General features: G+C 43.8%; 2 protein-coding genes across 6 annotated transcripts; both read left to right on the top strand.

Annotated features, from left to right (window-relative positions):
• Window positions 1-27,412: 27,412 nt before the first annotated feature.
• LOC148525649 (myosin light chain kinase, smooth muscle-like) lies at window positions 27,413-141,436 on the top strand. Of its 5 annotated transcripts, XM_088470679.1 has the most exons (19): window positions 27,413-27,586; window positions 69,285-69,454; window positions 76,576-76,677; window positions 93,587-93,748; window positions 94,139-94,255; window positions 94,934-95,053; window positions 103,404-103,439; window positions 104,629-104,756; window positions 105,220-105,373; window positions 107,689-107,994; window positions 116,381-116,483; window positions 126,328-126,531; window positions 126,698-126,915; window positions 127,277-127,400; window positions 128,791-128,943; window positions 131,907-132,027; window positions 133,097-133,184; window positions 138,436-138,567; window positions 140,251-141,436. In XM_088470679.1, the coding sequence occupies exons 1-19, from the start codon at window positions 27,582-27,584 to the stop codon at window positions 140,499-140,501; spliced, it is 2,694 nt and encodes an 897-aa protein (XP_088326805.1). In that variant the 5' UTR covers window positions 27,413-27,581; the 3' UTR covers window positions 140,502-141,436. The 5 variants fall into 5 exon arrangements, with proteins under 5 accessions (XP_088326805.1, XP_088326807.1, XP_088326808.1 ...); XM_088470681.1 differs by lacking the exon at window positions 69,285-69,454 and having other exon boundaries at window positions 27,415-27,586; XM_088470680.1 differs by lacking the exons at window positions 27,413-27,586; window positions 69,285-69,454 and adding an exon at window positions 49,292-49,418.
• A 2,973-nt stretch (window positions 141,437-144,409) lies between these two features.
• On the top strand, window positions 144,410-213,678 carry FMNL1 (formin like 1). Its single transcript, XM_088470747.1, has 26 exons — window positions 144,410-144,804; window positions 176,618-176,701; window positions 180,763-180,846; window positions 186,418-186,491; window positions 191,976-192,059; window positions 193,281-193,418; window positions 194,891-194,993; window positions 195,158-195,234; window positions 195,909-196,002; window positions 196,079-196,153; window positions 199,572-199,682; window positions 200,251-200,400; window positions 200,566-200,667; window positions 203,298-203,514; window positions 203,629-204,153; window positions 204,424-204,548; window positions 207,543-207,745; window positions 208,122-208,356; window positions 208,999-209,067; window positions 209,235-209,315; window positions 209,730-209,859; window positions 210,082-210,245; window positions 211,127-211,228; window positions 211,635-211,721; window positions 211,805-211,925; window positions 212,403-213,678. Exons 1-26 carry the CDS (start codon window positions 144,646-144,648, stop codon window positions 212,501-212,503), a joined length of 3,495 nt encoding a protein of 1,164 aa, XP_088326873.1. The 5' UTR covers window positions 144,410-144,645; the 3' UTR covers window positions 212,504-213,678.
• Window positions 213,679-256,654: the final 42,976 nt, after the last annotated feature.

The following is a 256,654-nucleotide window of genomic DNA, read 5'->3' as shown; positions in this document are numbered from 1 at the left end:
CAGGGTCGAGTGACCCTGCAATCCAACCCAGGTAAATAGCAGGGTTTAACATGAGCATAGCCCGTGAAACCCTGCTATGAGAACAGTGCACTCCGGGTCACGATGACCTGGAGTGCGCTGCAAGCCGGCCGGTTGGTCCGGCTTCAGTGGCGCTTGGAGATGACGTCATCTCCAAGCGACCACTTACACGCTGGAAAACCGGGTCTATGCAGACCCGACTGCGGTGTGAGCGGCGCCGACTTGGGAATATCCCGAGTCGGCGCCGCAGAATTCCGGGTCTGATCCGGATAGGAACCCTATTCCAACTCCGGGTCAGACCTGGAATTTTGGTGGAAAAGGGGTATAAATGTGCTCATCTTTTAGTATGGTCATGATTCAGTAGCATGCCTACATTTACGATATGGGTATTTAAGGACCACACCCTTATACTGCTTTTACACCTAAATTGCGGGTCTGACCCGGAGGTTGGAACAGGGTTCCAATCCGAATCAGAGCCAAAATTTAGCCGACGCCGACCCTGGATTTTCCCGAGCTGGCGTCTGGTCTGCATAGACCCGGCTTTTCCGGCGTTGAAGTGGACGCTTGGAGATGACGTAATCTCCAAACGCCACTGAAACCGGCACATCGGCAGGCATGCGGCACGATCCAGGTCACTGTGACCTGGATCGCGCCGTTTACACAGCAGGGTTTCACGGGTTATTCCCGTGTTAAACCCTATCAGTTACCTGGGTTTTATTGCCGGGTCACTCGACCTGGCAATCCAACCCTTTCCCCTTTTACACCAAGGAGCTACCCGAGTTAACCCTGCAATAACCCGGGTTTTAGCTCTGGTGTAAAAGGGTATAATTTAAATAATTTTTTTTCCACCTTGCACTAATTTACATTATGAGATTTGCCCACCTTTCTACATCACCTTTCTAAAACTACCATTTATATAGCACAGGTTCCCAAACTCGGTCCCCAGAACCCCAAACACTGCATGTTTTCCAGGTCTCAAGTGAAATAATTAGCTCCATCTGTGGATCTATTAAAATGCGTCAGTGAGTAATGAATACACCTGTGCAGCTGCTGGGTGACCTGGAAAACGTGACCTGTGTGAAGTCCTGAGCACCGAGTTTGAGAACCACTGATTTATAGTATTACTGCCGCTGCTATCTCTCTTCATGTCACACATGCTGCATAACAATGAGGCTGAAATACAACCATTTTCTAAAAACACGTGACTGCTGCCTCAGGCCCACCTTGGGGTACCTCAATTTCTAAAATAACCATTTATTACTGCCAGTGATATTTCTCTCCATGTAAAACATGATGCTTTGCAAAGTATCTAATGACATCTGTACCCAATTAAAACAGTAGCCAATTAAAAAAGCGAAGTAAAAAACACTAATTGACTTTCTCACACCATTTAATTTCTGGGCTTTGCCAAGTAAACTTGCTGGTGTCTCATCTGTTTTCAAATAATCACTGTGACGCTGGTACCACTCTACATACCAGACATTTGTGCTGTATAATTAATTGGTAATGAAATACAGCAATTGGCTTTCTCAAACCATTTCATTTTTAGGATATCTTGTTTTTATCACATTAACACTTACTAGTATAGTTATATTTTCCATAAATAAACCAAACCAGATTGGGCCCATCTGGTGGTGACAGGTTGCTCATCTGCTTTTTAAGTTGTGCATTGGTCACAGCTGGGAAAAAAAGTTGCATGATTTTGCTGCCCAAACGTAGGTGTAAAATGTAAGCGTCTTGCCCTTGCATGCCCCAATCTGCCGCTCGAGGCAGAAAGTGCCGCAATAGGAACGGTGTAAAAAAGGAGTGCTGACTCAGGTAAGCACATATATGACACAAATAGGGGAATTCAATATGGATATTTTGCGTTAATATCGCACCTATGACATCATTATCGCAGGTTTTAGTTTTACACTGTATTCAATTTCAAAGACAGGTTCGAAAAGTCTTTGAAAAAAAACGGGGATAACTTTTCACCACTGAATAGGTAGCGAAAAAATGTGCAGAATTGGGGTTTAGGGGTGCAGGCTTAAAAAAAATAGCCTGCACCCCTGGGAATGGCATTTTAAAAATAACTGTGTCAAAAAAAGTAAAAAAAAGAAAAAAAATAGGGACACCCCAAAAAATTATTAAAAAAATTGGGGTAAAAAAAAAAATGGGAAAAAATTGTTTAACAATAGGGAAATAGTTTCAGGGCTATTCTGCAAGTATGCGGCAGGTGTTTTCTAGAATAGATTTATAGCGGCAGGTGCACAAATGCAGAATTTTTAAAAACCTACTTTAGGGACATCAAAATATGCTAGTACCCATTTTCATGTACCCCAAATTTGATAGGTTATTTTTTTTCATTTTTTTAAGTGGTCCTAAGTGCTCTTCTGCAACACTTCTTCAATGTCGGGAAAAAAACACCTGCTGCCGCTATTTAAATACATTTACAGGCTAAAACGGGGGTACCCATAGTGATCCCCCATGTTTTTACAACTTTAGGGGGGTCCTACAATTTTTTTAAGGAAAATTTCGTAACTTTACGCAAATCCCACTTCGCCAGGTCCCGTTTTCGTTAATTTCATATTGAATACGGGGATAAGCGGGCGCGCGCCCGATACTTTATCCCAGGCAAAAGCTCCGATATGAAACGTAAACTTCGACAGCGAAGTTTACGTTTCATATTGAATTCCCCTCAATGTATATCAATTATATATTATTTTATTATTTATTTTGGGGTTGATGCACAGAGTCACACGAAAGCAGTAACCTTTATATTAGCTTTTTGGTATCACAGATCTGATACTGCCCCTCAATACCCAAATGTAATCAGATGGATTTTAACAAGAATAAAATCCTCCTGATAAAATACTGCTAAATTAGGGAAACAAGCAGCCCTTTTTCACGGATGTGTGAAAATATGCAAATGTCAGTCACTGGGATTTATTTGGAGATGCCCACTAGTGGCATCTCAAGTCCGCCTCTTGCGTACACATAAGTTGAGATATTCTCATACAAAAGCAGTGATGGACGACAAGTTCGATCCAACTGAAGAAATCTCGCTTCTTGGCGCACTCTTTTGATTGTAGAATGAATAATTCTAAAATGTTACTTTTAATATACTAGTTAAAAATAAAGGTCACCAAAAAAAAACAATAAAAGTGCAGTACCATACAAAGTATACACTAAGGGACATATGTATCAAAGCTTGATGTGAGATCAAATTGTGAGATATAGATCACCAACCAATCAGCTTCTAACTTACATTTTGCAGGCTGTGTTTAAGAAATTATAGTTTGGAGCTGATTGGTGATATATATTTCACAAGTTTATCTACATCAAGCTTTGATACATGTGCCCCTAAATGTTCATATATTATTATCCGAGGTAAAAATTCCTCACAGAAAGTTAGATCAGTATTTGTTTATACAAGGTATCCAGAAGAGGTAATGTCTCAACAATGTTATTATATTCAAGGATCCAATATTCTAATTCACAATTGTTGTGGGTACCAGTATACAGCATGTGTGAAAAATATAAAGTAGCTACACCAAAACAACACCTGTCCATATTAGTTGTGTCAGGGGATCTTTATATAACCATTACGTAACGTGTAATCCCATAAATTTAACCAAATACTCGTCAATTGGTTATATAGCGGTAATTCTCCTCTAACAGTGTGGTAAGAGGGTGCAGTTATGTGAGGTAAATCTCTGGTTTGTCATAAATTAGGTTTTAAATAATATTCATATATCATTACACTCGGTGTTGACAATTTGTATATGTGAGAAATACATGAAGGAAACATGAAAATTCCTATATGAGGTAAATCTCAAATCCACTAATTTGTTACAGAACAGATGTAAGATGGCATGTATTTTTACACTTTGCACTGACAGATTCTGTACACAGAACACATATATGCAAAGAAACTGGTAGAACCAAGGAAAATTCCTTGTGCTTTGAATCTCATCTCATGGCAATCAGATGACCTTTAAAAGAATGTAAATATATAGTGTCAATCAGATATCACAGGCTGGTATTCTTAAAAGAAAAGTTCATGTATACCTGAGTAATCCAAAGGAGAGTTGTGCATTTGCTGTAAAATACTCTGTTAACAGATAAACCATATATGAATAGAAATCCCAAGGTGAGAGACAATAATTACAGCTGGTAAATCCTGTTCATCAATAAAACAGACATTTATGTGCACTTAACCCCAGCAGATATAGGAAAAAAAGAGGATTATACCACATATAGGGGCACAAGTGTCTCTGGCAGGTTTAGCCAATACACATAAACATACAGTTTCAAGTTGCAGATTCAAGTGATAATACAGAGCAGTTCCCCCTTAAAATTCTCTTCCTAATATCCAACTCAATATTCTGACATTTCAATATGAGTGCTTAAGGACTATCAGGTGTATGTGAGAGAGAGAGAGGCCCCTGTATTAATCTGGTGGAAACTTTTCTACGTTTAACCCATGTGCCATGGGGCAGTGGATGGGCGACTTTCATGGGACCCGGAAGTCACACCCACCAATGACGCACACGTTTCACAGATTAGCTTTATCACATCGGAGCCTCATGCAATTCAATTAAGCTGATTTCGAGCATGAGTACAGTGGCATAGTAATGGTGCTCTCGCTATATGCTTCTGGGCCATGTTACAAAATAGATTCTTACTGCTAATTCAGTGCTTTAGGTAATGAGTGCACTTTAATGATGACTCATCATTGAGGAGTGCTTTGAAAAAAAATATTTCCCTTAGAATATAACCATATCTCAAATGTTTTTATATCTGACGGGTTCCTGTATGACCATACCTGCATGCTGCTTCCTAGAAAAAAACGCCAGATAATGACTAGGACTGTGGGCAGCTGTCAGCAAGGGTTTTATTTGTTAAAATAATATGACATAATAATAATAAAAAAATAATAATACATTCTGAAATATAGCTGGAGCTGCGTTTTATGTGGCTTGCCAGATCTCCACTAAAGTGGAAACGCTTTATATTTCCTTCAGGATAGCTCGCTGTTAGGCACATAGTGTAAATAGCCACATTGTGTATATAAAGAACATTTCACAATTTTGTAAGTTAAATACAAGCAATGAGAAATAGAACTGATGTTGTATCAGATCAAGTTAATAGCTGCCATCTAAATGACTCTGCCAAACAATACCACACAGTGGTCCTGACTCAGAGGCGCATGCAATCTGCACGCAATTCTGATGTGCACGTAGTTGGGCGATATGTTTGCAACTGCGCAAACATTTTTTAAAACTCCTACGGTGCATGCGTTACACACAAAGGTACTATTGCAATCGAGACGGACGGTATCATAAATGTAGTGGAAAAGTGATGGGCGTTCCTGGGCGGTGACTGGGATGCGGCTAGGAATACAGATAGATATGGTCTGTTCAGTGGGCGTGTTATGGGAGTGTCGCAGGTGTGTCAGTAGAAAGCATTTGCATTCACAGACGTACATCCGTAGACACAGGAGGTCATGGTCCGACGGAGAAACTGCACCTGGTGTAGGGCGGATGCAAGATTTGATGGTGTGTCTACGGACGTTGAAAGTGGGCGTCCAAACACATTCGGCCACATGTATGTACACAAGGGAAGGTGTTGTGGCGCTATTTGCATTAAGTCACAGATGGGCAGCTGCTGCAAGCGACTCAGGATCAGTTGCACATTCTCACTGGCGGTTTACAGTTTTTAATAAAAAAAAAAAAAACACTAATAAAAAAAAGGCTATCAAAAGTGTTTCTGCTTTTTTACTGGTGTTTTGAAGCTTCTGGTAAACTTTGCGATACTTTTACATGTTCTAAAGGCAAAAACATCCACTGGATATGGTAAAACTAGCAACAGTGGTTTCTAGTGTAATACACATTTACATGAGCTAAAAATGCAGGTAAAGACAATAACTAATTAAAGACATGCAAGTGGAATATATGAATGATATGTGTGCTATAAATGTATGCATTCTGCAGCTAAAGCTGGCCATACACGCTACAATTACCAGGGCGATCCACCCGATATCCGTGGATCGTCCCGATAATTGTAGCATGTGTGCGGGTGACCGAGGGTTAAATATTGCTCGGTCGGGCATGCCGGATTGTCCAGCATGCCCGTCTGATGCGATATTTAAGAGGTAAACTGTCGGCCGCATCGGGCAGTGTATGCCCAGCCACGGCCAACAGACAGACGTTTCCTGTGTTCCTTCCCATGGAAGGAACAGGGAAATGTCTCCTCCCCCGGGGGCGGAGCACAGATGTATGCCGCGGACATCTGCGGCTGGCAGGCTGCCAGATAAAATGTCTGTCGGTCTGACAGGCATTTTTCCTGGACTTGTATGCCCAGCTTTAATAAAGCTGACCAGTTTTTAAAACATCCAATTTTATTTACAATTACCATTTTAAAATAGATTAATACACAAATAAATAAATTGATTTGAAGAATGACATAATGCAATATGTATATTGTTAAATAACTTTAGCATATAGGGTCAGATTCTGAGTCGGACGTATCCACGGCCACTTTTACGTCTGCCCACGGATCTCTGCTTATCACATTATGGTAATGAGAGTATCTACTTTTGTATAGCAACAATATGCGCGTCTGCGTGTTAAAGCCTATCCTGCCCACTGGTCTTATGTCAGCTGCAGTAGCCGTCATCATTACTGTCTCGATTTACACTAGCCCAGTGGTTCCCAAACTTTTTTGAATCACGGCACCCTAGTGCATCAGCACTGTTTTCACAGCACCCCTAAGCCAAAAGTTTGTTATTGAGACATTCAGAAAATATTTAGTGAAGTAGTACAGTGAAATAAATTGTGCTTATATGTCATCCTTAGGTCTGGTTATATATTGGTGAACAGGGGTGTGCTTCTGTTTGTGCCCATATTTACATTACATTGACCATAAAGAATTTGATTTGATGCTGGGCCACCAACCTGAGGCACCCCTGCAAGTGTCCCGAGGCACCCCAGGGTGCCGTAGCGCACAGTTTGGGAACACCTGCACTAGCCCCATGCTGGGTGCAAAAGATCCAGCTGAACAGGTGTCCCATCTACTGATCCGCCACAAGCGCAAAAGACGATTTCTTTGTTTGGGGCATGCGCAGTGTGCTGAAACCCATGAGACCCGTGCGCATTGTGACTTGCGAGCGCCCCTGTCTGTTTATATCAAGTCCGCTGCATATAAGGATGGGTTATGCTTTCATTTAGAGATGGATTTCCACATATGATGGGTTTGAAATCCCTCACTATGACTGGCCTGCATATTGTGTACACAGTGCAGTCTCCCTTTTCACTCACTCAAAACGCTTTGGATAAAACTATGCAGAAGAGCTGTCAGAAAGCCAGAGGGTCAAGCACATAGGTTGAAATTATATGCAAGAACTGCATTAACAAGTGCCATGGATAATGTGCAGCCTATCATTTCAACCAGTTATTGGACTCTGTGGCCCAGTTCAAAGCAGCTGCGTTTCCAAACTAGTATGGGTTCCGAGGAAGGATTTGCTGCCCAGTGTTGCTGTATCAAGCTACAGTAGAGAGACATATATCATAATGGAATTTTGTAATCTTGTCATATGATACAAATGGGGTAGGCCTATTTCTTCAATACACAGATATATAAGCTCAAAATCTGCAAATGAAAAGCCTTTATACAGAACACCAAAAGCATTTCTTCTATCATTTTATTTTGCAGTATGCTTAATGCATAAATGATAACAGAACTTATTATAAATCAATTACAAGCTTAAGGGGCCTAAGGGCCTGATTCAGAGCCGCTCGTAAGCGGCCGCTCGTTCGTTCTGAGCGATGTTTGCACAACTGCGCATGCGTATGGATCGTCAGTGCGTCCGAAAATCGTTTGTTCGATAAATAGCGAATGCCTGCTATTTTGAGTGACAGGAGGAGGCGTATGTGGGTGGTAACAGGGGAAGGTGCTTGAAAACGGGGAGTGGAGATCCGAAAGCAGGCGTGCTTAAAGGTCAAAACGGGCGTTTTATGGGTGTGCATAATTAATACAGCAGCGTCATTGACCACGTCCCTGGGTTATTTTATAGTCAGAACTTCTCGCAAGATTGCGGTAGGAAAAACCAACCACAAGAATAGCGAGCAGTTCATACGCTGGTCGATGTACTCGATTAATCTAATAAATAGCGGACATGACGTAGGATGTGAGCGGCCAGGGGGCGTAGTTTCCAAAAAAACGACCGCAAGTTTTGTTTGCTCGTTCAGACATAGAGGCGTGAACAGACCGCAAAGAGCTAACGGTTCATATGAATAGCCACCCCTTTTTTCAGAACGAACGACCGCAAATAGCGTCCGGCTCTGAATCAGGCCCAAAGTATTAATAATCTGCATTGCAACGGATATTTTTTAAATTAAAATATGCATCTATATACTAAACTAAGGGCTTGATTCATTACCGATGCATGAAATCGGCCGATTGTTACGCTCTGCACATGCATCGTAGTGCACCTGCGCAAACCGGCCATTGCGATCGGGACTGCGATCGCAGTGACTACGCAGACCCATTGCTGAGTGATTGACAGGAAGTGCCATTTGTGGGTGGTGACGGCGGGGATGGTTGTCGAAACGCAGGCGTGCCAGTGCGTTTGAACACCGCTGCAGGGGCGTGCATAAATTATACACTGCGATGCCAAACGCAGTCTGAGTACTCATAGCGTCCTATAAAGTTAGCAATTCCTGAGTAAAGTCAGAGCTTGTGCAAAAGTGCATGGGGCTGCGAAGGTACTCGATGGTTTCGCACTCTTGCTTAGAATTACGGATGTGTGTAATGTAAAGTGGGCATTCTTATGTTGTGCTGTGGTGGCATAGCGTTCGCAATGGATTAGCATACTATCGCAGTGAGACTGCATGAGTAATCGCTATTGCAATTGCAGTTGCGATCCGTAATGAATTAGGCCCTGAATCCGCAGGGACCGTAGTAACGATAGCCACTGTCCATCCGAGTTTCATCTGCAGCATTTTGTGAAAGACTGTACTATCTTGCAAATGTCCATGTTTTTATGTGGGCGGAACAACGCACGCCCTCAAAAAGAGATATTTGGAACATTTAGTGCACCCCCTCCCTGGGCACACCTCCTCCCTGGGCACACTTGGCATACCCTATCCACCATTACTGAGCACTCTTAGCATCCCCCACTCTCTTACCGTACACACTTGGCACCCCCTTTCTCCCTTACTGGGCACACTCCGCCCTCCCTTACTGGGTACACTTGGCATTCCCTCCCTAGGCACATTTAGCACCTGTAACCCCCCCTTCCCCCATTGGTCACACACCCGCAAACAACCCCCCTTACTAGGCACACAACAGCAAAACCCCAAAACCTGCAAACCCCCCCCCTTCCCGTTGGCACACAGCACCAGCACACCCCACCCCCCTATGTTGGGCCATCAGCACCAGCAAACCCCATCCCTGGATGGGCACACAGCACCAGCAAACTCCACCCCCCTATTTATGTGCACTCTTGGGACCACTCTCTTAATGGGCGCACTTTGAATCCCCCCTCTTACACGGCACGCTCCACCCCTCTTATTAAACACACTTGGAACCAGCAACCTCCCCCTTCCTGGGCACACTTAGCAAAAGCCCTTCACTGGGCACAGTTGGTGCACTCCCTTACTTGACACCAGCACTTAGCGTACCCCTTCCCTGAACACCCCCCCTCCCTGGGCACACTTGGCATACCCACTCATCCCTTACTGAGTACACTTGGAACCTCCCAATCTCTTATTGTGCACACTTGGCACCCCCCTCCCTCACTTACTGGGCACACTTAGCACTAGCAAACCCCCCTTACTGGGCACACAATTGGTGCACTCCCTCCTCCCTTACTGGGCACACTTGACACCAGCACTTAGCGCACCCCTTGCCTGAACGGGATTGGTATGATTTACCGCCGGCCGCATGGCTTACCTTCGATCGGTAAGCCGGGTGTCGGGCTCCCGGGGTAGGTCTAATGACAGGCGTCGGGATTTCGACACCTGTCATTAGACACTTGCTGGGATTAGACAGTCGGGAAGGCGGCGTCTGGATTTCGTCCGTCGGCTTCCCGACTGCTTCCTCCCTGAATACACCCCCTCCAGGGGCACACTTGGCATACCCACTCATCCCTTACTGAGCACACTTGGCACCTCCCAATCTCTTACTGTGCACACTTGGCACTGGCAAACCCCCCTTACTGGGCACACAGCACCATCAAACCCCACCCCCTATGTTGGGCCCACAGCACCAGCAAACCCCACCCTTGAATGGGGACAAAGCACCAGCAAATCCCACCCCCCTATTTATGTGCACACTTGGAACCTCTCTCTTAATGGGCACTCTTTGAATCCCCCCTCTTAATAAACACACTTGGCACCAGCAATCTCCCCTTTCCTGGGCACACTTAGCGCACCCCTTCACTGGGCACAATTGGTGCACTCTCTCCTCCCTTACTGGGCACACTTGACACCAGCACTTAGCGCACCCCTTCCCTGAACACACCCCCCTCCCTCACTTACTGGGCACACAGCACCATCAAACCACACCCCCTTATGTTGGACACACAGCACCAGCAAAACCTACCCAAATGGGCACACAGCACCAGCAACTACCCTATTAATGTGCACACTTGGCACTCCTCTCTTAACAGAATCTGGGCCTGATTCAGAGCCTCTCGTAAGCGGCCGCTCGTTCGCTCCGAGCGATGTTCGCACAACTGCGCATGCGTATGGGTCGTAATGCGCATGCGCCAACCAGTCATTGTGGTCGGAAATCAAGCGCTCGCAAAATAGCGAGTGCCTGCTAATTTGAGTGACAGGATGAGGCGTTTGTGGGTGGTAACAGGGGAAGGTGCTTAAAAACGGGGAGTGGTGATCCGAACGCAGGCGTGCCAAACGGTCAAAATGGGCGTTTTAAGGGTGTGCATAATTAACAAAGCAGCGTCATGGACCACGTCACTTGGTTGTTTCTTAGCCTGAACTGTTCGTATGATTGCGGTAGGAAAAGTCAACCACGAGCACTGTGAGCAGTTCAGACGCCTTTTGATGTACTCGATTAATCTAATAAATAGCGGAGATGACGTAGGATGCGAGTGGCCAGGGGGCGTCTTTACAAAATAGCGAGCACATGTTTAGTTCGCTCGCTTAGAGGCGTCAAAAGACAGCAAAGAGCGAGCGCTCAATTTAAATATCCGGCCCCTTTTTCTGAACGAGCGAGCGCAAATAGCGTCCAGGTCTGAATCAGGCATCCCTCCTCTTACTGGGAATACACTGGGCACATTTTGCACACTCCCTCCACCCTTACAGGGCACACTTGGCACCCCCACTCCCTTACTGTGCAAACTTAGCACTCTCTTACTGGGCACATTCAGCACCCCTCCATAATGGGCACACTTAGCACCCCTCCACCCTCTTGCCAGGCAGATCTAGCAGCCGTCCACCCCTTTGCCAGGAAGACCTTGCATCAAGTTCCTTTACTGTCAGCTATAGCCGGAGAGCTACCAGGTGCTGGCCGCATCCTCTCCTGAGGTCCTGCTGCGGCATCGTCCCTTGGGGTGCGTTTCCACATGCTAGACGCACAGCACGGTCACCCTGGAGTACCCCTGTCCTTTTCAGTCAACACTCACACCAATCCAACTCCCGCTGCTGCCTTTGGCCCCGCCCATAGCTCCGCCCAGCATTGCATAGGTCCTTTCGGCGAAGTGTGTGCAGTACTGCTAAACTTTGTGTTCTGGCACCAGTGGATCACTGCCATCGATGGCAAAACTTTTAGTTAGCCATCGATGGTTGTTAATCATCGATGGACGATGGCTATCCCTAATAGTGCAGTGCAGGTAACTAATCCAAACATTTCCTGCCAGTGAGGTCTGAGATCTTTTAGTAATGTAAAATGTACAGCTGCAACACCATTAGTTGGCTACGCTAGACCTGGCCCTAAGCAATTTGAGGCCCTAGGCAAGATTTTTGTTGGTGCTCCCTGGCAGGTAATCCCACCACCAAGCTTAGTGTTTATACATGGACACCCAAACACAGAACCTACTTTGCATAGCGGCTCGGCCTGACAGGCTTTCGCTGGCTCCAGGGCAGTAATGCTCTTTATGTCAGCAACTGACGCTAGCCCTCCAATGAATCTACACCATACTTATTGACTTTTTTAAAATGCTTTCTGGGAGCAGTCGGAGAGGATCAGCTGCTCTCAGAGTTGGAGGGTGGGGCCAAACTATAGGCGTCATTAGACCCAGCGCCTTTTAAAGGAAACCCCTCTTGTGTGACTTGCAGGTCCGCACAGAGGGGGCAGGGCTAAATGACGCAATTCACAATTTGGCCCCACCCCCTCCCTACGGACCTGCAAATTTTGCGGAAAATCTCCCCATCCTGCCCACTTTACTAGGATGTGGGCGGGATTTGGGAGATCTGCCTACTATTTCGAGGGTGTGGGGGGTTACCCAAAAAATCGTGAGCCTCCCGCAACTCCCGGGAGAGTAGGCAGGTATGTTCTACAATCTACAGCACCGTCACTCCTCCCCCTGCCCAGCATGCTGCGCGAGGCCAGCAGAGTCTAGCTAGAGTGACAGTCGCAGTGGCGCCGCTTCAACTTGAAGTGTGATGATTGATCTCATCAACCTTCACTTCAACTAATGACACTGCTGCCATGGGTTCCTCACTGGCACATCTGCCCCTGTAGTTGTTTTGAATCGCCTGAATCCTGATTGCTATCAATTCCTAATAACTTTTATATCCAAAATGTTGCTATTTAGCATTATAAGTCACACAAGAAATAATTGCTTTCCAGACTTTGATTGTGGTTCCAAAGCACAAAAAGATATTCACCAAAAAGCAGATAGTTACACGCCTTGATCTAAAATACAATTAGCGCAAAAGATTATACATAAACAAGGTACAGTCAATACATTATGCAGGCGCTCTGGATCCAGATTTCCGGCATCAAAGGTGAAACCTCCCTCAACAGAAAGAATATGATGACTAACTAGTAGATCCAGGGTGTTTGCATATAAACCCTTGCAGAGATTAGGCAATACAATAGAAACGAGTTGGCATAATCCTATTGGTTCTTCTTCTTGGTTCTTCTGTCATAGGTCAGTTGGTACAATGGTATTTCAGCCCTCCAATGGCTCTTTGTGTGTGTTTTAACTAATCAATTGACACTACATACAAAATACATTCTAACACATAATTCTCTATAATCCATAACTTGCAGACGCATGTTGCGATCTCCTTGCCGTAGGAACCAGAGATCTGCCAATAAAATGTGGTTTAGAATAGCACCAAACACGATGTGGCTACTACATACTATACCTTATCAAATACATGCGTTTTATAACATTGTACAATAACGAATAAACCTTCTAATATTATATATAATCTAATATCTAATGTAATATCTAATATTAGCCTTTATACTAAGGAACCTTTTAGGAAATTTGTGTATGTGTAAGTGTAAGAGAATCTTGCGTAAAGTTGCTAATATGCGTGGTGCGTTTATATGTAGAGTGCTTATGATAAACAGCGCAACTGTGCGTAATGTGCGGTGTTTATGCATGTAAGTCTATGTGTGTGTGTGTTATGAAATTCAGTGTATTTATGATGGATTAATATTTATATTTTATCCCTTTCTAACATATTTTAAAACTACAGTGCAAGGTGTTACAAGCAGCGAGGTTCACTTTCAAGCAGGGTGGAGACCTCCAGCTGACTGCTGTTGCCACTTCGTCTGATAGCTAATTCAAAAGTTTTCCTCTGCCTATTTAGAATACACTTGTCAGTACTTCTTAAGCAAACCTCTGATCATTGTTTCTAAATCTTCATTCAGACAAATTCAATTGTGCATATCAGTGTCTGGGTTATATTTCAATTGCCACAGCCATACTTGTCTGTATGCAGGGCTTCTCAATTTATATGTAAAACACTCACAGTATCCTGGTGTATTTTTTTTATTGCTTTTCTCAGACATGTATACAGAAGCTGCATTTGCCTAATTTGCCTATGCCTAGGACCGACTCTGGTCTACACCTCAGATGCCATAGCAAAAGTGTGATGATAAGACATTATATGCTAAAATATTAAATGAGTTTATCATTGACTCCAGCAGTCAAACATTACCTTCTTGTTATACTGAAATTCTACTTCAAAGCTGTAATGTTAATAATCACCCTCAAACTTCCATGTTATAATAAACACACTGAATGTTAGTATTGACATACCCCATATATTTTTTACAGTATTTTTGGTGTATTTCTACAGAACAACTATAATAATAATAATAATAATAATAATAATAATAATAATAATAAAAAAAAAAAAGGTTTTATCCTCGGTGATATGGAAACATGGTAAATATTAATTTCCCCATCTCTTCAGATCTAGCTCTAGATCTGTTCTATTTACCATGTCACATTTAATTTCACAGTACTGAATATTTTTGTGTCTCCCCTCATTGTAATGGTGCGTACACATTGTCAGATAGAACAGGACGATAAGAACGTTAACGATATCGATATATCATTATTGATCAAACTGTCCTGTTTTTGGGCCCCTACAATTCCCAAACGATGGTTGATGCGTGGGCATGGATGGTTAATATCGACCATTGCCCGTGCATGCAGGCCAATCTGGTTGATATCGACCAGGTTAGCCTGGTTACTATGATCGCGGGTCATTATAGTGGTTTGGGGGTTGGTGCATGTGCTGGATGTTCAATATCGAACATCCAGCACATGAAGGACGATCAGACAACGATGTCTGATCGCTCCGTGTGTACGGAGCTTAAGCCTACCACCCCACTGGCAGCTACCCAGAAATTCATCACCGATGGCTGCTTCAATATATAAAGCTTCCAACTTACAGTAGTCACATGCACTTTAATCATCTCCAGCTGCAATTGATATTCCACTAATTTATGTATCAATTATGATCCACACTTCTTAAATTGTAATCTAAGTTTTACCTATTATTTAATGTTGTTATTTATATGTAAAATCATATCAGATGTAGCAGACCACTTTAATCCTATTGAGGCAATCTTGCAGGCAACGGATCTTACGATCCCTCTACGCAGTCTCCGGCCATCTCCTGAATCTGACATTGTGTGCATACAAATTTGAAAGACTCCTACAATATGCCTGGGATGTGACTCGCAGTTACAGCGGTTAAAACTAACGCTGTCCCCGTCAGATACAGGTAGTACATAGCGGGTATATTTTCTTTCAAAATGAAAATATCTGTCGCAATAAGTACTGATAATAATCGCGGCAGTGCTGCGATTATCTATACATAGGCACCTAAATAACTATTGTATTAAAAATTACCTTTCCCCATGCCCCCATTCTCTCTATCTAACAGTTACTTTCAGTCCTACTTGATTCTTTCATTGGCAGGAGAGATCCCATACAGCAGCTACAGTCAAATTGTGAGTTCTGGTACCTCACTGATACCCCTTTTCCACCAAAATTCCGGGTCTGACCCGGAGTTAGAATAGGGGCCCTGATTCAGAGCTGGACGCTCTGACAGAGCACTGTTCTGCAGTGGCAAGCAATCTCCCTTTGCAGCCCAGCACACAGCAGCGTGTGCTGGGCTGTTCAGCAGACAGGAAGGAGGGGGCGGTGTTGTGTCCGATACCTGCCCCCTTTCCCCCCCCTTGGCTGCTACATCACCTTTAGGCAGCTTTGTTGGCCTCCTGCTCTGGCTCTGCTTCACTAAAGCAGTGTATATCTGTGTTGACACGTTGGCTGCGATGCACACAGTATGGAGCAGTGGTGTTTCTAGAGAGGAGGGGGCCCGTGTGCAGTCTCCGACACGGGCCCCCTCCTCTCCGTCCGGTGGCCAGCTGCATACTGAGCAGTGCGCGGCCAGCGCCGCACTTATAGACTCTGGGCACTAGAGTGTGCCCAGAGTCTATAGCGAATACACAGGTCACCGGGAAAATGGCCGCGGCGGACATTTTCCAGGTGTTTTTACAGGCACGGACACCAGAGCCGACGTGGGACTCCGGAGAGGTTAGTTTTATGGGTGCAGGGTGTGCGGTGCGGCCCACACACCCTGCCCCCATTATAGATACTTCCCTGGTATGGAGGGAGGTAGGAGTGAAGGATGGGGGAGATAGGAGAATGCAGGGCTGTGCTGTAGTATAGATATAGGGCCTGATTCATGGTCAGATGCAGATGCGGGATCCCACACAATTATTCGATCAGAAAACTGTGGATGCACAGGATCCATTCTGCACATGTGCAGAACAGGTTCTGCGATATCGCTCACAGATCCCCCAAGGGATCTGATTTACATGCTGCGGCATTTGGGAAGGTGGAGTGTGGGCATGGCGGTCACTGTAACACTCTCTGTTTTATATATAATATAATATATATATATGTATGTATTGTATACCTTGACAAAGGGACGTCATGGCCCAGAAACGTTGGATTTATATGAATACATATCGTTAACTACTACAAACCCGACAGTGTTGCTGTTCTTCTTATCGTATGCTACAGTTTCACGGAGGGCATCCGGGTCCAGTGGCCCATTCGGTGGAGTGCCGGGCTATTCGTTCAGTATATATATATATATATATATATACACACATACATTTATTATATATACTGTGACACAGTTAGGTTAGGGGGTCCCTCTCCTGGGTAGAGGACGCCTTCCTTACACACACACACAGCAGCAGGGAAGCAGCACACCAGTCTGGATGCAAGTACAAGCTGGTCGGCGCCAGTCTTTATTGTACAATGACAGAAATAATAAGAAAACATAAATATAAATCCTAGCCCTGTCGGGGCACTAACTTCACAGGTAGTTCCCTCACTACCAGAACCTGGCAGGGCCTAATACCCTTGCCAGCAACAAAAAGCACAGCACAGTACTTACAAATAGGTTTTTCAAGTGTCTCTGAGCAAACTCCCTGCCTGCTCTCCCAGGTGAGACAATCAGCCCTCAACACACTAGGCTTATATTGGCCACTCTCAGATGGAAAACTAACAAGCCTGTTACCAGGCTGCGAGAACCAAAACCTGGAGTGGCCGTAGGTGGAGCCCTCCCTCTCCTCTCACCCACAACCCCCAGGTCCCAAACCGGCTTTTCAAAAAGCCGAAACTCAAGCCTGCTACACTGCAGACTTTCTCCTGGGGGTTTAAAACACAAAAGACAGGAATCTGGGACAAATGTACCTGCCACAGACCACTTTACCAGTGATTCTATCACATATCCCCCCCCTTTGTTTCGACCTGTGGGGCGGAACAACTGAAGCCCCCAAACAATGAACGCGTGACAACGCGTCAGCATTGGCCAGCTGGCATCCTGGCCTGTGTTCCACTGAAAATTTTAAAGTTTGTAACGCCAAGAACCATCTTGTAAATTCTCGCATTACTGTCCTTATTTTCAGACATCCACTTCAGAGGGGCATGGTCAGTGATCAATTTGAACTTTCTTCCGACCAAGTAGTACCTGAGAGCCTCTAACGCCCACTTTATGGCCAACGCCTCCTTCTCCACTGTGGCATAGTTTCTCTCATGTACATTAAACTTTCTGCTAAGATAGAAAATAGGGTGTTCCTCACCCTCCTTGTTCTGGGACAGGACCGCTCCTATACCTACTTCTGATGCATCGGTTTGTACTTTGAATTCCCTTTCAAAATTAGTCATCAGGACTAGAGATGAGCGGTTCGGATTCTGTGGAATCCGAACCGCTCCGAACATTGGGGATCCGAGTCCACCCGAACCCTGTTCGGGTGTTCACCGCCTGACTCGGATCCCCGTTCGGGGCCGAACGGCGGCCGCCTGATGTCGGATTCTCACTAGAGAATCCGACATCAGGTCTCCTCGCGTGTAGGGCAGAGCGCAGTGATAGCGCTCTGCCCTACACAGACACAGACACACAGCCGCCAGCGGCAGCTGTGTGTTTGTTACAGCAGCCAATGAGAGTCACACAGACTCTCATTGGCTGCTGCACGGAGGGAGCCGGCTGGAGCTCACACATGAGCTCCGTCTTCCGGCTCCCTCCTCAGCGTGTGACAGAGCGGACGGCGCGGGAGCGGGGATACAGGTAAGTTTTATTTTTTTTATTTTTTTACTTGTCAAAGGTCCGGGGGCGCTACTGGGGGGGGGTCTGCACTACTGGGGGGGTCTGCTACTGGGGGGGGGCTATACTACTGGGGGGGCCATACTACAGAGGGGCCTGCTACTGGGGTGGCTGTACTACTGGGGGGGGGTCTGCACTACTGGGGGGGGGTCTGCTACTGGGGGAGGCAATACTACTGGGGGGGCCATACTACAGAGGGGCCTGCTACTGGGGGGGGCTATACTACTGGGGGGGGGTCTGCTACTGGGGGGGCCATACTACTGGGGGGGATCTGCATTATTGGGGGGCCATACTACAGAGGGGCCTGCTACTGGGGGGGGCTATACTACTGGGGGGGTCTGCACTACTGGGGGGGGTCTGCTACTGGGCAGGGCTATACTACTGGGGGGGCCATACTACAGAGGGGCCTGCTACTGGGGGGGGCTATACTACTGGGGGGGGTCTGCTACTGGGGGGGCCATACTACTGAGGGGCCTGCTACTGGGGGGGGCCATACTACTGGGGGGGCCTACTACAGGGGGGGCCATACTACAGGGGGGGCCCATACTACAGGGGGGGCTACTACTGGAGCAGCCTACTACTGGGGGGGCCTGCTACTGGGGCAGCCTACTACTGGGGGAGCCATACTACTGGGGGGGCATACTACTGGGTGGCATGCTAATGGGGGGCATACTACTGGGGGGGCCTGCTAATGGGGGACATACTACTGGGGGGGCCTGCTAATGGGGGGCATACTACTGGGGAGCATTCAACTGGGGGCACTGCATAGTGGACCGTACTACTAAGGGGACTGCATAGGGGGCACCACTGCTGGGGGACATTGTGTAAGGGACACCGCTACTGTGGGCATTGTGTAAAAGGGTCACTACTGTGGGCATTGTGTAAAAGGGGCACTACTGTGTGTCGTAACATAAATAAGAGACACTACTTTATGGTGTAATGTGAATCAGGCCCTATGTGCGGTGTAATGCTAATAAGATTGTGCACTGTGACTCCTAGGGCCGTAGCCCACTTTGTAAACAAGTACTGTGACTCTGCTGGCCGTACCCCACTGGGTGGGTGCACTACTTTTCATTTCTGCCACTGCTGTGTGGCAATGTGTCATAGATGTGCTTTATACTGTGGTGTCTGTGTCGTTGTGCCGCTGCTTTGTCGCTTAGTAACCAGTCAGCTCACTGCAACCTTTGGCCAATAATGTTGAAAACAATATTATAAGCTGTGATATGGTCTAAATTGACTGGAAATTAATGTTATTGAGGTTAATAATACTCTAGGAAGAAAAAAAAGACCAATTTATGTGATTTTAGCTTTTTTTGTCAATTTTTGTAAAAAAATCCAAATCCAAATCCAAATCCAAAGCCAGTCACCGCAGTTTGGCAAATCCAAATCCAAATCCAAAGCCGGACGACGAATTAGAACCAAATCCAAATCCAAATCCGGCAAAAATGGTCCGGCGCACATCCCTAATCAGGACTGGTTGGGAACACATCGCTACTTTCAACTCCTGAAAAGCTTTCTCTGCCTCAGGACTCCATTCTACCATGACTTTTTGTTTGCCTTTGGACAGGTCAGTCAGTGGGACTGCCATGGTGGCAAAGTTGGGTATAAACCTCCTGTAGTACCCCGTAATTCCCAAGAAGGCTCTCACCTGCTTCTTATTCAGAGGCTGTGGCCAGTTTTGTATGGCATCAACTTTATTGAGCTGAGGCTTTATCAGGCCTCTGCCAATGGTGTATCCCAGATATTTTACTTCCTCCATGCCTAGACAACACTTTTTTGGGTTGGCTGTCAAACCTGCCTTACAGATGGAGTCCAACACTGCTTGTACCCTGGGTAAGTGAGACTGCCAATCAGGACTATGAACGACCACGTCATCCAGATAAGCATCCGCATACCGTCTATGGGGCCTTAGAATCCTGTCCATCATTCTTTGGAAGGTAGCAGGTGCCCCATGTAGCCCGAAGGGCAACATCTTGTACTGAAACAAGCCCTCTGGCGCTGAAAAAGCTGTCTTTTGTTTGGCGCTCTCGGTTAACGGTACTTGCCAATACCCTTTGGTTAGTTCAAGAGTGGTTAAATACCTTGCCGTCCCTAGTCTCTTAATCAGTTCATCCACTCTTGGCATCGGGTAGGCATCGAATTTTGAAACACTGTTCAACTTTCGGAAGTCATTGCAGAAACGCACACTCCCGTCGGGCTTTGGAATCAACACAATGGGACTTGACCATTCACTATGTGATTCTTCAATAACCCCTAACTCTAGCATATTTTTAATTTCTTTCTACACCGATTCTCTTTGTGCTTCTGGTAACCTATAGGGCTTTAGATTAACTTTAACCCCTGGGTCAGTGATGATGTCATGTTTAATGACCGAGGTTTTCCCAGGTACGTCAGAGAACAGCACCCTATTTCTAATCAGAAACTCCTTGACCTCTTGTTGTTGAATTGCCGACAGGGTTTTTGCCACTGTCACTTCGGGAACTAAGGGCCCTGGACTTACTGGAGGGTCTCGGATGGCCGACAGTACCGTTCTATCTTTCCAGGGCTTTAACAGATTTATATGGTATATCTGTTCCGGCTTTCTTTTCCCCGGCTGGTAAACTTTGTAATTGACCTGCCCCACTCTTTCTAAGATTTCAAAGGGCCCTTGCCATTTAGCCAAAAGTTTATTTTCCACAGTGGGAACCAATACTAACACTCTGTCCCCAGGAGCAAAGCTGCGTAACCGAGCATTGCGGTTGTATACCCTCTGCTGTGCCTGTTGAGCCTGTTCCAGGTGCTCTCTCACTATCAGCACTACCGCAGCAATTCTCTCCTGCATTTGAGAAACATACTCAATCACCGTTTTGTAAGGACTAGACTGCCCCTCCCATGTCTCTTTGGCAATGTCTAGTAACCCCCTTGGGTGTCTCCCATACAACAAGTCGAAGGGTGAAAACCCGGTGGAGGACTGGGGAACTTCTCTTATGGCCAACAATAAATACGGCAATAAGTAGTCCCAATCCCTACCATCCTTGTCGACCACTTTCCTAAGCATGTGTTTTAACGTCTTGTTAAACCTCTCGACCAGCCCATCGGTTTGGGGGTGATAAACCGAAGTTCTTAACTGTTCGATTTTGAACAGGCAGCATAACTCTTTCATGACTTTGGACATAAACGGTGTACCCTGGTCAGTTAGTATCTCCTTAGGTATACCCAGCCTGCTAAAGACATGAACTAGCTCTCTGGCAATGGTCTTGGTTGACGTATTGCGCAACGGGATCGCTTCCGGGTACCTGGTAGCGTAATCCATTATGACCAGAATATACTGGTGTCCCCTGGCAGACTTCATTAAGGGTCCAACCAAATCCATCGCTATTCTTTCAAACGGCACCTCTATGATAGGCAATGGAACTAGTGGACCCTTAAAATGTGGCCTGGGAGCATGATACTGACACTCAGGGCAGGATGCGCAAAAGTCAGATACCTCTTTATGAAGCCCGGGCCAGAAAAACCTCTGCATTATTCGCTCAGTGTTTTTCTCTACCCCTAGATGGCCTGCCGTTATATGACCATGGGCCAGATCCAACACTGTTCTTCTGTAGGCTTTGGGAACTATTAGTTGTTCCACAACATCTTCCCCCTTCTTAGTCACCTGATATAACAAATCCTGACACATTGCCATGTGGGGATAGGACAAAGGACTATCAGGGTCTACGGGTTTACCATCAACTACTTTTACATTCTCCCTGGCTTTTACCAAAGTAGGGTAATTCAACTGCTCCACGGCAAAGGCCTCTCTTCTGACCTCTAAATCAGGCAGACGATCACCTGGCCCAACAACACTTCCCACCTCAATGGGAGGCACATCAGTTGGCGGGCCACCGTCACATTCCGCATTCTCTAGTTCGCCAACCATAGTAGAAAAAGGGAATAACTCTGACTCAGAAGAAACTCCCTCCTCCACTACATCGACAACCTTCTCAAATGGATCGGGGTTGTTCACCTCTGGAACAAAACGGCTTTCCCACAACTTCCAGAAGTGAGCAAAGTCTCTCCCCAATATTTCATCGTACACCAGACCATGCACCAAACCCACAGAAGCTATAGCAGAGCCACATGGTGTCTCGATGTTCACCTCGGCCGTAACATAATATCGAGTATCCCCATGTATGCAGATCACACCAACAGTTTTCCCTGTATGCCTCAAGGGGTTCACCAGCTCAGCTTTTATAAGTGTCACCAAGCTATCAGAGTCTAACAGTGCCTCTACTCGGTTGCCATCTACAGTGAGTACACACATGTGCTTATCAGTCTCAGCCTGCCAGTCAGTCGTACAGGCTATCTGTGCAAAGAAAGACCCCCTGCGGTAGACATGAGCAGTATCACATTGCATAGGTTCAGTTGTAAGTGCACAATTAGCGGCAATATGGCCGAAGCCACCACATCGGAAACACTGAGTCATATTAATGTCTAGTCGTTTACGGGGCAAGAACTTTCCCAGCCTGGCAGGCCTGTCTCCAGGTTCTACACCCTCAGTCTTAGTTACATTCCACTGCCCAGCACCCTTCTCCCCTGGAACAGTCTTACCAGTGTCTGTAGGAGTTCGCAGGTGCGCCATCGGGGCTTGGTGGGGCATACTCATCAGCTCCTCAGCCGCCACGTACCTCTCCACCATCTCGACCAACTGGTCCGCGGACTTAGGGTCTGCATGGCTCACCCACTTGCGCAGAGTCGCGGGTAACGATCGCAGGTACCGGTCCATCACGACCCTTTCCACGATCTGTGGTCCCGTCAGTGTCTCGGGCTGTAGCCATTTTGAGGACAGATGGACGAGGTCATGCATCTGTGAACGTGGAGGCTTGTCCCTATGGAACTCCCAGCGGTGGACCCGTTGGGCACGAACAAAGGTGGTGACTCCCAAGCGAGTTAGGATCTCCTGTTTTAGTTTTTTATAGTCCTTGGCATCAGCCAGGCATAAGTCGAAATAGGCCTTTTGTGGCTCCCCAGACAAAAAAGGTGCCACCAGACTTGCCCACCGCTCCTGGGGCCAACTCTCCCTTTCGGCCGTTCTTTCAAATGCGGCGAGATAGGCCTCCACATCATCGCCCGAAGTCATCTTTTGGAGGAAGTGACTGGCTCGTACGGAGTGAGTGGTGGTGGGAGGACCAGTAATAACATCTCTGGGCCGGGCGACCAGGTGCTGTACCACCTCTTTTATGGCCTGGCTGTTTTCCGCTAAGGCCTGGTGGGTTTCCTCGATGGCAACCTGTTGTTGCCCCTGGGCTGTCTCGAAGGCCAACAGTTGCACCCTGGTGGATTCCTGCAGAGCCCTGGTAGCTTCCTGCTGAGCTGCTGTAGCTTGGAGCAAGGCCTTAATTATGTCCTCCATTTTGTCCTGGGGTGTAGGTTGGAAGCTGAACCTTGCCTCTCTGAGCATTGGCTGACGCCTCCTCTATGGGACTCCAAGGACACAGCGTTATTTCCACACTCACAAATTGGGTGTCTTTAATTTTTAAACGGAAAGTTTTCTTCTCGCTGCAACTTCAGTGTGTGTGGGTGCCCGCATTCTCCACCATATTGCGACACAGTTAGGTTAGGGGGTCCCTCTCCTGGGTAGAGGACGCCTTCCTTACACACACACACAGCAGCAGGGAAGCAGCACACCAGTCTGGATGCAAGTACAAGCTGGTCGGCGCCAGTCTTTATTGTACAATGACAGAAATAATAAGAAAACATAAATATAAATCCTAGCCCTGTCGGGGCACTAACTTCACAGGTAGTTCCCTCACTACCAGAACCTGGCAGGGCCTAATACCCTTGCCAGCAACAAAAAGCACAGCACAGTACTTACAAATAGGTTTTTCAAGTGTCTCTGAGCAAACTCCCTGCCTGCTCTCCCAGGTGAGACAATCAGCCCTCAACACACTAGGCTTATATTGGCCACTCTCAGGTGGAAAACTAACAAGCCTGTTACCAGGCTGCGAGAACCAAAACCTGGAGTGGCCATGGGTGGAGCCCTCCCTCTCCTCTCACCCACAACCCCCAGGTCCCAAACCGGCTTTTCAAAAAGCCGAAACTCAAGCCTGCTACACTGCAGACTTTCTCCTGGGGGTTTAAAACACAAAAGACAGGAATCTGGGACAAATGTACCTGCCACAGGCCACTTTATCAGTGATCCTATCACAATACACATATAGTATATATATTTTATATATATATATAATATATATATATAGTGTTCCTTCTAGTTCCGGCAGGAGGCAGGGCGCCGGAGCGCGCGACCGAGAAGGGGGCGTGGTCATCGGAAAAGGGGGCGTGTCTATAAGACGTGTCCCTTTTTCGGCACTCTTGGGGGCGTGCCCGGCACTTACGGACACGCCGGGCTTGCGCCCGGCTTCTATTCTCCGGCGGTGACCGGGTCACCGCATGTTTCTCCACCCGCGAGACACTGCGTCCCGCGGGTGAGAACGGCTCCCGCAGGCTGTGAGGGCAGGGCGCTTTTTGCCCTCCAGAAGGAGGGCAGGGCGCCGCGCCCCGCTAAAACAGCCTAGCGGGAACGCTATATATATATATATAAAATAGAATTCCTCTGTCTCTCACACAAGGACATCTAATATAAAAGATCACATAACTGCTCCTGCAGGTAATAGTATAATTGATTTTGAATTTCTTCTCAGAGTGCGGATGTACAAAAGTATTCCCCATCTCCAAATATGCATCTGTGACACCTCACACACCCTTTCTTGCATTATAGAAAATTTGTATTTTCCACCACCTTCCAGGGAGAGAGATTTTTATGGGCCACCACATCACCAATATTTTGATTACGTCCGCAGCAAGGTAACAATCTCAAATCTACCAGGTTGTTACCCTGCTACAGATGCGGTAAAAGTTAACCATTGTCACCATGGTCCATCATTGCCATTATTTTTTTAAAACAACAGCTAAATAGACAGTTAATTTATTAATTGACTGCAGTGGTTAGTAATATGGGATGAACACTTGTAGAAGTATGCCAATATCAGTGAACAATTTAGATATTTTTTCTTTTCTTGTTAATCTAAACTATTGTAGCAGTCCAGGAAAGGTAGACCTCACAGTTCTCACTCTTTCACAATTTTTTTTTCTTGTTATAGTTCCACTATTAAGTGGGTGAAAGTAAATGCCACCTATGCCCTACATGGAGATAGTCACACACACTGTGTAGACCACATCAACACACTATGCATGCCCCCACATCATTAGTCACACAGCCACAGCGCTTGTCACACTCCCCTGCAGCGGCACACAATAGGCCCTTCATAAATTTCAGCTCCAGGCCCATGTGGGCCTTAATCTGGCACTGGTACACACAGCAGGGTTTCACGGGCTACGCCCGTGTTAAACCCTGCTACTTACCTGGGCTGGATTGCCGGGTCACTCGACCCGGCGATCCAACCCTCACCCCTTTTACAACAAGGAGCTGCCCGGGTTAACCCTGCAATAACCTGGGTTTTAGCTCCGGTGTAAAAGGGGTATAAATAGGACAAATGTTTGGTATTTTAGTAGAGAGACCATCATTACTTGTAAGGGAAGGGATTTAAGATAGATACACACACACATACAATTGGTTATACAATAAATCGCTCCACCACAGATTGGAACAATATATCATACGGATCATGCAGTGTGTATGCCCAATTGCACGTTCACAAGGATCGTTCATCACATCGTCTGATCTGCTGTGTGTGTACCGCTCGCGTAAGGTATCATCGGGTACACATATCATATAGTGTGACTGTGTACCCAGTTTAAGATTATGGCCCTTATTCAATTTGGAGGGAAAAGTTTGACGCTGGACTTTTCTCCATCATTGGAGGTTTTGCCAGCGAAAACTTATCGCGCGCGTCCCCGCGTATCCCCGTATTGAATTCCAAATCGGCGAAAACGGGACCTGGCGAAACGCAGACAGGCGAAAAGTCATGTCGTTTTTTGGGGAAATCATCCTGACACCCCCCAAAAGATGCTCTGACATGGGGGTTCCCTATGGGTACCCCGATTAGCCCTGCTGAAGGTATTTGGGGTCTTTGAATGGACTCAATAGGCACTATTTATCATCTATGGTGACAGTGGTGAAGAATAGCAGTTAGCATTTTTTTGAGTGGGAAATAAGTAGTTCCATCAAATTTGGGGTACATGAAAATGGGTGCAAGCATATTTTAAAGTTAGTAAAGTCAAGCATTAAAAAGTGCCAAAAACGTACCTTCAGCAAGCACCTGCAATCAAAAAAAACCCCTCCCCCATACTTCCAGACCCCCCCTAAATGCAATTTCACTAGTTTTTGATTTCGTACCCCCACTTTGATTTTTTTTTCGCCCATTTTTTCAAAGCGCTTTTTTGGGGTGTCTTTAGTGTTTTTTTGCATTTTTTGACGCAGTTAGCGTCAAGGGGGGTGTAAAAAGGGTTTTGGGGGGTTGCCGCAATTTTGCACCCCAAAACCCTGATTCTGCACTTTTTCCGCCGGGTTATCAATTGCCAATACTTTTCCGCTGGTTACAAGGCGCAAACTTTTCGCACCAGTGAAAAGTCGGACAAATTGAATATGGGCTTAATGGAAAAGGGGGAAAATGACGTCACTGGCGAAAAAGTATCGCGGAAACTGACTTTTCGCTTCTAATTGAATATGGCCCAGAAGGTGCATACACACAAACGATTTTTTTAACGATTATTGTTAACTATATCGTTTAACGTTCAATCATTGAAAAATCGTTCACTTTCTAAGTTAAAACGATGAACAATTATCGTTCATGCGCGTTCACGTTTGTAGTTTGTAGTTCAGTCAGACTGACCAATTTAATAATTTTCATTAAGGGAATATGCAAAAAACGTTTGTAGTTCAATAAAATCGTTCATTACATTTAGTAAATGAACGATTTTAGTAAACGATTTTTGTTCATTTTTCCCTTGAAAAAATGAACGAAAATCGTTTACTAAAATCGTTCATTTAGCACTAAAATCTGGTAATGTATGGGAGTAAATGACAATCAATCATTTGTTCCCAAACACTGGAAAACAGACATAAAACGGTTGTTCAGACTAATTAGTTAAATCAAACAAATACTGATTGAATGCTGATTGTCATTTGCTCCCATACATAACCAGCCAGGTTGAACAGATAATCTCATAATCCAGTGGTTCTCAAACTTGGCCTTCAAGACCCCACACAGTTCACATTTTCCAGGTCACTAGCAGGTGCACAGGTGTATTCATTATTGCCTGACACAGGTGGAGGTAATTATTTCACTTGTGATTCTGGGAGGAGACCAGGAAAACATGCAATGTTTGGGGTCCTGAGGACCGAGTTTGAGAACCTGTGTCATAGTGTGTACCTAGCTTTAGTACAGGGTTTATTTAAAGTGGAAATCCCCTTTAATAGAACTCCACCCTTTAACAGCAGGTGTGCTCACCTAACTACACAAGAGAACATTCTGCTTGCAAGGAATGAGGTAGGCTAATATTTTTTAAAAACTAAATGTGATGAAATTGGTAGTTCTCTAAAACAGTTCCAATCATCTTTTTGCCAGAATGTGTTGGTATGTTGTTGATGCATTGGTGTAGAGTGTATAATTTTATTTTTTTTAGCATGCAAAAAGGTTTTCTGCATTTTTCAGTGTGGTTTTTTTTCATTTTGTTCGTTTTTCAAAAATGGATTGTGAGAAAGTAATGGTGCATACACACGGTCAGATTTGCTAGGTTATCAATAATGATGAACGATAACAATAACTTTCATTAACGATTTCTGACCAGTATTTAAATGAATGATATCGTCCAAAACTGACTGCAAACACAGTCGATTTCAGATATCGTTATCTGACATGCGGGCACGATGTAACTATGTAAAAATCTGACCATGTGTACCCTCCATAAGACTTCTTCCCATATATTATACTTGTGGTGTTTGTGCAGGTTTTTAAAAAAAAATATTTGGCCATGTGTGGTAATGTTTACTCCACCATGGGATGAGGAAGAAATGCATGTGGTTCCACAGAGGCTTTCCCTGTGTTTTTGTTCAAAAAATATGAACAGCCGCATGCATGTGACTATACACCCCACTCTAGGCTTTCTATATGCCCTGGTTTTCCCAGGATCGGTCGGGATGCTGCTGGTCAGAATACCGACAGCAGCACCCAGACGCCCATAGGGAACAAGGTAAGTCTACCCCTCTCCCCTTAACCTCCCCCTCCCTGCACCCTAACCCTCGATTCTTATCGTCAGGATTCTGGTGCCAGGATCCTGGCGCTGTTGGCATTTCATATGCTGGGATGCTGACTACATCCCCTTCTGAGCATGCCAACTCCAGTATAGTCCACACTACACTGCTGGGCACCTGTTCGGAAGTACTTATTACCGGCATTGCTTTAATCCACCGTCTCCCATATTGTTTGTGTTTTTTTTTTTTTTTTAATCTATTGTATTCCAATGTGTATATGTAATATATATGTGTGTCCTGGATTTCTTTTGAAATATAGCAACCCTACACCTATCGCATGTTTATTAGTTGGCACATGGTGTTTTTTTTTTTTTTTTCCATGTTTTATGCATTGATCAAATTTGCTTATAATTACCTTGAGGCAATAAAGCTGGCCATACACCAGACCAACCATCCAATTGGAGGTGGTTGGAATAAAAATCCGGTAATGCATGGGAGCATGCTCCCAAACACTGGCAAATGGATGAAAGCTGCTGTTCAGACAAGGGCAGGTGTGTGTGTTTTTTTTTTTTCAAATCGATTTAACCAACTTGTCTGAACGACCTTTTTCGTGTTTTCTTGTGTCAGGGACCAAATTGCTGATTGTCATTTGCTCCTATGCATTACCGGATTTTCATTTCAACCAACCAACTAGTTGGAGGAAAGTTGGCCAGCTTAAGAAGGGGAGATGTATTCAATCTTCAAGTGAGATAAAGTGGAGACCTTGCTCATAGCAACCAATCGGCTTCTAGCTATCTTTAGCTAGCACAAACTATAATTTTACAGTTAGAAGGTGATTGGCTACTATGTGCAAGGTCTCCACGTTCTCATTCTCCACGATTTTATACCCCCCTCCACCATACAGAGAACTGTGACAAGGTGAATGCATGGAATATCTGTTTCTGTTCAGGCAATGATTGTCACAAACTGCAGCCGCCGGGTCCCTTACTTGGTCACTTGGTTCCCCGCTTCATGCTCCAGTTCCGTGACAGATCTCCTTTGTCTTAGTGCAGTATTTGTCCAGCTGCGGTGCCTACTACTCCTCCCTGCGGCTTCTGACATACTCCCTGGCTTCCACGTGTGGCATCCCCACAGGGGGCCGTAACTACGGTGGTGCGGCCAGGGCAGTTGCACAGAACACTAGATGCCCTGAGGCGGAGCCGGCCACCACCACAATCTGTATTTTCTGGGTGCCTGCTGCGATGAATGTTATGCAGCAGTGTGCCCAGGCAGCCCTTCTCCCTTCCGGAGGCTGTGACTGTCCCAGCTTCTGGTGAGGGTGCTGGAGACACAGACTTGGAGGTGAGGGTGCTGGGGGACACAGATATTGGGGTGCAGGAACTTGGGATGCAGGCATGAGGGTGCTGGGGATACAGAAATAAGGGTATTTCCCTCCCTGGAAGACCATACCCTTTAAAGAATGATGGGGGCGCGCTGATAATCTTTCTGGCACAGAAAGATTAAAAGTCTAGTTACGGCTCTGCATCCCCACTGGTGACGGCTGGTGGGTGTTGCCATGACAATCTGGATCAGGCGCCACTCCATCCACCAACAGGAGACCAGTATGCTGATGCCTGCATCCAATCCTTGACAAACCAGGGGTATATAACTATTCTCCCTGCACACAGCGCTGGCCAATGCAATGTTGTCCACAGCCTAGCTATGTGCTAATTCAGTGAGCTCCTGCAGATTTCTAATCTCAGCCAAGAGACTCCAAGTGCATTTAGAATCTTGCTGCACTACTGGCTCCAGTATTCAGGCCCCATTCTGGTATTCAAGCATCTAGTCAATAGCTCCTCCGGGTTCCAAGTGATCCAATGTCCTACTGTTTCTAGCCTGGTAGACGTACCAAAGCTCATCATATGCAGTCTCTGCACTTGTGTGCCTCAAGCACCTATCATCTGATTCATGTCAAGACTCCGGCTGTTCCACCCGTGCCCTTCAGTTTCCAGCAGCCATATCTTGCCTACCAGTAACACACAAGGGTATCCCATACACTTCATATCTCTGTCCGTCCAAGAGCAGGAACTATTGAAGGCCTCCCAAGTTTCAGCTGCTTGCCCCAGATCCCATTCCAGCCAAAGACTCCAGTCCGGTTCAAAGAACAAACACAAATGTGACCATGATCCTAGCCTATGGGGACTGCTATGTTGCTGACAGAAATTAATAGACTTCTATAAGTAATGTCTAAACTTTGAAGTTAGTGCTACAAAGCTGAGGTGATCTGAGCAGCGCTGTTACTACATATATCCAGATTCCATATACTGTACATAGATATTTATTTTTCTTCAACATAACAAAGATTAAAATGTTAGGTTCATGCAGTGGTAGCCTTACAGTTCAACCAGAGTGTTGCACAATAGGGTTACTGTTCACACTGGTCTTACACTGGGGTAGGCATATTGGTCATATTAAAAAATGGCAAACATGAAACCCAATTATTATAAATACCAAGGGCTATTTTTCTGGAAAAATAGCTTCAGGAACTGTGGGAGGAGCTATAGAAAACAATTATATATTAAAGTGCTTAGAAAAGATGGCATTCAAAGGGGACTTTAAAATAAACTTCTGGAATCTTATGGAAAACACATTTTGGTCCAGGACATTGTCATAGTTAATGAGATGTTCAGGAACTGAGTTCATGCTGAAAAGTAGCACTGTAAATAACTAAATACCCAATGTCTATGCACACAAACCACTGTCGTTATATGCATGTTTTTGGAATTACAATGAAACATCTCTTAATCAGAAGAGCTGGTTTAGGACTACAGACGGAGAGATGTATGTGTAGCTCTACACACGGTGGGCCTGATGCAGAGTCCCATGCAATCTGCTCACAATGCCAATGTTCACATAATTCAGCAATTTTAGTTTTTAGTTTTTTTATGAAACCTGGCACTGCGCATGCAATACAGCGTGTACATACCAAGGTGCTGTAGCGATCGATTGAGATTGTGGGGTTTATGTACTAAGCTGTGATAAGGTGCCAGCCAATCAGCTCCCAACTGTAATTTTTCAAACACAGCCTGTGAGATGACAGGATGACAGTTGGAAGCTGATTGGCTGGCACTTATCACAGACTTATCACTTTTCACTCTCACTTATCACTGCTTAGTACATAGACCCCTGTATCAGAAAGATGCCTTAACAGTGATGGGCTTTCCTGGGTAGTGACTAGTAGTTCATGAAAAAACATACTGTACTTGCCGACATTCAGCTCCCTCCTTCTGGCGGCCTCCGGGAGGCTTGGCAGCCTTTCCGGGGGGCTGGAAGTGGCACCTGATATTTGGGAGGCTCCCAGCCAAGGGAGGGTAGGCAAGCCTGTGCAAAAATGGCCTGTTCAGTGGGCTTTTTATTGGAGTGTTGCGGGCATGTCAGTGCAAGCAGCTGCATTTGGAGACCCATTTGTAAGCATAGGAGGTCATAGTCAGATTTAGAAACTGCACCTACTCTAAGGTTGGTGCAACCGATGGTGGTGTATAAGGACGCACCATTACACGTACGTATCAGTGTGCATGGACACTAAAAGTGGGCATCTCAGTCCTTGCCCATTTGGCTGCGCAGATGTACACAATTGAAGGAGTTTGCAAGGCATTTGCATAAACGCACAGACAGGTGATCACCAGTAAATGCTGCTGCATGTGACTCTGAATCGGGCCTAGTATCTGGTTTAGTTACATACATACACTGTGAAGACTGTGCACCTAACAAATTACTCACCTTTACACCACAATTCCATAACTGCCCCATTTCTCCATAGAGAGCATGGCTATTATGTTCTAAGGCAGGGGTGGGGAACCTTTTTTCTGCCGAGGGCCATTTTGATATATATAACATTATTCGCGGGCCTGGTGCAGGCCATGCCCCCTCCATGTGATGTCACATGGAGCGGGACCACAATCACCTGTGATTACAGCAATGCTCGTAGCATCCTGATGTTCTGGGGAGCTGTAAGGGCAGAAGTGACCGTCTGAAGTATCCTAAGGACGCTCCAGGTTGCACTGCTGCTTAGATTCTGGCTGCAGGGTGCCATTCTAGGCACCCTGCTAGCCAGATGAGGCTAGCATAGAAAAGCTCAGAGGGCCAGACCAAATGACTCTCTGGGCCTTATACGGCCCCCAGGCCTGAGGTTCCCCATCCCTGTTCTAAGGGGTCTATTTAGTAAGTTTTTTTTTTTTTTTTTCCATACAATTATGTAGAAACTGCTGGTTCTGCATGATTTTATATTTCCCAGATATGTACTAATAGCCAAATGCAGATTTCATAAAAATATCTTGCAAAAGGCTAAATAGCACTGCCGGGAGCAGTCACCATTATTATCAATGGGGGCTACTGACTAAGAAAAGCTTTTTGGAGTTGGGCCCCCCCCCCCCCATGGTTTATGCCATCCTCCAGATGGCATAAGCCACTTTATGCCTATGGAGGCATTGTGCTGGAAAACTTATGAAGGGACTATGGCTGGTGGGGAGGGGAGGGGGTGTATTTCAGATTTTCAAAGCAATTATTTACGGAGTCAGTGTGTCTCGCTCACTCTTTTTCTCCCTATTTGTCTTTGACTGCTTTACATGGGCTGTCTATAATGGCACATGATCAGAGGTGTCATGTCCGTTGTAATTGTTACCATGCTATATTTTACGGTGATTCCTCCCTTTCATCCTATGCTGAAATTCTCGTTCACCTCTGTTCAATTTTGGATCAGAGCTTTGTTGTATGTGATACCTCCTTATTACATATGATACTGCTTTGCCTCAAAAAACAGAGCACTAGGGCACATGTTGGTATATATTTTTTTAAATTCTTTAATGCCAGGGTGTTATATACCTTTATGTTTTATTTATGTTCCTTACACTATTAGTGTAGTGTAAGTCAAAGTTCCGACCACTCTTAGCTGGGTTCCAGTGGGTCCGAGTAAGCATCGGCTCTGTCTTATCTGTACAGTGCTGGAGGGAGGCAGCGCAAGGGTGCTCTGCTTCCAACTATTCCAAACTGCCAGTTAGGATGCCCTAAGCAGTCTTCTCTCAGCTCCAATAATGGTTTCTTCTTTGTATGAAGAAAAAAATCATTAGGAAAACCTCCCAAATTTTGAGATGTTCAACTACAAAGACTTGTACGATCTGGCTTCCCACATTAGCCAGGTAGTGCATTGACTTGCCCCTCATTCACTTGGGTGGACAGAGCTGTAGACCTTAGCGAGTAAAGTATATTTGTTTACGTCACCTACTGGGGTTATCCTCCAAGTGCAGGATACACACGTTATGTTCGTATTTAAAGTGTTGACATACAGTATGTCAACTACATAATGTCGACATGCACTGTTTTCTTGTCGACATTGACAGTGTCAAAATGTTACATCTAATGCTAATCCTAACATTGAGATTTTTCAGATGTCGCATGTTGGATATCTCATATTGTGGTCATGCCCCAAAATAGCTGTATTTTCACAAGCTAAGTAGCTGATGTTACTATCATTGAGAACCCGTGGTCCTTGCAGACACATGCAATGTAAAAATCACTAACTAGTTTTGAACAGATGAAAAATCTCATTCTCCTGTTTTGTGTCCTGTGTGTACTGCATTGATCATAGATGCAAGATAGCCAGGGATTTGTTTAAGGTAGTCAGACAGGAGATTGTAGAAAAGAACGGACCATCTCACCGCTACAAATCAACCCCAGAGAACGTGACTGACCATTGCAGTTGTTTTGTAGCTCCTCAGTTGTTGTGCTTGGTGGGGGTGGCAGTCAGTCAGTGCAGGCTCAGCACTGAGAGGAGGGTCTGCTGCAACTGTGCATGCGCAGCAGCCGTCCTCCAGTGGCCATTTTAGTTGCTGCCCACACAGTCTACTCCCGGCTGCTTGCTGAGCTGCCCAGTTGGAGCTGAGCAGCTATCCGTCCATCCAGGTGCCCCAAACCTCCGCCAGCCCGCCACTACCAACTGTCCGATCAGAGCTGAGCTTTGATCACAGTAACTGGAAAACCACCATCCAAGTGTCCCAAACATCCCCCCAGTGGCGGAACTAGCAAGTGGTGGGCCCAGATGCAAATATACGCTTTGGGCCATCTCCTTACAAATGAGAGACTCTAGTACTTTTTTTTTTTTTTTTTAAATTTCCTGCGCACTTTTTATCTATATTTTTTTCAGATATATCCAAAACCTCCGAGGAAAAAAAACCTCCATATATTTGAACTACTTGGACAAAATTGTATGGACGTCTCCAACCCCTCTGATTAGTGTGTTTGGCTTTTTAGCCACACTTATTCCTAAGAGATATATAAAATCCATCATAAGTCATGCAGCAGTAGTATGAGTTGTGCTGAAGAAACCAGTGAGTTAGAACGTGGCAATGCCACCCTCCCCACAAGTTAGAAAGAAGCAGTGAAATGTCCTGTTTTCAGCTAAAAAGGGCTTTCCACTACTTCATGAATAGACCCCTAGTCCAGTGGTTCCCAAACTTTTTTGAATCATGGCGCCCTAGCAGGGCTGGCTCAAGGGTTTGGAGCACCCTGTGCCAGCCCTTAAAAATGTGCCCTCACACAAATGGAGGTGTGGTCTAATTACCATAGGCCACGTTCCTATGACACGTTATTTGGAGGAGTGCCTGCATGGCACACCTCCAAATAACGTCAGTCTGGGGGCAGCCTCACTAGCTGGGCTTCCCCCAGCCCTCTCCCGTCACTGAATGGATGCCGCGTGCAGCTGCGAAGTGAAGTAAATTGTTTACCTGTCATCCTTGGGCTCAGTTATGTGGTGGTGGACATGTTTGCTTCTGTTTGTCCACATATTTACATTACATTGACCATAAATAATTAGATTTGGTGCTGGACAACCAACCTGAGGCACCCCTGCAAGTGTCCCAAGGCACCCAAGGGTGCCGCGGCGCACAGTTTATGAACCACTGCCCTTGGCCCTCATTCAGAGTCGATCGCAAGAAGCGATCGCTCACTCTGAATGAGGGCGGGCACTTCTTGTTTTATAGTGCTGCTTCCAGGTCTCAAGCTAAGCTGTGTGTTACCACCCATAGCTTAGCTTGCGATCAGGGTGATGGTCGCGATGGTCATCACCATCGCGACCATTGGGGCTTACGACCAGACCCTAAAGTTGGGTCTGGACACTCGTAAGCCCCAGCGAACTTCCTGCTCTGTTTGAGCAGGAAATTCCCCACTGACATCAATGATGTCAGTGGGGCCACCCCCAAACGGCAAGCATTCCGACTGGAACGCCTCCGTTTGGCCGGGCACGCCCCAGGCCCGCCCAGCAAACGGGGCGAGCTGTCACTCAACATCGACAGCTCACCCCGTCTGCTACGAGACCCCTAGCGACGGAGCGCCCGTCGCTAGCCGGGTCTCGCGCATGCGCACGTCGGAGCCGGATCCGTCGTGCGCATGTTCTGTGGGGGCAATCGACCCAGTTGCGAGCGCGTCGGCCCTTGCGCCCAGGTCTGAATGAGACCCCTAGTCTGTAGTATATCTGCAGTTGTATAATATGTTTGACAGGTGTTGACAAAAACAATTTTCATAATATGGCCAGCAAATTATATACTGTATAATAATCAATGAATTATTGTTAATTATTTTTTTACAGATACAGCCACCACTCACCTCTCCTCAGACCTGGGGCTGCTGCTGGCTGCCAGATTTTAGTTGAAAGCTCCTCACTTATTTATCAGCTCACCATCTATCCTCAACAACACAATTGCGGGCTAGATGAGATGGTGGTGCTCTCAATAGAGAGGGTGGTCCACGGTGTCAAAAGCAACAGAGGTGTCGAGGTGAATGAGAAGACAGTAGTGCCCCTTGGATTTGGCAGCGAGGGGGTCATTGCTGATTTTCGGGAAGTCTGTTTCAGTGGAGTGGAGAGGTTGAAGTTCAGACTGAAATGGCCGCACGTTACAGCAGCTAGAACTCACTCAAAAATTAAGTGAGTTCAGGCTGAGAACGGGCCACGAGGGTTGCTAGATGAGGTGCCGTTGCAGGCATTTTAAAGCCATGACAATGGCAACTAGCACCCTTCACGGCTAATTGGCTGGACCTCATTGACTGGTCTTCTGACTCTAGTCTGTAAATGGTAAAAGCTGTGGGATAATGTAATAAGCATGTGACTTGCACGCATTGGTGAGTTACCAGTCTGGCTGATGTTTTAAATAGGCGCTCATTTGAAAGATTTTGTCTTTTTCTTTTTAACACAATTTTATTAGGAAGAATGATGGTACAAAGCGTGGATAACCATATATATCACAATACACCTAAAAGAACAATGAATAGGTAAATAATAGAACATGTCTGGTTTTGTCTTTTAAACGTTTGCCCCTTTGAAACATCGGCCTGACTTGCTGGGAACTCGTCAAGTCACAGGCTTACTACATATGTCCCAGTATGCCCTGTGATGTTTGTAATCCACCAGTTGCTGAAATAAACCAGCTGATGTTGGAAAATTTAACATAAACATTTGTTGAGTCTAAGTTCCATCTATTGCTTATTTCACACATTGTAATTTGTAACTTATGTAGTTGTGTCCAAGATGGCTGCCTCGCCTGGTACCTCGCTTTTTTTTTTTTTTTTTTTTTATCTCTGTAATAAGTTCATGATTTCTGTACAGCCCTTGACTACTTCTGGAGAAAAGTGCTATATAAATAAAATTATTATTGCATAGGGAGGAGCAGCGATGACCACTTTTCTGGCATTTTCATCAGAAAAAAGGTGTTATCGCTGAGAAAACAATGTTATAGAAACAGGGGGTGTATCAAAGTGCAACAAACAACCAGGGCTGCGAAGAGTGGGTCAGGGTGAAGGGTGTGTGGCCTAATCATGGGAGGCGTGGTCACTCCCCCTTCGGGAGATAAAAGTAGTTGCAGCGACGCAAAGTAGCGCTGAGGAGGGGGGCGATGATTAATATGCATGCCCGGCTGTCCGTCCATTACCCCCCAGGAATTTCATTTTTACCCCATTTGTGGTAATTTACCCCTGTTCCCCGACCAGTGATCTAGATGGTGTGAATTTATGTAATGATGTCCTAGGATTACTTTCAAATAAACATGTGCAGATATTTTAGTGTTTTCTTAGTCATTTGAAGAGGAAACAAGATAGTACAATCAACTTGAAATAAACTTTAAGGTAAGGAGTTAGAGGAAGCCCCTTTATCTCTTTCTACCTTGCCCTGAGAAGATATTTGCATATTAATGGAATATAGTCAAAGCTTTGGAGTATACCCAAGTATGACAGGAAAGGCTCTGCTAACCTGCCTCACCTGGCCGCACGTTAGATATACATCTACAGTCAGGTGCATAAATATTGCGACATTGACAGAATTTTCATATTTTGGCCTCTATTCACCACCACAATGGCTTTGAAATGAAACAAACAAGATGTGCTTTAACTGCAGACTTTCAGATTTAATTTGAGGGTAATTACATCCAAATCAGGTGAATGGTGTAGGAATTACAACTGTTTCTATATGTGCCTCCCACTTTTTAAGGGGCCAAAAGTAATGGGACAAACTAAACAATCCTAAATCTAACTTTCACTTTTTAATACTTTGTTGCAAATCCTTTGCAGGCAAATACAGCCTGAAGTCTGGAACGCATAGACATCACCAGACGCTGGGTTTCATCCCTGGTGATGCTCTGCCAGGCCTCTACTGCAAATGTCTTCAGTTCCTGCTTGTTCTTGGGGCATTTTCCCTTCAGTTTTGTCTTCATCAAGTAAAATGCATGCTCAATCGGATTCAGGTCAGGGGATTGACTTGGCCATTGCATAACATTCCACTTTTTAGCCTTAAAAACTCTTTGGTTGCTATTGCAGTATGCTTTGGGTCATTGTCCATCTGCCCTTTGAAACGCCGTCCAATGAGTTCTGAAGCATTTGACTGAATATGAGCATATAATATTGCACAAAACACTTCATAATTCATTCTGCTGCTTTTGTCAGCAGTCACATCATCAATAAATACAAGGGAACCAGTTCCATTGGCAGTCATACATGCCCACACCATGACACTACCACCTCCATGCTTCACTGATGAGGTGGTATGTTTTGGATCATGAGCAGTTCCTTTCCTTCTCCATACTCTTCTCTTCCCATCACTCTGGTACAAGTTCATCTGTCCATAGGATGTTGTTCCAGAACTGTAATGGCTTGTTTAGATGTTGTTTGGCAAACTCTAATCTAGTCTTCCTGTTTTTGAGGCTCACCAATGGTTTACATCTTGTGGTGAAGCATCTATATTCACTCTTGTGAAGTCTTCTCTTGATTATTGACTTTGACACATATACACCTACCTCCTGGAGAGTGTTCTTGATTTGGCCAACTGTTGTGAAGGGGTTTTTCTTCACCAGAGAAATAATTCTTCTGTCATCCATCATAGTTGTTTTCCGTCGTCTTCCGGGTCTTTTGGTGTTGCTGAGCTCTCTGGTGTGTTCTTTCTTTTTAAGAATGTTCCCAACCGTTGATTTGGCCACACTTAATGTTTTTGCTATCTCTCTGATGGGTTTGTTTTGATTTTTCAGCCTAATGATGGCTTGCTTCACTGATAGTGACAGCTCTTTGGATCTCATATTGAGAGTCGACAGCAACTGATTCCAAATGCAAATGTCACACCTAGAATCAACTCCAGACCTTTTACCTGCTGAATTGATAATGAAATAACGAGGGAATAGCCCGCACCTGTCCATGAAATAGCTTTTGAGTTGCTAGTCCCATTACTTTTGGCCCCTTAAAAAGTGGGAGGCACAAATAGAAACCGTTGTAATTCCTACACCGTTCACCTGATTTGGATGTAATTACCCTCAAATTAAATCTGAAAGTCTGCAGTTAAAGCACATCTTGTTTGTTTCATTTCAAAGCCATTGTGGTGAATAGAGGCCAAAATATGAAAATTCTGTCAATGTCCCAATATTTATGCACCTGACTCTCTATATCTATCTATCTATATTACAGAGTGCTCTTATGACAAAGTACCACCTCTCTTCCCCAATTCCACAGAAGGGGTTGGTTTCTATGGTTTATATTGTGAATAATAGGGTATGTATTGGTACCAATTTGGAGAGCTAAACTGTATGTTCTGGGACATCTCCAGAAGGGTAACATTAGGAGGGAGGTATAATTAAGGATATTAAGTACAACTATACTGTGGCATAATCAAGAATGAATTATGTGTACATTGTGAATAGAATGTTTATGCATATTCTGGGAGCAGAGTTTTACATGCGTCATCAAATATTTGCCATATTAAGAGGATTTGCTCTGGGGGCATATTTATTGACGTGCAGGTTTTTAGAAGTGGAGTTGTTGCCCAAAAAATACTTGCTTTCTATCATTATATGACTGAGAAATATGCACAAAACAGCCATTTGATACAATTGAAGAACCCCAAATACATTTTTTTAGGGCCACTGATAGACTTCTATATTATCTTACATCACTCTGCCTTTTTTGGGGGTACAGGCAATTTCCCCATTTTCACCTGTACTTATTGCGTGTATGTATGTATTGTAATATAAAAAAAAAAATTTTTTCATAGATTGAAACCCTTAAACTGCGCTTATAGATATAAAGTAAAAAGCTACAAAACTACACTTTTAGGTGTAACCAATGTTGTTCCTTTTGGACAGATCCCTGCCACACCGGACCTAATGGGAACGACACATATAATACAAACATTAGGGTGCTTATAGGGGCATATTCAATTGGCTGCGAGGTTTTGCCTGCAAAAATGTATGCAAGCATCACAACCATTTTTCTATTACCGCAGGTATGCGTACTTTGGATACCCGCAGTATCTAATAGAAAAAAATTGGTTGCAATATGTTTTTGGGCAAAACCCAGTGGGAAATGAAAAAAAAAATGGGGAGCAGCCTGTACCCTAAAAAAAAATTGGGAAATCATAATAATGGTTATTACTGTCCCAAAGAAAAATATATTGTTTTCTAAAAATGCACTAAATGACTGATTTTGCAAGTAAAAAAATCTATACAAAGTAGATCCCTTTTTTTTTTTTTTTTTCAATTATACTGGAAACAAATAGAACTAAAAATGCAAAAAAGAGAAAAACAAGGTAATTTGGGGGGAAATTTTAGGCCAATTAAAAAAAGATAATGCAATTTTTCATTTAGCTAAATTAAATTTGGTGTTCCAAAATTAATGGAAAATATTTTTTTTGGGGAAATTCGAGGCCCTTATAGGTGTTAACAACCAATAATGGCATGTAAATATTGGACCAATTAGACTAATTGACAACTTACAATTGCCTAAATAGTCATTAGGGGGGTGTCCAAGAAGTTCTAAAGGGTTCCCCGACATTTATTCCTTTAGAAATTACCATGACTAATTTTCTACCTGGCAATTGAATAGGAAAAACCTTGCAGCTGCTGTGAAAACCCAGTGCTGCAGTGTTTTTAAAAATTTGGCCTGCATTTGGATATGCCCCATAGTGTAGTACAGTTATTTTTTTAAATTAATTTAATTGCAATTTAGATGTTAGGCGTACATCAAATATTCTTGATTATAAAGCTTTATCTGGATAGTTAGATCCTATATCTCCATTTTGGGTCCTTCTTCTTCAGGAATGAATCTTCAAACTTTTAATAAACATTTTTCTATTTAACTTTGTGCTTCTTGACCACTTACAATTTTAGTGGTGATGGATCCTGCCGGAAAGCCCTTTCACTAGTCGTGCCCAAGAAACCAGGCCCAAGGCCACACATTGCATCGTATAATGGCAAGTTAATACTTAAAAAACATCTCATACTCTTTAGTTCAAAAATATTCTACTGGTTGTTAACTGCAGGTCCACAAGACCCCTCTTAGGGGTCTTTGCTCAAAGTGGATCTGTCTCCTTGTGGAAGTACAGCTTCCATTACCCAATGCGTTTTGTCATAAATTAATTCTTCAGTGGTGTTTGCTTCATAAAATAAACAGGGTGCTTTATTTTTATGGTTATACCTGCTACCAAGCAAACTTATGCATAACTAAAAGCATGTTTTCAAGATCTCTATCAACGGGTGGTTTTATACATAACCATAAGTTTAACCATAAACCATTTTAACACTCATCCCAGCTAATTTTTCACAGCAAAAAAGGTGCTAAAATACCAACTTTTAATATTAATTGCAAAATAGCTAGTTAATTAATCATGGATGATAGACCTTGTTTGGATGATTCTATTCATAACTCATTAAACCAGCAACTTGCATGGACCCAAAAAGTAACAGTTGTTCTAATATGCTACCTAATGACAACATTTTATACTAATTGTTATGTACCATGTAATTTGTTAGATCTTTGTTGATCCAAGCTCATTAGCATATTCTCTTTATCTTTTGTCAGCAATCACTATTATTTTTTTTCTTTTATCATTGGTAATAATTTTTATTTAAGGTTTCTATATTGTCTGTTCTTTCCTGTTCTCTAATAATAATAAATTTTTTTGTTTTATACTCTAGCATTCGTATTTGTACCTCTAAGCATACAACCACATTTTTTGTGACTTAGTGCTACTGTGCCATCTTTAATTGTCTATGCATCTATAACTACAGCCACGCTGCGTGACAGCACCTCTAAGCTACACAGTGCGAGGCTCCCGGGAGCATGCTCTGGATAATACAAAAGGCGGCCCACTGTGTGGGCTAAGAGTGGGGTGAGCGAGCGAGTGAACAGCTCATTGTTCAACTCAATACCACCTGTGTGACTAACATATTGATGCATGCAGCAATTACTAACAACTAGGTTACTGCTAGTTTATATCTGCAGCATCTTTTTCTCATACTGTGTACAATGGTTTACTGATTGCAGTAGTAACCTGATATGTTTTTTAGTTTACAGAGCATTAAAAAGTATACCTCCCAACCATCCTAATTTTGGCAGGACAGTCCCCTTGCAAAGAGGCCACGCTCCCATTTTCAGCTGCGCTCCTACGACATGCGAAATGTCCTTACTGTGTAGATTGTAGAACATTTTTGGCTTTTAGAACCGATCCGAGTCCAAAAGTCTGTCCATCCCTGGTATACCTGATGGAGGGAAAAGCACATGAGGTGGGAGGGACATATAGGGGGTGAAAAAGACTGGGAGAGACAGTGAGCAAGGAGCATACTATGTACTAATAAGGCTGTACTAGTGGCATGTTGACACTAAATTCAGTTAACAGACAATCTGTGGAAGGATGGGTCACGATGTGGAGGTCAGTAGTTGAAGTTTATGGGTGTTGAAAGCAGTGGCCGGCTGCAGCTCAGCCTAAAATTCAAATAGGGCAACCACACCAACTGCCATTTCATATGCTGCCAAACATAGATGGCTGGGAATCACTGGCAGTTGATGTGACTCCCCTATTTGAATTTTGGACTGTGCTACAGTCCCACCCCTGGAGCCATCACTGGTTGAAAGTGAGGGGGGCAGAGTGGGAGAGACCAGTCCAAAGAGATGTGAGTTTTTGGAGCTGACTCCATGTTGTCCGGCCTGGAAGTTGCATATTAGCTGATTAACAGCCCATTGTGCTTGGCAGGGCCAGTATATAGGTTTGTTGTTTACTACTGTTTTGAGTTATGTCGAAGACTGTTTCCCCCAGGAACTACAAGTGAGACTGATAATAAACAGGAAATTTGACAGGCCCAAACAGCGCCCCCTGCCCTGCAGTGCCCTGTGCCATGGCACTGGGCGCACTACCCTAGTTACGGCCCTGGATGCAGCTTTCCCATGTTTCTCCAAGTAAAATACAGACTCAAAATATAGATGCAGTAATGCTATGTATCCTTTACTTTATATGTTTTTAAATCTCCAGCTTTATGCAACAAATGGGTGTGAAGTTTCTAAATATATCTCAATACTGAAGCTCTGTCAAGTTTCTTTAGTGAAATGTTTGTGTTCTCCTGGCGTGTATGAAATTGAAGCATAGTCCTCAGTTCTGCTCCACCATCAAAGCTTACCCTAATATTTTTGTTTGTGTATTTGGTTTGGCAGAAATAGGAGTGAGTTAATAGGTATACAGACATCTGTTATGCTGCATCCACCCTTGAGGTAAAACACTTTTGTAGAGGAGTTAATTAATTAAGTGAATGGTGTCAGAGGCAGGTCTCTCGTGTGTGTGTGGTATGTAGCTGGCATTATGGTGGCCCAAACCTTATGATACTACTCTTTGCATACAAAACACTTAGGGCCTCATTCTGAGTTTGATGCATAGCGTTTAAAAGTGTGGGTGTCTGCAGCAGCTGATCTGCTATCTTCTGCTAATGTGATTTTTCTGTGCAGCTTCATGCGGCTGTCCTCATTAGTATTGGCAACTACGCTAGCCCCATACTGGATGCAAAAGATTGTCACAAAGACTACGTCCCTTCTTCGTACACACCGCTGAAATTACCATCTACATGCCCACAAATCTGCCGTGACACTCCATTGAGATGGATCTTTTCAGTGCGTTTGCAAGGTAGCTGCCCACTTGCCATCTTGAAATGCCCTTTTCACAGACAGAGAGCTTTGGCCACATACTAAGCAAACCGATTGTGCTTGTATCCTTTCTCAATGTGCATATGCATCGTGCAGAGCATATGTCCAACTCAGAATCCGCTCCTCTATATCACAGATCTGTTCTTTGTGCAACTTTCTTGAGGTCACGAGTTAGTCTCTAATTTTTTTTTTTTTTTTTCCACATATGTAAGGGATCTCACAATTACCCATACAGAGCACCTAAGAGAAAAGTGTTTTGGCCACTTATACTGAATCCTGCAAATGTCACAGACATCAGCTTATCGGAGCCGTAGCTAGACTTTTTTTTTTGTGCCCTGTGCCAGAAAGTCCATTGGTGCCCACCTCATTTTTCAAAGGGACATGGTGCACCCAAAAAAGGTGAATGGCCTCATGGGAAAGAGATAGGAGAGGCCAGGAGATGCTGGGGATGAAATAAGAGAAAGTTATAAGTGAGAATGATAATAAAGAAAATAAAACAGAAATTTGACAGGCCTAAACAGCGCCCCCTGACCTGTGGTGCCATGTGCGACGGCATCGGCCGCACTACCCTAGCTACGGCCCTGCATCTTATATCCCAAACCCCAACTATCTCCAATACCTCACTACAAATATCTTTTATCCTTTTTCCTTGGCTTGTTCTAGTAAAGAAGAGACATACTTGCCAACTGTTCCTGATTGCTACTATTTCAGGGAGTCTCCCTGATATATACTAATAACCAATGCAGGGAAATTATACATCCTTATGGAATCATAAGGCACAATTGGACTGAGTCATTACGGACCGCTATTGAGATCGCAGCTGCGATTACGCGTGCAGGTTGTTGTGAAAATATGCTAATGACCGCAAGCGCTAAGCAATTATAGAGACTCCCAAAGCCAGCATAGAGACACCCACTACCGCTTTCGCACAACTCTATTACCTTGCAGTCCTGCGTATACATCGGGAACATCAAGTAACATCGACCCCTTATACACAATTACAACAGGTCTGACCTTACTCAGAAATTTCTAACCTCTCCGCACACAGTGAAAGCTCAAGCTGCATATGCCAACGCAGTGACTAATTTATGCACGCCCATGCAACGACATTCAAACGTACTGGCATGCCTGTATTTCTCAGACCACTAACCTGTCACCACCCCCAAATGCTGACATACCATCCCTCTGTCTGCGATGGCTCTAGTCTGTGTGAGTGATCGCAATGTTAACATACGCACTGCGGGGTATGCACCATCGACCAATCTGTGTATGCAGTTGCAATTGCAATCCATGATGAATCGGGCTCAATTATCCCTATGGCTACATGCATTTTCTCAAGTGTCACACTGTTTTCATCAACAAGTAGAAGTTACTAACAGCTTTGGGGCTCATTTACATTTGGCTGCAAATCAATTTTATGGCATGCCTCTCAGATGTAGCCGTACACGTCCACTTTACCGCTGCACTCATAGGTATTTCTTTCATATTCTCCCTGAAATGCTTTTTCAAAAGTAGGCAAATATGAGAAGAGACCTGAAATCAGGGGCGTATCTATAATGGTGCGGGGAACACTGGTCCCTCGCACACCCTGCACCCATAATGTTACCTCTCCAGAGTCCCACGTCGGCGTGGGGGTCCGGCGCTGTAAAACGACTGGTAAATGGCTGCAGTGGCCATTTTCCCGTCGTTTGCGCATTACAGGGAAAATGGCCGCCATGGCCTTTTTCCCGGTGATCTGTGCATACACTATAGACTCTGGGCACACACTCTAGTACCCAGAGTCTATAACTCCGGCGCTAGCTGCGCACAGCTCAGTGCGCTGCCGGCAGCCGGGCGGAGAGGAGGGGGCCCGTGTCGGAGACTGCACACGGGCCCCCTCCTCTCTAGAAGCGGTCCTGCCTGAAATATTTGAAGGGTTAATGTAGGCAAAGCGAAATTGGATGGTGGAGATGCATCCAGAACTGTTATACAGAACGGAGTTTATATGCCAGCTGTCATCTTTTTGAATGGGATTGAAATACAGACTGCTTAACAGCCGCCGGTTCTAATGCATGTCGTTTTTTTTTTTTTCTTGTCTTATTTTCCAGTCTGTCATTTGTTTAGAGTGCTTCCAAAACATCTTGGGTCTTTCCACCCTTGGAAATGCAGGCAATCAGAGCATAAAAATGTCACTATTAAATATAGGCTAGCTGCTATACAGTTTGATGGATTGGATAGATTTATACACCTACAGTAGTGTCAGGTGTGGTATGTAATGTGGACATGGGCATAACGCTGACATTATGCATGTTGACAGTCAGCATGTTGCCATAATATTTTTCTAGTGTTAAAGCCCTAAAACCTGTGCTGTCGACCTAATGACCATTTTCATATTGTGAATGTCGGCATGTTTATGGTTGACATTCAGACCATGTTTACATTCTGAATGCCTACATAATGAATACATATCTGTTCTGCTGTAATTATTATTGCTTCCACTGAAATACTGGGACGGTGTGTGTAGTTGTACACAGCTCTATCATGGAGCCACATTTAAACAAATGACTACCATTTACTATAGAGGGCTGTAGCTGTTAGCACTGTGATAAGATCTGCTGTGGTATTTCCTTCGTTATTCTTCCCTAAATGATGAAAGGATCTGGCAGTCACACTGGAAAAGCTCCTTCTGTAAGGACTATAAATCAGTCTAAGAACGTTTTTAAGCTTTGTTTTTAGTTTATTCACTTTAATGTGTATATTTTACTAATGTCTATGGCTGCGATTCACTTGTTTTGGAGGGATGTAGTTATCAGACCGGTGGCCGTAATGCTTCCGGTCTAAATCCCAATGGGGGAAGCCCGACATAAGACTTTAAAATAGGCATCAAAATACCGATGCCTATCTTAATCCCGAAGTCGCAATCCAGAAGGACGCCATCCCGGGGGATTTTAGCTGTTAGCCGCGTGGGGGAGTGATAGGTTTAGGCAGCATAGCAGGGTTAGGTTTTTTGGGAGGGAGGTTAGGGTTAAGCACCCCTAGGGGGGAGTGTTAGGCACCACTGGGGGGGGTAGGCACTAAGGGGGAGGGTTAAGTTTAGGCAGGAAGGGGGGACACTTAGGTTTAGGCACTAACTGGGAGTGTTTAGGGGTGGGTTAGGCTACAAGAAGGGAGGGTTAGTATTCTTACCCGACTCCTGTCGGGATACCACCCATCGGGATGCCGCTGTCAGTATTTCGACAGGAGGAATTCCGACTGTCAGTATTACATACCGATTTTGTCTTTGATGCCCCCCGCTGAGCATCTGTAGGATTGGGCACCTGATGGAGCAGTTAAATTGTTGCTCCGTTCAGATGCCTAGAGCTGCATTTTTTTCTCGCAGGTGCAAGAAGTAATGTGTTTAAAGGCCATTCTTTTGGGGCACCCTAATGGTGGTTTGTGTGCTCTAACCAATTCTTTAGACAGGTTTAGCCGCTTTGCGTGGCTAAACCCTGTGCGCCGAGAGGGGGGGGGGAGCGGGTACATATTGCCCGGGCCTCCTAAGGGGCCCGGCGGGAGCCCGGGTCCAGCGCCCCCCCCGCCCCCTTACAGCAGCCCAGCACACAGCATGTGCTGAGGCTGCAGTTGGAGACTGCTCGTGCCACAGCAGTCTCCTATGCCTGTGCGGGGGAGCGATCACACTGATCGTGCCCCCCCGGCTTTTTTTTTTTCTGTCACCAAGGAGGCATGGCCACGCCTCCCACGATTAGGCCACGCCCTATTACCGCGGCCCGCCACAGCTCTTGGCGGGCCTGCTTGTAGCCACGATAGATACTAATATACAATTGAATTGCTCCGTCTGGCATCTATTCGTATAGGCGCCCAGCAGGGGGCGCAAGAAACATTTGGATCACCCCCTATTAGTCTGTTTAAAAGACTAAAAATGGCTATCCTCTATATTTAGAAAAGTACACAGAAATTTTTGACTTTACTCTGCACGATACTAATAGCATATGTTAGTACATATGCGATTTAGTCATTTTGCGGTGACTAGCGGGATGTACAAACCCGCTTTGAATCTGCATTCAGCAGTGCACTTGTATACACTGCTGAATTAGACCCATAGAGTGTAAGCTCCACTGGGACAGGGACTGATGTGAATGGTTAAATATTCTCTGTAAAGTGCTGCGTAGCATGTGCAGTGCACTATATAAATAACTGATAATAAGTAAAAATAAATTATAATTGAATATAAACTACTGTATTTGTCTACTACAAATACAGATCTTATCATTTTATATATTGTTATTTTTAACACTAACTACTCCTTTTTATCTATGCATTTCTCAAGCTACATTCCCTTTGCAATTAGCCATGTAATTCTAATTAGTCGTTAAAGGCTTTACTTAAGCAGTGGTTAATGTGTTGGTTAATATGTATATCAGTCAAATAATTGTTAAAGTTGAGGAGCTATATACCGTAGGTTAACTCCTCAGACAGTAGTTAATGTGTAATTGTTAGTTAATATGTACTATGTGTGATATCAGTCAAGCAATAGTTAATATTAGAGTTGAGGAACACTTGTTATTTATCTAGCATTAATATGAACAGATAAATATTTAGGCCCCAAGGATACTATGTTACAGGGATATTCCAGGTATACTTTATTGCTGTATTTCAGCATTACAGTTCATAGATCTTTGCAGGTATTTTCTGTAGTGTTGGGATTCTGGTACCCAGAATCCTATGCTTATCCCTTTCTGCAGTGTAAGTATTTCCTGTAATGTAGGGAGCTGCATGTTTCCAATGGTGGATGCAATGGAAGTGTTGGAGCTTCAAATTCTACACCCTGTGACTGTATGTGTGCAATGATGTGATCACACCCATGGATGCACTATGCAATAGCCACTGCGTACTGCTAGCAATGGCCATTGGAGGGAGGGATTGAATTGTTGAAGCATGTAGAGGTAAGTTGGCCTACAGTATGCAATAAAGTTCAGCTCTGCACTACAACGAATATGGCTGTAGGATGCTCTGTATGAGAATCGCTGTGGCCTCATTGCAGGGGGATGAGGACAATCATTGGACATCACACACACACTAACCCTGTACAGTGTTCTACATGTTAACCCCCCCAAAAAAAATCCTCCATCTGTGGCTAGATCTGGAACTAAAACTCTGTAGTGCCACAATTACTGAAAGCTCACAGGTTGATGTTGGTATATTGGTTCAGAATCTAAATCTGCAGCCTCCACTACCTGCATATTTTATAGCAACGTTTCGCTAAAAAGTTCTAATACTCTTTTTGCCTGTAGCACAGATGTTAATGTTAGAATAGACAATCTGTATACTCCACTGGGAACAGAGCTACTGATTAGCTCAGACTAGTTTTCTGCCTCTGTGTTTACACTGATTGGTGGTGAGAGAGCTTCAGTCACTGTGCCCACATAACTAGCTCCTCTGAGAGTTGTAGGCAGACTCTGGGTGTGTAGTAACACTCCAGTGAGATCTGGCAAGAGATACACACACACACACACACACTCTCCCTTTGATTGAGCTCGGCTAGATAGGTAAACAGACTGCAGACATCCCTAAGATGAGTTACACATCCACATTGAGGATCCAGCTTGGGAAACCGTTCCTGAATGGTGAAGCAGGCGTTAAACTCAAAGGTCCAGAAAGTGACTGCAGAGGGCTACAGCTAATGGGTACGTATAGAGTGCACTGTTTAGCTTAGTTTAAGAATTTTATTTAAATGAAGATGAATGCAAAGCATTTTGGGAAAGTCAGAACATTTCTGATATGTTACTGTGAGTAATTATTTATGAAGAGGCCTAGTTCTATTTTAATTTAGAAATACACTGTTATAAATATAAAAATAATTTCCAGAAATGTTTTATTGCTGCACAGTACGACATGAATAGTTTGGTCTCGATGGATCTTATTACTATAAAACATAAGGCTTTAAAAGTGTGTGTGTGCGTGCATGTGTATATATGTGTATATCAGATTGCCAAGGTGACTTCCAATATCCTTTTATGTTACATTAAGAGGATATCTTATTATTTATACACCGGTTTTGTTGATTTGTAAATAGCTTGTGTGAAATGATTGTCGTATGCAAGTTGTGTGTGTGTGGGGTTTTTTTTTTTTTTTTATTACCTTCAGGCTATTTTACATATAACGATATATATATTGTTTTATGTAAATCTTCTTTTTTTTTTTTTTTTAAATATATAAAGTAGAGTGTTTGAAAGAATTGAGAATTGCAATAGGAGTATAAAATAAATGGAAATGTTCTGCTTAATCAGGATTGAAAAATGGGGATAATGTCATGGGCCAAGTTTTAAAATATGCCACTGTAGCTGGAAAACAGTGATTGACAACTATGCTGTAATATAGCAATGTACGTCTTCATAGACATGTAGTTGCATTGATATGCTCACAAGCAGCTGTCTCAGACACCAAAGGGCTATATATATATATATATATATATATATATATATATATATATATATATATATATATATTTACTGCATTTACGTGGGTATAAAATCTCTCTCTCGCGCGCTCGAAGCAGACCTATTAATTATCTGACTAGTAACTGTACTGTGTTTCCATGGTGTACTGCAATTTTTAGCAATTCCAGAACTCCTTCAGTTGGAATCCAGCCACATCAGACCCAGGTACTACAAGGGGAGGGAGCCGCAGGCAAAGATTGGATGTCGCAGCTTGAGACTTGCGTATCTACAGCAACTGACTAACAATAGGTTCAAAATGCACCTTTTTTTCACATTTTGCATTTCAGCATCTCTCTCTGAATAAGGCCCCAAGTGTTTGGGGGAAGCGAAATAAAGTGAATTAATAATGCCAGTGTTTCAAATTCTCTGCATTTTTGGTGTTGGTATATATATAATGGATGGAAATTACCATTTTGTTTGTATAAATAGTTTTGTATATAATGGTATTGTTGGTAGTATGTAGAACAGCTGCACATGTAATTCCAGAAAATGGCTGGTCACACATTGCTGCTTATGTTATACCATTGGCCTGACATGCCTTTGCAATTGGAAGCCTATTTAACATTCATTTGGGCGGTATGTGTACAGTATCAATACTTGTTCTGTTATCTCCAGCTTGGTATGTCCATGAAACAAAGCAATGAGAGAGTGCTTTAGTATTTTAATTGTTTTATGGTTTGTTTGTTTGTTTAGATTTATTTTAAGTAGTATACGTTGGATAAGAAAACTTTTGGCTTTCAGTTCTACTCTACAAGCTCTGAGTGTCCCAGTGAAGTGTAAAGGGAGATATTCAATACGCGATTTTAGCAAACTATTGTACGATAACTATGTCGTTATTGTGCAATCGCTTGCAAATCGCGCATGCATCGGACATGTTTTGGTCGGAAGCAACCAGCGATGCGCGTGCACGCTGGTCGCTTCCGACATCTATCAGCGGCCGTACATGCTGGTCAACCTGACGATTCCGTCGGGTTCAGCATGTGCGGGGATGATGGATGTGCCTGGACTGAACGAGTGAACGTTCAGTTTAGACACATAACTAGATATACAAAGAAGTGCACGATTATCTAGTAGTGGATACCCGCCTTAACTTATCCCTTACCCTCAGCTAGTACAAGTTATTTTATAAACTGAACTGATGAGGGATGTTCTTAGCACCACTAGAAGTGCTGATTAAAACAAAAATATCTTCCTCCTTTGCTGCATTTTGATAAATAGGGGCCCTAGTCTGGTGGAGTTGTAGAGACCGTTCTACCAAGACAAATGCGTAAATCAGCTGTTCTCAAACTGTAAGTTATGACCACCTTGTAATGGGGTCGTATAACGTCTGGTTCCTGGATGGACCAGATGCACCACTAGGTTATGCAATAGCAGGGGGTAGGAGTCGAATGGACCTGCTGCCGCCGCTTCTTGTGATTTCCTCCTCTGCACAGTGTTGGGAGGTCACAGTGAAGACTCATCCAATAGGGCTGCAGGATAAGGAAAGTGTGCCCTCCCAAGCCCCTCTGCATGGGCTCCAGCATCCAAGTACAGCCAAAACAGTATGTGTGAGGGAACATAACCAGGCATTTATAATATTAGGGGAGGTATAATGGCATAGGGGAGCTCCTAATGGGCATGTGGGCAGATCTGATGATATGTGGGAATGTCTGATGTCAGGCTATATTATCGCCACTTGTACAGTGATTCTGTTAGAAAGATGAGCCTATATTAATGTTGATTACTTTTTTTTTTTGATGATGTGATGACTTTTCTAGCAGAGACTTTTGTCAGAGGGGGTCCCAGAAGAAAATAGTTTGAGAACCATTGGCTTAAACTAATTTGAGGGTAATCCAGAAAGTAAAGACCATTTGTGCATTCATGCTCCCCAATTCATGGCTGGGTGGTCTCTCTTTACCTGCTCTGTGAATGGCGTGCTGTTATGGTTGTTTTTGGTGATGTTGTGCGTGGGTAAAATGATATCTACGATACAAAATCCCTCCGACTGCAAAGTGTGTGATTCTCGAATGAGCAGAAAGTGAGACCCAGTGGAGTAACTAGGATATTTGGATCCCAGGGCAAGATGAAAAATGGAGCCCCCCACTAAGTGCGCACACCGAAAAAGTGGGCATGGACACATGCCACAAGGGGCGTGGCCACTGAAATGGGGACGTGTCAACATGTTTCTCGTCACTCTGGGAACATTCCTTTCCATTCCATATGCACCTTAATGCCCCCAGTAGTAATGCCCACTGTAGTAGTGCCCGTTATGCTTTGTCCCCAGTAGTAGTGCCTCATGTAGTGCACCATTATCAGAGGCGGATTTAGCCTCATAGGGCCCTAGGCAAGATACCGGTTTGGGATCCCCCCCCCCCCAAAAAAAAAAACAATCCTTAATACTATATTTTCCCTAATACCTTAACCCAAACTCCTAAACTAACCCTAACTCAAACCCATAAATTAACCCCAATACACAATCCATAATACCCTAACCCCAAAACTAACCTCTGTTGCGCTGTGCGTATGACGTAATGATGGGTCACATGCACAAAACACTGAGTAGGATGCAGACGTGCGCTGGAGCTGGCATGTAATCGCAGACAGCGTGCCGTGACTCAACCAGACAAGCCAGGGCCGGATTACGATCTGTGGGAGGAGAGATCTATCTATCGGACCATTTTTTGGTGGATTTGGGTTTGTTCCTGGAGTATTAACCTTTAGCATTAATTTGCAGTCAATTTAGACGACCTCACAGCTCACAATATTGTTTTCGCCATTATTGGCCAAAGGCTGCAGTGAGCTGGCTGGTTACTAAGGGACAGAGTAGCTGCACAGGCACTGCAGTTTAAAGCACATCTATGAAACATTGCCACACAGAAGTGGCAGAAATGAAAGGTAGTGCAAGATGGAATTGTTCTTGGGCCTTCCCACCCACCCAGTGGGGTACGGCCATCAGAGTCACAGTGCTTGTATAACACAGTGGGCTAAGGCCCAAGGATTCGCTGTGCTTGTATACACAGAGGACTAAGGCCCAAAGAGTTCCGGTGCTTGCATACAGAGGGCTAAGGCCCAAGAAGTCGCTGTGCTTGTATACACAGAGGGCTAAGACCCAAGGAGTCACAGTGCTTGTATACAGTACACTGTGAGAATTTTTTTATTTTTACACTAGAGCAGATGGGCATGAGTACAGCGCAGCATACATCAGCATGCCTTGTATACACAGCCACTTGTGAGTCTGGACACACCCACTTTAATCAGCAGACTAGCACAGCATACATCAGTGTGCCCCTCTCTACACAATCACTTAACAGCACAGCCACTTGTAAGTCTGGAGAAGGACACAGGGTACAGCCACTTTAATCAGCAGAGTAGTGCAGTACATCAGTGTGCAGTGTGTCCCCTATACACAGTTACTTAACAGCACAGCCACTTGTTGTGAGTCTGGGCACAGGCTACTACAGCCACTTCAATTGGCAGAGTAGCGCAGCAACCATCGGCGTGCAGTGTGCCCCCTACAATCACTTAACGGCACATCACAAGTAGACAGAGAAAAGAAGAAATGTCCATTGCAGTGCACTAAACAAAAATGATACATAAAATATAACTTTTATTAATATATCTAACGACTAAAAAGTGAAATATTAAAAAATGGAGATAATGTGTGTAATGTAAATGAAATGTGTTATAAAAATTGCGTGCGCTCCTATTACACGAAATGCCCTGATGTTAGTATCAATAACTGGTTGGTATAAATAAATATATAGAGATGATAATGTTGCTTTAAAGGTGTGTGTGTGTCTATATAATTATAAATTGGCCACACCTGGGTACAATGTGTGGCCCCTATATTGTACAGAATTTATCTCAATCTGAGTGACGTCAAAAATGTCATCCTCTGGTGACTATCATATTATAAATTATTCCTCACATCACATATCTAAACAAATATAATGGTAGTATACACTGTTACAATTACAGTGTTAATGATTAAATTTGTGTGATGTGTTTTCACATGTGACCAGTAGGGTTCTATGTACATAAATATGAGGTTATTTATTTCTATTGTGAAACCCAATGCTATCATAGCATGTCCACTGTGTAGTTCTTCTCTATAGTTGTCACTCTCACAGTGATGAAGTCCAATGCTTATATCATGGACATTCCACCGTATAAGATATCATACAACTTCACATAGGACTATACATCTCTCCCACACCAAACTTTATAGCTCATTTCATATATCCCATATCATGTATTCTCCCATCATTATATGTAAGGGTATTCATGGGAAATAGTTTATGCAACTTCTCTATGTCTCTATGATCTCTATGTGCTGAAGTGCCTGTCCGGAGGGGTCCCTCCGTGGCGCAGCACTGCACTGAGTTACTATATCAGCAGTAGTTCGTGTGATGGGTGATATTGGTACATATTATTGTCATTTACCACAGTTTCAGATAGAAAGGTTTAACAGCAATAGCTTCTTATTACTTGTGCTATAATGCACACATCTCTATATACTAGCAAACCGTTTCATGCTGGTCACGCTGCAGTTTACATATACAGGGTAAGTATTCCACATTGTACTGAGCTGACTAGCAGAGTATCATATTAGGACATGATAGTGTACGGAGTGCCGCTAACCAACGCGGCGTTCCGCTAGGTAGCTTTGTCAAGGTAAGCCGAGCCACTTACCGGAAGTATCTTCTATACCCTCACATTTGTCTCATGGCCAATCCGGGACTCCTTTAAAATAGATTCCTCCAATCGGATGGCTAAAAATCTCATAGTACCGCCCCTCCTTTTTCTGATTGACAGATTCCTTCTAACTTGGCAAATACTAATGATTCTTGCCTACGTCTTTCAGACTAGAGTAGTCAAATCCTGATTACAATAATATCCATATATACACGGATCGAGCAATCTAAATCACGGAAATATCATGATATAAGTAATAAATTGATAAAAAAGGATATCTATGATGCTACCTATATATTGTCAGTAGATGTTGAATAATAAAACGGGGGACAGAAGGGGGAAGATTGATATTTCACCATTTATTACAATATAGGGTCTGTCTAGGTTGATGGAACAATTCCAGAAAAACGGATTCAATCCAATCTCAGGAGGGGGATTTGGTGCACATATTATGGTGAATTATTGTAGAATAAAATAAAATGCAATACAGTAAATTATCTTAAGGACTTCAAAATAAAATGTTATATAATAAATATAGATGTATGTGAATTGTTCATATTATGATAAATTAATAAATAATGTAAGAGTGAATGTATAGACATGTAAATACATGATACTATTATGTGCAAAAAACATGTGCAAAATAATGGTGAACTTACTGATTATATATTATCAGTAATACATCTGTCAAAATAGGACCTACATAGAGAATTATCTATATAACTCAAAAATATACATCCCTCAATTGAAAGATAAATAAAATTGTTAAACAGTGTATATGTGTTCCATAAAAGTGAAAAAGTGCATGTGATAAAATTAATGTGAGTAAGAGAGGAAGATCATAAAACCTAAGTTCCCCATGAGATGTGTGGTTAAGGAAGGTAAATGTATTCTTGAATCCAGAAGAGTAATATTCTTAAAATTCCCTAATATGGATATAAGTTGTTATTTCACAAGTCAATCTTCGCACATTAACTGATTGTTATGTTACTCCCAAATTGGTCTGAGGTATAAACCTATTTGTGGCGCTTAGATGTCACTATTGCGTCACTCCCCTAAAAATGGTACATAGCTATTTTCTTCAATTAAACCCATTGGTGTCAAGGTGGTCATGAGAAAAACTAATCGAGTTTTCTGTCTCAGTAGCTCCCTATCTACATCCCCTCCTCTGATGTTCAAATTAATTCTCTTCATCCCATACGCTCGTAGTCCATTCGGGTTTCCTCCATGATACTTAAGAAAATGTCTCGCTATCGGAGTCAGAGGTTTAAACAATCTACAATCTCTTTCTGCATTTTTTATGCTATATAAATGTTCAAGTATCCTCTTTTTGAAAGGTCTTTTGGTCTTCTCGATGTAGTTCTTATGACCTGGGCATTGTAAGTTGTAGATCACTGCTGTGATATATTCATTAATATGCCATTCTTTGTTGAATCTATCCCAATACGACTCCATCGGGATCATAATTGGACATGCTTTGCATGTTCCACATTGTCGGGATCCCTTTTTGAAATACATTTGTCTGGTCGGTGGTTCCAAATGGCTTCTTGTTAAAATGTCTTTTAAATTCTTAGACCTTCTCCAGCTCACTAGTATTCTTCCTCCAATGATGGAAGCCAAATCATTGTCTGTATCTAATGTACTCAGATGTTTTTGTAAGACATTTTGGATGTATCTCCATTCTTTGCAAAAAGTCCCTATGAATCGAACAGTCTCATCCTGGCCCTTCTCCCTTTTCGGTGTCAATAATTTGTCTCTTGTGTATTTGTGAGTTTCTTTAAATCCACATTTGATCATTCTATTACTGTACCCCCGACAACTTAATCTCTTGGTCAGTTCTTCCGACCTTTTCAGAAAGGTTTGTTCTTCAGAGCAATTTCTCTTTATACGGAGAAACTCCCCTTTCGGTAGGCCTTTTAGTACTGGGGGAAAGTGTGAACTCTCCTTGTGTAGTATACTGTTTGTAGATGTCTTTTTACGATATAGGTCTGAGGAGAGATGTACATCTTCCTCTATTTTCAGGGTAACATCAAGGAAGTTAATGCTCTTTCTACTCACTTCATATGTTAGTTTGAGGTTCAAGTTGTTATTTAATTTAGTTATGAATTCATGAAATACTCGTATATCTCCCTCCCATAGTATTAAGAGGTCATCGATATACCTCAGCCAGAGTATGATCTGGCTTGTATACAAATCATTTTCCTCACCAAAAACTATCTCTCTCTCCCACCACCCCAGGTAGAGGTTAGCGTATGTGGGGGCACACGTGGTCCCCATTGCAGTCCTTCGTACCTGGAGGTAGAAGTTGTTGTTACATACAAAATAGTTTTTGGTGAGGACAAATCTCAACAGGGATATCAGAAACTTATTAAAGTCTGTTTCTTGACCCATACTCAGGAAATAATCAACCGCTTTTAGACCGTATTCATGGCTAATGCTCGTATAGAGACTCTCTACGTCGCAAGTGACAAGCCACGTATGTTTGTTCAGTATGACATCTTTTATTTTACTCAGTACATCGGGTGTATCTCTGATGTACGATGGTAGAACTAAAACATGTTCTCTTAAATGTGCGTCCAAGAATCTACTCGCATTTTCTTTGAGGCTTCCCATTCCTGAGACGATGGGCCTCCCAGGGGGGATAGTCTCGTTTTTGTGAATCTTAGGAAGCAGGTATGTTGGTATTATTTTTTGGTTGTCTTTCACTAGATATTACATAATCCTTCTTAGAGATCACCCCATTTCTCCTAGCTGTCCCTATCATATCGTTATAGAAATCAAGAAAGTTCTGGGTCGGGTTAAATGTTAGTTTTTTGTAACATGAGGTGTCCCCCAATTGCTTATTAAGTTCTTCTATATATTGGTCACGAGGCCAAAGTACTATATTTCCGCCCTTATCCAATGGCTTAATTATTGTATCATCCCATCGTTTGATTTCCCTTAGGGCTTCCCTCTCATTTCTTGTCATATTGGATCCAGATTCTTTGGTCTCTTTGATAATTTCAAGATGGTCCAGATCTTTACTGACCAAATCCATATACACCTTAATTTGTGGGCATATTGAAAAATCCGGACAAAAGATGGATTTCTTTTTCAGTATAACTCGAGGAGTATCAATTAGTTGTTCAGAAAGATTATTTTCAGACAATTTTTGGGGTTCTTGTACAGATAGCTCCCTTAATTCCTCCAAAATAGAGATGGCCTCCGTATCATCTTTAGAGAGGCCTATCTCATTTGGGCATGGTTCCAAAATATCTCCCCTTCGTTCCTTATTAAGGAAGAATTTTTTAAGGAGCAACTTTCTAGCAAAAAGGTTTAAATCTTTTTCTAATTCAAATGTCTGTGTTGGCGAAAAAGATAGTCCCTTATTAAGAACCTCCCATCTGTGATATTGTCCTATCAGTTAGAGAAAGACGATCGACTTAGGATTATTAACCTATTTCCTGTACCGACGGAAATCTCTGGGCTCCTCTCTCCATTCCCTGAGACCTCTTTTTTCTCTTGTTTCCCTTCCCACTTAACGGCACAGCCACTAGTCTGGACACAGCCACATTTATTGCAGTGCGTGTGTGCCGAGTAGCAAATGGCACAAAGTCCCGGTCGCGGCGCCTTATATAGAACCAACTCTCGCAAGAATCCAACGTCTGGAGGATGGCGTTCGGCCTCTAAGTGGGATACGAGTCAGGCAAGGCTGCAGCTCGGGTGGACTCTGATCCCCTATGTTTGGAGCGGTTCGGATTCCACAGAATCCGGACCGCTCATCATTTAATATATACCTGTGAAATGCCTCATATGTATATAATGAGTGGGACAGTGGGCTACCTTACTTGCTCAGCTCCCATCAGAACGAGCAGCCCGCCGGGGAACAGAGAAAACAGACCCTTGAGCATCTCAGCTCTGCGCTCTCTGCCCTACACATAGCGTCACCACTGTGAACTGTCAGTCTCGTGAGATGACATCTACTCTCGCGAGACTGTACTCATGATGTGAAGCTCCTCGACAGCCGCTGTGTAACCAGAAACAGCTGAGCTGCCGAGGAAGGGGGGGGGGGGGGCCGGAACGACTGCCCCTGTTGTCCTGCCTATAATCTGGTCTTGAGCCCAGCACTCTGATATTTTACAACACTGTTGGCGGGCCCCCTGGGACAAGCCAGGCCCTAAGCGGCCGCTTGGGTTGCCTTGCAGTAAATCCGCTTCTCTTATACAGTGCCCCCGTAGTGGTCGTCCTTATACAGTGCCCCCAGTAGTGCACCCTTTATACAGTGTCCCCACTAGTGGTCCCATCTATGCAGTGCCACCAATAGTGTCCCTTACATAGACACAGACAACAAAACATAAAACTTAATAAGCAACAATGAGTACACAACCCGGGCACATACAATTAAAAAAGCTGCCTTAGTCTGCTTTGATAACCTATAACCCAAAAAAACACTATATATAGAAAGATAACCATACACTAGGTGCTAATTTTCAATAAATATGATGCACAATAATTCAATACTGGCAAAACCAAATGGGCAAATGAATGGTAAACACGGGATGTAGTTTGGAAGCCAACAGGCTAAATCCAGACCGCCGGCTTCCAGACGTTCTAAGCCCAGCGTGGTACTAATAACAGGCTTCTAAATCTAGACGCCTGTCATTAACCAGAAGCCGGAAGACCGACGCCCGGCATCCCGATCAAAGTGATGCCGGGTGCGGACAGCTGCGGGGGGGTGGTGGTTAGGTTTAGGGCTCCTGGGGGGGACTTAGGGTTAGGCACCCCCCGAGAGGTTAGGGTTGGGCTAGGGGAAGGGAGGGTTAGGGATAGGCACCCCCAGGGGATGTTAGGTTTAGGTACCCCCCCGGGGGACTTAGGTTTAGGCAGTGGGGAAGGGGGGGTTAGGTTTAGGCACCCCTACGGGAGGGTTAGGGGAGGGGAATTAGGTTAGCGATGCTTACCTTGGGGACGATCAGGATTTTCACCCTTGCCTGGCTGCCGCTGTCTGGATTTGAACCGCCGGACATGCGTCCACTACTGCACTCGCAAACACTTCTTTTAGAAATCTGCTTCTCCTCCTGTTGACACGTTGTATGGTGTTACACGAATGGTAAATGTCTCTCACACATAAAAGATAAAGTGTTTCACTGCAATACAGCATAGTATAATTTACACAATTTATTGAGCTATAACACAAAGGATAATTAAAATAAAGCAGAACCCATAGCATTAATGTCACAATCTTAATGGTAATAGATGGAGATGTTACCAGAGAAACGTAACCATGGGGCATATGGGTGGTAAAGTGTTGAAGGCTCCGGAACCTCGCACTCAGCTCCCTTATGGTCACGGCTGTCCAGTTCCTCCTTCCAAAGCTATCCAGAATGGTGTGGTACTCCTTTCATAAGTCAACGAGTATCGAACCACGCTCTTCCTCAGGACAATATGGCAGGAGTACTCAGTGTTGTCCTTTTTATAAGATGGTGGGATATTCCTTCTGGGTCAAACTGCTAATAAGTGCAATAATTTGTCAAATCCCAAAAAATAACTTATGCAATTATAAATTCCTATGATTCATGATCCCAATACGTTAAAAACAAATGTATAAAAAGGCACAAATTCATATGTCCAAACATTGTGGGCTCTATCAGTAGGAGAGCACATGATTCGGCCACATATACAGCTCTCCCTTCATATATTTCAGTCCAGCTCCTTCCTTTTATGCCAAGACCCAATCCATATTTATAACCTCAGTGAATTCTACAAAAAAAAAAGCTATTTGAAGACTGGGACTTCCACTTCCTGGCTGAGGACAACATGTGGAACACATCCATGACATCATCGCTCTGTGTCGCTGAAGCGCGTCGCCAGGTTCACCCATCCTGAGCTGCTCTCCTCCCTTCCTATCGACGTGGAATACAGTGCTGGACGATGTGCGGGGATAGTGCTGGTGTCTTCCTGATCTCCATGGTGACGCGCGCTCTCTATTTGGTGTGTGAACTGCATCGGCATCTCCCGTTTACATTATGCTGAATATAGTTTAAGTCCATCGGGTTCCGCTGGGAATAATAAAAACAAAATAAATATACAGGAGACATACTGAGCATATTCTTTTTAGATGGCCAATATATATGTAAATATTTTCTGAATTGGGATATATATATATATATATATATATATATATATATATATATATTTAAGAAAATATTAAATACGTATATAAGATACGAAGATAAAATATGAAGTATATAAAACATAAGAAATATTAAGGGGAATATTTTGCACTTTTAAAATGGATACCCTATTTTAAAAAACTTATTCTTAAAAACCATTTAATTTCAAAGTCCAAATTAAGCCCATTGGGGTGCAATGTCTTTAATTTTTGTATCCATCGCATCTGTTTTAGTTAGCATGGCGGCTTCATTTCTATTTCTCCAATTCCCTTTCACATTATCTATTGCCATGAAATTAGTAATGTGACTAGTGGAGCAATTGTAATTTTTCTCTGAAATGATTGGACAATGAGTAGGTAATTAGTCCATTGCGTATATTACATAAATGTTCGGCTAGGAGTGTTTTCAACGCTCTGCTGGTGCGGCCAATATATATCAAATTGCGACTGCACTGCACAAGGTAAACTGCATTGCTTGTGTGACATGTAGTAAAGTGTTTAATTAAATATTTTTGTCCTCACTGTGAACTCAGGATACTTTGTTTCAGTTATTTTCACTTCTTTACACGCCTGGAACTATCCACACTGGTGGAAACCCTTTGTCCTAATCGGGTGTCGGCTAGTGGTCATTAGTGCACTTTTTGTTAATTTAATTTTCAGATTTTGGGCTCTTCTGTAGATGAACACTGGTTTATCCCGTCTTGTCAACAGGAGAAGCAAATTTCTAAGGGAAGAGTTTGCCATTCATTTGCCTTTTTGGCTTTGCCAGTATTGAATTGTAGTACATCATATTTATTGAAATTAGCGCCTCATGTATGGTCATCTTTCTATATAAAACACAATAGTTAACTGAATTCCCACTCCTGCTCCCGCCGTCATGACTTCTCTCCCTTCACTCATTGTGGGAGCCGGAAGGCAGAGCTCATGAGTGAGCTCCAGTCGTGGGTGGAGAAGCCAATGAGAGTCTGTCTGACTCTCATTGGCTGGTAAAACTGACACACCCAACGGTGGTAAGTTTGTTTTTACTGTGTAATGCGGACTGCACTCGCTGTGGTCCGACTTACACCACAGTCCTGGACGCTGGTTCGGCGTCTGAGGCACGAGCCCCGGATGACCCCCCCCCCCCCATAGTTATGACAGTGGTGAGACCTGCTGAAATTTATCGTCAATTAAAGCCAGTGTACAGTGATGTGAGAAAGTGGTGTAAAATGTTCAATACTGTGTGAATAAACTAGGGATGAGCGGGTTCGGATTTATGAAATCTGGGCCCCCCCCCCCTGGTCCGAGCCTGACTCTAATCTGAAATCGAGGCAAAATGTCATCATCCCGCTATCTGATCTCGCGGGTTTTGAATTCTATAAAAGGTCCCCGCGTCGGCGGCATTTCTTACTCTGGCTGTGAAGAGGGATGGTGGGAGTTAGGGCTGTCCATAGGGGTTGTGTCCACTCAGTCCATAGGGGCTGGCTGGGCTGTGTTGTGCAGCTGTTGTCCATAGGGGCTGCTGGCTGGGCTGTGTTGTGCAGTGTCTCATAAAGGCTGTAGTGTTGTCCATCAGGGTGATCTGTGATCTGTGCCCCCCCCCCTCCAAGTGCACAAAAACTTTTTTTATTTTCTGTGTTTGTGAACTGTGTGCGCAGTAGTAGCACGTGCATCAACAAAGTAGCAGCGCCAAGCGTGCGCCTGTGTCATAAATCAAGGGCCGGCTGGCTCGTCTGTTGAAGGGTGGTGTAACCCCCAAAGTGCCGGGAAAAAAACCTAAAAAATCTTTTTCTGTGTTTTTGTGCGCCTTAGCCGCCCATGCATCAATATCACATAAATGGAGGACAAAAATTTGTCCGATTTAAAAATAAAATAGGGAAAGCTCAAGAACCACTTCCTCCTAGTGCTGAAGCTACTGCCACTAGTCATGACATAGACGATGAAATGCCATCAACGTTGTCTGCCAAGGCCGATGCCCAATGTCATAGAGGGCATATAAAATCCCAAATGGCAAAGTTCAGGAAAATTACCTTTAAAATATAAATTTAAATAATCTGAGGAGAAACATAAACTTGCCAATATGCCATTTACGACACTGAGTGGCAAGGAACGGCTAAGGTCCTCCCCTATGTTCATGACTAGTGGTTCAGCTTTACATGATGATGGAAGCCCTCCTCCTGCTACAAAAATCAAACGAGTTAAGCTGGCAAAAGCAAAGCAAAGAACTATGCTTTCCAATTCTAAGAAGATATCACAAATCCCCATGGAGAGTCCAAGTGTGGCGATGGTTGCGATGCCTGCCCTTCCCAATACTGGACGGGAAGAGGTGGCTACCATTTGCACGCCCTCTGCAAGTGCTGAAAGCAGCACCCACAGTCCAGTTGCTGATATTCAAATTGAAGATGTCACTGTTGAAGTACAACAGGATGAGGATATTGGTGTAACTGGCGCTTCCTTAGGCAGGCGATATGAGAATGTACAGAGACGTCAGAAAAAGTGTCCTAAAAAATGAGGTTGTACCCAATGTCCACTTAACCACGGACAAGTGGAACAGGGCAGACTAAGGACTCTGACTGTGACAGTCCACTGGGTAGATGTATGGCCTTATGCAGCAACAACAGCAGCGTCGGCAGTAGCAGCATCTCAGAAACGTCAGCTCGTTCCAAGGCAGGCTACGCTGTGTATCACCGGTTTCAGTAAGGGGCACACCGCCGACAACCTCTTAGAAGAAACTGAGGGAAATCATCGCCCAATGGCTTACCCCACATAAGGTGTGTACACACTAGATGATATGCTCCCTGAGCGATATCGTCTAGTGTGTCCCCAGCAGGGTGTGCTCAATGTCGTTCATGACATTTAGCACACCCGCTGAACGATATCATTAACGATATCATTCAGCGCCGGGCTCTCTTCCCCCATTCCCCAACATGCAGCAACCTGACAATATAGTCAGGTTGGCCTGCAAGTTAACCCGATGAACAATGATGACGAACGACCCGCGGGAACGCGCGTCATCGTTATCGTTCATCATTTTTGTGATTAAAAATGGACGATAAAGTGGACGACTGAACGATAACCCACCATTCGACTTTCCTGGGGATTTTTTATATCTGACAACGTCACCAATATTGTGTGGGCATTACATCTGGGTAAATTCCAGCACATCCCATGTTTTGCTCACACAATAAATTTGGTGGTGCAGAATTTTCTGAAAAACGACAGGGGCATGCAGGAGACGCTTTGGGTGGCCCGAAAAATTTCTGCCCACTTTCGCCTTTCAGCGACTGTGTGCTGAAGACTGGAGCACCAGCAAACACTCTTGTACCTGCCCCGCCATCACCTGAAGCAAGAGGTTGTGACGCAGTGGAACTCAACCCTCTATATGCTTTAGAGGATGGAGGAGCAGCAAAAGGCCATTCAAGCCTATACATCCACCTATGACATAGGCAAAGGAGGGGGTATGCACCTGACTCAAGCGCAGTGGAGAATGATTTCCGTGTTGTGCAAGGTTCTCCAGCCCTTCGAACTTGACACACGTGAAGTCAGTTCTGACACTGCCAGCTTGAGTCTGGTCATTCCCCTCATCGGGCTTTTGCAGAAGCAGCTGGAGAAAGTGAAGTAGGAGCTAAGATGGAGCGATTCCACTCAGCATGTGGGACTTGTGGATGAAGCCCTTCAATCGCTTTGCCAGGATTCGAGGGTGGTCAATATGTTGAAATCAGACCACTACATTTTGGACACCGTGCTCGATCCTAGGTTTAAAGTCTACGTGGTGTCTCTCTTTCCGGCTGACACAAGCCTGCAGAGGTGCAAAGACCTGCTGGTGAAAACACTATCAGCTCAAGCGGAATGTGACACGTCAACAGCTCCTTCTTCATTTTCTCCCACAACTGGGGCTGCCAGGAAACAACTTTGGTATCCTAAGCAACCTGCTGGTGGTGATACAGGGCAGACAAGACCAAGTTTGGACATCTGGTCCGGACTGAATGACCTGGCAACAATTTCTGACATGTCTACTGTCACTGCATATGATACTGCCACCACTGACATAATGGTGGAGGATTACATCGGTGACAGCATCCGAGTAGGCATGTCAGACAGTCCGTACCTGTACTGGCAGGAATAAGAGGCAATTTGGAGGCCCCTGTAGAAACTGGCTCTATTTTACCTGAGTTGCCCGCCTTCCAGTGCACTCCGAAAGAGTGTTTAGTGCAGCCGGGAACCTTGTCAGCGAAAGGTGTAGGAGGTTGCTTCCACAAAATGTGGAGATGTTCATCAAAATTAATTATCAATTCTTCCAGGTAGACCAGCCTCCAGAAAGTACAGAGGGACCTGTGGTGGTTGATTCCAGCGGGGACGAATTAATACTCCTATGAGGATGCACACAACACTGAAGAGGCTGCGGAATCGGTGAATGAGGAGGATGAGAATGACATCTTGTCTCCGTAGAGCCAGTTTGTGCAGGGACAGATTAATGGCCAGCTTGTTTTGTGGGGGCCCAAACGAACCAATCATTTCAGCCACAGTCGACTGTGGCAGACTCTGGCGCTGAAATGATTGGTTTGTTAAAGTGTGCATGTCCTGCTTATACAACATAAGGGGAGGTGGGAGGGCCCAAGGACAATTCCATCTTTCGCCTCCTTTTTATTTTTTTTTCTTTGCATTATGTACTGTTTGGGGCCTAGTTCTTCAAACTGACATCCTGTCTGCCACTGCAGTGCCACTCCTAGATGGACCATGTGTTTGTGCCGCCCACTCATGTCGCTTAGCATAGTCATCCAGCTACCTCGGTGCAACCGTTTGGCCTAAAATCAATATTGTGAGGTGTTCAGAATAGACTGGAAATAATGTTATTGAGGTTAATAATAGCATAGGAGCAGAAAAACCCACAAATTCTGTGATTTTTAGCTGTTTGTATGCTTTTTTTTTTCAAAAAAAAATATAGAATTTTTTTTTCCATGAGGGACTGATGATGGGCCTTTTAGAAATTTTAAAATCTTGTTCGGTGTGCTGTGAGTTGAAACTCGCTGAGATCTAGACCTTGCTCCAAGTGATTTTTCACTAAGCTCAAACAGTTCCTGGACAGAAAATGTTTTAGAAGTGATTTATGAGTCAACAACTGGTTCAGTGGACTGGAGGCAACCGAGTACAACAAGGGGATTTTAATGTTCGTGGACAGATATGATAAATGCTTTAATAAAGGAGGTGATTATGTGGAGAAAGAGACAGAGGTACTCTGTTTAGAAAAAAATTGTCATCTTTTATAAATGGAAAAGTTTTAGTTAATAATCTACATCTAATTTAAGCATTTGCTTTGCATTGGAGACTATAAAGGGCTGCCTTGAATTTTCCAAACTAGCGAGATTGGCAACAAAGGGGTTCACACTTATTCTACTCCAGTTGCAGTCAGTACATGGAACACAGCAGTTAACCAAATTATGCTTTATTATCGCCTTCAAAATTGACTGTAGGGCAGGCCATGTTGTAAATCTGTAATGGAAGTGTAGCTGATATCTGACTATGTCAGAACGGGTTAGGTATGAAATCCCAGCTGTCGGGATGCCGCTGGTCAGAATACCAACAGCAGCATCTCAACTGCCAGAATCCCGGCACCCAGGAAGTAACGGTGAGTATTTTTCTAACCCCCTACGTTATCCTCCCCCAGTGCCTAAACCTAACCTCCCCCTCCCCACAGCCTAATTGTAACACTCTAGCCTAGTTCTAACCCTAACCCAGCTACCTAACCCTAACGTCACCCTAACACCCGATACTTACCTTCGGGATGCCCTAATAATGCACTTGCATCCATGTTCAGATATTTGTTCAGTTACTGCTTTTTTTTTTTTTTTTAATTATTTTATAGGAGCAGTGATTCCTATACATCACCCTTAAATTATACATATATAATTGATCGACCAATATATCGTCCCATCGACCAATATATCGTCCCATCGGCCAGTGTGTACAGGGGATATGTCTGTGAACGATGTCGTTCAGACATATCACATTGGCTGTGCTGCACAGCCGATGAACAGATATGTCTGCAGACATATCTGTCCATCGGCAAGTGTGTACGGACGATCAGCCGATCACCTGTAGACAGAGGCGCCGAGAGGGGGGGGGAGAGCTGCGAGTGGGTACTAATTACCCTTAGGTCACAGCAGCCTAGCACACGCTGCTGTGTGCTGTGCTGCACTGGGAGACTGTTAGAGGCTGCTAAAGCAGCAGCCAGAGTCTCCTATGCCAAAGGGGGGGAGCAATCACGCTGATCGCACCCCTCATTGGCTGTGCTCTGTGCTGAGGGGCACACAGCGCACCCCTCCCCAGCATGCAGCGCCGCGACACAAATGTCTTTTTTAAAGGGGCGTGGCCACGAGTTCCGTGATTAGGCCACGCCTCATACCCGCCCCAACCCTCTGCAGCATGCAGATGATGGCCGTTCAGTGGGTATGAACGACCATCATCTGCAGATCACTCGATTTGCAGATACTGTATATCGCTATAGTGTGTACCCACCTTAAGTCATTTATAAAAATGCAAATGCTGTTTTGTTATGTTACAGTATATCACAACTTTTACACAAAGTCCCTTGTTTTACTGGTAGGTCCATGGATTTGCAGGCCAAGATTGCATCAACAGCAGAGATGCAATATTTGGGATTGCGTGAATGTGCCTTGCCAGAGGTGTTTGTGTTGGGTTTTTTCCTTTTTTGATTACTGTATGTGCTAGATGTGATGAGGAAAAGGCAAAGGAGAGCAGATTTCTTTTCACTTCTTGCAGTACTACAGTAGCTACTACCCTCCCCCACGCAAATTGCACATTACACAAGACTTGCATATAGTGGGTATATAAAAACGTTTGACACATACTTACTGAAACTGCAGGTTCTGAAATCCAGGTGAACAAAGCTAAAGATGAAATCCACACCAGCGCTTCTAGATAAGCTGCCCGAGAAATTCCAAGTTATACCCCTAATACAACAATAATGCCAGAAGAAGGGAGACAATCCTCAGGGCGCTACTATGTTATCACCTATATAGACAAAAAATCACAGTTTTCCAGTAAACATGAAGTTTAATAGTCAAATAAGGGGGAACCTTATTGTAGATCTAAATCAATCTTGTACAGGTTCTCCTTTAGTGGACGAAGTCTCTGTAGGGAATGCTCATCAGTATAAAAGTAAACCAAAGGGTAATCTTTTCTTCAATGTTGTATGTAGTGAAATCTCCTCCTCTGATCACACTCTCTCTCAAAAGCAGAGAGAACACATAGTGCAGATCAAAAGCAGTTTAATTCACAAAAGAAAGAACAACTAACATCAGAATGGTATAGTAAAACCTATTTTACATTAAATCGCTACACCAATTAAGCTTATTAAAGCAGACAATATATATGTGTATGTTTTGCATAGACTGCCCCTTTTTGAGAGCGAGCGGCTGCAAATAACGTCCGGGTCTGAATCAGGCCCTATGTGCTTTCCTCTCTGCTTTTGAGAGAGTGTGATCAGAGGAGGAGATTTCACTACATACAACATTGAAGATTACCCTTTGTAAGGAATGTTCATCAGTATAAAAGTCAACCAGAGTCTTCAGCCACTAAAGGAGAACCTGCGCAAGATTGATTTAGATCTATAATAAAGTTCCCCCTTATTTGACTATTGAAGTTCATGTTTACTGGAGCACTGTGTGAATTTTTGTCTATATAGGTGGTAACATAGTAGCGCCCTGAGGATTGTCTCCCTTCTTTTTCTGAAATCAAGGTGTCATGTCACACTTTTTTTTCCCCCACCTTTTGATGTACCTTTCAGCCATTGAAAAGCAAATGGACAATGTTTAGAAAACAGTGAAGTGCATAAAATAGCTGGGAGGCACTGGCTATTATCAGAGCTAGATTTACAGATATATATGAACCCGAGAGTTCATGTGGGCATTACACAAAGGTGCAGCCGTATATAGTGCTGGAAATTTGGTGTGTTTTTGATCAGGGATGTGCGGAAAAGGTAGACAGGGGAGGCAGTGCCTCACTTGCCATACACTTTTTACTCAGGAGTTTTGACTAAAAATACAAAGATATAATATTTTCTTTACAGTTTTCTTATTTTTATAGTAAAATCTGTGGAGTATAGCTAAGTATGACAGGAAAGGCTCTGCTTCACCTGACCGCACATCACTGTAATATAAAAAATAATATATGAAAAGGATATCTTGTTTTTGTGCATTCCCCTGAACGAGTACTTTGCGAAACCATAGGTTCCACCTTAAGTGTCCGGGATCTACAGTATGGGCTACCCTGCACGTCAAGCCCAAGAGGTTGCATTTAACATGGCTCCTGAGGCTGCGAGAAAAAAAAAGTGAGGATGCCAATGGTCACTATACCGACAGCAGCATCCTGATGGTCAGAATCCTGACACATACTGGCGGTGAGTATGTTATGGGGATGGTTAGGCACTAGGTATGGGAGGGTTAGGGTTAACCTGCCAAAGGTGAGGGCTAGACTGCAGAATGCGTTGGATTAGGCTACCGGAGGGAGGGGGTATAAGGGTTAGAATACTTGCCTAAATCTGTCAGGATTTTGACCATTTACATCCTGTCGTATCCAGTGCCCAACCCCACCATCTGGGGCTTAATGCGTGTGGATGTGGCACTTTATTGAATAGTTCAGGGGTTTTTGCCTGTGGCTAATTGAATCTGCTCCCTTTGCACTACTATCTGTCTTTCCTACAAAAAAAGTTCAAGATGCATCAAATTGTAAGGTATCTCCTGTGCACAGCCTTCTGACATTTCACAGGTTTTCAGTGGGATTAACATCTGGACTCTGACTGGCCCATTCCAAGACTGATATTCCTTTTCTGAAGCCATTCCTTGGTTGGCTATGATGGCTGGCTTTTGATACATATATTGCAAGGTGAAATTCCCCTTAATCTTCTGTTTTCTGAGACAGCAAGTTTCATGACAAAATATGTTAATATTTTGAGCTATTTATTATGCCTTCTATCCTGGCCCAAGTCCCTCTCCCAGATAAGAGGCCCCAAAGAACTGTGCTGGCACCATTATTCCCCACATTCTGTGTGGTCTTCTTTGGCTGATGAGCTGTGTTGTCTTTGTGCTAAACATATCTTTTAAAAGGCCAAAAAGTTCAACCATGGCCTCATCCGACCATAAGAGTATTTTTTGCAAAATTTAGACTGGCTTGGATGTTTTTTGTTTGTGTGAAATGGCTTCTCTTTTACAACCCTTTTACAACCCTTTCCCATTGCCCAGATATGCAGAATGCAGGGTTGTCACTAGCACCTCCTTTACTGTTGCTATGGGCCTCTCGGTGGCCTCCGTGATGAGTTTTGTCCATATCTTGTCACAAACATTGGCAGGAAATCGTGATCTTAGTCTGGAATGGACTGAGGCCTAGAATTGACCCCAACATCCCTTCTGTGTGCAGTGCAGAGAAAGGGGCATGAATATGCATTATGGGGCATGGCCACACATTACACTGCATATTGCATGGACTCGTGGCACCTCCTGTCCTCAGCATGCTGGCTGAGCAGAGTGCTGGAATGCGGAACTGCTCGGCCTGGCATTCACGCAGCCTGATCGACCCATCAATGTTCATTGGCCCTTCCATTCGTGATCTTGGCAATGTCCCTGTTTCATTTTCTTTATGTCCCTGTTGTCTGTGTTCCACGGTGCATGTTATGCTTTGAAAATCTTTTCTACCCTTCTCCTGAGTTGATATCTTTCAACAACAATATTCTATAGAAAGTTCCTTGTGGGCCATGGCTAGCCTACAAGGAGCTCCTACAGCAATGATTTTTAATCTTTTTAAGTTCTAGTACCATTTAATTTTTCACTTTTTTTTTCTCGCACCCCTTGTCATTTTTATTATTTATTCTAATAATTTTGTAGTAGAAAAATAAGTAAATTGGACAATTACACTTTCTGTCCTAAAATTCAATATTAGAAAAATGAGTAGGTATCCTTCCCAACCTCAATGAACAATATACCTAAATCCACATATACTGTATAAAAAATTGACGTATCAGCCCTTGAGAATGCTAGATTTATCACTTTACACTTCAACACAATTCACACTGTAAGTGTACTTGTAACTATGCCTTTATTCAGCACTTTAGCACTTTACATCAATACAATGTATCCATCACAATACAAAATTAATAAGGAACTCGGCAAGATCAGTTTGACCACATAAACGCCATGCTACAATAATACGAACCTGTTTCACCAGAATCCAATATACGATTATGTAAACATTCTTGGGACACAACACTGGTGCCAGTGCGGGAACAGAAGATTTATTGGAGACTCATTGTACAAGTAAAAATAACAGTGCATGAAGCTGGGTGGGGTGGGGTGTATTGTACACCTGGATAAGAACCCCTGTCCTACAGGAACAACTGATCTTTAGTTGGGGTTACTCCCAGTCGCATCCATTGCTGGCAGGTGTATGCTTATGAACAGAAATTTGGTTACCGTAATTGCGAACACAGTTAAAGCCGCATTATAGGGGGGGATTTTACATTTTGATTTTAATTAAAATATTAGTATATTTATTCATAGATTCTAGAAATAACTTTCCAAATTTGGATCCTTGCAAGAGGATGGAATCTGCATCCCGGGAGTCCATACACACAAGTGCCTGTGTGTGCTAGAAATGCTGGCGCAACATCTATGGTTAATATTGGAAACTTGACAACTGCTTTGCATCTGTCTATGCCCTGATTCCTTCAACTCTCTAGCTGCTTCCGATTTGCCTCCCTTACTTGTCTTTCCTAACAAACATTTAATATAATGACCATGAGCGGACTAGTTATGGAAACCTGTTGGTCTCCATTAGCTTGTCTACTTGAGACTAGGTATAGCCAGGCCGTAGTGCGTGTCTGCTAGAAGCAATGTCCATATAGTTCTAACAGAATAATGTTACATGGCAAATAAGTAATCCTGCATCTTTTTGCGCATAAGGGCAGCATAGGTAGTAGATCCCTTTGTTTTAACGCATGTGAGACTTTACGGACCTGTTTCAGAGTTGTACAGTAATACAAAGGCATTTGAGCATTTTTCAGCTTAGCAGTTGCTAAAATATGCTAATGCACCAGCCTGCAAAATTTGTATTGAGTCGCCCACTGGAGCCCTCGCAGCTGCCTGCAATTGTGTAGACACACATGCAGCATTGGGCGCAGATCCTAAAAACATCGACTCCTTGATTGAGTCTGTGGTCACATGTTCAGAAAATGGCCCCGACACCTCCCGCGTTTTGGCCAGAACTCCCCCGTATTTACAGTACCCACAAAAAGGTCTCTTCCTGTCGATCAATTGCTAGTGAATCCTCACAATGAACTTGATCGCAATTAATTCGCCGTGAGTGCACAATGTGGCTGTGATGCATTTGCAGACCATGATGATCGCTCAACTACATGAAAATTGGAATAGCGTGAATCAGGCCCTACTTACTGATTTTACATCCTTCCCTCTCCTTTCTACATGGTCTGCCATATAATAACCTTTTTAATGTTTGCTTATATAGCGCTAGCATGTTCCATTGCGCTTTACAATCAAATTCCCAGCACTCTGGCCCTGATTCAGAGCCGGACGCTCTGACAGAGCGCTCACTCTGAATCAGGGCCGTCCTTCTTAATTTTTCGAACTGCCTCCTGGCCGCTCGTATAGTGTGGATGATCTGGCACTAAGCCAGAATCTACTGCACCGTGGGTGACTCCGCGGCACCGCACGAGAGGGGAGGCCCACATTGACTCTGGATACAGGCTCCCTCCTTTCTTGAAACGCCCCTGGGTGTAGACAGTTGCTTTCTTGTTATATTGTTAGATTAGTAAGTACTAGTGTTAACACGGTAAGAATTATATCATAGCTAATTCACTACAGTTAGCAGTGAATAAATGTTGTGGCAATGAATTGTGATCTCAAAATAAAGGGTGATTAATCATAGGTCTATATTAATACAGTATATCTATAGATTAATATTTGTGTCTGTGATAAAGAGATAAATCTCAAACCAAAGAACTCTGATTAATTAATGTATATCCCTTAGCCCTGCTTAATCTACTTTTTGATTAATAGGACAAACGTGGAATCTCATTAGTTAGACCAATAAAGGGTCAATAAGATATCTACATTAATACAACACAAATAAATGAGGACACACAGCAGGACAATCAATTTAATTTTATTTCCACTTTTAGACAGTGAATCAGCGATAGATATACCTATCTATCTATTATTTATATTACAATAGTGTGTGTGTGTGTGTATGTGTGTGTGTATATATATATATATATATATATAAAATATATGGTGTGTGTGTGTATATATATATATATATATATATATATATGTATATATATATCTAGAGAAGATTAAAGAGTGCTATGTTCTTTTTATAAAGGATACCCAATAAAAAGTTTACATTGCAGCTTCTGATTTAAATTGTACAGTTAAGTGCATCATCTTAATAACACTCTTTCTTACCTTTTTGTTGTACTTTGGCTGCACCCCCGGTAAAAAGATATCCACTGTGTGGTACTCACGAGACTGGGTCTTGTCAATATTTCTCTAAGTCAACATATATGATGATATAATGTGTGCAGGTGTGTACATGCATTTCTTTTGAATACTGTGTATGTATCAGGACGTGATGTGTATACCGTGCTGAAGGCTGCCATGTTGCATAGCACATCCTGGACAAATTCTCATTCTGCTTCTGTTTTTACCAACTTTATTTTTCTCTTTTGTTCTCTAGTTCCTTAAAGACTTGTGAGTCAGCTTGAAGTCTTGTCCAAAAACTAATGGCAGGACTATTTTACTTTAACCCCCCGTTGTAAAATTTCAATGTATTGTTTTGGTTTAAAAAGAAAACAAGTAATGAAAGACTTTATGAAGGAAGTTCTGTCAGAGTGTAAGAATGAGACATGGGTCGTCTTCAAAGGAATTCAGTATAGGGTTGAAACTCTGTTTTCGTCACATAACAATTTGTGCAGAGCCATTGTACCACACAATGTGCAAAAACAAGTGTCATGCTTTGTAAGGGCACGAAACCCAACGTACAAGTTGTTTCTCATAAAAAAAAAAATATATATATATATATATATATATCTCCCTCTCTCTCATGTATCAAATCAATCGCAAGCGACGTGTTGCAGCTGCACACATTGCCATATATGGTAACTGCAATAGTTTTCCTTTACATCTTTATGGAATGCAAGGAAACACTTGCAATGTTGCTGGACACGATATGCCATTCCAGAATGGCACATTGTGGACATTGCAAGTAATTAAAACTTCCCCATGTTGTGTCTACATTACTACACTGTTGTTCTGTATTTATGCAACCCATATTTTGTATGGGAAACCTTTTGTTGAGCGAAGCCCATGGAATTTCTTTGCCATTAGTGGTACTATCTCTGGTGAACACATGTGATAGAGCTTCTCTCTACTTAAAAAAATAGACTATCTGATACAGGCCTCTAGGGCCTAATAGTATATTATAACCATGCTAGTTTTCTGTCAATGCTTGTTGCAGTAATACCCTATTGCTATAATTTATGAATAGAATCTTGTAGAGGCAGCTGAGTAATACTCTGCTCTCTTAGCGGGTACCTGTCCGAAGCATTATAGCTTGTGTGACCTAGATAGCGTACTCTTGGGCTTTCAGTTCCATCTGGTGAAAAAAGTATAAAAGTTTAATTCTAAATGTATTAAAAATATTTAGAATTATTATTTTTTTTTTTTTTACTAATAAAAAGGAATTTTATTTTTCACTGAATGAATGATTTGTATGGGGGAGATATTGCTGGCGAACCTTAATGCCAGCAGGGCTTACCTCCACCAATACACCAATAGCAGTACTCTGGTGGGCAGTAACCCCTAGATAGTGTGCAAAATCTCTCCGGCTGTTACATTTCCTCCTGAAGCTTTCATTTATAAGTGTGTGTTGCATTTTTGTATATTAGATGAATAGGTTTGATAGGAATAGAGTTTATACTGGTTGATATTCCACCAGTGGCAATGGAAACATTGGCCACTGGGCAACAGCTGTCAGGGAAGCACAGAGGAACAGGCCCTACAACAGGGGGTACAAGAAGCACCGTTGTATGGGGTCCCGAGGTTCCAAGCCCACAGATAGAGAAATCCATTTAAAACCGCTGCCTCCGCCCTGCTGGTCACTGCAGCACCGCAGGCAATGGTTACAGATGGATTTATCTATGGGGTCCAGGGAGCCGCTGTTGCTTGATCTTCCGGCACCACCAGCGGCTAGTGCAATGAAGTAGTCTTGTTTATTGTGATGCAGCGCTCGTGATGTCACCGAACCACTGAAAGGCTGACAAACTGCTGAGCGAAGTGGAGCAGCCATAAGACACAGAACAAAGTGTCTGTTGGCCTGAGCCGAAAGGAGACGGGTGCCGGAGAGAGACAGCGGAGCTGGAGTAACAGTAGGGAATTGAAGTGACCGAAGGGAACTGGAGAGTTACGGGGGGCTGGAGCTACAGAAACACATGGGAATGAGGCTGGAGAGACACAAGGTGAGATGAGGCTGAAGAGAACTCAAGGGAAGTGGCTGGAAATAATCCACAACTGGCAAGATTACTGTCAAGTTCGCCTCTGGGTGTCTGTTGTCAACTTGCACCCCTGTGTTCCACTAACTTATTAGCAACCACAAAACTGGCTTCAACAAAACTTTAAAATATAATAAATTAAGATGACAATCCATGAACATCTAGATAGACAATTTGGTTGTCTTTAAGCAATTTTTCCTGGCAATGTAACTTGTGAGACCAACCAAGAAATTGTTCTGAATTATCAAAATGTAGTTGCAGCCAAATAAGGAAGATCTGCTCAGCTGATGACCCCAGGATATTGGATATTTCAGCTTTCTATGTATTTTTTTTTTCACATTAGTACCGTATGTCCCTGCATAGATTGTAAGCTTGTGGGCAGGTATTATTGCCTTTCTGTCAATAACCATTCTTGATTTTATACCGGTGTTGTTCAACGCATGGAAGTAGCATATACTGTATGCTGATGCTATATAAAAGTGTTAATAATATGTGTTGAAATGCCCACTGTTTGATGATTGGGTTGTCATGTAGTTGGGGGTGTGTGTGTGTGTGTGTGTGTATAATAATAATTTAATTAGGGGTGAGCGGGTTCGGTTTTACTCGGATCTTTTTATTGGCTATCGCCGAACATGTGTTTTGGATAGCGAATAAAATCGAGCCAAATTTGCGGTAAAGTGGCGATAAGAACTGAGTAAAACCGACCCCGCTCACCCCTAATTTAATATAGATTTTTGTTTTGGCTTTTTAAACTATATTCAAATGTGCACCATTTACAACATTATTTACATGATGTACAGTTGTGTGGAACTATCCGCCCTACAAAGCATTAGTGGTGGGCCCAAAAAACCCAGCATAAATATAAAATAATTTAATGTCTCTACCATAAGAAAATTCTTGCTTTTAGTTTTTAGTATATTAGAATTATTTAACCTATATATGTATTTTGCTATAATCTATAGAAATGGCAAAGAGTAAAATGGTTTTCCCTGAAGAGGTGCACATGAGTCTAGAGAAGAATGGGGAGTGCAGTGTGGTGAAGACTCTAGAGGAACCTAAAAAAGGTAATGTGGGTCTTCTGAAATTAGTCTGAAACAAATGGCAGCCCTCTGTGATCCCAAAGCATTTACTCAGAAAATCTGACTGTGTATATGCACCATAAGATTTCAAGGACGATATAAACGATAACCCCCAAACAACGGACGATGCATGGGCACGGATGGCCGATAACGACCATCACCCGTGCATGCAGTTCAACCTGGTTGATATCGCGGGTCATTTAGTCATTTGGGGGTTAGTGCTGTGCTGGATGTTCGATATTGATCATCCAGCATATACAGGACGATCAGACAATATCTTTATCGTTGTCTGATCTGACCATGTGTATGCACCATTAGACTTACTTTAGTCCTGTTTTATTTTGCCTTATGTATCTAATGTAAATATTGCATTCAGGAGGTTCAGTTGAGATAATTTTGACATTTCTGCAGTGACTGGCTCAACTTTTATTAGCGCCTGATCACCCATTGGCTAACTAGGCTGTATGACTAACTGGGCCATGACTGAGTGCCAGCTGTCCACACCTTTCGGGTCGCAGACATTTTCTAAGGACATTGTGATGCTGCCAAAACATGCAGAAGAACTGGAAGAAGTAGGAAGGCTACACAACTGCATAGTGGCCTTTATACTTGTATATTGATTTCAAGAGCTAATTTCACTTTGACAGAGGGGATTGTGGGGGATGGCAAGAGGAGCAGAGAGCGATACTTTGATGTGGGCTGGGGGCAGACTTTATGTGATTTGTGACACAGCAGGATGAAATACTATTGTGGAATTTTATGGGAGGGGGGGCAGATGAGTGTATTCATTTAGGGCTGCTGGATACCTTAATTAGACCCTATCTTTCATGTCTCCACCTTCCACTATGTCTCCCATTCTAACTGTACCTACGGTTTGCTCCATTGATGGCTGAGGTGGGCTATGCCGCCCGGAGCAGGGCTGAGCAGTGTGCCAATCATGGAAGCGGGACTGAATGTGGCACCAGGCCAGGAGCAGGGTTTTGATATCGATGACAGACATACGCTATGTTCCCTGCGCAGGAAGGGAGAAAAAAATACCTTTTCTGCAATTGATGGCGGGGACCATCGGATGTCTGTCATCGATATCAAAACCATGGATATTTAGTTGCAAACCATTGATGGTTGTTAAGTCATTGGCCATCCCTAACTGTACCACACCACTAGCAACTCCACAGAAATGCCAGTCACCAGTGGTTGCCGTAGTGTTTAGTGGCTGATAACTCTTCCACCTTTTGGTAGCCACAAAGACATTCCCAAACCAGCTTTATTTTTTATTCCACAACTTTATGTATCAGTTTTTACCCACACCTCTTATAAGATAAAGTGCCTAATTGTAAGTCTGACATGGCAGCGATGTCTGAAGCAGTGGAGCCATGTTTTTGTATGTGCAAACGTCTGAGTCACCCAATGCATACCTTCCGATTTTTTTCATACAGAGTCGCAGTACAAAGTTATACCCATGGTAGCAGAAATGTATGGGGTGTTCCTGTGCGTGACGGAGGTAATGGTGGTGGCTAAACAGATGCAATGAAATGTTTCGTCTTATGGGAGTGTTTCGGGTGTGTCACTGATGGGGGTTACATTTATAGAATCGTTCATGTAGGAGTCCATACTAAATGGATTTAAAAGGCCGCCAGTGGCGTAACTAGGATATTTGGAGCCCAGGGCTGTGTTCTTTGGCAGTATTGTGAGTGAGCCCACTCCCTTGGCTGAGTAGCAGCCCCACACATGAATGGTCTCAGGATGCTTTACTGTTGGCATAACACCGGACGAAGACTATTGGAGGATGGCCTGGTGTCAAGAAGGACAACAAAGATGCCACTTCTCTCCAAGAAAAACATAAGGGACAGACTGATATTCTGCAAAAGGTACAGAGATTGGACTGCTGAGGACTGGGGTAAAGTTATTTTCTCTCATGAATCCCCTTTCAGATTGTTTGGGGCATCTGGAAAAATGCTTGTCAGGAGAAGGAAAGATGAGCGCTATCATCAGTCCTGTGTCATGCCAACAGTAAAGCATCCTGAGACCATTTATGTGTGGGGTTGCTCCTCTGCCAAGGGCTCACTCACAATTTTGCCTAAGAACACAGCCATGAATAAAGAATGGTACCAAAACATCCTCCAAGAGCAACTTCTCCCAACCACCCAAGAACAGTTTGGTGACGAACAATGCCTTTTCCAGCATGATGGAGCACCTTGCCATAAGGCAAAAGTGATAACTAAGTGGCTCAGGGAACAAAACCTCAACATTTTTGGGTCCATGGCCAGGAAACTCCCCAGACCTTAAACCCATTGAGAACTTGTGGTCAATACTCAAGAGGCGGGTGGACAAACAAAAACCCACCAATTCTGACAAACCCCAAGCATTGATTAGGCAAGAATGGGCGATCATCAGTCAGTATGTGGCCCAGAAGTTGATTGATTTTTTTTTTTTTGTCCCATCAATAGTTTTTTATTAGAAATTTGTCCGTGAATCACGGGGGGGGGGGAGGGGTACAGAAAGGAGAAGGGGAGGGGGGGAATCAGGAAAAATTACAACATTTCCAAACATACATACAATGTATAATAGACAAATGGTACTAGTAGCAAGCAAATCACGTACCCGATAATTACATTGAAATAAAACAATATTGGTATATGAGACTGCAACAAACCTCTCAACAAGATAGGGAACTAAGGGGTTTCTAGAAGAAGTAATGCACCTTCCCCAGCTGTAGTAAACTTAGACCAACTGGACCACTTCACTAAAGGGGAAGAAATCGAAGAGGAGTGTGGTAACCCTACAGTTTCCATTAAAAACGCAAAATGGATCTTACTGATTATTTTAGAGAGGGGGGGAGGAGATAAACATTTCCAGTGCTGAGCAATAGCTGCTCTCATGGCAATGAATATATGTCCTAGAACGTAGCAATCCGCCGTAGATAGCCCCGAAGGGTAAATATGTAGCAATTCCAAAGCAGGGGACTCCTGGAGGCGTACTTGTAGATCTTTATAGGCTAATGTGAACACCTTGTTCCATAGGTGACTTATACGGGAGCAGCTCCAGAAGATATGGAATAAATCGCCTATTTCCATACAGTTTCTCCTGCAAAACTTCGATTGAGAATGCCAAATTTTATGTAGTTTAGCTGGTGTGAAGTAAAGTCTCTGTAGCAATTTATATTGCATTTCAAGGTGGTTATGGCATCTGAAAAAGCGGTGGGCTGTTAAGTATATAGATTCCCACTGATGGGGTGTAAATGTGGTTTGTAAGTCAGCTTCCCACTGGAGTTGCGTAGGAGATTTACCCATTTCCTCTCTATCTTGGTATAAGGAGTACCAAAACCGTATTGAACCTCTGGAGTTCCCTGTTGACAATCTAGATAGGATGTGGGCAGGCGGAAGGTGTAGAGAGCCCGGGATTTTAAATATACTCAATAACCAGTGGTAATGACGGGTATAAGTAAATAATTCCCTATGTGGTAGGTTGTATTGTAGCTGAAGGGAGGAAAAAGTTCTAATTGATCTATTATTAATCAGATCTGAGAGAGAGGAAATGCCGCAAGTTTGCCATCGAGAAATGTTTAAATCAGGTATTAAATGTGAAAGGGTTCCCAAGGAGAGGTTATCGGTCGGTACAGAAAGACCCAGGCTATTAATGAGTCTACAACGGCTCGAGGAGTGTCTTTCGCCACAGGACGTAGTTGTTTGGGTGTCCACAGAAACTCCCAAAGGGGGTATGAGCATAGTTCCCTCTCCAAATCCACCCATGGTTTGGTCCCAGGGGGAAGGGACCAGTCGCCTATCTGAGCCACTAGGCAAGCATAATGATAAGCAAACAGATCGGGGACTTCAAGCCCACCCAGCTTGCGCTGTCTAACTGAGAATAAGCGATCCTAGGGGTCTTTCCCCTCCATATGTATTTCAGAATTAGAGTGGAGCTGTCGAATATAGCTTTTTTTGAACTAGATATGGGATTGCTCAGAACAGATACATAAGCTTTGGTAAAATCGACATTTTGAACGCGGCCAGTCTACCCAACCAAGATATTTCAAAACCTAACCAACGTTTCAATAGGTCATCTATATGGATCAAGAGGGGCTTAAAATTTTATTCTGCTAGGTTAGACATAGTGTTAGATATGTGTATCCCTAGATATGATATTTCGTTCTCCTTCCATATATATTTGAAATTTGTTTTAAGTCTTGTCAATATTTCAGGTGGGATATGGAAAGGCAAGGCCTCTGTTTTAGTAGTGTTAAGTTTATAGAATGACGAAGCGCTATATTGGTCTATAATGTTGTGTAAGGTTGGTAGTGAAGAGCATGGGTCGGTAACGAATAGGATTACGTCATCCGCAAACAAGCTCAGTTTATGTGTTGAGGAGCCCACCTTGATACCCGGGAATGCATTAGAACCTCGAATTGTAGCGGCAAATGGCTCGACGGCCAGGATGTACATAAACGGGGAGAGGGGGCAGCCCTGTCGAGTGCCATTTGTTATCTCAAAAATTGGAGATGAAAATCCATTGCTCAAGACAGACGCCGAAGGGCAGCTATAGAGTGCTGAAATTGAGGTCACTATTTCCCCCTGGAATCCAAATCTTACTAAAACGGCGTTGAGAAAATCCCAGTTTAGACGGTCAAACGCCTCTTCGGCGTCCAGGGAAAGAAGTATAGCCTCGCGTTTTTCCCTGAGTAAGAGTTCGGTAAGGTCGTATACTCTATGGGTATTGTCGGATGTTTGTCTACCATGAACGAATCCTGCCTGGTCCGGATGGATTAATTTTGGAATATAGGGGGAAAGTCTATTAGAGATTAATTTAGAGTAGATTTTCATGTCAGTGTTGAGTAATGCAATGGGTCTAACTCTGGCATAGAGAAGGATCCTTCCCCTGCTTATGGATAGTGATTATTTGGGCTTGGAGCATTTCCTTAGGGAGGGAGCCTGTTTTAGTAGTATACAAAAAAAGATCTCTAAGTATAGGGGATAGCTGTTGCGAATTTTTTGCAGAAAGAGTTTGTGAATCCAACCCGGACCTGGAGCCTTCTCTGAAGGTAAGGAACTAATCACCCCCAAAATCTCTTCAGTGGACCATGCCGAGTTAAGGGATTCTAGATCATCCTCGCTCAATACAGGGAGTTCCAAGTCCTTCAGAAAAGAAGAAATAAGGGTGGCGCTAGGTTGAGGAATTGAAGAGTCATCTTTTAAGTTATACAACTTCCCATAGTACCTAGAAAATTCTCTAGCTATATCTGAGGGGTTTAGAAGGGTTCGTCCATCAGGGGATCGTAGAGATTTAATTCTGTTTCTAGCGTGTCTAGTTCGAAGTTTACTAGCTAAAAACTTGCCAGATCTGTTCCCCAAAGTATAAAACCTTTGTTGCATTTTAGTATAGGCCGACTGCATACGGGATAGGAACATCTTATGTAGTTGATTTCGAATAGAGACTAGTTCTCTTTTGAGCACTCTAAAGGGTTGAGTTCTATTCAGTGACTACACCTGGTGAAGCCTTTCCTCTAGAGCTGTCTGTTTGTTAAGATATTGCCTTCGAAGCCTAGCTCCCGTCTGAATGGCTACCCCTCTTAAAACAGCTTTCAAGGCACACCAAAAGGTAGGGCATGAGGTATCAAGAGGGGAGTTAGTCTCTAAGTAAGTTGATATGGCTTCAGATAGTGCAATAACCGCCTCTGGGTAGGACAATAAATAGCTAGGGAATCTCCATTGTCTAGGGGGCAAAGTAGACTGGGAGATATTCCACGTCCATTTCACTGCGGCATGATCCGATATATACTACTGGGACAATGGTGGATTTAAGGGTGTGCTGCAGTGTCCACTTATCTTTTAGTATGTAGTCGATACGAGAGTAAGAATTGTGTACGTGAGAGAAATGTGTAATCTTTAACTTGAGGTGAATATGTCCTCCATGCGTCGTATAGATCAAACTCGGCGAGTAAACGCCGCAAAGCTCCAGCAGGACTTCCCCTCCCAGAGTAACCCTGAGCTAGTGGAGTTCTGTCAAGCCTATCATCCAACACCAGATTAAGGTCACCCATTAGTACTAAATGTCCCTGTCTGACCTTTTGAAGTATTTCTAGAAATTTGCGTAAGAAGGTCGCTTGACGTGAGTTGGGGGCATAGATCGAAACTAGTGTGATCATTTTATCCTCTAATTCCCCAATTATAATAAGGTATCGGCCATCTTTATCAGCTATCTTCGATGTTAGTTCAAACTGCACTGAACGATGGAGCAAAATGGCCACTCCATTTCTTTTAAAGGGGCCATTAGCATAGTAAGCAGTAGGATATCTGGTGTTGCTAATGACTGGGGGGGCTAATGAGGAGAAATGGGTTTCCTGGAGGGCGACTATTTTAGCTTTTCCTTTGTGAAATGTATCAAGAGCAAGACGTCGTTTATTAGGGGAATTAAGGCCATGTGTGTTTAAACTGAAAAACTTAACCATAGGGTATGGTTGGAAGCTGAAACGAACATAAAAATAGTAGAAGTCCTGATTCCCAACTGGAGGAGGGGGGGGGGGGGGGGGGGAGGATATGAGGGCAGCACAGGATGCCAGGTGTGGGGGGGAGGGGAGTAGAAAAACTGAAATGACTCAGAGAAAAAATTTGGGTCATAGTGTTTTTGTCTCCGGGATACTTTGGAGACAAAACCGAAAAAGGAAGAACAGTGGGGTGGTGGCCGACATAAGGCTCACCCATACAGTAACCTAATCAACATAAATAACTGTAATAATTGAGAATTATAGGGATCAAAATAAACATCTGACTGGTTCTATGATTTAACAAAACAATCCTATAGAATAGAATATGGGTCATTGAGAAATGGCAATAACATCACTACCAATATTAGCTGGAAACTGACTAAATAGTGAAGAATAATCTAATATCAATAAACATAATAAATGTCTAGCGAATTGAAAGGATATGGATCACAATAGGAACATGGTCTGCAGTTCCTAGCATCAACAGAGTTTCGATATTTATAACAGGATCCTGTAACTTAAAAATACAACATGTATATTGGCGCTAGAAAGGTAAAGCTAGGAGATGAAAAAAGACATTGAGATATCTAGTGATAGATAAACAACTTACAGTATCCACATTTGTCTTTGGGTATGAATCAAATCTATAACACTATAGACTCGTACCCAAAGGTATCTTAACTATGAGTTGGAATCGTCATACCAGTGACTTTTAGATGACATCACAGTCCCAAAGGTTCAATCGGAAGAGGTAGATTTAGTAGCTGAAATAGGAATGTCCCAGTCTGCTAGAAGCTTGACTCCAGCTTCAATAGAAGAAATCACCTATGTGGAGGACTCGTATTGTATCAGAATCTTGACAGGGAATCCCCATCTATAAGAGATGTCGTTTTCTCGGAGAGCAGCAGTTATAGCGTGATATGAGCGTCTTTTAGCTAGAGTGTAGGGGGATAGATCTGGAAAAATTTGTAAGCCACCCAAAGCGTCGGAGCCTTCCGCCAATCTTGCCGCCTTTTAGAATATTTTCCTTAACGTGGAAAAAATGAATCCCCATCAGGGTGTCTCTGGGGAAATTAGAGGATCCCCCCCCTTGGACTCGGCAAGCGGTGTATTCGATCGATAAGCAGATCATGCTCAGACGCTGATGGGAGTAGTTTCTGGAAGAGCTTGATCACGTATTCCTGAAGCTCGCCAGGCGCGACAGAGTCTGGGATGCCTCTGATTTTTAGATTGTTTGTTTCTTCTTGACCTGTCCTCGAGGTCTGCCAATTTCTCTGGTGGAAGTCATCTCGGTTTGTAGCTCAGAGTGGGCTGTGAGAAGGTCATTGTGACATTCCACCAACTCCTGCATCTTGCACTCTAGGTGGTCTGTTTGTCCCACTATTCCAACAATATCCGCCTGGAGAGATTGGACCGAAGTTTCCAAACCTGTGAGAATATCTGTACGAAAAGCGGTAAACAGCTGTAACATTGTCTGGGTAGTGAGAGGAGCCGAAGGATCCAAATCCAGACCCACTCCTGTCTGTGGAGGGGATCCCATTGTCAAAGGCATTACCACAGACCCCGAGGGTTTCACTGGAGTTGTTGTTAGTGTTTCATTTCTGGGCAGAGTTGGCTTTGGGATTTGAATAGGGGCAGGCTGACGGGGGGTTTTCCCTCCTTTCTTCGTCGGCATTGTGTTAGATGAATGCAAAATCGAGGCACCAGGACTGAATTTAGGCAGACAGAGAACCTGAGATGATAGTGTTAGATCCGGTCGTCAGTACATTACTGTATGGGTGAGTTAATAATCAGTCCATTATAAGAGACATCCAGTCCCGGACCCGCTCATCGGGCGTTATCTTGTGGGATTACATATTCAAGATTCAATACAGCAAGTGTAGAAAATCCACTAACCTGAAGACTTTCACAGAGAGATCACAGGAGTATGACAGGAGTTGATCTCACAGTGTCTGCCTGTAGATCTATGTCTAAAGCAACAAAGATGGCATAATATCTTGTAGTTTAGTGTAAACTCTCACCTCAGGATAAAGGCAGGCAAGGCTTTGCTCAATAATAACTGGGTGCCTTTTTACCCTGGATTTTTGACTTTACAGGGCGCCTTGTATGAGATCTTGCATGCGCAGTGGGCTGCACTGTGTACTCTAGTCCCCGGCTTGAGGTCAGTACTAGGCCGCGATGTGTAAACCTCGCCAAGGATCTCCCCACAGGCAGCTCCAGGGTGCCGGCAGCAGCACCAACCCCCGAGCGCTCGGCCGGCTAAGGGGAGAAGGCCGCTGCACGGAGCAGGAGGCAGCTTGGAGAGTGGAGATGGGAGTAGCAAGATGGCGCCGGCGGGTACTACGCTGAGCACTCGGCGCTTGTATTAGGTCCGTTCAGGGGCTCCCCGCTTCAGACCAGCGGCTCCACCAGATGGTAAGGGGAGGATATAGTCCACTCCGGCAGTCGGGGGGAAGGTTAGTGTGGGATCCGGGGTCAGTCAGTCGTGAGCTACAACGGAGCTCAAGGTGTAAGCGTCCAAAATCTTAGCTTGCTTGGCCACGCCCCTGGCCCAGAAGTTGATAGCATGCCAGGGCGAATTGCAGAGGTCTTGAAAAAGAAGGGTCAACACTGCAAATATTGACTCTTTGCATCAACTTAATGTCATTGCCAATAAAAGCCTTTGACTCTTATGAAATGCTTGTAATTTTACTTCAGTATACCATAGTAATATCTGACAAAAAGGTCTAAAAACACTGAAGCAGCAAACTTTGTGAAAACCAATACTTGTCATTCTCAACTTTTGGCCACGGCTGTATATACGCACAGAGGCTCAGTGCCTTGGGCCTAGTGCCAAGGGTACAGGTGGCTCAGGCTTACAAGCCTGTCTACCTCAGGCCACAGAGAAGGGACTTGGGCCTGTTGCCCAGAGTGCCCTTTTATTAATGATGCCGCAGGCCTATGAACTTGCTTATTGGTGGGCACACACTTTCAGTGATCTGGGCCTAATGCTCAGATCACTAATAAAAAAAAAAATATATATATATATTCATAATATCTGTCTCAGTCTCTATCTCTCAGGCTCTTAGCTTGCCTAGTGCCCAGTTCACCAACAACCTGGAGGGGATTTTTTTTTTTTTTAATAATTGGGCCTATTGCCCGCCTGTCAGTGGCACAATCAGTGCCCTGGGCCTAGTCCCCAGGACACTGTAGCATGGGCACGTGCCTACTGCCTTCATAATATTGGCACAGGGCCTACCTGTATGGCGGGAGAGGCTGCAGGGGAATCTTCGTTTAGCTCTTTTACTTTCCACTCCCACAAATCCTCTCTGGTTCTCAGCCGCATTCTTCTGCCACTGGCCCGTCCTGGCCAGCGGCGTCGTATCTTCCTTTCTGCCACTGATCTTCTTTTAAGCCTGCCATATTTGCTGCTGGACCACGAGCCGTGATTGGCTCGCGGCCAGAGCCAAACACCCGACGTTTCCGCTGCTTGACTGGCACTGGGAACAGATACTTCGTCATATCGCCGGCTTCCCGCGCCACATTAAGGCTACCGGGCGGCGAGTTACACCTGAGGCCAAATCTCACTCGCAGCCACTGTTGCTGGACCGGCCCTGGGGCCAAACACACTGTCCCAGTGCCGGCTAAGGATGTTTCACACAGGGGACACATTGACTTCTCGTCAATTAACTTGCTCAACAAAGGTGACTGCAATCATAAATTAGGTGGGAAGTCCAGGAGCAGAGCAGAGCAATTTGTACCAACATGACATTGGAGGGGTAGATGTCTTTCTTTAAAAGATAATCATCACATCTTTTTGTACTTCTGCTTTTTTTTTTTTTTTTTTAAGCAGAACTTTTAAAGGGGTGTTCTTAAAGCCAGCATGCAGCCCATCGTATTAAGTATCCAGCGTCAATGCTTATTAATGCTACAAGCGGAATTGACAAAGCAAGCTTGTGTGAGGCTTTGTGTGTATACAGCATCATTTTGCTTAAATCTCTTTTGAGACCATCTGTTTGGGTGCTAGTGTAGATGGCTTTAACATTTAGATTTTGAAGTCTGTGTGCACAAGCTCTTACAGCTGTTTTGTAACCTAATTACTACATTTTATACATCTGCTCCTTCATCGTACCAGGCGCTACTCCATGCACCTGTTTTTCCAGGGACTCCTGAGATTTGTCTCCCTACACTGCACAAAAATTGGCCTGGTGGTAAGTGGAGGAGGGTGAAGTAGGAGGACCAATATTAATATGACAACCTTATTGTGGCCATTTTTAAAGTAGAGGGCTCAAGCAAACATTCCTAAAGCTGTCTTTGCTCTTCTGTGATAAACCTTCTATCGGATGAGGTGTTGTCATGTGTGCAAACCACTTATCATACTAACATAAAATAAAGACACTGAGACGTGGATTTGGCAGATAACTTGATGGCGATTTATTGGAGAAATTAATATTATTTATTAATTCTTAAATTAATTAAGGATGTATGGTGGCAAAGAAAGGACGGCCAGAAATCAGCCAGATCTGCTATGCCCACACACAAACAACAAAAGACATAGCAGGCGTAGATCGCCCAGAGTGCATACACATAACCATGTAAACCATGTCAAACACAAAAGGTAACGCTCACCCTCTAACTTGACTACCCACCCGTTTAGGTGATGATACTGCCCCCCGTTAGGTTGGTACAGCCAACTACCAGTCAACGAAGGGAGCGCCCTTAAATCATAATTGCACCTGGACTGGTGAACTGCCGTTCTTTCCCGCCACAGCAAGGTTCAGCTTATAGAACTGCCGCACCGCCACCATACCAAGTACTACCCCAATAACGCCAACTCCTCAAAAAGATCCCCAATAAACAATGACACACCCTCCTCTGTTAAATGAACTCCATCAGGTCTATACATATAACTAAATCGAAATTGAATGTTATTATGGTAAATGAAACGGCCATAATTGGCCATCACAAATTTGGCAACTGCGAAATTAAGTTTCTTCCTAGCTTCGTCATTAGCAGGAAAACTCCTAACCCCACGCCAGACCTGTCAAGGTACAATGCAAGACCAAATTAATTTACACAAGGGCCAGGCCGATAGCACCCTCGCCAAATCGTTGACAATATCAACTCGTAATTCTACAGTGGACCTCTGCCCTAAGTCGTTGCCTCCTAAATAAGCCACCAAAATACGTGGCCTACCAAAAAGCCTTGCATACTCTAACAGTTTAGGACAAAAGGAATGCCATCTCATACCTCTGGAACCTATCCAACGGACCCTAGCTGAATATTCAAAATTGGAGCTTGATCTGAACTCAAACCTAGCAGCCCAGAAAATATATGAGTGGCCTATAACCCAAATGTCCTGCGTGTCAAAGAGCAATCCTAAAGGTGGAGGAAAGCAGTAAATAAAAAATTAGTAATTGTCATAAAACAATAAAATTTTATGGTGTATTAGTGGGATCTGATAGAACATAAGTGAGTATCTGCCAAAAAGAAAAATTTTCTATTGGTCGCCGACTTTACTATTTGAAGTGGCTGAGACAAACAGAAGACACAAAGGGGAAGAATGGGTGGGGGGGAATTGGGAAAAAACAGGTGAACTCGGCAAGAGGTAAAATAAAAACCTGCTGAGGGATGGACTATGGCCTAATTAAATGATTGAGAATAGCCGAATTGAATCCGTCAGTTCAGGTAAAAATTGTAAAATCCCTCAAGACTCCCATTGCCAGCAATGGCGAGTAGCTAATCCCGAGTAGGACGGACAGGGGTAACAGACAAGACAGGACAGTACATGAGACAAGACAAAAACCAGGCAAGCATAAAATATAAACGTAACCGGAACAGACTGTGAAATGACTTTAAACAAAGGGCCTTCATGCCTAGGTCGAATGTAACCTTTATAACTATCCGATTTCCAATGTCCTAGGGCCTTAATTTCTGATGCCGAGAAACCCGCAGCTGCCGCCGAAGTTGCGGCTCCGATCAGAAACGAGTGTGTACCAAAATCTTGAGGCGGGAGGCCTAAAACTGATACACACCTTCAAAAACCAACCAAACTGGTATTTGGTAAGCGGAGTCCTGTCCATATGCATGAGTCATGAACCAGGAACATCCGGCCGCAATAACTCATACCGCATAGCTAGTGCCACGGGGCAGATCTGTTCGTCCCTAGATGGACCCAACGAGATCCACCTACCCCTACCAGTCTGGTCGGTCTTCGACTGCCGAATCCTACAGAGAACAGACCTCTCACTGACCAGGATATCCGAGAGGAGCATGGCGGCATCAACCCATTTGGATGATGCCACCAGCTCCGATACCCTCAAGGTGCCGTGAAAAGCCTCCGAAAACACCACTTGAATCAGGACCGCCTCATACGCAGTAAGAGCCACTCCGAGAACCGCCCCTAATACTGCCGGAAGCAGATGAGCGTCCACAGGTCTCCTACGGTCAGCTACTGGCCGGGAGACCCGTGCCCAACCCTTTAAAGCCTTCACTATCAGAAAACTTTTAGTAAAGTCAGGTTGGCCCTTCAATTTACAATAAAATGCAATGCCCCCCAAAGAGCGCGCAACAGAAGCCCTGGATCTGCCAGCCAAACGGAGACTCCAAATAAAAGAAAGCATCGAACGATGCTGACTCTTACCTGCCTGTTTGCTGCTACGGGAATAATCTTCCCATTCATTCCATGCCTGCCGATATGCTCGCAACGTGGAGGGGGCTAAAGACTGTTCTGCTTAGCCCTCCATGCCGGCTCGATCACCTGCCAAACATAAGAGGGGCAAAGCACAACGTCAGCACCAGGGCCACAGATCGGGACCTAGCCCACTGGAAACGTGATAACGCATCGTCTATCTCATTCTCCACCCCAGGAACGTGTCTTGCCTTAAACATGATGTTACAGCGCAAACATGTGAGCACAGCTGCGCTAGCAAGCGCAAAACCAGCAGGGAAGCCGCATGTTGCTGATTGTATCGCATGGACCATGCCCAGGTTGTCCTACCTGATAATGATGCTGCGATTGCGTAACCATTCCCCCCAGATTTCCAAGGAAACCATTATGGGAAAGAGTTTGAGAAGGAGTAAGTCCTTAGTCAAACCCTTTCCCACCCATTCTTCCAGCCAACGGCCAACGCACCAGGAGCCATCAAGGTAACATCCGAACCCCGTGGTGCCTGCTGCGTCGGTGAACAGCTGCAGCTGCAAATTGTCAGCGGCTGGAGACATCCACAACCGAACGCCATTAAAATCCCGAAGAAACGAGACCCAGACAGAGAGGTCCTGCTTAATCTCTGAGGATAAACGTAGCAAATGTCTCGGTTAGTGACACCAGCCGTGGCCCTTTCCAATTTACGTGAAAAAGCTCTGCCCATTGGAATTACTTTACAGGCCCAGGAGGGATTGCGCCTGCCGCAGGGTAATTCTACTGGAAGCCGTGCATTCCGCTATGGCATTACTTGACAGGCTTATCGAGAGGAATGCGACAAGAACCCACCGAGGTACAGATCTCGATACCCAGGAATGACAAGGGGAAGGGCCCTCCGTTTTGTCCACAGCAACGGGAACTCCAAATGAAAAAACAGCGCTCGTAAAGAAAACAAAAGATAACTGCATCTGCCTGAACCGGAAGGGCCGACACACAGAAAGTCATCGAGATAGTGGGCTATTCCATGACTACCGCAAAAATTAAATAAATAAATTCCGCGCACCAGTGTAGGAAGGTGCTAAAATGCTCGAAAAACGCACAGGACACAGAACACCCCATAGGCAAGCATTTGTCTATGCAATATCCGTTGTCCAAGCTAAAAACCCATAAACTGGAATGACTCTGGGTGCAAAGGAAGTAGACGAAAAGCTGACTCAACATCTATCTTAGCCATCAGTGCGCCCGGACCATAACACCTAATGACGTCCAAAGCATCGTCAAAAAACTGGTACACCACCGAGGAAACCTCAACTGGTATGGCATAATTTACTGACGAGCCTGGCGGATAAGACAGATGTTGCATGAGCCCTTATTTTCCTGGAATTTTCTTGGGAACCACTCCCACCGGGGAATTCACAAGATCCCTAATGGGGGTTCTGCAAAAGGCCCAGCAATGCGCCTGCGCTAACCTCGCCAGCCACTTTTTCCCTAAGAATGTGAGGCAATTCAAAAGCAGACTTCAAATTTCTAGGCGAATATGTGTCGACATCCCTGCAAATAGGTAAACGAAAACCAAAACTGAAGCCTTTTAATGAAAATTCTGCGTCCTGCAGAACCGGGTACCAACTCAACCATTTTGCTATCGCTGTGACACGGACAGGGGATGGAACTTTACTTAGCACTTGTGCCTTTTGCTGGCTGTGCAGGCTGCTGCTGGGCACCCCCCTTGAAACACTTGGCAACTGGGTGATTGCCACCACATCGCAAGCAGAGGTGACGAAAACGACATTTTAATATGGAATTATTAAAGGCGAAGCATTTTCCCCAGACGCCTGCTGTTAGCCCTGACGAACTGAACTAGCTGCTTTGCACGCGTTGTACCCCTCATAGGCAGGACGCGAAGGCTGCGTGACCTCCAGCAATGTATATTTGTCGAAGTAGGAGCATAGCTGAGAATGGAGCTTCCCGGTGATAGCTGCTTGGGGCAGTGATTGCAATAATAAGCTGTGCACCCTGTAGAAATTCACTGTAGCACATGTATTCTGTCTATTTTGTAAGTTAAATGCTCAGAATACAGTATATAATACAATCTCCTCTATTGGCTGATAATAATGATTCAAAGGAGATAAAAGCTAGATCTTAGGTGCTATAGATAAATAAAGCAGTGTCAAAGCCATTACCCCTTATTGTCATATAACGCATCACTAAAGCATTCTATTCCCCCAATGATACCTCAATGCCCAGCATAATACTGACACTGTTTGCTGCAACTGTTTTCTACCATTAAGAGGGCATAATCAGCACAGACCATCTATAAAATACATCATACGAATGTACTGAATGATATAATTCTGGCATATACAGGACCAGCAAACACAGTAAGTAATTATATGTAGAAGTAGAGCCATCCTGTCTGAGCTGAATCTTTTTATTTCATGTGCCGGCTCCTTTACAGATCATATGAGCAAGTTGGGGAATCTGGGAGAGGGCAGAAAAAGAAACCATGCTCTGTCCTGGAAACAGATGCACAGATTGGTCCCCCTATGTACTGGATGGTGTATTATCCAGTATTAATAATTGATCCAATAGGTGATCCATATCAGTGCACCCCGTACAGTGCATGTTTTCCAGATCTAGTTGGTGCACAACAATATTCATTACTGGCTTTTTAACTTTTTCTACTGGCTGACACATTTAAAAGATCAACAGGGACTGTAGTGCTAGTTATTTCATTTGTGACACTGAGGGGATCCTAAAAAACATGCAACTTTAGTATTATATGCTATTTCTATTGTAGTCATCATGGTGTGGGCTGAGGGGGGGGTTCAGGCAAGGCACTCATAAACCCCTCCTGCATTTGCCTATGGTGCTGGCCATTGCAGCCACAAAGATAATATTGACCAGGGGCATTAAGGACTAAAGGGAAGTACCCCTCCCCCACACTGGCACACCTTCCACAAAGCTGCTGCAGCCTGAGGGGGGATAGAACTATCAATAGGGGAACCACACCTGCAGCTCCTAATAACATGGGGACACTGTGGAGCCAGGGACCAGGGTCTGGGGAGGCTCATTACTAGGCAGGACATAGCTACACCCACCCCCAGCAGAACAAGAAATCAGAAAAGACAGTGATTGAGGACAGAAAGGAAAAGTAAAAGCAATGATATGAAGTAAATGAAAAGAGACTAAATACAATAATGAAAAGGAGGAGAGAAGAAGAGAAGAAGGAGAAGCACTAAGAGTTTTATTAAGGAAAATGACAACTGACAAAATGCACTTCCCTGTCCTGGAGCAATCTGGAACCAAGAGGCTTTGGCCCTCACTTCTAGCCCCTTATATAATGTCTCTATTGAAAACCCACCCCTGCTAACGATAGGCTAACTCTAAACAGTAATTTGCATACATGCCGGCCCCCATCCTAGAGGTTTAACACACCTCTTTTCTTATGCAATCTTTCGGTTTCACTTAGTGAAGTTAGGGCCTAATGCAGAGATGGATAGTTCACATCATGGCTGCATTCGGCAGCATGCTCTCGCTGTCTATCTTGCCGACAATGCGCGGGAGCACGCATCGTCGGCGACATAGCCGGTACACACTGGCCGAAATGTCGACTAATCCGCTGGATTGGACAACATATCGTCTAGTGTGTACCCGGCATAAGTCGCGCCATATGGTGCAATAAGGATCGTGTATGATGGTTCAAAATGTCATGTATTTTGAGGGTGACAGTATCCATACCCTTTTTATCGGTTGTTTTCCGCCAAGCCTTACATTTTTCTCTTCTTTAACAACAGTGTTCAAGATGACCTCAGGAGAGACTCCCCCTAGCCTCAGGGTGGTGAAAACATGTGAAAGATATCTGACGCTCACGTTTGAACTGTGCCCCCAGGATGGAGGTGAAATATGTGTACGCAGAGTGAAGTCTCCAGTCCCTATACTCACTAAAGTCCCTACTGGTGAGATTACAAATGTCTATAAAAGAATGTGGGTTCACATAAATGACAATGGGGGTAAAAAAAAAGTGAAATCGTTTTGCTGTGGTAACAACTACTGTGGTTGCTCTGAGAACAGGAGTGTTTCAGTTTTACGATGTTCATACTCTGCAGACACGGTCAGATGCTGTATAGGGTGCAGCTTTTTCCTCACAAGGTGAAATCTTACTATTGTTGTTACAATTACCTCACCTTGCAGCGTATGTTACATGAATATTTCTTTTTTTTTTTTTAGTCCTCTGGCCCTTCCCCCAATGAACAGTTTAGTTCCCTCAGGGCAAATATGTGAGTAAAAGAGAAATATTTCACTACTCTGGGAACTTGCAGGATTTGACCTCTGTGTTTTCTCTTCAGCAAACAGAAGGCAAGTTAAGGGAGGTCCACTCCCTGCAGTGCCAGAGGAGTCATTTCACCCAGAGAGCAGTCCCCACACCCAAGAGGCCGTTAGGGTCAAGACCCTGCCTGGTAAAGGTAACTATTACATTTTTTTTTCTATTCTGAAGCCATTTATGGTCTTTGAATACAAAAATGCATTACAATATCTTTTGCACTGACAAATAATTATCCAAGAAGTTGGTAATATGCCACCTTATCATTATTGGAAATACCCAGGTATTTATGACACAGAAAAGTGAACATTGGCAGAGGCAGGGATGTGACAAAGAACATGATAAATACAAACTATATACAGACACATCATGCAACATGCACAGCATATAGCATTTGGGAACCTTTGGTTGAGAGCTGGAATAAAAAAGTAATGCTACTAAATACTGTAAATGACAATGTATGTGATATACAGTTGTCTGTATTGCTGCTGGTGCCACAGTTTATATGACGTCATATAGGCTATGCTGTGTATTCCATGATGGCTACTACTGACATGCAGTTTGCAAATTTTAGTGAATATAAATTTTTCCAAATGTTTGGCAAAGTGCCAGTAGCAGATGTGTTATAGAATAGTAGTGTCTGTGCACCATAAATTCACTCTGTGCCATATATATAAAGAATGATAATAAAATTGAACTTAGATTATTTTGTGTATATGTAGCTGATTGGGGTTATACCATTCAATGTATGAATTATACTTTATCTCTTGCTGGCCCTAAATCCTGTAGGAAGTGACAGATTTCCTATTTCTTCTGTTAGTTTGGGAGAACCGAGAGGGAAAGAGAGCGTCCACAACTGCGCTGGAATCCCCTCACAAGAAGAACAGTCAGTGTGCTGTGTCCTTTCACTCTGATGTCACATACAGCAGTCCAGCACAAGGTGAGAACCTACTGCACCGGCTCAGAATGCAGACAGTATTAGGTGTGGGGGGGGGAGAGTGCCATACAGTTTGAGTTTATGTGGAATATTTAGGGAGCGGGAACATGGAGGTCTAGGATAATATATAAGCAATAGTCACACGGACAGGAGTAATATGATGAACTGCTTTACATGTTTAGATGCATTGCATAAGAATTATAATTTTAGATTGACAGGATTCAACAGACTGTAATGAACACCCAATTACTATGGGACTCCTGTATTTCTGGACACCTTTAGCCCCAACTGTTGGCAGGAAAAGTCTCTTGGATTAAAAAGCCCATTTACAGCTCAGCTGACTCTACATAAATGGCATCTAGGTCTACAACACTAGCATATGCACCAGGTGTAACAAGTGTGCACGTCCAAGATTATTATAGACCAATAGTAGGGAATAGCATAGATGGGGCTTCATAGTGATAGTACTAAGGTGAAAGTTGCGTTATATTTGCATTATATTTGTACACAATATAATAGTGTAATGAAGTGTCAAACTTCCAATAGTCTGGACAGCATTATTAAGAAATATGAAAGCCATATTTACCATGTAAAATCTAACTGAATACAGACTCAAAATGCAAGTACGAATTAGATACAAACCTGTTAGAATGAAATGTCAATTAGTTTCCTGCTGCTGTGCAAATATAAATATCAAATAAGTTATCTGAAGTGACTATCACAATTTCACGTAATATAGAATACACACTAATGATCTAAGTGTGGTCCCGTGAGGGGTCAAGATGCAATAAACTAATCTGTAATAGATCATGGTGCCGATCAGCTTCATAATCAGTACACATCACTGCACTAACCCCCCAGCACCTGCTACAGGTACTTTCCCTGACAGGTGTGTATCCAAGTCTTCCTCAGTCACAATTACATGAACTTGCCCTTACTGTGTATCGTCATACTTCTCCAAGTGTAATGAGTCCTAAATATAATATCCAAACAAAACTGTATATGGATAAATATTGGCGCATGTTTTTGTGCACATCTACAGGACATGAATACATGTTTATTGGGAAATATCTATACATGCATCCAACTCTATATGAGCCCCAATGTGTGTGCTAGGTATTGTGGTGATTATTCCCACATTTCATGCCTGTTATTGGTTTTCACAACAATAAACATTTACTTTCCCTGGGGCTGTAAGCATGTTGTCTATGTGGGTTGTGTGTGTGTGTGATGTGTTTTCATTTAATTACAGAATATTTATTTTCATGGGAGTTAATTATATTTTCCAAAGTGTCCCACCCCAATAAAGAACAATAAACACTTCTCATACATTTTACCAGCTACATCATTATCCCTTCCATGTATCAGTGCAGATAATGGAGTGTACAATTATTATCATTGAGTTTGTCAACCAAATATTGAAATTGTGTAATAGAAACACAATTATTTGGATGGTCCTACCATTGTGGACTGCAGGCACATACTGTGTAAATACACATACACTGGCAAGGCAGCCGGTAATGGCACAGTAACTACAATGCCTACCCTACAGTGTCTGATTTTTGCCCTGTGTGAGATACTGGGCCTGACTCAGGACGTGCGCTAATGCCACCGCAGCTGCTACTTTGTACACAGCGGCTGTGCAAAAATATACAGATGTCGTAGCCACCAGGATTTGTATTTGCAAAGCTGCTGGTGGACGTCTTAATACAAACCATCACCTAAAAGTGGCCCTGGAAAAAGTTCTAGAAGTGGCCTCACATGGGCGGCACCAAATCAACTGTAGGCAGAGCCAACACCAAAGTAGGCAGAATTACTACGTCACTCTACCTGGAAACATCGGTGCACTGCTGCCACACACTGTACGATCGGGTGGCTGACTGCCCTATATGCCGGCACCCCACTCCCCCACCCGCATAGCCAGGGGCGGACCACTCCCCCCACTTCCGTCATGCTGGGGGCATGCCCACCGCTCCAGGAGCTCATGGGCATGCCCACAGTTCCTCTCTCTAGTGAATAAGCACAACAAGCATGTGAATGAGTATTTTCTTACCTGTATGATTTCTCTGCAACGGGGAACCTCTGATGATATAGATCCTCCCTGTACAAGAAGTGTCTTGAGTCGGTATTCCTTATTCATGCAGGAGATCAAATGGTCTGGAAGCCGCCTTTTAGCATAGGAATAAAGAAAATGTCATCATGCAACCGAGGTTCAACCACATAATACACAGTAACAGAAATTGTGGGGCAGGATAAATCCAGATGCCGGCATCCCTAACCCTCCCCCTAAAGCCTAACTCTTAACCCCTAACCCCACTACTTAGTGTCAGAATGCCGGCACCGGTGTTGGGACTCCGATGCTGGCATTCCAAGCGCCGACATACCGCACATGGGTATTTCAACTGTCTCCTATATAGACACATACTAAAAAAAATTAAATAAATTACATACAAACGAAACATAACCCCTTTAGCGCTCGCTAAAGGGGTTATACCATCTTCCTTTATTAGTAAACAGCGGTAATCTTAGATTAACCGCTATTTGTACAGCATCGCTGTCGCCATCTAAAAGATGGCGAGAGCGATGCGGGCCCCATTGCCGGCAATGGAGACCCGGCGGTGCCTTTCTGGCTTCAACGAAGCCTTCCAAGCACTGCCGGGTCTCCCTGTCATGCACATGCGCAGACGGACCGTCGCGCATGCGCATGACACTGGAGCCCGTCGCTGGCAGCGTTAGGCTGCCAGAAACCCAGCGGAGGACCTTGCTGAGGACTTCGACTTCGCGGGACCTCGCCGGAGGGGTAAGTATTACTAAATACCAGTGGAATTTTCGTTTGTATCACAGTGATACTAAACGAAAATTCCCGCTGGTATTTCCCTTCGTTTGTAAATGGGGCCCTAAATGATGTGGTGCTGTACACTGCCAGGCTTCTGTGGTCTGCAGCACAGCTCCTGATGGGAGTCACCAGCCATGGTAGGAGGAAGGGAGGGGGTAGCAGAGGTATAGTACAGATGGGGAAACAAGCAGAGGGACAAATGGAGATGGTGGCAGAGGGACAGATGCATACCTCCCAACATGACCCTCTCCAAGAGGGACACAATGCTCTGGTCCTGGACTTCCCTGGTAAGAGGCGGGGCTACAGCACAGTTCAAACTTCAAATAGGGGAGCCATAACAACTGTCATTTCACACGCTGCCAAACATCACTGGCTGGGACTCACTGGCAGTTGGTGTGACTCCCCTATTTGAATATTGGACTGTGTTGCAGCCCCGCCTCTGGAGCCGCCACCAATCATAAATCACCAGGGAAGTCCAGGACCAGAGCATTGTGTCCCTCCTGGAGAGGGTCATGTTGGGAGGTATGCAGATGGCAAAGGGGGCAGAGACAGTGGTACAGCAGGGGTAAGTATCAGGGCCACAGATAGAGCTGAACAGATTGGGAATATTGCAAAGGTATTGATGGAAAAATGGAATGAGGCATAGAAGGGGCAGAGGCACACATGGAGGGGAGAGGGGCAGAGGCACAGCAGATAAAGGTGGTAGAGGAACCCATTGGTGGGGGTTTAGAGACAGACATGGGGATGGTAGGAGCAGAGGTACAGCTGAGGAGGAAGTGAGTGCTTCTATCAGTCTAGCACAGCCAGGAAAATTAAGCAGGGGGAGGAGGAGAAGGGAGGAGCTGAAGGGGACATAGGGGGTGGGGAAACAAATAGAGAAAAGTGAAACTGCTAGTCTAGACACAAGGCTGACTGACGTCCCCTGCAAGAGTGGGGGAGGGGAGCACAATCGTCCTATCTAAAACCTTGCTGGATCTAATGAGCAAAACTGACAGAGGGGCCGATGGTGCTGATGATCCCAGCCCCAAACTGCTTCTCACAGGCAGACATGTGTCTGTGAGTGAGCAGTTGCAGCTGCAATCATCAGCACCAACGGCCCCTCTGTCAGATCTACACACTGGTACTTCCTGTACCTTCCTTTACTTACTACCCTCACTCAGGTTCAGCTCCATCTGTCATCCGCTCCTCAGTCAGTGAGTCCAGCCTCAGTCTCATCCCAGCCGGGTGGCTGACTTTACTTTCACTGACACTCTCCGCCGGACCTTAGCTCTGCCCACCTCGTCGGTCAGCCCAGCCCAGCCCCTTAACTCCACCCACCTCGTTGGTTAGCCTGGCCCTGCCTCAGCCCAGCCGGGTGAAAAAAGGTAATATCTGCCTGGCCTCATATATTAGCTGGCCGCCTGTCATTTAACACAGCACTATAATGGGAAGTGCGTGCATGCAAAAAAGTCAGCAGCCGACAGGCGGCCCTCAAGTGCATCGGCCCACCGGGAATCCTCCCGCTGACTTCAATGGCCAATCCGCCCCTGCGCATAGCGCTGCATGGGATCATGCATCGCATCCCCAGAACCTGCAGTAAGATCTGGAGGTGCGATGTCAGACCCCACGGGAGCGTGCTCTGTCTGATATCCTGTCCATACACTGTACAATATAGCAGCGATATTGTAACAATCAGTCGGATCAGCTGCTATATCGCACTGTGTATGGGCACCTTAAGCCTCAGCAACCCTTCACCCAATATGTCCAACGTTATCTAATTTCATACTCCCTCCCTCACTCCAATGAATGATGCCTTGATAAACCCACCCCTCTTGTCTCTAACACTACCGCCATGGTGCTCCACACGTATGGAATGCCACTGCTGCCACCAATGCGTTCTTGTATTATGCATGTAACTTGCGTTTTCTGCACTATGCTTTTTCCTCTGCAACTATATAGAATGCCTAGGCTTTAGGGGTCTATTCAGCAATGATTTTTTTACATAAAGATTGCGGAAACTATAATTTCCGCATTTTTTATGTAAATCCACTATTCAGCAATGGGATAATGGAGAAGATAAAGTAATTATCTTCTCCATTAATTCCCATCTGGCAGAGTACTGCACTGTAGGGATCAGCCATTGATCTCTACAGTGCTTTAACACTTTTTGCTATTCTGCAAAGCAAAAAGTGTTAAATTAGTTGAAAAATATTTACTTTATATAACGTCATCTCAGAATGGTGTTATATGAAGAAAACACATTATATTTCCCGAATCTTGTAACTCTGCCCAGTCTCCGTCCCTGCTTTGTGGTGACCGCCGACAGGTTAGGTCACTTTAGAGCAGGGGTGGGGATCCTTTTTTCTGGCGAGGGCCATTTTGAAATAATAAATATATATATCATTATTCGATGGCCTGATGCATGCCACGCCCTCTCCATGTTATGTCACACGGGGACGGGACCACAATCGCAGGTGATTACGGTAGCGGTGTGACTGTCTGAAGCGTGCAAAGGATGCTCCAGGCGGCACTGCTGCATAGATTCTGGCTGCATAGTGCCATTCTAGGCACCCTACTAGCCAGATAAGGCTAGCAGAAAAAAAGCTCAGAGGGCCACACCAAATGATTCCGGGGACCTTTATATGGCCCCCAGGCCTAAGGTTCCCCATCCCTGCTTTAGAGCATGTCAAACCTGCCTAAATTGAGGAAGAGGGTAAAAGCTGGAAACCATAGTAAATTATTTTTAAAATCCAGAAACCATATTAAATGCATTGAAAAAGCCAGAAACCATAGTAAAGACTTTAATAAATGTACTATTGTTTGCAACTTTTTCAATATATTTATTTACTATAGTTTCTGGCTTTTTCAATTGATCTAATATGATTTCTGGCTTTTTCAATACATTTACTATGGTTTCCGGCTTTTCTTCAGTACACTTTACATGCTTTCCGACTTTTTCAATACATTTACTATATTTCTGGCTTTTACCCACACCCCTAAATTGATTGTCATGTGTACATAGGCTTTATATTAGCCTGTATACATTTATATTGATGTGCTATTCTATTTAATATGTATGTAATACATTTTAAATATAAAAGCACAGAAATATGCATGTATACACATATCAATATAAATATAATGTATACAGGCTAATATAAAGCCTGTATACACATATCAATCACTTTGGACAGGCTGTATTTGGACTTGCCCATATGCGGTCACCTCAAAGCAGGGACGGAGACTGTTCCCGTGCGCATCACTGAGCATGCGCAGAAGCAGTAACAGAAGGGATTGTTTTCTGAAACCAATAACAATGCCTTCTGTAATATCGCGATCTTCTGTAACATCGCAGGGACCGCATGTTACCGCAATCGCTGTGCCTGCAGAAAATATTGCTGAATAGCTTACATCAAATTTAATAATTGATAAAAAATCGTGACAATGTTGCCCGATTAATATTCTGGGCAACATAGTCACTGTTGCTGAATAGACCCCTTAGTGTTTTGGTGGTATTGTATTTATAATTCTGGAATATTGTACATGTTGGACCTATTGTATTGTGCCCCTCTGTATGTATTGCACTGCAGAATTCTACAAATAAACAATAATAAAATGACATTTGAGAGTCCAATTGTAGCAGAAGTACAAGTTAGGACTTTGGCACTGAACAATAAAATCAAAGGATACAAAGATATGTATTAATTGGCCTTTGTCCAAGCTGCCTGTAGAGAATATAAATATCTTGTGTTCCCGAGGCTCTTCGGCTTGCTGGGCTGTGTATAATACTGACCCCTAAAAGAGCAGGTGAGTTCTGTACTTTATCTGTTGAGGGTAGTAGAACTAGAGACCATGAATTAGAATCTGTTTGGTTTCTATGGCAATTCTAATTGTGTAGCTAACAGTTTTAGTAACTTATGTGCCCTCCTCAGCATACATATTGCTGGTAATGGTATACATATTGCTGGTAATGTTAGGTTGGTGGTACTTCGGATGCAGTGTGTCATTTTATATTGTTTAAAAGATCAGAATAGTGAGGATGGACATGGAGCTACTTCAAAGCTGTTCTCCAGGTTCATGTCTTTAAGGGGGAAATAAAATGAAGATAGATTTTACATTTGTTTGCTGATTACTGAAAAATCTGCACATACATTTTACACTCCTAAATGCCTCCCTCACAATGACCTACATGGAAGCCTGATGTATGTTTTTGTTGATGGAGGCACTTTCCATGGTTTTGGAGTACTTTATCACTGCAGTTCATGACTACCAGGGAAATGTAACGATCGGCTTATTAGCATATATTAAGGCATGGCTATTCCAAACGGCTTGTATGGGTGAGGTAAAATAAGGCAATCATTATAGACTTCTGTGCAGCCGTACGCTTACTGATCAAATGACCAGTTAAATCCTCCATGTACTTAGATCTTATGGAAAAGAAAAAAAAAATCTGACATGGTAAATCACAAGACACACAACAAAAAAAGAATAAGGTAGGCCAAAGTGTTCAGCATTTGAACCATCCTAATCTACTAAAACCTGGTGTGTGGCTATCTCTCTGGGAAACCGTGAGATCTGTTTGGAATAATTGTTGCTTCATCTGTGTTTTTAAAATAAAGTATATGGCAATATAATGGTTTGATCGTTGCACCTGCTGCCTGGGGCACTGAATTAGGGGTGAGGCAACACTATAATATCAATATTATTATAAAATACACAACTGATAATAAATGGGGTATTTTACCATCTACTATAATTTGTGGCAATATTAGAAGTTGCCAATTAGCTCTGTGACCATATAAAAGCAGGAGGCTGTAGGCAGGGTGCTTTCATGGTTCTCTGAATTCTCATATCTGTAATTCTTTACAGTAGTGGGTTTATTCATTATAATACGCAAGTTTTTCCTAATGAGCACTGATGTAATGGTATCAAAACACACTGATAATAAACAATAACATCAAAACTACCCACCCATACATCTGTATTGCACGATAGATGCTAATATAATGTGTAGACTTCAGTATTCACTGCAAATCTTGAGTATTAGAAGGAATAATGCTCCCCCTACTGTATGTTACAGATATTACAAGTTACTTCTGATTTCTATGGGATGTATTAAATGAACATTACAGTGGTTATAGAACTCTACTGACAAGGACCAGATTAAGGTTTGTGGGGGGCCCAGGGCAACTAACTTGTTTGGGCCCATACCATTAAAATTGTCAATAAGGTATGCCTGCAGTTGTAATAAAAAGTATACTGTGTAAATACTTCCAGCACCACAAAGGAGTTATACACACTGGAATGGCCCCAATTCACACTATGCCACACAGACTCTAGTTCACATCTGTCACAGTGCCCCCATGCTGGTGGCGTAGCTATGTGTGGGGGTCCCTGTCCTATTGTTAGTTTGGCTGTGCTGCTGACTTATAACACAGTAACACTGTAATTGACAGTAGGGCGAGAATTACCCCATATATACAGAACTACTATAGATGGAAAGTGTTAACTGTAGTTTTATTTCACTGTTTGTTGCAGAACCAGTTTCTCCAAAGAGAAAACCTCATAAGTCTGGTAAGTTGTTGCTTTGTTTCCTTGGTTTTAAAATATAAATGATCTCTTAGAGAATTTATTTAAGGGAAGGGAAAAAAATGTGCGCAGTACATACAGTATAGAGTCTGACAACCACAATCTGTATTCTTATGTTAATTTTAAAATTATTTTCATTATAAAAAGCTTGATATTTCACCTTTTTTATCTAAATTCAGCAAAAAAAGTAAATGTGGGTTAGCAAGTGATGGCCGCAGTTATGTCCGTATGGCAGCCAGTAGCATTTACCCCCATGTGCCTTGCAATCAGTTTGACCAGAACACCCAAATCGATTTGGCTCAATGATCCATCCAGATCTAATGAAGTCATTTAAGAGATTGGAACAAGTAACTAGATTGCTACATGGTTATTTTAAGAAGATGTAGTTGGCAGCCTGACGTGCGGGATGCCGACTATCTAAATACCGGTGCCGAATTTCCGACAGCGTTGGGATCCTGCACCAGTATCCCGACCGCTGGCATCACGAAGGTAAGTATCACCAGTTAGGGGAGGGTTAGGGTTACAGTGCGGGGTTAGAGTTGGGCAGTAGGGGGAGGTTAGGAACTGAGGAGGGATAGGATTAGGGTGCGGGGAGGGGAGGTGTAGGCACTAGGGGGGAGGTTAGGTTTAGGCACCAGGGGGGAGTGTTGGGTTCAGGGAGGTTAGGCTTAGGCACTAGGGGGGAGGTTAGGTTTAGTCACCGGGGAAGGAGGGTTAGGGTTAGACTTACGTTGTCTACTTATGGGTGTCAAGATTCTGACTGTCGGGATGCCGCTGCCGGTATTCTGACCAGCGGCATCCTGACCCCCGGCAATCCATACCTAACCATATTTTTAAGAATTCCAGCACAGTAGGTTTAAAAGGCTCAGAGCTGAAGTTTCCCAATCCTAAAATAGGTTCTTACTACAGATCTGCTGGACTAAAATTACTCTGGAAAAATATCTTCTGAAATGTCTTTTTGCTTGCATCCTCTCATATATCCAAGATCTTGGATAATGTCAGGATTATCCTGCATTTCCAAGTAACACTGCATACACACCTCTATTAGATTATACTGGGTATGTGTGTGTATAAAGTGCTTATGTATGCACGTGTATATTATATTTGTGTGTAATTTTACTGATAGTGTGTAATATACTGTATAAATATAGAATTGTGTACTCATATTTTGCAGGGGACAGTCTGAGAATCCTGGATGGAGTTTCACATGTGGAAGTAAAGAGAGGGGAGCAGGCAAAGCTACGCTGTACAGTCCAAGGGAAACCCCCATTGGCTGCTTCCTGGGTGCGGAACAAGAAACCGGTAGGAAAAGTTGCATATGTGCTTGTGTGTATATTTCATAATTCGAATACCTATGACTGTTTCTATTTTTTGTCAGGAGAAATTTCCAAGAAGAAAATGAGTGGTGCCATTGTAATATGAGGGTGGGGACTGGGTGCCTTATGATTGAGGCACTTTGCAGTCAAATATTAATGTCACTGCATAATAGCTACCTTTGCTGTATGTAGATGAAATGCATGCTTTAATTTTCGGCCTTTTGCCTGTTTAATACATGGCTGCCGATTTACGTGTGTGTGTTTATAATATGTTTTGTATAAGGCTGTGAAGAGTGCCACAAGGGAAATGACACCGGGTGGGATTGTTAATCTGTCTTCCTCCCTCATACACACAGGACACTGGTTATAGTTAGATTAGACAAGCCTACAGTATGTAAATCCACAGTCACCATCTCTACATCTCTCAACACTGTATATTGAATTTTGAGGTCGTTGATGGCCCTGGAATATCAGTGTGGACATCCGATACAGAGAGCTGCTTGCTGATCCAACAAGTGAGTGAGAAAGACAGTGGCAGTTACACTCTCTGTGTGCAAAACCAGAATGGCAGCGTACAGCATCACACCACCCTAGCTGTTGTGGGTAAGTCAGCTTGTTAGACGAATACTTGCAATCTAAATCGTGCGGGACAGTGTGCAAATATGGGGGGATTTATACAAATTGTTCTATGAGTAAATGTACAAAGAAGATGCAGTTACCCACAGCAACCAATTAGCCCTAATATAATTAGTACTATCCTATATTTATAACGCGCCACAAGTCTGCAGGGCCTTACCAAGTACAGAAACCGTTTAAACAAAACATGAAAAAATTTACTTTTATAGTACGGAATATTACAGGACATGGACATAGTACATAAACATTGCTTCACCAGCAGTCATAATACTCAAATAAGCTGTAGAGTGTCAGAACCCAAAGGCTAGGTGCTGTTGCAGGCAGTGTGGAGGAGATGATTGTAAAATTGAGGGAAGAGGGCCCTGGTCGTGAGAGCTTATGGTCTAAAAGGGAGGGGCAGAAAGACCAGGGTGACATAGAGGGGAGAGACAAGGAGCATGGAGCAGTGGGTTATAATGAGAGCTGGAAAGCTTTGATAAAGATAGGTCTTGAGAGCCCGTTTGAAAATCTTTCTGCATGTTCAAGAGATCAGACAATGACCAACGACCAGTGGGAACGTGCGTCATTATCGTGCCTAGACGCGCCACTTTTTAACGATTTGTCGCAGGGTACACACCTAAAAGATATATCTGCAGATTGACTGATCTGCAGATAATGGTGGTTCATACACACTGAGCAATCATCATCTGGCCGCAAGTCCTGCTGGCCAAGGGCTACGTTTCGCCCCCCTCACCGTAGCCTCTGCAGCAAGTGTACAGGCAGTTGGCTGACTGCCCGTACATACAGCACGATGAGCAGATATATGTGTCATCTGCTGTGTAGCACAGCTGACTCAATATGTCTGTGAACAACGTTTTCACAGACATATTGGCCGACGGGCACACAATATATTGGCTGATCAATTGATCAGCCAATATATCTGCCAGTGTGTACCCAGCATTCGGATATAAAAATATGGCAGAAAAGGTAGAGAAGAAAACCTTGGATGAGAAAAATGCAAAATGTTGCTCTTTTTCTAACAATTAACTAATCTGCGGTTTAGAAAAACAGAACAAAGAAATGGTATGAGGTGGCGCTTATCAGACACAAGGTAATAAGGATTAATAACCTATTTTAATCACAATAAAAATGCAAAATACACATATCCTAAAACATTCACATGTACATATTAAATATCCAAATCGTAAAATGAATCTCAGCAGGGGCCTAAATGATGGCCTATATATCCTGATTCCACACGGTACTAAACATATAGGTGCCTGTGCGGTTTCAAATAATTGAAAGTTGATATTTATGTAGCCACAATGATTCTATAATGGGGGTTGGGGTTTGTTTACACTGCCTATGTCTGAGATTCCATTCCTAGATAAATTCTTTGTCCACCATCTTTTATTATGTAATGTGGCTAGATGATTAACCACCTCTTATATCACACAATCTGCAGAAGGGTGTGGTTGTGTGAATTACAGTAAGTCTTTAGCAGCTCACATTTCAAAGCAACTTGTTTTCAATGACTGCATTGTAATGGCACTTGCATATCTTGCTATGATAAATTGTTTTGATACATGTAGGACACTCCAGGTTCATCATATATCACCAGCTTCACAAATACCTTCAGGTTGTTTATCTTCATTTTTGCTTTATTACCTAATCATTTTAGATTGGATAGTGCATATATCTGAGCTTATTGAATAGCTGTACTGTACAAAACACACCCAGAACATTACTTATGTATACCTATGGCATACCTACAGTGGAGGAAGCCATTTTGTAAGCTAATACAATATTCATGGGAACATTAGTCTGAGTCAATATGAACTAGTGATGGTCTCTGTCATGTCACCAGACTGTGTTGAATTTATATGTAGTGTTCTCAGAGTCTTCTCTAGTGTGCAATAAATACTTACACTTTAAAGGGAATTTTTTATCCATGAAGGAAACTTTTTGGATATCGTAACTTTGGAATCATATGTATATTTGAAACATTTTGGGATCAATCCTATTACATGCGATGTACTCGCGGGTGCGAGTGTTCACGACAGTGGCCATGCTTGATGGCCGCCTGGATTCACCTAGAAGTGCTCGCTGCCCCATAGGGCTCCGAGTAAATTTAGGCGAAGTCTGGCTCGGATCCGGCAGCGAAGGGTGCAAGGTGCCGGTCCGTTGCTGGCGTTATAATGTCATTGCAACAGCAACTCGCACCCTTCACATATTTTTTTCATAGATTTTTTACATTTTTCTTATGCATTTAAATAAACTGACACTACTTTATTGCCATGCAGACCACCCATCTCCTCCCTCAGGAAAGCCCCTTATCTCAGCCTTGCAGCCCTCTTCTCTCACTCTCTCTTGGTCGGGGCCATGCTATGATGGTGGCAGTGCTGTTCTGAGTTACAGGATAGAAGTGAAGCAAGTTGAACAAGACAGTTGGACTCTGCTGACCAATACCTGTGTTAACACCTCCTATCATGTGAGTACAGGACTGTTGCCAGGAGAACGTTACCAATTCCGTGTACGAGCCTGTAATGCTTACGGAGTGAGTGAGGCTGGAGAAGAGTCAGACATTGTTACCATGTCTTCTACTGAAGGTAAGTTAATATTTTTGAGAATACTATACTGAAAAGTGAGCGCCTATTGTATTTACCTGCATTGATGTATGCGTGTAAATAACTGTGACATAAGGGGTGATGTATCAAACCGTAGAGAGGGAGAAAGTGAAGAAGTTGCCAGTGGCAACCATCAGCTTATCTCTATCATTTATCTAGCACAGTTTACAAATTGACAGAAGCTGCTTGCTATGGGCAACATCTCTACTTTATTGCTCTCGAAGGTTTGATGCATCTCCCCCATAGACGAGGCTAAAACTCATCATCAGCCAATCAAAGTTACTTTATTGATCAGATACCTGGCAGCAGCACATTTGTTAAATTGGCATTAAAAATACTTCAAACACCGCCATTACAGCCCAGGTTTTAAAGATCTCCATGCCTGAGTCCAGATGGTTAAATCAAATTGATTGAGATACTGATTAAGTCACCTGTGCTCACACATGGATTTCCTTAAAACCTAGACGTCAGTGGCCAAGTTTAGGAAACTCTGGCATAATCCATTAAAAATTCCAAAACTTTGGGAAGGTAGATACAAACGAGGTCAATAATCAAACAAATGGTCAAAATAACAAAAATGCATACGGAGCAGAACCCAGAAAGCACAGGTAGAGACCACATTAGTAGAAACTATCACCAGCAAAGAGGCCAATCCCTTCTTGCCTTTAAACTCCCTGGAGCCAGGGAACACGTACTCACACAGGGTGGTACAGCCGAGCAATGTGGTCATGTGACCACTGCAGTGTGTAACCTAGAATCCTGGTTGCTAGGTGACAAGCGGTTGAGATGCGTGGGTGGATGGTGACGGATATCTGTTCACATGTTATGAGAAAAATGGTTAATGACTACTTTGTATCCTGGACACAAGATTTACTACTTCTGTCTGAGACCAAGGATAAAAAAAAAATGATATCAGAAGTGAGCACCATACATAGATGTTGTTGCATAGTCCAATATTATGAATTTTTCTCTAAATCACTATACACTTTTCACTACCATTGATGCTCTGCTGTGTTTACCCTGCTACTATATTACCATTTCAGTAATAACCCCTTCTATAGCTATTGCCAACTTCACCAAGTGGTCACCTCTGTGTTAGTCTTCTGTTTTCCTCTTCCTCAATGTTCTCTTAAATGTACTCTTCCAGTGGAATCCATGTGACTCCTTGTTTGGTTGACCACATTTGAATAAGGGAGCATGAAAAAATTGAACAGGCCTCAGAGGAAGATCTATTGGGTTAGGACAATATTGGGTACATTGGAAGGGAAATCTCACTTTCTACCTCAGGGTCCTTAGGGATCCACAGGGATACCTTGGGTATAGGTCTTGGCTCCACAGCCATGGGCACCACAGAGTTAAAGATGTCCTCCCAGGATGCACCGGGCCCCCTCCTATACCCCGCCCCCAGGCCAAGGCACCTCAGTTTTCAGTAGGTGCCGGCCGGGAGCCGGTCATCGCAGAGGGGGGCTGTGTATAACAGCCCCTGAAGATCATCTAAGAGCGGTAGCATAGGACTGTCCAGCGGACGTCCATGCTACCGCTCCGACACCCCCGCCGGCGCCGACCACCGGTAGTGATCCGGGGAGCTCGGCGGGCTCTTGGGGGTTCCTGCTAGCGGAACCCCCGGGGGCCTGGGACTGTGGCCGGACCTACGGGGGGCAGCAAGGTAAGCAGCGGGCGTCTGCGGTAGGCGCCCGCTGAATCACAGTCCGGCGTCCCCAGGGCTGGGGGCTCCCTGGGGACGGCAGTATAGTGGAGCCAGGCGGATGCCTGCGCTCTCCACTAGACCACCAGGGATACGGGGCTGGAGCGTTGCGGAACATGCTCCAGCATCCTGGGGGGTTAATGGCCTGCCAGGGGAGGATGCCTTCCCTGTAGTGCACAGGAGGCTCCTCCCCATCACTGCTCGCCGCCGCCTAACTCTGAGTTTTTGGCGGGCTGAGGCAGTGATCCTCCTCAGGCCCGCCTCCCTTCATCCTCCGGCGGCCATTTTAGGTGAATGCTGTGGTGACAGGGTGCGGAGCCTGGGGTGCCCCTTACATACCTCTCCTCCAGTAAAGGTCGGCGTATGTAGCGCTATCACTGCCAGGCTGTAAGTCTGTGTAAGTGATAGTGCATTTAGTGCAGGGTTTTCTGCATGGTATGTGACTTTATGCTAGCGCTGTGTGCCTGATCTTTCACTGTCAGCCATTTTACTATCCCTATCTCTTCCTCCTGACCAGCCCTCTCAGTGCCAGTACTGTCAGTGTAGGAATTTACCTCACAGTTTTAGATATTTCTGTGAGAGGAGTGTCACATACCACTATGTCCAGTGAGGACTCTGTTAGAGGAGCACCTCTCCTATTTTCCTGCTCCAGATGTAAAGCAGGTGTGGGGGAGGGGGCGGTACTCCAGGATGGGTTATGTGCTGCATGTTTGGCCATCCCTGGTACCTCTGCTGTACCCAGCACCTCTCAGGAACCACCTTGGGCTTGTTTTGCACAAGCCCTGACTGTTCTTGTAAATAGGCTTGCAGCCCCTCCTACGTTTCCACAATTGGGATTTGCACAGCAGGCGGTAGTCCCGCCTCCGGTTCTGGGAGTTCCGGGACCGATAGTAATGCAGTGTCCCCCGCAACAGGTCCTTAATCAGGCTGACCCAGGTTTGTCTGATTCTGGGGTGCGGAGCACTCAGCAGGATCAATCCAGACCTGCTAAAAGACCGTTATTGTCATCCATCCGCTCAGGATGATGAGGATGACTGGTCGTCTGATGAGGGCGAAATTGTAGATTTTTCGGACACTGACACCCCTCAAGCAGAGGCTAAGTCTAGTATTTACATTCCAGGCCTCATACGGGCAGTCCGTGCGGCCATGGTAATTACTGACGACAACTTACCTGCAGCGCCTACTCATGCTTATTTTAAAGAGGTTAAAGGAGCTGCAGCAGTTTTCCCTCTATCTGGTCAGCTAGTTGATCACATGGAGGAGGCCTGGAAATCTCCAGGAAAAAGATTTCAACCTCACAAGCGTCTGGCACGTACTTATCCCTTGGCGGAAGATTACTTCACTAAATGGGAGTCTCCTCCTCAGGTGGATTCTCACGTTACGTGCTTAGTAAAGAGCGCAACTTTGCCTATGCCGTCTATGTCTTCTCTGACGGATACTACAGACCGTAAGGTGGAGGTGTGTCTTAAGTCCATCTATTCCCTTGCTGGAGGAGCATCTAGACCAGCTATGGCTGTCTGCTGGGTGGCCCAGGCTATGGAAAGGTGGGCGGACGCTTTGGAGGCATCATTCGCTTCTGAGGGTACCAGCGAACAGGTTATGTTAGTGGGTAACCTTCGGGATTCCGCTACGTACATTAACGAAGCAGCTTTGGACTTGAGCCTGCTTACTTCTAGGATTTCTGCGGCGGCTGTGGACGCTCGACGCTCCTTGTGGTTACGTTCGTGGAGGGCGGACGCTGAATCCAAGAAAGGCTTGGAATGCTTACCCTACAATGGACAGGTCCTGTTTGGACCAGCCTTGGACAAAATAGTAGACACGTTGGCGGCTGCCAAATCTGCGTGTCTACCCTCAGCCCCGACTCCGTCTGGGTCTAAAAATCCGTCCTTTCGGCCCTATCACTTTCCGAGACCTTCGGGTCCCAAAAAGACCGCTAAGACCAAGAAGCAAGCTTGGAGTACCAGACGTCCAGCTGCCAAGCCGGACGACAAACCCTCAGCCTGACGGGTTGGGCCTCCCCTTGGGGGATCCCAGGGTGGGAGGCCGACTTCTGCAATACGCCCAGTGTTGGTTCAAAACCACCACAGACACTTGGGTACGGGAGGTGGTATCTCAAGGATATGCCCTCTCCTTCCGCAGAAGGCCTCCTCATCAGTTCTTTGTAACAGCAGGTCCTTCAGATCCAACGAAGGCTCTAGCGATCCAAGAGTCGGTGCGTTCTATGCTTCAAATGGGAGTAATAGAACCTGTTCCGTTATCCCTGAGAGGGACCGGATATTACTCCAATCTTTTTCTGGTTCAAAAACCAAATGGATCATACCGACCTATACTCAACCTCAAGTCCCTGAACAAGTTTTTAAGGGTCCCTCGGTTCCGAATGGAGACTCTGCATTCTATTGTTTTAGCTATGCAGCCTGGGGATTTTATGGTGTCCCTGGATATTCAGGATGCTTACCTGCATATCCCCATTGCCAGGGTTCATCAGCGTTACCTCAGATTTACAGTGTTGGACCTCCATTACCAGTTTCAGGCCCTACCGTTTGGCCTTTCCACGGCTCCTCGGGTGTTCACAAAAGTAATGGCGGCCATGGCGGCACACCTGCGGTTGCAGGGAGTTCGCCTGTTACCTTACTTGGACGACCTTCTGTTGTTGGCAGGGTCGCCACAAGTCCTTTGCAGCCATCTACAACTGACAATATCGGTATTGCAGGCTCACGGCTGGATAGTGAATTGGAAGAAGTCCTCTCTAATTCCTTCTCAGAGAATGGTCCATCTCGGGGCATTGTTGGACTCTCAGCAACAGAGGATCTTTTTGACGGAGGAAAAGATAACCCTGTTGCAGTCCAAGATACGCAATGTTCTAAGCAGTCGCCGAGTGTCTCTTCTCTCGGCGATTAAATTACTGGGATCCATGGTGTCAACGTTCGACATGGTGGAGTATGCCCAGTTCCACTCCAGGACTCTACAAATGTTGATCCTGTCCAGATGGGACAGAAATCCCCGTCGAATAAAGACGCAGATGATCGGGCTCACTCCGGAAGTGCGCCTGTCTTTGACGTGGTGGTTACAAAAGTCTCATCTCAGCAGGGGACGTCCGTTTTGGATTTCGGATTGGGTCCTTCTAACAATGGATGCTTGCCTTCGGGGCTGGGGCGCTGTGACAGGCCCTCATGTCTTCCAGGGCCGGTGGACGTCGGAGGAATTGAACCTGCCAATCAATATATTGGATATTCGAGCAGTGTTCAGGGCGCTGCAGCAGGCAAGACCGTTCCTGCTAGGGAAACCTGTGCAGGTTCAGTCAGACAACGCCACCACGGTGGCTTACCTAAATCGTCAGGGAGGAACTCCTAAGCCAAGCGGCTCTAAGGGAGGTGTCCCGCATTCTGACTTGGGCAGAAGGCAATCTGCCGGCCTTCATTCCAGGTGTGCTGAACTGGGAGGCGGACTTCCTCAGCCACCACGATGTACACCCGGGGGAATGGTCTCTTCACCAGGAGGTGTTCCAACTCCTGGTGGACAAGTGGGGTCTTCCCGAAATAGACCTCATGGCCTCCAGACACAACCGCAAGCTGTGGGCGTACGGATCCCGAACAAGAGACACAGGAGCTCTCCTGGTGGACGCTCTGTCGGCACGATGGAACTTCCAATTCACGTACCTGTTTCCTCCATTCTCCCTGCTGCCTCGAATAATTCGAAAGTTCAGGCAGGAAGGAGGCAAGATCCTGCTGGTGGCCCAGAAGGAGTTGGTACTCTGATCTCCAGTGTCTATCCATCGACACTCCTTGGCTGTTACCTCAGAGGCCGGACCTATTGTCTCAGGGTCCTTGTCTCTACCCGGATCTGAATCGGCTATCTTTGACGGGCGTGGCTCTTGAGGCTTCCCTCTTGAGGTCCAAGGGTTTCTCTAGAGCGGTGGTCAATACCATGTTACATGCTCGTAAGCCGGCTTCAGCTAGAATTTACCACAGGGTGTGGCATACCTATTTTGAGTGGTGTCGCCCTAAAGCGTACGATCCTCACGAGTTTAGAATATCGAGAGTGTTGACTTTCCTTCAGGCAGGCTTGGATTTAGGTCTACGCCTTGCTTCACTGAAGGTGCATGTTTCTGCCCTGTCGGTTTTGTTTCAACGAAGGATTGCCACGCGGCCTGATATCCGTACCTTTATGCAGGGTGTCCTTCGCATCCAGCCTCCCTATGTCCATCCGGTAGCTCCATGGGATCTGGCTGTGGTTCTGAAGGCGCTACAGGATCCTCCATTTGAACCTCTGGGTTCTGAGGATCTGAAATGGCTTACGGCAAAAACAGTGTTCCTTTTGGCTATTGCTTCAGCCAGAAGGGTGTCGGATTTGGGGGCTCTTTCGTGTCGTCCCCCATTTCTAATTTTTCATTCGGACAGGGCGGTACTTCGTACCCGTCCCGAATTCCTTCCTAAAGTAGTGTTTAGTTTCCACATTAACGAGGAAATTGTGGTCCCAGCCTGTAATTCATCTAATCTCTCAGCTGGTGAGGCTTCTTTGGATGTGGTACGGGCTCTGCGGATTTACGTGGACCGTACCAGTTCTTTGAGAAAATCAGACTCTTTGTTCGTCCTATATGGATTTCATAGGAGGGGTTGGCCTGCCAATAAACAGACTTTGGCACGCTGGATCTGCATGGCGATCTCTGAGGCATACACTCACGAGGGACTCCCAGTGCCACCCTCTGTGAAAGCTCATTCTACAAGATCTGTGGGACCTTCGTGGGCAGCTCGACGTGGCGCCTCAGCTCTTCAGCTTTGTAAGGCGGCCACGTGGTCCTCTGTCCATACTTTCGTCAAGCATTACGCCTTTGACACATTTGCTTCTCAGGATGCTTCCTTCGGGCGGCGGATTCTCCTCTCGGCACAGGAGCGTCCCCTCCCTTGAAGGATACTGCTTTGGGACATCCCCAAGGTATCCCTGTGGATCCCTAAGGACCCCGAGGTAGAAAACAGGAGATATGGTAAGAACTTACCTTTTGTTATCTCCGTTTCTACGAAGTCCTTAGGGTCCACAGGGCGCCCGCCCTGACGCCCTGTGCTTCCGTAGGGTGTTGTTCTGGTCACCAGTTTCTGTCTCCCTTTTCTATGAGAATGTGAATCTCGTGTGTTCCAGACTTTCTTCTTCCTTTTTCCTCTCTCCCGGCCTATGGCTTGATACTAAAACTGAGGTGCCTGGGGACGGGGTATAGGAGGGGGCCCGGTGCATCCTGGGAGGACATCTTTAACTCTGTGGTGCCCATGGCCGTGGAGCCAAGACCTATACCCAAGGTATCCCTGTGGACCCTAAGGACTTCGTAGAAACGGAGATAACAAAGGTAAGTTCTTACCATATCTCCTGTTTTAATATAGTTCCATCTAGAGTGCTCTTTGTTTAGGAAGCAGGATGTCCATTGATTGCTCAGTAAGTAGGGTCTCTGCAGGTAATTTCAGTAGGTACAGAAAGCATAGCAGAGGAGAGTGAGCATTTCTTCTGTGGGATTGCTGTTGGCATATTGGGTATGTGGACACAGTGAAAACTTTCTTTGCTGGCCCATAGACCTGTGTGTGCTACCATTTTATAACCATAATATTGTGCAGTCAGGATTGTGTATGCTGGAAGTATACCTAAATAGGAAAGGTAAGAGGAACAAAGTTCCATCTGCAGTAAAATGTAACTTTTATTAATGAGCATTAATATGGTACATTAATTTCCTAAGAAAATAATTCTTATTGCATTAATAAACATGTACCCCAATGTAGAAATGTTTAATATAATGTAGTTATGTTGCTAATTCTCATTGTGCAATACTGTTGACAATTGAAACTTAGTATATCATATGAAATGCAAACTAAGAAGTGTAAATGTAAACTAAATAAGCTATGTATCATAAAGGAAATGCAGCTATTATATCAAGCTTTTTGCTGTTGTTAGTATTAAAAAAAAAAAAAAAAAAAAAGTAATTCCAGTCAGCACTGAGTATCATAATCTCCGATTTGTAGTCATGGAACTGAGTTGCTGCAATGCACACTAATACCCACAAGACTGCTGTAGAAGCCCGTACAAGAACAGTTGTGCATTGACTATGGTTATCATTGCTGAAAAAGGTCATTGCATATATATATATATTTATATTTATATTACACGCACTCTGGAGTCTTTTGATTTAGATGACAGGCTGCTGTGCACCCCGCTGCTGTGGATCTCTGTTAACGTGAGTTCTGCACTAAAGTGGAAAAATATAAATATATATATGTATATGTGTATATATATTTGTGTGTGTGTGTATATATATATATATAATATTTTGCCCATAGGTCTATTCATGTTATTTTGTGTGAACGTGGTTGCATGTGACAGGAGCATACTGTGATGGAGGCAAGTGGGCAGCCACAGAGTGGTGAGATTAGGCTGCTGTCACTCTGATATAGAAGGATTGTGGTGTACAATGCACTTTTGTATGAAACAAATTTCATACATCCAACTTGCTGCACAATAGGAGCTACATAAAGGAATTACATGTCCCACCACATTTACAGTAAGAGGGAGACCTACTGTATGAGGTTTGGACACTATTAGGCAGTTTAATAATGAGGTTCTGGTCTAAAAGCTTACAATAGTTACCAAATTGTGATGATTTGTTTGACTGCACTCTTTCACAAACAGATGGAGAGTCCGAGTATGAGGAACCCATTGAATACTCTAAGGTCTCAATTAACACCACTGACTCCGTGGATGACTTGTACATTAAGCTGGAGAAGCTTGGAATGTAAGTGTTGACGGACAATCTGGGAAGGGAAGCAAATTATCTTGGAACGCCGTTGTCAGGCTTCCTTACATGCAAAGTTTTGTTTTGTCTTTGCGAGTGACATGTTTAGTTGTTTCTGGTACATTGCAAATGATATTGGTAATGGACAAATAGTGTTTAAAACGTAAAACCTATGGTTAGGAGCCTATTTATCAAGCTTTTTATTCATAAAATGATGTAGAAACTGCAGTTTCTGCATAATTTTATGAATTGTTGCCATGTGCTAACAGCCTAATGCAGGAGATTTCATAGAAGTCTCCAAAGGCTTACTAGCACTGTAGATCGAAATCCACTTTGTTATGGGGACTATGGTGTGACCTCCTATGTACCAAACTCTGAACAGCAAAGCTTTTCTGAGATTGGATGGACCATAGTTTTAAGTCATCCTTAGATGGTGTAAACAGCTTTAAGTTATGGAGGCTTATTCGCATGAGAGGGATCTTACAATTCCTCTGCTGCTGCCATTGGCCGGCTCATGAATCTGACAATATGCGCAGTGTCAGATTCCCTTGGAGGACTCTTTCACAAATGTAAAGACTCCTCCAATATGCTGGGGTTCATTCTCTCAGGGACAGCCGTTAGCGCTACCACTGTCCAGCAAGATATTTTCATTCACGATACAAACTTGCTTAGTAATAGCGGCAGTGATGCGATTATTAATACATAGGCCCCTAGGCACAATGTGCCTACTAAATAGAATATTTTATAATAAAATATTAGTGCGTTTAATGTTTGGGGTGTCAAACTTTACATGTTGCTGCTGTTTCTTTATAGCATATGCCGGAGGTTCACAATCTCTGTCTTAAGGGCACCCCAACGGTTCAGGCTTTAGAGAGATCCATGCTTGACCCCAGGTGACTTAATTAGTACCTCAGTCAATTTGATTTAACAATCTGTGATCAACCATGGATATCTGTAAAACTGGACGGTTGGAGGTGCCTTGAGGACCGTGTTTGGGAACCCCTGGCCTATACAGAGATGATCTGTTAGGGGAAAAAAGACAGGAAGCAGAGCATGCTAAGCAGTGGCTCTTTACACCAGTCACTAAATAGCTGTGAATTGAAACTAGTTGTGCAGCTCCATCTAGTGGCCAAAAGTCAATTAATGAGCAAAATACATTGATTTTAGTTTTCCTATTGCAAATTAATATTACGAATTTAACTGTTATTTCTGACAAAGTATACACAGACGACTTACAAGTACTATACTTGTCAGCTTACAAGCAGTTTTTTACCACAACTTTTCTGATGTGCATAAATCTATTGTAAGCTTTTGAAAAACCATGTGTATTATACTGTACACAAATGCAATATATTTATTGTTGCTCAAAGTTTACTAAAGTAAAATATTTCTCTTTTTCAAACATATTTTTCAGTAAACCTATTACTACAAAAACATGCTGGTTATATCTGTCATTCCTCCTTTGTCTGGGTCTACATTAGTAAATACACATTTATATTTTTTTGTTGTGTTCTGAGGGCCTGATTCATTACGGATCGTGACTGCGATTATAATAACCATTACGCATGCAGTCTCACTGCAATAGTATGCTAATCCATTGTGATCCCTATGCCACCGCAGCACAACATAAGGACGCCCACTTTACCTTACACACATCCATAATCCTTAGCAAGACTGCGAAACCATCGGTAACATTGAGTATCACCGCAATCTCATGTACACTTGCACAAGGTCTGACCTTACTCTGGAATTGCGGTGAGTGCTCAAGCTATGTATGGCATCACAGTGGAAAATTTATGCACGCCCATGCAACTGTGTTCAAACACATTGGCACGGCTGCGTTTCTCTGACCACCCCCCCAACACCACCCACAAACGGCACTTCCTGTCAATCACTCTGCGATGGGTCTGCGTAGTCACCGCAATCGCAGTCCCAATCATAGTGGCTGATTCACGCACGTGCACTGCGATGCATGCACAGTAAGTAACAATCGGCCGATTGCGTGCGTATTAGCAGTTGCGATACTTGCTGAATCAGGGCCTGATACCTTATATGCTTCTAGGGGGGGCTACCTTTACAGTCTCCTTTAGTTCATAAACAGAAAAACAGGATACAAGTTGAGTTTATTGTGTAAGGTTTACTGTACTAGTGGATAATTATTCACATTGAGATGTCTTTTATTTCAATAGTTAAAGTAAAGCTGTAGGATAAATGGTCTTGTGCCAGCGAAATGTTGAAAATACAGAATCCGTAAGTGTAAAGTAGGAAAATACCATTTGAAGTCAAAGTACTGATAATTATATGAAAGATCATACATGCACCCAGGTGGGAATAAAGCATTTATTTTCCAAACACAGTGTGAATGAAATCAGGGCATGTAGAGAGAACACAGTAACAAGCTATGGACACATTGTTGCCAAAGAGATACAGTATAACAAAAGTGCTCTCAGACAGGAAGTAGACGGCCTACGCTTACATACACAAGGTTTATTAGTGAAGTCTGCGTATAGAGAAGCACTGCATGTATAAGATCGTGACTCATATAGGAAGCACTTGCACAATCTCAAGAAGAGCAAGTTTGTGGGTTGAAGGCATTATACAGATCAATTTGATACTAAATTGTTGCTTAATATTACTACTGTATATTCTTCAAACACTGAATAAACAAAAACAATTCTAAAACATCAGAGCCATAACTACACTTTTTGGTGCCCTGTGCCAGAAAGAGCATTGGTGCCCCCCTCCTCCCCTATTTTTCAAATAGGGACATAAAGCACCCGAAAAAGGGGCATGGCCTCATGGGGAAGGGCCAGGAAAGAGATGGAGGAGGCCAGGAGATGCTGGGGATAAATTAAGAGGAAGCTACAAGTGAGAATAATAAACATAAAATTGACAGGCCCAATGACAGGGGGGGGGACTCTCATCTCGCAACAAGTAGTTCTTCTGTGAATGTATGGTGGTGCTTTCATGCAAACTGAGGGGGTTTTTTTATTTTTAAATCTAGCGGACTACAGTCCCAGGCATCTAAATAAAAATAAACCCATCATGATAGCATGATGATGACCAGCAGCCTAGCTGGCCACATGTAGGCCCCAGGCCCATTTGGCCCTTAATCTGAACCCTGATTAAAATTATAAAGGATATTGTAATGCCAGTTAGCAAGGAGGTACTTTTTTTTTTTTTTTTTTCCTACTTCTCACTTACTTACTGATTCTGTGTTTTTTTTTTTGTTTTTGTTTTTTTTAACATTTCGCTGCCACAATAATTTTTTTTTTTTCTTTATAGCTTTATTTTAACAATTGAAGTAAACATGACATTTCAGTTTGAATAATTATCCACTAGCACAGTGCACCTCACACAATAGTCACAACTTTAATTTCTCTTATCATCCTTGGGGGACACTGGGAACCATGGGGTATAGCATAGATTAGGAGAGCCTGGATAGCAACTAGATTAATTTTTTTACCCAGCAGCACAGGCTTCCTCTCCCCTATACCTCAGCCAGAGAACCAGTTTTAGTTTGGTGCCTAAGGAGTGGGCACAGTTTTGAGGGATGCTAACTGCAGTCTCTGTTAGTCATTTTCTTTTATTTAAATTTATTTTATTTTCATTCACTGAGCAAGCAGCGAGTCAGTGTTATGGACACCCCCACTGCCACTCCACCGCTTCATCTGTTCCGGTGGCAGGAATACCAGGGACCAGCTGCTTGCAGAGAGCAGCATGTTAGTGGCTGCTTACCGCTGGTCAGAGAGGCGGCCGACAGTGCTGGGGGTGAGGTCCTGGTCGTCTCTGCACCCACACTAGACCACCAGGGAAGCGACTGTAACAAGGAGTGCTCATTATGAGCGACACTGCAACACACATTCCCTGGGGTCGGCCAGACAGGGGGAGGAAAACTTGTCCCGTTAGCTCCTCCCCCACCCTTTGGCGCATCCTGTGCTCTAGGATACCTGCCAAGGGCTGCTCTTCCTCCCCTCTGCAGACTCCGGGTGGCCATTTTCTCATTGCCTGCCTGCCTTGCTACAGAGCACCTGCCTCCCCTATCCCACACAACTGGGTGTTGGGCTGTAGTACCAGGCTCCTTTCTTCCCTGTTGCGGTTTGATTGTTGAGCACTCATTGCCCATTATTTGCAGTATTGCATTTATCCTTCATTGAACGTTTTCTGTGTGCCTGCAGTTAAGTTGTGCTGTTTTATTCTATTCATTTTCTTCCTGTGACTATTCTTTTATATTGTATTAACATTCCTTATGCTTTTTCCATAATTCCAGTACAACCAATGTTAGTGGTTAGTTGAGTTAGTGGTACATAGCCTACTTATTTGTATATAAGGTGCCCATTATCAATTTTTTACTACGCTAAACTGTTATATACTGTAGGGTACCACTTATTTTCTTAGGTGGTCCTTTAAACATTCAGTGTTTATTTTTTTCTTCCGATTACACACTTAATAATAATATATATTATTATTATTCCAAAGTGTGTAGGGGTAGTTCCTGGAACACATTCCTATGTCTTCCATAGTTCAGGCAGCGAAAGTCTCCAAAGAGGGGGTGCTGTGATGCACACAGTTACGTGTCAGAACTGTTCTGTGTCTATTTCAGTTCTGACCCAAGATCACAATGGTTTGTGTGAGACTTGCTTTGCAGGGATGCATTGTTACTATTGGCCACCAAGCTGCAGGCCTCTCGGCCAGCTCCTCCTTTACCTACAGCCTTACCTGAACTGGCATGTGTTCAAAGTTTCTCAGTCGGCCCAGGGCCTGGTGCAGGTACCCAACTCACTACAACAGAGGCTGGATCAACCGGCTACACAGAAGTTCCTCTCCTTTCAGGCTACGACTCAGAGTTGGCATGATCCTCGTGTATCTGTAACGTCAGATGTGGAAACATTATCTGTTCCAGCTTGCACTGTGAATCCTATGGATGTGGATGCTTTGGTCAAGGCAGCCAGGTCTGCTGTCTTACTTAAAGATTCTGACACCACGCCCATGGCGGAGGCATCCCTTTTTTAAACTGAAGAAAAAGTAAGCAGCAGTGTTTACATCCTCTTCTCAACTCTCCTGGCAAAGGCTTGGACACACCCTAAAAAGCGTTTCATAGTATCCAAACGCATTTTGAACTTTTACCCCCTCTCAGATGCGGGTAGGGCTAAGTAGGAAACCTGCGTTGGAGGTCCACATTGCCCGTTTGATCAAGTCCACTAGCCTGCCTATCTCTAGTGTAGTGTCTCTTAAGGACACTACAGATAGGAAAATAGAACATTTTCTGAAATCCATATTTTCCAATGCAAGTGCAGCACTTAGTCCAGCTCTTACTTCTGCTTAAGTGGTCAAAGCTTTAGGGCGTTGGGCGGACTTTCTTGAGGAAGGTCTTCGTACTGGTATTTACTGATCTGAGTTGCTGTCCAGGGTGGAGGTCATTCGTGAGGCCAGTATTTATGGAGGAAGCGGCCATTGACTCTGGCCTCCTTTCCTCCAAGGTCCTCTGCTTCCGCAGTAGCTGCCAGACAAGCACTCTGGTTGCGTACTTGGAATCCAAAATTGTTCTGGAAGCCTTAACTTTCTCAGGCCTGAAGTGGATAAAATTGTGGCTACAGTAGTGACTTCCGAGACAGCATTCCTCCTGTCAATGGAGCCTAAGTCAAAGGGTTTTTCCATTCTTTCCTTTTTTCTGCAGGGAAAAGTTAGGGGACAGTCCTACTTGAGGTCACAGGGCCCTTCCCCTAAAGGCCACCAAGCCTGGTTGATGTATCATTCAGCTCCCAAGCCAACTGACAAAGCAACAGCATGACAGTACGGGCCTCCTCCAGGGTGGGGGTGCCGTCTTATACTCTCTGCAGAGATCTGGCTGTTGACCACTTTAGATGCTTGGGTTAGGGGCGTCGTTGCCCGGGGTTACACTCTCACTTTCTGGGATTGCTCTCCAAGCCAGTTCTTTTCCACAGGTCTTCCATCAGAACCCGGAAAGGCAGTGGCTTTGAGGAACTCCAGCTGGTCTCTGCTGGCCTCCCATATCATTGTCCCAGTTCCTCCTCTTCAAAGAGTAACATATTTCTATACCAACCTGTTTCTCATTCAGAAGCCAGATGGCTCCTTCCGCCCAATCCTCAATCTGAAAGTAATCTCTTTGCTCGATCATTCTGGCAATGGAATCTAGTGTTTCGTGGCTTCCTTGGATATCCAATATGCCTATTTGCACATTCCCATACACCTGGATTATTAGTGTTTCCTCGGGTTTGCGATGCAGGAGGTTCACTACCAATTCCGAGCATTGCCGTTTGGGGTTTACTCCCAAACAACATCTTGGAGCTTCGGGCAGTTTACAGAGCCCTATGCCAGGCCAAGTTCTTTCTCCAGCACAAACCTGTCAAGGTTAAGTCTGACAATGCGTTGCATATATAAACCATCAAGGTGGACCCTGCAGCAAAGGGGCTATGAAAGTGGAGCAATCTTTTTTGGGCCATGTGATTCACATCCCAGTGGTCCAATAACTGGGAAGCAGACTTCCTAGGCTGCCAGGACATGCACTCAATCAAATTGTCTCTTCTCCCAGAAGTGTTCCAGATGTTGCCGAGTCGCTGGGGTTGTTTTCACAACAACAATCTTCCTGTATTCTGCTCCCAAACCAGGGATCCCATTGGATGCCCTCAGTGTAGTGGACGCTGGCGTTCACTACATCTTTCCTTTTAATCTCACTAATTCCGCAGGTTCTCTGCAAACTGAAACTGGGGGAAGCACAGCAACTCTCAATGCACCTGATTGGCCTCATCGAGCTTGATATGCCAACCTTCTTGGCTTGCCCACAGACTCCCCATGGCATCTCCCTCTCCGGCCGGACCTATCTCAGTGTCCCTGTCTGCACCTGAACCATGGCCACCTCATCTTGATAAGGTGGCTCTTGAGATATCCATCCTAAGGGAAAAAGGTTTCTCTACATCAGTCATTTGTTCTCTGCGGAACACTAGGAAACCACCCTCGGCTAGGATTTATCACTTTGTCTAGCAGACAAAGTATGAATGGTGTGCGGTCCGCAGTCTAAATCCTTGGGGGTTTTTTGTCCCAGTTCCTGTCCTTTTTTTCAGACCAGATTGATATTGGGCCTTCAACTTTCCTCCCTTTTAAGGTTCAGGTCTCCGTGCTTTCAGTTTTCTCTCCGAATAAGATGGCCACTTTGCCGGTTGTCCAAACCTTTCCACAGGGTGTGCTTCACCTTTATCCACTGTTTGTTCCTCTGGTGGCTCCGTCGGACTTGGCTTTGATGCTGACGGCCCTTAAGGCTTCTTGAGCCTTTAGAAATGGTGGACCTTCGTTGGCTTGAAAACTGTCATCTTGCTCGCCATTGCCTCGGCCCAGTGAGTATCTGATTTGAGTGTGTTGTCCCATCGCTCTTCTTTCCTTTTGTCTTTCATCTGGATCGGACAGTTCTCAGGATGCACCTTGTCTATCTTCTGAAGGTTGTGTTGTTTCCACGTGTTCTGTTTCTGTACCATCCTTTTCCATGCCTGTCTCTTCTCCAGAGTTGGCTTCCCTAGATGTGGTTAAGACCCTTCATTTAAGTGGATAGGACACAAGAGATCAGAAAATCTGATTTATTTTGTTGTCCTTTATGACTTTAACAAATGCAGTTGGCCATCTTCCAAACAGACCTTGGCTTGCTTCACTATCCACTACACCTACCTTTTGGCAGACCAACCAGCCCCGGCTGCAGCTCATTCCACCAGGTCGGTGGGGACTTCATGGGTGGCTTGGCATGGCACCTTTGCTGAGCAGCTTTGTAGAGTGGCCACGTTTTCTTCCACTCACACTTTCATCAATTTCTATTGCTTTGATAGTCATCTCCTCGGATGCTTCGGATGTAGAGTATTTAGTGCAGCACAAGAGCATCCCCTCAATTTGATGGACTGCTTTGGGATGTCCTAAGGTTCCCAGTGTCCCCCATGAATCATAAAAGAAAAGATTTTTGTCCTTGCATGTTAAATCGTTTTATCCATGTCCATGGGGGATACTGGGTGTCCACGTTGACGCACCTGGCTGGCAGTGGTTTTCTTTGGGTCCTTTCTGGCTCTCCTCTTAATGGTCGATTGTGTGCTTGAGGTATATGTGCCAATCTTCATTCTCCTCTTCTCCCTCTCCTTGGGTTTAACTAAACTGGGGGGTGAGGTTTAGGAGAGCGGGAGCCTGTGCTGCTGGGTAAAGAACTTTAACTAGTTGCTGCATACTTGCCTACACTTCCGAAATGGCCGGGAGGCTCCCAAAAATCGGGTGGTGCCCTCGCAAATCTCCTCTACTGGCCACCACACCATGGACCTTCCCACCCCCCCCACACTTCCCTGGCGAAAGTGGGTGGTCCGTACCCCTGCCACCTGCTTTATAATTGTAGAGCATTGTATAGCGGGGCAGCGATGATGCAAACATTCCACAACACCCCTGTACCTCTCCACCTATGCACCGCCATACCCCCTGCTATGCTACCTGGCTGCCCTGTCATAAATCGCAGCATCTGCCTCCTCTGGACCACCCACTTCAACCAGTTAAGTGTGTGGGGGGGGGGGGGGGTGGGAAGGTTCGAGTGTGGCAGTCAGTCTGGGAGATTTGCAGGGGCGCCACCCAATTTTTGGGAGGGGGCAGCCAGAGAGTCAGCAACTGTGAGTTTGTGCCCAGGCTCCCCTGCTTCACTCTATACTCATGTTCCCAGTGTCCCCATGAACTCAGAGAAAAGGATTTAACCGGTAAGGCCAAAAATTTCCTCCTTGTGTTTCGTCTGAAGAGCTGGGAGAACACCCCTGAAAACATGACTTTTACTGCACCCTCTTGATACGGTGAACAGGGGTGTATCTAGATGTCCCAGCTCCCCTGGCAAAGTAAGGGGCTGGCACCCCCCCCCCTTCCACATGAGGGAGAACTCGTGCACTGCTACTCATAAGCACTGACTCTGGCAGGGACTGATTTCAGAAAACAGGGTCTGACAGGCAGTAAGAGTGACATCAAATGAAGTATACTGTGTCTCTCCAGTTCCGGCTCCTAACCTCCCTCCGGTTCCAGGCCAGTTACTTACATTACTCAGCATCTTTCGAATGCTTCCGCCCAGTCCCGGCTCCTCTCCTCATTACTTCTCGGCAGTGCGGCATGTGTGATGTCATGACGTTACGCACACTGTGCCATGGTACATAAAAAAAGTGTCACAGGTTTCCCAATTTCTCAGTGGCCAATCCGCCCTGCCAGCAGCGTAGACTTTGATAGATAGAACTGGCCATGGGTGGCACTGCTGGGCAGTAACAGCGCCCCCCCTTCGGCCGGCGCCCCTGGCGAGTGCCATCCTGGCCAATAGGAAGATACGCCCCTGACGGTGAAGATAATCCAGCATAAGTGAGCATATAGGAAAATATTGTCCGTCATCTTTGTTGTGGAACCTTAGATTGCTATTCTATTTACCTGAATGTGGCATGAGGAAATAAAACCATGGCATTTTAAAAATGAAAAGACAAAAGGTCCATTTAGTATATAACCAGAAGTACTGCTGTAAATACAAAATTACAAACTAACAGTGTGATTATAAGATATTGCTGTCTTGCGAATACATGTATGCCCATAAAGTATATGACTTGTGGACAGTAGAGGGATAGACAAAATTTCTGGTCATATAAAGAATTTTTCTGTAAAAAAAAAAAAGCAGGAGTGTGTACTTTAATGCAGATTTGGTTTTTATATTCTCCCCCTCATGTGACTGATCCCCCTATATGTTGCTCTACACACTATCAGAAACTCTCCCTGCCTTTCTCCCATGTTGTTCTTACTTTACTCCCTCTTCAGGCTGGTCTGCAGTTTTTCCATGTCTGTCTTTCAGGGGGAAATTTGGCCAAGTGTACAAGCTGCAGGAGAAGGCCAGTGGAAAGATCTTGGCTGGGAAATTCTCTCGAGTGCGGAAACAGAAGGATGTGGAAAACGCTCTAGCAGAGGTTGAGCTGATGAACAAACTCCATCATCCCCGGCTTGTGCACTGTGTGGCTGCTTTCCAGGAACCTGGTTGGGTGGTCCTGATTCTGGAGTAGTGAGTTATTTCTGCTATGTACTCTAACTCTTCACATCTGTTTTGTCATGGACAAGAATCTCTCTCCAACTACATGGATGCCTCATCTCTCCTCCATCCACTCTAACTCTCATCCATCTGCCTCTGTCCCAACATTATTATTTTTAAAACCTGATTCCCTTCTAAGTATTGCAGGTGGAGAGCTGTTTGAACGGATTGTGGCAGATGGTTTTGAGCACACAGAGATTACAAGTATTCAGTACATTTCCCAGATTCTTTCTGGGTTGGGATATATGCACCAACAGGGCATCGTTCACCTGGACCTTAAACCTGAGAATATTGTCTGCATCAACAAAATCAGCACAAAGGTCAAAATCATTGACTTTGGTCTGGCCAGGAAACTAGGTGGGCTATTTAGGGATCTCTTTATGCATAACATTAATAGATATGTCCAAAAACTTTGATAAACTAAATGGAGAACAATAGATGAATGTGTTCTATAGCCATTGTGTGTCTCCACATAATAGAGAAGTGCAGTCACACACGAATTGCCAGCACCAATTGAGCTACCTCTATAAAGCTAATAGCTAGTTGTAAACAGTTGTTTATGAACCTGTGCAGCATGGGTTGGCAAATAATGTTGGCGCTGGTTCAGTAGCAGACATAGTAAGGTTATAGTGAGCTTAGAAATAACACAACACTAATGAGGAAATGTGATTAAGATGGATCAATAATCTCTGCCTATTTTTGTCTTTTCTGCATTTAGAACCTGGTGTGCCCCTGAAGGTGTTACAAGGAACAGCTGAGTTTATCGCCCCTGAGGTCATTGCGTTTGAACCAGTGGGGTTCACCACTGACATGTGGAGTTTGGGAGTTATTTGCTACATTCTGTATGTGAATCAGAAAATAAATCCTTTGCCTGTGTCCTCGGCCCTCCTCCCAGTCCCTGTGTTTTATCCTCATCGTTGCGACATTTAATTTTATTTGACTCCCTTCCCTTTTTGTTTTCCTATTCTGTATCTCCCAAGTTCACTGATGAGCATGTCAGAATGAGATTCAAATTAAATATGCAAAAGATGTCTTTAAATCTCTAAACTTTTAAGTTTTGGGAGTCCATATGATGATGTAGGACAGCAATTTAAACATTCTTTCTAATGGTCCTGCATATAGTATTCTTGTTCATGCCCAAGTGTCTGCATTTATCCGCACTGAAATTTAGTTGATGGCGTTATCCCAGAGTGAAGGCGTTATACCCCGGCTGTAGTGCAGACAAGATTACAAAATAAATGCTTGAACGATTGGTCTTTTTATTGTAATGACGTATAAATCTGCCAGTTATAAGCACATCGTGAAATCACTAAAGCACAGTCTCATAGCAGTGGAGACTATGGAGTTGGAATCTGCGTGTATCAAGGCTACACCTGAGTCTGTATTCATCCCTACGTCATTGGTTTAGTAATAAGGAACTATGGACCTGATTCAGAGCCGGACACTATTTGCGCTCGCTCGTTCAGAAAAAGGGGCCGGCTATTTAAATTGAGCGCTCGCTCTTTGCGGTCTGTTAACGCCCCTATGTCTGAGCGAGCGAACGAAACATGCGCTCGCTATTTTGTAAAGACGCCCCCTGGCCGCTCGCATCCTATGTCATCTCCGCTATTTATTAGATTAATCGAGTACATCGAAAGGCGTCTGAACTGCTCGCAGTGCTTGTGGTTGGATTTTCCTACCGCAATCATGCGAACAGTTCAGGCTAAGAGACAACCAAGTGACGTGGTCGATGACGCTGCTTTGTTAATTATGCACACCCTTAAAACGCCCGTTTTGACCGTTTGGCACGCCTGCGTTCGGATCTCCACTCCCCGTTTTCAAGCACCTTCCCGTTACCACCCACAAACTCCTCATCCTATCACTCAAATTAGCAGGCACTCGCTATTTTGCGAACACACGATTTCTGACCGCACTGACTGGTTGGCGCATGCGCATTACGATCCATACGCATGCGCAGATGAGCGAACGAGCGGCCGCTTACGAGCGGCTCTGAATCAGGCCCTATGCCCATAAAGGCAGTGTTTTAAAATAATTTATGTTGATTCTTGTTTTGGTTGTTTTTCTCATTTTCTTTTGTGTGGATTTTTTTAGTTTGTTTCTTCTTAAACTGTTTTGCATGAAATACCTTTTTTTTTTCTCCCACGTACTCCTCAGTTTCATCTTTAGCAGTTCACTTTACTTAGAAGTCCCTTTATTTGTATCTGCTCTCACTGCTGACAACTTTCTCTCTAGGTTAAGTGGGGATTCCCCCTTCCAAGGTGAAAATGATGTGGAGACTCTGCAGAATATTACCTCTGCGTGCTGGGATTTTGATGATGAAACCAACACTGTCCTGACTGACTCTGCCAAGGACTTCATCAGACGGCTGCTACAAAAGAACATGAAGTAAGAAATCTGGTCCTCCAGGGAGAAAAGGCAGGACTGAAATATAGTATTTCTTTAACCATTATTCAATTGACCAGTAATTTAGAAATCACATTTACACCTTTTAAAAACACAAAACTCCCTTCTAATGGCTCTACACCAGTGATTTTCAACCTTTTTCAACTCTAGGCACACTAGGAAAGATTTTAAAATTGCCAAGGCACACCATCTGGCGATGCGGCATGCGCGACCTATGCAAAAACATACACATTGGCTCTCACATAAAAGAACACGCATTGGCCTTCACAGGAATAAAACACACATACAATGGCCCCAAAGATATAACACACACATACATTGGCCCCCACATAAAAAAACATAACATAGGTCCCCACAGAAAAAAATTAACATAGACCCCCCACAAAAAAAAAAAAACATGGGCCCCCACAGAAAAAAAAATAGACCCCCCCCTCAGAAAAAAAATAACATAGGCAACCACAGAAAAAAAAAAATAACAAGGACCCCCACAGAAACAAACAAAAAAACAACACATTGCTCTCCACAAAATCAAATCACACTGGCCACCACATCAAAAATAAATGTACATTTTTTTAGACTTACCTGTCTGTCATCGGCTGCAGGTTCCCACGGTGCAGAGCTGTCAGCAGTGGCTGGCTGGTCGCGGGCGGCTAGGAGGAAAGGGCTTCCTGGCCGCTGGAGGGAGAGATGTACTGGCTGGCCACGGGCGGGTGGGAGAGAAGGGGTGGCTGGTCGCGGGCGGGTAGTACTGGTTGGCCGCAGGCAGGAGTTAGTGAAGGGGTGGCTAACCGCTGGCGAAGGTGGGAATACTGCCTGGTCGCAGGCGGGAAGGAGAGAAGGACTGGCTGGCCGCGAGCGGGAGGAAAGGACTGGCTGAGACTCTGTTGGGGCGGGCAGGCAGGCCAGGCAGGCAACGCGGCATGCGTGACCTGTGATGTCACGCTGCCGCGTTCAGGCAGGTCACGGCCCGGGCGTGCCCCTGAGCCTCCCAGAGGAGCTTAGTGGCAGCGCTGCCTGCGCCGCAGCTCTTTAATGTGACCGGCGGCTCTAGCGCTGCGGCACACCTCACAACCGCCCGCGGCACACTACTGTGCCGCGGCACAGCGGTTGAAAACCTCTGCTCTACACTAAAGCAGCAATAGAAACAGCAGATGCAAAGGAACCTTTAGTATTAATAACAATAACTCAAAAGAAAGTTCTGAAATGCTTGCTGTATTTATTTCCTTTTAAAACAAAAAAAACTAACAGGACCTCAAAATTCAAGCCAAAGAACCAAAGTGGAGTCAGTAATCAATTACAATAAAATTATATATAAAAAAAAATATTTTGAAGTGTTGGGTGATATTTTTGTTCGATATATGAATAACCAATTACTTCCAAACATATATATTCAAGTTGGCTGATCTTCGTGAAGTGCTGTAATTGATATTTTAGGTATTACTGCTTAGATATTATATGTAGTTGTGTCTTGTAATACAGAAGTATATCAATTATATTTTTTAATTGGCTGGCATTAAAATACATCAATGTATTAAATACAGTTTATCCAGATATTGTATTGATGATCCTTGTTTAAAATAGGATAATTTTATTTAATCAATGATTGAATTCACATTATTTCATCTAAATTTTGAAATGCCGCGATACACAAGTTTCTTTTGACATCACTCAGCTACAGTAACCATTAGGGCTGCTATTCTTTCTCTTGGTTAATTTACACTTTAACATTCATTTTCTAGCTAAAAAATGTGTTGCTTGAAATGGCTACTTAATTGCCTCATTATAGGCCCACTCCTACACAGAGTGGAAAATATTAGTTTTAGAGGGGTATTCAATATGAAAGGTTAACTTCCCTGGCGAAGTTAACGTTTCATATCGGAGTTTTTTTCTGCGTAAAGGTATGGTGCGCGCTCCCGCTTATCCCCGTATTTAAAATAAAATTAACGAAAACGGGAAACTCCGAAGTTGGATTTGCGTAAAGTTACGAATTTTTCCTTAAAATAATTGTAAGACCCCCCTAAAGTTGTAAAAACATGGGGGAACACTATGGATACCCTTAGCCTTTAATTGAAAGTCGGGGATTTAAATAGCTGCAGCAGGTGCTTTTTTCCCGACATTGAAGAAGTAATGCAGAAAAGCACTTGGGTTATTTTTTTAAGTGGTCCCATCAAATTTGGGGTACATAAAAATATGCTAGTACCCATTTTCAAGTCCCTAAAGTAAGTTTTTAAAAATTCTGCATTTGTGCACCTGCCGCTATAATTCTATTCTAGAAAACATCTGCCGCATACTTGCAGAATAGCCCTGAACCTATTTCCCTATTGTTTAACAATTTTTTTCCCATTTTTTTTTTGCACCCCAATTTTTTAATTTTTTGGGGTGTCCCTATTTTTTTAAAAACTTTTTTTGACAGTTCTTTTTTAAATTTCAATCTCAGGGGTGCAGGCTATTTTTTTTAAGCCTGCACCCCTAAACCCCAATTCTGCACTTTTTTTCGACACCTATTCAATGGTGAAAAGTTATCACCGTTTTTTATCAGACTTTTCAAAACTGCGATAAGTCTTTGAAATTGAATACAAGTGATATTAACGCAAAAACGTTAAAAATGCGATATTAATGCAAAAAACGATGTTATCGCACCCATATTGAATACCCCTATTAGCCAGGTGAATTTAAGGGGATAAAGGAATGTATTTGAATGAAGTTTGTCAGATCAGATGTACTTTGGGGCTTAAGGGGTAAGTGTATCAAACTTTCTAAAGAGTGGACAAGTGGAGAAGTTACCAATGGCAACCAATTGGGTCTATACATTCTATAGGATGATAGGTAGAAGCTGATTGGTTATGGGCAACTTCTATACTCTTAAGAAGAATTGATACATCCTGCATATTCATTACAAGCCACAAGTAATATTCATAATAGGGTTTTATTCTCCTTTTCTCTAGGTCCCGTCTTACTGCTGATCAGGCTATAGATCACCCTTGGATCAAGGACAAAGGTATTTCCAGCAAAAAGTCCTTGTCGAAGGAACGCATGAAAAAGTTCCTGGCAAGGCAAAAGTGGCAGGTTTGTATTCCTCCTAATTTGTAAAATAAACTGCACTTCCCCAAGTAACACAACATCTGATTCAGCAGCACACAGATTCTGAGCATTGTGGTTTCATTAAATCCTATTCCTTCCCCTGGTGAAACTCTACTTTTTTTTTAAAAAAAAATTCACTTTGTAAACTGGCAGTGAAATAACAATTTAACATACAAGAAAGAGACAACGATGAGGGCAAAATAACAAAAAGGTCACCACAGCAAATCATTATGAGCCAGATGTAAACCAACAGCATGCGTTAGATTAGAAGTACAATAATATGCCATGATCTAGGAGTAGCAGCGAATACAGAAAGCACTTGCACTGGCTAACAACTATTGCATCAAAATACATGAAACATGAAATAGTTATGTACAGTGAAAAATTATCTTTTAAAACTGTGTATTGAAATATTACAGCCCCACTACAATAAACATTGTTTCAATTACTTCAGGATGTGTTTAACTCCCCTCTAGGGATAGACTAGACAAATGGTAGTTTACAGTCTAAAAAGCTAACACGTTTTTTTTTTTTTTAATGTTTACATTTTCCTAAATAATGTCTTTATGTTGTACATTTGGGCCAGACTGAAGAGTTTTTAATTATAAATTTGATTTGATAGCATAGACAACAAATGTCTTTCTATATAACATTCTTTTCATGCTTGCTTTGCTGCAAATTGAATCTATTACACGGTTATCGGCCTGCTTAAAGATGCCAACTGCAGTGTCCGCCATCGGGATTGGACATCAGTCTCGATGTAGATCTGCCTGTATTCTTCAAAGGGGCTTTTTTAAAACTTTTTTTTTTTTATTGGTTTTAAATTCATATAGTGGACCTGATTTACTTTAAATCCACCTTCAGTATATACCCTAGATCTGCTTTGTGTCAGATATTGCCTTCACCCTATGATCCTCTATATATGGTCCAGAAATCAGAATGAATAGCACCATCCGTGTATTTACAGTGATGCCATCAGTTGTAAGATACTGGTGGGCATAGTCAGGATACATGTAAGAAAAGGCATGTGTATTAACCCTGTTCTCTCCTGCAGAAAATGGGTAAAGCAGTACTGGCTCTGAAGAGGATGGCAATGCTCAGTAACAAGTCAGATACCAACTCTGCATCACCAGCCACAGAGGGTGCGGTATTACTCGTGTGCAAGACTTTCCTAATATAATATCTAGAACAAAAGATTGAAATGAGTCACCTGCAGTATTGTGCTTCCACAGCTCGTTCTGCCTAGCTGCCATATTCATAGCTTGCAATTCATTAAATAGGTCTACTGTAGAGCTGGAACACACTATGGGCCTGATTCAGAGATGTACGTTAATGCAACCGCAGCTGCGTCTCCGTACGCAACGCAGTTGCAAAAATATGCTAATGTTAACAAAGATCACCCGAGCATAAAGAAGCCCACTACTGCCTTCTCACCTGCGTATATCTACGCATACCTACTAAAACATCGGTACCATCGAATTACACTGGCGGCCATTTTACCTTTGCGGCAGGCCCGGGAGCTCTTCTATCACGCAGAGCTGCGTATGCAATTGTAGTGGCTAATTTATGCACGCCCACGTAACGGCGTTCAAACGGCCAGGCACGCCTGCGTTTCCCTAACCAACCAGTCTCCACCCCCAAACGGTCACTTCCTGTCAATCAATCTGCAATTTGCCTTCCGTGGTCTGCGTGAACGCACAGCAGACGCACTGCTGCCTTCGCACACGTGCACTGCGATGCATGCGCAATGGCAAATAATCGCTCAATCTGCGTGCAAATTGTAGTTGCGTTTATGTCTGAATCAGGCCCTATGTCCATCCATTTCTATTTTATACCTTTCTAATTCTCCATGTAGTATGCTTTGTTTTTACTTTGTTGTCTTGGCACTTCTTTCTATCTTGTATGCTGTAGTGCTATGTGTTCTATTGGTCCCTTTCCCTATTAATTCTTTTTTTAAACCCATTCTTATTTTTAGGTGAAAGTTATTATGTTTAAACCACCTTTTGTATTTCTTATTCAATGATTGCATGTTTGTGTGTTACTAGTTTTGAAGTGATTAGGTTTGGAATATCCTGCAGTTTATCAGAGCTTTAGCAGCTATGGAAAATGTATTTTTATCTGACTTTGTGCCGGCAAGTTTGAACTGGTAGAAGCCAGGCTAACCTAACCATTTTATGTATGATAATAGCTACACATAATAGTAATTTTGAGACCCTATCAGAATGGCGTAGGAAGATTGTGGTGTCAAGTAAGATTCATATATCCAACCTGTGCCTTGCTAACTAAATGGAAGTGAACATAAAGTACATTAGGTATAGAGCACAGCTTTTGTATCACTGGAACATCTTTCTCCAGGTTATTGACAAGTCATTAAAAGTAAAATTTGCAACTGCTCCTAAAAGTAAATGGTATAAAGGGGTCGGAAGCTCCTCAGCTGCACAGCATTATTTAATGTGATTGGCCAGACACTCAGCGGCAGCCACACCTTAAGCCCGGTGCACACTAGGTACCTATCTGATGATTGGTAAGTGCATACACAGCAATTGTCTGCTCAGTGTGCTGGAATTGACGTCACTGCTGGGTGAGCATTTGATTTTGCCCATCCAGCTGAGATGGCAATCACCGGCAGTTCCTGCAGCATGTGTATGGCCGATTGTTGGGTCAACCGAACACACCAGCAGATGAACAATCTGTCTTTCAGATATATCAGCCACAGGGCCGTAGCTAGGGTAGTGCGGCCGGTGCCATCGCACCACAGGTCAGGGGGTGCTGTTTGGGCCTGTCAAATTTCTGTTTATTATCATTCTTGCTTGTAGCTTCCTCTTATTTCATCCCCAGCATCTCCTGGCCTCTCCTATCTCTTCCCTGGCCGTACCCCATGAAACCATGGCCCTTTTTTGGGTCCATTATGTCCCTTTGAAAAATGAGGGGGGCGCCAATGCTCATTCTGGCACAGGGCACCAAAAAGTCTAGTTACGGCTCTGATCAGCCATCTGCTGTGCTGCAGGGCCGATCTGATATGTCTGTGAACAACATCGTTCACAGACCTCTCAGGAGTACACACCCGCCGATGTACTATAGCTATATCGGCAGTTCAATGGAACAGCCGATATAACTATCAGTATGTACCCAGCATTACAGAGAAGGGCATGACTAGAAAAATTAAGAGGGCAGGGAGAATTCCAGGGTAGTATACATACATAGGAATACAAGTGCTAGGAAAACCGTAATTAAATGGTGGATGGTGTAAAGGTAAACCATTACACATTTATTAAAATTCTAAATTCAAATAAAAATAATTTTTCAATTATTGGTAACCACAGATTTCAAAATAGCATGATAAAAGAAATATATCTAACAAGTTGGCTCCTGTGTCATCAGTATTGGAGTTAGGACTCTCTCCTCTGTAATCAAAAAAATAAATGTGAAAGGCTATCTGTATAGTAGGTATATATCCAAGTCAGCGGCGGCTCCTAACCTCTTTGATGAGGGGGGCTGCCACCGCTGAAAACAACAGGATCACTTAACGCCGGCTCCTGCCTCCTACTGGCCGGGTCCCGGTGCCTTGCGCAATCTATCTGTTGGGCGCTGGGACCGGCGCAACTGCACTAGCGGCAGGGAGCCGCGCATGTCACCGGCTTCCAAAGGGCTGCATTGTCTGCAGGCCCAAGGAGCCGGTTTGGGCTGGCAGAAAGGCAGAGTAGCGGCTTCCTCCTGGGGATGCCGCCTTTCAGTCCAAATAGCAGCCCTGACAGGCAGTCCGAGGGGGGGGGGGGGGGGACACCTCCGCCTGGTGCTGCCTGTTGTATATGTGTCTGGCAGGTGGTGCTTCCAATAGGAAGCCACTGCCAGTCAGTGTTGCCAGTGCAGTCACGGACTGCACTGACTACACTGAGATGGTGTATTTTGCTGGGGGGTAGCTGCAGCCTCGCAAAATCCGCCACTGATCCAAGTGTTGTCTCCCAATGTGGTAGGTTTCTGCTTGATTGATTTCAGTGCATTTCTCTCCTGCAGCCTGGTGCAGTTGAAGGCATGTGACTGATCAAAAGGAGCTTTATCTGAGGAGGGGGCCAGTGTGCAGTCTCCATGCCGGTACCCCTGGCACTGGTACATGCTCAGAGAAGACTTTGGCCCTGTGTCTACTGCGCATATCTCTGGGAAAATGACATTGACACCAATTTTCCTATGATTTCTCGATTGGGCATGCCCATATATCTGGGAAAGTGATGCCATTTTCCCTGTGATTTCTGATGAGGTGCCAGAGTGCAGGGTGAGGGGTGTGGGCCATCCTTGACTTGCATGCCCATGTGCATCACACACCGTGCTCCCATTATCGATACACATCTGTATACAAGACAGATTTGTCACTTACATTAACTCTAGGGAGCTGCCTTTCAGTCCAAATAAGCTGCCAAGGCATTGATCTTGAGATTAAGGGGTATGCTTACTAAAGTACGGGTATTTAGAAGTGGAGATGTTGCACATAGCAACCAATCAGATTCTAGCTATTATCTTCTATAAGGTGCTAGATTAATGTTACATTAATGTAACATTAGTCTAGCACCTTATAGAAGGTAATAGCTAGAATCTGATTGGTTGCTATGTGCAACATCTCCACTTCTAAAAAGCCGCACTTTAGTAAATTTACCCCTAAGAATCTGGGAGCCTCATGGCAGGGTCTGGTCATACCACTGCTCTGGAGACAGACACCACTCATTTGCATGTTATATTATTCTAAAAAATTAAACATTCTGTGGTTGTACATGTAATCACTCAAAGTTAAATATGACAAGATATGAGAATAATTTCATAAATTATCAACTCCCTCCTCTGCCCTCCCCCTCCACGCTCTTCGCCACCTAAATTACATCTAAAATTGACTCCATATGTCATAACATCATATCCCACCAGACTCTCAGCACTCCACCACCACCTTCCCCAGACCACCCTTTCCCATCCATCTTACCAACTCAGACATCCTTCTCTCCTGTATCTGGAGAGGAAATCATGACCCTCATCTGATTTCCCCCCCCCCCCTACACCTCCCTCCTTTAACCCTTTCCTCTTCCTTTTCTTTCTCCTTCTGCCTGTTCTCATCTTGCCCACCTCCTCAATCGCTTCCTCTCATCTTGCACTGTCCCTTCTGCATTCAAACATGCCCTGCTCTCTCCCATTCATTATAAAACTGCGCTTGATCCTAACACACTCCAACTACTGAATTATCTTTTTCTCCCCTTTTGTCTCCAAACTCCTTGAGCGTGTTATTTACAACCGCCTTACTGCCTTTCTTTCCTCCTACTCCCTCCTTGACCCTTTTCAGTCTGGCTTCTGTTCTCTCCACTCCACTGAAATTGCTCTCACGAAAGTCAGCAATTAACTCATTGCTGCCAAATCCAAGGGCCACTACTCTCTGCTCCTTTTCCTTGACCTCTCTCCTGCTTTTGACACTGTGGGCCACCCTCTCCACCTGCAAATCATTCACTCTCTTGGTCTACATGACACTGCCCTCTCCTGGCTCTCTTCCTAACTCTGACTGTTCCTTCTGTCTCCTCTCATGAGTCTACCTGACTCCCACCTCTCTCCACTCCAATTTGTCCTCCGTGCTGCTGCTCGGCTCATCTTCCTCTTCAAACATTCGACATCTGCCTCCCCTCTCCTACAAGCACTCCACTGGCTCCCCATCCCCTTCAGAACCCAATTCAGGGTTCTTGCACTCTTATACAAAGCCCTCATCCATTCCCCTCCAATTTACATCTCATCTCCCTTCACACTCTCGTCCGCCCCCTTCGCTCAACAAATGCACGCTGCCTCTCCTGCCAACTGATTACTTCCTCCCACTCCAGCCTCCAAGATTTGCCCGTGCTGCTCCCCACCTCTGGAACTTTCTCCCTCTACCCATCAGACTCTCTACAAATCTGCAAACTGACTCTCAAGACACATTTCTTCATCAAAGCCTTCCAGCTCTCATCCTAACCCACTGCTACAGGACTCTTTCTCCTTGGCTACCCCATCTGTGTCATGCCGGTTTGTCTGCCACACCCTTTTAGAATGTAAGCTCTACGAGAGGGGCCCTCTCCCTTCTTCTGCTTCTCCTTACTTATTACTTTTATCTACTTCTCACTCAGGCACCTAACACCTGGTTACTTAAGCCCGGTTGCTTATTGAGTGTTCTGATCGCTAATGCAGCAATGTGCATAAACCATGTCCTTGTCCTGCATTGTATTGTACTGTAAGTCACTGGTTACTTGTTCACTTATTTGTATATGTACTTTGTAAGGCGCTGCAGAACACTTTTCGCACCATATAAATAAAGGATGATGATAATACTTTGTCAGTTCTCAATATCCACACAGGCTTCTATACTTCTCATTTGCTGTTACTGTCCTTTTACAGATGACTCTGAAAGTCAAGAGGTGTTTACCTTCCTGCAAGAGCAGCTTCAGAGACCTCCTGCCTTTACTTCCCCTCTAAAGGATCAGTCAGAAGTTGTGGGAAGCTCTGCTCAGTTCTATTGCCACATTGAAGGTCAGGACCTTGCTGTGACTTCCATAAACCTCTTAAATGTAGTTGAGTATCTAACAATGTTTCCAGGGGTTAAAAAGCAACATTTACTCCATTACATTCCAAGTTTTAAGGTAGTAATTAAGTCACCTGTGCTCAAGCATGGATATTCTTAAAACGTGGACAGCAATGGCAGAGTTTGGCAACCTCTGGTATAAACTGTCCTTACTTTCCTCCCTGTGTTGACCCATGGATGTAGACCTCATCAGACTTTCTCTTTACCTGGGGGCAGTCTTCACTACTTGTCCCTGTGAATGTGTGCCAGAATTTCCAGGGGAAATTTCAGCACTGCTTCAATGCGTTTTTTGCGGTCAAACCTCCAGAAATGACTTATTCAGAGGTTTACCCGCTTACCGCGTATGCACTAAGCGATACATTCTGGAGCTTGAATGTGGTGGACTACGCCATCTTTAGATGGCATTGCCCAATAGAAGCCTATAGGCTTCTATTTGTAACTTTTCAGAGGGATCCAATCTGATCCCTACCAGCACCCCACGCGGCCTGTGCGTCACTCGACGCATGCGCAGGAAGACTTCCGGGTCATAAATTCTGTATCGCAAAGGACAGTTCTTACGGAGAGCTGTCCTTTGCGATTTTATTCATCCATACCGGCGTTATTTACGCTGACATGCATGCGATGAGTGACGAGATGCATCGCATGCAAATTGCGATGCTTTATGCATCCCACCCTGGATAATTTTATGAAGTAGAAAAGTCAAGCTTCTGTAACTGGGTGGTGAGGCACGGGATCGGATGATATCTGTCTTGTCTAGCGGTCCATTTTTGTTAGCGTTCCTGCCACAGAAGCTTGAATCCTTGGAATGACATGGCCCTCAAGCTTGGAAGTCTTCTGTCTAGCAAATAGTATCAAATTATCCCTTACAAAGTCACTGTGTTTTTGCCCTTGGGATTCTCTCATTTCATGGACAAAGCACCCTACTTGTCTATTTAGGTTTCCTGGTACTCCTGACGACCGTTCACCAGGATCGGTCTGGAGCATAGAGAAAGCTGGATATTTCCATAATATATATTCCATGGGGTCTCCAGACACGGGGGTATGACACTTTCCCAATTTAAGTTTGGGGGGGTGGGGTTATGTTTTATTTGTGTGTATAAAAATATATATATATATATATATATATATATTATAATTGTGTGTATCTCTAGGGCACCTGTCGCTTTCACTACAGTTGTTCCTTATTAACCCTTTCTCACTAATGGCGGGGTGTACATCCCACCACTTATTGGGAACATACCGGAGTTGTTAATGCCGGTATGTGCCTAGAAATGCGGTTATAATCACAAAGGACAGTTCTACCGATAAGAGCTGACCTTTATGATAGAGGGTCTTCCGGGTTTATGACCCAGAAGTACTTCTGCGCATAATTATGTGCGTGCCACGGGGGTGCTGGGAGGGATACAATTGGATGCCTCTCAGTGCAGAATGCAATAAGAATCCCATAGGCATCTGTTTGGCAAGCTCTGGAATGTATCGCATTCTAGAGTGGAAAATGTGGCCAAATTCCGAGAAAGTCAGTCAGTTTTTGCCCGCATTTTCCTTTTAATAGATCACGCCCTAGCTACCTAACATCTGTTTCTGTTTAGAGATCTCCCGCCTCAATCGTTTTCCAATCTTCTGTCCATCAGGTTTCCCAGATCCTGAAGTCCTATGGTTCTTCTCTGGTTCCCCGATCCAAGAGTCTAAGCGATTCCAGATTGAGTATGAGGATTCGGGAAGCTGCACCCTTGTTATAGCTAATGTTTCTCTTGAGGATGCCGGGGTGTACACTTGCCAGGCTTTGAATGCCCATGGACAAGAAGAATGTTCAGCCAAATTAACTGTCCACTTTCTACATGCTGAGCGTCGTACAAGAGGGGCAAATGGGAAGTCTGCCTGACCCCACAGCGGGACCACATGATCTGGAACAAACATTGTGTGTGTGTTTAATGGGCACTGTTGGAAAACCAGGAGTGTACTTATATACAGTACATTTATTTGTAGACCACAGAGTTAACTCAGGGCATTATAAGAACTATGCACTACATGTAAATGTTTCTACTGTGCAGGAGGTCTGTTGTCTTCGTTGAATAGTTTTCTACCTGCTGTAACAGTAATTCATTCACTTCCTTAAGAACTTTTAGAGCACTAATAAGGAGACCGTCAAAGCCACGGTTGTGTGCTTGAGCTGACCTGTTATTTGTATTTACTCCGGTTGGAAAAGCCATAACAAGTACAGCAGCCAATTATAACAACTCTGAAAATAGTAGTTTTATAATGTAGTAATTGATCATTTGATCCATTGTGACACAAATACAACCTTTGTTTTCTTTAATTGTTTAACCTAGTTGACCAGGTTAACGACTAAATTGTAGCAGCAATGTGCCAAATGTTCTTGTCAAATAGCAGCATAGGAAATGTTATAAATTTGTTAGAAAAGACTCTTTTGGATCATTTCTTAATCTATGGCAAGGCTGAAAGCATATGTTCTGCTTTGCTGAAGCATTGTGCCCTGCAGTTGATATCCTCAGATTGTGTTGGCTATACTGTCAGACACTTACCATTAAATAGTGAACTATATACCTTTCTCATGAGGGGCTAGCAGAGCATATTCAGTTTCAGCATGATTATAAATGAGGAAAATAATGGCCCGTTGAAGTATTCATTTTTGATGCCAGATTCTTCGTACTTCCTGTATAAATGTACATAAATATCGTGCTCTGCTAGGAAGGGCGTGATGAGCTTTTGTACTACTGAGGTTTTATAGCATTTTAATGTTGCTTTCTATCATTTAAGCTTTATACAGTTATCAACTATGGAAAATAAAATAAATGTTGACACATAAAATGGTCAATTTTTTCACTTTACATTAGCAATTTAAATGTTAAACTAAAGGTAGGGAGAAAGAACAAAGATCTCAAGATTGCTTGTGATCAGTATACTAGAAGAGCTGAGGCCTACTGTACTGTCAAGGATTAGGCCAACTTACCATAAAGCTGTTAAAACATGGTGTGCCATCTAGTTTCCTAGCAACTGGGATGCTCTGAATTAGGTTGCAGCTGTACACTTAGGCTTATAGCGCAGGAGTGTGCGATCGGCATATCATTGGATTGAGCTGGAATAAATAGTGAGGGCACAGCCTCCTTGGCCAGTGAAAGCATCAGTTGTGTGTTCCAGAATGATTCTAGTTCTCTTCATTTCCTGACTTCTGATTGTTTTGTTGACTAAGATTGTTTGCTGCCTTACCTCATATACTGTATGTTTGACTTTGCTTTTTGCCTATTAATTTTGTACCTTGTTTTTTAGTTGGGTTATTTTTAGTTCACCTTAGTTAGTTGTGTACTGCATATAGTATTCTTGTGTCCTCGGATACAATCTCATTGTATTCATCTGATTGTATTTATGGTTGTCTGTCACTTCCACTGAACTTCCCCACTGGGATTGTTAATTGTTTAATTCTTTATTACCCACCATTCCGATTGTTGCCTTGAAATATTACTAGAAATTATTGGGTGTTATTTTTGTTAGGTGTACAGTTTTGTTTATTTCAATGTACTTACTGGTACTTCGATGCCATGCAGAAGTCCTGGTGGCATTGGAGTACTGGTAAGTGCATTAAGCTGTATGGGAAAAGTAGCTGTTATAGGTGAACTCAAAGGTTCTTATTCTGAAAATGTATCAAGTGGTGGTGTATCATTTATAACGAAACCACTCCCAGAAGGCATGGTGCCTCGGAGGAACTAGATGTATCCACTGTATAAATAGCGTCACATCATGGACGAATCTGTAATAGGTGAAGGGTGTGCTATGTGTCCAGGGGGGCCCACACCACAAACCCTGCACCCATTCAAAGTACCTGTCCATCAGCGCAGCAGGTACCACCGGGAATATGGTGTAAGTGCCATGTTTCCAGAGATCTGCGCATGTGCACTACAGAAATCACCGGGAAAATTACGTCCGCAACATTTTCGGTGAGCGAGAGGGGGGTGGGGGTGAGACTAAATGGAAGCTACACACAGACCCTCTCCTCTCTTGAAACCGCCCCTGTATCACCCAGTTTAAAGAGTTTTTTTTCATGTTTAATTCCTTGTTTTTATTAGCAGCAACCCGAAAGCTTAGTTATGAGAGACATTGGTGCATTTTGAGCACAAAACCATCTATAGCCAGCCCTAGCTGCCAATATCCCATTAAAATGATGTTTCAGCTTTAGGAGCAAATTGCCTAATCCCTCTCTATATTTATTAGCCATTGCTTATATAGCATCTGCATATTACTTACAAACAAAATTATTTACCACATACACACAGGCCAAATTTGTCAGATGCCAATTAACCCATCAGTATTTTTATGGTCTGTGGGAGGAAATGTGATCATTTGTAGAAAACCAACACAAACACTGGGAGAACATACAAACTCCACACAGAGAGAGCCATGTTCGGAATCGAGCACATTTCTCCCCACTGGATTGCTGTATACACTAGCCCTGAAAAGTAACTTCTGTTTCTTCTTATTATTATTATCCTTTTATTTATATGGCGCCACAAAGGTTCCGCAGCCCCTTACACAGTACATAAATGAGCACACAACAAAAACAGTAATAGTAGTACAAAACAATGCAGGACAAGGACATGGTTTATAAACATTGCATAGCACAAGCAGCTGGGCATTAGCAACCAAGTGTTAGGTGCCAATTGAGGCGTTAGCAGTACATGATAGTATAAGTAGGGGAGGCAAAGCACATGAGGGACGATAATTGATAATGGATTTTTTTTGTGCAGTTTTACTTAATACATTGTGGAATGCATCATTGCTTTAAAGACTATATACGAGCAACTCGTAATGTGCCTGAGCTGCAGCTATGCATATATCTGTAATATTTTTATTATTCTTTCTTTTTTTTTTTTTGTGGCTTACTTACTCTGCTTTCCTGTTTCGGAAGTGATGTTTCCTATCTGCGTCACACAGACTGGATTGACCACAAATTTTGAATTGAAGTGGTGCAAGCTGAGCCCCCTTGTGAGGTGTTCGCTAGACCACAATTCTCAGCATGCACTGAACGTTGAGCAGTGTAGTTCTAAAGGAGCTGGAGAGCTACTACACAGACCTATGGGTATATTTACTAGAGTGCAGGTTTTTAGAATTAGAGATGTTGCCCATAGCAACCAATCAGATTCTACTTAACATTTATCTAGCACCTTATAAAAGATAATAGCTAGAATCTGATTGGTTGCTATGGACAAAATCTCCACTTCTAAATACCAGCACTTTAGTAAATATACCCCCTAGTCTCGACTACAGTACAGGCCTAGTCACGATCTCTAGCAGATAGTACTCTATGGGTTAATAGATTCTGCATATTGGAGTCCCAGGGATCCTATAACCTGTTGTAGTATTTAGTTTCAGTACATGCACCTTACCTTCCTATCATCCTACACTGCACTCTGTCCCTCCGCCTTTTCCTCCACTCCTGAATACCACATGCGGCTGACATGTCACCCATCTACATGCCCTGTATAGGGACATTGCTTTACACAGTGGGGAAACAGCATGTATTGCTGAACAGTTTCCTCACACCATGTACCCCCTCCTCCACTCACAGTTACTATATGATTTTGAAACTACTTCCTTCTGCTTGTGGTCTGTATCTGACATCTTCACGATAAACATACAATCTACAAAACACCTCTCTAGCTATTGGACAAGAAGTGAATCAGGGAACTGTTTAGTAAAACCTCAAGAAGAAACTCTCATTGTGAAGGAGAAGAGACTTTGGAAAGTAAACTCTACCTATAACTCAGAAAGTCCCTTATTTCAGATGTACAAATAAAAAATTGCCACACCTAAATGTAACCACTGGTTTTTGTGGCAAACGTATAATGATGTAAAGATCGCTGAAGCATTATCGGAAGTTGGGTGTGTCACCATCAGACTTTACTGATCCTGTTAGAGCTCTATAGACTCTGCGACTGATTTATCTATCATACGTCTTATATTGCGCATCAAGCCTGGATCTAGGAGTCTGGAAACGCGGTGCAACTTGGATTATGGGGAACGCTGCTGGGACCCTGGAGATGTTCCAAGTCCGGGATTCTAAGGCACAGCCATCAACGGAGACTCCCCCACAGAGACAGAGAGAAGGGACCACTACTAAACTTCCAAGGCCAAATTCAGGGGAATTAGAAGATAGATTTAATGTAGTGCTGGTAAGTACACTGTAGAAGAATTATTACTTTCTGAAACCTGGAGCTAAATATAGAGTATTTACATGTTGTTTTGTCTTGTCATTAAACTATAGTTGTTGGGTGCTGTATAAAGGAGATCCATAACAATACGAAAAACCTAACCTGGTGATATGACATTCCTCCATCATTCAGCATGTTGTTCCCCCTGTGTGTCGTACATATATGAGCCTATTACATATTTTGTCATAGTAATTCAGTGATATCTGCCACAGAACTTAGGGCCTGATTCAGACTTGGAAATAGAGAGAGATCTCTCTCTCAACTGATCATCTTGGTGAAACCATGCTGCACTGCAGGTGGGGCAGATTTAAAATGTGCAGAGATTTAGATTTGGGAGGGAGGTGTCCAAACTGACATCTAAATTGTAGAGTAATAATAAAGCTATGCAGTATTTGTGGGCTACATGTAAAAGCAGCCAGTGCTTACCCTACATGCAAAAAAAAAAATTATGTATTTACACCCTTTGCATTGCAACATGGTTTGTCCAGGTACACAGTTAAGTACTATCTCTCTCTCTATTCCCAACTCTGAATCAGGCCCTTAGTTTTTCCAATGTGCTTTGTAACTTAATTTACTTGTGGTTTAGATTAGTTATTTACACACAACTGAAAATTTTTAGATTTAGTGTGTAAAACAGTGGTATGGCACAATATGTTTGGCTACCAAACTCTAATAAAAGAGAGACACTATTTAGTGTTGGTTCCTCCAATGTGTTATGGGGTTTGTAGCTGTGATTTGTAAACTACAGTAGGTTTTATTTGCTTTAAAGTCTTTTTTTTTTGTTTACACAATCAAGTATTTTACATATACATTAAAGTAAAATGTCATCTGCACATAATAAAGTCAGCCATTTTGTGGACCAAAATCATATTCAAGCTTGTTTCAAAACTGGTGACATTACGGAGATGTGCGTGATGTCACGGGATCCTGGTGAATTGATAGGCTTCATTCTAGCATATTGTTTCAGTATAGGGAAATATTTTTGTGTGTGAAGAGTATCTACTCCAACTGGTGTTGGGCATGTGCTAGCCCATACTAAGAAGATCAGAATTGACACCTTTGCAGCAGCCAATTAGGCTGCCATGGAGGTTTTCCCTCCATCCCACAAAATGGCTACCTCCACTGTGTAGACAAATACTTTAGGAGTCCTTCAGCAATTTGAAATGCCTTATTACTATTGTGTGTATTTTATGACTGTACAAGCAATTAATTTATCATTTAAAATATATCAAAAACCGGTCAAATCCTAGGCTAAATGAGCCTATAAAATACTGCTGTCCTCCTTGTTCATGTCAGTGGACACACGTCTTTCCTGCCTCTTCTAAAAGAACCTGCTGGATCTTAGATTTCACTGACTAGCTCCTGAATCCTACAGTATATTGTCCACCCCTTGATTAGTATCTATAACTACACATACATATTGTAGTCAAGCATTAGCAGTGTTAGATGTTAAAAGACACATTTAGTATTGTATACATCAGCAACATCTGCAGAGTTTCTAGTGCTTTAATACAGTTTAGGTTGCATACTCACCAGTGATTGAATACACACATCAAATGCATATGTTTTTACATGTGATTGTATACTTTTCAACTCTGTTGACCATAATAAAGTACACCGATATGGAATAAAATAATCTAATGCACCACAGAGCATGAATGTTAATCACATTTAAAAACAGAAATAAACTGATTACTAACAATGCTCCCTTTACTGCATGTAATACTTCTAATGCACTCAAATAATAGATGAGCGGAGTAGCATTTAATCTGAAATGGAGGTTTTGAATGAATTTTATGGCTAGCAGTAATCTCTAACATTGGTCGAGTTTTATCTTCAAAATGAGAAAACATCTAGATGAGAGTTTCAATAGTGAGAGCTTTTTGAGTCTAAAAACATGTGAGTTTGCATGATGTTTGACTCTTACATTGGCCGAGTTTAAAAAGTGAGAGATTACTGCAAAACTCTCACAATTTCTAAACGCTCTATATATAGTACATATGGCCCCTTATCTTTATGGGGAATTTTTGTTTTATTTTTAAAGAGCCATTTTAAACTAATTCACTCAAGTGTTGGACATAATCATAATATGCATGTATCATAGTACAAATTGTGTTATGCTATATACATGGACTATACATGCCCAACATAATCTGACCAGAGGACAGGATCATAACCCAGTTCTATTACACTGTATACAGACATTGGAAACTACACCAATCCAACATGGTCTGACTACTGGACAGATCATAATACAGTTCTGTTACACTCTATAATATTTCTCTTGGGAGACAAGAAATACATAATGTGCAGTGCGCGGCCACTGTTGAGATAATGTCCTAAGCAAGAGGTAAATTTTTTTTTTTTAAATAATACAAGTTGGCAACACTGTGTGGAATTTCTAGTACAGACACATGACACTATCTGATCCAGTGATCGAAGTGGGGGTATGGAACACTAAGCGCGCTGCACCTGTTAAGGGGCATGGCCACTCAGAAGAGGGAGTAGTCACTCACAAATGTCACATCAGTGTAGTTTACCACACCGTAGTACCCCTTATACACATTATGCCACACAATAGTAGTGCCCCTTATAACACATTATGCCACACAATAGTAGTCCCCCTTATAACACATTATGCCATACTGTAGTAGTACCCTTTATAACACATTATGCCACAGAGTAATGCCCCCTTATACACACTATGCCACACACAGTAATGCCATTTACAAGTGATGCCACACACAGTAATGCCATTTACAAGTTATGCCACACAGTAATGTCCTCTACAAAATCTGTAGTTCAAATTATGCCACCCAGTATAAATGCCCCTTACACATTATGCCACATAGTAAAGACTCTCTCCCCCGGCAGCCTCTTACCTCCCCCTTGTGTCCCTTCAGCAGCATGATAAGAGATGACATGATGAGAGGAAACTCATCTCAATGTGTATTTGATATCCTGCATGGCAGATATCCATGCAGAGACAGTGGCACCACGCTCCCATTTCAAATCTGATGCGGTGTGTGAGCAAATCAGGAGCTGCCACATCACCAACAAACGCTCCACTGCTCCCAGCACCACTAACCCCCTCCACTACTCCCAGCACCACTAACTAACCCCCTGTCCACTACCAGCACCACTAACAAACCCCCCCCTCCCCACACTTCTCCCTGCCTCACTCCACTAACAAACCCCCCTCTCCACACTACTCCCTGCATCACTTACTAAATCCCCCCTCCACTACTCCCAGTACCACTCCCAAACCCCCCCCCCCACACGCTATTACCAGCACAACTAACAAACCCCCCTCCCCATACTACTCCATGCATTGCTTACAAAATCTCCCCCACCACTCCCTGCATTCCCACTCAATTTTCCCTGCTTAAATAACAACCAACCAGCCTCCGTTTCTCTTTCTTTGAGGAGGTGGCAGAAAGCCGAGGAAGGCAGTGACACAAGGGAAGTAGATAGATCCCCTTCAGAGCAAGGAACGCAAGAAGTGCGCCAAGCCGAGGCTCCTGTTCGCGACAGCCGTCTGAGCACATGACGTCACCTTCACATCCTCCTAGCAGCCCTGCCCCGTAGAACAACTGTGGGAGCGCAGCGGAGGAGCTGTCTGTCACACTGCCGAGCAGCACGGTCTTGCTCGGCAGTGCAGTCTGGCATAGGATCTAGCAGCAACCGTGCAGGTCTGGTTGCTGCAATGTAATATCTAGCTGCTAATGGCGGCTACAATGTGAGCAGGTAGTATGGTGTACCGGCGGCCAACCGCACCGCTAGTAAAAAAAAACCAAAACAATTCTAGTGCTTGAATTGCCGGTATGTCATACCGTTACATACCGGAACACTTCGAGCACTGATCTGATCCCAATATGATCTCACCACAGAAGATGAATATAATACATTGATTATATAATTTTATTTTTCTTCATACAGACCTAGGACCTAATTCAGAGATGGACAGTATTGCACAGCGGCAATAAGCGGCTGTGCAATACCTTCCAACAAAATGTAAATGCAGCAGTAGGTGTTTGTATGAAATACACCTCCTTGCTGCATTGGCGATCTGAGTGTAGTGTCTGTAGATGCTACCTCAAACCACCATCGCAACCGATGGTCGCTCCATTGGCCAGGCTGCGTAAGGTGAAGCTTACCACAGCCTGGCCAATGTCTGGCCTTGCCCCTCCCGGAAAACTGCGCCACGCCACCGTTTCTGGGAACTGTGTCCAGCCACGCCCAACAAACGCAGCATGTTCGTCATGCTGCGGGTAGGGGGGATGGTTAGCGAGATCGCTGGACATGTTCTGCACATGCACAGAAGGAGTCCTGCACAGACCCCTAAACATCAATGTACACTAACCATCGAATTAGCTTACATCTCTGAATCACGCCTCTAGATCGCCAACACAACCTAATTCATAAACCTAATCATAATGTAATCGTAGTTATCTACTTCTGTATAGAGTGTTGTATACACTTTCTCAACCTGAACGGATGACTGGATATAATCATAATAAATTATCATACAATTTTATTACCCTTAATACATACATAGCGGGAGATTTTCAAAGCTTGGAGAGAGATAAAGTACCAACTAACCAGCCACTGTTCTATTTCAAACTGTTTGTAAAATGACAGGAACTCTCTCCACTTTCTCTTTCTCCAAGCTTTGATAAATCTCCCCCATAGACAACACTTCACAAACATGAACTGATAACTGGACAGGATCATAATAGAATTCTGTTCACTGTACTATACAGACCTAGGAGTCAGGACACTTTACAGTACCTACCCAACATGAAATCTACACAATAACTTGTACAAGGTACAGAGATCATCATTCAGCACCCAGAGCAGGCTAAGTATTACGGTGCTCCTATCACAACTGAACAATGGAGACCTTGTCAAGCATAACAATTTCTAGGTATACAGTTTCGATGCCTGGAACTACCCCCTGGAAATACTGTAGTTATTCACTGTGTAGGTGGCGTAATGTGGCTTACAGTGGAAGTTTGGCCTATGAGCTGACACTAGATATGGAGGTTAGTGTGAGGTCACACAGAAATGGTTCATATATAATTAAAGTGGTCATTGAACTACTATTCTCTGGCTGTATGAAGCTGGGAATAGGGTGTGTGCGGAGAGGAAGAATAGAGTTTGCGGGAGGAGGGGTGTGATATGTGCTTTAATAAAGTCTGCCTCTCTAATTGAAAGTAAACAAACAAGTATGTGACTTATAATCCCTTACAACAAACAGCAAAGTTTCAAGAATTTACTAGGACCAAAAAAAAAATCATTACCAGAGTGAAGGCTTTAAATATATCTGATTTCTTACACTAACCTATTAAGGAGTACAATGACACACAAAATACAATCCTATGAATACATTCATAGAACGTTTCTTATTATACGTTTAGTTTTGTAGATTTTAATGTTCAGGCACTTTGATCTAAAACATGTTAATTATCTTGGGGTAATCTTGTTGCGTTTCTAATTATACCATGTTGTACTGTATATTGATGAGATGCATGTACACACTGTTTTTTTGTTTATGAAATTAATGTGCTTAATACCGTTCTAAAACAAACGCATATTGCTTCTTTCAGCATAACTACTATTATTAATATTTTTGTTGCTATTTAAAACATTCCCTTATCTGTAAGCCATCTTCTGACTTGGCCAACTCTGATATATGGGATGTTACTCTTTGGTCCCACCAGACATATTTCTCTCATGGAATTAATTTTTTTATCACATGACTTAATATTTTGGGGAAGACATATGAAGTCTTCTAAAGAGTGGACAAGTGAGTTGCACATAGCAACCAATCAGCTTCTAGTTATTTATCAGGTACATTCTATAAAATGATTGGAGAATTTCCCCGTAGCAACCAAATTCTACCTATCATTTTAGAAAGCTTGATACATGTCTCTTTCTATACCAAAAAGCAGCATAGAGTGTGGGTTAATTTCAATACAATGAGCATAAAACACTTTCCCCCTCAGGATGTATATTTGGCCATCAATACCTGTCTTTTTTTTTTAAAGTTTTAAAAATAATTTGTTTTGAATGGTTTTTTTTCAGTCCGATTAAAATATGTATTATAGGATGATCTAACATGTGCAAGGAAGTCTTGAATCTGTTTAGTCTACTCCAGGGTTGAGAAATCCTGATATATGTACAGTAACTTGCTAACGGCCCCATGTTATTAAATTGGTTCCGGGCCTGATTCGGATGCAGCAGCGTCCGTGTCTTCATCTTTGGCAGTTGCACATCTGCGACTTCATGCAAATGCTGCTACAAAGTCCTTCCCTGGTGTCTAACTGACTGTGCAAGAACTGAGCCGCCCACTGTCAGCATCCGTACATGCTGAGACACCAATTGCAGGTGTAGATTCCCTGTCTGAGTATGGCGCCTATGTGAGCGGTTCTGCATCTCTGTACGTAACCACTTTCTGCGCTATGCCAGTGACACTGCCATACCATGCCCACACATGTGCTGAGAAGAAATAACTCTCTCCACTGCGTCTGACATTTCCGCTGCAGCAGAATCTGGACCAAACTCTTAATTGCATTTCTATTTTTTTTATATATATTTTCTATTGAAGCATGACATATTGACACAATTCTAATAGAAAAATAATATCACATATCAGACATGAATATAAGGTAAATAGTACAAGCAAGTGAAATGTAAACAATATAATATATATTAAAACAAAACGTGTGCATCCATACTAGACAAAAGCAACAATGAAGGCAAAAAATTGTTTAAATAAGTATAACAGGGGTAATAACTAGAGCCACAGCGTTAATATTGCAGTATCAACATGTCTATGCTCCAACCAAGTTTCTTAGTTTTCCTAACCAAACAAACTGGGCATCTCTGGTCACATGTATCAGGCGCTGATTAGTTGTTTCATATCATCGAATATAGCACAATAAAGTTCTTTTATGGTGTCTCTTGTTTCATGTATATATTGGATGTCAGTCCATTACTCTGTTGCTCGTCGAACAATTTCACTCCCAAAGGTATATAAAAAGAAGAGGAAAAAAGCTGTATAGTGTAGTAATTTTTTAAAAATTTAATGACACATATACTCACAGATGAATATAAAACATAAAATTCAGACTTCTTGCTATCACATGTAGCCAAGTCTCACCTATTCTGAGACCACTCAGAATTAGAGCATATATAAAGGGAAAAAGAGAAAATAAAAACAAAAAAAAGGAACAGTATTCACTACAAATATAGCCACGTCCACAGTCTTCTAAGGTCATCCAGAATTATAAAAGGTTTGAACCGTACAGTGATTAGCACCAGATTTGGTGCTTCTAGAGAGTATAAATGAGAAAATATCCGGATATGCTGCCCAGCTCCCTTTGAGCCTCTGGGTGCTGCCCACGGTCACAAGATTTCACCAGCAGATAGATCCCAGCGCCAACGCGTTTCGAGTAATGTCTACTCTTCCTCAAGGCTGTATGGGATCTATAGCTGTGCTATCTGCTATCTATAAGTGTGTTTTCACTTCCGGGTCAACAGACCATCTTTAATACATATTCAGGAAAACCTCATCAAACCATAAAGTTGTTAATCCACCAAGAACCTTTCCAAAACCACCCATTTTAAGAATGAAAATAAAAACGCACATATGTATTATACTCCAGAATTTTTCTATATATATTTTACATAAATCCTTTTTAATTTTCATTCTTAAAATGGGTGGTTTTGGATAGGTTCTTGGTGGATTAACAACTTTATGGATTGATGAGGTTTCCCTGAATATGTATTAAAGATAGTGTGTTTTCACTTCCGGGTCAACAGACCTATAAATAGCAGATAGCATAGCTATAGATCCCATACAGCCTTGAGGAAGAGTAGACATTACTCGAAACGCGTTGGCAGCTGGGATCTATCTGCTGGTGAAATCTTGTGCCCGTGGGCAGCATCCAGAGGCTTAAAGGGAGCTGGGCAGCATATCCAGATATTTTCCCATTTATACTCTCTAGAAGCACCAAATCTGGTACTAATCACGGTACGGTTCAAACCTTTTATAATTCTGGATGACCTTAGACTGTGGATGTGGCTATATTTGTAGCGAATACTGTCTCCTTTTTTTTGTTTTTATTTTCTTTCTCCATTTCCCTTTATATATGCTCTAATTCTGAGTGGTCTCAGAATAGGTGAGACTTGGCTACATGTGATAGCAAGAAGTCTGAATTTTATGTTTTATATTCATCTGTGAGTATGTGTCATTAAATTTTGAAAAAATTACTACACTATAGCTTTTTTCCTCTTCTTTTTATATACATTTGGGAGTGAAATTGTTCGATGAGCAACAGAGTAATGGACTGACATCCAATATATACATGAAACAAGAGACACCATAAAGAACTTTATTGTGCTGTATTCGATGATATGAAAAAACTAATCAGCGCCTGATACATGTGACCAAAAATCTGTATTATGTTGTTCTTTATATTAGATGTTCTTGGTGGGGACAGTGGGTCACGTGTGGTGGCTACTCCATATTAGATTGCGCCCGTGTCTTCTTCCAATAATTTTTTGTTTAATATTGGGCCATCTCTGGATTGGATACCAGAGAGACAGACATAATATGAACAAACAATAAAGTGGATCATTGAATGTAAAGTTACCAATCCAAACTAAAGGTAGAAGGGAGAATGCAAAACATTATAGCCAATAGTCGAGTTAAGGGGAGATTAAGTAAACAATGGACTATGCGCTATGCGCTATTAAAAAGACTCAGGAGATGAAAATTCTGTGCTCTGCAATATGTAGGTACTTAAGCTGGTTTTGTCTAGCACTTATGTAAATAAGAAGTACAGTAGAGATAAATTGTGGAGCACAGAGCAATACATTGAAATCAAAGGATCGTTGGAGGAACCGTGCTGAGATAGTTTACTAGCAGGCAGGCCAATAGAACAAAGTGTTTTCGCAGTATTCATGTCACAAAGCCAATGGTGCTCAGAAATAATGATGAAATGTACAATGGGGGGCTTGGGATAATAAGAGGACCGCATAACAATGATGAAATGTACAATGGGGGGCTTGAGGTAACGAGGACTGAGCATCAAAGGGTATTCAGGTACAAGACTGGTATGGGAAGTCGCTTTAAAACTAGCTCCTTTTCAGTGAACTATGGAAGAGTTGGTGTGATCCCAATTAACAATAAAATTAACTGTTACAAGCAAGGGAATGTCTGCAACTCCCTGACCATCAGGACCCAGGCAAAAAACATTGTCAAAATGGGGAAACTGACTGTCAGCCTCTACATCCAGGGATAACTCCGCACCAGGAGATCCCGTGGTCCCTATGAGATTAAAGGTAGTCTGGTTTTGCTGAGAATGGGGAATATAAACCTCAACAATCAGGGAAGAAGGGATTTTAGCCAGTTGAGCACAAAATTCCTGGGGGAGAATGGCCAGGACTCCCAAGCTGCCCGGACCATCAGCAACTGTAGTTACAAAATTTGCTGAGGATTCCATTTTAGAGAGAGGCATTTAGTTTAAAATCTAGTTTCTTCAACCAATTATCAATGTGGCATAGAAGGACATGGACAATGGCTTCTGCCAGCTCAATGAAGGTCAAGGAGTGAACTGGAAGCATTATCACATATAGTTTAATTATGGTACATTTGACGATATATTCACATAAGGAAATTCTAGACAATATATCCGGAAGAGGTGTACAGTTCCAGAAACCTTCAATCCAAGCTGTGTAGTAATATTAGTGAACCAACATTGCAGGACAGCATTATGCTGCAGCAGAATTTAGATGTGCAATCTCATAGTAAAACAAACTCAGCATACAATCTAAACAGTGAATCACACTAAATGAAATAAAAATAAAACACAACTATGCTGTCTCCAGATAGACTATAATGGCATTATCTCCTTTATCCTAAAATGTCTGTTTCCGACATTCTTGTTAGTACCCACTATTACAAATAACAAGTATGGTGGTCGCTCACATCAGCTTAATGATATTGCACAGGTGCTTATAAAGGGCGGGGTTTAGACTGAACCACAGAAAAAAAGGGATATTCTCTTCCGCACACTGCAGCAATATCAACAAATATACTTGAATCCTATGATAATAGAAATTCAGAGGTATTCGTTGCATACATTTGCAAATATATGATTAAGCGCCGGGCCAGCATCAAGGCTCCTCTATACCGGCGTCCCTAACACTATTACAAATAAAGGGCCTGATTCAGAGCCGGACGCTATTTGCGGACGGTCGTTCAGGAAAAGGGGGTGGCTATTCAAATGAACCGTTCGCTCTTTGCGGTCTGTTCACGCCTCCATGTCTGAACGAGCGAAGAAAAGTTGCGGTCGTTTTTTGGATAACTACGCCCCCTGGCCGCTCGCATCCTACGTCATGTCCGCTATTTATTCGATTAATCGAGTACATCGACCAGCGTATGAACTGCTCGCTATTCTTGTGGTTGGTTTTTCCTACCACAATCTTGCGAGCAGTTCTGACTATAAAATAACCCAGTGACGTGGTCAATGAAGCTGCTGTATTAATTATGCACACCCATAAAACGCCCGTTTTAACCTTTAAGCACGCCTGCGTTCGGATCTCCACTCCCCGTTTTCAAGCACCTTCCCCTGTTACCACCCACATACGCCTCTTCCTGTCACTCAAATTAGCAGGCATTCGCTATTTAGCGAACAAACTATTTCCGGCCGCACTGACTGGTTCGCGCATGCGTATTACGATCCGTACGCATGCGCAGTTGGGCAAACATCGCTCGGAATGAACGAGCGTCCGCTTACGAGCGGCTCTGAATCAGGCCCAAAGTCCACAGTCTTTGGGTGACAGAGTGAGCACCTTCTTGAAGAAGATAAATACAGAAATATGGGAATAACAGTTAAGGAAATAGCAGGACTAAGGCTGGGGTAAAAAGAGAAAAACAAGGACTAAAGGTAGGATGCAGAAAGAATAGGAATGACACACAAGGGAGAGAGACAGGAGCGCTGGGATCCAATGAGGGGACCTGGACCGCCGGTCAGTGTCCAAAGAAGAATAGGCACCTGTTCCAGATACAATCTCAACCCCTCGCCAAGCCATCTGAGGGTGGCAGAAGAGGTTTAGGTAAGTATGTGGTCTCTCAAACAGTATCCAGCACAGGCCAGTGCAAACACAACGTGGAGGTTAACACGAACCAGCAGGGACACTGATGTGATAGATGATCCTAACCGCGGTTAGTAGGGAGGGGGTCTCCTAGTCTGCAGGTAGCGTGTGGAGAGGAGCAGGGCCAGAAATCCGAGTGCTAATTACAGCTACCTGTAGGACACCACGTGGGTTATAGAGTGCAACCGCGGGCACACAACAGCCGTCCTGGATAAATGAAAGCCGACAGTGAGACAGCTAGTTACAGTCTGTGCTGTCTTGTGTGGCAAAGTGTCCGTAAGATATAAAGAAGGTAAACTAACGCGTTTCTCTGCCTAAAGTCATCTGGCAGTTTCCTCAGAGGTAGCCTACCTCTGAGGAAACTGCCAGTTGACTTTAGTCTGAGAAACGCCTTAGGTTGCCTTGCTTCTTTATATCTTACGGACACTTTGCCACACAAGACAGCACAGACTGTAACTAGCTGTCTCACTGTCGGCTTTCATTTATCCTGACACAGCGGGATCAGAGTGGTAACGGATCGGCTTCCCCGACCCCAGCCCTGTCTCACTGTGCACAGACTGGACAGAGGGGAGCCTTTGTAGCGAAGACCAGGTTATCCGCTTTCCTCCATACGGCCACCCTTCAGAGCGGCAATCCGGACACTGCCCTCTGCACACATTGAGACAAAACCGGGAGGAGAATTGCTGAGATACATACAGATGGGAACATCATACCGAAAATCAGCTAAGTAGTATTGATTCACTAAGTTACAATCACCATTCTGTTACTGCCTCAAATCCGTTCTAACAACCGGTTCTTTCTGCAACTATGGGGTCTATTTACTAAGCAGTGATAAGAGACAAAGTGAAAAGTGATAAGGTGCCAGCCAATCAGCTCCCAACTGTCATTTTTCAAACACAGCCAGTGAGATGGCAGTTGGGAGCTGATTGGCTGGCACCTTATCACTTACTTATCACTTTTCACTCTGTCTCATCACTGCTTAGTAAATAGACCCCTGTATCACCTAAGTGCAGAGAATTACTAAAGAACGCACTCTTACATGGATTGATTATTTATCATACTGTGTCTGGCTTGTTTATGCCATTTGGATACTGCATCATCCCCTTTTAAGTGATTGATCACTACATTCAATTTTTTGGGACATTGGCAACATTGTTTATTTTATTTTTGGACTAAAGCCACCTATCATGTTTGCATAACATTATGTATCTATGAGACAAATGTGATACTCTTATGTTTACCATTGTGCATTTTATGTCTATTGCATTTCAGTTCCATTTTAACTTTATTTAATTACATTTCATATTAAATATTCTATTTGCACTCCCATCATCTGTATTTCTCTTTTTCAATTTGGGGGTTAGCCACCCCTTGTGGTGAGCTGTATTTAGATTTCCTCACTCCTACCACAGCACCCTTTATTACTGTATTATATCGCTAGTGTAAGTGCAGGGATTTTCCAAAGCACCGATCCACTGGCGAGGCTCCCCTCCAGGCAATCCAGAGTAGATACGCTGCAGAGACTAACCACCGCAGGGATGGCAGGCAGCTACAGAAAGGGCTGTGCATGCGGCTAGTCTAGCTCCCACACCGGTAGATATAGATGCCAACTGGTGAATGCAGAACAATGAGGGATGCTCTCAAGCATTCCCCAGCAATCGCGCCCAAATATGGCTACGGGCCTGAAGCCTGAAATTTCACAGGCTTGACTTTGGTGGATAGAAAATGGCTGCAGACTCAAGACCAGGACAAAAATCACACCAAGACTTGAGGTTAACTGTGGGTTGTTAGGAAGAAATCCTGGAGTAAATTTATGATTTAGTAGCTTATTTATGTAGCATGGTCCGGAGCCCATATAAAAAGCTGCCACGCTGAGTGCCCTGCCCACCGGAAGTCTTCATTTCCATTTTTAGGTTTATATTTCTAAAATATTTAATTTTACCATGAACTTACCTCTACTTTTGTGTTTATTTTTTTTAATAGCCAACATAAAAATAAGAACTTGTATACGGGGTTGGTAACAGAACATAGCATTAAGGTGTTTTTTTTTGTATTATAGTTTATACTTTGGATATTAAATAATGTACACATTCAAACAATAATTGGCTTTCACTGTAGCTGTGATTTGGTATGTGGGGGGAGGGGGGCAACGTAGAATAAACATCTTAAGCCGGGTACACACTGGAGCGATGTTTGGCTGATATGCCATTTCATAATGACATCTCGTCTACACCGCTCAGTGTGCATGCATAATTACGCGGTCGCTTGCGATGGTCGTCAGGTTTGCTGTGCTGCACATAACACCTAGCGATATCGCGAGCGGCCACTGCATTGTTAATGAATGGCGTAACGTGATCGTTCTGTCATTTATTAAAGTCGTTCAGTGTGGACACACAATTGCTGTTCACGGGCAATGCCCATCGCTCCAGTGTGTACCCAGCCTTAGATTTGAGTTGTCACCTCTCCTTTCCAAAAGGCACTTGACTTGACCATTATATAAACATGTGTTTGAACCTAATGACAAAAACTCTTGATAACATATTACACACACTTCAAAACACATCAGAAATCTGTATGAGTAGTCACAAGGCAAGTTTGAAGAAACACCATGGTATGGGGTCATGGGCTAATTGGGCAACATCTCCTTCCTACTGCAGAGTGATGTATTGCTCCATATTGTCTTCTGATGCAGGTTATGGGAGAACAAACAGCAGCTGTCTAGTGTAGAAGAAATATCCAGCTTAAATTGTTCCTCTTTCAAAGGACTTTTCTTTGTAAGGCAATATATTGTATTTGCCAACTTTTTAAAGCCCCCCCTGTGAGAATCCCTGAAGGGGCAACAATGTCCAAGGTGATCCCCCTCCCCTTCCCCGCGCAAAGCTGTGAGTAATTGTATTTAACAGAGGTGGCCGGGCCACATTTACAATTTAATGGGAATGGCAGTAGCAAACCCATGGGCCGTCTACTTTACTCTGGAAGTATGCAACATGTAGAAGATAGGCCCACGCTTTCAGACATCTGGTTGATTCTCCCAAAATGCAGGATTTTCCCAGACAATTGGCAAGCATAAGGCATTTGTGTTGACTATAAACAATGCTTAAAGTGGTCCTAGTGAGGTGGTGGAATTCGCGCTTCTCTGGGGGTGCCACACCCTAGCCCCTCCCCTTGCCCACCTGGTTGATACCAAATACCTTTTCCCTTTCCTTTGATTCAAGTGGCCAGTCCAGAACTGTATTGTAAAGCTGCAGACACACGTAAAGATTTTCTGTCCAACCATCCAACTAGTTGATTGGTTGGAATGAAAATCTGGTAAGGTATGAAAGCAAATGACAATCAGCAATTTGCTCCCTTACGCCGAAAAATGGACAAAAACTGTTGTTTGAACAAATTGTTTAGATCAGTGGTTCTCAAACTCTGTCCTCAGGACCCCATACAGTTCACATTTTCCAGGTCTCCTGCAGGTGCACAGGTGTAGTCATTACTCACTGACATATTTTAAAAGATTCACAGGTGGAGCTCATTATTTCACTTGTGATTCTGTGATGAGACCTGGAAAACATGCACTGTTTGGGGTCCTGAGGACCGAGTTTGAGAACCTGTGGTTTGGATCAAACATTTAACAAACTTGTCTGACTGACCATTTTCATCTGTTTTCTGGCATTTAGGAGCAAATTGCTGATCATCAGTTACTTCCATACGTTACCAGATTTTCATTACAACCAATCTAGTCGGATGGTTGGACAAAAAATCTTTGTGTGTACCCAGCTATAGAGATGGTGAACTACAAACAAACCAGATACCATATTCACAATATACCCTGTGTAAATTAAAAATGAATGAGTGATGTGCTGCTTGTCTCATTAACTTTGTGTTTTATGTCACAATTTAAGTGTTTTGAAAACACTCTTTTTTGAATACCAGCTGCTGATAATTAGGTGTTGTAACTAAAAAAGACAGGGGAGAAAAAGTTAACAAGCATTTCCCCACTAATAAGAGGAGTCATCATGGGACCGACTTAAATTGTGACATGACACACACAAAGTAAATGATACAAAAGCTCACTGCCTGGACTCCACATCAGGTACACATAGAAACACACACAGGCAGACTCACAATTTTTTCAAAGAAAAAAATGATGATCGACACCTGTGTGGGTCCTCTCGGGAGTCAGAGCGTCTCCTCTCGTCTCCATGCAGCAGGAAAGACTGGTGCCTTGATGATGTCACTGCGTTGTCTCGTTCCCATGTCACCAGCGCCGTAGAAGGGGGACTCACTGGGGGAGTCACTTTCTGAATCCCTGTTGATATATCTTGCAAATATATCGGCTTGGCTGGCTGTGTGTACTGGCGACCCGCTGACCGACCATACAATTGCTGCAGGAGCACACTGACATCTAAACTGGATGAGCAAATTTAAATGCCCGCCCAATTGTGATGTCACCGCATACATATCGAGCAGCAGATCGGTAAGTGTACATTGGTAAGACAATCGACCGCTCAGTCTGCGGATCCCCGGGTCGGCGGACTAGTTGCCCAGGTGTGTACTAAGCCTTAGTATAGTATTCATCATTAATGTTCACTGTTGATGTGTGAACTATTCAGACAACACATGGCGGCTGATGGCCGCGCTCAGGGTGTAGGAATGCAGGGAGGAGGCGGGTGATGGCCATAATCGGGGGCCAAGAATGCATGAAGGAAGTGGCTGATTCAGGGTTCGTGAATGTATGGAGAAAGCAGGGGGCTGGCCATGATCAGGGTTCGGGAATTCATGGAGGAGGCGGGTGATGGGCGCAGTCAGGGTCCGGTAAAGCATGGAGCAGGCAAGTGATTGCCGCGTTCAGGGACCGGGAATGTATGGAGGAGGCGGGAGATGGCAGTGCTCAAGGTCTGGGAATGCATGGAGGAGGCGGATGATGGCCGCGCTCAGGGATGGAAATACATGGAGGAGGTGGATGATGGCTGTGCTCAGCATAAGGGGAGTGTTCACATCAGTTCTGATTATCCAATCAGCATTGCGCTACCTAAAAGGGAAGGGCACATTTTCCCTTCTACTAAACATACAGGGCATGGCACCCTGCTAAAAACCCCTAATGGGAACACTACATCCTGTATATTCTAAAGACACCAACATTGCCTTTGTAAATTATATTTATAATATATATACAATTACTGCATGTAAGATGTATATAGAGCAAACATTTATACATGGGCATAACTACCATAGGTGCAAGGGGTGCAGCTGCTATGGTGACCAGAGCTGAGGGGGGCCCATCATCCTTGTCAAAGTTGCATTTATTATATACATTTGTCACCATTGGGTGGTACATAGTGACCCTTACAAACTATTGCTATGGGGCCTTCAAATACCTAGATAGCCCATGATTATATACCACCACATCCGACTTTATAAAGTGGTCATAGTAAGGCTGGGCATCCACTACACAATTTTCTCAGATATCTGTCCAATCTGGCTGGTTGGAATGAAAACCTGACAGTCGATCATATGGTCTTAAACACTGGAAAATAGTCAAAAATGGTTTTTCAGCAAATGGTTAAAACACAGAAATGTAACCACTTTTTTCAGTGTTTAAAACCATATGATCGACTGTCATTTGCTCCCATACATTACCAGGTTTTCATTCCAACCAGCCAGATTGGACAGATATCTGACAGAAAATTGTATAGTGGATGCCCAGCGTTAGATACACCATGGGCATGATTCTGAGGTGGGAGTAAAGCAAAAAAAGAGCAAGTAATTGTGCCCCTGGACAAACCATGTTGTAATTCCAGGGGTGCAAATACATTTCTTTTTTGCTTTTGCATGCAGAGACATTTCTGACTCCTTTTGCATGTAGCCCACAAATGCGGGACAGCTTTATTTTAAAGCTGATGCTAACCTAGATCAACATTCATCCAACTAGTTGGTTGGAATGAAAATCTGGTAATGTATGGGGCAAATACCAATCAGCAATTTGCTCCTAAACGCCGGGAAACAGACAAACGGTCATTCAGATAAGTTTGTTAAATCTGTTTGTTTTAAACTACTTCCGGGGTTTGGGAGCAAATTGCCTATTGTCATTTGCTCCCAAATATTGCCAGATTTTCATTCCAACCAACCAACCAACCAACCAACCAACCAACCAACCAACCAACTAGTTAGATGGTTGGCTGAAAGTTAGTCTAATGTATGGCTAGCTTTATGGTGCATACACAAGGTCAGATCTGTCAGATGAACAATTTTACAAACTATTTGAAAGATTTCAGGCAGTATTAAAATGAATGAAATCGACCAAATCTGACTGCAACAACACAGATGTCAGATATCGTTATCTGACAAACGGGAACGCACACTGTTCATCATTGCAGGCTCACGTGTCAGATTTTCAGATATGAACGATTTTTAAACTCGTTATCGTTCAAATCTGAAAGAAAATCTGACCGTGTGTATGCACCATTACAATGCAATTTAGATTTGAGTTTGGAAACACCCCTCAAAAATCAAAATCTTACTGCACATTTTAAATCGAATTCTTCACCGTTTTTCTTCCCTATTTTTGAATACCAACCTATGCACAGGGCCCGGGGCTGGTTAACAATTTGGAGGGACCCAACATTGTTTTTTTGTGTTTTATTTACTTTTTCAGCTTGAAAGTTTCAGCGGATTGATGGCGGGATAGAGGCTTTAAATCCAATTGATGGCGGATTAAAAATAACAGTCAAAACCTATGTATAATAAATAATAGTTTTAGACAGTAATCCGCTGTCGATGCCCATCTGTTTGCAGTTGATGGCAAACTCGCTGCTTAGTAAATTTAGTCCTTAGTGTCTGGTGGGCAATTAGCACCAATAGAAGTGGTCTGTAATGGGTACTAACACCACTTCCCCCAAAAGGGTAGGAGAGCAAGCCCATTCTGCCACACCAACATATTATACAGGGGAAGTAGTCCATATGTCATTGGGAGAATACCAATTACCTAACGCAAACACAGTGATGTTAGTTAAAACATTTTAACCATGTCTACATTATGCAGTCGGTATTCTTCCGACGACATAAGAGTATTGATTATTGACAGCAAGTATGCAATCCTGTATAAAACATAACATAATGAAATGTGGTCATCACTAAACCATGCGGCGCTAATGGTACCTTTATATTGCCACCGATGTAAGAAAGAACATGAATGGTCAAATGTGGCAGATCTGGTCCTGGTGGCAAGATCACAAAACTTCAGATTGATCATTTACCTCTCAGCATGTTTTGTTTCCCCTCCTCCTCACCCCTTCTCACATAACAGAGCTACAGGAAGATGAAGCTTCTAGCCTCAGAGCCGGAAACCCACAGGGAGGAGAGAAACAAACTGATACCTGCTTCAACTACAATGAACAATATGAATATGACACTGTTCAGTAGTCAGTCCTAGTTAGAACCTTTGTTTTGTGTAGACAGTGAATTAATAGCCCTTCTGCAACATACAGTATGAATTAAATCAGATGTTCCCAAACTCTGTCCTCAAGGCACCCTAACAGTCCAGGTTTTAAGGATATCCATGTTGACCACAGGTGACTTAATTAGCGCCTCAGTCAATTTGATTTAACCACCTGTGCTCAACCATGGATTTCTCCAAAACCTGAACTGCTGGGGTGCCTTGAGAACTGTTTGGGAACCTCTGAATTAAATTAAAAACAAAGTTTCTATACTACGTACATAATAAAAACCTGATACTTATTTTACCTACCATAAAAGAATATATTGGCGGAACCTATAGCTATTAATAGAGGTGGCAGCAGTGTGTGATGGAGGTCAGTCCACACGTTGAATAGCTTAACCACATCTTTGGTTTATTAACCAGGTAGAACAATGGTGTCAGACAACACAGGGTTAATGCAGTAGAACTCGGATACATGCAGTATGATACAGATCCAGGTGTTGGCTAACAGAGGCAGAGAGTGGTGTCTAGGCTTTACACAGGATAATATGCATGCAGTGGAACTTGTAGTTCCAAAAGTGTAGTGCATAGTAGTAAGCGTTGGCACAGCCGCATCAGTAAAGCTCAGTGACAGACAGCACACGCGTGGGTACGTCCTACTCCAATGGAGGAAGAAGAACGCACACTAGGCCGCACATGAGCAGAAGACTCTTTGGGTCGGAGGTTGCATATTCACAGTGAGCACACCTCCGGTACTATGGAAATGGACAGATGAGACAATGCAAGTGCTTTCCTCCAACACCCCCCACTTTCAAGGCTGTGCCGGGTTACAATACAATACGTAAATTATTCCTGTAACCAAAAACACGGGAAGTTATGCACAATAACCCAACATGACATAACAACATTTCAAAATGCACTCCAGTCCACATTTTGGTAGTAAGGCAGTTAGCACATCTGACGTCAGACCCTTAGTTAACAAGGTTTCCCTCACTAGTCACATAAATCACTCTGACAAAGGTGCTATCTACCAGCTCTCTGAAATTGTGTCTCATAGCAGTGTGCAAGTCAAGTGCACCCTTATTGTCACATGCTATGCTGACAGTGTCATTTGTACTAAGAATACTCAGTTCACACAGTCACTTTCCGCCACAATGCCTTTTTTGTGTGTGCCATATACTCAGCTTTAGTGGTAGATAATGCAACAGTAGGCTATTTCTGCTATCCCAGCTGATGGATGTGCCCTCTAGTTCAAAGATGTATCCTTTGAAGGTACGTTATCGTCCTCATCTGATCCCCAGGCGACATCACAGAAGGGTTGCAACTCCAGACTTCCAGTTTTAGAAATATTTAGTTTTAAACACACTAGTACATTTCAGGTATCTTAAAATTCAAGCTTCATGGCAGAACAATGTTCCTTTCCAGGGATGTTTACAAATTGGCTAACACGACTGACTGCATGAGTAATACCCGGGAGTGTACCAACAATTGCATACATCAAAGTTCAAATGGCACTTTGGTAAGAGATTTTGCTCATTTCCCCAATTTCTGCCTTTGAAGTTGGACACATAGCTTTTTTTATTTTTGTACACTTGTCGATTGGTGAATTGACAGATTTAGCATTTATTTTAAACTTGTTGAGCATTGCCTCAATGTAACCTTGTTGGTCGACAGTAACAGTTTCAGCATTCAAATCTTGTACAATTCTTAAACCCAATAATTGGAATGCAGGCCAAAAATGTATTAATAAATTAATAATAAATATAGAACATTTACAGAGAAAGTCAAATTAAGATGAAAGAACAACAAAAGCACAAGAGTACGAAGTTTATTTACTAATTATCAGGTTTCAGACCCGATAATTAGAATTTCTTATCACCACTATTTGCAACAATACGAAATTCACATTTTCCACAATTTAATAAAAATCACATGGAGGTACAGGGGCTCTGAAAAGAGCCCATCCATGTGATGTGTAAAGAAGTGAAATTATTGCAAAAACAATTTCCCTTCCATATTCAGTCAGCAGACCACGCATTTGTGGTGAATATTCCTGGGGAGGGTTCCAGAGTAACCCCCTCCTGGCAATTTTTGCAAAATAGTAGCCCATAGGCTACTATATGGTTACGCCATTTGGAGATGGCGTTATCTTATTGGGGCAAAACTCCAGAATGTTTTGTTTTCTATGGGGGCTTTGTAGCCCGCATAGAAACTTATGGGGACTGTGGCTGCTGTTCGAAATTGAGGATCAACAGCAGATATCAGTGATATCTGCTGCACTCCCTCCTTGATACATTCGGGGGATCCTTAATATTTGAGGGTATTCTCTAAAAATGTATTTTCAGGGAATATCCCTCAAATATTATTTGATAAATAGGCCCCTGAGAGAGCGTGGAATGAATAAGTAGAGAGAAATGGGATAAAAAGGGAGAGATGGGAAGTTGAAGGAAGAATATTTTGAAGAAAAAAAACCTGCACATTAGCTATTGACATGGCAAATGACAGGTCAAAAATACTAGTATATATTTTAATAAATAAATACAGATCTGATGTTTCTTTCCAAGTTATAGAACAGCTAGAAAATGCAGGTAAAGGGCTCCATACATAAGCAAGCAATTGGGGCAATTTGGCATTTTGCAGATGATTCTGTCAAAAAATCTGCAATGTATGGGGGGTCACAGATTCCAACCAAAAAAGTGATAGTAATCAGTAAATCAGGTTGTCCAACATGTTGGATTTTACAGATCAATCAGGGCTGTAGATTGCTATTGTATGGTAACAATCAGCAATTTTGAAGACCGTTCGAGCCTTTCACAGTTGGCAGATCTGTATTTGCTGAAAATTGTCTGCAAATGCTCCTGAGGAAGCTGGAGCCAGCAAACGTGTTGAGTTTACAGACCCTGGGATACCCCTTCTCTTTGCTGGTACCACGTATGCTGTGGAATCTTCATCCCTGTTTACTTTGGCACTATCGACATTTTCCGGTGGACTACCACAGCCCTGCAAAATTATCATTATGGCCGCTGCATGCTGCCAAGGACTGTGACATCTTGTGAACTTAACCGGTAATTACATAGCCTAAGGGATATAAAATTTCATCTTATCACATCCAGCATCTGATTTTGCTATAATCTGGAGGGAGTATCCATTAAGGACTAATTTACTGGTTCTAACATTTTTTAATTTTTTAAATTTTTTTATATTTTGTGGCTACATCAATTATGCATATGTGTTCTTGTACATATATATGATGTTTTTCTAGGATCATTGTGTAATAAATTGTTTTTTATAAGGATATCAACTGTCCATTGATATATACTTTTAATCACTTATATTAGCGCTGGTATTTCTTCCTTTTTTTGTACTACTTATTTCTAGGGGCTTACATCCCCTTTATACCAGCAACTCTCTGACAGCGCTCGGTATTTGTGTTATATATATATATATATATATATATATATTATATATATATATATGCCCGCTACCTGCCTACTCTTCTGGAATGTCCGGGAGTCTTCCGGAGTTTGGGTGTCTCTTCCAGATGTAAGTAGGCAAGTCTCCCGCAGGCCCCTCTCAAGTGTAGTAGATGATCCAGCCAACTGGGTGATGTGATTTACACTAAATTGCATTAGTGTGCTCCCACTCCCTGCTTTACAATGTAAGGAATCCTGACTTTGCATAGTGGGGGGCATGATAATGCGAAAGCAGTGACATGCCCCCATAACACCCACTTGGGTGCACCACACTTCTCCCACCTCCCACCTAACTGTCCCCTCTCAGAGGCAGATGCTTTTGAAAAGAGCAGATAGGTCAAGTCAAGAGATACACTATATGCTAATGCGAGTTTGTTAATGTTAGTAGATATATTTTAGATTGGATTCTGTATAATACATTGACCACTGCAGAAACTGCCAGAGCGAGCCAGCAGTAGAAAAATGTTTTGCCAGTAGAATTAATCTAATTGCTGCATTTAAAATAGAATATAGTAGTGAGAGTCTGGTTATTGGGAAAAAATATTAAAACGAGGAATTGCAATATTTAATATGGGAGATAATTAGTTTATGAATTAATGTTTTTTGCATTAACTGTTTCTTGGATACCGATTGGATGTGGGGAACAAAGGACAGTTCCAAGTCAGGGATGGTATGACACCAGATGCTGTGTTCCTGAAATAAACCTCTAGAATCTGGCTAATTGCAGTCTCCACTTATAGCAACCTCCTTATCCTCTGAAATGAATGCTCGCTCCTGTCCATTTGTCTTCTGCACAAAGTTGTAGAGTAGATGTATATCCTGAAGTGGGTGCTGGCACCAGAGACTTTGGTGATACAATTAAATTGATAACTCTACATAAAACTAAAGAAATACCAGTATTCACACTACATTGTGCTACAATCAGAGCTCAGCGCAGGCTGCAACATACTTAACTACCCTCCAGAAATGGCTCTCGGCTTGCCGGAAGGCTTTACAAGTACCCCGGAGTGCCCTTGGTCCGCCCGGCACCGCCCAATTCCTCAAGTAAATTGAGTGGGCCGGGCAGCCGATAAGGTGATTTGTGCTGAATCACATCATTGTAGCCATTACACCACTTTACAGTGCTGTTAATATAGGCGGGGTGTAGCCACGATGATGCAGTCATGCCGGGATTCCCAAACACCATCCACCTACACTGCGCCATGCTCTCTCGCTATCACCTGCTGTGCTGACCTGGATGCCCCCTACCAGAGCCAGCAGAGCCGTAACAAGGGCTCTGAGTGCCCTGTGAACTGCAACAGTGCCCGGAGAGTCTTGAAAACACTTCAGGCAGCTGTAATTATGGCAGGGTGCCTGTCTGTAGCGTCTTTTGCAGCGATATTGGCTGCAAGGTGCCATTCCAGGCACCCTGCTAACCAGAGACAAGGCCGTGGGGCGGCGACGGTGCCACAACAGAGCCCTACGCACACCCGTAGTTAGAGAGTCACTGAAAAAAATAAACAAACAGCCTCTGATTGCTTTCAAGAGGGGGCCTAATTTAAAACAGCTGTTATTAAAACCAACTATGCATTTTGAAAAGAAACCAACAACATGGCTCCAATTCAAGAGTCTTGGCTGCGTCCATTGTGTGGGATGTATTACCTACAGCGAAATGCTGACAGGTAAAGAGATTATGCACCCACATACTGGAGTTTAGATTCCGATCCGGTATAGACTCTCTTGTACCTCAAGACATGTCATATACTTTGTGAAATGTCCGTGTATCTTGTATTACATTGGGATGACGCCCAGACCATTCAAAGAGAGAATGGCTAACCATAGGACATTGATTCGCCAAGCTTTGGCATCAGGTACCAGTGACAAACCAGTGGCACAGTATTTCTTAGAAAAGGGCCACAAATTATCGACACTGAAAAGCATGGTGATTGATCATATCCCCGCATCAATGCGAGGGGGGGATAAAAACAGATTGCTTCAACAGAGGTAGTCCAGGTGGATTTATAGATTGGACACTATTGCCCCAAAAGGGTTAAATGACAACTGTAACTTTAAATACTTTCTGTAGATTTCAGGGTGGTACCAAGATTAGCCTCAGTAACATGTGTTTTGATTATTTATTTTTGTATTAATGTATTTCCTTCATTATTGTTAGTATTAGTATTTGTGTGGGATAATATATCTTTAAGATGTCTTTGTGTAAGTAGTGCAAAGGGGGGTATTAAGTGAACATTAAATGTAACAATATTTTTGTGGTAATGGTAGGTTGCAGAGTATGTGGAAGGCCTGACCGGTTTAACTATGCACCATCTTGCAATAGTCAGCTATTTTAATTTAAATGAGTATAAAACCCTAATGGACATGGTAGTATTAGGTTATGAGTGACACCAGGTCACATGACTAAGATTGGTGGAGCTGAGATGCGCGTTCCAGCGGGTGGAATGCGTAAGTAAACCGACAGGATATGTTACGTGATATGCCTGCGTCATGTGACGCGGGAGTATAGAGTAGGGATGGGCAGAGCAATTCACAGTACTGAGTTGATCCACATGGCTCAGCTCAGTGGAGTGTCTCGAGACAGTGTCTCAGGACACGGCTCTTTTAGTTTTTGCAGACTGCACTGCAGAGCTGTAGCATACAGGGGAGCCAGTGACTGTGAGTGAGTCGCTGAGAGCTCTGAACCCCACAGCCAAGTACTGATTATTATACTTCTGCACAGACTCTAGAGCCCCAGAAGTAGCGGTGCAAATCGCTGACAGCTCCGCCCCCACACTGCTGATCATACTCCTGCACTGACTCGGGAGTCAGTGCACACACACACACTCTGGGTCCCGGCAGTAGAGGCTCCCACTCGACACACCAAACTTTTGAGTGACTCGAATCATTAGAACATCTAAATGATTTGAGTCTTTGGGGTAAATTTACTAAGATGGGAGTTCTATTAAGAAGTGACGTTGCCCATAGCAACCAATCAGATTCCAGGTATTATCTTCTAGAAGGTGCTAGATAAATGAGAAGTAGAATCTGATTAGTTGCTATGGGCAACATCACTTCTTAAATAGAACTCCTATCTTAGTAAATTTACCCCATTGTGTCAAGACACTCACTCAGTAGCCATCTCTAGTACAGAGGTGCGTTCCAATACACCACATAGCATGGGAAAGTTTCGGTGTAAGTGATCGAGTGTCATGTGTTTTCAGGTGTGGTCACAGTGCAGGTGTGCAGGGTTAATTCATCAACGCTTCCCATATATTCTGCGAAGAGGTAAGTGTTCTGTGTTAATACATATGTTAGTGGCAGCAGTGGATGACGGATCTTGAAAAAGGTCATTGTTTTGACCAAAATGTCGACCAGATCTGGGATGTTGGATATTTAGTCCTTGATAGTGACGAGATAAGTACCGCAATTTGACCAATATTATGAATTGTCTGAAGATGTTTTCAACAATAAATCTTAGGGCCTGATTCAGACCCACTCGCGAGCGGCTGTCCGCTCGCAAGTGGGTCGATGGTCTGCACTGAGCATGCGCACGACGGAGGGAGCTCCGTCGTGCGCATGCGCCAGACACGACGAGCGAAGGACTTTCCTTCGCTCGTTGTGTCCGATCAAAGGGGGCGTGCTGTCAATGTTGATTGACAGCACGCCCCCTTTGGTGGGCGTGCCGGGGGCGTGCCTCCCTGACGGGGGCGTTCCCACGGGAACGCCTCCCGTCAGAAGCCGGCCCACTGACATCACTAGTGATGTCAGTGGGAGTGATTTTGGCTCTGATAGAGCCAAAATCACTCCGGAGCTTGCGGTTGAAAACCTCAACCGCAGGCTCCGGCTCGCAATTTCGATGGTCGCGATGGTCACGACCATCGCGGCCATCAAAATGCACGCTCGTATAGCCTGTGGGTGGTGACCCACAGCTATACGAGCGTCCAGGAGGACGCTCCATGAAAATGGAGCCCGGCCCTCATGCAGAGCGTGCGCTCTGCTCAGAGCGTACGGCTCTGAATGAGGGCCTTAGTTTTAATCTTTATTAAGGAGAGAGCTCATGCTTATGGAAATATAAATTATATACTGCGATACTGTGAAGTATATATATATATATATATATATATATATATATGTTATACATGTGCGTATATTTTATATATATATATATATCTCTATATATTTTTTTATAATTTTTTTTGTGACAAGAATCACATAGTTTGTAGTAAGATCCAACAGAAGTTTATTTTCTCACCACAGGCAGATATACAGCTCAGTGCAGTGTTCACAGGCAAGATGTTACAGCAGGTACACAGAATCTTCCATACAGCAACACAGTTCTTTTAGTGGACCCTCAGGTCCAGGATCCCTAACACTAGTCATCTCAGGCCTATAACCTGGGTGACTAATTCACCGTCAGGATCATTGTGGATTTGCACAGACACAACTTTAAAGACAGATAACAGGAGCTGTATTTTGGCCCCTGTATTTTTAGAACCAGCACAGGCTATACAGAGTTCCAGCGGGTGGAATACGTAAGAGCCTGGGCCTGGTTATGCTTCTGGGGAGAGGGTGCACGTCTTTTTTTTTAACACACAGACAGAAGCCTTCATGGATCTCACTAGTCGCATTGAAAGGTATTAGTTTACATAGGGAAATACTCGCATAGATTCGCATAGTGTAGTAGCCTCAAATCTGTACCAGTTCTTACCTACATTCAGATGTGCCATCTTATACATTTTATGGTAATCATCATCTAAGACCATATCTGTACCAGTTCTTACCTGCATTCAGATGTGCCATCTCTATACATTCTATGGTAAGCATCATCTCTTATACCATATCTGTACCAGTTCTTACCTGCATTCAGAGGTGTCATCTCTATACATTCTATGGTAATCATCTTATACCATATCTGTACCAGTTCTTACCTGCATTCAGATGTGTCATCTATATACATTATATGGTAATCATCATCTTATACCATAACTGTACCAGTTCTTACCTGCATTCAGATGTGTCATCTCTATACATTCTATGGTAATCATCATCTTATACCATATCTGTACCAGTTCTTACCTGCATTTAGATGTGTCATCTCTATACATTATATGGTAATTATCTTCTACATGTTATTTCTGCATTAGTTACTTACCTGCATTCAGATGTTCCATTTCTTTAAATTATATGCTAATTATCTTATACTATATCTGTACCAGTTACTTACCTGCATTTATATGGGCCATCTCTATACATTCTATTGTAAATATCTTGTATATGTTATTTCTGCATTAGTTACTTACCTGCATTCAGATGTTCCATTCATTTCAATTATATGGTAATCATCATCTTGTACCATGACTGTACCAATTACTTACCTGCATTCATATGTGCCATCTGTATACATTCTATGGTACGTAATTACCTTCTTATACCATCTCTACACCAGTTACAACTGCACTCAGTTGTGCAGTATCAGTCACAAATAGGGAAATACTGTATACAGTGCTGGCTTCAATTTATTTATTTTAGTTTTGCCTATCAATTGGGAAATTTGGTGGTGTTTCTCCAGCAGCTTTATTTGATATATATATATCTACAAATCAAAAATCACTGAGAGGGCTCACAAATGAACAATGTCATTACCTATTAGACTACAACAAATAAATACCATAAAAGGAGCAAGGTTATCGATAACACAATTTGCTGTAAGGTTTTTCACTCTCAAGGTAGTTCTGTGATAACCGCTACATTGTATCCAATGATGTAACTACAAGGTTACTTGAGGTGAACCTTGTGGTTACATCATTGGATACAATGTAGCGGTTCCCACCATAGAGCCGTATTCAATCAGCAGCGATAATATCGGCCAATTTTATCGCACCCGCGATAATCTATTGCACTTTTATAGTGAGAAACAGGAGAAAAGTTTTCTCCATCTCGGACAAAAAAAAAAAAATTGGCAAAATCCGTATTTTTGCCTAAAAATGTGGTGATTTTTCAGAACCCTAAGGTTGTGGTGACTGGCAGAATGGTCACCGCAACCTTCGTACATCCCGCCCCAGGTCAGAGATGGAGAAAACTTTTTACCTGTTTCTCACTATAAAAGTGCGCTAAATTATCGCAGGTGAGATAAAATTGGCCGATATTGTCGCCGTTAATTGAATACGGCCCATAGATTTAAATGGAGATGAAGTCTATAGAGGAGACAGGCTGACCGCACACTGCCAATCAGCGAGCAGCTCCAACGAAGATGCCCGCTGATTGGCTGGCGGCTCCTGCAATAACTGGGCACACGTGTGCCTCATTCATTCGCACGGAGGAAAGGTATGTGGAAACACATACCTTTCCTCCTATACGGTATGGTTTTGGGTATTTGTGTTGTTTTTTTAACCCCCTGGATGCCTAAAGGGACCAAAGAAGACATGGACATCGCATAGGAGAGGTGAGTATGGATTTTTAATTACAGGTACCCCTATGGATTCCTACTGGACAAGGGGAAATTATGTCATCATGGATACTAGGTGAGTATGTGTCTCAGTTAGTGTGAGTGTACATGTGCATTAAATAAAGTTGTACTTTCACAGTGTGTCTTGTCTTTATTTAAATATTTATTTGGCTGTGGAACTACAGTTACCAGCGGGCCCGTAATGCCCCACATGCTGGTACTTGTGGTTCTCCAAGTACCAGCATGCGGGAGAGGCTTGCTGGGACGTGTAGTACCACAGCTAAAGACAATATTTGAACTTCTAATTTTTACACAACACTACACTATCAACCCGGTACCCATTGGCCAGGGGTGCCAGGGATAGCCCCAGGCTATTAGTCTATAGTTGGGGTGCCCTGGATAGGGGGTCCCCTTTACTGGGGGTCCCACCTCCCCAGGGATCCCCGACCTTGGCTGACTAACACTCAGAGGTAATGCTTTGGCCACGAAACCCGGTGAAAGGGTTTCCAAAGCTGTGGCATTGATAGAAAGAGTCCGGTGCTGGTTATGGAAATTACAGGGGACCCCAACTCATTTTTTCCCGTTTTGCCACAACCAGGACTGGATCAGAACAGCCCTGTGCTGGTACTTAATATACAGGGGCCCCCTATGCATTTTGGCCCCTGTATTTTTAGAACCAGCACAGGCAGTACAGAGCCAGGGGTTGGTTATGCCTCTGGGGAAGGTGTGCACGTCTTTTTTTTTTTTTTTTTAAAGTGTTTTTATATGTACACACAGAAACATGCACGTATCTCATGGATATGTGCAAGTTTCTGTGTTACTCTGACATGCTCAGGATAAACTCGCTATCCTGAAGCTGGTCTATTGTTTTTGCAAGTTCTACAGCAGTATTATGTACGAGTGAAGCACTCACACGCTATTACATTGCCCAAGTGCTATCTAGAGAATGGGAAAACATTTGGATGCGAGATGTTTTTTGCGAGTTTTAATAATGCCCGAAAAGTGCGAATTTTACTATAGTCATACCATATTACATTTGCAAGTAAGTAAAAAATGCAAGTTTTGCGGTAAACTCCCATTTTTTACAAATTCGCAACCTATTACATTTACCCCCTGGTATAAGATGATGATTACCATAGAATGTATAGAGATGGCACATCTGAATGCAGGAAAGAACTGGTACAGATATGGTATAAGATGATGATTACCATAGAATGTATAGAGATGACACATCTGAATGCAGGTAAGTAACTAATGCAGAAATAACATATAGAAAATAATTACCATATAATGTATAAGATGGCACATCTGAATGCAGGTAAGAACTGGTACAGATATGGTATAAGAGATGATGATTACCATAGAACAGGGGACTGGGAACTTTTTTACCTTTTATGCCAAAATATATTTAGATACACCGAAGTTACCCCCTTGATTTGAAAGGAAGGAAATCATATAGTAGTGCCCCCATAGTTATGCCCCTGTAGTAGTGGTAGTGCCCCCATAGTTATGCCCCTGTAGTCGTGCCCCCATATAATGTCCCTGTAGTAGTGCCCCCATAGTTATGCACCTGCAGTAGTGCCCCCATATAGTGCCCCTGTAGTAGTGCCCCAATATAATGCCCCTGTAATGCCGCTTGTACAAAAAAAAAAAACACAAAAAAAACCACTCACCTTAATCCCTGCTCCTGTATCCGCCGCCGTCCTCTCCGCCAGGCTGCTCCTCAGAACTATGGGAGAGACATCATGGCATCTCTCCCATAGTGCGCATGGATGGAGCCGGTAGCTGGCGTTCAAAAGAGAACTCCAGCCTCCGGCTAACGTGGCGCTGCAGGGAAGGAGCCAGGTGCCCGCTGGTAATAACATCTCAGCGGGCGTATGGCTTAAAGCCTCCCTGCGGCACAGCCGGGCATGCATATGAATCATTCTATAATATAGAACGATTCATATGCATGCCCGGCTGTCCGTCCATTACCCCCAGGAATTTCATTTTTATCCCATGTGGGGTAATTTACCCCTGTTCCCCGACCACTGCCATAGAATGTATATAGATGACACATCTGAAGACAGGTAAGAACTGGTACAGATATGGTATAAGATGATGATTACCATAGACTGTATAGAGATGACACCTCTGAATGCAGGTAAGAACTGGTACAGATATGGTATAAGATGATAATTACCATAGACTGTATAGAGATGACACCTCTGAATGCAGGTAAGAACTGGTACAGATATGGTATAAGATGATGATTACCATAGAATGTATAGAGACGACACATCTGAATGCAGGTAAGAACTGGTACAGATATGGTATAAGATGATGATTACCATAGAATGTACAGAGACGACACATCTGAATGCAGGTAAGAACTGGTACAGATATGGTATAAGATGATGATTACCATATAATGTATATAGATGACACATCTGAATGCAGATAAGACTAGTAAAGATATGGTATAAGATGATAATTACCATAGAATGTATAGAGATGGCACATCTGAAAGCAGGTAAGAACTGGTACAGATATGGTATAAGATGATGATTACCATATAATGTACAGAGATGACACCTCTGAATGCAGGTAACTGATATTTGCAGGCCCGTTACTAGGGTAGTGCGACCTGTGCCATGGCGCAGGGCACCGCAGGGGGCGCTGTTTGGGCCTTTCAATTTTCTGTTTATTATCATTCTCACTTGTAGCTTCCTCTTCTTTCACCCCCAGCAGCTCCTGGCCTCTCCTATCTCTTCCCTGACCCTTCCCCATGAGGCCATGGCCCTTTTTCAGGTGCACTGTCTTATGTCCCTATTTGAAACATAAATGGGGGGGGGGGGGGGGCAGGTGCCAATGCTCTTTCTGGCACAGGGCACCAAAAAGTCTGGTTACGGCTCTGGATATTTGTGAATGGAAGAAGTTATGAAAAAAAGATGAGTCCATTTATCCAACCCATTTGCCTGATGAAGAGACAGGATCTCCTGTATAACTGTAATTAGAATATAATTATAATACACATGTGTAACAAATGCACACTTTGAATAAACATACTGAGCTGTACCCTTAACAAACTGGTCTAAAACAAGCGAGGAGGACATCACATTGGATATGGGCCTAATAACTCTTAGAAGATACTCCATTTTTACTTTTAATTTACCTGTCACATATATTTAGGTCTCTTGTCACTCAGATATACAGTATTCAGTGCTTTCCTGCACTAGACAGTGAAAGTTATACTTGCATATAGTAGAGGTGACAGTCTGTCTCTAAGAGCCTTGTTTCTCTTCTCAGAATGCCATGAACCTTCCACCAGATAAGATAAGTGTTCTCCGGCAGTATGACCAAGACAAGAAATGGGAGCTGGTGCGTGACCAGGTAAGTGGATTGTATGTGTAGATTATATAGCAGACCTGTCAGACAAGTACAATTGAGGCAGTCATTTGTGGCCTACAACCAATAACCATGAGAATGCAATGTATCTAATCCCAAAGAACCATTGGCCTGATTCAGACAGTATGTGCCGTGTTAGATGTTGCCCAAGTGCGCATGCGCACGACGGAGGCGGCTCCGTCGTGCGCATGCGCAAGACCCGAATAACGGTGGCCAAGCCGTCGTCACGGGTCTCGCACCAAAGGGGTCGTGCTGTCGATGGTGATTGACAGCAAGCCCCCTTTGGTGGGCGTGCCGGGGGCGTGGCTGCCGAGACGGAGGCGTTCCCATGGGAACGCATACCGTCTGGGGCTGGCCCCACTGACTTCACTAGTGATGTCAGTGGGAGTGCTTTTGACTCTGATAGAGCCAAAAACACTCCTGGGCTTGCGGCAGCGAGACCCTACCACAAGGGTCTCGTCGCAAGCCCAATGGCTGCTCGCTATAGCTGTGGGTGGTCACCCACAGCTATGCGAGCGGCCAGGAGGCCGCTCCAAAAAGTAAGAGGAACGGCCCTGATTCAGAGCGAGCGCTCTGTCAGAGCGTCCGGCTCTGAATCAGGGCCATTGTCCCATGAATATCAATTCTTATGGATCTAGAGACATCACCAAGAAAGTAAAAGTCTGCAATCTGGTGAATATTGGTAAAGATCACATTGCTTGACTCCACTTTCACTCCTCAGCAGCTCTCCCACTGTCACTTCTTGCACGGGGCAAGTAAGAGGAGCCATGCACATAAGCTGTAATGATCTGGCATACAGTATGTGCAGTGTTAGATAAAAGTAGGGATCTGGCGTGCAGTATGTGCAGTGTTAGATAAAAGTAGGAATCTGGCATACAGTATGTGTCGTGTTAGATAAAAGTAGGGATCTGGCATACAGTATGTGCAGTGTTAAGTTATAAAAACATCAACTCTATAGAAACATCAGTATTATATACACCCCAGTTGTAGTGAAGATAGAAGAGAATATTTAAACACATGGGGGCATATTCAATTGGGCGCGAGGTTATTTCCTCGCTAAACCTCGCGGACAATTTTGGATTACCGCGGGTATGCGCGCTCCCGATACCCACGGTATCCAATTTTAAAAAAGTGGTTGCGGGGTTTTCAGCTCTTCAGACATATTAGAGAGTTCTTGGGATAAACTCACACACAATATAAGTAAAAATGTACTGTTATATAGGGGTACCTGAGTCCGAGACACTCTACAGTTGAAGATCTGGTCATCAGCCTGGTGAACTGCTGGGAAGCAGGAAAATATCAGTCATGAAGTGTTTAAATTAATAGAAAGCATCAGGAATATAGTACCAGGTTACATGTAGAGTATGGGATGTAGTCATGTGACTGGTGGCCACAAGGCCGCCGGTCACAATCCCGTCAGCGGGAAATGGGGGGGTAGGGATAGGATTAGGAAATCCAATGGGGTTAGGTTTGGGGGGGGGGTTAGCGTTAGGCACCCCTAGGGAGGAGGGTTGGGCACCCCCAGGGAGAGGTTAGGGTTAGGCACCCCTCGGGACGGTTAGGTTTAGGGAGCGGTAAGGGGGGGTGGGTTACGGTTAGGCACCCCCGGGGGTATGTTATGGTTAGACACTAGGTGGGGATGTTAGGGTTAGACACCGCTAAGGGAGGGTTAGGTTGGGTACAGGGGAGGTTAGGGTACTTACCTGCCTCTGTCGGGATCTTGATCCTGTTGGGCAGCCGCTGTTGGGATTTCAATCCCATTCTGTAGAGTATGTGTGGGAGACACTGGAAATGTAAGGTGTTTGTTGGAAGAGACAATAGGTATGTAAAGTTTTAGAAAGTAGAGAACACTGTGCTGATGCTATGTTTATAATGAGTTGGTCATTTTGTAGCTACAGTCAGGTGCATAAATACTGGGACATTGACAGAATTTTCATATTTTGGACTCTATTCACCACCACACTGGCTTTGAAATGAAACAAACAAGATGTTTCAGACTTTCAGATTTAATTTGAGGGTAATTACATCCAAATCAGGTGAACGGTGTAGGAATTACAACGGTTTCTATATGTGCCTCCCACTTTTTAAGGGGCCAAAAGTAATGGGACAAACTAAACAATCCTAAATCTAACTTTCACTTTTGAATACCTTGTTGCAAATCCTTTGCAGGCAATTACAGCCTGAAGTCTGGAACGCATAGACATCACCAGACACTGGGTTTCATCCCTGGTGATGCTCTGCCAGGCCTCAGTTCCTGCTTGTTCTTGGGGCATTTTCCCTTCAGTTTTGTCTTCATCAAGTGAAATGCATGCTCAATCGGATTCAGGTCAGGGGATTGACTTGGCCATTGCATAACATTCCACTTCTTAGCCTTAAAAAACTCTTTGGTTGCTTTTGCAATATGCTTCGAGTCATTGTCCATCTGCACTGTGAAGTGCCGTCCAATGAGTTCTGAAGCATTTGACTGAATATGAGCATATAATATTGCCCGAAACACTTCAGAATTCATTCTGCTGCTTTTGCCAGCAGTCACATCATCAATAAATACAAGGGAACCAGTTCCATTGACAGCCATACATGCCCACTCCATGACACTACCACCACCATGCTTTACTGATGAGGTGGTATGTTTTGGATCATGAGCAGTTCCTTATCTTCTCCATACTCTTCTCTTCCCATCACTCTGGTACAAGTTGATCTTTGTCTCATCTGTCCATAGGATGTTGTTCCAGAACTGTAATGGCTTTTTTAGATGTTGTTTGGCAAACTCTTCCGGGTCTTTTGGTGTTGCTGAGCTCTCCCGTGCGTTCTTTCTTTTTAAGAATGTTCCAAACAGTTGATTTGGCCACACCTAATGTTTTTGCTATATCACTGATGGGTTTGTTTTGATTTTTCAGCCTAATGATGGCTTGCTTCACTGAAAGTGACAGCTCTTTGGATCTGAGAGTCGACAGCAACTGATTCCAAATGCAAATATCACACCTAGAATCAACTCCAGACCTTTTACCTGCTTAATTGATAATGAAAAAACGAGGGAATAGCCCACACCTGTCCATGAAATAGCTTTTGAGTTGATAGTCCCATTACTTTTGGCCCCTTAAAAAGTGGGAGGCATATATAGAAACCATTGTAATTCCTACACCGTTCACCTGATTTGGATGTAATTACCCTCAAATTAAATCTGAAAGTCTGCAGTTAAAGCACATCTTGTTTGTTTCATTTCAAAGCCATTGTGGTGGTGAATAGAGTCCAAAATATGAAAATTCTGTCAATGTCCCAATATTTATGCACCTGACTGTAGATTTGCAGTTTGTGGACTGATGTTGCTAGAAGATATCATTAAGCAGTTTTGGGTTGTTCCATTCAACAAATGCACTGAACAGTTTCATAATGGGCAATGACAGATTATGTCTGCATTGAGTCTCATAAACACTCAGTTGCTTAAATTTTTTCTCCTGTTCTAGGGCACACTCATATTTATACGGAATTATATTTATACATGGTCATTAGATGGCACAGCAAGAAATTATTCTACATGTACTCTCCCCAATGCAGTTGAACAGGTCTATTTACTAAGCTTTGGATGGAGATAAGGTGAACAGAGATAAAGTACCAGCCAATCAGCTCCTAAATGCCATGTGAGAGGCTGTGTTTGAAAAATGACAGTTAGGAGCTGGTTGGTTGGTATTTTATCTCCGTCCACTTTATCTCCATCCAAATAGACCCCTAAAGGTCCAGATTTTTAAAGACATGGAGAGTGATAAAGTGCACGGAGATAAAGTACCAACAAACCAGCTCCTAACTGTCATTTTTCAAACACAGCCTGTAACATGGCAGTTAGGAGCTGAATGGCTGGTACCTTAACTTTGTCCACTTTATCGCTCTCCAAGGCTTGATATCTGGCCCTTAGTTCCTTAACTTCAATCTGCCTATCAGTTCCAAATACATACCAGCACTATGGTGACAAGACATTCTCCAGTTATCACCACAATACCGTGGCCACTAGTAATGATCTGTCATTCATACTCCTTCTTTTCTACTATCAGGAGAGATTCCAGGTAAAGAACCCACCAGCTGCCTACATACAGAAACTGAAAAGCTATGTGGACACAGGGGGGATCAGCCGGAAGGTAAGATACGATTGCAACAGCCATCTGTTGTAACTGACAATCCTTCCTACCCATTAATACAAATATAGAAAATTAGTGTTAATGTATATACATGTCAGGCAGCTGTGTCAGATTGGGTAAAATGATTGTTCAAGTGTTAGATATATGTTTGACTATAGTAGGATTTTGTAGATTAGTAATCTTTGGTATTTTCCTCTTTGAAGGGTTTTTTGCAATTACATTTTTGTTATGGAACCCAATCATTTTCAGACAAAGTAGCAAGTAGATCTCCACCTCCATACAACTTTGATTTGTTGGCCTGCTGATGACTGAGGGCCTGATTCAGAGATGCGCCCAATGCTGATTTTTCCGCAGAACAAGCAATTTTTTGCTATTGTGCATGGGTTAAAGTCTCACTGTGCACACGCAGTGATTGTCTTGCAATTCCACACACAGAGAACCCATTCGCATAGTGAGTGACAGGTAGTCAGCATTTGGGGGAGGTAACAGGAGAGTTGTTAGAAAAAACACAGATGTGCCTGATTGTTTAAGTGCCGTTACATGGGTGTGCATAAATTAGCCATTGCGGTCTCCTATACAGTATGAGAGCTCTCTGCGGGTCAGGAGAGAAGCTGTATTTGAGACATGTCAGACCTGCCGCAAGGGCAGGGAGGCACAGCGTAAAAAGATGGAGCTTAATAGGATGACACAGCACAAGTCAGGACTGAACAGAGACCCAGGTCATCAAAGGGCAAATACACAGGGCAAAAAGAAATCCCAAAGGATGTAGGCGCAGACACTGTGATAAAATATACAGCACAAAGATCAGCAGACTGATCCCCTGCAGGGTCAGTAAAGAGACTCCACCACAAGCCATTATTATGCCACCAGGCCCCTCCACATGCCACTTTTATGTATCCAGACTGTTCCAGACACCCCTTTTTATTATGATCAGAGAAGTTGGTGACAGCAAGTAATATCGTAAACTGTCAAAATGATCTGGATGTGGAAATGCAGGAAGCAGTAGTTCTCCAGGTGGATTGAAGCACCAGAGTATAATATAACTGGCCAGAATGTGTGATGTTGATTACATTTATAATGCAGCAGTTGACGCTGATGGCGATAAGTCCACACGTGATATGCTTAACGAGTAATTGGATTTATTATATATCAGGTAGGACAACAGGTAGCATGTGACACGAACTTACTAGTGTTCCTTCTAGCTCCGGCGAGAAGGGGGCGCGGTCATCGGAAAAGGGGGCGTGTCTATAAGACGCGTCCCCTTGTCGTCACTCTTGGGGGCGTGCCCGGCACTTACGGACACGCCGGGCAGCCCCCAAGCCCTGCAGACAGGGAGAAAAGATGCCGGGCGCATGCCGGCGGTGACCGGGTCACCGCATGTTTCTCCACCCGCGGGACACTGCGTCCCGCGGGTGAGAACGGCTCCCGCAGGCTGTGAGGGCAGGGCGCTTTTTGCCCTCCTCCTGGAGGGCAGGGTGCTTTTTGCCCTCCAGAAGGAGGGCAGGGCGCCGCGCCCCGCTAAAACAGCCTAGCGGGAACGCTACTTACACAGGTGTAACAGTGGTAGATGTAATAAACAAACCAAAAAATATCCCTGGTGCAGTGTCCACACTATAAATTTAAGTTGACCTAAAGCAGCTGGTTAAATCAAACAGGAAAAATGCCTTAAGTTAAAACTACACAGAAAAGAAGTAACAACCTGTAACAACCTGTGCTGTGTCATGTGGAAAATATAAAATTATAACAATACTCTAAAAGTGCCTCATAATCAAGACAAAATGTATTAAAACAATATACCAGTCAAAATACAGGGCAAATACATCAAAGGCTAATTAGACATATCATTCCTCCTACTCATTATAAATTCCATTAGCCTGCATTCTGTTCCAGTTGGTGCAGTGACAAATAACCTCTATTTCTCTAAAGTACAGGTATGTGTAAAACTGATTTTGCCAGTTTCGGATCGAGTCAATGTAAACAAATTATTATTAAGCCAGTGTATTTTATGAACTCTTTTTGGCTGGTAACCGAGTTCTAGCTGTTATTGTCCGGCTTATATGAAAGGTCCTGGTTGAAGTCTCAATCCCAAGTGTAGTTGCATTATTAGTTATTATTACCCCCCCCCCCCTAGTGGTGCCTAACCCTAACCCCCCATTTCCCTACCCTAACCATCCCGGTGGGTACCTAACACTAAAACCCCCAGGGTATCCCTAAACCTAACCCCCCCCCTCCCCGCACGCATAGACACTAAGACACCCCGCTTACCTTCGTTCGGTATGCCAGGTGTCGTATTTTGTAATGGGGCTAATGATAGGTGTCAGGATTTCGACACCTGTCTTTAGTCCCCTGTCGGGCTGTCAGTGTCGGGATATCGGTGAGCGGGATAGCGCCCGCCGGTATCCTGCCTGCATCCTGATAGTAGCATTGGTGTTCTAGTGTACAACAGTGGTTTGCTCTGCATACAGCAGGGAACACAGACAAAAACAGTAATTCAGACAAGTTGATTGAATAAAACGGATTTAACCAATTTGTCTTAATGAACGTTTTTGTCAGTTTTCCAATATTTGGGAGCAAATGGGCGATTGTCATTCGCTCCCATACATTAGCAGCTTTTTGTTCCAAACAGCCAACTAGTTGAAAGGTTGGACCGATAATCTTGAAGTGTATTGCCAGGTATAGTTCTTTGATACTGTAAAGCACAAAGCTACTTTGTGGAAGTCAGGGGCGTAAGAGTTCATGGTAGGCATCCGGAGGCAAAATAGATGGACGGCTCCACTTACCTTCTCGTGGGTCTCCTGGCTGTGCCTGCCTGCTGCTCTACATGCCACGGTCCTCTGATTGCTGCATATCTTCAGGCACTGCCGGCGGTAAAAACTTTATTGCACCAGCCGGTGCCGATGGTGCCTGAAGACGAAACGGTGGCTTCCTGTACCCTACAAATAGATCGATCTATAACTTGCGCCTGCACCACTGGCAGCGGCAGGGCCGGATTTGCCGCTAGGCAACCTAAGCGGCCCCCTAGGGCCCGGCGGATACCAAGGGGCCCGTGACCGGGCCGTGCCCCCCAAAAACTGTCCCTGGGGAGAACCTGGAGTCAGTTTATGACATGCTGCTACTAGCACCAGCCGAGAGACAGGACACACATACCGGCAGTGTAGTAGCAGCACATCAGAGGCCCGGCTGCTACTAAGCTAGGGGAGGAGGAGGCGGAGTTGAGAACGGGGCTGGCCGGCCCTAAGCAGGAAGGGGCAAGCTCGGGGATGCTGCTGCTGCTGAATGGAGTGCCAGCCACGCTGAGGAGGATACCGCTGCGCCCGCCCGCAGACAGACAGTGACAGGGATTCACTGTCTCACTCCCCCGCTGTGCCGCTGTTAAGGCTGGAGCAACTGAAGAGGCGAGCCATGCAGACGCGGTTCATATGGATGTCATAGGCAGGTACATTTGCTGGAGCTGGTGGGGAGGGGAGAAAGGCGCGGAACTGTGAGGGGACGGGGATCTATGCTGGGTAGAGAGGGGGTCTGTGAGGGGAGGGAGGTCTGTGCCGTTAGGGGAGAGGGTCTATGGCTGCTGAGGGGGGTCGCTGATGGGAGGGAGTGTATGTACTGTGAGGGGAGAAGAGTCTCTAAGGGGAGGGGCGATCTGTGCCATCAGGGGAGAGCGTCTATGGCTGCTGAGAGGGGTCTGTGAGGGGGTGTCTGTACTGTGAGGGGATAGGAGTATGTGAGGGGAGGGTGGGTCTGTGCTGTGAGGGGGGACCTGTGGTGTGAGGGGAGAGGGTCTATGGCTGCTGAGAGGAGTGGGGGGTGGGAATGATGGGTGCTATGTAAGAGGGCATGTGGTGCTGTCAGGTGGGCAGTGTGACTATAACAACCAGAAGCTGTGTGCATATACACGTTTATTTATGAAAGGAATGTATATAGGCGGGACGTCATGCTGTCCCGCCTCCTCTCCCAGAGAGTCCCGCGTGGCTGTCTCTGTCTAGGAGAGAGAGACGAGAGAGACAGAGACAGAGACAGAGACAGAGAGAGAGAGAGAGACTGTGCCCGGCCGCCTGCCTGCGCATGAGGGAAGAAGCCGGGTTTGCGTGTGTGCACACTGTACAGAGACAGAGTGACTCAACGGGTCACCCGCCGCCCTGTCCCTCACAGGGACAGGGCGGATGGATCTATCCATCATCACCCATCTAGCAGCGCCCCACCGCAGCCCACCCCAGCAGTCACTCTGCCAGCCTTCCAGGCCCGCCGCCGCCCACTGGCAGCACCAGCAAGGCCAGGCAGGTAGGCCCCTGATGAGCTGCCTGCAATAAAAGCACACATATATATATATATGTGTATGCGATATGAAAATGTATATCCCAATGGGAGAAAATAAATAAATATATATATATTTTTTTTATTGTTAGTATTTTTTTTTTCTCAATTAGTGACATTGTAAAAACTGCATATATCCAATAGGTGTCACTAGGTCAAGACTTGACCTGGTGACACCTACTGGATTTATGCACAGTTTTTACAATGTCACTAGATTATAATAAAAATATATATATATATATATATATATATAATTTGCTGAGTTACTACCTATTGTGTAGGTGTTTTTAGCTTATTTTCTTTTCCCTCACCTCCTCCCGCCTCCCTCTGTTCTACCCCCTTTCCTCCCGTCTCACACTATTTTTCCTCCTGTCTTCCTCTGTTCATTTGACCCCCTTTCTTTCCGTCTCGCCTATCACACTCTGTATGCATGTATGTATAGTTACACACACATACATGCACACATACATGCACACACACATACATTCACACTCCTTTCATGTATATATTTGTTACAGGATGATATATATATATATATATATATATATATATATATATTGTGACCTAGGAAGACTGTAGTAACTGTGCATATAGTACAGTAGGTGTCACTGGAGCAAGATAAGGAAACCTGGCCCTCCCCGTCTGGAAAACAATAGGCGGCATTCTTTTGTCTCTAATAAAACGTGTATTGATCACCGATGGATTACATACATAGTCGACGTTTCAAGATCCTAAGACCTTTTCGTCAGGATTCAAGGTTGCCGCCTATTCCTTTCCACAGATCGGACAGGTTTCGTGTGTGTGTGTGTGTGTGTGTGTGTGTGTGTGTGTGTGTGTGTGTGTGTGTGTGTGTGTGTGTGTGTGTGTGTGTGTGTGTGTGTGTGTTGATGATGCATGTATATAATATGATGTGTGTGTCTTGCTCCAGTGACACCTACTGTAATATATGCAAAGGATTGTTGGAGGGATGGGGCCCCTAAACAATGGCTTGCCTAGGGCCCCGTGAGGTCTAAATCCGGCTCTGGGCAGCGGTTATATCTGTGTGGTCCTGGTGCCCCCCCTACAGCAGGCGCCCGGAGGCCAGTGATTCTACTGCCTCTGAGAGTTCCGCCTCTGCCTATTTTCAGAGGCACATATAGAAATGCAGAGCTCTCTGTGTTTTCTCTCTTGCAGAATTGTTTAATTGTACAAAAGCCAGTGACACACACCTTATAGGGATTCTGTGAGATAATACACGCTGTGAATATATATTTCTTTTAGTTCAAGAGGAGGGTCCAGGAGTCCACCCAGGTTCTGAGAGAGCTGGAAATCTCCCTAAGGACTAATCACATTGGGTGAGTAATATATGCTATAATATTATATATAAGCGATATTAAATGACTACTGCACAGAAAATGTTTATTTCTGCAATATCCAAAGCCTGGAGCCCAATCAGTAACTCACCTCCACTACCATGATACATTAGGTCTCACATCCTGGAGTTTGAACTTAAACTTTAAATGTAAAATTCTGCAGATATCAGTTGATGACACAGCTACTTAGTTGGGGGGGGTGGGGGAATGACAGAAATGTAATATTTAGGGGGCAATCCAATTAGCAGTGATATGCAGCTGCAACGCATCAGCACTTATTACAGTCACCCAACATTGCAGTGTGGGGTGCGAGCTAAAAAAATGCTTTGTTGGTGGTCATGAATTACTGGAAAAACTGTTGGAACACTGGCACCTAGTGGTCATCACCTCTAATTGAATATCCCCCTTTGACTAAATACAGCTGTAATGTATAAACCCTTGTAAATAATAGCTGTATAACTGGTGATTTTGGATTTTATTGCTGTAGCATTTAGTTCTATGTATTTATTACATACTTACAATTCTAGATTATAAGGATACTATCAGCCACTTAGGAGATTTGTGCTCAGGTTGAAAGAATCCTGTAACAATCTTCTTCATTAAATATTTGTGGCTTATTCCTTGAAAACATCCATTTTCGGTGGGATACCCACAAATATTTAGTATCCCCTGAATGTATTATGGAGGGATTGCAGCAGATATCTCCATTTTCTCCAGCAGCCGCAACCCTAATAGGTTTCTGTGGGGTATGCGATGCTGTCAGCGCAAGCCGCTGTAGCTTATGGGCTACACGTTGCAATATTAGCCTGCGATAGAGTACTATAGGAACCCTCCCTGGCAATGGCCGCTGAGCCATACTTGCCTACTTTTGAAAAAGCATTTCAGGGAGATTGTGAATACAACACCTATGCGCGTGCGGTAAAGTGGGCGTGTACTGCTACATCTGAGAGGCGTGTCATAAAATTAATTTACATCCAAATGTAAATGAGCCCCAAACCAGTTAGTAATATCTATTTGTTGATGAAAACACTTAAAAAAAAAATGCATGTAGCCATAGGGATCATTGTGCCTTATAACCAATGCAGGGAAATGATACTAATGATCCCATCTGAATGTATATATCTCTGTTTTTTTTTTTATATAACAGCTTCATAATGGGGGTAAGGTGCAATCAGTGAGATTATTGGACTCTTCAGGGAGACAGGGATATTGCTACTATTTCAGGGATTCTCCCTGACAATGAGGTTGAGTTGGCAAGTATGCGCTGCGCCGGCGGGGTTAGTAGACCACTCATGTGCAGGAGTCCCAGCAGAGGAATGAAGAGACCGCTGATATGGTCACTTCATTCCCAGCACATCGCAGGGACGGACTTCTTTCAGAGGCCCTATCCCTGAATGTGCTTTTTCAAACATCCGGGCAGAATGATAGCATCCTGCAATGCGATCATGGGTGCTAATATTGTGCCCAGATCGCATTGCAAATGCAATCACTAATAAATGGGCCTCTTAGTGAGATGATTTAGTGTATAACTACAGGGACACAGACAGGGCTGCCAATAAAAATCCTGGATACCGGTACAGAAACTTCCTGGGGCCCTCCCAGCCTTATGCAGCACATGACATTTCTGCTGTCTATTGGAGGGGGAGACAGGGCAAGATCGTTTTGGCCACAGTGCATAGCGGCCGGATTAGTGTTTCTGCTGGCATCCTGCCCATGTGCGGTCTACAGGCCACGCATGCGCGGCAGCCATTGCCGAGGAGGGCTCCTCTGGAAACCCTCTCTCAGCTAGTTTTGCAAAGTGTAGCCCATAGGCTACAGCAACACAACCAACACTATCTTTAGTGCTGCAGAGGCCAAGCTCCGCATTCCAGAGCTTGGCAAATCTGACAGTTCACATCCTCCATAGAAACATTTGGGGGTGGTGGCTGCTGTTGGAAATGGAGGGACCGCAGCAAATATCAGAGATAGATCTCTGCTGTGGTCCCTCCATAATACATCTGGGGGATATTTAATATTTGTAGCTCTCCCCCAAAATAAGGTGTTTTCCGGAAATATGCTGCGAATAGTTAATGATAAATGCAGGGGCTTACTACCCGGCAGCCGGCTGAGCACTGACCCCCGTCAGTAGACTCTGGGCACTAGTCTGTGCCAGAGTCTACTGCTCATACGTAAGTCACCAGGGAAATGGGCGCAGGGTGTGCGGTGTGGGCCCCCCTGGACCCAGGGGCCTTGTGCACTGCACGCTCTTCACCAATTATAGATATGCCCCTGGATAAATTGGCACCTAGGATAGAGATAAAAAGTACCAACCAATCAGCTCCTAATTGTAATTTTTTAAACACAACCTGTAACATGACAGTTAGGAGCTGATTGGTTGGTACTTTATCTATCTCCACTTTATATCTCTCCAAGGAGGGGATGTACTAAGCATCACATCCATGATGCAGTACATCCCACCTCTCATCAGGTACATACCATGGTTGATTATCACGGTACGTACCTAGAATATCGCAAAGGACAGCTCTCCCGATAACAGCTGTCCTTTGCGATGCCCCCGGATAGAGGGACTTCCGGCTTTAACACCCAGAAGTCCTTCTGCGCATGCATAGGCCGCAGGCCACGGGGGAAGATGGGAGGAATCCGATTGGATCCCTCTCAGGGCAGACATCCCGAAAAGAAGCCCCTAGGCTGAAGATGGCATTACCCACCAGTGCTTGATATATATGAAAAATGCAGTAAACCCCCTGAAAACTGCATTTTCGGGGATTTTACTGTATTTTCCCCTTAAGTACATCCTGCCCCAAGTCTTGGTACATCTCTCCATAACTGTGTCTTATTTGTCCATAAATGTAGATGGCGAAATCTAACAGAGCTGGAAGTTTTAGTATTTAGTATTAATAAATGGATGACATGCACCATGCAGAATAGAACCAGTTTACAAAATTCCAAAATCCCATTGAAAGTGCAGATTTTATAGGCAACTAGTAATGAAAAGATCTGGGGCCTCATTCATAGATGCACGCAATGCCGATGTTCTTGCGGTTGAGCAATGTTTTGCAACTGCGCATGTGTGAAAATCCCTAAAAATGTGCGGTGCACAGGTGTGCCTAAAAATTATGCTAAACCGATTCAGGCACCAGGGTGTATATTTAATGGACTGCCCTCCCCCCCATGCAGTACCCCCAGTAGTAATCCCCCCATGCTGCATTGCCCCAAGTAGTAGTCCCCTCTATACAGTTCCCCAGTAGTAGTCCCCCCTATACAGTGCCCCCAGTAGCTGCCACCCCCCCTAAAGTGCCCCCAGTAGTGGTCCCCCCTATACAGTGTCCTCAGTAGCGGGCACCCTCCCATAAAGTGCCCCCAGTAGCGGCCACCCCCTATACAGTGTCCCCCCTGCTGTGCTAGGCTTACACACACACAGAAGAAAAAAAAATACAACTTACCTGATCCCCACTCCTGACGCGACCGCCGCTGTCCGCTCCGAGTCCTGGCTCTTCTCCTGCACTATGGGAGAGACGTCATGACGTCTCTCCCATCACCCCCTGCGGGGGAAGGCGGAAGACGGAGCTCATGAGTGAGCTCCAGTCGGCTCCCTCTGTGGACGACGCAGCAGCCAATGAGAGTCTGTCTGACTCTCATTGGCTGGTTGCTATAACAAACACAACTGTGTAGGACAGATCGTCACTGCGGTCTGCCCTACACTTGTGGGGCCGTGGGACTAGCGGGGGTAGTCCACCCCTTGGCTGTTGGTGACACTGCCGGATGGTGCCCCCCCTTTGGTCGGCACCCCCTGGCGAGTGCCATCCTGGCCAATGGGTAGATACGCCCCTGTTAGACACATGTACTAAGTAGTGTTAAGGCAATGTATAGGGCATTACTGGGCGGTGACTAGGGGGTGGCTAGTAATGCATGCACAAATGGGCTGTCTCATGGGAGTGTCATGGGCGTGTTATGGGTGTGTCACTGTAAGCGTTTCTGTACAGAGGGCCTGATTCAGAGATGGACGCTAATGCAATTACCAGCCGCAAACACTGCAGCTCTCCTGAAACACAGAGAGCTCTCATGCTGCGTATAAGATCACAATGGCTAATTTATGCACGCTCATGTAACAGCAGTGCGCATAGACGCTGACAGTGGGTGTCGCAGTCCTTGTACATTCAGATGCAGGCTCTCACATAGGGGAAGGGCTTGGTAGAGGGATTAGCGTAAGATAACATGGATGTGGCTGCATGTATCTCTAAATCAGGCCCCTGATCTCATTTCCTGGGCCAATTTGGACTACATTGTATTAAAATGTATGCAGGGTGAGTGCATGTAACAGGCATTGGGAGTGCGGTTGAATCTAACAACCATTATTACATAAATGGCAAGTATAATAAACATCCATTATCAAAGCACCAAGTACGCTTCATGGGCCCGATTCAGAGATTTACGCAATGCCGATATTTATGGAGCTTGAACGATTTTTAGCCATTGCGCATGTGTGAAAGCCGCACTGCACACACGCAGCAATTGTATCACAATCACGCTCACACAGAGGATTTACTTGCAATGTGAGTGACAGGCAGTCAGCATTTAGGGGAGGTAAAGGGGGGTGGCTAGGTAAACGCTGGTGTATTGGGACCGTTTACATGCCGTTACATGGGCATGCATAAATTAGCTATTGCCATCTCCTTTGCAGCATGAGATCTCTCTGCGTGTCAGGAGAGACATAGGCCCTGATTCAGAGCCGGACGCTCTGACCAGAGCGCTCGCTCTGAATCAGGGCCCACCTCCATAAATATGGAGCGTCCTCCTGGACGCTCGTATAGCTGTGGGTCACCACCCACAGCCTATACGAGCGTGCAGGATGATGGTCGCGATGGTCTTGACCATCGCGACCATCGCCAGTGCGAGCAGAAGCCTGCGGTTGAGTTTCTCAACCGCAAGGCCAGGAGTGATTTTGGCTCTATCAGAGCCAAAATCACTCCCACTGACATCACTAGTGATGTCAGTGGGGCCGGCTTCTGATGGTAGGCGTTCCCTTGGGAACGCCTCCGTCTGGCAGACACACCCCCGGCACGCCCACCAAAGGGGGCGTGCTGTCAATCAACATCGACAGCACGCCCCCCTTTGATCAGACACAACGAGCGAAGGAAAGTCCTGTGGTCATAGCGAGAGTGCTGTGGTCATAGCGTCCGTCTCTGAATCAGGGCCTGTGTTTCTATGCTCAAGTAAGCTTTGGAAGACATTAGCATATTTTCACTAATGTGATCTGTAAGAGATCGCAGATGCAATTGCATTAGCGTAAATCTCATAATCAGGCCCCATGTGCACTTCATTACAGGACTGCTTTTGCACTGTAAATTGGTTACTCTGTTTTGTCCTATGTTTACTATTTTGTGTCATGTACAAGTTACAGTACAGTATCTGTAATATCTATAGTACATATAACAGTATTGTAAAACTCTGTCTTCTTGATTACAGGTGGGTGGAAGAATTTTTGAGTCCGGAGATTGGAGGCCTAGACGCTCTAGTGGATTACCTGTCTTTTGCTCAGTGCTACTTCCCGTAAGTCAGCACCTCTTTAGATACGATCAACTACGTCTGCTAAGTACTTAATAATTTTCCCCTACACAGCAGTGTTCTCCCCAGAAATTTTTTCCAGCCGGGTGGCATCAAGAAGTAGCGGGGTGGGGCCTTCACAATAATAAAATCTTTTAATCCCTGACCTTATAATGATTTAAACTTGAAATAACATTTTATATATTAATTCTCCTCTTCTTATTAGAGTCCCAGTCATCTGATTATGAAAAAGCTGCAAAGTCTGTAGGATCTGGCACTTTTTTAAAGCTCCCAGATACTGTCCCCACTTGCAGGCTCCCAAAGTGCCGGGTGGTAGGCAGTTTCTTGCCGGGTGGTGCACCCACAAGAAACAGCCTGGGGAGAAAACTGCACAATAACTTGCCCACCCTCCTTCTGACATCTAGTATGGTATGCGTATGTCTTACATGGCTTTCATTTAATGGTACAAAGATATAATGGAAAGTTAATTTTGACTAAAACTGACCTTTGTGTCGGTGTGTCTGCAAAAGGAAATATATGACCCCATTTATCAACGAGACATAACCCCTTTAGCACTGGCTAAAGGGGTTATGTCCTCCTTTCAGTATTTAGCAAACAGCAGTAACCTAAGATTAGAGCTGTTTGTCACTGTATCTCTTGCGTCATCTATAGATGGCGAGAGCAATAAGTAATGTAAGTAATGTTAATTACCAATGGCATATTCAATAGCATTACTGTAATACTACTGCAATAAAATATGCCACTGGAATTAAGGTTCATTGTTAAAAGGGACTCATAAATCTAAGTTTTACTGGGATGGGATTGATGTGCTGGAGCAATAGTCTCTAAATGTACATCACAGCAGAATATGTTGGTGCTATACAGTGCCTTTTCTTTAGGAAAGAGATACCGGGCTCACCTAAAGTAACAAGTTAATGCAAGAGAAGACAAGACTTCAGATGCCTCACACCTGTAATTATTTCACTAATTTATTCCTGTTTCCAGAATTAGTTATAAGAATAAAAACTTATACTAAAAAAATAAAAGGTGCGGATTCTGAGTATCAGAAAAAGCACTGATGCTATATAAATAATCTTTGTTGACTAAACTTTCTGCAACATTGAGTCCCATTTATATTGTTATAATTGCCATCAAACAGACACCATGCTCTCCTGCCCATCTCTTAATTGTATTTTCTTTACTCTTTAAGCTCACTTTCTTTTACAGGTTAGATATGGAGAACTCTGATAATGGCACAGCTGAGAAACCAAAGTTGTTACAAAGTTCCTTGGAGGATCTTAACATAAGCAGCTCATCCTCTTCCCCCACAACAAACCCTTCAAGAACACGACACCTGACTGCCAGGTAATCCTTTCCTCCTTCATGTGTATGACACCTGACCACCAGGTAGTCCTTTCCTCCTTCATGTGTATGACACCTGACCACCAGGTAATCCTTTCCTCCTTCATGTGTATGACACCTGACCACCAGGTAATCCTTTCCTTCTTCATGTGTATGACACCTGACCACCAGGTAATTTTTTTCTTCTTCATGTGTATGACACCTGACCACCAGGTAATCATTTCCTTCTTCATGTGTATGACACCTGACCACCAGGTAATCCTTTCCTTCTTCATGTGTATGACACCTGACCACCAGGTAATCATTTCCTTCTTCATGTGTATGACACCTGACCACCAGATAATTCTTTCCTCCTTCATGTGTACGACACCTGACCACCAGGTAATCTTTTTCTTCTTCATGTGTATGACACCTGACCATCAGGTAATCCTTTCCTTGTTCATGTGTATGACACCTGACCACCAGGTAATCCTTTCCTCCTTCATGTGTATGACACCTGACCACCAGGTAATCCTTTCCTTCTTCATGTGTATGACACCTGACCACCAGGTAATCATTTCCTTCTTCATGTGTATGACACCTGACCACCAGGTAATCATTTCCTTCTTCATGTGTATGACACCTGACCACCAGATAATTCTTTCCTCCTTCATGTGTACGACACCTGACCACCAGGTAATCTTTTTCTTCTTCATGTGTATGACACCTGACCATCAGGTAATCCTTTCCTTCTTCATGTGTATGACACCTGACCACCAGGTAATCCTTTCCTTCTTCATGTGTATGACACCTGACCACCAGGTAATCATTTCCTTCTTCATGTGTATGACGCCCGACAGCTAGGTAATCATCTCTGACTATGTCCTACCTGAACCTGATAGGAGCACAACAGATCCTCCTACAACTATCCATTCACAAGCATGACACCTGATTGCTAGACTGTTCAAGCAACCTGAGACAACTGTTTTATGGAGCAAGATTTGTGTATTGTGGGGTGGGGATAGGGGGCAGTAAAATAAAGGAATACTAAGGAAATTTTTTAAAAATTAAAAATTTAGTAGTTATCTTTCTGACAGCACCAATGACTCAAAAATATCACAATATTCCTCTTTTAAAGTGCACACAGTGTGAATACAAATATTTAAAGTCCTTTATATGAGGAAGTGGTTCCCAAACTCAGTCATCAAGGCATCCTACAGTACAGGTTTTAAGGATATCCATGGTTGAGCACAGAAGGTTAAATCAAATTTACTCGGGTACTAATTAAGTCATGTATATCCTAAAACCTGCACTGTTATGGTGTCTTGAGGAGAGTTTGGGAACCTCTGGTATATGGGATGAGAAGGGCGCAATTTCAGTATTTATCACTAACAGTAGGTTGACCAGGCAAGCAAGCCTTTGGATAACTATCTTCTTAAAGGTTCCTGAAATGGCATCAAATCTGGTTTAGAGCTATTTAATCTTTGTATTAACAGATATCTTTATAACCGGGCCACAATGAGAAACTCTCGACACACGAACATGAAGGATGATGTACATGTGTGTATCATGTGTTTGCGGGCAATCATGAACTACCAGGTATGTACCCTATAGATTTCCAGTGCAAATAAAAAACTTAATGTGTATTTTGCCTACCTAAAGAATGCACCTAGTCTGTGTCTAGGCACAAAAACATCTACACTATAGGTACGTCTTGGAAAGATGGGATACCATGTTAACTGCTACCATTTCTCCCACTGCAGTCAGGCTTCAGTATGGTGATGTCTCATCCATCCTGTGTCAATCAGATTACTCTCAGCCTTACCAATAAGAGCCCCCGGTGAGTAATGACAGTGAGTTCCCAACTTAATAGTGGTTGGGTCAATGTGTCGTTTGATTCTATTGCTTCATTTTCTCTATCTTTATCCATTCCAATTTCTCTATCTTTATCCATTCCAATATTATAAGTTTTTTTTTTCTATCATTCCACCATATTTACATTTTAAGCCTATTAATCCCATTATTATGTATGTTTCCCAAAATACAAGAAACTCTTGTACTTACCTGATCTGTCTGTCTGTCCATATGTACTCAAAAAAACAGGTATATTAAAGGAAAACGTCAGAAAGTTGGAAGTATGAAATTCTGTGCTGACGGGGGACACTGCACTTTCCAACAACTCCTTACTCTGTGGTTTCCCTCTTACTTCTATCACCCTCATTGCATTACGACAATGCCCCTGTCACATGCAGCCCTTTCTGATAAAACAAGTCGGCAGTTCACTGATGAGTGCACTCATGATACTCTGATAATTCTGATGATCTGGTTGACTACAGTTTGTTCTACGCCACACACTTCAAAACAGTGGTTGATTATTGCATATATAAAGGTGATCAGAGACAAGCCAAACACACCTTGCTATCAGGAGCAGATTGTATAAACACCCTGTACCTCCTAAATTCCTCCTGTCACATCATTCATTCACTAACCAATTTTCATCTGTCTTTGTCCCAGAACCAAGGCCCTGGTTCTAGAGCTACTTGCTGCTGTATGTCTAGTCCGTGGAGGCCATGAGATAATTCTCTCAGCTTTCAACTATTTTATGGAGGTATGATGAGGCCAATCTGCTAAGGTTTTTGTTGCATCCAATACTGCCCTATATACTCACTGTAGTGTTTTTGCAGGTATGCCGTGAAGGATCCAGGTTTGAAAAACTCATGGAATATTTCCGGACTGAAGATTCCAACATTGATTTTATGGTGAGTATCACAGAGATTGCTTGAAACATCAGCCTTACATAGCTTGTTAGAAAGGTATTGTGGCTTCAACTAAAATGGTGTAGCTTGAGTTGATTTGTGCGTGGCCTGCGTGGATATGTAATGTGAGGTGCTATGGGCAACATCTACATTTTCTAAAAACTCTCACTTTAGTAAATATAGCTCTAAACAGAGATATGGACCATAAAGATCTGTGATAATAAGGTCAAAGAAAAATTGGGCCTGAAGTGCCAAAAATCATCGTATGCCTAGTATCGTGTAGGATTGCATCTAACGAACTGCAGCAACTCGACATCGACAGAAGACCTCTGGACAGATGTTGACCCACACCATCTGGCTAGCTTCTCACAATATTTATAAGTGCAGGATCTTAGGAGCGAATGGACCTCTCCTCCACGTCCCATAAATGCTTGTTTGGGTTCATGTCGGGTGAACGTGGTGGCCACACCATTTGTCAGAACTCTCCTGAATCCTCCTCAAGCCTATTCTGGGCAACTTGGGACTGGTGCATTATCCTGCTGGAATATTCCATCATTGTGGGGGTACATGAAGTTCATGAAAGGCTGCAAATGGTCATCAAGCAGTTACTGGTCAATGACATGTTCAGGGTGACGAGAAGACCCAACCCATGCCACGTGAACACACCCCACACCATTATGGAACCACCAAACCACCAACAGCATGCACAGTGCCTTGTTGTCCATAGGGTCCATGGCCTCATAGGGTCTGCACCACATCCGAACCCTACCATCAGCCTGAAACAACTGGAACTGTGATTTATCGGACCACATGTTACCAGTTCTCGAGTCCAATTAGCAATGTCACCAACCCAGGTGAGGCACTGTGTCCAGTGTTGTAGTGCTAACAGGGGCACTCTGGTGGATCTGCTCCAAAATCCCATGGAAGCTAAAGAACGCTGCTGGATGTGTCTGGTATCTCCTGCATTGAATGTGGATATGACTTAAGCCAGTGTAGCTTGTTTGTTAACACGGACAGTTCTAGCCAAATGTCGCTGGTCATGATCATTAAGCACCCATGGTTGGCCACAGTGCTGTCCACAGTGGATGGTAATGCCTTCCAATAGTTATTTCCGGTACACACCGTAGATCGAGGAATGTTTAATGTCCACACAACTTAGGAAAAGAACGTCCAATTCGTCGGGCACCCACTATCATTCCCATTTCGAGCTCCAACAATTCATGTTGCCTTGCCACGTGCAGCCCAGCGGGTGTTTAAATTGATTAAGGAGATGTTAGATTACTACTGGGCATTTCCAAGACATCACAGTACAGTGAAGCCACTTACCATTACCTTTACATACTACTCTTCCATGACTTTTGGCACTTCGGTCTATGATACTCATGTGACAAAGAGGTTGGGTAGGCCATCCCGACAGTCGTAATGCCTACGGTGAAAATGCCAGCGATTTTCGTTAAGTATTCTAACCCAGGGCTCGACAATTTTTCGTAAAATCTAGGGACCATCTTAAAAGTTAGAAGCCAGACCGTGACCAAAATAAAAACTTGTATAAACCACCACACATGCCCCTTCAGTGCCCTGCAACCTCCCCATATGCCATTAGAATGCCACACATGCCTCTTCAATGGTCAGCAGATTCTGCCACATGCCCATACCTGCCCCAGATTCAAAATATGCCATGCATTAGGGCCTACATTCATATTAGGAAACACACTAGGGCCCAAATGCACATTATACCACACAGTAGGGCCCAAATGCACACTATGCCACACAGTAGGAACAACTACATATATTGCCACACATCAAAACCCAAGTTCACATTATGCCACAGTAGGTCCCAAATGTACATTAATATATTATTTAAAAAAAAAAAATAACATTTGGACAAAAGTATATGATGGCCCAGAAGAAAGGAGCAGGAGTCTTATGAATTAAATTACAGTGCAATGAGGAGCGCAGCTGATTGTGTGCCAGACGGCGACTGCTGCTACCTTATTCATACACTATCAGTGATTGCGGCGAGAGAAAAAAATTGTGGGTCACAGAGACCCCTCACTTTAAAAAATTGGGGTCCCAATCCATTGTTTCTGGGTGCCATCAAATATTATGCAGGGCGAAGGCAGACAGCAGCTGGCGCAGTACTGGGGGGGGGGGGGGGGGGGCAAGGAGGGGGTAAGGGGCAGGCAGAACTAGGGGTAGGAAGCGGTGGCAAGGTTAGATAGCAGCTGGCACAGTACTGGGGGTCAGGATAGCAGCTGGGGAAGCCCTGGGGGAGGGGGTAAGGGTAGCTATCACTTGGGGCAGTGGTTACCTCCTTTGCTCCTGCTGGGAGCCCTTGGTCACTGTTGTCCGCCTGCAGTCCTTTCTGCCCCGTGCAGTGTCCACCTCACCGCCTCCTGCGTGAAGGAGCGCAGGGTGCTAGAGGGTGATGCCGCTCTCCTCAGAAACCTGCTGCCTCTACTCTGATGCTCTGCCTCCACCTCAGCCTGCAGGAACCAGGCTCTTCTCTGCTGCTGCTGCCCAGCCTATGCTGGCTTCCCCATCTCCATTTACACTCACCGGGTAGCTCCAGCCTCCGCCGGGAATGGATATAGAGCGCGGCGCGCTGGGGGGAAAGAGGAGGTGTCAGGACATGATGCGGCAATTGGTTGGAGACACGGCGCTGCGCAGCTATTGGCTGAGGACACGCTATTGGCTGGGGCAAGCAGCGATTGGCTTTGCTCCCAGCAGGAGCAAAAGAGGTAGCCACTGATTGGCTGAGGGATACGGCGCCGTGCAACGATTGGCTACTGCTGCATAACATAATGCCTGCCAGCGCCAAGGCTGACGAGGAGGCTGGAGCTGCTTCCTCCCACCCCGGATAATCTGGTCGCCAGGTAGCAAAATCTGGTCAACATGACGATCTGGCCCCCGGGATTTGTCGAGCCCTGTTCTAACCTTAACCCTAACACACCCCTCTCGCAGCCTAACCCTAACCCTCCCTTCCCACAGTCTAACCCTAATATTTACCTTTTAAAGTTGTCTGCATTTTGACTTGTGGGGATCTCGGAGCCAGTAAAGTGCGCAATGGTATTCTGACTGTCAGGATGCCGACTACTTCCCTGACAGTTGGGTACGGCATCCCAACAGCCAGAATCCGGACCGCCAATATACCTGCACAAACTAACATTTTGCTTTACTATGTTTGTGTGGAAATATGTTACATATTGAAGTCAATGGAATATGTATCGTTGGGATAATGGATAACAACTAACTAATATAGTTAATTGCAAATTGCCTTGTTTTTTGTTTTTTTTCCCTTTTGGGGGCTTCTATTTTACACCCATTTGTCCCCATTCTCTGGGGGAAAAAACGTCATTCGGTTTGGCTGTACATTTTTCTGCACATTTTCTAATAATGTCATACTTGTGTATATCTCCAGGTGGCTTGCATGCAGTTTATTAATATTGTGGTTCACTCTGTAAAAAACATGAATTTCCGGGTCTACCTGCAGTATGAGTTTTCCCTGTTAGGACTGGATGAGTATCTTGAGGTAGGTATTTACCAAATAATAAACCAAATATATAAACACAATACAACATGATCCCTCTTTATATCACCCACACTTTATAGTGCTACACTCTATCACTCTGAAAGTCTGTACAAAACTGCATTCCATGGTATGCCAGCCTCGCTAGCTGAGGGTTTCAAGTAGTTGACAAGAAGCTAGAGCTCTGATCAATTGCAGTGTTGGAACATTCCCACTAAACTGACAAATATTGAGATTGGTGGGGTTCCATTCACCCCTTTGTTGCATATCAATTACATTTTTTTGTGAGACATTTGTATCAAGTTTTTTTTAATATGTAGCCTTGCAAAGGTTTGATTTTTGGGATATTTTAAACAATCTATTTATCGTAATACCATAGCATAACAGGAAACAGTCCAGATGGTCAATAGAAAATCAAACTTTCCCTTAGATGGTGCTCTGCAATTACAAATCCTCAGTGAGGAAGTAAATATCTGGGTGTGACTGGAGGTCATTTTATATATTTATGGTATTTTTTCATTTTTTGGAGGGGGCTAGACAATAAATATCATCTGATTGTCCCATTTGCCAGGTGCTGAAGCACACGGAGAGTGAGCGGCTCCAGGTACAAATACAAGCCTATCTTGATAATATATTTGATGTGAACAGTCTTCTGGAAGACACTGAGAACAAGAATGAAATGCTGGAGCACGTAGAGGACCTCCAGGGACATTTAGCTCATGTAAGTAATTTCTGTTCAGCACTATATATTAGGTTCTGGGTGATATTGATATGCCAGGAATAACTGGTGACTAAAGTGTTTTATATTTACTTTTATTCTATGTGAACTATTGGCAGACAATTAATATAAGTGAACTACATAAAGTTATCTCTTATCGCCCCCTAGCTCACTGAGAAGTTACAGCAAACTGAGAATGAATACATGAGAAAAGTGGCTGAGCTGGAGAAACAGCTGGACCAAACCCGTAAGGATCTGGGTGCAGGAAAGGTGAGAGCTTTTTGTATCATTATCAATGTCTTGTATGCGTGTCTTTCAGCTAGTGCAATGTGCTATCATATAATCAGACTGTTGTAATACCATCATTTAGGGGCATATGTGTATGTGTGAGCATGTGGTAGGGAATATAGATTGTAAGCTCCAATGGGGCAGGGACAGATGTGAATGGTAAGATATTCTCTGTAAAGCGCTGCGGAATATGTGTGCGCTATATAAATAATAACTAGTAATAATATGTATCAAAGCTTGATGTTAGATAAAATTGTGAAATATATATCACCAACCAATCAGCTCCAAACTATCATTTCTTAAACACAGCCTGCAAAATGTAAGTTAGAAGCTGATTGGCTGGTGATATATATCTCACAATTTTATCTCACACCAACCACATATGTTTCTTCATTGTGTCCTGTGCAAGCAGAAATGTGAAAATACAGTCTTTTTTTATTTTCTGTCTTCGGGTTTTCCCATTTCTGTGGGAGACGGCAAGTTTGTTTACACACCACAGGCAGCCATTAGTGGTCCTTAGTGACCCCGCCTCCTCACTCCCACCATTCTACCCTCTAAACAAATTACTGATAGGAAGGTAAAGTACATCCCTCTGCAGTATGAAAAGTGAGTGGTACAGATGTAGGTGGGGTTGGGAAATGTTAACACGCCAGTGGTGGAACTAGCGAGTTTTAGGCCCAGAAGTAAAAATATGCTTTGTTATATTAAAATTTGTGTAATAAAAAATGTCAGGCAATGTGCCACAGTGTACTAGGGTCACTTGTATTATTCTAACCCTTTTCTCAGAGCTGGGTGACAATCTGCTTCATCGATTAGTGCAGCAGTACAATAACTCACCTCTCCAGCGATCTCTCCCCTGCCTGTATTGTATCAGCTTAGTGCTGCACAAGATATGTATGTGTCCCCTAATGCTTAGCTGCTGTGGCCGATTATTTACACAATCTGAAGGCGCCGCTAGTAAAAATCTCTGATTTCTCCACGGTCAGCCTTTTAATACATTTTAGAGAAGCAGTAATAACTACTTTTTCAATGAAAATGCAGAAAAAAGGGATTATTATCACATGATACAGTACATGTACCCCTAGATGCCTTAAAGATTTTAGGGGCATGGTATCAAAGCTTGATGTGAGATAAAATTGTGAGATATATATCACCAATCAATCAGCTTCAAACTATCATTTCTTAAACACAGCCTGCAAAATGTAAGTTAGAAGCTGACTGGTTGGTGATATATATTTCACAATTTTATCTCACAAGCTTTGATACGTATGGTCCTTAGTCCTTTAAGTAGAGCTCAATAGGACTGCTTATGTCTTATTGATATGTGCTATATCCTATCAGTGAATTGGTGGTGGTGAACTACCCACTGAGCCTGTATCAATACCCACAGGGATAAACGGAGTTAGGGGTGAGAGGTCTTCCCCCAATTAAGGTGGGGGTCTTTTATGTCTATTACTTTTTATCTGGATAATATGTGTACCTCTTGACAGGGGTTGATTGCAAGGATACTAACAGTGTCATTATATATAAACAATATAATGTGTATATATGGATATATTAACATAGACCATTAATTGCCTGGTTTCCCTTATAACTCAATATTGGATATTGCTTATTGCATTATATATATAATTATATATACTCCTGACAGTGGGCAAATTATGAGGATGTGAATAGTCCTGCTGCATATAAACCACATGAATAATTGGACTATTATTTAAGTCTTAATATCTTGGTTTTTTCACTAATATATTTCACTTACTACCTTTTCTTGTTCAAAAAATGGTCTAATAACATTAATACAAGGGATAATGGTGTATTTAACAATTTGTTAATTAATCACTACTTAATTGTTTGGCAATTTACCTTTATTTGATTAAATTTTTGAGCCAGTTTCAACATTATTAAACACTCCTAAAGGGAGTTAGTGATCTGCAGCATTATATGCTACAATTGCGAGCAGATTTAACATATGTGTGTCTTTTTGGGTTTTTTTGTCTGATTAAAAGTTAAGTTTTAAGTTTCATGCAATATAAATAATTAATGTAATAATTATCCATAATTAAGAGTGCATCAACTAAGGAAAATTCTTTTTTTGAGTCATATCTCCTATGACCCAACACAAACTATACAATTGCTTACATTCACCCCTACTCAACTCCTAGAAGCTGCTGAGGATAGCCAGGAATGACGTATGTTCCAAAAATGATGTTGTAGAAAGTATGGCCATGTTCAAATTCATTTAAAACCCAGCAAAATTGCAAAACTCACCTTGCATACAGTTGACCTGTTACTGAGTCATTCAGTTGTGGAAACCTATGAGACAGATGAGTTCCTTACCTCGCAGTTACCACCCATAAATGCCCATTTCATGGATAGTGCGCTCCGTCGACAGATCCCTACACGCTAGCAAACTTTGTCCATTCGTGTATCTGGCGCTGATTTCATTCTTTGGTGAGCAGTACACTGAAGTCTGCGAGATCCGTGTGCATGGCGACCTGCGTGCAATTCAGAATCGAGGCCCAGTTTGTGGAGTAGACATATTTTAGTACAGTATATACAAGTTTATAGACAGTGTATTGTAGCAGCTTTTTACTCTCCCTCTCTTCCAGGAGAAGCATGTTTCACATCTCCCGCTGGTTACCCATCAAAATATAACTGGTATAAAGTCAAATAACCAAGGAGTACTCTGGGTGGAACCTGCTGGTGACACTTGTACAGAAGATTCTCCTTCTTTAAGTGATCGCACAGAGTCTCCAATTACTACAACAGTACCCCCAGCCTCACCATCAGCTATCAGGTTGACCATAGTAACAACATCTGCTAAAGGTAACACAGATTGGAAAATATACAATATTTCATCACTTTGCACCATAACATTTGAAAATCTCTGGATTGAAATTGATTCATGAGAAAAAAGTTTGTTTTGTCTTCTGTTTCTAGATACCTCTGCGCATGAGTTGGAAGCATCATCTGACACCCACACCTTACCTCTATTGTCAGGATTGGAGTCAGAGGTCCAGTTTGTTTCACCTACTCAACCATCTTCAGGGTTAGAGGCCAGTATTGTCACTGCTACTCCTCCTTTCCCAGGAACCAAGGATGATGATGAGAGTCATCCATCTCCTCCTCCAACAAATATCCCTTGTGCACTCAGTGATCATCCTCATCCTCTAACATCTACAACTGGTCCTCCTCCACCCCCTCCACTTCCTAGTGCTTTCAATGTACCCCCTCCACCTCCTCCTCTTTCTGCAGTTATTGATGGTCCACCTGTGCCGCCACCACTCCCTGATAGCCCACCTGGACCACCACCCCTTGGTGGCCCACCAGCTCCACCACCACTCCCTAGTGGCCCACCAGCTCCACCACCACCCCCAGGTGGCCCGCCTGCTCCACCACCGCCCCCTGGTGGCCTTCGACATTCCACAGGCCCTGCTCCACCATCATTAGGTGCCTTACACACAGGTAATCATGAAAGGTGTCTGTATTATCACAGTAAATATTCTAATATAAGATTGAATGTTATTGTTTAATCGTGTATCTATAAATATGGGGCTACAATTTTGTTTCATTGGAGATGTTAATTTAAGGGCCTAAAGCTATATGGGTCTTGTCACAGCAATTTAAAAATTTCTAGTCCAATCCAAAATGTCTGACTGTGCCATAAGTTACACAACATACTGTAGGTTGACTGTATTTTCTTAAGCACCTAATGTAACTAACCCCTTTACCTAGGTGTGAGTATTAAAAAACCAGTCCAGACAAAGCAAAGAATGCAAGTCCTCAACTGGGTTGCACTACAACCCACACAGATCAATGGAACAGTCTTTACACAGCTAAATGATGATAAGGTGCTTCAGGTAAATAAAAAGATAATACAAAAACTGATATAAAAAGTTAGATAATGCAGTCACTTGGTGTGCTATATTTAACTTATATTATTGATATATCATTGCAGTGACTTGGTGTCCTGTATTTCCCTGTTACACTGCAATCATTACAGTGATTTGGGGGTCTATTTACTAAGCATTGTTAGGAGACAGAGTGAAAAGTGATAAGAAAGTGATAAGGTGCCTGCCAATGAGCTCCCAACTGTCATTTTTCAAACAGCCTGTGAGATGACAGTGGGGAGCTGATTGGCTGGCACCTTATCACTGACTTATCACTTTTCACTCTGTCTCCTAACACTGCTTAGTAAATAGACCCCTTGGTGTGCTATATTTCCCTGTTATACTGCGATCATTGCAGTGACTTGGTGTGCTATATTTCCCTGATATATCATTGCAGTGACTTGGTGTGTTATTTTTCCCTGTTATACTGCGATCATTACAGTGACTTGGTGTGCTATATTTCCCAGTTATACTGCGATCATTGCAGTGACTTGGTGTGCTATATTTCCCTGTTATACTGTGATCATTGCAGTGACTTGGTGTGCTATATTTCCCAGTTATACTGCGATCATTGCAGTGACTTGGTGTGCTATACTTCCCTGTTATACTGCAATCATTGTGTGCTATATTTCCCTGTTATACTGCGATCATTGCAGTGACTTGGTGTGCTATATTTCCCTGTTATACTGCGATCATTGCAGTGACTTGGTGTGCTATACTTCCCTGTTATACTGCAATCATTGTATGCTATATTTCCCTGTTATACTGCGATCATTGCAGTGACTTGGTGTGCTATATTTCCCTGTTGTACTGCGATCATTGCAGTGACTTGGTGTGCTATACTTCCCTGTTATACTGCGATCATTGCAGTGACTTGGTGTGCTATACTTCCCAGTTATACTGCGATCATTGCAGTGACTTGGTGTGCTATATTTCCCTGTTGTACTGCGATCATTGCAGTGACTTGGTGTGCTATACTTCCCAGTTATACTGCGATCATTGCAGTGACTTGGTGTGCTATACTTCCCTGTTATACTGCGATCATTGTATGCTATATTTCCCTGTTATACTGCGATCATTGCAGTGACTTGGTGTGCTATACTTCCCAGTTATACTGCGATCATTGCAGTGACTTGGTGTGCTATACTTCCCTGTTATACTGCGATCATTGCAGTGACTTGGTGTGCTATACTTCCCAGTTATACTGCGATCATTGCAGTGACTTGGTGTGCTATATTTCCCTGTTGTACTGCGATCATTGCAGTGACTTGGTGTGCTATATTTCCCTGTTATACTGTGATCATTGCAGTGACTTGGTGTGCTATACTTCCCTGTTATACTGCAATCATTGTATGCTATATTTCCCTGTTATACTGCGATCATTGCAGTGACTTGGTGTGCTATATTTCCCTGTTATACTGCGATCATTGCAGTGACTTGGTGTGCTATACTTCCCTGTTATACTGTGATCATTGCAGTGACTTGGTGTGCTATACTTCCCTGTTATACTGCGATCATTGCAGTGACTTGGTGTGCTATACTTCCCTGTTATACTGTGATCATTGCAGTGACTTGGTGTGCTATACTTCCCTGTTATACTGTGATCATTGCAGTGACTTGGTGTGCTATATTGCCCTGTTGTACTGCGATCATTGCAGTGACTTGGTTTGCTATATTTGCCGGTTATACTGTAATCATCGCAGTCACTTGGTGTGCTATACTTCCCTGTTATACTGCAATCATTGTGTGCTATATTGCCCTGTTGTACTGCGATCATTGCAGTGACTTGGTGTGCTATACTTCCCTGTTATACTGCAATCATTGTATGCTATATTTCCCTGTTATACTGCGATCATTGCAGTGACTTGGTGTGCTATATTTCCCAGTTATACTGCAATCATTGTATGCTATATTTCCCTGTTATACTGCGATCATTGCAGTGACTTGGTGTGCTATACTTCCCAGTTATACTGCGATCATTGCAGTGACTTGGTGTGCTATACTTCCCTGTTATACTGCGATCATTGCAGTGACTTGGTGTGCTATACTTCCCAGTTATACTGCGATCATTGCAGTGACTTGGTGTGCTATATTTCCCTGTTGTACTGCGATCATTGCAGTGACTTGGTGTGCTATATTTCCCTGTTATACTGTGATCATTGCAGTGACTTGGTGTGCTATACTTCCCTGTTATACTGCAATCATTGTATGCTATATTTCCCTGTTATACTGCGATCATTGCAGTGACTTGGTGTGCTATATTTCCCTGTTATACTGCGATCATTGCAGTGACTTGGTGTGCTATACTTCCCTGTTATACTGTGATCATTGCAGTGACTTGGTGTGCTATACTTCCCTGTTATACTGCGATCATTGCAGTGACTTGGTGTGCTATACTTCCCTGTTATACTGTGATCATTGCAGTGACTTGGTGTGCTATACTTCCCTGTTATACTGTGATCATTGCAGTGACTTGGTGTGCTATATTGCCCTGTTGTACTGCGATCATTGCAGTGACTTGGTTTGCTATATTTGCCGGTTATACTGTAATCATCGCAGTCACTTGGTGTGCTATACTTCCCTGTTATACTGCAATCATTGTGTGCTATATTGCCCTGTTGTACTGCGATCATTGCAGTGACTTGGTGTGCTATACTTCCCTGTTATACTGCAATCATTGTATGCTATATTTCCCTGTTATACTGCGATCATTGCAGTGACTTGGTGTGCTATATTTCCCAGTTATACTGCAATCATTGTATGCTATATTTCCCTGTTATACTGCGATCATTGCAGTGACTTGGTGTGCTATATTTCCCAGTTATACTGCGATCATTGCAGTGACTTGGTGTGCTATATTGCCCTGTTGTACTGCGATCATTGCAGTGACTTGGTGTGCTATATTTGCCGGTTATACTGTAATCATTGAAGTCACTTGGTGTGCTATATTTCTCTCACCATCAGGAACTTGACATGAGTGACTTTGAAGACCAATTTAAAACCAAGGCTCAAGGGCCAATCCAAAACACATTCTCAAAGAGAGTAAAAGCTGCACAAAACCAACCAAGCAAGGTTTCCCTAATTGAAGCAAATCGAGCCAAAAATCTTGCAATTACTTTGAGAAAAGCAGGTCTGGCTCCTGAAGCCATCACTACTGCCATTCAGAAGTAAGTATGTGATTTCTCACAAGTCAGTAAGTTCTCATCAACATCTGAAATGCTACTGGAAATCCGGGATAAGAGCTCTCAAAAAAAAAAAAAAGCCATTGTGTTTGGTGCTTTTCTTCATTTTCCCTTTGTCAAAAAAAAAAATATTTAGAGATGAACGTATAATATTCTGCTTATTATTGGGCTTACAATATAATACGGCAATCACATTTTAAGGGTGATGGTACAATATTTAACTCCCTGTATATTAATGTAAATATATGTAAGTTCATAGTACTTTGAAAAAGTCAGTTTTTATTCATGGTTATATTTTTAGCAATAACACTCAGTGTATTGTTCCTTAATTATTATTATTATTATTTTTATTTTTTTGCAGGTATGATATGCAGGCCCTGAATGTGGATTTTCTAGAGCTCCTCTCAAGGTTCCTACCTACAGACTGGGAGCGGCAGCAAATCTCTCGGTACCTGAGGGAAGAGAAACCTCTTGACCAGCTGGGAGCAGAAGACAGATTCATGGTTCATCTTTGCTCCATACCCAGACTGTCTGAACGAGTTAACACCATGATCTTCATTTCTAGCTTTCCTGAAACTGCTGCTCGTCTTACACCGGTCAGTGAATACAGATGTAGGGCTATGCATGAAACATGAATGTTAGACACTTTAATTTTGTGTTTGGGAATTGGCTGGGCTTACAGAATATTGCTAACTGGACAAGGTGATAGCAGCTTGGATGCACGGTAGTATCTTCCTAAAACCCTGGGGGTGTAATTTAAACCCCAATCCCATTTTATAATTATATACATTTTAATCTGCTTCCTCACCTTGGACCATAGACAGACCAAATAGGCCAAGGACTGAGGTGTCGGAATTGAAGGGGGGAAGTTTGTAAACCACTATTTCATATTTTTCTTATTATATAGGGCTCATCTGTTGAGGGAAATGTAGCAGGTGTTGGGGCACACATTTCAGCTAATGTCAAATGCTCATGATCCTTTTTAGTTGCTAGTGAAATATTTTATGCACATGAGGCATTTTCAATGCCGTGCCCATGAGATTAACGGAGATTTAATGCTGGCAGCAAAATTGGGTAAACAATGCCAGTCCAAACATGTCTCCATGCTCTCTTTCTAATAAGTGTAACATCACTGGCAAAGACTGAGGAAGCTTTGCGAGCGCACCTTATAGTAGTTTGAAAACCAGAATATGCAAAAAAACTCAAAAGTACCATATCTTTTTTTTTTTTTTTTTTAGCAACTCAACGCCCTGATTGCTGCATCCATGTCAATCAAATCCTCAGAGAAGTTAAAAGGGATCCTAGAGGTAAGCTGCTGCTGGAAAATGAACACAGAGTACATTTGCTCACTTGTCCGTCTCCTATGCCATAGCTTTTGTATGATTTATTGAGCGTACATATCCGGTTACCTTGTGTTGTCTTTCTATTTTTCTACACCCAATGCTGCAACTGCATTCTCTCGTCCCGTCTTCAGGTGATCCTGGCGTTTGGGAATTACATGAATAGCAGTAAGAGAGGAGCAGCATATGGATTCCGGCTGCAGTCACTTGATGTGGTGAGCGTTTGTGCTGGCAATACCCATGTTTAAGGCTAAACAGGAGACTCAACTCTTTTAGAAATAAGTATTTATCTGCAAACAAATGGAATTTCTATACTTCCCAATGGCTAGGAAGTTGGAACTTGTTATTGGATGGAATAATTCAGCTGGGTGACTGTTCTATGTATCCACAACACTATAATTAATTTTTAGTGTAGAGGGCATCAAATGGCATCTGGAATCCTCTCTGTATGGAACTTTCACTTGTCCAAAACTTTGAAAGTGGTACATATTCGAAATAATGTATATAATATATGCAGATATTGTCTTCTGTAAAAATTCAGGTCCTTTAATAATTAATTGTAAGTGTATAAACATATGTGTAATTGTATTTCTAATTCTATAAAACTTTTACTTTCTCTATTCGGCCAGCTTATGGAGACTAAGTCCACAGACAGGAAGCAGACGCTGTTGCATTATCTGGTACGAGTGGTCAACGAGAAATACCCACAGTTGACCGATTTTCAGTCTGAACTACACTTTCTGGAAAAGGCTGCCAAAGGTACTACTGACACTGGCAATTCAACCACCCAACACCTAGTACAAAACATGAATCATTGTACAAGTATCTTTAGTATCATCTGCCTTACTTATCATGGCACTGGCAGAACATAAATGCACAAACTCATTTTAAACCAGAGTGTACTTCGCACAATGTATTTTTGTATTGTAATCCCAGTCAACCATTTAAGCCTCAGCTAACATTAGGTTCTTTTTTTTACAGTGTCTCTGGATGCTGTGTTGTCCGATATCCGTTCACTGCAGGCCGGGATGGAGCAGACTCAGAAGGAATTTACAAAGCAGGATGATAGTCTCTATCTCAAGGAGTTTCTAAAATCCAGCATGGATGTGATGGGGCGACTCATAGTTGACTCAAAGACCGCACAGGTGGGAGGCATGCAAAATTTGCTCCTTATATTCAGACTGTTAATGCCATGATAACTGAAATGGAAGAGAATTTAAATAAGTTAGATGTATAACTAATAGAGGTGCATTTGATGCCATTATATTCCAACATCAATTTGACCAACAACCTGAATCACTGCTCTGTGCTGCTGTTAACATTTAGATACCTACATGTTGTTGTAGCCCTGGCTTGGAGAAACTGCAGGCTCCCCAGGTGATGTGAAATGACAAGTCCCAGCATACCCTGCCAGCTATGTTTTCTGTCAAAGCATGCTGGGGCTTGTAGTTTCACAATACCTGGAGGGCCACAGGTTGCCCAGGCCTATAGTAGCCTCTTACTCATCAAACTTACATAGACAAGGACTTGCAGGAGTTGGTTGAGTTGGAATACTCAGGGCAGGGGTTTACATTCTGACACTCTGATAGGCTTCAGGCTGCACAAGCCATGCCGACGGTTCATCTGTATCCCCAGTTGTGAAGATTGAATAGAGTACAGTAGGTCCTCTTACCCTAGATAAAAGCTCCTACAAAACACTACACTACATCCCAATTATAAGCACCAAAGTATCAGATGGGTAGAGCATGTAAATATATAAAAAATTGCACAAGCCCTTTACAGTAGGAGGCATCAGGAAGTTGTAGGAGTTAATGAAGAAGTTTATCCGAGAAATATAATAACACACGACTGTTCAATTATTATGTTATGCTGGGTCTTAAAAATAAACTGTCCCTTCAAAATTAAGACAGTTGGTCAAGAGTATATTCTACTACTTGCTATTAATAAATAGTTAACAATAGCTCCTTACTCAACACATACTATTCCTTATCCACCACTCAACACCCCCTCCTCATTTTCTTTTCAGGAAGCCTATGAAACAGCTGTTGGGTATTTTGGGGAGAACAGCAAGACTACTGCACCCTCATCCTTCTTCCCTATATTCCTTCGCTTTGGGAAAGCTTATAAGGTGAGATGGTTTCATACCTTCTACAACTGACCACCCAACCCACAAACTAACCCACCATTTTATTGAGCAGGCATTAATAAACGTAAGCGATGCCCAGTTTTGCTACAATAGAATTAGAACTGTTGGATGAGATGATATTTTTGTGCCTTTGTGTTTGCCTGTACAGTGACTAATATATGCATTATGAAATATTCAGTAAACAAAGAACATATCATGAAGTTTAATAATTTGCTGCTCTGTATTGTACAACCTCAACTAAAATTACAGTTGTAGAACTACAGTGTGGTGGGTTGCACATGGATAGATATTCAGTGCTATGGATCTGCTTATTTACTGGTGTACATTATACAATACAAAATCTGTACATTGGCCATCCATCTCACATTATATACTTCAATGTCCTCAGCAAGCTGAGAAGGATCTGGAGATGTGGAAGAAGCAGGAAGCTGCAGCCAGTGAGGAGAAGAAACAATCTCCAGAGAAACCAACACAGGTGTGTAATTAGGTAGCTCTTAGGTTTGTCACTATTCCCTGTCCTTCAATTACAATGAGACAACTGTTCTTTTCTGATTCCAGTCTCCAACAACCAAATCCCCGAGACCACAGGTCAATCTGATGGCGGAGCTTAACAAAAAGCTGCAGACAAAAGAGCCACGCGTATATGAGGAGAACTGGGCTATAGAAGATATAATAACAGGTGAACAGACTTGAGGAGTCAATGACAACTCTGCAATAGTGCATTAGTGAATAGTGGATTAGCATACGCTGTTGATGAAAAATAGGGATCGCATGAAACAGTCACATATGTTTTTGTAGGCACAGATTGGGCTGTTCTTACTTTGTAGATACAAGGTGGTAATCACTGTACTTTGTTATGGATATATATAGGTTACACTTAGTGGTAGCAGAACCTGGTATGCGTAATATACAATTATGCCTCCACCATCGCCCTAGTCCGTATAATACTCCAAATGGAAATAGTGGTTCTGACATGATTTTGTTCCTTAGCAATTAAGCAAATGTCTATGGAATTACCATAATCTTGTATCAAGTACAATATAGCTGTGTAATATATGTCACACTCTGCAAAAGGTATGTCTGTGTAATTTGCCATGGAATACCGACAGTTCAATTGTTTTGGTATGTTGGTAACTTATCTCGCTCTCTCTCTCAGACCTGAGGAACCAGCCATACAGAAGAACAGATGTTGGTCGGAGAAGTGGAAAGAAGCAAAATAATGGGCAGGCAGTGAGCACTGCAGATATACCCGTCTGAAATCACCCATAAGCACCAGGGTATCTGATGTCTCTACTAGCTGAGAAAGAAAGAGGGAACTGCTAATTGTTAGTGTATCCTCAGGTACCTCTAACATTGCCATGGTCCAGGAGCAAAGAGGACTTTGAACGAGTGACCACGTGTGAAGCCATCTGGAAACATGTACACTTTAAGGCACAGATTTAAAATTTGGAACCGTAGATCTAAATTAAATTTGAATGTCACCATGAAACGTACATTTCTACTCAGAAAAGCTTTATAGTTTTGACAAAAAGTTACAAATATAAATGAGAAGGCCAGGGACTGGCTATGAAAAGCATCACAGTTGTGGTACAAGTTGCAGAGTAGGACCCACAGTAAGTCACAGAAGACAAATGATACTCTGTTTACCATTTATGCCCTGTTCTTATTTTTAACATTTTATATTGAACCCTAGTGTAAATAGAACAATGATCATTTCATACTGTATTGAAATTAACGGAAAATCAGTATTGTGCTTGATGCTGTATATACAACAATAGCACTTAACATTGCATAGACTGCAGTCCCTGCTGCATCTACAGGGGATATTACCAGCATAGCCCATATGCCCAATTCTCCCCTCTGTTCTGATCTGCCGTATTTATGGTGTCACCTACAGTAGGTACTAAACAGACTGCAAACCCATCATTTCTTAAGTGTAGAGGGGCACTTAAGGCTACTATACTGAAGCAATTTTGTTTCTATTCACATACCAGCACACGCGCCAACTGACATGAACACCGCTTACTATAAATTGCTGCAAATACCTAAAAGTACAGTAAGAATGATGCACAAACAACATTATTATTTTGATATTTTAAGTGACAAGTACGCTCTTTTAGGAACAAGTCAGAGGAGATTTTTCCATAAAGCTAAATGTAAGCACACTCAGAAGAAAGCAGTGCACAGCTCCTGGGTCCAAGAGAAGAAAATTAGGAGGCTAAAACGTATATACAAATATATATGACAATTTCAAACCTTTATTGTTTAATTTATTACCTAACAGCATAGAAAGTCAGTGATTGGAGCCATTACTGGTATCAATCATTTCTGTCTGTATTTAGTGGCTACACCAATATAATGAGTCATCCCTATTATTGCAAGGCTAGTGCTCTCCCTGCAATCACTCGGAGGAAGTATATACTGTATATAGAAAGAAGTGTACTTGTAAAGCTCATTATACCACAACTGACTTATGCTGGGCATACACTGTGAGATAAAATATCTATCAGACCAACAGACATTTTATCTGACAAGCTGAAACCCATGAGATATATTGCAGTGTATGTCCAGGATGTCTGCGTTCCTCCCCTGGGAGGGAAACATTTCTCCGTCCTCCCCTGTGAAGGAACAAGATAAATGTCAGGTGGACGGCAGCTCATACACTGCCAAATGTGGCCGACCAATTATCGTATCTATCAGCCATGCTGGATGAATTTGCATATCTGACAGACTGTCGGCCCAAACATATGATTATTGGGTGATTAGGACAAAAATTGCAGTCTATTCCCAGCATAAGTAAGACACAATAAACCAAAATTCTAATTCTTAGCGCTAATATAATGTAAAAAACAAATTGGAACAAATATGGATAGATAATGGGTGACTTTTATATAGAGAACGTCAAAAAACTCTTTCTATTATAAGCAGCAGATTGAATCAATGTGCCTGTGGCAGCACACTAAAATACACCTGGAGACCAGGTGTACCAAAAATGTACAGAATGAGCTCAATACCTGCGCTATGAAATGCTATAAATAATATGTAGAATATGAAGAATAGAGATTCCAAAAGAGATGATATGAGCAGAACACCATACAAACAAAAAATTGTAATTTAAAAAATAATTTTACTATGATAAATTCGTTTTGACCGGTCAAATATATGAAAGCAAAATAGAAATGAAAATAAAAAATATATATACACATATAAAAATTGCAATGTTAAAAGTTAATTGGCTGTTAAATTACTATATTATCCCAAAATAACTCACAAAAATAATAATAGTAATAATCAGAAAAATCACCGGAGGAGGTGGATCCAAAAAATATTTTTAAAAACATAAATAGTAATCCATACTGTTCGCATCTATGTTAAATAGTCCTCAGTCTCAAACTCTGACATGTTTCGCTCCACAAATCTGAGGCTTTTTCAAAGAGTGAGCGAAACATGTCAGAGGACTCACTCTTTGGACCCATTTGAACTTTCTATTTGTACCTATTATCAAATACATAATTTTCTCATCGGTACATGAGACTTGCGGTCTCGCTGGACAAACAGCCAACAGCTAGGAGTCGAGGCAGGATCGAGACGGGGCCGGACAGACACTAATAGCATCTGACTTGTAAGGAGCCGCTTATGACCTGTCTCTCCGGAGCCTCCTCCGCTGCTTACAGCATCATATTCGTATTTAATACGGATCAAAGGATTTAAAAGTTATACATGTGACAAGCTTGCTACGAGTAAGGACACAGGCTGGTGTGACTTTGTAACAAATAGTGCATTATCTCCGGTGAGACTGAGGACTATTTACCATAGATGCGAACAGTATGGATTACTATTTATGTTTTTAAAAATATTTTTTGGATCCACCTCCTCCAGTGATTTTTCTGATTATTACTATTATTATTTTGTGAGTTATTTTGGGATAATATAGTAACTTAACAGCCAATTAACTTTTAACATTGCACTTTTTGTATGTGTATATATATTTTTTATTTTCATTTCTATTTTGTTTTCTTATTATTGACCGGTCATAACGAATTTATCATAGTAAAATTATTTTTTATATTACAATTTTTTGTTTGTATGGTGTTCTGCTCATATCATCTCTTTTAGAATCTCTATTCTTCATATTCCAGCATAAGTAAGCCCTGCTTAAGTCTAAATGGCACCTGTAATGAGAACAGTAGGGCGTGATGTAGAGTTAAACATACATATGACTCTGATAGCATGTTTTCATACTGTGCATGCTCTGGAAACAAGTGTGCGGAAGTACAAGCAGTGCTGAGTCATATACTTTTTACTTGCATCGATGCTTATGAATGAAGAGGCATAACTGGGCTATAAAGGGGCATTCTCACCAGGGCCTTACAGGACTTAACAGTGCCCTGTGTCGCCCCCTTTATGCATGACCACCAGCACCCGGTAGTACAGCAGTGCCCCGAGTGTCTAAGCTGTACACACACAGGGTACCTGCCTGTTGCATCCAAAGGACACTATGGGCGGCACTGCCACTGAGATACTGGCTGTAGGGTGTGTTCCAGGCACCCTGCTAGCCAGAAGCAAGGGCCGATGGGAAGCAACAGTGCCACCCACAGAGCCCTGTGCTCTTCGCAGCTGCAGTGATCGCGACGCACACCCCTAGTTACTGCCCTGGTTCTTACTGTGGCTATGTAGAGTTAGATTGAAGTGTAAATAATCTTTTTTTCCAGGCATATCGCCAAGTATAGACAAGACTTCAAGTGTGCACTGATAATAAAGGCCAGTAGCAAACCAAAGATAGGGGGCAGGCAAAGATGCTTACAGCTCTGCATATGGGATAATATAGCCACATGGGTGCATAGGGGATGTTGATATTGTTCTGGGATGAACTACTGTACTTACTGTAGTATTCATTTAAAATAAAACTCAATTTAAAGGCATTAGCATCTTTAGATGATTATGTCACTGGTCTGTAACTGCAGTCCTGCAACTTTTACTAAAAGCTGTTTGCTTGTAGATTGGTGTATCTTACCTTTAACCTTTAAATGCCTTAAAACCTTTAAATGCTTAAGTACCTTGGATATGACACAAAGCTGCTCTATACGCACAGCTGTATCCAGGTTGCACCACTGAGCTTTGCTATCTCAAGGGCAACACAATTAAACATCTCTGCTTAGATGATATAAAGAGTAAAGACTTTGGGGCTGATTATGACACAGAGGCAGCTTTTGCCGCAGTCGCGCCTGCTACTATATGCTAAATGCTACTATAAGCCCTTCCCCTGGTGTACATCTGTGCGTCTGAGTGTACAAGGACTGAGACGCCCACTTTGTGCGTGTTTAGATGCTACAATCCCGCCTGATGCATCTTCAAGCGTAACCATTGGATGCACCATTGAAACTTGCAGAGGCCCCATGCTAGATACAGAATCTCCATCAGGAGTATGGCCTCTAATTTATCAATAAGTTCTATCATTCAATATGAGTGATAAAACTCTGTATGATAAATGGTGCTCCAGCCAATCAGCTCCCAACTTTTTCAAACAGATGACAGGAGCTGAATGGCTGGAAAACCATTATCATATGCAACAAGTTTTATAACTCGTTGTGAATGATACAATTTATTGATAAATAAGGCCCTAAGCATCTGAGTTTACAGGCGGTTCAGCACCACGCCCACAACACTTCCGTAACATAAGACAGCGCATCTCCATGCGTCTGAATAACCACCTACCCTTCACCGCCCAGGAACGCCCAATACTTTTCTAATATATTTCTGGAACCAAGTATCTCAATTGGTCCTATGATTCTGTAAGCTCTCACCGTGGGACGCATGCGCTGTGCGACTTTTTAGCTACTTAAATGCATGCGCAGTTGAAAAATATTGACCATTTGTGTGAATATTGGCATTGTGTCCGAAGTAGAATCAGACCATTTATATCTTTTCTTTTGGTATTTATATCTATTATTTTTCTATGTATTTAGTAAATGTTGCAAGAAGGTATTTGTAAGACAATACACATATTATCAAAGGTGGAAATAATTTTCCTAATATATCAAACAATGTAAACAGTCTTTCAATGCATGAATACATATGCACTTCATGCTGAGTGATGAGGAATAATACCCTTTGCTGTTTCTTGTACTTGCCTACTTCTCCTGGAAGACTTTCTGGGAGTTCTCCCGCACTCCAGAGTAGGGATGTGCAGGCTCGGATAGGTTCGAGTTTGCACGTGGAGTTCGGATTTTTCCCTCCAAAAAAACGGAACTCAGAAAGAGGCAAAACGTCATCTTGCACGGACGAACATCATCATTCCTGGACTGTTGGTTATATACATCAAAACCAATGACGTAAAAAGCCATGCCCTTGTTTAACAATCTTTATTGGAATGACAGGTCCACTACATATTTTCCTTCTCGGGAAGAAGAGAGCATTACTTGGTATCTATGTCTGTACACTTTATATCACAATTGGGGAACCTGAGTGTTCCCAGCTGTTGTTGAACTTCAGATTCCAGCATCCCATGATCACAGACTGCTCACATCTGGTATAGATTGCAAGCTCTGATGCTTAATGTGTGATTTGTGTGCTATATGTTGATACTGAATTCAACTATTTTTACACACAGCAGTTAACTATGCTTGGGCTTTAAATTCTTTTTTGTTAACATTTAGATGTATATTTTTTCTTTTTTTTTAATAACTTGACATATCCATTAATAAAAAGAAGCAGCACAAGAACATGTTGGCCTATGTTTACATTATAATATATCTTGTATCTTTTATACTGGGCTAGAAAACCAACATATCACACCATTAGAGAAAAGTCTTTTGCACCCACATTTAGTACATCAGCTGGGATTCCACTTCTGACACATATGAAATACAATATCAATGCTGAAGAAGAGCAGGCATCCAATGCTCAGGCAATACCGATAATCGTCTCCTAATTTGCTAGCCACAATCACGCAAACAGCAGTTGGACCGACCCCGCTGTCCTTCTAGTCTAAAGCTGGGTACATACCAGGCCGACCTATCTAAAGATTGGTAAGTACATACACATGAACCAATAGTTCGACCAATGTGTCTGCGCTGTCAACACAACTGCCTGCAGTTGAGAGGTCAGTCACTGCAGCAAGTGTACAGGCAGTCGGCGGGTCACCCGTACACACAGCCAGACGTGCCGATATATCTGCAAGATGTACTGGCATCGGCTGTGCTGCAGGGCAAATGCAATAGGTCTGTGAACGATGTTGTTCACAGACATATCCTTTGTACATACACACCGATGCGCTACAGATATATCGCCCGTTCAATGTAACGGTTGATATATCTTTCAGTGTGTACCCAGCATATGATAAGAGATGCAGTACCACCTACCCTGGAAAATGGTTGAAATTCCATTAGTCTAGGACCAATACTTAGGTAATACTTTATGGCCATTATTTGGAGAGATGTGAGATGCTGCATTTGGGGAGGAAGCATGCTGCCTGTTTTTTTATTTTAATGGTATGACTACTTCAGGGACCCCAACAGTACCGATGATGGAGTACCAGGAAGAAGTGCCTGAAACAAAGTGACTTTGGGGAATGCAGTTGTTGGTGCTCCATTAAGGGAGACAGTTGGTCCCATTCATTGGACGCTAAAGAAGGTATTTTTTGCATTTATTTTGAACTCCAAGTAGCGGAATCATGGGTTTCTGTTTATTTATTTATTAACAGTTTCTTATATAGTGCAGCATATTCCATTGCGCTTTACAATTGGAAACATTTATAGAATAAAAAAGGGTAATAACAGACAGACATAGAGGTAAGAGGGCCCTGCTTGTAAGCTTACAATCTATAGAGAAATAGGCATTGATACTAGGGATGAGCGGGTTCGGATTTCTGAAATCCGAACCCCCTCAAGCCCCCACGATCCGAGTCGTATCCGAGTCAGGCTCGACTTTTCCAGCCTGGTTCGGATCTGAAATCGAGGCAAAACGTCATCTTCCCACCTTCCGGATCTAGCGGGTTTTGGATTCTATAAAAGGTCCCCACGTCGGCGCCATTTCTCACTCTGGCTGTCTACAGTGAAGAGGGAGGGTGGGAGCTAGGGCTGGCTGGGCTGTGTTGCACTGCTGTTGTCCATAGGGGCTGTTTCCACTCAGTCCATAGGGGCTGACTGGGCTGTGTTGTGCTGCTGTTGTCCATAGGGGCTGGCTGGGCTGTGTTGTGCTGCTGTCATAGGGGCTGGCTGGGCTGTGTTGTGCAGTCAGTTGTCCATAGGTGAGGAGGTGTCCACTCCAAAGTCTATAGGGGCTGGCTGGACTGTGTTGTGCAGTGTCCCATAAAGGATGTAGTCCTAGAGGGGTGCTGTAGTGTTGTCCAGGTGGTGATCAGTGCATCAGGGGTGCTCCCCCAAAGTGCACTCCTAAAAAAAATTTTTTGTTTCTGTGTTTGTGAATTGTGTGCGTAGTAGCCGCACGTGCATCAACAAAGTAACGCCAAGCGTGCGCCTGTGTCATAAGTAAAGGGCCGGCTGGCTTGACCGTTAAAGGGTGCTGTAACCCCCAAAGTGCACTCCAAACAAAATAACAAATTATTTTCTGTGTTTGTGAATTGTGTGCACTTTGGCTGCACGTGCATCAACAAAGGAGCATCGCCAAGCGTGCGCCTGTGTCCCATAAGTAAAGGGCCGGCTGGCTCATCTCTTAAAGGGTGGTGTAAGCCCCCAAAGTGCACTCCAACAAAAAAAAAAAAATTTTCTTCTGTGTTTGTGAATTGTGTGCACTGTGTGTGCATCCTCAAAGCAGCAACTGTTAAGCGTGCGTCTGTCTGTTAAAGGGTGGTGTAACACCCAAAGTGCGCTCCAACAAAAATAAAATAATCTTTTTTCCTGTGTTTGTGTGTGAAATGTATGCGCAGTAGCCGCACCTGCATCCTCAAAGCAGCAGCGCCAAGCGTGCATCTGTCTGTTAAAGGGTGGTGTAACCCCCAAAGTGTGCTCCACACAAAATAAAAAATTCTTTTTTTTTTCTGTCTTTGTGAATTGTGTGGGCTGTAGCCGCACCTGCATCCTCAAAGCAGCAGCGACAAGCATGCGTCTGTCTGTTAAAGGGTGGTGTAACCCCCAAAGTGCACTCCAACAATAATAAACCATTTTCTTCTGTGTTTGTGAATTGTGTGCACTGTGCGTGCTTCAACAAAGGAGCAGTGCCAAGCGTGCGCCTGTGTACCATAAGTCTGTTAAAGGGTGGTGTAACCCCCAAAGTGCACTCCACAAAAAATACACAATTCTTTTTTTTCTATGTTTGTGTGCGAAATGTACGCGCATTAGCCACACGTGCATCAACACAGCAGCGTGCGCCTGTGTCATAAGTCAAGGGCCGGTTTGGACATCTGGTCCGGACAGAAGGATGTGCCAACAATTTCTGACATGTCTACTGTCACTGCATATGATACTGTCACCTCTGACAGAATGGTGGAGGATTACATTGGTGACAGCATCCAAGTAGGGATATCAGACAGTCCATACCTGTATTGGCAGGAAAAAGAGGCAATTTGGATGCCCCTGTACAAACTGTCTCTATTTTACCTGAGTTACCTCCAGTGTGTACTACGAAAGAGTGTTTAGTGCAACCGGGAATCTTGTCAGCGAAAGGCGTAGGAGGTTGCTTCCACAAAATGTGGAGATGATGTTCATAAAAATGAATTATCAACTCTTCCAGGGAGACCAGCCTCCAGAACGTACAGAGGGACCTGTGGTGGTGGATTCCAGTGGGGACAAATTAATACTCTGTGAGGATGAAGATGTACACAACACTGAAGAGGGTGAAGAATCGGTGGATGAGGACGACATCTTGCCTCCGTAGAGCCAGTTTGTGCAGGGACAGATTAATTGCCAGCTTGTATTGTGGGGGCCCAAACAAACCAATAATTTCAGCAACAGTCGTGTGGCAGACCCTGGCGCTGAAATGATTGGTTTGTTAAAGTGTGCATGTCCTGTTTATACAACATAAGGGTGGGTGGGAGGGCCCAAGGACAATTCCATCTTGCACCTCTTTTTTTTCTTTGCATTATGTACTGTTTGGGGCCTAGTTTTTCAAACTGCCATCCTGTCTGCCATTGCAGTGTCACTCCTAGATGGGCCCACGTGTTTGAGCCGCCCACTTGTATCGCTTAGCATAGTCATCCAGCTACCTCGGTGCAACCTTTTGGACATAAAAACACTATTTTGAGGTGTTCAGAGTAGACTGGAAATGAGTGGAAATTAATGTTATTGAGGTTAATAATAGCATAGGAGCAGAAAACCCACAAATTATGTGATTTTAGCTGTTTTTATGCTTTTTAAAAAAAAAATACAGATCCAAAACACAAAACACGGAAGGGTGGTTTTGGCAAAACCAATCCAGATCCAAAACACGAAGAAAGATCCAGATCCAAAACAAGAAAAGTGGCGGTGCACACCCCTAATTGATACACAAGGATAGGTGCTATATATTGCAATTTGGTCCAGCCAGAATGCAGAGTTTCTTGGTGGGCTGCATGATCCAGTCACACAGGAACGTCGGCCAAATGTCAGGAGGATATGAAAGACAATGTGTGAGGTTATTTGTGGACTGTGATAGGGGATGTAATAAGACATGGAATCGATGAAGGTTATGTGGTCGGTTCTGGAATCTGATAAGCTTGTCTGAAGAGGTGAGTTTTCAGGGAACACTTGAAGAATTGAAGACTAGAGGAAAGTCTTATTGTGCGTGGTAAGGCATTCCATAGAGTGGGTGCAGCCCGAAGAAGGTCCTGTAACCGTGAATGGGAGCAAGTAATGCGTGTGGATGAGAGACGCAGATCTTGTGCTGAGCGGAGAGGTCGGGTTGGGAGATATTTTGAGATGAGTGAAGAGATGTATGTTGGTGTGGTTTGGTTAATAGCCTTATGTGTAAGTAACTATTTTGTATTGAATACGGTAGAAAACCGGCAACCAATGGAGGGACTGACAGAGTGGGGCAGCAGACGAACGTTTGGCAATTAAGATAACCTCGCAGTTGCATTCATAATGGATTGTAATGGCAATAGCCTGTTTTTGGGAAGACCAGTAAGGAGACTACTGAGATACCTCTCCCCAGGGGCATATTAAGAGCCTGTGTGTAGGTTCCGTGCGGGCCCTTCCTCTCCGCCAGCACTGTAAACTCTAGAGTCTATTGCGCACACGCAGGTCTCCGGGAATATGGCACATGTGCTATGTTCCTTTGACCTGTCTAGTGCGCATGCATAAATCATTGAGAAAACGGCTACCCGCCATTTTCCTGGTGATTTCAGTCTGCAGAACCAGCCGATGCGGGACTCCGGAGAGGTAAGTATAACAATTATATGGGTGCAAGGAGTGTGGTGTGGCCCCCTCCTGGACCAAGGGGCCCATGTGCACCTCACACCCTGCCCTCATTATAGATACGTCAATGTCGCTCCCACGTCCCACTGCCTCAATTCTTCAGCACGCTGATCAGACACAGTTTGAATATCGGTACACCACCAGTGTTTTAACTGCACCTGATTGGACAGTTGCTTATGAGGAGATTAAAAGATAAAAGCATGTCCCAGAGAACTATTTCCATTGTAGGTTTGTTGATTCAATGAAACACGTCATACACCAAAGATGGAGTAGCAGCAGTCACACTAACAGTAAAGCTAGGAGTCTGGAACATAATGAAGCCATCCAGAGCTGTAGTGTCACTGTTGCAGCCAGCACATTCAGTGAATCTCTGATTTGAAGTCTTGAGTAGCAGCCATGGCCTCAGCCCCCCCCTTCCCCCATGTCTTTCCATGGCCTCAGCACCTACCACACCCCCTAGCTGTGTCTCTCAGCCCACTATACCACCTAGTGGCTTAACAGGTTCATTATTACAAAGTGGTGACTGTACAAAGATTCCTCCAACTACCTTCCTTATTTACCCAAGCCTTTCAGAGAGGCTGAAGTTCCCCTACTTCCTTGTCTTTACTGGGAGGACTCACTATGTACTAGCTTCAGTTATACTTTAGAACACTTTCAGAACTGAACTTTATTATCTCGGGATAGTCCATCCAGAATGAACACAATTAGGTGTGAAAAGCCGTTTTAGCCAAAAAAGTTTTGCCGGTGACGTAATTTCGCCAGACGAAAACTTATCCCCGTATTCAATTCCAAAGACACTTCGCCAATGCGGAAAGTCAATGTATTGGAATAAGTGAAAAAGATTTGCCTATGAAAGCTGGCGAAAAAAAAGTCAGAATTGGGGTTTTGGAGTGCAAACTTGCGGGAACTCTCCTGCACCCTGGGACAGCCCCCCAAAGGTAAACTGTCAAAAAAAAGTTTTTTAAAAAACTTAAGAACACCCCAAAAAAGTACTGTGGGGGCGAAAAAAAAAACAAAGTTGGGGGACACACATAAAAACTATCGAAATAGACTCCAGGGGGGCCCCAAGTATGCGCCAGGTGTTTTTAAGATTGCAGGTGCTTGCGGAAGGTGGATTTTTAACGGTTTTTAAAACTACACTTTAGCAACTTTAAAATATGCTAGCACCCATTTTCATAAACCCCAAATTTGCTGGGACTAATTATTTTGCAGAAAAAAAAATTGCCTAATACCATTCTTCACCACATCTTCAAAGACACTAATAGCAAGCTTTGGGAGAAACTCCCGCCCCCAAATTAGCTTTATTAGGGGTACTAGAACACCCCTACAGTGATCCCCTATGTTAGTGCAGCTTTCCGGGGGGTACAGACTGTTTTCCCCATATTTGACAGGACTTTTCGCTAGTTCCGAATTCGCCGGGTGCCATGTTTGCCGCTTTCTAATCGAATACGGGGATAAGCGGTGACGCGTGTGATACTTTTTTGCATGGAAAACCAGCGATGATGGTAATAACCTCGCCAGGCGAAAAGTTCTCGACTTTTCGCACCTAATTGAATATTTATATATGCTGATTCACATTATATTATATATCGAAATATTTTAAATTCACTATGATTCATTCATCACTGTATACATTTATTTATTATTCATAGTAATCATATTACACAACTCTACCAATATTAATTTTAGTTCAGTCATGCCGGGTATATTTTTATTTAATTTATTTAGGTCATAATTGGTATCTTAATTACCTTGTCATATCTATAAGAGCTATTCTACTCTTTATTTGATTACCGATACTATTTTATAGTGACATGAGTATAATTTTACAAGTTGATTGAAAAGTATTAACTGGCTCGCTAAATATGATAACTGAATCAAGTAAATATTATCTATTCTATCATTTTAAAACTATATACGTTTTGCATTAGATAGTGTCCCGACGAGGGATCATACCACGTGATTGGAAAGAACGATGCCATTGGATGCTATACATCTACTTAACCCAGCTGGATATTGAGCTCGGGTTAGCCTTGATAAAGCCTGTCAGTGAAACGTATGTCGGCGTTTCGAATGCTGACCAAGAGGGCGCTGCTCCTTAAAATTTTCTAAATGTATTGTTAATTGTGTATATGTTGTTGATGTTTAGCTGAATATACTTTCAGCCTATAATCAGGACGCGGCTCCGGCATGCTCGGGTAGACAGGAATTTAACCTGCTACCTGTGGGGATAATATGCCAAAATAGGACGCTGCTTGTCAGTGTGGAGATCGGTCCGGCATGTTCGAGTATACAGAAATTTGACCTGCTACTTACGGGGATAATATGTTAATATAGGACGCGGCCTGTTAATGTGGCCGACTATCAATATACATTATCAAAACTACCAACAGCAAGTTAAGCTGGATTACCAAGCCTCATAATATGATTTTGGACTGATAACTAACCTATACCCGGGATACGGCTATAGCACGCTTAAATACATAGGGAATTAATCTGTTACATATGGGGATAATATGATAATTATGGTAGCTGTCCTGTGTCATTTTGCTATTTAATTTATTAACTGTGAACCAAGTTACTTGAGTAAGCAAGTCTCTGTATACCCGACACACTCTTTTGATTAAAGATACTGCCCGCTAATGTGGTTGACTACTAATACATACTATTTAAACCATTAATAAGCAAGATAAGCCCTGTAATTAGATCTTAGGCAGGCAACCAACCTATACCCGGGACGCGGCTACAGCACGCTCGGGTATATTGGAAATTAAATTGCCACTTGCAGGGACGATACATCTAATACGGTTGCTGTTCTTGCTAATTATTATTTAGATCATTAACAGCAAACCAAGTAAGTCTAATATCCTGGTCTTGGGCCGATATACCAATCATGGATCGGATAATAAATAGATGTCCTCTTTTTTTAAATACGTATGGAGGGGTGATCTGAGATGAGAGGGACACTTTAAATATATAATATATTACAATATAATGTGACATTCAACAATCTTTATATATTTGAGTGAACACGGGTCAATTTGACAACAAATCTCCCAGTCCTTCTATTGTATGATTCACTGTGTCCGTGATTAGAAACAAATGTTTCAAAATGAATAGGAACAAGGTATTTCATTCATGAAGGGCAACACACAGTTTGTGATGTGCACAAGTTAATATTTTGAGTAGGCTGATATATAAAACTTATTGGGGATCAGAACGGAAAGACCTTTCTGTACGGAAGGAAGGAACGATCTGCTAACTAACTATTATTATACACATAACCAATAAGTAATGATCCAAATAAACAAGGACTTAATAAATCATATGTTTATGTGTATATACAGTGCGGGATGTGCTGAACAAAGATAGCCTAAGCAGGCCAATACTCAAATTTACTTAGGTCCAGCATGGCTGGGTTTTCCTATATATTTATGTGTTCTCTCTCTTTTTTTTTTTTTTTTTATTAACCATCAACATATACACTAACAATAAAAGAGTCATTAATACTCAATATACGTTACGATAAATTTTATTTATAGGATAGCAGTTGCCCTTAAGTGTCAGCTTATTTTATTCACATTTTCAAGTTACTGTTTTCACAATATCTTAATATTCTTTATTTTATTGATATTTCACTATAACAAGGTTTTTTAAGAAATCTCAATAAAGGTTATGTTTTATTTTATACGAATTACTCTTTGTGCGCCTATATAGGACTATCTTTCTCCTTTCGAGGAATTTGTGTAATAGATTTCTGCTCTTGTCCTTGGCAGCACCCCCAAACTTAAAATTAGTAACATTATCAATGGGGTCTCTGTGTTAATAATTTTTGATAATATTTGTGCTAGTGCAGTGGTTTTTTCCCCTTTCACCTTACCCTGATATACCCAAAGTAGGTAAGAAAATGTTATCTTTATTTTTCAGGAGCGTTGACGCAGGTCTTTATTTTGGCCAGAAGGTCAGCAGCGCCCCTGCCCCCTCCCCCAGTACCTCAGCGCACTCCCCGGGCAACTGCTGCTCACTTCCAACTGTCACTCCCCCACCACCTGACACTGCCCATGTGACCGGCTCCTGACCTTATGAGCAGCTGCAGAGGTTGCTGGCATGATATGCACATGCTGTTTAGCAGTGATGCGCAGTGTCAGATTTAATTTCCCGCGTTGTGGGGTATTACATCTCCATGGCCTCAGCTACCCCTACTTTCCTGTACCTCTCCATGGCCTCCGCTACCTTTCTCCCCCGTGTCTCTACATGGCCTTAGCTTCTCTCTAGAAGCCACACTTACTTGCTCTGTACTTTTGCTTGCTCTGCTTCTCTTCACTGCAGCAGTGGCTTAATCTCTGTTCTTCAGATAGAGCAATGAGGACATCTCAATGTTGCCTGCACTGCACCAATCTCAGGACCCTGTACAAATGTCCCCCTTGTACCCCTCAGTTGCTGGGCCTTCATAAAATACATGGTTAACACAATACAATACAAGTAATGTTAATTGCAGTTTGGGCAAGAAGTGTCCTGCAGGCCGAAAACCTTTGTTGAAGGTTTTTACAGGAGTGCATTTCTACACATACTCTGAGCAATTTAAAGTAGGTGAGTAACTTGGAATGTACTTTGTGGACCATCCACATGCATTGGTGTAAATGACGTGCGTATCCAGAGCACTTTGTAAATGTGGCCCTACAGGCAAGCTGCAAGAAAGTTAAGAAATGTATTGAGCTCTGCTAGGAGCTTTTGCTCCAGGTCTATTGGGACCCACACATCTCAAATGAACACATTATGGCCCGTAGTCAATTAGCCACGATCAGTCAGTTTTTGCGGAAAAGTATCGCGAGTGACGTCATTTCGCCATGTGAAAAGTTTCCTCCGTTTTCAATTCCAAAGACTTTTCACCGTTGCAGAAACTCAATGCAACATAATAGGTGAAAAAGATTCGCCTATGAATAGCAGTCGAAAAAAAGTGCAGAATTGCGGTTGTGGGGTGCATACTTCGGTAAACCCCCCTACACCGTTGGGACAGTCCCCCAAAGATAAACTGTGTAAAAAAAAAATAGAAAAAAATGCTTTAGAACACCCCAAGAAAGTACTTTTATTTCGGGGAGAAAAAATTAAAAGTTGGGGGACAAACTTAAAAACTAGTGAAATAGACTTCTAGGGAGTCCCCAAGTATGGGGGAGGTGTTTTTGGATTGCAGGTGCTTGTGGCAAGTGGATTTTTTACGTCATTTAAATCTTCACTTTAGCATCTTTAAAATATGCCAGCACCCATTATCAAGTACCCCAAATTTGCTGGGAGTACTTATTTTCATAAAAAAATACTGCTTAATGCTATTCTTCACCACTTCTGTTAATGCACTAATTGGAACCAATTGACACAATTTAAGTACCCCAAATACCTTCATTAGGGCTAATCGGGGGCATCTATAGTGATCCCCAATGTTAGTGCATCTTTTGGGGGGTGTCAGGCTGAGTTCCCTATTGTTGACAAGACTTTTCGCCTGTTTCCGTTTCGCCGAGTGACGTTTTCGGCTCCTTTCTAATAGAATACAGCGAATATCGGAAGCGCGCCTGATACTTTTCCACATGCAAAACACGCAAAGTAGGCGAAAAGTCCGGCATGCGAAAAAAAAGTATCGCTGGTGTGCGAAACTAATTGAATGCAGCCCTATATTTGTAAAGTGAAGTGAGATATCTTTATTTGTAGCATTGGATGGTGAAGAAATACCCAATTACACTACCAAAGTGTTTTGGAAAGAGATGGCAACATTCAGTTATTTATTTATTTTATCAAACCCGGATAAAAGCTCACCCTATGCTAGATTATTTTGGCAGCTTAAATGTTATTTGTAAGTTAAAGTCCTCTCTCCTTATAACTCCATCTTAACATTGTTTCATTGAGGGGTGATATGATAAAGAGGAAGACATCATGGAATGAATACTTCTCACGCACATATTTGTTGCTGTTTCAAATGCAGTTCACTCTATTAATACTTGTGTTATGAATGTTTTAATACTTTAATTGTTTGCAGGGTGGCCTAGCTCTGTGACTGATATAATGGTCTGACTAGCTCAGGACTAAATGGCAACGATGCAAAGACAAAAAAGTGTTTCATGCTCTTCTACCAGCATGCTGCAACAGAGGAATATGCAAGTCAAAAACAGTGCAGACGTGGTTTGTCCAATGTGGGTATGGATTCATATAACCAATGCAATGTAACATGGTTTTGTCAAAGAGATATAATCAAATATATCCATTGTTTATATCATTTAAAACTAAGCTTAACAGGGGCGTATTATGGCCGATGGGGCCCCCAACCAGGTCCCTCCTCATCGGCGACGCCTACTTCCTAGTGATATACTAGAGCGTAAAGGCTCTGGCAAGTAACAGAGTCTTTGCTGTCACTGTGTAGCACCATCTTCCCGGACATGTCATTGGGAAGATGGCGCAATGGAGCAGGGGGGACCCGCTTGTCGTAACGAGGTAAGTATACTTTGGGTTCAGGCTGTGCAGTGCGGGACCCCATGTGCACTGCTCACCCTGCACCTAAGTCGCCACAGTGATCGGCGTGGCACGGCACAGGTATGTGGTGCTGGGGGAGTGATGGCGCGATCTTGTCATCATGGCCCTATCCCCACTATACAATGCTGAGATTACAGCATTTGCAAAGTGGGGCTAAAATTACGCAATTCAGCGAGAACCGAGTTATCAGCCTTCTGCACTGTCCACTTTACTTGGTGCCGGGCAGACACAGGTAGACTCCGTGAGACTTGAATACTCTTCTGGGTGGCCTGGAGAGCCATTTGAGATTTGGGAGCCTCCCGGCTTTTCCAGGAGCTTAACTAGTCAGCAGTTTGTGCTATTTCAGACCTCTGGTTCTTCTATGGGTTCAGAATCACATAGCAACCAATAGGTCTGTACAACTGTACAATAGTGCTATATTAGTACAATAGTGCTATATTAGTACAATAGTGCTATATTAGTACAATTAGTGCTATATTAAACAAAACCCTTTCAAACTAACAAAGTAGTTGACAGTGTTTTAATCTTATGATAAAGGGTGCTATTACTCCAAAAAAACGGTGCTTGCACTCATCTAAAGTTAGATGGTGATACATGCTGATAAGAAGGTGAAAATATGTTTATTAATTTCTGAAATTACTTCACTGACTTATTCCTGTTTCTGGCACTATTAGTAATTAAAATGACACCACAAAAAGGTGCCTATACTGTGTATCACTGACACTACAAGAAAACACTGGTGCATGTTGATCTGATTACTGACAGGATTGTAGTCTAGTCCAACAGAAGCTGTAATCCCTACCTGCTGGAATAAAAAAAAAAAAAAAACTGTTTATTAACGCACCACATCACACTACAATGAACAGTCACAATCAAATAGGATGTACACATGGGGTTCTAAAACATGTCAGCACATTAACATTACATGGTATAAAACAATAGTGTGTTTTGATGGATAGTAAACAATTCTATAAGAGATTATTACAAAGATTTAGTATCTCTCCAGCTCCACCCACCATTTATTAGCAGTAAAAGAACATATGCACAGATCCCCACCATCTATTATAAATGTGTCAGGACTCCTAATGACCTCCAGTAACCAAACAGAGGAAGAGTCCAGGCACCACCGGCCCTAGGCATAGACAAACTAAACATATGCCTAGGACCAGTGGAGGTTTGGCGCAGGCACGGCCGTGACACCTGCTGCCAGCTGGGCAGAGGTTCTGGCAGCTGCTGTTGCGTAGCGTCCACGATCGGAGCTCAGCTCACAGAGCTGATTGGGCCTGGCAGCAGCAAACAGTAAGCAGGCAGCAGCGGATTAGTCAGCAGCAGTTTGCTGGGGCGGAGAACCTGGACGGCGGCTACTGGTTAGAGGCAGGCCAGCTCTGAGGTGTCACACAATCAGAGCTTCTGTGTATGGGCAGAGGCTCATTCAGGACTGTAAGTAAATGGTCGCAGGAGGGCTGCTGCACCATGGGCCCTTGCGGAGCTCGGATAGTGAGTCACACCTCACGGCTCTGGGTTCCGCCTCCAGCAATCATCACACACAGCTGCAGCTTGACATAGATGGGAAAAGCAGGTCCGCCGCCCGCAGATTGCTGTAACTTGTCAGACAGCTATGCAGGCTGTGCTCAAGTAAAGTAAGTTTGGAACTGGGCGAGGGCTGGGGTGCTGTGGTGCTCACTGCTGGGAGAGGGGTGCTCTGCTGGGATAGTGCTGGTGGGTGAGGGTTGGTGCTGATACCGTGCTGTGCTGGCCACACCCCTTTTCAGGATCCCACGGGAAGGGGGGAACCACCCAAAGTCTTGCCTAGGACACTAATTTTGCTAGGGCCGACTCTGACCAGAGGGGCCATACCTGGTGACATTTAAGAACAGTACACAGGGCCTGATTCAGAGCGCTCGCTCTGAATCAGGGCATAATTATTTTTTTTTCAGAGCTGGCCTCCTGGCCGCTCGCTAAGCTGTGGGTGACCACCCACAGCTTTTGCGAGCGGCCAGGTGATGGTCGCGACCATCGGGCTTGCGACAAGATCCTTGTGGTAGGGTCTTGTCCATCGCAAGCCCCAGTGAGCTTCCGGCTGTAATAGAGCCAGAAGCTCACTACTGAGGCTGCCCCCAAACGGCAGGTGTTCCTTCGGGAACGCCTGCGTTTGGCCAGGTATCCCCCCTGCCCGCCTCCAAAATGGGGCGAGCTGTCAATCACAATCGACAGCCACCCCTTTTTGGTGCGAGACACGTAGCGACGGAGTGCCTGTCGCTGGCCAGGTCTCGCGCATGCGCATGCCGGAGCCAGCTCCGGCGTGCGCATGCACAGTGGGGGACCATCAACCCGCTTGCAAGCGCTGTGCGCTCGCGTGCAGGTCTGAATCACTGAATAGGCCCACAGTACAATGCTTTGTTACATATGCAAATGGCAATCATCACATACTAAAATATTACAACGCTGGCAAGAATGGGTGCCAAAAGTGATTAACCTTTATTTTTGTTCCTGTGCCTGGCCCCATCTCTGTTCGGTATAATATAGAGATCATTCTATTTCTCTCTATACAATACAGATACCATTCATGTGATCACTATTCATGTGACTACTATTCAATGCAGGACAGATTGTTGAGGCCACTATAAATTTAGACACCCAAATCTATGTTGGTTGTACAGTGCATACTTGCCTACTCTCTGGGAACATTCTGGAGACTCCCAAATCTCGGGTAGTTCTCACGAAGGCTGGAAAAGTAGAAAGGTCTCCCTGAGACTCCTCATAGCTGTCCGCTGCTGCCCTTTCTCTAGTGAATTGTGCGGTCTGGACAACTTCATGATGCGAATCAGGCTGAACTGTGTCATCATGACTCCACCTCCCGCTTTTACAATGCAGGTAATTGCTGTATCAGAGCGGGGATGGGCCATGATGATGTGATTTCAGGGAGATTGCGAAAGCAACACCGATGAGCGCATCGGTAAAGTGGACGTGTATCGCTCCGCCTGAGAGACGTGTCATAAAATAGACTTACATCCTAATGTAAATGAGCCCCAAAGCAGGTAGTAAGATCTACATGTTGATGAAAATACAATGATACTTTTCAGGTTTTGCTCATGTATTGTGCATTAGTCAGAACTCAGAAGTGGTTCCATATACTGTAAGTAGCCACGACCAGGGCCGCCGACAGCTGCGCCTGATCCAGGTGACAGGGGGCGTGGCCACGCCCCCTTAGGAAAAAGAAAAAAATCTTTAGCAGCCACGAGCAGTCTCCCAGTGCAGCCCAGCACACAGCAGCGTGTGCTGGGCTGCTGTGACGTAAGAGGGAGGGGGAGCAGTGCCGGACCCGGTCCCCCGCCGGGACCCCCCAGTAAGCCTGGCCCCCCCAGTAAGCCTGGCCCCGGGTAATTAGTAACCGCCCCCCCGTCCCCCCCGTCCCCCCCCTCTCGACGCCCCTGGCCAGGACAAACCTTATTTGAAAATGCATTTAGCCATAGGGATTATTCTTCTTCTTCCTCTTCTTTCTTCCTTTAGGAGCCTGGCACAGGATATAAAATTGTGATCTCTCTCTCTCCTCCCTCTCTCCCCTCCCCCCGGCAATGGGGATCCAGGTCCTCTCCAGGATAAGTGCCATGCACATGCGCAGACGGACCATCACGCATGCGCATTACACAGAAGCCCGTCACTGGCAGTGTTAGGCTGCCAGCAGCTGAGCGGAGGACGTGGCCGATGAGGAGGACTTTGCTGTATCTCGGTGGAGGTGTAAGTATTGATAAACACCAGTGCCATTTTCATTTGTATCACTGCCATACTAAACGAAAAAAATGCTGCTGTTGTTTAGCTTTGCTAATAAATGGGGCCCTTATGCTGGGTGAGGATGTGTGGTCCCTGGTGGGGCTGGGCTTCATGGCACATGAAAGAAGAAGAGACTCAGGAGTAGGGATGGCCATCGACCCTATGCAAGGGGTCTTCAACCCGTGGCCCGTGGGCCATGAGTGGCCCACAGAGCTCTGTCAGGTGGCCCGCCGACCGGGAGGAGCTGTTCCCCGAGGCTAGCCAGCAGGCTGCATTTGCTGGGCGCATGCTGAGATTTTGTTACCAGCGGGCGCCCGGCTCCCTAACTGCACCACACCGCCAGCCGGAGGCTGGAGCTCACTCCTGAGCTCTGGCTCCTACAGTGTGTGTAGTGCACTATGGGAGAGACGTCATGATGTCTTTCTTATAGTTCAGACAGAAGAGCAGCCGGGTGAACTGGAGGCAGCAGACCCGGGAGCAGGGTTTAAGGTAAGTAGTAGTATTTTTTTTTTGTAAGCGGCTTCACTACTGGTGGCACTACTACTAGGGGGAATTTTTATTAGGGGCACTAGTACTAGGGGCATTACTATTGGGGGCACTACCACTAGGGGACATTACTATTAGGGGCACTTCTACTAGGGGGCATTTCTATTAGGGGTACTAGTACTGGGGGCACCACTAATAGGGGCATTGCATAGGGAGCACCACTCCTGGGGCACTACCACTACTGGGGACACTACATAAGGGGCATTACCACTGTGGGCTCTACATAAGGGGTAGCGCTACTGGTGGAACTACATGAGGCATTACCATTGTGGGCACTGCATAATGGACAGCACTACTGAGGCACTGAATAAGGAGTACTACCACTACTGGGGGCACTACATAAGAGGCATTACCACTGTGGGCACTGCATAAGGGGCACTGCGCTACCACTACTGGGGGCACAGCATATGGGGCACTATCACTACTGGGGGCACTACCACAACTGAGGGCACGGCATAAGGGGCACTACTGCTGGGGACACTACATAATGGGCACTACCACTACTGGGGGCATTGCATTAGGGGCACTACTGCTGTGGGCATTGTATAAGGGGCACTACTACTGTGGGCATTGTGTATAAGGGGCACAAATTTGGTCATTGTGTAAAAGGGGCACTGCTGTGTGTTATACATGAATAAGGGACACGACTATGTGGTGTAATGTAAATTGGATGAATCAAGATTGTGCTACTGTGTGGTGCATAGCTTAGTGGCCCTTGGGCTTCGTTGAATTTTTTAATGTGGCTCACACTGTGTAAAAGGTTGAAGACCCCTGCCCTAGGCATTTGCCTGGAATGCCTGGGCCTAGGGCCAGCTCTGAGGGAGTCAGTAAGATTGCTACTATTTCAGGGAGTCGGGGAGATTGCAAATTTCTCAGGGAGTCTCCCTGACAATCAGGGAGAGTTGGCAAGTATGATCTGTATTGGTGTTATTATATGTGTCTGACCCCAATTTCTGATGGTAATAAAATACAGACCTTAGATCTCTGATGGTGGCATAATATAAATGCCAAATTAAGTACTTGCAGTCCCAGTGTCCCACACAGTACTTCAGCATAGAAGTATCTAAGTTAACTTTGCTGTGATGATTGACATTTCCTAGCAGTAGCCATATCATTTATGTCCAACTACATTGGCAAATAATTGTGTTCACTTCCTATGTAAACTGTTTTTTTGCAGTTATGCATTTTAGACACTAGATGGCGATATAGGATAATTAGTCAGTGCTAGCCAACAACATTTAAGGAAGGAAGGAAGGCCATGTTTTTGCCTAATAATACTGCAACTGCAAGGGAAAGGTATAAATAAATCCCCTTCACTATACGTACCTGGAAGTGACGTGAGTGAGGGCGGAAGTGCAGGTTTCTGCTCACACTTTACACGAAAATAAGAAAGTTGCCCCTTGCAGGCTTGCTTTGCTCGCCGCGTTGCGGGCTCGGTGGCTCGCTTCACTTGCCACAAGAATATATTCCCCCCCCTATGCCCACTTGGATGCTAGGGAATGATGTTGGACACTGGCTGATGACATCATTGTACAGAAACTGAAGGGGATCTAGCTCTTCCCCAACTTTGCAAGGCACCTAAAGCCCAAGAATGCCATGCATGTGAAGCAGCATTCTAAGGCTCTGCAGTTGTCCTAACTGAAAGTGCAAGAACAGCAAACAGGTAAAAGCACATTTAGTCCTGTATTATATTATTATATGAAGCAGGTGGCCTGGCCAGGGGAGTGTGGGGTCTATATACTTAGCCTTGAATGAAGATAGTGAATTGGAGATAAAGTACCAGCCAATCAGCTCCTAACTGCCATGTCATAGGCTGTGTTTGAAAAATTACAGTAGGAGCTGGTGGGTTGGTACTTTATCTCCGTCCACTTTATTTCCATCCAAGGCTAAGTAAATAGACCCCTGTGTTCCTTTTAAGCCTTTTTGTGCTGTTATCCACTTAACTGGCTAATATTTTTTTTTCTCCTAAAATTACCTCTAAATTGATGATTTTTTTAAAATGAAATTGGGTAAATAAGGGCTATTTAAACCTGATTCAATATAATTTTATAATACAGAAATGTAAAATCAATTTTAAATAGCTATTGTTTACATATAGTTTTAAAAAAATGGTTCCGATATACTAGTATCTATCCACACTTCAGACTGCCGATCACTGTAGCCAACGGTGATCAGCACACATGGAGGGCAGAGCGTGGGCTGCTGTTATACTAGTGTCTGTATATAATTCCAAATATATACACAAGCAGTTGAGCTTGAAAAAGAATTACACTGATTCGAAACTTTATTGCATCTAATCCTGAGTGCCGTTTTATCATTCCTTTCTCTCTCTCTCTATACATACACTCCACACACATTTGAGACTGCCCGATCATTGTAGCTAATCGTAATCATGGCACATGTGGTTGCCGTTTCCTTTGAAGACAGGTTTGGGTGTCCCCGGGCTGCCTGATTACTGCTGGCTGCAGTGGTTTGGACACAGCAGGAGAGAAGATGCACATATACGTGTAATGCCCCGGTTATTAATATGGGGTCGGGCTTGTCTTATTGGCTGCACCCCCTCACTGCAGCCGCGTGCGCTAGTAAAGTTGTACTGCAGTCGCACGTAAAATGCTTTAAAGAAGCTTTTCACATCTGCCGACATAATGCTTGTCGACATACTGATTGTTGACAAGCCGCTTAAGCATGCAGAAACTTCCTTTTTCAAATCATTTAATTCTATAATGTCAATTGTATCTTATTGTCGAGTAGATACGCTAAGCCTTGGAAAGAGATACAGTGAAGAGAGGTAAAGCACCAACCAACCAGGTTCTCTCATTTTTCAAACACAGCCTATAAAGTGATAGGAGCTGATTGGTTGGTACTGTATATCTCTCTCCAAGGCTTAGTACATCTCCCCCTATATATGTTACTTGATGTGTCAGTCTTTACAGGGTTATGCAGTGAAAACATTTCATAAATAGGCCTCACAGACCATACTAATTGTGGTGACTTAAACCCCTTTCAGACATAGCAAGATTCCCGGGTTTTTTAGGCCTGGCTCGGTCAAAATACCTGGGTCTCAAGTATGTCTGAAAGGCACCAACTGCCCCTGCAATTGACCTGGTATTTCCCGGGACTTAAGTCCTGGATAAACAACCCTGCTCAAGTCTGAATGGTGCAAGCCAGGATTTTACTCCCAGGCACCTAGAGGCCTCTGATTGGCTGTTTGGCGCAGCCTGGAGTGGCGGGGCTGTCTGGAGGGGGCAGGGAAAAAATGGAAAAAACACTGTCAGCGCTGGCTCTGGGGAGCCATTATAACAAGGGGTGAAGACCAAGTACCTGATGGATTGAAAAGATGTCTGGTCCGTGCTGCAGTGTGGGGAAGCAGTCGGCACTCTCAAGCTACAGAAACTCTGCCTGTTGTGAGGTCTGGTAGCATCAGAGTGTATAGCTTAAATTATGTGCTTTGTTTTCTTATGGTCGGCAACCATACATAACTAATAATTCTCATAATTGGAGAATGCTGATCAAAGCGTAAATGGTTCAAATTTCAACAATGTAGACACCTCAAAAGGTATTACATAGAAGCATATACAGTAGTTGACTGCTGCCTTTCTTCTCTGTGAGGGTTTCCCTAAATCACCAAATAATATGTCGCTGTCACACAGGAAAAAAAAAATCTAAAATAAGGGTGATGATAAAAAAGAGAAAATATATAATTTAATTTCTTCTTAAAATATTGACCATTCCCTTTGGTTTTATACACTAAAGTTAATGGTGATGTCAGCAAGTATATCTGAGCTGCATACAGGAAAATTGTGCACATACAATTCCTGGTTAGTATAATGCCTAGGGGGATGGTCACGATGCAGAATATATTTTATGATGAAATTAAATGATAAATGTATAAGTTACAAAAATATGAGATATGGTAAGAACTTACCTTTGTTATCTCTATTTCTACGAAGTCCATAGGGTTCCACAGGATACCTTGGGGTATAGGTGATGACGTCAGGCACCGGGCACCATAGAGTTAAGTTTTCAGCCTCCCAGGATGCACCAGGGTCCCTCTCCTATATCCCGCCCCTGAGTCAAGGCATCTCAGTTACGTAACAAGCCATAGGCCGGAGAAGGAGAAGAAAGATCTGGAAACCAACAAGAATCACATTCTCACCAGAAGGAGACAGAAAAAACGGTGACCAGAAGAAAGCCCATCTGCAGTACAGGTGCGACAGGGCGGGAGTCCTGTGGAACCCTATGGACTTAGTAGAAATAGAGATAACAAAGGTAAGTTCTTACCATATCTCATATTTTCTACACAAGTGTCCATAAGGTATCCACAGGATACCTTGGGGATGTCCCAAAGCAGTATCCTTTAAGGGTGGGGACGCTCCTATGCTGAAAGGAGAATCCGCCGGCCGAAGGAAGCATCCTGAGAGGCAAAAGGTGTCAAAAGCATAATACCTCACAAAGGTATGGACAGACGACCACGTGGCAGCCTTGCAAATTTGGACAGCAGAGGCACCACGTTGAGCTGCCCACGAAGGACCTACAGACCTAGTGGAATGAGACCTCACAGAGGATGGAACCGGAAGGCCTTCATGAAGATAAGCTATCGAAATTGCCATACGAATCCATCTTGCTAAAGTTTGCTTTGAAGCAGACCAACCCTTTTTACGGAAGCCATAGAGGACAAGCAAGGCGTCCGATTTCCGAAATGAAGAGGTGCAGTCAACATAAATCCTTAAAGCCTGCACAACATCCAGGGTGGCCTCACCCACTGAAAGATCAGGGGAATTAAATGCCGGCACAACGATTTCTTCGTTGATGTGGAAACTTGATAGCACTTTAGGAAGGAATGCAGGACGAGTGCGAAGCACCACCCTGTTCCTATGAAAATTTAGAAAAGGGGGTCGACATGAGAGAGCCCCTAAATCCGAGACACGTCTGGCCGAGACAATGGCCAGAAGGAAAATAGTTTTAGCTGTAAGCCATTTGAGGTCCACTGAGCCCAGTGGTTCAAACGGTGGTCCCTGAAGAGCTCTCAGGACCACAGCCAAATCCCAAGGAGCCACTGGTGGAATAAAAGGCAGCTGAATGCGAAGAACTCCCTGCATAGCGGACATCAGGGAGCGCAGCAATCCTACGATGAAACCAGACTGACAGGGCAGACACCTGCACCTTCAGTGAAGCAAGGTGAAGACCGTGATCTAAGCCAGCCTGTAGGAAAGCCAACACCCTAGATAGGCGAAACTCCCGAGGAGCATAACCTCTAGGACGACACCACTGAAAAAAAGTATGCCACACACGATGGTAAATTCTTGCAGGGGAAGGCTTCCGAGCTCTTAACATGGTTTGCACCACAGAGCCGGAAAACCCTCTGGACCTTAACAGGGCCGTCTCAACAGCCACGCAGTCAAAGACAGCCGAGTCAGGTCCGGGTGAAGACAAGGACCCTGTGACAGCAGGTCCGGACGTAGCGGAAACCGCAGAGGAACATCTATTGATAGACTTTTTAGATCCGTATGGGCCACTCGGGAGCTATCAACAGGAGCGTACCTCCTTCCTGCTTGAACTTGCAGATTACCCTCAGAAGAAGGGAAAACGGAGGGAAGAGGTAGGTGAAATGGAACGTCCACTGGACGGACAGTGCATCTACCAGAGACGCCTCTTCGTCTCTTGTTCGAGACCTGTACACCGGCAACTTGTTGGGAAGGGAAGCCATGAGGTATTTCTCCGGAAGACCCCACCTGTCCACCAGAAGTTGAAAGACTTCCTGGTGCAGAGGCAATTCTCCCGGATGCACGTCCTGCTGGCTGAGAAAATCCGCTTCCCAGTTGAGGACTCCCGGGATGAATACCGCTGATATGGCTGGGAGATTGCGCTCCGCCCAAACCAGGATGCGGGACACTTCTGCTAGTGCTGCCTGACTTCTAGTTCCTCCTTGGCGGGTTATGTATGCCACGGTGGTGGCGTTGTCCAACTGGACCTGCACCGGTTGTCTTCAGAGAACTTGATGTGCCTGCTGGAGAGCATTGAACACTGCGCGGAGTTCCAAGATGTTTATTGGAAGCCCTGCTTCCTGCTGAGTCCACCTGCCCTGAAACAAGTGTGGACCCGTTACAGCACCCCAGCCCCGGAGACTGGCGTCTGTTGTCAAAAGGACCCATTTCGTAAACCAAAATGGCCAACCGTTGTTGAGATGGGTCGTCTGCAACCACCAGGATAGAGACAGGCGAACCACCAGAGTGAGTACCATTATCTGAGACCTTATGCTATTTCCACCATGTCGAATACTGACACCATGGAGCCCAGTAGCCTCATTGCCGAGTGCACAGACACTCGGCGACCCTGTAGACAACTGCGCACCCTCAACTGCAAGGTCGAGATCTTTTCCTCCGTCACAAAGATCCCCTGCTGCTGAGAGTCCAACAAGGCCCCGAGGTGTAGAATCCTCTGAGATGGGATCAGAGTGGACTTTGTCCAGTTTATCAACCATCCGTGATTCTGCAGGACCGAAATTGTCAGTTCCAGATGGCATAGGAGGATCTCTGGGGACTCGGCCAACAACAGTAGGTCGTCCAGATACGGCAACAATCGGACTCCCTGCATTCGCAGGTGAGCCGCCATGACCTTGGTGAAAACACGTGGTGCTGTCGCCAGGCCAAAAGGCAGCGCCAGAACTGAAAATGGTCATTGCGGATTGCAAACCTGAGGAATTGCTGATGACATGCAGGTAAGCGTCCTGGATGTCCAACGACACCATGTAATCCCCAGGTTCCGGTGCCAGAATAATGGGCCGCAGGGTCTCCATCCGAAACCGAGGCACCCTCAAAGACTTGTTGAGGGCCTTGAGGTTCAGAATTGGAGGATAAGACCCATTGGGTTTCTGCACCAAAAAGAGATTGGAATAGAAACCCTGGCCCCTCTGGGATAATGGAACAGGTACTATAACTCCAGCCTGGAGCATAGTGTGCAATACCTTCCGCAGCGCCAATGCCTTGTGCTGGTCTAATGGAAGGCCGGTGGTGAAAAACTGGGAGGGAGGCCTGAGCCGGAAGGAGAGGGCATACCCCTGAGAAACCACCTCATGAACCCAAGTGTCCCACGTTGTTGTCAACCAACACTGGGAGAACTGAAGCAGGCTGCCTCCCACACTGGGATCCCCCAAAGGGAGGCCCGGACCGTCAGGCCGCTGGCTTGTCATCCGACTTGGGGGCCGGACGTCTGGTACTCCAGGCCTGTTTCCTGGACTTGGCAGATTTCTTGGGGCCAGCCTGTAGTGGAAAAGACTGTGCGTTGGACCTACCCTGGGCCCTGTAAGGCCGACGTACCAGAACCTGAAGGGACCGTAGCAGACGGAAGACATGCAGACTTGGCTGCTGCCAGCGTAGCTACTATCTTGTCCAGATCAGGACCAAAGAGGACTTCCCCATTAAAAGGCAAACATTCTAAGCCCTTTTTGGAATCTGCGTCCGCTTTCCAGGAACGCAACCATAAGGTGCGACGAGCGGCAACTGCAGAGGAAATCCTGGAGGTGAGGAGACTGATATCCAGGGCCGCCTTATTAATATAAGTGGCTGAGTGTCAGAGTCTGTATTTGTTGTGGACCTGGGGTGGAAGCAGGAGCAGACACAGGTTTAAACTGAAAGGTGGGTTGTTTAATGTGACTGTTAGAAGACATGAATAATGATTAACTAAAGTCCAGTAATAAGCAAATTGATATATGTGGCTGAAGGGAGCTGTAGTAAGTGGGAGTAACGAATGTCCAGATCAGTGATAGAGATAAATCCAGATAAACTGTGAGAGTGAAGTGGGATTCCTGGTTTGCTGAATAGTGGCTGAAGGGGATATCCAGTACTGAGGTGATACAGGCTGAAATGGAAATCCGGAAATGCTGTGATGGGTTGACTGAGGAAACAGGTTCAGACAGGAGTGGGTTAACTGTGGAGAGGTTCAGGCAGGAGTGGGTTTGGTGGAAGGTGCAGGGCTGATCTCAGCAGTAAGCAAGGCAGAGTGGTGCAGGCTATGCAGGGAGCCAGAGGCCGACAAGGAGCTGGAGCTAGCACCGGAACACAAGTCTAGGTCTCAGGAGCGTAGAGAAGTCTCTCTCACAGCTACGCTGTGAACACGTTGCACTGACAATTACAGGGAGCTCCAAACACCCTTAAGTACCCAGTAGCAGAACGTGATAGGCCAGAGAGAACAGGTGACCTACAGATGATTAGCCTGCTATGTCACATGGCCAAAGAAAACATGGTGGCGCCCAGACACCTGTGACACAGAGATGCCACTAGACTTACCCTTGCCAGGACCTCTGCGTACAGCCAATGCCAGTCTCCACATGCCAGCTTCCCCGACAGAAAGACCGCACCACAGCGCCCTCACCGGTAAGGGCCGCAAACTTCCACGCCGCGAAACCCTGGTCGTGACACTGAGTCCCTGAGATTGCCCACTAACTCAGCCTATTCCGCCGAACAGTCCGAGTCTAAGGACGCCTCCAGTCTATCATCCCAGCGCTCCATTGCTCTGGCTAGCCAACACACAGCCATAGCCGGTCTGTACTCCCCTCCAGCAAGGGAATAAATGGACTTAAGGCATATCTCAACCTTGTGGTCCGTAGCGTCCTTCAGGGAGGACATGGAAGGCATGGGCAAAGTAGCACTTCTGACAAAACGTGTCACATGAGAATCCACCTGTGGAGGGGATTCCCACTTAGAAAAATAATTATCTGCAAACGAATAAGCCACCGCCAATTGCCTCTGAGGCTGATACCGTTTACCAGGATTTTTCCACGCCTCCTCTAAATGATCCACCAGTTGACCAGAAAGAGGAAACACTGTGGCATCACCCTTAATATCCTTGAAAAAGGCATATTTGGATTTGGCCACCGGAGGATCGTCATTCTCAATGACTAAAGCCCGAATAAGGCCAGGAATATATACCTTAGACTTAGCGTCCGACTCTTTAGTACGGAGAGGCTCTTGATCAGATAGGTCAAGAATCTCCTCATCATCGGTCGTCACGTCATCATCATCATAATGAGCAGACTGAGACGCCAAAGACCGCTTATGTGGCCGCAACACAGACTCTCGCTGTAAAACATCCGACAAATGCTGTACCGTATTTGTCAATGAATTAACCCACGCAGGCTCTTGTGCAACCTGGGGAGGGGAAATAGGGAGACGACACCACTGACTGCTGGGATAATCCCATTTGAGGGAAGAGGCGGAGCTAGCTGGCCCACCAGGGTTGTAAGCGCCTTAGCGAAACAAGCCCAGGGAGGTTCCTGCACCGGAGCAGTGACAGTAATTGGGCGCGCCAATAAGTAACACTGCCAACATAACCCCTCTGCGTTACCATCTCCCTCCGCTATTGGTACACTGCATGTAGTACACAGAAGCCGGCGAGGAAAGTCACTCTCAGACATGATGGTAAAATATGTGACCCTCTCACGGATACTTATTAGTATAGTGGGAGAACACCCTGCAATACCGCACTGCAAGGGCTTTAGCAGAGTAAGAGCAGGGACAGTAAAATGGCCGACAGTAGAAAGTGAAAGTACAGGCAGCAGCGCTAGCAGTAAGTCACATACAATGCAGAAGAATCAATTCCCTGAACTATCAGCGCTGATTTCAACTACACAGACACAGAGTCTGGTAGGACACAGCGCTGCATACACTGACCTTATCAGGAGGAGAGGTATGCAGGGGGACCCAGACCACGATGCTGCTGACACTCAGCTTCCAGCAGTGTTCACCACACTTCCAAGAAGATGGCCACCGAGGAGCAGAGAGGAGGCCTGCCTGGGGGAGGAGCGCTGCCACAGGAACAATCGGCAGGTGCAGAGAGGACTGTGTGCAGCAGGGAAGGCGCGCTCCCCTGGCATGCAATTAACCCCCGGGACGCCATAGCGCTTGCCGCTCAGCCGCGGCCCGCTGTCCCTGGGGTATAGTGGAAGCGCAGGTTATTTGCCTGGCTCCATGCTGCAGCCAGTCCCCAGGGAACCCCCTGCCTGGGGACTCTGGACCGTGTGTTCAGCGCGGACCCACCGCGGGACCCCGCCACTTACCTGTCCTCCCTGGATCCGGCCATGGTCCGAAGCATCTGGGGTCACCTCTAGCCGTGACCCCAGATACTTACCAGCATCCCCGGATCAGTACCGGAGTTCTGGTACCGGCGGGGTGAAGGGGAGACCGCATGGACGTCAGTACTGACTGTCCATGCGGTACTCCCAGATGTGCAGCCACAGCTGCCAATTGTAGAAAACTTCTGGGGCTAATCTTAGCCCCCCTCTAAACATGTGCACCGACTCCGAGCCAGGCACAAACGAAACTGAGATGCCTTTGCTCGGGGGCGGGGTATAGGAGAGGGACCCTGGTGCATCCTGGGAGGCGGAAAGCTTAACTCTATGGTGCCTGATGCCTGACATCATCACCTATACCCCAAGGTATCCTGTGGATACCCTATGGACCCTGATGTAGAAAAAGAAAATATATCTTCCTCCTTGCCTTGTTTGACATTGCCATATTTTCACTGCACCCTCTTTGTTTTGGCCTTAGCAAGTGTGCTGCCAGTGATTTGTTGGTTAACGAGCCTTCATTTCCCTGGCAGCAGCTCATCAAAGACAACTGTATAAACTGTTCCAGAAACTACATTTATACTTTTATAGTTACCAATTACAAGGCTAAAGAATGAAGTGTCTCCCCCTTCTGATTAAGTGACATCTCCACATATCAAGATTCCCTTGGAAACATGTTTAACCCAAGAAACTGCCACACTACACGTTCATAAAGGGGTCAGCTGTAGACATCTCTATTTGTAAACTATGGCTAGGAGACAATTGACAGTGAACATTTTGCAGAGAGAATAGGATACTGTTCCATCTTTACTCGACAACAAAGCTCTACTTCTTATTTAATGCTCCCCAGGCAGCCTTTGCACTCAGGCTGGAAATATACACAGATTACAGTGCTGGGTTATCTAGGATTATCCAGCTGCATAAATGACCCCTCAAACAAAAGGATAACAGCAGTAGTTACAGTAAATATTTTTTTTAACTTAAAATGGTTGAATTATAAACAGTATAACATTACTGCTGCATGGTACACTGCAGCCAGGGGCGTATTAACCCCCGTGTGCAGTGGGCACCCCAGGCCCTGCATCTTACCTTGCTCCGGCAAGTGAAATGGGTCTCTCCTCCTCGACAGCGCCATATTCCCAGTGATATTTGGGAAGATAGCACATGTGCATAAGAGAGCAAAGGTACAGTGCCAGAGGCTTTGCTTTCACTGCGCAGTGCCATCTTCCCAAAGAGATCACTGGAAAGCTGGCGCCAGTGATGAGGAGTGACCCGCTTGCCAGAGAGAGATCGGTAAGTAGACTTTGGGTGCAGGATGTGTAGTGCAGGGCCGTGTAGACTGCACCGCTTATAAATAAATATAATAAAATGTAGTTATTAATCCAAGTACTTAATGCTTACCTACATATTCCAAACAATGGAGGACCAATTGTAGCCGTTTTAGGAACCAGTGGTGGAACCTCTCTAATCATAATTCTGATTGTTGCTGGATACGTCAATGATGGTGTTCTATCTCTGTTGTCATATGTCTGATAATTACTGATTATTATGATTGTTATCCTTTATTTATATGACGCCACAAGTGTTTCGCAGCGCTTTACACAGAACAAATAAGTGAACAAGAAACCAGTGACTAATAGGGCCCATACACCTGCACGATCAGCATAAGATCAGATTCATCATACGATTTCCCTACGATTCCCCGGAGCTCCCCAGCAGTCCCGGCAGCATGTTTGTTGTTTTCTTAGCACAGAATCTGTCGTAAGATCGATCCTGTGTCTCACAGGCTCATAAGGGAAACAGTCATTGAGATGACTTTAATTACTGCACGATGTATCACATTGACAAAATAAACGGCACGATCTGCACACGATACGATGGCGTCCCGGGGGTTAATTGCATGCCAGGAGAGCGAGCCTTCCCTGTTTACACGATACGATGGAACATATGGGCTGCGCATCTGGTCATAAGATCTGATTGAAGGAGCAGCGGGAGCGCGCATCGTATCATATCACAGTTAAAAAATACATGATTTCTACAAGATTGATCGTACGGCGAGTCGAAAAACGTCTAATTGTCCAAAAATTGTGTAGATGTATGGGGGCCTTTACAGTACAATACAATGCAGGACACGATTGATAGATGAGATGGCTGTGATACTCTCTGTCATATGGCCGAATGCATAATTCACCAGTGCTGTTTCTATGTTGTGATTCTGAAGGGTATATTTACTAAAGGTCGATTAAAATCCATGAAATTCCTACAGCATTGATGTTGTGTTTATGGAGCTTATGAATGCCGTTCAGTCGCTAATTTGCGGTGCAAGTCGCTTAAGAAAGAATTGCTTTCCAGTCTAATCGTGTGGTTCCAAAGAACAAAAGTTATTTTTATGTAAAAAGTGGTAACACAATATGTTTAACAATTTGGGCACGATTCTATTCAGCGCGATGTAAATAGCGCCGGGAGTGAGCTCCCGGAGCTATTCAATACACCACGCTGCCAAGTCCGACTAATGATTTCTTCTCTCATCCCTCCGGGGATGAGAGAAGAAATCCGACAAAAGTCCCGGCGCGAGGCTGTTTTGTGCCCTTCGCGCCTTGAAAACAGCCTCGCACCGGGAAGATAGGTCAGGGAATGCCCGTTACCGCGCCTAAACACCCTGTTTAAGTTGCGATAACAAGCCTTCCCCGACCTAACATCGCGATGAATTGAATAGCTCCGGGAGCTATCTCCCGGTGCTATTTACATCGCGCTGAATAGAATCGTGCCCTTAGAGTACAAAGAAATAAAATGAACAATAGGTACAGCCGATACATACGCACGCGCACTGGTCCCAGTATACAGTCATTCAATCCTGAAGTCTGCAGTCGCAAAGAAGATGTCTGTACACTGAAGCCAGTACACAAGCCTATATACGGTACAGGTTACAGAGATAACAAAGGGACAAGTTGGCAAGTTTTCATTGGTTCTTGCTTCTGGTCAATCTAGTCATTGGTCAGTTCATACGGTGTCATCAGGGGGTATGGATCAGTCTTCCAACGGTCACATTGTGTATCTTCCCGCCTAAGAACTGGTTAAAACTGGCTACAACACTGCATACAAGAAATAGCATTCTACTCAATAACTCCCTATCATCCATAACTAGCGGACGCATGATGCGACTTCTTTGCCGATAGAAATGGATGTCTGCAAATAAACAGGGATTTAGTATGACACCAAACATGACATGTCCACTGTATTCTGAACCATAGATCTCTTTTAAGTACATCTTATATCTTAATTATTAGCTTACAATACCTTTAATAACTCTGTTTATTATCTATATGTGTGAAAACCATTTTATATGTATGCGTTCGCATATGTGCGTTTGGCTGTGGAATTCGCATATGTGCGTCTGTGTATGTATGTGAATACATGTGTGCGTTCGCATTTGTGCGCATTGGATTGCACCGATGCAAAGTAGCGTCCTAATAACACGCCATCAGACTATAGACGACTATATCGTCAGATAATAATTGTAAAGTGATCATACCCAATTATTTGACTTTGACAAGCTATAGCACACATTTACTAATACTTAAACAGCAAATCAAAAATTAAAGTCGACCTTTAGTAAATATACCCCAAATTGTATTTCTCAGCTTCCACATCTTTTTTCAGTCATACACCATCATGTTGTCTTCATATAGATTTAGGCCTACAGGCTCCAACTGTAGCAAAAACAAATAAATTAAACATTACACATTTATAGCACAAGTAGGGAAGCCATTCCCGGGATCCTGTTCGGCGGGATCCGAATATTTAGCCTTAAAAAGTTCAGGATTTTAATCCCTGGATTTTGGGATTACAGTAAATAAAACATGTGCCAGGTTGGGACTGAAGCTGCAGCATTCTCCTCCATCAGCTCTGACGTGCCCTGTACCTTCACCTATAAACAGCAATGTGGCGGCGTGACATCATAGGTCAAGCAGCCAATCTCCATCTCTGTACTCAGACTCCGCAGAGGTGTGACTGAGGCGTCTGAGGGAGAGAGAGGGACTGGGAGGCAGAGCTCCTCTATTCTTCCACTGCGTGACTGGCTGCGTCTCTGCAAGTTGAAGTAGCTGCAACTGCAAGTAAGTTATGCTGCCTGTGAGAGTCTGACAGGTGACGTCAGGTGACAAGTGTGTATTCTGTGAAGGCCAATGTGTGTGTTTTGTTTTCCTGTGGGGGCCAATGTGTTTGTTTGTTTTTCTGTGAAGGCCAATGCGTGTGGTTTTTTTTTCCTGTGGGGGCCAATGTGTGTTTCTTACTTTAGAAAATGGATAGAATAATAATTATATTACCTGAGCACATCTAAAGCGTTAATGGACCGTCTTGTAGGTGTCCCACAGTTCTGCTCAGGCTCGGACTGGCGCAGCGGGGGGGGCCGGGTAATTCCCCAATGGGTCCCACTGTTTCAAGTCCCCGCCCCTTTCCATGAAGGGGTTGGTCTTAGTTGGCCACAATGGGGGTGGGGGGAGTTTCAGGGGGATGCTGTCAGAACACACTGGTCTTCTTGGTGGACGGTTTAAATAGTGGCAGCTGGTTCCTACTCAGAAGAATCAGCTGCCAGTGCCTGAGCTGTGGATGCCCAAGTAATCCCCCCCTGCCAGAGTCACTGAGTCCTCCCCCCCTTCTCTCCTCTACCCTGTCTATTCTATTAATCCCACCTATCCCTGCCCAAGACCCCACCCCCTTCCCCCGAGTCCTCACCAATTCCTCTCCTGTAGTCGGTCTCTGAATATTCCTTTCCTGTTACAGAAGAGCATTGCAGATGCAGGACACTCTGGAGCTCCACAGGGACCAAACAGATTCTCCCTCTGGACAGGTAAGTGCCAGTAGAGGTATTGAAATGTTTGAATATTATCTGGTATATTTATACAATGGGCAGGTGTATTTGTTTTTTTCTGGGGTGGTTTGGGTGTGTTTTAATACTGTCTGTGGTGAGGGTAGGAGTGTATTTATATCAGTGCTCGAAGTGGGAGTTTTGAGGTGGGGGTATGGAGATTTGAATCCAGACCCCCCCAACCCTCACTCCACTGGCTGTCCTGCACTGGATGACACCCGGTGCGGTCACCACAGAATAGTGAGCGCGGCTACCCTTTTAGCCCCTGCTTTTATCTCAGCCACTGCACCTTTCACTTACTACACATCTACCTGCCTGCTTCCCCTTCTCTCACCCCCTGTCCCTTTCTCTAACTGGTTCCCCCTCTCTAAACCCCTCTACACCACTAACTGCCTATGCATCTCTCTCATTAACATATTCCCTCCTACACCCTCCCCTCTTACCTCTAGCTACACTGCAGCTGGAACGGAGCCGGGGCCTGGAGCATTAGGTCCCTGCTGAAATGCAGTTTAACGTCCACACGAGCTGGCATCCAATCCCGGCTCGCGGACCAGCTCACCGGCCGGCCGGATCTGTGAGCCAATGAGAAGCTGCCCCTTGACAGCTTCTCATTAGATAGCACTCAGTGAGCCGCGATTGGCTGGCTCTGGCTGTCAGTGCCGCTGCTTACTAGTGCAGCGCAGCCGCCCGTTACTCAAGGCTCCTGGTTCCATGCCAGCGCCGTCGCCGATAAAGAGATGTGTCCCCAGTGGGACACATCTCCACACTTTGCTGTTCCAGCGCTGGGATCCCATACTAGATCCCAGTGCTGGCACACTTTCTGCTGCAAAAACGAAGTGGTGGTGGGAAGTGGCGGTATATCATACCGCCGTATACTGCCCCACTTCGACCACTGATTCATATTATCTGTGCTATATGTGGGTCACTGATACTGTCTGTATTATATGGTGATTATTGTGATGCTTTCTGTATTATATGGTGGACACTGCGATGCTCCATGTATTAAATGGCGATCACTGTGATGCTCTCTGCATTATATTGTGGTCACTGCGATGGCCTCTGCATTTCTATCTGTATTATATGACGGTCACTGTGACGCTCTCTATATTATATGTCGGTCACAGCAATGCTCTCTGTATTATATTACTGCAACACTCTCAGCATTATATGGTGAACACTGCGATGCTCTCTGCATTATTTATTTATTACCAGTTATTTATATAGCGCACACATATTCCACAGCGCTTAACAGTGAATATCTTACCATTCACATCAGTCCCTGCCCAAGAAGAGCTTACAATCTATATTCCATATCACATGCTCACAAACATACACACTATGGTCAATTTTGTGGGGAGCCAATTAACCTACCAGTATATTTTTGGAGTGTGGGAGGAAACTGGAGTACCCAGAGGAAACCCACGCAAGCACAGGGAGAATATACAAACTCTGCACATTATATGGAAGTCACTGCATGATGTTCTCTGTAGTATATGTGGTTACTGATGGTTTCTGTATTATATGGAGGGCACTGTAATTCTTTCTGTATTATATGGTGGCCACTGTAATGCTCTCTGTATTATATGGCGGTCACTACAATGTTATTTGTATTATATGTGGGCCACTGATGGTCTCAGTATTTCTCTCTGTATTATATGGTGGTCACTGCGACACTCTCTACATTATATGGCAGTCACTGCAATGTTCTCTGTATTATATGTGGATCACTTATGGTCTCTGCATTGTATGGCGGCACAGCCGTAACTTGGGGCGACCAATGCCACCACACAGAACGCAGAGCTCTGTGGGCTATACCACCACTCTCAACCACAATGGTCCCTGTATCTGGCTAGCGCAGCCAGAATCGCAGCTGCAGAGCCGCCCAGAGCATCCTTCGGAAGCTCCAAATTGCAGACTGCAGCCATAATACCCCGCCCATCCTGATGATGCTACAGGCAGTGCTGTTGTTCCGGTTGCTGGTTGCCCCACCCCCCATGGCATGACGTCATGCACTGAGTGGGTGTGGCCAGCACGTAATTAAAATTTATGGCGCTGTATGGTGGCACTGTAATTCTCTCTGTATTATATGGCGTCACAGCGATGTGCTCTGTATTATATGGCGGTCACTGTAATGCTCTCTGTATTATATGGCGGTCATTGCAGTGTTCTGTGCATTATATGGCTGTCACTGCAATGCTCCCTGCATTATATGGTGGTTACCGTGACATTCCCTGCGTTACCCAGCAGGCATTGCAGCACTCCCTGCATTGCATGGCAGTCACTGCAATGCTTCCTGCATTATATGGTGTTACTGCGACACTCCCTGCTTTTTATGGTGGGCATTACAAGGCTCCCTGAATTATGTAGAGGTCACTGTGAAGCTCTCTGTATTATATAGCGGTCATTGCGATACTCCCTATATTATACAGCAGCCACTGCAACGCAACCTCCATTATATGGTGGAAATTACAATGCTCCCTGCATTATGTAGCGGTCACTGTGATGCTCTCTGTATTATATGGTGGTCATTGCGATACTCCCTGTATTATACAGCAGCCTTGCATTTTATGGTTGACATTACAAGTCTTGCATTATGTAACAGTCACTATGATACTCTCTGTATTATATGGCGGGCATTGCAATGCTTACTGCCACACCCCATCAATCAGCTGCCCACACCTCACCTTTTCGTGGTGGGCCCTACATGCCCGAGTCCAAGACTGGTTCTGGTAATGGGTCTCATTTGAAAACATAAATGAATAATTGAGTTAACCTTTATTTTAACAGTTTGTGTTACTTCCTGAATCTATCCTATAGCAGACGGCAGAGAACACCTTCTCAGCAGCTTTTTTTTTACATGACCTGTATAAATAGAACTTCAGAAATAACAAGGCTTAGCTTCAACAGGACACAACATGCAAATATTTGGGGGCTTACTATGCACACGTGAACATGTAAACAAACCCAGTGCCCTCCAGTGGTAAGAATGTGCACACAGGCCACTATATGTGCAGGCTGTAATGAGGACCAGATGTGTGTAACTTAGGTACAGGGCTATGCAGCGAGAAGGTCCATTAGTCATCCACCCCTATTTCATGGACTGAGGTGTCGCAATATCACATCTGATATAGATCCACAGCCAAGATTTTAGGGAGCGTTCATAGTCCTGATCGTTCTCCTCCACTGACTTATGTGTATGATTACAGAATTTACTTTATGTTAAAATGATTAACTAAACTAAAGACAAAAGAAAAATTATTTTAGCTTATTTTTTTTATTCCAATGTATTTTCAAACGCTGATCAGACAGTCTTTGTACATAGCGGATGTGTGATATGCTAATGCTGCATTCTCGTATCTGCTGCTGATCATTGGCGTAAACATCGGTCATCTGTTAACCCTCAGGATGACCAGGAAGTCACATTGCTGAAGCCAGTGAAGTGGTGTACAAGGACGCAGCCACTTCAGCAAGTGGCAGAAACTGGGATGACTCGCCCCTGTTTGCCACAATGCTGCTAGTCGCCACCCCTGCTTTGCCCCTAAACAGGCAGTGGCATACAGGGCACTGAACGTGATCTCACAGATCTAAGCATGCACAGATATCACACCAATGTAGATTTTTGTAAACCATCAGGTTTGCATACATGTCTGAATAAGGTCCTTAGTCATTAACATTTGAATGAGTATAATAACAGTATCCCCATGGCACATTTAGCGATCCTCTACAGTGTCCATAGGGTGAGATTCATTACCGATCACAACTGCGATTACACACGCAATCAGACGATTATTGCATACTGCGCATGCATCACAGTGTGTGAACCAGCCACTACGAATGGGACTGCAATCGCAGGGACTATGCAAACCCATCACAGTGATTGACAGGAAGTACCGTTTCTGGGTGGTGATGATAGATGGTTGGAGAAACGCAGGCGTGCCAGTGCGTTTGAACGCCGTTGCAGGGGCGTGCCTAAATTATCCACTGCGGAGCCGTACGCAGCCTGAGGCCTCATACCGTGCAATGAAGTTAGCAATTTCTGAGTAAGGTCAGACCTTGTGCAAGTGTGCGTGAGGCTGCGATGGTACTCGATTGTACCGATGGTTTTGCAGTCTAGCTAAACATTACGGATGTGTGTAAGGTAAAGTGGGCGTCCTTATGTTGTGCTACGGTGGCATAGCGATCACAATGGATTAGCATACTTTTGCAATGGAACTGCATTCGCAGTTGCAATACATAATGAATGAATCAGGCCCATAGTTCTCTTTACTCCACTAGAATTTTGCTGACTCCTACTCCATCTTGTGCATAGTGATGCCATCCACATTAGGCAGTCAAGAAGAAAAATTACAAAAACTTTGTTGCAAAAACAATAATTTACAATGCACAGCACATGGAACAGGAACTGTCAGCATATAAGCGGACATTCAACAAAGGCAGACATCTTGGGGACTGGCAATAAACACAATAAAGCAGACTATCAGTATGCTAAGAATTAATGACATCACTGAGGTACTACATGTCATGACCAAATATTCATGCGGTAACATTTCCTAGTGAACAAATGGACTGCTTTCTGATGAATATCTAGCAGGCCACAGCATTGCTGACTCTTTTTGATCAAAGACCTGGAGTGCCACCTATAATTTCTTTCACTGCTACATTACCCACAGAGGAAGGCACCTGGGCTATCAGATCATTTGGAGATTATATAGTATATCGATAGCAATGTTTATGACCTGCACTAACCACAGCAGTATTTCACTCTGGGGTGGAGCCTCAGTATGCTAGCTTACACATGTAGATACAATGATGTCAGGAACTTACAATTTCCAGCAATAACAGAAATGTACTAGTTACATATCACCATTGTTTCAAAAATGTCCAACATTTTGGACCTTTGTCAAGGCTAGTCAGACCTCACAATCAGAAACACCACAATCTCCTCCCCTCTCAGTTCCCACTGACTGCCTGCCATGCAGACACAGCTTCTCTTCTCCCCTCACACAAGGAATCCCGACTCCCCTCTCTCACCTCAGGTACAGCAGGGCTGAGCTAACAACCTGGAGCTCAGAATAATCTGGAGAGAACTGTGCTGCTCACGGCTCCCGCAGTCACTGTCTTGTGAGCAAGCTGTATGCTAGGCCATTCATTGTGCTGCAACAGGGAATTACTCCGGGGAATGTTATCTACATGATTGCAACAAACAGACCAACAAACCACCAGATTGCTGGCTGGAGAAGGGCGGCCTCCCATACTGTTTGGAAGTGGTTGCTGGCTCCATTTGTCCGGCTTGGCCCTGCATTACTCACATGGCCATCAAGGTCCACCCCCCAACTTGCAGTACCGGACCATGCTGCAGGGTACCTACCACCACTCCAGCTGTCCTAGGGAACACTGATCAGTTAATGTGGGTAAGAGAGTAAATCACAGTGCCTACAGCACACCTTCACCTGGCCCAATTCACCCATTTTCCCAATATCTCCCCTATGTATAGCCTCTGACACCGTCACACATCAATATATAACTTTGCTGTTAAGTTGCCCTCACAGCTGATTTTTCTCCCATGTTACTGTGTAAACTGTTTTCCTCCCCTAGAAAAGAACCGGCAAACGTGAATTGGACAGGCTTCATAGATACAGTATATCTTAAGCCACGTACACACTAGCCGATGTTTATAAACGATATGGACGATAACGATATTCAACGATATATTGTTCATATCGTCCAGTGTGTATGCAGTGAACGAGCAATGATGCGCGCTCCCGCAGGTCGTTAACGATATCCCCACTCAGCTGAACATGCAGCTCAATCTGGGGATATCGTTAAAGATACCATGTTGCCGAATGCAGCACGGCCCCATTGCTTCATCGTGGCCGACATCGGCAAGTGTGCATACACTTACCAATGACACCGGTTTTTGAAATGTGCATGCAAATGACTCTGTACCAGGGTCCTGGGTCCACTCTGTCCAGAGTCGGGGACAGATAAACCAGTGTATTTCCTGGGTCATCTATCTGAAAGGGGTATAATGCTGGGCATACACTATACATTATCTGTTGCACATCTGTCCAATCTGGCTGGTTGGAATGAAAATCTGGTACATACTTGACCACAATGATGAGGGGGTGTAGTATGACTAATCAACATTCAGAATGTCAACAGGAATGTTAGGTCAACAACCAATTATGCCAACACATTCAGAATGCTGTCATTTAACATGTATACACCACAATGTCAACACATGGTGTTTTGCTTATTTTTGACTAATTTGGGCCATACATCTACGGCCTCAATTCCCTGTTCTGCCGATCCAACCTGATCCGATTAGCAACCATCGATCTTTGAGATCCATCGGCAGATCGGGGAAATGCAACATGTTAGCAATCCTCGAATTGCCGATTCCGAACATTTTTGGGTCGGGATCAGGGATTCGAGATTATTCAATATGTTGAATATTCCCAATCCCTTGAACCAACTGGGAATTGGGGCAATCGCAGATAAATGGGCCTTTTAACCCTAAACATCAACAAATATGTTGACATTTTAACCATGTTGACCTAATTGTATATCAACATTCTGGTTGTCAACCTAACATCCAAATTGACATTCTGAATGTTGACTGCTTAACTGGATATCTGGTAAAGACGAGAGCTGTCTAAGAGCATCAGAAGTGCTATTATCACCAAATACAACACATCTAAAGGATAGGTCATCTCCAAATCCCTTGGCATTCCTGTTTCAACAGTGCACAATGTTATTAAGAAGTTGGCTACTCCATATGGAACCCCTGGTATTCTTCTTTTAATAGGACCCTTCCAGGTATAGTTTGACCTTCATTTTGAACTATTTTATTTATTTTCAATATTTTTTTTCCCCCCTTTCTTGTTTGACTCTGCTGCCTGGTGTCCCCCCGTCATATCAGTTTTCTCTTATTTTATATTCTTAATTGTATTTTCTAGATGCTATTGTTTTTTTCTTATGTTACATTTTTTAAAACACAACACCAAAACCAAGAAAATAAGGTAGTTTGATGTTATAATTGCTTTGTTTTATGGCTGTATATTATTTTTTTCTTTGTATTTATTTGTTATCTACCTTTAACAAATAATGAGATTTAAAAAAAAAAAAAGTTGGCTACTCATAGATTGGTTGAAGAACCTCCCTACACATGGGGAAAATAAATTAATTAATGTGAGAGAAGTCTTTGAAAATTGGTACGAACTCGAACTGTGCTAAAAACACCATGTAAAACATCCAAAGAGCTGAAGTCTTACCTGGAACAATCTAGAGGGATAGTTTCAACCCGTACCATATGAACCCACACCATATGCCACACACTAAACTACAAGTTCTCAAACTCAGTCCTCAGGACCCCAAACAGTGCATATTTTCCAAGTCTCCTCACAGAATCACAAGTGAGATAGCTCCACCTGTGGATCTTTTAAAATATGTTAGTGAGTAATGACTACACCTGTGCTCCTGTTAGGTGACCTGGAAAAAGTGACCTGTGTGGGGTCCTGAGGACAGAGTTTGAGAACGACTGCACTAAACCAAATATGGCATCATGGGTGAACCCCACTGCTGAAAAAAAATGGAACATCTGCTGTTTGTCTAGGTATGTTTTGGCAAACCACAATCCTTTTGGGTAAATGTTGTCTGGACATATGAAATCAAAATAGAACTATTGGGCAATGCAGACCAGCGATTTGTTCATAGGCAACAAAATTAAGTTTTTAAAGGAAAACACCGTACTTATGGATAAACATGGTACGGGATCCATAATGTTGTGGGGTTGCATCTGGTACTGTTGCCCTTCACTGTATTAAAGGAATCACAAAAACAGAACATTACCAAGGCACTTTGGCGCTAACTGTGCTCCGCAGTGTAAGAAAAAACACGATAAAGACCCAAAGCACACATCCAAAAGCACAAAAGAATGGTTGAAAAGGGAAAAAAAAATTGACTGTTTTAAACAGGACAACAATGAGTCCTAACCTCAATCCAATTAAAATTTGTTGGAAAGCTAAACTTCTGCCATTGGGAAAAGAAATCCTGTAACATTCAAGAGCTTAAAAATATTACAATGGAAGAGTAGTAGACAGTACCAGAATACAAGTACAATAAGCTTATAGATCAGGGGTTCCCAACCACAGTCCTCAAGGCACACTAACAGTCCAGGTTTTAGGGATAGCCATACTTGAGCACAAGTGACTTAATTAGTACCTCAGTTATTTTGAATAAACCACCTGTGCACAATCATGGATATCACTAAAACCAGGACCATTAGTGTGCCT

The sequence above is a fragment of the Taudactylus pleione genome, unplaced genomic scaffold (assembly GCF_031769625.1).
Source record: "Taudactylus pleione unplaced genomic scaffold, aTauple2 ptg000102l, whole genome shotgun sequence".
NCBI lineage: Eukaryota > Metazoa > Chordata > Amphibia > Anura > Myobatrachidae > Taudactylus > Taudactylus pleione.
This window is presented reverse-complemented; position numbering and strand designations above follow the sequence as displayed.

What these genes read in the sequence shown, in the direction of transcription:
- LOC148525649 (XM_088470679.1), top strand. An exon ending in GTGGTCCTGATTCTGGAGTA is followed by an intron (nt 126,532 to 126,697) that starts GTGAGTTATTTC and finishes TTCCCTTCTAAG; the next exon opens with TATTGCAGGTGGAGAGCTGT. An exon ending in TGCATCACCAGCCACAGAGG is followed by an intron (nt 133,185 to 138,435) that starts GTGCGGTATTAC and finishes GTCCTTTTACAG; the next exon opens with ATGACTCTGAAAGTCAAGAG.
- FMNL1 (XM_088470747.1), top strand. Translation starts at nt 144,646, where the DNA reads ATGGGGAACGCTGCTGGGACCCTGGAGATGTTCCAAGTCCGGGATTCT. An exon ending in CTTACCAATAAGAGCCCCCG is followed by an intron (nt 195,235 to 195,908) that starts GTGAGTAATGAC and finishes TCTTTGTCCCAG; the next exon opens with AACCAAGGCCCTGGTTCTAG. An exon ending in AGTTAAAAGGGATCCTAGAG is followed by an intron (nt 209,068 to 209,234) that starts GTAAGCTGCTGC and finishes TCCCGTCTTCAG; the next exon opens with GTGATCCTGGCGTTTGGGAA.